This window comes from Stigmatopora argus, chromosome 10 (genome assembly GCF_051989625.1).
Source record: "Stigmatopora argus isolate UIUO_Sarg chromosome 10, RoL_Sarg_1.0, whole genome shotgun sequence".
Taxonomy (NCBI): domain Eukaryota; kingdom Metazoa; phylum Chordata; class Actinopteri; order Syngnathiformes; family Syngnathidae; genus Stigmatopora; species Stigmatopora argus.
This window is the reverse complement of record NC_135396.1, coordinates 7,111,005-7,330,145: the sequence shown is the minus strand read 5'-3', so window position 1 is coordinate 7,330,145 and position 219,141 is coordinate 7,111,005. Positions and strand designations below refer to the sequence as shown.

Sequence of the window (219,141 nt, the reverse complement as noted above, 5' to 3'; positions counted from 1 at the left end):
CAGGGTAGACACACGTTTTTTTAGGCTGACATTAAGCAGCACATTAAGGCCTCTTTGCCAGCAGCAAACTGTCAAAGCAAAAGTCCTTCAACTGGCTAATGATCCATTACACAATCAACAGCGCAACCGAGAGCAAGATTGATGAAGCACAACAAAGCAGGGTTATCCCATCCCTGCCACAAACTTGACTTCTGTAATAGTAAAGAAGTGTGGAAATGGGCAAGTGCGACGATGTAATGGATTACACGCTTCTCATAGTGAGAAGAGGAAGAAAAGCTGAAAACAAAGGTACATCAAAGAAGTTAGAGCAAAGCAAATTCTTTTGTTGTGGCTATTTGCTTAAGTGAAAGTTACTTCTCCGTGAGGGAAATGCACACTTGTCTACCTTTAACTGAAATAACAAAAGATCACAAATACATAACAGTATGTAGCTCTTGGCTATGGTGCAGAACTTTAGGTTTAGAGAGGGCAGAATGTAAATTATCCATGCAACTAAATGGAGATGAATATACCCAGATGCGAGATTCATAAGCGTGGGCAGCCAAAAACCAAACTTTGGGAAAACTACAAGGCAGAGTTAAATATCTGCGCACAGGTAACACATTCTGTAATTTCAGACCATGATGGGAAATGGCCTTTATTGATTCTGTAAATTTTTTGCTGGCATTTGCTTCGACCAACCCAATTTTTAAACAAATTGATGTATACGTGACAGTGAATTGGTACATGCTATTGGGCAAGCAGAGGTGAAATGGGAAGGCGGTAAAAAGTGAGAGAAATGATCATAACCGTAGACTATAATGCCATCCCTGCAATTCCATTTTACCAGGCTGCACATCCAATTTCAACTTTGATTGTAAATTGCCCCAACTCTCGAAGCAGTGTCGATTGTGTGCATGTGTATGTGTGATGATTCAGCTCAGTGTATCTTTCTCGGGATTCTTACCCACTCCTGTGCCTGGTTCTCCCCGTCAACTGGCACGTAACCTTCACTTAGTGTTTCAGCACCACCTGCACAGACAAACTAACCGGCTTCAGCAATGGGGAAACGCACTGACTTGTGTAGATTGATTCAATCATTTGCAAAGCAGGCATTGTGGGATCCATATCAGCCTGTGCCACAAATTTAACTTAGTGACACATCTAGAGTTTAAAACCAGATACTAATCTTATCTTTCCAAATAATACATTTAAAGAGGGGGTGCATGCAAATTTCTTAGTTTTTTGGGGGGAGATTAAAATCATGTGCGGTCGATTGATCGCCCCGACCGCAACAACGGGCGACCAAAAGACCGGCGACCAAAAGACCGACGACCAAAAGACCGGCGACCAAAAGACCGACGACCAAAAGACCGGTGACAAAACAAGGTAAAACAACACGGTCTACGCATCAATAAAAGCCAACAATGGCCCTGAGCAGTTTCACTGAGCCGATGTGTGAGTGTATAAGAGTTTGTATGTACATGCGTTGTCCCTTTAAGAAGCTACGTCAGTCAGGGTCTTAACAAGTTCTCCAACAAAAAACAATCAAAGTCCGGGATTTTGGAGCTTTTCTTTAGCCTAATAATTACTAGGGCATTAAGAATGACTAAATAGTAATTCGCAGTTTGTATTTAGGGAATTTGAGCAACAATTTAAATGGTAATTATCACTTACCTTCCGGGCGACCAAGAGATCGGCGACCAAAAGACCGGCGACCAATCGACCGTGTACCGATTTAAATCATACTAGAGGTCACCCCTATGGTCTAGTTGTTCTTCTGCCTGACGTAGTTGGCTAGGATAGACCTTGTGAAGATGAGTAGTACGCAAGATGGATCATGCTATATGGAGATTACCTGATAATGAACATAATCGAGAGTTATTTACAAACTTTCATAGCATGTTAAATCAAAGGCAGTAAATAAAGGAAATTCAACATTTAAAGTACTATTCTGTGTCTCTTTGAATGTATGGCTTGACATTAAAGTGCACACTAACGGCCTCATTTTCTGACTGACTGCTTCGAGAACCAGGGGACGTAAAAAAAAAACCTGTTGGAGCTCAGCCTTGCTCTGGAAAAAAATGAGTGAAGGGCCAGATGGCTGGATAGAGGGGTTTAAATGAGTGTGGAGTGTTGTCAAGGTGATCTTTTGCCCAACCTCCTGCACCACACCAACCCTACTCCCACCCATCTCGAGCACTCAACCTCTCATTAAAGTTAGAGCTTTAACGATTGTGGCATAGACAGTGCTGTATTTGACGAGGTGATGACTGCCTGCTTTGACAAGGTTGGATGTTGAGTAACTCACTGTCGACCTCACAGGCTTGACATCGACAGTCTTAAAATCTCAAAGGACCAGAATGTTGATGGGAGAATTTTCTTTTTTTATAGAAAGTTAAAAAATAAAGAAATAAAGTCTTACAACAGCATGCACATTAAAGAAACGCCACTGGCACAATCTTGAGCTGGAAAATAAACCATAATTAGCATCATGTAGCTCAATAATTGTTTTTGTTCGCTCTTCTGTAGAATATTATTAGGCATTTGTAAACTAAGGAAATAGAAAATCCACATTTGAACAGAAGAGCATCGTTGAATTTGGTTTGTCACACTAGTTTGAATTAGTTAAGCGTTATCATGCTTCTGTTTCCACTGTGGTAAATCAGTGTTGTGAAAAAGTATTTTACTATCATACAGAGAACCCAAGGAAATATGCAGTTTCTAAATCAAGACCCAATATATTAAGACACAAAAATCCAAACTTATAAGGCCCTATGTGAAAGAGTAATTGTCCACTTTTGATATGATAACATTCTGTGTGCCCCCTTGGCAGCAATAACTGCAATCAAGCATTTGCAATAATTGCAAATGAATGTTTCACAATGGTGTGGAATAATTTTACTCTTTTATTTTTACAGAAACTTTATGACTGTGTTATATTGGAAGGGTTTATAGCAATAATTCCCAGTTAAGTTTTCATTTATTTTTTTATTTTTTTAGATTTCAGATAGTTTTTTTTTTTTCTCACACCACCATGAATGAAGGCGGGATGGTAATATTTATCATCCAAAGACATATTGGCGATTAAAATTCTTAATAGATAGTGCATGCTTCTTGGTACTGCTAGAGGCTTTAGGCTATATCTCGCCATCTATTATTGAGTTGATCTCTTAATGAAGTATTTGCCTTTGAGTGAGAGACAGCGTGCGTTAATGTAATGTAATGTAAAGGCTTAGCTGATCGTATTGCCATCTTGGGTCAATGCGAAAGAAATAAAAAGGGTTGAGATGTATTGCTCATACCATTTCTTTTATAGCAACTATACTTTTTCACGGGGAATTTGTTGCGTGACATGAATGTAAACGCTCAGTATTTTGAGAGTTCCCTTTTGACCACTGTCTGAATACATTTCAAATAAAGCAAAAAAAAAGCACAATTATGCTAGAGGAGAAAAAAAAGTATCCTAGGAAATCTACGCTTGGAATTAGAATCACTGTCCCTCTTCTCTCATTTTCTAGCACACGAGCAGCCCTCCTCTGGGTTTAAAACTCATTTTCATCTCTCTTGTAAGCTCTCCGTTCTTACATATTTGTTCTAAATCCTATTAGGAGGCCTTTGTGATATGAGAAACACTTGCAAATTGGAAACCATCTTCAGGCAAAAGTTGGACACAGGAGGCAATCTTCACAATCTAATCTCTTCAAGCACAAAACATCAACAGCACATTTTGGATGTGGTTAATAACAAAACATAAATGACAACAAAAAATAGAAATGTGACATCAGAGCGCTGGTAAAATCTTACTTTGTACATTTTGCTGTTTTTTTAATAATTCAAATCTGGTTAAAATTGTGACGTGTGTGGTTTTCAAAGGTCAATGATGGTGTAGTGATATTTGCCTGACTTTGGTGCTTACTTTAGATGTGGCCATCTCTAAATAGTCCAAATTAAAGGAGGAGGAGCACTTATATAAGTGAGAAAACTATTGCAACCCAGAGCTTTGCTTCTGGGGGTGGATCACCTGTGATAAACATGTCATGGTGAGATGCACACACCCAAGCAAGTGTAGGTACAAAGAAAGACAATTTTGAGAGTGGAGTTGCAGAGGGGATTACGTTGAAGCTAAGGTTAACAGTTAGTTAATTACATTTGTTTCCAGTTGGTTGACTTTTAACTAAACTCTAAGTAAAAACTTCAATTTAAGACCGCTTGTGTATGTTTCAATTTGAAAATGTTGTAACATTAACTATGGGTTCCATGTGTTTCCATGAAATAAACAGCTTTTTCATTAACCTTGTGAACCTGGGGCATGTGTAAGCATCTAGAAGAAAATGGAGGCAAGGAATTTCATTTTCCCTGACAGGTACGCTTTTAAGAGAAAATTATAATATGGGGGAAATATGTTTGGTGATGATTAGATCAAAGGCATTAGGTGAAACATTGTTGTGGATGGAATGAAACGAAACACAAGGAATTGGGCAAACTATATGTATATGCAAGCATTATTGTGTGTATTGCTTCACTGATGGGATAAACCAAAGGTCACATCACAACAACAAAAAACTATCTAACTTTTGCATCTGCCAACATAATTGCTGTTTGTTGCATTGGGATTTTTAATCATAATCCTATAAAAAGGGAAAGAAATACTTAACATTCATATAGCACTTTGACCTAGGTCTAATGGCCATAAATAACTACTATCATCAAAACAGTGGACATTGAACTAAATATTTTAAATGAAGCATGTGTTTGAGGTATTCCAGGTCATTTGGAATAAGTTAAAGCACTTTTCCTTTGTAATATTCTTCCTTCTCAGTTGCACTTGCACCTTGAAAAGCTCTGCCTTGTAAATCTGAGCTTTTGATTAATAATTCAAGTAATGAGTGTTGAGCAACCATTTGAGGTCAACAGCGCTAATGATATTCTCAGGTCTTTGAAAGATCAGGTCAAGGAATGCTCTTTTTCACACTAATAAAATTTGGATACCTGTGTGTCATCATTGCCAATGTCTGAAGAGTATTTTTCACATGGAGCCAAATTTAAGATGGAGATTTTTCATTCATTTTGAGGAAAAGTAAGAAAGAATAAGGTCTATTTAAGGAAATAATTATTTTACTATATGCCTTTTTCTCATTTTATAAAGTTAGAAACATTGCGGACTATGTAGTAGGTAAGAACACAAGGAAACAAAAGCCATATAGTAATTGAAATACTACTGTGTACCAAAAGTTTTCAAACAATTAACATATCAATTGATATGTCTGCCATGATTATAGCAATCACATCTTCCCTGGTTCTTTTCATCAGTGGCAATGTAAGCGACTGAAAAAAAAGATTAGAGTAAATTACCTTCGAGAAGACTGTTGGGGGATTGGTTTGGGGCTTCTAGATTGTGAGATGGTGAGGGTTAAATTGAAAGCTTTAGAGATTAAATTGTTTTTGGCAGTACCTGGGATGGATGTAATTGTTCTAAAAAGGTAGGTGAGTTGGTTTAGCAATCTGTAAGAAGCAAGGCTGCGTTTGATGGTGAAACCGCATGTTGAAATTCAGGGGAGAGATTTGCATCTGGGATTAGTGATTTGACACTAGCACAAATAGAAAGATTAGAAGATGAGGAATGTTTGAGAGATGTTTGGAGTCTCAGTTTGACGATGTGGAAATAACCGCACAATGTGTGGGGAAACGGGTGGGGTTTTAATTTGTGGATTGCAGGAAAGGAAGAAGGCATATGTTAAAACTGGAATTATAATGCAGTTCTTATCTTAAATATTGTGAGACTGCAAAAATTATCCCTAAAATCATTGCACAATTGGTTGTTACTACATCATTGTTAATGCTGACATGAATTATAATTTGCGCAAAAAAAACCCTTTTGAAAATGATCGCAAATTTTATTTCATCCAACAGATCTATGTCACCTTTAGATAAAAATGCAATATTTAGTGTCTCATCCCCAGATTTGTTGACAGAGACAGCAAAGAATGATGCACAATAGTGTTAGAATCTTAATGTTCAGCTATAGAAACAGGTGCGCATACAGGCTCAGTTCAGTTGCTTTTGGGAATGGTGATGGTAATACGTAGTTATTTGTTATTTTATTCAAAGCTCCAAAGTGGGCCCTAATGAACAACATGTAATTGCCAAAAGCAAAAGTGAGTTAAATACAATAAATTGAATAGCCGAAGGGAGGAAAACACATTTATTTCCCAACACCATTGTTTTTATCTTTGGATAATTTATCTTCTGCATCTCAATACTAAATTGTTGTATTTGCCCCACATTAAAAGAATCCACTCTAAAATAACTCCTCACTGACATTCTTTCTCCTCCTCAAGTGTTAGATCTTTTTTTTTCTTCATTCAAATTCTGAATACTTTTCAGCCCAACCTTGATATGTTGCGCAGTTTTCTTCCTTTTGAGAATAGTTTCAAACAGAAAAAAATATTCCTCACTCTGCAGTATTAACTCGAGCTTTACCGACCCATTTGTGATGCTGTATGCTTTGTGGGAGCCAGGGGGTGTTGCGATAATGTCATCTACTGTGATACATGGGTGTATCCCATGTCATATTAAACTGCACAAGTCAAAATTCATAAGGGAATGTTGTCCATTGGAACACATTGTCCCATTTTGGGAAAAGAAAACAAAGCGAGTATTTGTTCAAGCACACACACTGTGTAGTAAAGGTACATATCCTACACTATTCATTTAAAATATTGTCAGCCACTGAATATTTACCATCTGTCCCAGACTCCTCATTGGTGACATTGAGTAAGGAGTGCCACTAACAATTCCTCCATCATATCACCTAGTGAGACCACCAGACAGCTGAGAAAATGATAGTGAAAAATATGACTGTTTCCTCCAGGATGTTATACAAAATCATTCAATTATTCACGGGCACACTCCCTTTCAAAAACAAAGACAGGAGATGAGATGCCGAACATGTAGTAATCATTATGCTTTATATAAGTTTTAACTAGTAGAAGGAATCTTATCAGCATCTATATAATTCCGTGACCGGATGATTCGCCGAAAGATGTTTCGCCGACGGACGTTTGGCCGACGGACAGTTCGCCGAATCGTCCGAGTACCATATAATTCAGCATAAGACAAACGAAGATAACACTATATCAATTGTAGCTGTCAGAAAACAAATGTGACTTATCTAAATAATTATTGATAAAAAGTGTGTACCCTGTACAGTGATCCCTTGTTTTTCACAGTTTATGGGGACCAAAACAGTGAAAAACAGCAGAATCAAAAGTGGTTTGGCGAGTGGAAAGTCTAAAACAAATGATACAAAGAATTCGAATATAATGTTTGTTTTCCCTTAGCGCTTATGGCATGTCATGTGGAGGGGCCCATGTTGTCTGAAGGGTCCCGCAACTGGTCCAGCGTCCACTAGGCTGCACCCTTGAAACCTACATCTGGATAAACACTACGGATAATGGAAGGATGGATTAACTACTGCTTATTGGACATTTGAAATGTGTTTCATTGAATGTGCTGTTTGTTTACAACAAAATTTCCCTGAGGAGTACTCATAAAAACTTCTCCTCATTGACTGCAGTTTATTCCAATAGTAATAAACACTAATGGGGGAAAATGCTATGCCTCCAAGATGTGTAATTCTTCATCTACTCTATACCTATTGACTGTATTTACTTTTCCTTCCCCCAAAAAAATCTCACTGTCTGACTATCTGCCACTGACTTTAAAACCACTAAAATTTGAATAAAAGCACTGAGGATATGCAGTGATTAACACTCTAAATTATGTATAAATGTACTTGGGAGTGTTGAATTGTTTGTCAATGTGTGCCTTTTGATCGCCTGGCAACCAGTTCAAACTGGCTCCTGCCCATATTAAATGGTACAGGCTTAAGCACCCTCACGATTCTCATGAGAATAAGTGGCACGGACGATGAATGATGGTGCCAAGTTCCCTAGAGTATAAGGATCCGTGACAATCAGTAGATTGAAGCAGGTTTTGCAAACCTACACACTAGAGGCTGAACATTTTTTTTAATTCAAAACTGATCTTTTAAAGAGTGGCACTATATAACCCAGGGGTATCCAAACTAGTCCACAAAAGGCCACAGTAGTTGCTGTTTTTTGTTCTAACTGATCAAGTGCAGTCAGTTTAACCAATGAGGTTTCTTCTGAAATGAGCAGCACTTGACTTAAATCAACTTGTTACACTTTGCAGATTGGTGAAAATGTATCCTTTTTATAGGGGTTAGGGTTAGAAATGAAAACCTGCACCCATATGTTTGGACACTCATGATATACCTTTTGTGAAGTGCATTATGCATTCAACATTGAAGTAGCTTTTTATTGTAAAATATTAACAAAGAAAAGACTTCTTTATCAAATGTAAGACAGTAAATGTTGGTTGGTCCCATTTTCATAAGGGTTTCACTGTCTTTCTAACACATACTGTGACATTGACGGAAGGTGGTGCTCACTCACAACACCCAGAGAATTTGGGTAATCAGCCTGACAACCCCCTTAAGTAACAGGACTGGTGATGTTTACGACTCTAATACACCTCTCTCCTTAGTGAGTTCTATAAAACATCGCACTCCATCCTCCCTTCACTCCCAGAAACTTGTTAAAATTCAGCCTCTCACTCTTTCTTTCTGCCAGCCAGCCAGTCCCTCTGTCTCTTCATTAAGCTCTGTTGCCATCATGGCTCCAGGCTTATTGCACTTAGATTGGCTCCCTGCTCGGCACCGCACTTGAAGGCTGCTGTAGCAGGAGACTTAAAGCGGTTCTGCTCAGGCAGTCAGTGGGGCCTAAAAGTGAACTCTGGCTCTCACACCCCCTCTGGCCCAGTCTCCGGTGGGCGACTCAGTCCGAGAGGTGCCGCTTATATAAAGGGCTGTAATTATGAGTCTTTCTGAAGCTGAGTGCTCAAGAAATCAACAGCACAATTATAATATACCAAAGAAAGGGGTTAGTGCACCAAAAGGTGGTGTACCATGGAATGCAGGTAAGAGAGAACAATGTAAAAAAAAAAATACTTGCAACAATAATAGTGAAAGTCTACTCACAAAATAAGCAGCCAGGAAAAGTCAAAGACACACTTTATATAATAATCTATAAGAAATACAGATATTTAAGATGACCATTTTGAGATTAATTTTAGACATGCTGAATCGCATAATCACAGTTTTGTTAGACAAGAAAAATCACATTTGTTTGTCAGATTTAGGTTGTTGATAATGTCTAGAAAGAAGTCCTCTTCTCCTTAACAGATGTTGGGACCTATTCAACTTGGATTTAAAAATCACTTGACATGCCCTTACCATTACATTTTTACATATTGACTCATGTCTCTCCGCTTTGTCTAAATCCTAAAATGTATCAAGGTGTTTGGGTGGGCATCACTTTGAGAATAACCCATAAGTTTACATTAGTGACTAGTAAGTAATATATATGTATACTGTTTACAAAGAAGCAGTCACTGATGGTGCAGTGGTACCTTAGAATGACTTCATTAGAGTCAGCAATTTTGACTCAGTGATGGGGTAAATGTGAGTGCTGGTGGACATCTCTATATGTGCCCTGGGAATGACTGGAGACCAGTTCAGGATGTAGTACGCCTCATGCCCAAAGGTAGCTGGGATATGCTCCGGGACCCTGCGAGACTGATCAGAATAACCAGTGTTAACAATGGATGGATGGACGTATATAAAACTATACTTATATATTTACATATAGACATCTATTCAAAAATTAGGACTCACTTGCATTCGACAACATAGGTTCTGTTGAGAATAGATGACTAGATGTATAGTATATGAGATAAACATAGTTTGGGAGTAAAAGTATAAGACAAATTCTCATTCAATAGCATAGACTGGTAATGTGTGCAAAAACATAGTGAACATTATTAACAAATGTTTGACATTGCACCTAATGTGTGGTTAGAAAAATCAAAGGGTCAATAGGAAACCCCAATTCATATCAATGAATCATGTTTGATTTCACATTTTCTTATTGCCATGATTTGAAGTATCCACAGCAAATAAAACGTAAAATAAAAAATCTAAATCATTGGTTTGATGTGTTGAGCTATAACTATTAATGTTATATCACTAATGGAATGTATTGTGGTTAGATGTAGAAGCAAATACTAAACGTGAATGAATGAGTAGCCTACCTACGGTGCTTCTTGAGAAGCAACCTGTCCATATAGGTAAGTCTGCTTTCAGTGAACTCCAGTTTGACGGGTACCCTGCTGTCTCCCCCTCTCTCTGTGTTTGCTTCATGGCATCTCTCTGGAGGAAAGTCTACTTGAGCCGCTACACCTGACACTTGAGAAACAGTGTACAAAAATATAGTTGGATTACAGAGAGAAGAAAAGGATGCCAGACAAAAAAAGAAGTGGACCCTACAGTACAAACCAAAATATAGACACATATCAGTAAGAGCCATACAGAACATAGTATAGCAATACAGTACTGTACACTAGAATTATAGTACAAAAACAATAAAAGTGTTACATTACAACCACATGAGCGAGAATAACACCAGGGAAAGGAAGAAATCGCTATGATTGCTCTCAACACTTTAGAAGTCCATAGTGGCAGCTTGAAAGTGGACCTGTGTGCCAGTGGCTTGACAGAAATAATTAGGGCTGAAGGGGCTGGCAGTAATTTGCAGAGAAGAGTGGAGGGGGTTAGGGGGGGAAGTCTGTCCAAGTGTGTTGGGTGGAGAAAATAAGAGAACAAATAAAAAGCTCCAAGACCTCAACCCACAGCACTAATATAATAGCACATAGTACATAAATATACAAACATTGCAGACCCAATTTGAGATGGAAGACAGCCTGTATACATAGACATGCACATAACTGTGGGGAATGAGTGTTGTGGAGCGTACGGCAAACACTTCACTCGTTATCGAAATGCAGCCAACATGGACTATTTTTTAAACTGCAGGGCTAAGCACTTTCTGGATAGTGCTAGGACATCATCACATAGTGATGAAGAGGGGCAGTAGAAAAAATTCAGGACTTTCAACAGGAAGAAAAGTTGTCGCCTGAAACCAGGGAGGCAAGTAAAGTTAAAATATTTTGCTCTAATTTCAGAAACAATTGAAGGGGATTACCGTTATGGAATTGTATTTGCATACATTCTGTAATCCTTCAAATCATTTAAATTTTAAAATGCAACATTCATTCATTCATTCATCTTCCAAGCCACCGTTGCTGGAGCCTAACCCAGCTGTCTTCGGCCGAACGGCAAACTACACCCTAGACTGGTCGCCAGTCAGTCGTAGGGCACACAGAGAGACAGACGACCATCCGCACTCCCAATCATACTGCCACCAGCGGGAATTAAACCCGCCCCTGCCTGCACAGAAGTCAGGCAAGTGAACCTCTACAGTCTACACCACGAGGCGGCTTTAAAAATGCAACAATTTGTAGTTAAAAATGTCAAGTAACATAAGAGCAATCAGTTTAAGGACATGAGAACATGATACAAAAGGCTTTGCATTGAGTTTTGTACTTAGTAGTTTTAAAAAAATGTTTTACAGTTTATTAGGAAGTAGTATGTTACAATGCAATCTTAGTCCTCACCTGTTTGAGTCGAAATTGTCACTGGTTCTGTGGCACTATCACTATCAGACTTTCGGTTTCTCCAATCTTTGAGAGCCTGCTGGAAAGATCTAGCAGACTCTTCCTCATTATAGCCTCCACTGAGAAGGGAATTCTCAAAAGCCTTTTTAGCATTCTCATTGTGTTTCTTTCTACTTATTTCCACACAAGTCTTTTCTCCATAATTCTCAGTAAACATCTGCAAAAAAGGCAGAAACACTAAATTAGAAAGCATGCCAAAATAGTGATTCATGCTAATCTTCCCTAATCTCACACTATAACACTACTATATAACACCAACAGAAATTGAATTAGTCGCAAAAATCATGTTTACTGATTAAGAATCTGCTATTGCACATCTGACTAATTATATATTTAAGGGGAAAACAGACAGGACAGTTTACATTTGAGGGGAAAAATGGACAGAACAGTTTATGATTCTTCAAATATGTGGATATCTAATCTCCATTTGTGCAAGCAAAAAAAGGAAGTGAAATCTTCATTGTCTTGACATTTTTATAAGAGAGCTCAATAACAAAGAAGCTTGGAAGCAATCCCATGATGAAAAACCAATTAAGCAAAGTCTCAGTAAAGTAGACATCATTGCAGGCTGCCATAGCAATGAGAACTATCTGTAAACTTTGAAAATATGAGGGCATTTTTTGGCGTATTCATTCATTAATCAGTCAGTCTGGTTAAAGTCCACTTCACTCATCTTTAATAGATTTGATTGACAATTTACTCGAATCTAATGTGGAAAATCCTACTGCTACCCACAAAAACACGTAAAATACATAAAACCTATGAAAAGTTAATAGTGCTTTCCTATGTTGGGCTTGCATAATCCCCCCACCTCCTTGTCTAAGAAACAATGGCTTAATCAGTAGCTAGATGTTTATTTGAAGCATGACAATTATTTGGACGGAGCAGAGATTTTAATCACATTGGCAACAAGAGAGACTTTGCTCCTATGACCCAAGACATCCCGTGACATGAATGATATGCCTTCCAATCTTCAGAATTTTGGTAGGGATTCACAAGGCTTTAAACCCTTTTGTCACAGAAGAATGCACAATGGGAGTGTGGTTTAAAAGTTAATTAAAGCCATTTTAATAAATGCTAAGACAAAATGATGATAAAGACAAAATTTATATTCAAATTCAATAACACATTTACCGACAAGTACTACTAATAGTGTGTGAGAACATAAGATAGATTCAATTCTAATAAACAACCATTCTTCATAAGAAACATCGACGTACAGATACACACTGCTTCCTAATAAAACACAACCCTCCAGACACAATTATCCATGTAATACTTGCGCTCGTTTTGCATCTAACAATTGGATGAAGGGTCAATTCCAGAGGTAATGGCTAATTCATCGGCATGGGTTTTAGCTACATGGATGAAACAGTCGTTTCAACAAATTACCCTATTTAATCTTCTGCTCAAAATATTAAACTTTTCTGAGCCAAGGAAGTCAACGATCACTAATTGAGTGCTTGCTTTTCCCCAAACAAAGTAAATAAGAGAAGTAATAGTATTTCATAATTCTAGGCACTTGTAATTATAATTTTATACACAGTAATTGCATATGTAAGAGAACTATATAGTACACCACTGCTATATATTGCATATATGCTTCTAACATGCAAAACACACCTGGATTTGAACCCCTGAACTTAGAACTTCCGAGGCAGATGTGCAAACAAGTCATCCATTATGCTATACTTATCTTTGAAACATATATGGATATAGTAGTCTTGCTAAAAAGAATGATTGATCTGAAAGGTGATAGCCAAATGTCAACCCTTATTAAGCATACAAGGAGAACCTTCTAAAAGAAGGTGGAAGTTATCTAACATCCAGGTTTGTGATGTCATCATAGAGACAAAGTGGCTGCCAAAGGGAACCTCTACAGCTCAACTGAACTCTTTAGCCAATTCGGCAAAAGCACTGCTTGGTTATGTAATAGTAGACACATAAAAATTGTGGCACAATTTGAACATGTTTACTTAGAGAGACACTAAAATAGTTTTTCAATTTTCCAGTGTGCATTAAAAAAGTTCCTGCACTCCACGCCCACTAATATCGGAAGTGCTGAACAATTTTCTCGGCTGGCACACAAGGCTGAAGCGCCAGTGTGATGTGAGTGAATGTTTTATGTTTGCATGTGAAAATAGCTAAGCTTGTTGTCATTGAAGGACGATTGTTGGCCACATCGCTGCAATGTGCCAAAGTTCCCACCTGCATTGCCAATGCCCACCAGCTTCCCGGCGGCATACTCACTCGAAAGCCAATCAGCAAAGATTATTCAAATTAGGTCCAGTCAGTTTCTTATTAATGAGAAACTACAAGTCTGCAGAAGAGCCTGAAAAAGACCAACTCAAGTCGTATCTTGAAAAATGATATTTTGGGCATTTAATAATGCGAATTCTTATAAAATTGTTTTCCAAACTTAAAAAAAAGAAGTAGCCCTAGTAGTTGTTGTGAGATACTGTATGATAGCATTTGCTTGTTTTCTGAAAAGAAGAATCACTGAAAATGTTATCTTTGTCCCTCAACAGGAAATTAAAACTCACTGCACAAAAACACAAGAGGCATACATTTGACCTTTGTATTATTATCTCATCTCATTTTCTGAACTGCTTTATCCTCATTAGGGTGCTGGAGCCAATCCCAGCTGTATCCGGGCCAAAGGCAGGGACATCCTGAATCAGTGGCCAGCCAATCGCAGGGCACGAGGAGACGGACAACCATGCACACTCACACCCATACTTAGGGGCAATTTAGAGTGTCCTATCAGCCTGCCATCCACATTTTTGGAATGTGGGAGGAAACTAGAGTACCCGGAGGAAACCCACGCAGGCCCGGGGAGAGCATGCAAACTCCACACAGGTGGACCGACCTGGACTTGAACCCAGGAACCCAGAGCTGTAAGGCTGACATGCTAACCACCCGGCCCACCCTGTATTATTATTAGTTTATTTAACTCCGATGAAGTTAATATTCTATTTGTCAACCTGTCTCCTATTCTCTGTCCTCTTTTCTTTTATTCTTTCCAACACAAACGACACAGGATTATTTTAGCAAGAGATGCATGCGTCAGCTGCATGTGTATAATCCCCCTACCCTTTGCATCCTGCCAAAATACACAGCTGAGCGTGATTGAATAAGGATATGGATGTGTTCGCTTCAAATTGAAGTACATATCCGCCCCAACCTAACAAAGCTACAGAAATGAAAAGTACAAATAATTATAAGATGTGGCAAGCCTCGTTAAACCTTGGAATGTTTACCAGTCAATTGCCAGGTGTAATTATTTATTCATTCTACCTTTCAAGTTTTAGGACAAAGCCGAAAGAAGTGTCTAAACTGAAATGATGCAAATGCAGGATGACAACAAAATCAGTAATTCATACAATCTTGACAAACTGCAGTGCACTGAATATTTTGAAACATTTATAAATCAAGATGTTATTTGGGGGAGGCCCAGCGAATGAGTGGTTAGGACGTACTGCGGTTTCCCTCAACCAGTCCAAAAACATGCCTGCTAGGCTGGTTGAACACTCTAAATTGCCCGTATGTATGAGCGTGAGCGTGAATGGTTGTCCGTTTCCCCGTCCGCTGCGATTAGCTGGCCACAAATTTAGGGTGACTCCCTGCCTTGTGCCCGAAGTCAGCTGGGATAAGCTCCAGCACCCCCAACCCGTGTGAGGATAAGCGGGTTAGAAAATGAATGAATATTTTTAAGGTATTATTTGGGGCTGCATTAAAAGTAAGATGGAATCTTCTCTGTACCCATGTTTCAAGTCCTCATAACAAAAAAACATTTTAGCCAATTGATGCTTTTGAGCATATAAAATGATTTAAAATATTGAGTTCTGCAAATGAATATCATGCGAAGGCAATTGGCTTTGTGAAATGCTTTGATGTTTTAAATTCATTTTGTCATTTAACTTTTTTTCTTAATAATAAAAAGGAATTTTAAACTGTATACACCTTGTTATTAACTTTATTTCATTAGGCTGAGCGGACATTTCCGGAGAATAAGAAATTAAGTTATTTCAGAGGCATGAAATAAATTAATTGTGGAAATTTCAATTAAAACAAATTGAGCCGATTGAAAAAAAAAATCCGCATAAGGATTAAACCGAATAATTCAAGAATCCTATATCTGAGGATCACACAAATAAAATAAGGTAATCAGCACTAAGAGTGATTAAGAGTGTAAGAGTGACTGCTTAAATGCTATCCATGCTAACATTTAGCAGGCCATTTTTATGAATGTAATCCATTATTTAAGAGGGCCTTGACAGAAGTGATAATTCCTTTCCATCTAATCAGAACCTAGATCTGATTGGAGTAGAACACCTGAAATTGAGCAAAAATGTGGAGCATTACTGCCCCCTTTGGGTAAACTGTATCAGAAACAATGTGTGAAAGCACCCAATCATTAACCATTTCATCTTTTTCTTGTGCAGTAAATCTATAGACAAAGAGGTTTCAGTAATAGAGCTAAACAAACTACACGTTAAAAGATGTACAACATTATTGACTCTTTCCTTTCTCTGAAGACGCATTAAGCTAAGCAACTGTTTTTATGTGATTTTGCGAACATTAGCATGATAAGTTAATAATTTTCATCGTTATTGAAGAGGGAGACAAACAATAGTCTGTCCTCATGTGAGCATTTCACAGCTTCTTCACCCATAAGGTTTGCTTGTACTTACTCATCCTGTGTGTCAACCTTCCAACACGAAAGTGTTATAGAGGCAATATAAAACCTGCTGATTGGTAGAAAAGAGTTGACCATGTTTACACAATTAAATTGAAAATATCGCCCTCTCCAGAGAGCGTGTCCATGACATTACCAAACCGTGTCTAAATTGAAGGCTCACACGGGTCTAGATTTGCATTGCATATGAAAATAGGCCCTATGTTCAGTTTTACTGATGTATCTGTCTGCGAATGTTTTGCAACAGCAACTCGAAAACTGGCCCATACAGGTGCAACATTGCCTTCTAATGGTGCCATAAAGCTGCCCCTTATTTCCCCTCTTACGCCTGGGGATGAATTACAGCCACTCTCCTGGGACTAGGCATACAATCAGGCAACAAGCAGCATTCACCACACTCTTCTGTGCTATGTTGGAGGAAATTAGTTCCCTTTTATGCTTGAATGGGTCTGAGATACTGCAGTGTTAAGCATGGTGGGTGTTTGTGCATGGGTTTTGTTTCTCAAGTGTGGTGCACAAATAATGAGAAGTGGGGCAGTTTGGGGGTGATAATGGCATTGCCCTAGTTACACCTTGCACAGAATGCTTGACGGTGCAAAGTAGTATTCATAATTCTACAAATTATATTTAAATCACAGTTACACTGTGTTGCAAAAGTGCCTTGATATTGCTGGACGATTCACTTCCCCGCTTCCCATACACACTCCCCTTTGTGATGGAATGAGTTTTATTAAACCCTTCCAGAAGACACCCAAGTTTGCCTTTTTACCAAAAACAAAAGGGTAATACAGCTGCAAAGCCCATAACTGTGCAACACCAACATCAATTGCACTTTCAAGTTAAGTACCACTTTACATTTTAACTCACTGCAGGTGAGTCGAGTTATATGTCGCTATCTCTTCAACAATGCCATAGTGGGTTTAGAATGAATAAAAACAGAAAATGTTCTATGAAGTGGCATTAGCTTTATGGCACTGATGTTTTCATGTCATTATAGTGATTAATGCGCATATAACCTAAGCTATTAACATTGCAAACACAAGAACATTACATTACATGCAGAGGAGAGATAGTCTCAAGCTCACCAGTAAGCCTAATGAGTGATATTAGAAAATCCACTGGATGGGTGGATGGCTTATGGTAAAGATCTATAGGCATCCCATTTAATCTTTTTGTTAAATAAGACCCATTAGAAATATATGTTTGTGCATACCTTTTTATCATTCCTGACATCACCTTGTCCGCAGTTTGTTGCCTTCATCTTACTAGGCTTTGGTGTCTCAGGACAACAGCAGGAATCACACAGCGGAAGATGAGGTGGTGCTAAAGAGACAAAGTAATATTTATTTGGTGTAAAAACGCAATGTCACGCAATGTATGTAGATTAGTCAATTTGGCAGTCTATATATATATAAGCCCATAATGCAATTTATGGCTCACCTGCTAATGGTTCATCCTTTAGAACTCGGATCTTCATTTTCCCTGCTGAGAGACTCTGGAAATGTAGGAAAATAAAATACGCTTGCAACAGCAATGGGCTATTCTACAAAGATGTACAAAGTTTGGAGGGAACTGATGCAGTTGGTTCCATTTCTAAACTTAATTTAAGAAATGGTAAACTGACAGTAAGTTCACTTATGAGTGTATTTTGTTAATATTTTCAGTCAGACTATTTTGTGTAGAATGCTACTAAATTTCTGAGACAATATAGTTAACAAATTAAGAAAAAACAGACCTTTTGCGTTTTCAATGCAGTTTGTGTTAGAGAACTCCTGTTGATTGATCCAAAGTGTTCTGACTTCTGATGTAAAAATGCAATATGCCTAGAAAATGGGATAAAGAATATTTATTTTAGCAATTGTATTAGCCAGGGCACAGGTATTCATGAAAATGACAGAAAAAAAAAAAGGCTGGCTCTTCTTTTGTTATCAACTTAAAATTAAGTCTTGACAGTCTGTCAATCATTTGTCTCCTAGTCTGTTGGATCTCTACCATCACCTTAAATACATCTTGTTAACTTAATTTCTTATCAATTTTTCATAGAAATTTGTTGGGATAGGCTACAGCACCCCTATAACCCTCTGGTCTGTGCATACATTTTGAGACTTTTCATAATTCAGTTATGAAACAGTCCCAAAACATTGGAACAAGGAAGTTGCTGGAGTTGTTACCCTTTCAGTTTTACACTATTGTTGTTCAATTTACTCAGTGATGCACAAGTTTATGGTGCATTTGTCAGTGTTGAATTCATGAAAGGTAAACAAACATACATTGAAAGCATATTGTCTGGGGAACCATTCTTATTGTTTTCCTTTGATTTTTGACTTCATGCTGTGTTTTCATCTATTTGCCACCAGTGGACTGAACAGTCATTCCTTCAAGCATAGAACCCAACAGAGAACATAGTGAAACAAGGACCCAACTTTAGCAGCTCAATTCAAAACAAAGTCATTTTTCTAACCATAACAGCCTCAAGGACACCTACACAATCACAAAGCATATTTATCCATTTTAGGATACATTGGAGGACTGGATAAAATTTAAGTAAACAAATGGAACATATCCCAAGGCAATAAAAATTATTTTCAAAGTAATGTTCACATTTAGTCACAGCCACAGAAAACCAGGGAAAGTAGAAGACCATATAGATTTTTCAAATTTTTTGTTCATTAACCTGCAGCACCTGAACAAATATCTCATTTGTAATCCAACCGAGAACTAGAATTGTTTTCCTAAATCAATTTGTTATGAAGATTCACACAGCTACCACTCACACACTGAGACATGTATAAATATTTAAATAATAAACCATATAAAATTTGTGTCACAACAAAAATCTGACTTTTATAAATGACATTTAAATTACTGTATCTATCTTCTCTTAGGAAAGTAAACTATTGTTGTGGTAACAGCATTGCCACACATTAATTTACATGCATGAGGAAATAATCAGCGAGTTTTCATACATAAATTATGTTCATCCGTCAGATAATTTGACATTAGACATATTCTGGGAATTGGGAAAAGCCTCATTTAAAATATAATGAAATATAATGTTCCTGTGGCAAAATTTCTTATGCTCCAACATTGAATTATATAAAGCTATTTTGGATGTTACTATTTTTTGTTGTATAGCAACCCATTGCATGAGTCAAATAGTATCAGTGTGTAAAGAAATGTTTTAAATGTGACGACAGAGTTGCCACTTGACTAAACTCTGTTGGTGTGTTGTGCTGACAATGAGGGTGGACGTTCTTTTTGACAGTGGATGGCATTGGGTAATCAAGCCTGCACCATCGCCGTGGCAACTGACTGTCGCCAGGGGAGACAGCTGAGGCACACCTCTGCTGGTGCAGGATAACAAGCTGTCCCTTCAGGACATGCCCCCCAGAGAAATAAGGTTTGTTGGAAATCTAGGTGGATTTTGCATTAGCAAACACCTCATTATCTAATCCAGATTCATCTACATCTACTACACATGCCTCCACATATAAGAAAAAGTTGCAACAGATTCAGAGAAAAAGTCACAAGCTCTGTTTCCTCTTTGTATGCTATTCTAGTACTTTTCTACATACTAAACATTGCCCGAGGTACTTTATAATACATGTTATATAATAGATATAGCTGTGCACGAATAAAGCATAATTATGAAACATTTATCTATTTCTATTAATATTATCATTATTATTATGTACATAGTAAAAATACAATATGTAATTATTTAAACAACAACAAAATGACAACATGTTGTGTTAATGTATCTAAAGTTTAATACAGAAATTGTGAAGGCCACACAACTTAATGAAATGCAATTCAGTGTATGCCAAAAAGTGTTGGTTAGTTCACAATCACATCTATAAATTAACAGGTATAAGTATTATAAAGGGCTTTGGGCAAGATTTAATGTGTGGGAAAGCACTGTATAATCTGATGAGTATGCCAATCCGACAGAACACAACATTTATCGCCAGCTGTTATTCTTTCGTTTCCGCTGTCGTTTTTGGTGGAAATTCAAAAAAAAGAAAGAAAAAAAGACTTTTTAACAGGCCCCCAATGGGCCGTACAATCCACCGCAGAGCAAGAGTAAACCATCTGCCTGGCTAAATTCTCCTCCAAACGCGCAAACAATTTAACTAAATATAAATTATGTTCATTCTTGCAACAAATGATCTCACAGAAGAACATCTTTTGACTGGAAATTCAATTTAGGGAGACTAATTTTCCAAAATTGTCTTAATTTAGTAACACTACATTTTTCTGTGGTGGAAAGCGGACTATAGCCTAAACTGGTTGCCAGTCAGTTGCAATAACAACCATTTGCGCCCATATTTACACCGTCAATGAGTTGGAAATTAACCCAAGCTGCACTTGAGTCAGATAAAAAAGTATAGCACCATAACTTAAGAGGAAAACCTGTTCTCTAAAGGAAGGTATAAGAGGACCAGTAGTGTCTGCAATCCTTCAAGGCTGAAAGTCAAAGCTGCATTAAAGCTTGGACTTTGGAAGGGCCAATCATAGAAGTATGTACTACATTTGCCCCGGGCCAACCGAATGACTTTATTATTGCCTCTGTAGTATTCCCAAAGTCATTAAACTACACCTCCTTTCAGCAAACTAAATTTGAACATCTATTGTTTGCCACCAAATAACAGAAATGCTTGTAATACCAGGATGAACCATCAATCTACTAGAGGAGCAGTGTGATCTTGGGGACAAGCAGTTAGAAGATAGAAAAATAAAGTACGCACAGCATCATTGTAAATTACATCTTATGTTGTTCTGAGGAAGGTTTAGGGGAATGTAAAAGATCCAAATACAAGTAGCCCCTATAATGCAGTGTCTTACATTGTTTGCTTGCTGGGCATCTACAGCCCTCCTTTCACATTTCTGGAACCATCACGCATTATTTTATGTGTGTGTTTGACAATTAAAATATGTTTTTTTTCTTCACTCTATGATAAGCCTCTTAAGTCTCTGATCCCTCTCTGTAGCCACACTAATGATAGCCTACTATGAAGGACTGAGTGAAAAGTTAATTTCCTATTGCAGCAAAATCTCAGGGAATACAGGCACTTGTAATAGTTTTCAAGTAAATTCATTCCGTATTCTGATATTTTCCCGTCTTGTCTCCCGCTGTTTTCTATTTGTTTCTTTCAACGACTCCTGACACCCCATTAGCTGACCCAATGATACTTACCCCCTCTCGCCTTTCTCCTTTTTCATACTTTCTTTCAGTGTTCGTAGTTTGTTTTCCAGCTCGGTGCTCTGCTGTGTCAGAGATGCTGTCTCCGACTGTAAGCTCTGGGTGTTCCTATAGAAACGTGTGAACGTGCATATTTTATCAAGCAAGTCAATGACAGTCAATCATATAAATGAACCACTCCATCAGATTAGTAAAATAGGCAAGCATCGATATGTTCAATTCATCCTTTGCACCAATCTCTGCTGCCTTGGCTGATCAATATTTTCATCTATTAGTCACAAGGTGCAAGTAGCACTGAGCTCAAGCATCAATTTAGTCAATTTGCTGTTGGCAAATGAAAAACTACTCGTAGATGCTGCAGTACATTTCAAACAAAGTGTTATGGAGGGGCCAAACATGCTGAAATGCAAACACTTGTACTGTTGGCTTCAAGATTATCAACTAAGCATGCATAAAAGAATGAAAGACAAACAACCAAGATGAACTACTGACAATTTTTCAAGTCACATTGTTATTGGATCTGAACTTACCTCGAAGTAAAATGTATAGATTTAGTTCTGGGGAGCATCCCAAAGTCATTTAAATTCATAACTCCTCTTAGCTGGGAGGCCTGCGTCACTTTGGCGGCTTTTTTTCTGCAATAAAATTCACATACAATGCCGTTGAGTACATGAAACACCCACTTTGAACTAAAATCCACAATACCGCTGTCATTGCCCTCTAAAGGGATGCCGGTAAGGAACAATAACCAGAGTGGACAGATTTGCCAAAAGCGATGCAGGGTAGTTAAAATAACTGGCAGTAACTGTTTATAGGGCTATAGAGAAATTAGTTAAGTGGGGCATATTAGGTATATTGGTATAGTGAGAGCAGATAAACTGCCAGCAACATAGCTGATAACATAATGGCTTTATAGAATGAGGTTTGTTACAGTTCACTCAAGGAGCAAAAATCTCTAAGAAAAGCAGGCATTTTACCCAAGTTTACAAAATATTAAACTTGAGCCAACTCCATAGATCTGTTTTTTACATCTATGCCCTCATTACTCAATTATTCATTCATGTTCATACATCAACAATTTATAGTCTTCAATAAAGAAAACATGTATGCATGTCTGAGCTGCATTCAAGTTTGTTGTTTGTTGATGCACATGAAAACAAAAAATGCACATCTGATATACATAATTCCATTAAATGCCAGTGCAAAGTAGGCCTATTTAAAAAATATTACTAATTTCTCCGAAATGTAGGAAAAACTAAGTTGCAAATATATATATATATATATATATATATATATATATATATATATATATATATATATATATATATATATATATATATATATATATATATATTTATATATATATTTATATATATATAAACTAAATATATTGTGAGAACTGCTTAAATCTTAAATTTATACATTAATAGTGCCGTCCTTAGTCCAATATATAAGTTAAATAAACTAAAACACTTACCAAAAATTTCGCATGGGTGCGCTTGAAACGATTATTTTAACAAGGACACATCATGAAAACTGCACGTCACCGAAAGACAAAAGATTACATCATTGTCACACGTATAATGAGTCACGTTACACTATATAGATATTTAGTAAATAATAGCATGTAATATAATACGTAACGTACATTCGTAGTTGTGACGACTTTCAGAAAATAACAGGAAACTATCTGGATTGAATTTACCTGACGGATCTTTTAACCAGCGAATGTGAAACAGATTGAAGGAATAATGCAGGGGTTGCAGTTTACGTCTTAAAAGTGTCTATTTTGGTTCTTAAAAGCGTTTGTGGTAAACTGTTTTATAAGAAGCATGCAGCGTCAACGGGGTCGAGTACGGTTTCCATGACAACCAGAGCATGTGATCCCAGCTGTCCTTGTCGCGATAGGCAACTGTGCGAGCGACGCTAACACGGGATATTTTAAGAAAATAATCTTTGCACATAATTGGAAATCTTCCTGAACAAGGATAACTCAAAATATTTATGAAGAAATGAAACGTGTATATTTTGATTTTTTTTCATCTTGCTATTAAAATATCAATTCATTATTACTAATAACAATAAAGCAGTACGTAATTCATTCATTTTCTGAACTGCTTATCCACACAAAGGTCGCAGGGGGTGCTGGACCCTATGACACTCATACCTGGGGCCAATTTAGACAGATTAACTAGGCTACCATGCATGTTTTTGGAATGTGGGAGGAAACTGGAGTACCCAGAGAAAACCCACTTAAGCCCGGGGAGAACATGCAAACTCCACACAGGAGGACCGACCTCAGAATTGTGAGGCCAACGCGCTAACCACGCATCCCCCAGACCACCATGAACCAATGAGCAAAATGTTAATTTTTGGCATTTTTGAATGGAACACCAATGAGAAAACAAACGCAGGCACAGGGTGAAAAACATTGGAAATCTAGACCCGTGATTGAACCCTTGACCCTTGAAGACACATAAAATGATAAAGCGAGGAAAAATGTCTGCTCCCAAGTCAGGCAGTATTAACTTCCTTGATATAATCATTCATAAAGTTTCAACACTGCTTAACCTTGTCAAGGTCACGGGGCGCTGGAACCTATCCCAGCTGACTTTGGGTAAAAGGCAGATTATACCCTGAACTGATTGGTCAGTCACAGGACACACATATAGACAGAAAACCATTTACTCTCACAATCACACCGCCACCGAGGTGTAATCGATCCTACGGTGCTTAAGAAAAACATTGATTTATGTTTTTCTCCAGTGTTACACAAAAAAGTACTAATTTAAGTTGTTGTGATTGTTTTTATTCTTCCTACATGATAATGAGGTTGTCCAGAAATCTATCCAAATCATAAATCTGAATAAAGACAATTTTAAATTGACATTTTGGTCTTGTAAGGGCATTCAATTATGCACAAGTACTTCCATTTTATTGCCAAATCATGCTATTTTTACTTCCGGTCAGTCTACCCATTCTGAATTTTGTTCACTCGATGTGTGTGTAGGGACTTTTGCAGGTGCCATAAAGGAAGTGTGCCTGTGTGACTTATTGAGCGGAGCTTTTGCTGCATGGTCACTTAAGGTTGTGACCCCTCGGCTAGATTCTGATTCATCTGCTAAGCGGTGACTCTCCAGTGCTCATTTTTGCTCTCTCACTCTCAGAAAAGGCTTGCAAAGGTTGCTGTGCATGCACAGGCATATAGATGTGTAGGTGGGGGACAGGAGAATAGTGAAAGAGGTGGACGTGCTGTACTTAAATGAAGGGCGCGTGATAGACAAAAGGGACATTTATGGATGTAAACGCAACAAAAAAGTACCAGAAAAGAGAGGAAGGATAAAAGTACAACGGAATGCTTGACAAGGCTATGACCGCAAAGCAATTGCCATAAAAGGATATGTATTGCATTGGAAAATGTCAAGGCTATTTATGTCATTGGGAGGCAATGATGATGGTATGGCAATGAATGTCATCTGCTGAATTTAATTTAATTCGCAGCTTTATGCTTCACTGTACACCAACCTCACACAATTATATACAAGTACCGCCACATAGTTAAACACTATTTGGGCAATGATTACATTCATTTTCATCTAACTGAGTGTTCGTCGAACTACACATATGTCCAAAGATATTTCCCTTGAAGAGGAAATGAATCAGAACGGGAAAATACAAAACAACATGAGATGAGATGACAGCTATCTTTGCTAAAGCATAACCCAATCACATCATATCCTTGCGAATGTAAATGCCAAGGGTTTCTCATAAGAGACCTTGCAAAATGCTCATTGTTTTGAGCCTTTCTTGACAGCTTTGACAGCTCTGTCCTTCATGTTTGTGATTCATTACTGTACTTAGAGGCTGTAACTATTAGTATGTTTTTACTAGGAACTAATCGGACACAGGTGATGCCAGTAAAAAATAAGACAAAATGCATATTAATTATTTAACTACTATTAAATTGAAGCGATATTTCAAGAACACCCACGAGGAAAGCAGAACAACTGTTGGCTTAAGAATACATTATGCAGTATGCTTTAATGATGGAAAGGACGCAAAAAAGACTCGTAAAGTGGCTGTCAAACGGCCATGTTCGGTGATTTTATTTTATGAGATCCATTACCAACTGTCAGAGAACACTGGATTTCAAGAAGACGGCAATAAGATGCCTTCAGCAAAAAGAAGTAACCTTCGACAACAGAGGTCGGGAGCCATATGGGGCTCTTTTGATTAGTGTGCCTGGCTCAGTCAATTCCGACATCTTAGTTGTGGAACTGGCTGGCTTCTCTTGGTATTGACACATTGATTTAGGACACTTCAATTGTTGTTACTATCATATGCTTCAATTTGGCGCCCTTTGGTGTTCCGCACATTGTGGGATTTACTGGTTCTATTGGATCAATAAAATCCATGTCCATGAAAGAAATATAGAATGCCTGTGGATTTCAGTTTTGAAGAGTGACAAAGACACTGAGTATCCATGACGACTGCAAGGATGTCAAACTGGAAATGTGCAATGAGAGGAAATGTGTAATAAGATGCAAGTAGACCCAAAAAGAAAAGGCAATTAAATGTGACGGATGATGTAAAAGTGCCATGATGTTAAAGCAAGCCAGTCCCTTGTTCGTCACTGAGAGAAAGAGACAGACGTGTAATAAGAGCTCTGGTCTGGTTATGGGTGAAGCGGGGATCAATAGGCTGGACGAAAAAGGCCAAGTGAAAAATGAAGGGCTTTAGTGTGGGTGAGAAGTCAGGAGAGGAGAATGGATGACTGCAAGAAGTCAAAGAGGGGATGGAGCACCAGCAAAGACAAATGTGAACCATGTGCAGTAGTTTGAGCTGGCGGCCTGGATGACCCGAGTAGACACATGACATGAAGGTGCATATCCGTCAAAGCTGATGATAGTCATGGTCCACAATGATTTCACTGATGAGAGCCAGCGACTTGCAAAAACAAAAGTGACGGGTAAAGGAAATGGAAGAGGTAGATTTAAAACAATGCGACTGACATGATTGGTTAAAACACACAGAGAAGTAAGGAACTCTCGTTTGGACTGGGCTCATCAAAGCGGAAAAAGCTGCTTCCATTTTGCCAACTGTAAAAAGAAAAAAAAGGCTTGACAAAGCAGTTTTGGCTCTTATTGAATACATCCTAATAGAACATGCATGTCAAAGAAAGACATACTACAACACACACAATTGTTTTACCTGATATGTAGTACTATTCTACGCTACTGCCATCTAGAGTTTTTGAGTGACCTACGTGTGGGTATTGCAGTGATGATACTCACCACAATAGCAGTTGCCTCCTCATTGCTTTCACCACAATTCCCTTCACAGACCGACAGGTTGGAAGCAGGCTATGTGTTGAAGTGTGTGAACAAAGTGGTGTTCTCTATGGTCAGACCAATCTGGCAATGTGCCGTGAAACCATACTTCAACAAATGACACATAATTTGTCACTTTCCCATTTGTCACAGCTGTATTTACGCATCAACAAATCTGAAGTGACACAGGGAAGTGGTCATGTGTTGGTATTTTGAAAAACGACCTATATGTGACCATGAGAAGCATGACATAAATTTGGCGATTTCAAGTTAACATTGCTTTACCTTTTCCGTCCGTGTATGTGGGTGTCACTGAGCTCTTCATTCTCTGCCTCGCCAGCATTGGCAATGTCTTTTCTCGTGTCTAATCTGACAGTGTATCGTAAATCTGTCAGTCATTTTTTTTTCCTGTTTGGCCCCATGCAAAGAAGAGAGCTGGGAAACCTGTGGTTTACTACAAATAGAACTTTGGAAAGGTTTTACAGTATACAAAACACATAAGGGCCTTTGTGAATAGAAACCAAGAAAATGAAATAGAAAGCCATTCCAGCATTGTATACAAAGCACATATTGGCCAGATGCAAGATAATAACTTGCTATTATTCTTTAAAATGAGCAGTTTTATCTGCACATAAGCTTATTTGCTTTCGTGCCACCAGTTAGATGCAGTGATATCACCGGTATGTATCAAGTACGGCCCAAGAGTGAGCATAAGCTTGGCAAGACAACAATCTAACCTGCGTTGCTTCCAAAAGTCCACCGTAAAGTCTATACCGCTAAAGCCAACAAGAAAGTTATTTTATTTTTCTATATTATCTTTTTAATTTCAAGTTTGACAAGAATAAAAGTTGAAATATAGGAACAAACTGTTTGTTTGTGTATAAACTTTAAACATTCACCCATATCAGACACATTTGCAATAGGAGAAATCTACGGCATCCCTCAAATCAAAGGCATTCAAATTCAGTCTTGTGAAAAGCAGCGCAAATATTCAAGAACATGCATTCCACAGCATTCGTTCATCAACACCTCAGTACACTTTGGGACACTTACGGACATACTGTACACCACATAGACACACTTGAGATGGACAATTTCTGTCACCACAGCACTTTCCCAGACTGACTCTGATTAAACAGAAGCTTAGAGTGCTTTTAATTTCATGGAAGAACAGACAGCGAGTTATAGAGGCCCACAGAAAAAAATAAAAAAAGATGAGGCAGTGGGAGTGAGCGATGGATGAATGGACAGAATGAGAGGCAAAAAGGAACGAGGGCAGAGTCCCGATAGTTAAAAAAAAAATGAAACAGAGTTATGGAGAGACATTAACAATTGGGAAATGTGTTGAAAATATACAAGGTTTTCAGAGTGTGGAGGACAGAGCACAGAGGCAATAGGATAAAGGTTAGAACCAGGGAGGTTTGAAAGCTTGAGCGCAATTCGAAAAACCTTGACAGGGAGGTGTGGAAAGTTTTGAAAAAGATAAATAGGCTTGCCTGCAGGTGAAGGCCTTCAATATTTAATGTATATCAATAATTGAAATTCTAGCTAAAAATCTATGAATGCTGTATTTGTCATTTGTCTAATGCTCCAACACAAATTCTTCACACTTTTCTTATCTCTGTACAAACATAGAAACACACAAAGGGCTTTTAGTTAGTGCATGAATAGAAAGGAAAGATTATTGAAGATATCAACCATGGTGATGTGACTAGTGGGCCGAACTGTCACAATATGGTCTAAGCCAACACACTATATGCATTGACTGCGAACAAAAAAGGAATTAAGTCCTAACTACAAAAGTGTGTGTGTGTCTGTGCATATATTTAAATATTTATTTTTTTCACTTTTCACCCTACAAAAATACATCGTGGACTTCAAGACACTAAATAGGCACACAGATATTCTCTTATAACCAGCTTTTTTAAAGAAGGGTTTTGCGATACATGCTGAAGCACCTAGCCATTCATATACCTTAAAGAGCACTCTGTGGCCCGTTGACTAGCTCGCTATGCTACCAGAATGATAATAACAACACATGAATTTTAATGTTATACTCTCTGAGAGATGGAACCTTTAATCTTGAATGTTTAAGTTTGACCTGAGTAAGGATATTGGAGCCCGTGTATGTGCACGCTACATCTTACCTTTGGAGTCTGATCAGATTTTAAACTTACTCAATAGTCATGTTTGTGATCTGAAGCGAAATAAATCAAAGTGTCTTTAATCCACGTCAGAGGCCGTAGGCTCCAGTAATCATTTGGGCTCATTTGCATTGGATTGTGAAATGTACTGCAATGATGTGAAAGCATTTGTGTGCATTATGTAAACTCGGAGCCATTGGTTCCACAGAACTCCCAACAAATAGAAGAAAAAGGGAGTGGATCTGCTCCAAACATGGGAAAAGTAATTTAGTATTTAATACAGAGCATGGAAGCAATTTAAATATTCAAGAAAAAAAAGTCATTTAAAAAATACTCTTTAATACTTAAAAACTTTTTAATGTGATGCGATTAAGCTTGTGGTAGAAATGAACCTTGCTCAAAGCAAGGTGCCATACAAATGTAATATAGAACTGGAGGAAAAAAAACTGGAGCGAATATTGATGATTTTTGGCATGGCCAGAAACTGCAGGTCAAGGAATATATCATTCAAAAGTTCCAATCATATTATGTGGTTTTTTTTTCTTGTCTGGACAACATGTACTTAAAAACCAGAAAGCTTAATCTTCCTGTTAATGACATGAGATTCCATGATTCCAGAGAGAGGCTCGTGATATCGGTGGATGGTTATTCAGTCTGATAGCATATTGTGAGCATGTATAGTCGTATACAGTAGATTTGTAAAAGTATAGTCATTAAAGGATCGACTATATAAATTAAGATAATATGCACCTCGAGACTCCATTATCTCTCCATGTTACCTATTATCGAGTAATCATGCATATTTTCACATTGTGCGAATTTAATAATTTAAATCTTCATTTGACTTTGGAACAACCAATCTCAGATGACCGCAGAACTGCTTATTTTCTCACTACGATCTCTATCTCTTAACTTGGACCTGTCTCAGCTCGTAGTCATTCAACCAAACTTCCCCTGCAATCATTGGTTTTCATCTCAATGTGTTTTGTATCTCCACCATCTAATTCACGGTGTAAACAGTAAATATGAGAAGGCGTACACACCCACATCAACAACATGGGTTTTACATGGAGAAAATGGTAATGATTCTAACAAGCCATTACCAAGAGTGGCAATAGGGAGTATGTTTTGCTGCATTAATGTGGTGGGGCTCAAAATTCTATTTTAACAGGGGCCCCTCGAAACACAATACATATAGTGCTGTACTTAGTTTTAAGAATTTTGTATAGGGCAAATAAAATGTTTTAGTATTTTTCTCACTTTTGTTGAGCATATTTTAAAATAATAATAAAAGTAAAATTAAATAAAGCTATAAACAAGGTAGAATCTACAGTACAACAAAATGGGTAAATTGCATTTTAACTAGGTGTTTACAAGTTTTATTTGAGCAAACATTGCTAAATTGCATCATTCACTATCATCTATCATTCTTCATGTAGATTTTTTAATATCATTAAAGTGCTATTTTTGGCCTCTGCTACATAGTGTATGTTCCACAATGTAGCTTCATAAATCATTTATGACATCCTCTAATAAACGTTCATACACAATACATTTTATTATATACAGTGCTATTCGTTTTGCAACAATAAAGAAGGGGGAAAACTAATTAAAACTCACCAAAGCAAGAGGCCTGTTAACACATTAACCTAATGTCAACAAACTACTGGCTTTCACTAAATTCTCTTTTTTGCATATTAATTACAACTTAGTGATTTGCCGTGTGTGTGAAAACATCACTGGTGTAACTGTATCTTTTTTCAGTTGGCAAAGCAGCTTGACTCAAATGTCCCCTGAAGTGGCATTCTCAATCATGTGCAGATTGGAAGGAGAAGCAAAACCTTGACTGAGATGCTCAATGGATCATAGGAGGCCAGATTCTATGCCTGTATGAAAGTGTAAAACATTATCTTATGAAATGTGTGCTATAACGTTGCTCAGTTTATGTCTGCTTCAACTACTGGGCTCGTGTCTTTTGCACAATTTTGTCATCATTCGGTGAAAATTCGAGAAATATCCTAACCTCGGTATGCTATGGTAAGTAAACATACCCTTTAGTCCTAAAGGGTATGCTTACATACCATAGCATCTCCTAAAGTTTAGGAGATGTATACAATATAGTTCATGCTTAGAATACAAGTGAATTTTCTTTCTAAAAAAGAATGTAGCCAGCTTACGTGTGTATTCATTTATTTGCACAACATTAAATTTTATTTTCTGGTAATGCTAAATTTAACCATGCACAAACACCACGATCGGGTCTAAATTACATGACAGATGTAAATTTGATTTATGGTAATTAGGAAGCAGCCTGGCAGCCTGAGCTGCAAAGTGCATTTACACTCAGACTAAATCACCTGCCACAAAACTCATACATATAAATGAAGCTATCTTTAAAATAGACTGTAAGAAAACAGGCATACATCCTTACAATAGATGAGGCAATAATACAAAGCTAAGCCAATTAATGTTTGTTTGCACAATGCACATGCTGGGTAATACACCAACAATAACGACTATTTCATTTGGGGAGGTATGATGTCTAACTGGACATCACCTCAGAGTTCTGAGATCAATCTTTGGCTTTGACCTTCTTGTGAGGAGTATGCATGTTCCCTCCAGGCATGCCTGGGTTTCCTCCAGACTTCTGATTATTTTCCTGGTTTACGTGATGCGTAGTTGTTTAGACGCAATGATAAATTAATAGGGAAAGGACAGTTGTTTTGAGATTAATTTATAGATTTTCAGTCCTGCATTGTTCACTTCTGTACCTTCCGCCGGAGGCTAGAAGATCCCTGCTTGGGTTGAGTGCTGTCTTTAATATTGAAGGCTGCCCTCCTTTGTGTTCTTCTGAGGTAGATATTCAGGTCAAGTGTGGAGAGTTAAAGATTGACCCTGGAGGCGAGGAACGTATTAAAGGTGAAGCTGTAGTCAACAAAAGGAATCCTGGTGTAGGAGTCAGTTTTCCAGGTAGGTGAATATGCCAGTAATGGCATCGAAGGAGCACTTTGTGTGTTGGTGGTGAATAGCAGTGTGTCCAGTGTGTTATGTGAGCTACTCTAGATACGGTCTAGTCAAACTCTCTCTAAGCTTTTTACAATGGCGAGTGAGTGCTACGTAATTGGAATCATTCAGGCAGGTGCATTGGCTCTTTTTGGCAAAAGCTACAACGAATTCCGTTTCAAAGCAGCGGGGAATGGTTATCTGGAAGTACAGGTGATGGTGATGAGAACATCAGATTGCTTGTTAGCACACGGCTTGGGGACCTGCCTATGCATGTTCTCTGTTTTTGTTGCCTTGCACATGAATTTAAATGTGATGGTGGTCTTGTAGTTTTTGTATGTTGAGCAGGGGTCTTCTTATCTGCCTCGAATCAGCAGTGGTGTAGAAGATGGTCAGCCTTACGCTGCACCACCCCTAGGCTGTTTTGATGGCTGCACTACTTTTACACTTTATACTTCATTTCATCCCCTGACTCAAATGCTGAGTGTGAGCATGCAGAAGACCTACCCAGGTCTTTAGCCAGGGCTTTTAGTTGCTAAACATCTTGAGTTGTTTCGAGGGTATGATGTGATAAACAGTATTGCTGTGCTTAGTCACATACTCAACATAATTTTGTATGCAGACACAAGCATCGTGCAAAATGTGTGCATACAACCCAATTGGTCAAAGCAAAGCAGTCCTGTAGGATGCTCAGTCGCAGTGGTTTAGCACATCTGTTTAGTGACAGGACAGAATTTTGTCTGTTATTTTATACATGCTCAGGCATATTCTTATTCCTGGATCCTGGTTGATAATAATATTCATCAAGGGTTTGTAAATTGCGATGAGGAAAAAACTTTGAGATGATCTGAAATTCCCTTTGAAGGCAGAAGGGACGGCATTTAAGCTCTACACTGTGAGGTACACTTTGATAATATGCTAAAGTGTCATAGGCCCAATTTTCCAACTTTCACTCTCCTTCCTCTCTTTTTATTTTTCTTAGAAGTTATCTTTAAAGAGAGCAAAAGTGTAAGAAAGTGAACCAGACTTTCATCTCTTTTAGATACGAGACCACTTGCTGTTGTTGGGATTAGACACTGACCACGTGGATATCAATATAACTTCAGTATTGACCACGCAGACACAGTTCATATAGTGATGAAGGGTGCAGACCTGACTCTCTTTGGTCTCAGTGATGAACTGAGGTCATTTAAAGCCCTGTGCACACGCACAAATCCGCACACACCTACACACATTGACAAGGCTGGTGATTAAGTGAGGCCTTGGCGCTATTCACCTCAGGACCACTGGCTGGCAGCCCAGTGTAGACTTTCCAATTGACCCTACCATCAAACAACCACTCAAACTTTTCTATTGTACTATGCTATCTGCTTTGTGTTAATTTTCAGGTCCTCTTTAATTATCCTAAAATACATACATACATACACACATGTATACATGTACTATACATATATACATGTGGCTTGTATCATCTGCTATCTTCTAAATTAACATTTAATTTGTTTGCTTGTCTCAGAGGTTGCTGAAATGTAGATAGATGAATAAAAGAATACATTAATATTTTATTTATTATTTCTTTATCAAATACCTAATATTTTCAAAATACATTAAAAGTGAATAGTTTCCCGTTGCAAACCTGATGATTTCTCAACAACACAGTGATTTGAAATCATTAGTGACAGTGACTACATCCTGGCAAACTAAAGTTTCAGCTCAGCATTAGCACTTTTTAAACTGCGAGGAAATTCAACAGTGATGGTAAATAAGGAATGTGGAAGCAATGACTGTAATTGAAATAATCAATCCTCATTTTGCCACTGTGCACATTGTAAGACACGTTTTACATTGAAAAGGCATCAATTATAGACGTACAGTTACTATAACCACAGATGTATGCAGCAGGCTAAATTAAAACACCTCAAGAACTTAATAACACAGTTAAATCAAATGAACACAAAAGTCAATATACCCCGCTTGGTGCATCTATTCATTAACTGGTACTTTCAGACAATTCAGACTCCATAATATCCTACGTATAAAAAATGTCAGGCTCACTACAAAGTATTTTATATATTTGAACTGAATTAACCTTTCATAAACGCTCCGTAATCTCAATGATGAACATCTCGAAGATCACTTAAATAAAACAAAAATACATTTTAAGGAAGAACACAACTTGCAAAATACGGTAAGCAACAATATATGATTACCTTTCTGTCTGTTTCTGTATGTATTCTGCGACTGACTGGCAACCAGTTTTGAGAGTTGTCCGCCTTTCGCCCAAAGTCAGCTGGGGTAGGCTCCAGCACCCCTGATGCTTAAAAATAATTAAGTAAATTAATTTACAGCTAAATTATTAAGGATAATGATACTAATGATAATGATTTTTTTGAATAACCTAATTTTCTCGGATTAGAGCTATGATTTAATTGCTATTTTCATCTGATTGAATGAACATCCTTAAAATATTTAGAATTAGCATATTTACTACACTGTATGTCCAAATCTTTCTTAATGTAGCTGTGGTCTTTCTCTTTTTATTTTGATGTAATAACTTGATGTTAAAATTTCTGTGGTTTAATAGTAAAGCCCAGATTAAGTAAGAGATGGTGGGATTACATTTTTTTTCGTACTTTGGAATTCCAGAAAGTACATCACACAGTTTTGATTTTTATTTCATTAGGTTCTAATATTTCACCTCGAGCTGATAAATGGTATGATAACTGTGACCTGTACAAATATTTATCTTGTCTCCAGACTGCTACTGCTGACATAAGTACATCTTTCCACTTGACTTTAGGATGCCATCATTTATGTCAAGTGCCAAACTCGTGTCAAAATTTACTTTAGTGAATTATATCAACAATTCCTAGCTCACATCAATTATTGGATACAGAGCACACTTAACTTTCTTTTCCCAGGTGTGTGTCTTTATGAGAATATGTCACAATGAATGAAAATACCAAAATCTAATTTCAGATGAGCATGCAAAAATATTGAATGAAATGAGAACTAAATATGTAACAAATTTGGGTAATTGTCTGAAATTGCTAACTAGATGCAATAAACTATAGCACTGCAAAATTTCACATTCAAATTGCTTTTTTAAACACTAATTGCAGCTTCAATCAAATTTAATGCAATTTAAATGCATCTAAATTTCTCTCCGTTACTGTGAAACCTGCAAGGCAGTGAATTCCTAGTAAGAGTCATGCGCTCAAGCAAACTTAACAAAGCCACTTAAAACAATTTACCTAGACAAACGCTGTGCTCTTTTGCACAATCTGGTTTCTTGTCTGTTTCACCCTCCTCACACTCCGCTGTGTTGTCAAGTTGTCTATCATCATAGAGATCCCGCTGTGAGTGAACACATCCAGGCCTCACAATGCTCCACTGCTCCTCCTAATAGAACATCAGTAGAGCACCAGAAAGTCAATTTTAGAATAGCATACCATCATTCAAACGCCAAGCAAGCTTTTTAATGTGCACACAGTCACCTTACTTTCACCACATTTGACTGAATATGATATTGTTTTAAAAAGCCTGCAGATTGAAAGTGACTGGGTTGTAACTGCCAGATTTCATCTGGTTAAAACAACTTGAATATAATTGAGGATGACAGGCAACAATTCTACCGTCTTAGCCCCTGTATGTTCATTCACATGAGTGCGATATGAAAAAGTGTATGTGTTTTTCCTTGAATGAGCAATTTACTTCCATATGTGTTCATTCAAACATATCGTACATAATGTATAGTGTATTTTGCAGCCTAAGAAAGCCATAAATACCAGAACACTATAGTATAGTGACTTCTCCCCAGGCTACCTTAATGTGGACCCTCTTTGACACGGGAATTGGGATACACTTTCTCCTTACATATCCTTTCAGTCGACTGGATTGTACCACCCACGACTAGCCAGAGGGACATTATGCTACACAATGCCACCAAATTGGTCCATTTAAAAAACACAAATACTGTGTTCTGTAACAGTTGGCAGCACTACTTCTCTTCCTATATATATATATATATATATATATATATATATATATATATATATATATATATATATATATATATATATATAAAAAGTGTATGTTTACCTGTCCAAACAAACCAATTGTTTCTCCTGGCAGATAGCTCAGAGCCACACTACAGTCTAGAGATGCCGACAGAAGAAGCTGCTGATCGCCAAGGATGATGATATCCAGGTGAGTGACCCCATCCCTGTGGAGGCGGAAACTGCACACCAATTTTGGAGGTTCAGTCTCCACTTTCTCGTTTGACTCCAGGCAGTGATGCTGTGAAAGCCAGTGAGTTCATTGTAAATTTGGGGGGCATCTCAGGGGTGAATGCTGGAGTGTGCTCAACTACAGTAGCTTCTAATTTATTATTTTTTAGAACACTTAGTTTCCATCCTTATATTGTTTTACAACAAGATTTTTGTAGTTACCTCAATTTTAACTGCATAATGTGTGTCTTTTTTAATTATTCTAATCACATATTTAGACACAGGCTATTTTTAATCAACCAAGACTAACAAAAAAGGACAGATGGGTATCAATACAATGTATTGACCAGCATTACACTTGTACATATATTACAGATGGTTTCATGGAGACTAGGCAAAATTATACCTAAATAAATGACTTGGTAACTAATAAAACTATGACCACATAAAATGGGTGAGTTTTCCAAAGTAGTAAACTAAAGTCCACCTCTGATTTCATCTTGTTGGTGGAGTGAGTCACTAAGATTTTCCATTTTGTCAGAAAATGTCAACTTCAGACAGCCAACAAAGTATGTTTGTCAGGGATTCCAAAATAGTCATTTCCTCTCCTGCTGTGCTGTTATTCGTTTTTCCGCAAATGACTCGCTTTAACTCGGGTCCTTGTTGCCTTGTAAAGGCCATCACTTTATCCAAGTTTAGTATCATAAAATTGGCACAGAATGGTTCAAAAAAGACAAAGCCAACAGTGGAACCGTAGTGACGAACACAACTGCACCACACTGTGTCATGACACAGTGCAAATATTCAAGACAGCAAGCTGATCCAAAAGAGCTCTTGCCGTAGGACAGGATTTAAGCAAAACCACTGAGCTAGGCCAACTTTTTCAGCACTGCTACACGCATACATTTCCATACATTAAATTAGAAGAAAAAAATGTAAGTTTCAAACATAAAAATTCCCACTTAAAAACAGCAACAAAGATTTGTGCGCTGAATTTTTTTGTTATAAGTCACTGAAGGTGAAAGTGGTGCATTCCCCTGTCGTCGGCGCAGGTGGTATGAGTTCAATTCCCACTAAGTGGCAGTGTGATTCTGAGTGCGAATAGTCGTCTGTCTCTGTGTGTGAGCTAGAACTGACTGGTGACTACTATAGGGTGTAGTCAGCCTTTTGGCCAAAGTCAGCTAGAATAGGCTCCAGCACCCCGCTAGCTTGACCTGAATAAGTGATATTGAAAATTTATATATTTTGGTGGCTTTTACTTCGTGTAATAATGTCTTGTGATATCACAACCTAATTCTTTGGAATCCAAAATTGAAGCTATATGTGTATTGCTAATATTAATACATTCTATTTCTTTTTTATTTGTTTGTTTTGTAAGTTGTTCATATTCTTCTTCCAGTGTTATTTGATTCATTGAATCACTCCTCTCGTCTTATGTCATGCTTGTCAGACTTTTAAACAAATCATTAGAATCTTGGCCAATCATTTCGTATTAACCAAATCTCTCATTTGATTTACCAAGATGACGTGATGTTAAAAAAAATGTACAATGCCCCAGTTGAAAAAAAATGTCGATTCGGGAGCACTATAAATGTAACATGAGAAAAATATGTATTTTTCCTGTTAACCGGCTTGACTTTTGGTCAAATTCTGTCATTTGTAATTTGTTCTGCTTGTACATGACCTGAAACTTGTTCATATCTTCTTTTTAATTGAAAATCAGCAGAACTTGTCTATTTAGTACCTCTATGTCCCATGTCTTGACTGTGCCTCGCCTATCTGCTGTGACTAAAAGCTTTCCATTGGGGCAGACAGCCATGAAAATAGAGCCCAGTTGTGGATTGTGAGCCGTGAACTGTCCCAGGAGATGACCGTGGACAGTGTTCCAGAGCCTGACTAGCCCAGAACTGCCACATGACAACAAGTCAGCGCCACCTAAGGAAAATACAAACATCAGAAACAAATTTAACGGGGAAGGAAATGGTAGTATGCCACATTATGTTGTTAATTATACGAGAAAGCGGTATTTTCTTTTGGCCATGAAAAGAAAAAGTTTTGACAAGACCATAAAATCAGATTATTAGAAAACATAACTTTTAATGCATGAAAAATAGAACACAGCAGTTTTAGCCCGGCAGCCTATTCCGTCTTTGGAGCTGAATTCAGCGCCGACTGTCATCAAATATTTGTTAAAATATCACTTCTTCATGGCAACAACAAAGGTACTCACAAAAGAGGCACGACACATTCAAATGGTTTCTTCATTTCCCATTTTACCAGAAACTTTAAACTCGTGCTATTTTTCCCCCCTCCATGTGAAATTTGCCATTTATTTCTCGCCGTATTATGACGATTCAGAATTTAAAATTCCTGCAAAATCACAATATTTTTAGTCTTATGAATGATTAATAAAATCTCCTATACCTGTTGCTATTTGTGCAGATGAACGTCCTTGTAAAAATGACAATTTGGTGATGGCGTCAAGGGGCTGCTCCTTTTGCTCTGGGAGACAAAAAGGATCAAGTTATCAAAAGTTTATTCAAAGGTTTTTAGAGGAACATATTCAGCAAAGGTAGTCAGTCGTTAGTTTAAAGAAATGCCTCAGTGCTTTTACATACCTAACGATCAATTTTCTAGCCCACTATGATGTCTTTGTTTATCTATAATTTCTCAAGGTTATCTGCAGCACTTTTGTATTTTCACATGAACAAGTGAAAATTGGTGGCGTGTGTGATGAGGTGTGTGCGCATGAGACCTAGCTGCTTACTGAATTCTTCATGTTTAGCCGGCAGCTGCAATTTCCTCAGTGCTTTTTCCGTGTTGTTGTTCCACACAATAATCTCTCCATCGCGGCTTCCTGCACATTTTATTTTGGGGCAAAAACAGACATTAAACATTTCTCCAATAATCATCATACAAGAAAAAAGGTTTATTAATAGGATTAGGGAAACAACTCTATAAACACAACTCAACATCCGTCTCTAGCTCCAAAGTTTACATTATTTATGTTTTTGACAAATAAAACAATGCTCTTATTACCTTGCAGTTGAGGGATTGTTAAAAAAATAAAATAAAAAATAGCATCTCGCTTGCATTATTCATACAGCCCAGATCCATTTTTTCCATTATCTTACACTTGTGTAAGGAAACAGAGAAGGGTGTGTATTTTTGTGTGTGTGTGTGTGTGTGTGTGTGTGTCTAAGGGGGGTAGATTGTGGGGTGTTTTGTCTCGGTTGCTGTGATTTCAGGAGTTTCATTTTGACAGAATAGTGCTTTGACACCATCTTCTCCCATTTACAGGCAATTAAACCCCTTATATTGGGCAGTACCAATTATGCACACATTTTCCCAGTCCCATTCCTATAACAATTGGGATGACGCTAGAATGACTGAAATACGGTTACTACACATTAAACACAATATTTGTGGCCAATGAACTGCAACATAAAAATACCAAAAAAGTAAAAAGGTATCCAAAGTGGTTATATCAAAGAACTGATTAAATGGGGTGATGACATTTAGGTTATACTTGAGAAAACATTATTCATTCATTCATCTTCCCTACCGCTTGTCCTTGTCAGGGTCGCAGAGTGCTGGAGCCCATGCCAATTGACTTGGGGCAAAAGGCGGAATACACCCTAGACTAGTCGCCAGTCAGAGGTAGGGCACACATATTCACAGAACAAATACCGCCACAAAGAGGGAATCAATTCTACGCTGCCCGAACCAAAGTTAAACGAAGGAAACACTGCACCATCAGGTGGCTGTTCATAAAATAGATTATTTGAATTGCCAAATTCTGGAGGTGTCAGTATAGTGAAGTCCGTTCGCTAATTGACACCAAGGTTATGAATGAAAAGAAATCCAAAAATAATAACAACAAACCAAACTCTGCAACTTGGCTAGCAACCAATTCAATGTGTATGGCCCCATCACCACTGTGACCCTCATGACGATAGGCAGCATGAAAATCGATGAATGTATAAGTCTCAACCAGACATTTCTCGGCCAATAAGAATGAAAAAGATTAATCTATAGATGCAATGATAGGGTATCCAATTATGACGCACGCACAGTAAATGTGATAACAAGAAAACAGGCAACCCAGAGAGAAATTTGGGGCCAAAGTTTCCAAAGTTACTAAGAATCTCTTCAATCGAGCTTTTGTTCAATCACAAACTATTAATTCCATCCTAACCCTTTTCCCTGCAGCCCTGAGAACACCCACTCTTATCTTTGTTTCCCCCGCAGCCTTAACTTTATCTTGCTCCTTAGTTATCTCAGGAGCTGTTGTCTTAGAAGGGCAGAGCAGGTGTCCAATGTATACCTGCTCTCTGCTACACATGAACCGAAAACTTTAGTGATACCAGTCAAGGTGTTCCTGCAAATTCATTTTTTAAACAAGCTAAAACTACAGTTCCTGGGTTTTTTGAAGTAATATTCATCTGAATGATCTCTCCATGCATGCGTGGGTTTTGTCCGGGTATTCCAGTTTGCGCCCCCATTCCAGAAACATGCGCTAATACCCCAAACTGCGGCTAGGCGAGAGTGTCCACGTGAATTGTTGTGTTGTCTAATTGTGCCCTGCGATTGATTCAATCATAGTTAGTCGAGATGGGCTCCAGTACCACTGCAACCTTTGTCATGACAAGCGGCATGGAAAATGAAAGAATGAATAATTTAAGCTAACTCTTCTGAAAATGTTTAGTTCTACTCATAATCATATTCTTGAATGCAAGATATTGTGTGATAGCATGCACCCACCAGACACCTAAAATATCTGTCTGTTTAATCATGTATGCAGACACCCATGAAAGCAACAATATGTCAAGACTGACTCCTTTCATAGCAACCACACTTCATTTCAGCAGTGCATAATTGCGACTTATTTCACTAAAGTGTTTTTCTCTGTATTATTTTCATTCCTAAATTGTCTTTCTTTTAATCTCCTCAATCGTGTCTATAATGCCCACCCCCGCAGACCCATTATTAATTCAAGTCATTAAAGTTTAACTTACAAAGAAAAGAGAAGAATGATACATAGTTAGACGAGCGTGTTTTTGACAAAGCGTATGCACACTTTTAAATGAAAGTCTATTTTAGTCAAGTAACTTCTGAGAGGGTTATTAAAGTACTTTGTTATATTACCGCCAATAGAATGTGGCACTCCCATTCGTCATAAGCCACAGACCATGACAATTCTTGGAGCTCACCTTTAGAATAGCAATTAGAATGTCAAGTATAAAGTACCTTGCAAATGTGTTTTGTTACCATAGTAAAATAATCATTCATTAAATATTTTGGGTTCATTTTACATTTTAAAATGAAACGTAATTTATGTGTGAATAAGCCACTAGCAAGTGTTTTCCAGTCTTTTCCCCACTATAAATCTTATTTCAACAAGTATATCCACCTATCTTTATTGCAAAGTACTTATCCTCAACAGGGTACCTCAGGTGACCTGGGCCAAAAGATGGATTACACTTAGGGTTGGGTATCATTGGATTTTATACCACACCATTTAAAAATCGATACTTATTAAAACAGACAATGGTTCTTGTCGCGGTTTGCTACAGTTTTACACTTCCTTTGAATCATCTCAAAAGTGATTGAAGGGACAAGAATCATAAATGAAATGCATTTTTGTACAAAATATTGCCAATATTTTTTTTAGTAAGGGTTTTCAATTGGGTCAAGCCCGGAATTGTGTCAGAGTATATAGTGGCAAGACAGTTTGTGATTCACAAAAGATGATCTTGCATTTGGAATGGCAAAATTATTATCATACATGGCCTTGGCCCAAAAAAAAGAAACATCAATCATTGATTTTTTTTGACGTTATAGACAGTTAAAAACAACAATAACGCACATACCTGTAACAAGAGTCTCTGGAGGTTGGAAAGCAGCACAGAGCACATGAGTGCAATGATGAACAACAGCCTTCCACTCTGATGGGTCAACGTTAAACTTGGAGAAGGAGTGTTGGCGAAATACTGTCAACATCCTGTTGCACAGAAAAGGCTTATAATGCTTTTTTCCCTTTATTTACCCTACAGAAGTACATATGCTCCATTTTTATCATAAAGACTACCATTTTTATGTACATTTTCAACTCCATTTTCAAATGATTGTGTTTTCAGGCCCCAAAATGCCATTGTGTATAAGACAAAGGGTCAAAACTACACCTCACAAGTACCTCTCCCAACCCATCACCAGGAGACCCGTTTTCAGCGGCAGAATGTGCGAAATGGCCGCAGCCTTTCCCAGGGCGACACTCATTCTATGGAGGCAGCGGCCATTGAAGTCCCACACCTGCAGGAGGAATGAGGAACGATTAAACTTTGGTGTCTCCTCTCCTCTGTTCATTTAATTAGATGGCAATAGAATGTGATCATTTACCGCCCGCCCTCCTTTTTACGAGTACATGGATTGGACATTTAACATTTTCATTGGGAGTGAATGAGTTCATAATTATTCGACTGCATACCCTCTGCATCTTTGTTGATTAAATCTGGATGTGCGGGTAATTTAAAGGGCACTGTATATGTTGAGCTTATGTGGTTGATTACTATTAATTACTGCATGCGTAATTATCACTTTCATCCAAGGATTGTTTTTGCCCACTCTGGGGATGTTTTGAAGAACCAGGTTCAGTATGGATTAGAACAGCATAATAGAGGTAAGAATATGTACATTTTTAAGCGTGCTTGACCACTAACTTTAACCTCGCCGTCAGTGCCTGCAGTGAAGAGCCGATTTTGCGTGGCATTCAGAGCCATAGTGGAAATCTCAGCATTACCGTGGCAACGGTGCATTTGCTTAACCTTTTGACCCGTGTCAGCCATCCACCAGATCACAGAGGAGCCTGTGTCACTGCTTATTACCTGCAGCGAGAGAGAGAGAGTGAGTCGGAGGATATCAATCATTGAAAGCAGTTTGCACTGGGCTATGTGGTGAGAAATGATGACTTTTAATGATTGTGTTACGTGCTGAGAAATGAAGATTTTTAATGATTCTGACATATAATGCATGTGTCAGAACTCCTGCCAAGCTAAGCCAGGAGTAATTTAGTATTGTTGCTGTCAAATGCAAATGGATCCAATTTGAAAGTGTACTGTCTATAAAAACCCAAAATGAAAAGTTGTCCCGTATTTGCATTTAAGTCACAAACGTGGCTAAAAGGATTTAAGAATAATGTAATTTGAAAATGTATTCCATCCCACTTGCACTCAATACCACCATGTGTTCTCAAGTTATTACCTTGGCCCAGTGGAAAAAAAATCATTGTTTTAATGGCTGTCACTCCATCCATTGTCAGTCTATCAATCCATCTACCAATAAATGAGTCAATTAATTAGCCAGTTAATTAGCCAATCTGTCAATTCACCTCTTGGTGTTTCAATCTCCTCTGTCCAATAATTGGTCAGCTCTTCTAAATTAGCTACTAGTGTTGTCTCAATGCTGATTTTTTTTTTGCAATTAAAGTCTTTCAAGATATTTTGTTGCCATCAATCCCATATGAATACAAAGCTAATCCAATACCCATTTTTTAAACACCAGTAAAAATAATGAATGAATCAGTAAATTATACTGTACTTTTTTTTTAAATTAAAGTGGGCCCTGGTGTTTACAAATATTACACATTGATCTGTTACTATCATTACTGTCTAAAAATAAGTAGTCCCTTATAGCAGATATGTTTGCCTAGTGCTTTGGTTTGCAGCATCTGAAAAGTGCATTGGTGCTAAAAAAAAAATCACATGAATAGAGTCTCAAACTCGATCTTCTGACAAAATCCGATACTGTCCCATACACCAAAACTAGCCGTATCGGGCGCTGATACCGATGATCGGGACATCACTACTTTACACATGCTACCTAAAAACATGTGTATTGGGGATGGCACTAATTCACAAACTTGATTTTTAATAGAGCATTTCATTTGTCAGGTGTTCTCATCTGTCAGTCTCTTATCTTGGTAAGACTATCCATCAACTGTTCATATCTCTATTAGTCAGTCCACTAGTGAGTCTGTCTATGAATCAGCTAGTCCATCAGCCAATCAGACTGACAGGCAGTTGAAAAGTTGTTCATTCTGTTTGTCAGTTATTCCATCTATCATTAATCTTTCAGTCAAGCTGGCCGTTGATCAGTCTGTTTGTGAAAGCTGCTGCAACGCTTGCTTTTCAATGTCCGAATCCCTGCTCGATATAAAATTCATCATGACATAGTTTATGCTCAACCACTAAAACTGATTCATCAGGTTGCCTACACACTAAGTGCATCCAAGGAATTTATTTCACTCACATGTCTGAAAAGACTGTTATAAAGCACACAGGTGACAGGGTGCTCGTGACTGCTGGTGTTCGTCTCTTCCTTGGTTCTCTCCAGCAAGACAAGCAGGCTATTGAAGGTGAGCAGTAGGACCTGGCGCTCTTCGATCAAGAGCAGGTGTGTGCGTGTTTCGCCCTGTGTCGCTGGGAAAACGCCATCCAGACGGTGAATACAGAGCTGACTTGAAACATCCCATAGATACAGAGCCTGAACAAAGAAATAAAATGCATGGAGTTAATGTCAAAGTGCAGGGTTGACTACATTTACACAAATAAACTGCGTTATTATTTTGACAGTAATCATAAAATGAATTTAACAGGAAAAAAAATGACCCAAGATGGATGACCGCTCCACCCAAGTTTCTGCACTGCATGCCTCAGAGTGCCTCTTAATGAGAAGTCTGCCATATTGGTTTACAGCACCAAATAAGATGAATGTCTCTGGTGCAAGAACACTTCCAGGGGAAAGTGTGGTAAAGCTATCAGAGCTCCTTGCAGTGGCAGATGGTGTTTAAGAAGAAGGCAGATGGAACATAAATCACCTCTAAAATATTTATTCCCCTCAGAAAATCTTAAAGAGAAGGCAAACATGCACAGTGCGGCAACAGGGAGATGAAGAGCAGCAACAACATCATTTGTGCAGCAGAAAGAAAGCAGACTTGGAAAAAATGTTGTCACATCATTCTAATAAATGGAGGCAGCTGTGTGAAACAAATCTTACTAGGTCTCTGCAGGAAAGATTCAAAATTAATAACATAATGATTTTTAGTAGTCATTTTTCTTCACTGTGCAGACACACGCAAACAAATATTTATACCTTGTCTTTGGAGTAGCTTATCAGCTGTTTTTTCTTCTGCAGGAAGCAAACAGCGGTAACTGGGGCAATGTGGCCATTCAATGCAGACACTGGCTGGGAGGTTGTGTGAGAGTTCCACAACAGAATTTGATGATCTACACCTGCAGTGGCTACAAACAATCGCATAATTTGCAATTAAACAACTTAAAACTGGGGTGCCCAACTAGGGTTTTTTTTCGTTTTTGTTTTTTTTGTGGATCGTAGTGATGGTTTTCTCTGAGGGCCATCATGACTCTAAACCAATATCATCATCTAATATTACTGTGCATACAACAATCTGGATCAGAAGTCAAAGGGTAGTAAAAGCAGTTTATCCAACCTATTACTCAATGTATAAATAAGAAATTCTTTCAATATCTTTACATTTTTCAAAGTGACAAAAATCTGCAGGTTTGCTATTTTAGCAAGAAACACAAAGTCGATACACATGATTTGCTTTTGCAGGGTAGACAAAAGCAAGTTGTGGAGCAGATATGGCCCTAAGGCCTTAAATTTCACAATGTAATTTAAGCAATATTTTCCAACAATGTTCCTTGCAATCACATGTCATAATTTCAAGATTGTCAAAATAGCAATTTCATCAAGACTGGAAAGAAGTCTTTTCTTCTTGGTCAAATAAAATGACACTTTCCCTTGTTAAACTATAGCAGTTGGCCCATAACAAGAAAGCATACATCTAATCTCCTTTTACGAAATTCCTTTCAGCTGGAAATGTGTGAACCTCACCATATGGCATGTCGGTACACAAAGATCAGATGCAATATGTTTTATAACTGTTTTTTTTCAACATATCTTTTATAGTGGGACAGATGGTCATAACTGTAAAACCTGATGAGACCAGATTATGTCATGATGATTTTTAGTTTGGATACATATAGTAAATAAGTTGCAGATGGGCTTTTAGCTACAGTCTTTTACAATTGTTTTAATTTACTTGCCAATCATCTTGAGTTCGTGGTGATGGTCTATGTCCCACACACCGCTCGTTGTAAAGAAAGAGGTCACTTGTAGGCTCTTGCTGTTCTTCTGCCTGCAGCCAATCACCATGCTGCTTTTAGAGCTAGTGCTGCATGACACAAAGGAATCCAGCGAGGCCAGGTAAAGTACTGTTGGATGTAAGAAAATATGAAGAAAATCAATGAACATTTTGTCTCAAAAAGACTGCTCAGCTATTTATATCACATACGGTTTTACAGCTAGAATTCAGAGTAGAGTAAAAACCCATCACAATAGGCAAAATGAATACCCCAAATGACTATTGTAAAGAATGCAGAAAATCTTTTCTGTGAATAAATCTACAGCATATGAATGGATAAAAAGATGTCAGACAGAATATTGGCTGATTTGTATGTCCTTGCAACTACCAGACACTAGAACACCCATCATGATCGAAAAATATTGACCTAGCCTTACCCTTACAAAATGTTAATCGCCTGCCTGGCAGACAATCATATTATTTCTCCTTGTCGTATATTTACATGGTCATTTTTTTCCAGGCCTTATAGACAAATGGGGAAAATGTATTGAAAAAATATCATCAAGACAAGATCATGTGTGTGTGTGTATATGTGTATATATATGTTTTTTTTTCCAAATACTCCTCTGTATTAAACGCAAATTGGACATTACAAGGAAATAGTTTGGCATTGAGTGTGACCTTGCTACCCCGACACAGAGACATCCTTTTACGTAGCTGCCCCCTAAAACCTAATGTAGATTTGTCAAGGAAGATTACTAGCCCAAAATGCCACCCCGACTTTTGCTCTGTGCAAGATACATGACAAACCAGTCTGTAGTTTCGATTGGATTTCCACTCTGGTCTTATATCGACCAACAAATCACAGCAAGCGGAGGCGGGACTTTGTGACATGTAAAAAGGGGAACGGCGGCGAATCATATCAATCAGGGAATTTTGGAAGGTGCTGTGCATTCTCTTATTTTTCTCCCCGTATATCCGACAAAGAGGTTGCTCGATGGCCCCTCCATTCAGCATCCTGCTATTGTTTGTACAACATAAAGTAATTTAGAAAAAACACGAGTATAAATGTTGCATTTATGCCGCGACTTGGTGTCAGACTCAGTCTTTAGAAAACCTAACTAATCTAAAATTTAACTCTGCAAATATTTTATCATTTTGTTCTCTTTTTAAAATCAAGTACTAAACTTGGTAATACTCTATGTACTCATTACATTACATTTTCACCCCCCAAAAAACTGGCAGTTGTGTGAGAGACATTTTACATTCCCTCCACCCTTATGTGATTGGTTCTTTCAGATTCAGTCATTTCATTCAGTTCATCCTCACCACCAGCATATAATTTTGAAATCCAACCCAAACCACAGCAAATCAGGCTGATTTGCTATGAATCCCGAAGATAACAGGTGCAATCGTGAATATGCTCCATATCCATCTATTTTTCTAACCATTGAGTAGCTTCAATTGCAACAAATTGAACGTGAAAATATAAATAAATAAATCCGGCCAGAGATAATGATAATGACGCGGTGTCTATCGATTTTATTTCAATTGGATACTTCAGCACCAGTGCTTTTACTGCTTCACTTTAAAAGACATCCTAATTAAAACAGTACGTGCTGACCACAAATCCGCCATAAAGTAAAACAAGTCATCCACAGTGGAGAATTAGCCCACTTTTATTTGCTCGCTGGTATTACAGATAAAGTAATGGACCTTGCATCATCATCATCCATCTCAATTAACACATTGATTGAGGACATCTGAATTGAAATCTGGACATTTTCTATCAGAGGCACCTCGGTGGGGAAATAACTTTGGAGCGACAAAATGTCATGTGACAGTCACAGGTCAAAAGTCACAGGCAAAAGTATTTATGCCTGATTATTTTCTATTCATCATAACATTTCCACTTTTCCATTCCAAGAATCAAAAGCTGGGTAGATTTTTCAGAGAAAGATGTGTGACTCATCACTGATTAATGAGTTCTGTGCCATTTGACTGACACGTACAAATCATGAGGTCTTTGTGATCCACTAAAGCTGCTTCAGCCTGATTAAACTCATGTCATTTTACGTACATATCTTTGGAGTTTGGAAACCAAAAAGGAAGAGCGAGAGATTAAATCAACCCTCTTGTTTGGAGGGTGAATTATGACAAATACTCAGTTTCAGCATTCGTTGGCATGCATTCAGGCATTTCTCAGTGACAAACTCAATACTTCCCCGAGCTGACTTCCATTCCCCCATGAGTGTGTGGCAATCCCAATTTCTTCCTAATTCCCTCACAATTGAGCCCATCTGTACGCTACCCAACTCACTTTGGTGGCCCATCCATAGCTAATGGTAAGACTCCCACTGGTACCGCAGGGTGGGAAACTTCAAAAAGAAGCTGCAGCACCCGCACCTAGAGGTATGCAAATACACACACTCCACTGGGGCATACACAAACCCCCCGCCCTTGCTTGCATTTCACAAACACTGCCTGAAAAATCGCAATTACCCACCACATTCCTTAAGTTGGCTTTGTCGCCTTTGTTTCCCTTTAACTTGCTTTCCCATTTGTTGTGCTTATTTATGAGTTAACTCTTCTCCCTCCTCCTCATCGGGATCCCTCGCTCTTGGCCAAATGGGTCTCAGAACGATGCAACTGCTGACTCATTATGAAACAGCCCAATGACTCTGAAGGAGAGATGGAGCTGAATTGTGCAAACGATCAATGATAGAATAAAAGGGACCTCTTTGTCACACAGAATGAGCTGAAATGGGAAAGGCCTACACCTTAAACTTCAAGCCACCCATCAAAAGTCTGGCTGTAGAATTAAATAAGTCAGGACTCATCCTATCAAGCCAGCCATCAAAAGTCTGTCTGAAGAATTAAATAAGTCAGGACTCATCCTATCAGGCCAGGTTGCTTTTTCTGTTATTGTTGTAATGCTGAATATTTGAGTGAGCACCAGTGTTCCCACTGGTGTGCAGGTTTCAAGATGGAAACATGAATAACAGAACATATAAATATGAAGTCCCTATTTCAAGATCAGAATGCAATCCAATCATTTTCCATTTGTTTTGTGAGGTAAAGAGTACGTATACTTTTTGGGAGAGAACCAACAATGTTAATTATTTACCCATCGGATCATAGCGCAACATACCCAAAAAATAAAAGTAAACAATATATGTAAAATATCAATACTATATTTACACATTCATGTGCAATGCCAGTTTGAGAATATTTGGGCTCAATTATCATATTGTGACGAGTAGAAAAATACAAATTTAAGCAGGAACTTTTTCTTCAACCTATCATTAACTACATGAGATTGGACTAAAATGTAAAATAACAGACAAAGTATAGACCAGATATATTAAAATACATCACCCCTTCATCTTTAAAAGATGTACGGTAGATTTTGACCATTGTTAAAAGTACAAATTTGTCGCTTTTTTACCTTTCCTCACCCATGCTGGCTTGTGTGCATGGTGTTGAAGAACGTAACAGCAGTGATGTTTTCCTTTGACAACATCATCCCATCGGATGATGACGGCGGAATCAGAGTCTATCCACTGGCTACGCCGCTCAAACAAATAGAGCTGGGCTGATGTGAAATATAGTGCACTGACCTGGAGAAATACACAGATAACAAAATCTCATGAACCATGCAACAAAATCACATTTCACATTTCTTCATAGGGTGCTACTCCATTTTGCCAACTGTATATCACCTGTCCACCAATATCACCTATAGCCAGAATAGCCTGATCTGGTTTGGAGGGATCAGCCCAGTAGTCTAAGCACCATGGAGTGAACGGAAAACCCTGAAAAATAGTATAAGTAATCTCAGTGTTTTTTAAACATATTAAATGGCTAATTTCTGCTGGCAAACTCTTTGATTAACAAAGATTTTAAAATCAGCTTTTATGATTTTTTTACCTGGACTTTATATGTACAACTGGAGTCCTTTTTAAAAGGTATGTCATAAAAACACACTTCGTTACTTGTAAATGAAACCGCTATCTGTGGGACAAGGAGAGGATTTAGATAAATCCAAACGAGAAACACATCAAATACAGTCACATAATAAAATAACTTAAGTTCGGCAAACGTTAAGCTTGTGTTTTCAATGCTGACATTGAAGCAAAAGGGAAAAGGGCAATCCTTTGTACCTTGTGTAAATTTTGCAGCAGCACCACATCTGTTACCCACATGTCTCTGGGTCGGACTGTACTGTTTTGCAGTCTTAGGGTGCTCACAATTGACAAGCCACTGCAATCTCGCATTCCCACAGATCCTCTTTTACTGATGGTCATGTATTGACCCCAACTCGGCAGGTGTAACACCTGAGCAGAACAGATAGAGCAGAAATGAGACCTTTCGTTTTGCGTGTTCTTATTGTACTTTATGGCACATTCTAGAGCTATTTTGCACAAAGTGTTATTACGATATGTTAATAACCTTAAAATATTGTATTTATATTGTCAAAAAATCATTTTTTTTTCTTTCTCTGTGACTTTTTAAGCTCTCAAACCACCAGATGAGATAAATGAACTATAACACATTTACAAAAAAATTGTCTAACCTTCTTAGAATGAATGACCTGTCAGCATGAGAAACTCTCAATTTGGGAAAAAGTGACAATAATTTTTACATTCTCAGAACTGAATTAGGTTGAAGCAGTGACCTATCACTTTTTTTCACAGCTGTCGGCACTTTGTAGCAGCAGGTTCATTTGCATACTAATTGGTAGATGTTAAACTTTTGGGAGTCCAGAGCCACTTATCTCAAACGAGCAGAGAAATTTAGATGAGAGACCCTAATTCTTTAAAATGTTATATAGTCAGCAGAGTGGAATTTCCATCCTGTCAATGTCAAAGTGTTGCACCTAACAGCTGCAAAAGAATTAGGCTTGAACATGAGTAAATGACCATGTCGGACCACCAGGGGCGGATTTAAGAAATCTGGGGCCCAGGGTAAAGGTAGACATGGGGCCCTTAGGAATGAGAAGACAATACAAAAGGTCATTTATACAGCTCTATTTATATTATTGGCGAGAAATGTGGTTTTGAAATTTCAGGATACTCCACCCCAGTATATTATGTTACATATTTCAAATCCTTCCTAACGTGTATTACTTTGCAGAGCGACTTCTTAAGAAGAACAATTTTGTTCCATCTTATTAACACAAGTCCGTTGGGAGTTATTTTTCATCTTCAATAAAGGCCCAAGTGTGACCAGATTCTCCCCGGGTCTCCATGGGATAGGCTGCAGCACCCCCTGCAACCCTTGTGAGGCTAAGCGATACAGAAAATGAAACTATTAGTATGTGTGTAATATGATGGGGCCCCCTACTAACTCAAGGCTCTAGGCAACTGGATAGTTTTGCCTCAGGGTAAGTCCGCCGCAGCGGATCACTAACACTCAGGGCCATGGCTACAGAACCCCCATTTACCTTTTGGATTGGGTCTCGATGTGGACAGATCAGAGAGCGTGGAGGCTCCCAGCAATGCACATGTTTCACTCTATTGTGCTTCAGCCTGTGAGACAGCTCCTGCAGAAGAAAAGAGCATAGTGCTCCCCAGTCTAATCGAGCCTCTTCCTTCACAGCATTGCTGTCAGGGAAAAGACCGTGGTGCCCTCCACTGACAACTACGCTGTCAAACATGAAGCCGTACTCCTCTTTGGAGCCGCGACCAACCGATGAGCAGGCCAGATGGATGAATTCCCTTCTGGACAAGGAACGAGAAACTCCCGGATAAACCTAGGCCAAAAACAGGCGCAATGAAGACATTAAAATTAATGAATCATCTGAAAATACTCTGACATAGTATGGGATGTCAGAGTAGGGTTCAGTTACATGTCACCACTTTTGCTGTGGTAATGGGAGACTATTAGTGAACTGTTAAATACTCACAAAGAAAAGGCTTTGTAGCTTCTTGTAGTCTTCCATGTACATTTTGCTTTCGAGCATTGTCACCTCCATCCAGGTTGCCATGGTTACACTACAGACCTGTCAATCAGTTAACAGAAACCAACATGTGCGTTGACAGCAGAAACGAATAATAAAAGGAGTCGCCACGCTGTGTGGACTTGAAAGGGAAAATTAGATAGTTCTAGACTTTAATAACCATGCTCATGTTCTACCATGGGTTGTCATGTCAACATAATGACAGGAAAGGCCGTTTTCTATGAGTATATTTTGTAGCTGCTCTCACTGTGTATATTAGCTCCTCAATGTCAACATTTTGCTCTCCAAAATGATGTTTGGAAGAGTCAAGAGGCTTTCTGTTAACAATGCTCAAACGGCAAGTAATGTGAAATAGAATACTGGAGCAGAGTAGATAAGCAGCAGGGGCATATAAAGGGTTGCCATCCTATACTGTGTAATAATTTAAATGCACTGCTGGGGTATGAAGCATAGGAGACGTCATGGAAATATCCCTCTATCTAATAAGCTCTTCAAAGAGTGGTAAAAACAGGTTGACGGAAACATTTTACGAGAATTCAGCGTTAGTGGCATCAAACTGAGCAGAGATTTAGATGACAGGGCCTGTAATGAAAGCTTAAGCGGTGCCTCGCTGAAGTATGCATAAACTACAGCACAATATTTTACTTTTTTGTGGTATGCGACTTACATCCATCAATAAAAGATTAGAAAGTCAGTTGTTAATATTGAATATATAAAAAAAGTATATATTAAATGCCTTTATAATGTGTCCTTGAACAAGACACCTGGGCATATTTTGGATTCATTCCAGTCAAGGTAGTTTTAAGTACATTTAAAAAAAAAAAGGACAATCAAATTCAGACTTACCAAGACATCAACCATTCGGCAGTTGGGTTCCTATGGTCAGTCATCTTTTCAGGATAATTCTTGGGAATTCTGATTGATTTTGAGAAACCTCATACTGCAACGTTTGAGGCAGTCTTTGTCAGGTGCAGCTTTACCCGTTTCCAGGAAAACAAGCTTTGAAGAAAGTGAAAATTAACCCTAACAACCCAGATTGAAGCATAAACTCCGCAACAAAGAGAGAGTCATGTGGAGCTCCCCGCCAACAGACACAATTCTGTTCTTTTATTAGGCTTACTTGCCAATGAACCAAGGAAGTTTCCTGGCAACCAAGTAGTCAAAAAGAATTGCATTTGTTAGTCCTGGCACAATCTTTTCCTTTCAAGACAACGTGTTTACAGTCACAGATTAGTCACTAGAAAATGATCAGAGCAACATCAACATAGCAACACACACATTTTAAAACTGATGCTTTTCACAAGAACCAGGCCTTTTCACAATAACTCAGGAACGAGCGTTATTAATGCTGTTCAAATGCCTTTAAGAGGCTTATTGTAGGAAAGAGTTAACATTTTGTGCCATTTGTTAAAGGAAAAAGAAATATTTGCAGGAGACCAATACGGGCTCCTTCAAAAAATATCTTTCTCCTTCCCTTCTGACTAAGTGACCACAATCAGTTCTCGTGTGTGACTTAATGGCCTGGAATAACTTGAATTAGCCGATTACGGCGGTCGTCAACGGTGACAGGATCAGAAAATTAGGTCTCAGCAATTTCAATAATAAAGCTTTCAAAATTAACACTATCACAATTGGATTACAGCAGTGCATGTAGGAGCCAGCGCACATCTGAAAATAGCCCCACACAAATCCACCATGGAAAATCCACTATTATACAGGGAGAAGAATGAAGTTGCCGCAATAGGGAAACATTCGTCCAGATCCTCGTATACTGGCTGCAAGAAGGAGAAGGGAAGGGCAGCGAGATGAAGTTCAGTACTTTCTTGTGCACAGATTTACTTTGGAAAATCTTTCTTCGACTCTTTGAACTCCTAATCGACATTTCGAGGAATAGAGATGTGGTTTTAAGGTTTGTGTGAGCTATTCTTAAATCAACATTTCACAACTTTAAATAAGAGAGGTTCACAAATAGGTCACTATGCCATAGAATAGCTTATTTCATACAAAGAAACAAGAATGTGTGCTTTAATTCCTAAAAATGTACAGCAGCACAATAACAAATGTTAAAAATAACATTTATATTGTCTCACAAATTATTGACGATATGCAATATTTTGTGTATATGTAATCATTTGTTTTAGTCAACATTAACATTTATTGAAGTAAAATGGGGCGAGCCGGCGGATGAGTGGTTAGCGCGTCGGCCTCACATTTCTGGCATCGTGGGTTCGACTCCAGCACCCCCGCTACCCTTGTGGGGCTAGGCGGTTCGGAAAACGAATGAATGAAAAAATTGAATTATATTGGTGGTTTAAGGATATTGCCACTTTGCCTTATCCCCTCAGGAGTCAATATTTTTCCCCCCAAAAAACGACAATGCTATTTTTGTTCTCTGCCAATTAGACCCCACCAAATATGTGACAACATAGACCAGATATTCAATTATTTTCTCAACTTTGATTCAAGTTTCAGGTTCAATTGTGGTATTTGAAACATGTACATAATTGTACACAAAACATTTAAGTTGCTCTTCCTGAAAAAAGATATCTTCAATAGGACAGCAACCGTACTAGCATTGGGAAATTCCCAAAAAATAATAGCGGATAAAGACTTTTTGCTAAACACTGTGGAACAAAGTTATCACTGCATAAGAAAAAAAACATGACAAATAGGGAACACAAAAGAGGATTGTAAAGGAAAGGTTAAGTAAGTTTATTCACAAAACAAAGAAGTTATCCAAAGTGCTATTGAGGGAGATTAAATTATGTTTAGTATGATTGCAATTGGACTTGGAATGAATAAAAAAATGTAAATAATATACAGTAATGATATATAGAAGTTATTTGCTGAGGAAGCAGACAAATCATTTGACATCACAGAGTGCAGACAAAAAAAATCCAGTGTGCAGAATTTCTTACAAAAGGGTAACAAAAAAAGGCAATAAGGGAGAATTTCTCTTTCAGGCAATGGAAGAAGAACTTTGAGATTTTGTCCGTAATTAACGGGAAACGTCTCAGTGGCCACAACCAATTATCACGGCGCTATGAAATATAGATGAAAGACAAGACCAGCAGTGTCCAGCACTTCCTTGCGTAGGTGTCAGGGAATAACATCCAAGGGATCTGTACTTGACTTGTTGCCGAGCACTTAATTGACTACCACTTTTTCATTGTTCTTAATAAGAAAACTATAAAGAGGCACTTTCTGAAGCAGTGAAGGACAACAATAATAAAAGCTAAATAAAATGATGTCTTTGCTTCATTGTACCTGATCCACTCCCAATCATCCAATACGTTGTAGTTTGCTCCATGTTTGGTTTCTTATGTCGCTGTCTTGAAGGCCTCCAGTATCATGTTGGTTTGGTGGGTGAGTTGGGTGGCACTGACAAACACGTTGAGTACTCTGAGAGCGACCATGAGAGAAAGACAAGAACATGAACGTCTGTCATCACGAAAAGAAACCATGGCAACAATATTGATCTAGGAAACACTTTGATCTGCCTGGAAGGGAGAATGTCAGGCTTCAGAGAAAACAACCCAGCGTGATTCCACTAGAAATGGGTCAAAGGAATTATTCAGGAAGGGTGGTTTGAATAGAAAGCGAGTCTGTGATCAAACGACAAGCATTTTACATTGCTGCGACAGCTTGTGTGTACGTGCCGACTGCTGACGAGCGCAAATCTTAAAATGAAGGGAGACACGGGGAGAAAAAAAAAATCTTTTCTCGGACTCAACACCCGGTTGGTGAGGTTTGAGGAGGAAAGAAAGAATTATTGTGAAAAGTCCTAACACAGCAATAGATAATAAGTGCCGTCTTACTTTCCATCTTTGAAGAAGGTTTTGAGAGCATCGCTGAAACTCTTGGAGTATTTCACAAAGTCTTTCTTCTGCTGTTCCAGGACCTAACAGAGACAACTATTTCAGCTCTACTTGTTTCAAAGGAAACATGGACGGGAGCATTGAAGACATCATTTTATCTATATTTACCTGTCTGTTTTGATATTGGTACCTCCTGAAGATAGTATTAACAATATCTAGCAACTCTTTTATGGCACTGGCGATGTCTCTGAAGGACACAAATACCCATATGAGAAGGCGAGATAATACATTTAAAAATCAGTTTCTTCTTGTGCCAAAATTACTCTTCTTTCATCTAGATCACTGATTGGCTTTCTTGCCTTTCACCAAAGTTAGTCCGATTTTTTCCATCCTCAACTATGATGTTTTTAATAACCATTTGCTTTGAAACGACTTTATTCATAAGCCCTTCGCTGGGCAAGCAACATAAGAAGTGAGTCAGTACGAGCGCTAAATTCCATCAAAATAACAGTGAAGCGGGGCAAGGAAGACTGTGAATGTGTGCTTTATAGTACTTGGACTGTTTTAAGGGGAAAGTGTGTGTGTATTCCTTGTCAAACTGTTTTGGGAAAAAAAATCACTGATCCAACCTGAAGGAGAATAAAATTCGAACAACAAATGCCGTCTTTACAATGCTTTTAGAAAAAAACTATTACCATGAATTTGCACTTGCTGGTAAAAGTGTTATAATTAATTACAGGGAACAATGTTTCTGTCTCACTTGATGGTCTGCAGGAAGCTCACTCTGTCATTGATCTGATCAGGTATGGTACTGAGGATGCGTTTCAGAGCATGGGTCTTTTCATTCAACTCCTGGAACGCCGGCTCCTGCCTTTCGATTCGGAACTCTGAACACAGATTGGAACAAGAGAAAAAAAATCATAGAGGTTTCCTAGATTGCACAATGGCAGGCACAATATGGAATGTGTAAGTGGGAATGTTTAAGAAAAGAGTGCATATTTTATCATAATCAATCAAGGTAAACTATACTATGATAAAACCAATAAGAGAGGCTTTAGGTAGGTTTAAAAGTAATGAGTGCATCTGAGGGTAGGTAGTCTTTGCTTCAAGTAATCACATCACTATACACAAGCATCGGAATTACAGGCTAGAGAGCAAAGAGAAGGACTGCTCGAAGAGTTGATGTGTGTGGAAACAGCTCTCTCCAGTGGACAATTGAAATACAAGTCAACTCACACTCCAGCAAGCAGCAAACTGAGCAGGATTTCTCTTATTTGTGCTGTTGGTGATGTGTGAGCATTAGCTTACCTTTCACATCGGCTGCAGCCATGCGAAGTAGACACTCATTATAATTGATTTTCAGGTTCTTCTTTTCCAGTAGCTTCAGCACAAATTCTCTGGTCACACCAGGGTTCTCATCTTCTGCCTGAAGACATTGACAGCAAAGCATGCTAAACCAAAACTATGTCAGTAAATTCAATAAAGCATGATTATTGGAACAAATGTTTTAAAATTACCTTGATAAAACCTGCACGTAATGTCTGTGCTGCTGATAGGTTTTCTTGCTCCAACTGCAATTCGTCACAAAGAACACACTTGGCTTATCTTTAATTTAATGCTGGAATAAGTCAAGTCAGACATCAGGTGATATAAAGGGACACCGGTTTTGTGGTATTGGAATTCAGGCTTTAACAATGCTCTTACATTCAAATAAGGGAGCTATGAATGAAGTGGTTGTGTGGTGAGTGCTTTAAAAAACTGCTCTGGCACACAAAAGTTAAGAGTCTGTAAGACTTTCTTGTAAGTCAACATTCAAGTAGGGTGTTTCCCAGGACAGGGCTACCTGGAAATTACAGGCTGGATTACCTAAATATATTTAAAGACCAAAATTCTGAATTATGAACCAGACATGCTAAACACGAGTAGAAACTGCAGTGCACAAAAATATGTGAAATATTGGCTTCATAGTTTTAAAGTGTTCTTTTATACAGCACCTAGTAAAAATATGTACCACCTGCACCGTCTAAAAGACTGTAATAAAAAATATGAATTCAGTGTTCTGCAGTTGAGTTCCACACTTTTGCAAAGAACTACAATTATAAATATGTTTTTAATGCTAAAACTCGACACTAAGCACTATTAACATCTTTTGTAAAGATGTTGCCTGCGTACATAATAAAGTGTCCAAATCACCAAGAATAATGACTCTGTTAGCGCCTCATTACAAACATCAGACAAGACAACTCAAGGGCTTTTAAAATCTCTTAACACTCAATTATAAAAAGAATTTCTAATAACGGAGCTGCATATTTGTGTCTGTTGCTCTACAGTTTTATTTGACTCAAGTGGAGCATTTCTTTTTTTGCCTGTTTTTAATGAGTTTTGGGAGAAGAATTTGCTAATTGTGTTTTCTTCTTTGTTGCAACTAAAGTGGAAAAGGGGCCTTTGCATTCATACCTGTTCAAAGACAGGGTACATCACATTGTACAGAGCCATGACTGAAGAGGCGCTGCCTTCTTTCCTGAAGTCCTCCATGGTCATTGTCGAACGATTCATGGTTTTGGGTGCGTGCTTGCTCACCAATGCCACCTTCCTTGCATTCAATCCCTCCCAGGGGCTGATGGTAGGGAAGCAGGACAGCATCCAAAAAGTAAAAGAAAATATGAAGATGGCAGATATAGATTATTTGTCTTTATAAGTCAGTTGTATATTCATTCATTTTCTTAACTGCTTATCCTCACAAGGGTCGTGGGGGTGCTGGAGCCTATCCCAGCCGACTATAGGAAATTGATGGCCAGCCGATCGAAGGGCAGGGGGTGACAGACAGCCATACATACTCACACTCATAAACTATGGGCAATTGAGTGTCCAAACAGCCTACCATGCATGTTTTTAAAATGTGGGAGGAAACTGGAGTACCAGGAGAAAACCCATACAGGCCTGGGGAGAACATGCAAACTCCATTGAACCCAGGACTCCAAAACTTTGAGGCCGACGCACTAACCACTCATAATAAAATTTGCTTAATTTTAATGGTGTGCATTTTGCCAATGGATGACATTTGACCTCAGAAAGTGGCTTAGAGATGTTTTGCATGGGTGCCATTGTATCCGCATGCCAGCGTAAGTGAAAATTATCATCCGATATGATATACGGTCATATTTGACAGCTGTTGGGAATAAAATCAAAATCCGAGGACAACCATAATTTCTGTAAAACTTGGTATCCAAATGAAGTGATCATTGCTTTATAAATCACTCCCATATCTCCTTGCCCTGCTCCCTGACTTTATTGCTGCTATAAAACTTTAAATCACTCTCTTGTCAATCGACAAAACTCAATTTAGACCACTCAAGCTCCCCATGGTTTAAATTAACTAATATTTTACAACGTATGCTCATTTTTCATTTTCAAAATGGTACACATCATTATATAAGAGCACATATATTCTTTGCCTTCCTGATCATCAAAGTATGTATACTTGGGTGTGTTTGCATATAAAACGGCACACCTAAATGACACATAATTTAAATGGACTACTAAGTCAACAACTATCCAAAATGTGTTGTGCAAAATTAACTAGTTATATGATTTACTAGTCTAGCTTTAAACCACACTATCCTTTTAGTATGCATCTTAGTTTATAACTCCCCTACCAAGTGCTTAGACCATTTAGGAAACAACCTTTTTGAGACCTATTTAAATAGTCCATCACTTTATCGAAGCAAGCCAAAAAGACGATTAATAACAACGCTATTAACTTTTGATGTGTTCCCTCAGTCGATCTGCAGTTTATCAGGTTTGAAGGCAGTATTCGGGCAACGAGTCATAAACACACTTGACAGGAAACAGAAAAAAAGTAAGACGATACTTAAACCAAATTTGATCGCACCTCCTGGTTGACCTGTCGGTTTCATTCGGGAAGTTTGTAGCCTCGTAAATCTGAAGATCTGGTTAGGGCGACGTTGGCTGCTGACAGTGGTTGAAGAAAGTGCGACTTAGTTACAGTTCTCTCCCCAATACTGAACAAATACGCCTAGTCAACAATCGCACTCCAAATCCCAAACGGCGACTAAAGGCGGAAATCCTGACACTGCCGCATACGAGATGTCACGCGTAGTCTAACTGGAAAACACTAAAATGCCCCTTTACCTCGTTTTTTGCTTTTAAAACGAAAACAGATAACAGATACACCATGTAAAACCCTAGCTCGTATGCGGGTAAAATTATAGTGCAAAGCAAACTATTAGTGCCTTCCGCCCAACTGTTGCGCTCATCAGAAAACGCCCCCTGAATTACTATTTTGCATCGACGTTGTCAAACTTTGTTTTTGGTCAAATATTTAAAGCGTTGCAAAAGGTTATGACACTGTATTTTCAATATATATATATATTTTAAAGAAATCGATAAAGTATTGAAGGACGCGTGCATCCCATCCAAAGACCTCATATATGTGTAGATAACGTCTCTGGCTAGATTCGTACGTCAAGCAGCCACCGTAAAGGTGTATAGTTGCATTTGCAGCGGCCATATTGGATGTGGTAACGTTGGTGAAGAAACGTTCGATCCAGGTGGCCCTTGATTACTTAACATTTTACAGGCAAAGGCTGGTGTTAAATCAAATAAATGTCTGCTCATGGCAATTTCGCTTACCTACCGGAAATATTGGTGTTTTGACGTTTTTTTCCTCTGTGAAACAGCAGTAAAATGAAATTCTATTATTTTTCAAATTCTTTAACATGAAAATAAACATTACAATTCCTTTAAAGTGGTCACCGGAAGCTACGATATTTTTCTGAAGAGGTGAGCACTATGGCGCTGTCTGGACCAATGGGCGTGCAGGAGGGCGGGGCCTGCAGTAGAGCAACATGCGGTGATCTGCGGCGTTGGAGGAGAGAAGACGGACCTTGCACAGTGCGTACATCATCTCAGCCGTCTCGATTAACTGCAATACATCGGTAAGAGCAGTCTTGCACATTGATTAACACCAAATATCATGATCAACCTGGCCAAATTCTAACGTAAAATGAACTCTTGAAAAAGGAATCTGCCATTTTTTATATGATATTAGTCATATTGCGTGCATAGTTCGACTGCTGCTGACATTTTCCATTATATAGGTTCTGATTTCATATTGTTTTGCAGATATGGAAGTTTGATACTTGGACAGGTGACTGAAGAAAAGATTGATTCACTTTACTACATCATACCAGTGAGGCTTGTCAGTTTATGGTACATTTTTATATTTCCCTTATTTTATTGTTTCTTTGTCTTGCTGAGGAAATGGTTCTTGTCGTTGAAATTCATGGAAAATGCATTGTAAATGTCAATTTACACAGCAGTTTGTTATATCATGCTTCTATTCTGTCCCCACCCCTCACATGCACGCACACACACATACGCATACATGTGCAGAGCATCTGTTAATGGATTCTGAAGACATATCTGCCATCAAAGGCTTATTTTTCAATTTTTTTTACATGTATGGTATTATAAGGATACCTAGAGTAAGGTATGTGTGTCTCCTAAAATCTAAAATCCTATGGACACTGGATTTATTGTTTTTATAAAGATAATTGTGATTTATAAAGTGTTTCTCATTTAAATGGTTTGTCAAAAATATAGTTTATTTTAAATATTTTTTATGTACAGTACTTTATGTAAAAAAACTACTAATATCTTGACATTTCCAAAAGCAAAGAGCTGTTACATCAACTCATTTTTAATGGGAACAAAAATCATGACATCTTTTTTAACACACTTTACAATCAAAAACCACTGGTGATATTTTGATATTTTTTATCATTTTATTGGTAGTTTCCAGTGGATTTTGATCATCAAATTTAGGGTGTCCCCCGTCTCGTGCCCGGAGTCAGCGGGGATAGGCTCCAGCACCCCCCTCTAGCTACCCTTGTGAGGATAAGCGGTTCAGAAAATAAATTTGATGTGGCCTCCTTGTAAGTTTGTTATGCATATGCCAATGTGTGTGTGTGTGTGTGTGTTTCCAGCCTATTTCTTCCAAGTACTGCACTAATTGCATTTCAATAATTAAATGTCTCAAATCAGCCTTGCAAAATCAAACAGACAAGCGATGCAGGGTTGCTTGCTAAGTCCACACAACCATGAGTTCCAAATATGTGTGTCACTCTGTCACATACTTTGCTTTAACAATCAACCCTGTAACAACATACCATGCACTAATGCTGCTTTAATTAAAACAAACTTTAATTTCATGCTGATGGTTGCTAAATTTGTATTTTTTTTCTTAACAGGTAATCAAACATTACAGTTATCGATGTAAGATTTATTTTCTGAATTTGAACACAAATAGTAGCCTTTGTTACCATCCACTGTGCTCTAGATGTTCCCAACTCTTGTTCAACTTTAGAAATAACCACATAGGGCCAGGCCTTCAAATTGCTGTGTCATAGTAAGCAGATTAATATGTGTAAAGAAAAGGACACTTGACTGTATACTGCATGTGCTAAAACGTGCAACCCCATCCAGATATAACTAGCTTTACTCATCTTCCCATCAGTTTATATCTGTGCCTTTCTTGTTGCGTTCCCCCTGAATGATCAAATGCCTCAACCTTCCTCCAATCAATTCCACTAATTATAACTTCTTCACACTCCTCGTCTCCTTCTTGCTGCTGGCTCCTGTTAGTAGTGATTAATAAAGCGTTGTTAACCTCTCTCTTCACCCTCTGTTAAGTGTACAGTGAGTATCCTGGGACTTTGAACTGGTTCCACTGGCCTTTAAGTCATTTTCTAACAAGGGGAGGCAATCAGCCAAGTCACTGAGATGAGGATGTGGTGCAGATGGGGAAATTAGTCTGATGTTACTGCAGTAATCAACTGCTCCATGTACAGTGAAAATGGGGGATCATCCTACTGCCTGACTTAAATTGGGTTTTAAAAAAATATGCTGTGTTAACTACCTAAGGGACAAATAGGTTGTCTGAAATTGCGGTTTTTGGAGTAGATTCCCCCTGTTTCGTGGGCAACCAGGAATGGGTGTAGTTTTGAATAATCCCTGTGAACAACTATCCATTTTCTTCAGAGCTGATCATTATTATCGCTGGTGAGCTGAAGTCTATTCCAAATGACTTTAGGTGACTGGTTTGCAGCCAAATACGTTGTGCGCAAGCAATCACACACACTAGTGGCTAACTTCACCAGATACAAAAGCAGGACTCACTCAGGAGATTAGATAGTTCAGTTTTAAGGTTCAAAAACATTCAGTCTTTTTTTTCTTATCATATCTTATATTCGTGCCACGGTAGCAAAAAAAATACATTTATTTGACCGAGTACTGTGTATCAGGTGTATAGGACACCTAAATTGTAAAAGGAAATATGCACCAGGCAATTGAACAATTAACATCTGAAGATTTTTTTTTAACACTTGGCCTTTTGTAACTGCTTATTTTTCTGCAGGCAGGTTTGCACTTGGTTTTGCAGATAACATAGCTGGCCTAGTTTGCTGCACGTTTTGATGTTCAGGCTCATTTAGAGATGAAATGGTAAAAGCAATTTAATGTTGTTGTTTTTGGGGTTAGAGAAAAATATACTTTTTAGGATTGCTTGCCCTCTTTAATAGTTAAAGAATACAATCATTTTAAATTTTACAGATTTTTTAATTATACTTTTAGGGGTATATATTTTTTAATTAAGATAATGAAACATACAACTCTGCAGTGTTGTAGTCATATAAAATTGGATATTTTTTTATTATTGTACGTCATGTGTAATTTTATATATTGTACATGAGTACATAAATGAGTTTCACAAAGCCTTAAAGGTTAAAATCACAATGCTGATTGGTTCCAAGTCTCCCCATTAAAAACAAAAACAAATAGAAAATGTCCTCCACATTTAACCTTCGCCGTCATAAAACTATTTTACCGATGGTAATGTTTGAAGAAAAAAAAAAAAAAAAAACGTTGTTATGCAAAAATGTTATGTTCACACTAACTCCTGAAAAAAATCTCACAAAATCTGTAGAAACTGAAAACAAATCAAGCAAGAAAATAACTGTATTTGTGCAACTGTTAACTTAAGACAAACAGCATTTCTTGTGGATTTTGTTGTAGCAGATATGTTAGAAAAAGAATGTTAGGTGAAGGTAAAGTTGACACCTCAGTTCATCTCCATCCATCACTTGCTGTTGCCTAGGTAACCTTGGTTTATGCGCCAATGGTCAAAGTGAGTGCTTCTGCATTTGCAGGTGTAATCCTGCCATGTTCACCAGTAAACTCCTGTAACGTCTTGAGCATGCATGCTGCAGATTTTAAATGGCAGTAAGGATTATGCCGCTTGTTGACATCATGTTTTAACTGAGCAAATGTCAATGGCCGGATTACATTCCAGAGATAAGGGCCTACCTTTAAATCCCAGCCAGTGAAGGGATTTTTAAATTGACTTAGTTGTGTAAGAACGAGATTATATAGAATATGTGCTCGATTTTTGATACTCACAAACCATGGCAGGTTTATATTGCTGCCACCGTGTAGTCAAAAAATATTATTTAAGGACACAACATGGCTAGTGTGACATGTCTTAAAACAGTTTAGATAGATGGAAGGGTTGTGTAATATGTATGGATCTCTGAAAGTTGTACAGTGCGGTAAAAATACAGATTTAAATTGTCGAATTGCCTAGACAACGGTTTACACTCTAGCCACTATTTTGTAAGTGATTGGATGCAAAGAGTTGGACCGATTTTGACCTGCTGGTGGGCATCAGAGGAAAGTACTGTACAGTAAACAAAAAACTGGCACGGTCTGTACTATTGTAGTTGCAGTGTATTGTTTTGTTTTGTTCTGAACATTCTGATGCTTTGTTTGTCCTGTGCATAAAGTAGCAGCCAGCAGATTCCAGTCTGCATAGTTAGCTGCAAAAAAAAATGGGGAAGGCCTTTATCTGTCTGAGCATGACCGTGCCCCACAGTAAATAATTATGGCATGCCTGGGTGGATTTGGTGTGAAAGGACTTCTCTAAAAATGTATGTACCAATTGCTAACATTTGCATTTTCCCATAACTGGACAGTTTTTACCTATTGAACAGTTATTGCCTCTTGAATTAGAGATTTTTTTAAAGGCTAAACTGAACTGTGAGAACTAAGACAGCCACAGTACTTTAAGGTGGTAAAAAAAGGTAAATGTGTTTCCACGGGTCTGTCTTTTTAACATCCCATTGAATACAAATTGAGCTCCAAGGATTTAAAATGTGTCTGGCGGAGATGTGGCTAATGTGAGCTAACGACTCGTGAACATTGATCTCGTTTTTAATGTTTTTGCTGCAGTGTTTTAAGACTACCCACAAAGACTTGACAGATAAAATGCAACTGTTTCATTAAAGAGTCGGTGTTTAATCCCCGCTTTATTTTGGGCTAGTTTACCGCTATATATGACAGATTGCAGGTAGTTGTCCAACATAGCCGGCATGCTGGGAGATTAAGTGCCAAATTGGCCATAAAAAGTACTGTGTAACCTCTTTTGCTGACTCTCTTCTTTCATTACTGTCCCCTCTGATCCATTCATCCCCCTCCTGGCCTTCATCTCTTTTTATGATTATGTACAATAACTATCGTCCCACTATAATGTAATCTTATATCTTTTAAATACATATTCTTGCCATCATTCCAACCTTCTGTCCTCACTTCTTTGGCCTTCTAATCTTTTTATGCATCCTGAATCCCACTGTTGTTTATCTTCTGCTTATTTTTCTTTGTGTCTGATCATGACTCTTTCATTCTGTTCCTGTCTTTCTATTGTCAATCCGGACCTCAATTTTGCATCTTCATTTCACATGACATTTTTAGAAGCAGTAATGGGGATCCTGGAAACCTCTTCCCCTCTCCTCCTCCTCTTCTCCATCCTGTTGCTGGGCTACGGTTGCCGAGCGGCGGACATTCCAGAGGACACTGCATCAGAATTTTCTGTCAGACTGTACCATCACCTGCAGGCGACAGGGGGTCAAGACAACATCATTTTCTCCCCCCTGAGCGTGGCCTTGGCCCTGGGCATGGTGGAACTTGGAGCCAGGGGAGTGTCGCGGGAGGAGATCCGACAAGCCGTAGGATTTGACGACCTGACGCCAGGTGACAAGCACGTTTATACAGTTTGATATTTTTATCAGTCAGGATAAATTTTCCTTGAGTCACTTTAACTTCAATTAAACAAATAAAAGTGTTAAAATCACCACTGTAAAATGACAGGATGAGTTAAATTTGATTGTTTTCCTCCTTGTACACTTCAGGTGTAGAGTTTTCTTTGCTCCAGAACATGACAGCAACACTCTTTGAGGATGAAAGCCAGTACACGGTCCGATTGGCCAACAGTCTCTTCCTTCAAGAGGGCATAACTTTCAACCCTGAATTCCTGCATCTGATGAAAAAGTATTTTGGAGCCAAAGTCGAGAATGTTGACTTCAGCGAATCAGAAGCGGTAGCCGAGCAGATTAACAGTTGGGTGGAGAATCATACTGAAAGTGAGTAAGAAAAGGCTTGTTTCACGATACATACAGAGCATGATCTCTACTCACTGCTTTCTTTGTAGGTAAAATCCACGACCTTCTATCTGCTGATGACTTCAGCAGCGTCACTCGTCTGACCATGGTCAACGCCATCTACTTTAGAGGCTTTTGGAAGAATCAATTCAGACCAGAAAACACCAGGACCTTTTCTTTTACCAGAGATGACGGCTCTGAAGTGCAGACACTCATGATGTACCAACAGGGAGATTTCTACTATGGTGGGAACTTTCATTCTACATAATACTTGACCAAATTTCCATGTTACAAGGTTATCACTATTTTTTATCTTTTTGTTCTTGTTGTTTTGATATTCCATGGCGTGAATTATCACTGAACCAGTTCACTACTGACAAATAAATAGATAAATAATGCGTAAACAAAGCTTTAGAAAAGCAATGCAATCTTCTTTCCATAGAGGATCTTTAGGAGTTATTTTATACTCGAGAGCATGGGTCACCAACTCTGATCCTCAAGGACACCAATCCGGTCTGTTTCCCACGTCCCCCTTGTCAAACTCATCTGAATCTAACAATCAACAACTCAGCAATTTTTCCAGAAGCCTAATAACAACACAAATTATTTCATGCATGTGTGTTGGAGAAGGGAGATATGGAAAATAGACTGAATTGGCTCGTTTGCTGGTTTTTAATCTTCTAGGCAACTGTCCTAACATCACTTATTTAGGCTTGCTTAATATACCTTACATTATTTTGGGGTATTTTTTGGTGCTGCCAAAGGAAATTACATCAACCTCTCACTGCATCATTTCCAAAGTTGGTTCAGCTGCTCTATTTTGGTGCAGTGAGATTGCGCACTTGCTATCGCCAACATTCCCAGGCTGCTCACATGCTGATGTGTTCGTGCCTATTTGTAGAGAGTTGACTGAACATGTGAGAGGTTTGAAAAATAGGGGCAGATCCTCAGAGAAAGAAAATGTGTTATATTTAAATAAAACTCTCGCATTCTCTGCCACCAATGGTATCACCTCTTTTGATGTTAAAAGGGGGGTGGCTGATCTCAATCAAACTTAAAAAATATATATTTTGCTTCCTCCTGGATCCACTATGTCATCCAGAAATTAAATGTGTTTTAATGAGATATTTTTTTATGATATGAATGCAGAAACACAACTTTATCTAATTCTGTTAAATGGTGAGTGTGTATGTGTATGTCTGTTTTAAACTGGTATTTTTTTAAATGGAGCATTCCCAAAGCATGAGCTATTTTGATTACTGTTGTCCCATGTGACTGATGGTGGTTGCATTTGCCAAATATAGGTGTTTATCTGCCTTGGAATCACAGTTTCTGTGTTTTCAGGCACTTTTATTTTCTTGTACCTTATCGAAACATTGCACAAAATGATATACTGCTGCTGTCATCCAATGTGCCTGAAGAGGTTTTTATCTGTGCGAGTTCTTACTTAGAAAACTCACCGGCTTAAGCATTACTGCATATATTTGTTTCCGTGTGTGTTTTAAACTTGTTTATTTCACGCCTTGTTTTCCAATCCTCTCCCTCAAGGTGAGTTCAGCGACGGCTCCCAGGAAGCTGGAGGTGTTTACCAGGTCTTAGAGATAGCGTACGAGGGGGACGACATGTCCATGATGATCATCTTGCCGAGGCAGGAAGTGCCGCTGGCTTCTCTCGAGCCCATCATCAAGGCACCACTGCTGGAGGAGTGGGCCAACAATGTTAAACGGCAGAAGGTGGAGGTCTATCTGCCTAGGTAACAATTCATTTATCTCTGCAATACAAGAGCTCTGTCACAAAATGGGTGTTCTTTCATATAGTACTTTACTGGATGTCTTGTCTCTGTTGAGATTTCAGACTCTGGGCTTCAATGTAAATAAATTTTTTTATCTTCAAAAGTACTGTCCTAGAAATGTTTCTTTAACCAATCTAATTACAGTTTGTCCTCTTGCGACAATGTCAGGATTTTGTTCTACACTGATCAGAGCATCATTTGCACACCCAAATTAGGCTTTCAAAATATGTCTGTCATTATCTGCTAATAATCTGGATGTGAAGTCATTTTGTTGAATTACTTGAATTCTGAAATGCTCCACTGTTGCTGGCTGTTATATTAAGTTTTGATGTCATACAGGTTGTATGCATAACTTTTTTTAGATGAATCCCAAATTAATCATTTGTGTTCCTCAGCATAGAATCAGGGTGTGTCAAAAGCCAAGGAATGAAAATAGTGTGTGTATATGTGTATATATTTATATGTATATATATGTATATATGTGTATATGTATATATGTATATATATGTGTATATATATGTATATATATATATATATGTATGTATATATGTATATATATATGTATGTATATATGTATATATATGTACATACACACATGCTGTAGTTTGCAGTTGTGTAGGATTGCACTGCATCGTCCTGTGAGAATATCGTTTTTCATAATGTTGCGATTGCATCATTTAGGTTCAAAGTGGAGCAGAAAATGGATCTTAAAGACACTCTTCAGGAGCTTGGAATAAAGAGTATTTTCAGCAAAGATGCGGATCTCTCCGCCATGACAGGTGAGGTTTATGAAACATTTGAAGCATGATTAATAGAATGACCTTTAAAACAAATCACTGTGAAGCTGCAAAATAAATAGGTATGTATTTAATGTTACTTCTTTATGAATTGATTTGCTGCACTCAAGTAGGTTGCTGTACTTGCTGAGGTAACCAAGGGAACTATCGATGAGTGGGCTTATTGAAACTGTCGCATCAACTTGTAAAAATAGATTCAATGAGAGAAACACATTTTTTTATGGAAGCATAGGGAAAGATACTTTGTCAGCCGCTTTGAAAGAATGATGTAAATATCCTAATTTTGTATGTTTCAATCTGTTCTTTCTTCAGTGAATCAGTGTGTACACACACAATTTATGTATTTTGAAATAATATTTGTCGGGCCCCTACAGTGTAGTTCGACAAATGCAAGTTAGAATCTTTGTTTTGTCGTTGTCGATTGTTTCAGATGGAAAAGAGCTTTATATTGGCACAGCAGTGCAGAAAGCCTACTTGGAGGTGACTGAGGAGGGTGCGGAGGGAGCTGTCGGATCAGGTAGACTCCATTACCTTACCCTGGTACTATTAAGAACGAGTAACTCTTAGTATACAGTTTGAGGCAAGAAGCAATGTTTTTGTTTTTGTGTTATCTCGGTCTATCCTGTAGGAATGATTGCTCAGACCAGGACTCTGGTGCTGTACCCACAAGTAATGGCCGATCACCCATTCTTCTTCATCATCAGAAACCGGAGAACAGGTATGTTAGGATTTTTTTGGTTTATGTTTTCGTGCTCATCTTTGTTTGTAACCTAAAACATCACAATGTTGTGTGTGAACAGAAAAGCATAATCCATATCTATGCGTTTGTGTGTTTCCAGGATCTATCCTATTCATGGGCAGGGTTCTGACCCCTGAAGTCATCGACCCTAATGACCATGACTTTGACTCCATGTAACCCCCAACATGATGAAATGTATTCTCAAACAAACAAATTAATCGCACTTCATCGATTCCCACCTTCAGCTGTATTTTATAATGGCATCTAGTATTGATTATTCTCTATATTCAGAAAAAAAATACATGTTTTTGATACTGAAAGCTATGGATGGAGACAGGCAAAGATTTAAATTGTAAATACTCTAGTAGTAATGGCGAGAATTCTGTGTGACTACACATGATATTCATGCAGAGCTTTAATTTAGTTCATCTGCATTATACAGAATCCACACAAATGTCTTATCTTTTTTTTAACATGCTAAAAACTATTTGGAGCTTGTTTATGTTTTCATTAATATTAACAACACAGTGTTCTATAGTATATGCTCAGTATTTATTGTGGCTAAAACAGGCAAAAATCTGTCTTAGTAATGAACATCCTACACGCCGTAATCTTGTTTGTTTGTTTTGTTTTGTTTTTTTACATAGTAGGTACCTCATTAAACTGCCGAAGAACTATAAAATGCCTTATCACATTGAGTGGTTGATGAAACCTTGCTGGGCCTCTCACAGGTGAGCTAAGGAGACTGCAGAGTTGCTATAGAGACCAACTCAGGCTTTCTGTCGCAATGAAAAAGGTCCACTGCACCAATTTTGGGCTGTACAAATTTGAGGAGACAATAGCACCAGCTGTATACACTCTTATACTCAATACAAAGATAAATTATTCTAAACTTTACATTTGTCTTTGCCTTCCATTTTCTATGTTCTCCATTTTTTGAAGTATACTAACATCTAGTAATCCAAGTAGCATTTTACCTAAAATGCACATAAATAAACTAAACAACTGATATAATTTTTGTTATTCTAAATACATATTTTATCCATCCATTTGTGGACTTTACGTAGTCCTAAGGGTCATTCTGGGCTCAAGCAGGAGTGCGCACAGGACTAATTGGTGTAAATTACAGGACACATAACATACAGACATAAATAATAACATTTAGACTCACACGGATGGACAATTTTAAATATTAACCCAATGCCGCCATAAAAATACATTTTGGGCCATTTCTATTGCATTACATCATTCCTGCTTTACTTGAATCAAACTGGTATGACCAATAATTGTCACACTTTTTCAATGATGGTTTAAATCCACCCAAAATCCTCTTAAAAACAATATTAGTAATTAGTAACCACTCTCAATGAGTGATAGGGAAATGTCTCAATACTGTTGTAAATGTTGTAAATGTTTGAATCTCACCTCAAGTTCGTGGATTTAGTTCCTTAAACCACAAGAATAATAAAAGGACCATAGTGGACACAAAGTCTGTGAAAAGGAGGCCTCCAGTAACCTGAGACATGAAACGGACCATTATACATAACAAACACGGCTACTGAGTAAAAATACAACATTTACTTGTACGCTCAGTTCCTCTCATTTCTCCCCAGGTAAGATAATGAAAGTGTCAAATGAGATTATTTTTCAGATTGATTATGCGTGCTGTTCCAACCTTGTCATGTTTTCTACTTTCCTTGCCTGAACATGGCTGCTAAGCAACGCACACACTGGAACGACACTCCTGTAGCACTAGGCTCACCTGACTGGGGCAGTTCAAGAGTAGAAGGATACTGGCTGGCTGGCAGTGAACGCCAACACGAAAAAGCGCCTCCATGGGTCACGGCTGCACCTTCGCACAACCTGATGGAACTCCTGGCAATGTGTTGTTAAAAGCTGACCGAATTCACCAGCACACCATTGGGACATGTCAGAAAGGTGAGAAAACACCAACACATCTTTTTTTTACTTAGTCTGCATAAATAGATTAACCCTAACCTTATATTTTGACTGTGTATAAAGTAGAATTAACTTTAATGATGGTTGGCAACAGGCAAACTACAATATTGGCTCATTGGATACACCTGTAATTCATCAGTATAATTTATTTTGAATATTGACTGCATGTTTGAGGCACCATTTGATAGCAAATTGTGCAAGCGTGCTTAAATTCATTGTAATATGATAAGCAAAAGTATGAATTTTACCTTACTTAGATTTTTATAGTGCATGGATAGCCTCAGTGTAAAGCCAATTCATTTGACGTAATTGGAAAATTATACCTCTGAACCATTAGCAGGCCATGAAGTTGGTAGATAATTGGGACATCTAGTGTTCTGCATTCACTTCAATCAATTATACAGAGGAAACACAGTATTATAAAGCAGTGGCAGACCTGCTCAGGTGTCTGAGGCTGTAACTCAACCACTTGGTAGGTGGTCGGGTTCACCGCGGACACCAGAGCATCTATTTCAAAGAACATGATGTGCTCCTCTTCATCTCAGTTCTTCAGGTGTGAACACTCTCAGCAACAGTCTTCCCAAATCCCACTTATCCAACTATTCCGAGCTCGGTGTGGCACATTTGCCTGCCTCCGTCCACCAGAGTCCTGATTCTGGACTTGCTTCGACACCTGTAAGTGGTTCAAACATACACCAATACATTCAGTCAGTGTTTTTAACTGCTTTCCAACACACTGTGCTTCTATCTTTTTACTCTTTTCCTTTTTTTACCTGATCCTCCCTCCTTCGTCCTTGCTTGGAAAGATATTTTTAGTCCTAAACAATATACAGTTACAGTGCATTATGTTACCATGCATTATGCTTACATTACTTTACGTGACTTGATGGTATTGGGCTCATTACTTGAGACAAAATCCACTCTTAGAAAGTATATCGTCCAATTGTCATTGCTGTATGATTTTTTTCCCACACCATTGGCTCTGATTTCGCTGCTAAAAGTGGGAGAGCTACACAACTATTGGATGAAATTTTGTCCGTGCTTGTGTTCAGTGCAAAGCAGCAGCAAAATGGTGCAGGGCATCATTTTCTGTGTGGCAACGGTGTAGAGTTACACGGGGAGGTTGAAAAGGTCGACAAAGGATTCCATTTACCGTTGAGCCAAAAACGAGACAATCCCTTGCATAATGGTTGCATCGAAAAAGTCTAATCATTAGATATTAAAGCACAGTTCTTACTTTTTAACAAGTCTATTATTTTTTGAAGATTTTTTTCTTTTCTTGAAAGCCACCGAAATCTACTCAGGGGTCGGAGAGGTCAATGTGTATTTTTCGGACTTTAAGTTGCACCTGAGTATAAGTTGCACAGGTCCTATTTTTGGGCTGGCATTTTTTTATTTTATCAGAAACCAAGAAAAACGTGCGTTAAAGTAACAATAGTAAAATGGAGAACAACAGGCCAAAAAGGAATCTGTTAACGTAACAGTTTTTAAGATAACTGTAGCCTAAGGACACATCATAACCATCATAATCTGTGCTCGATTTATAGTCCTGAAAATACGGTAATCCAAAACCATTACAAATGAGGAGATGGATCATACAAGAAGTATGTATATTTTGAGTTTTCTTTACATGTACGCACATGTTCAGCGGTATCTATTCACCTTTCATTCTTCATATATAAATGTACTACTTTTTTTACAAGTCTGCTTTCCATTTTTCATATCAAAATATATTGAAAATGCAATTAATTGTGTATTTTTCTTGCCAATAGTGCAGCTAATTCATCATTACCCATATTAGTTTTTTGAAGCAAAAAAAATCGGTATAGTATTGATTGATTGAGTGGGTACAATATTATCTGACTGTGCATTAAATGATTTTGCCACCAGGTAGTAGCATTTCATGAACATGTTGTTATTTGAGGCCTCACTCATTTGCACCTTTTTTTTTTTTTTTTTAAATTGTTTACTTTGGACACAGCTTCCTTCCAGCCGTTTCCGGTTTTCCTCATGGCATCACCTGCCTCAATGTGACCTCACCGGAGATCAGCTGACATGCCCCAGGGTCCGAGAAGGTGTGCCACAGTCAGTACATAGATCCACAAGTGGTGACAAATATGGATAGGCTGGTAATATTGTGGGGTGTTAAAATTTGCATTATCTGTCCCATTCTGAACTTGGGTAACACATTAAATTACTGTTAATTAAATCTAGTTGCTGGTGTGTTCGTGTCATGTTGATACACAACATGGATGTGTGAAATGTGGATGGATTTAATATTTTTGCATGTGGTCATGTTCGAAGCCTGAAGTCTTTTACTGCATCAAAGAACACGGATAAATTAATTTTGCTGTGATCAATTCAGAATAAAAATAAGAGTAGGGTGGTGGAATTAAGGGCGTCCGTTGTTAATCATAGGGCCATCTGATGAGGAGCTTTTTCAAAGAAAGGTTTATTCATTGTGTGTGGAGCAATGGAAGAAGAGGAGGATAGAGGTGGGACAGACCTGGGAAGAGAGAAGAAAAGAGAATTGGGAAAACTGTGTGGTAAGCAATGCCACTTTTGTCTTTTTTTTTCCTTTTCTTTTTTTTTTCTACCGCTTTATCTCCTGCCCAAAGGAGCTGAACCTCTCCTATCAGGATTTGGGGGATGCTTTCCAGCGAGAAAACTTTGTCCGCATCCTTCGCAGATTGATCCGCGTGGAGAAACTACAGCTGGTCAATAACTCTCTCGAAAACCTGAGTTCGGTTCGTCTGCCAAGGTAAAGAGGAGCATTCTTTACGTGTCATCAATATCAGACTCCAGCAAAAATAAATCAACAAGCACGTTTCATGCTGCTGTTTACAGGTGCAGGATACTCAATCTGCATCAGAACTATTTGGTGTCTTTACGCCAGTTGCCAAAACTTCCTGCCGTGGAGCAACTTTGCATATCTGAGAACGCCATCAGCTCCTTGGAAGGATTGGACGCATTGAAGAGCAGTCCTCTACGATCCCTCAACTTGACCCTCAACCCGGTGACCTTCACTCAGGACTATCGTGCACGGTAGCCCGGCCATTTAAAGTCCACACAGCGTCGGTCCATTGGATCGGATACATAGATCAATAGATGAAAGCACCTATCATCTTCTACTCTTTTCATCTTTTGTTGTCTGCCTTCACAGAGTTTTCTCCTCCTTGCCAAACCTTGAGACGCTGGACGGGGTCCCGTTGTTGCCAGGAGACCAAACACACACTCGTCTCCACTTCCCACGAATTGCAAGAATGTGCAACATCTTGTGAAAGCCTACCAGAACATTTAGTGACTAGGTGGAAAAAAATACCAGAAGTGTGCCACAACTTATGCCAAAACCACCATTCCACTAATGCATTGGCAGGGAATTGGATGTTTAAACATTATGGTCATGCCATGTTAAAAGTTTGTTTTACTGAAACTGAGAGAACATTAAGAAGGGTAAGCATAACATGCATATCTATAGCAGTATCAGAAATACCTGTTTACATGGCTGTTTGCATTTATTTTATGGTTGGAAATGCAATAAAGTCATTTTTCATTTAGAAATAGGATATGTTTAATCCGTCCATCATTTTTGCATCACACATTCTGTTAGGGATTTCCAGGGATCCTAATTGGCTGGGATAGGCTTCAGCACCTCCACAGATTTATTATAAAATCTGAAAAAAATACCATCTAATACAAGGGTGTCAGACAGGCCGGACCATTTCAGATATAATATTTAGATTTGTTTTTATAAATGGATTAAAATAACTGGATTAAAATCCCTGAATATTCAGTTTTTTTATAAATCTAAAACAATGTTTATTTTAGCTTTTTTAAAATATATTTTTAGATTTTACAAAATGATTTTTGAACTAAAAACACAGAAAAAATGGATAAAACAATTACAATTATTGATTTAAAAGGGGAAAAAATCAGGAAATTTAATATACATCTATACTCTTCATTTTAATTTGATCCTAAAACAGAAAGTCGGCACTCATGATTTACTTTCCAGGGCCACACAAAATGATGCGGCGGGCCAGATTTGGCCCCCGGGCCGCCACTTTGACACATGTGATCTAATAGAATAAAATGTTGAAATATAATCAAATCAATTAACAAGACAATCAATAAACTGAATTCTTCTTTACTCCAGAAAAAATACAGACTTGACAAACAAAATAATTAATATTGCATTTTTGAATAAAATACAGCTGAAAAATATACAAATAGACAGCAAGTACTTTTAGTGTACATTGTTATCAGACTTGCATGAGAGGTGTTGATGAGTAACTTTTAATACTTATCAGTTGCACCAGTCAGAATTTGCAAAGTGTAACCTCAGTCGTCACATATTATACATGGAGAAATGACTTTGCATAAGATTGGAAAGGCACATATTGACATAAGTATAAGTTGCACCATTCATGATTGTCAAAGGCATCACCATCAATCAACAATAAATAAAAACAAGCAGTTGACTGATTGGAATCCCAGTTGTACATTAAACCGTTGTTTTTTGATACAAAAACTTAATGAATCTTTTTCTACTTTACAGTCAACTGCATAAAAGTACATTCTTTGCAAATGGCGCATTTAAACCAACCAAGAGGTAATGACTATTAAAAAAAAAAAACCATTATACAGCATTAAAAAAAACCTCTCCACGTTACCATCTGTCCAATTGCACAGTGAAAGCGAAATAAATTCCAGCAAGTCTTCTCCATTTCCAGAGTTCGATCCCAATCGTCCTTGGAGTCTTGACTGGATGGCTGTTGCCCTTCTTTTTGGGAACGAGGAAGAACCTCTCAGTGTTTATGTTTCTTTTACATTTCTCCCCGTCGACCGGTTCCCTTCTTTCCCGCAGCTCCCTCTTCCTCAGCTTCCTCTTCCTCGTAGTTCTCTTCCTCAACATCTTGAGCTTCTTCCTTGTTTGGTCCCTACATATTAATACATTCACTTAAATTAACATTTTAATGAAGATATGCTTTGCAAACAGAAGCTGCCATTGTGTGTACAGACTACTGTATTTTGTACTTCTTTTCAAATTTCATATGCAACTTCTTGGTAATTTTGCTTCTTTTTTTCCCCCCTTGCAATATGTTATCATTAACATGGGTATGAAATGCTGCATGCCTTATTTTTAGACATGATACGTTTTATACAGCATGAGAGATGTGACGACAATTTTCCCCCCAAACATGACTTTTAGTTTCTGCTGGTTGTGATTTTAGTCATGACAATATAATGTCGACCCAACAAAATTAGGAAAAGTATATGCCAATAAACAAACCTGATTTAAGTTTTCCTCATTGTAAGCATCCTCTCCAGCCTCCTCTTCTCTCTCCTTCTTCTCCCCACCGGCAAAGTCTTCCTGTGCCTGTTTTTGAAAGGGTTGCTTGAAATGTAGTAAAACAATTTAAGCGTTTGGATTTCCACTTAACGGATTATAACTTGTAAAAGTCATAACATTTACTGTCGAATGAGGAAGGGCCATGAAATATTTAGAAAATAAAGATCTCCTGAAACTGTTAAAAATAGGCGATGGAGGGATAATTCCTTTCCTCTCATTGATAACGAACGGCCTTTTCATAATCCAAATAGGTGAATTGCTGTTTGCTAATGCGCACATGCCATGCCTGCTTTGGGAAGTGTACTTGCGTTGACTGATTCATCTATTTTTATTCACTGTATTTAAAATATCCTCTGTTAGTCGATGATTCACCATATGTGTTGCTCATGACCAAAGTTGCATCTAAAAAGTAAGTAAGTGAGTAGAAGAGCTTCATATACTGCTTTGCTTCCAATGTGTACACTTATTGAGCATGCATTTTCAATTCAAGCAGATGACTGCAATGTTAAGCAGCTCTTTTTGAGAGAGATTTTTTAAGTAAAAAAATATACTACTCCTTTTTCCATCAAACTCTAAGAATCAATTCCAAACCTAGAGAAAGTCTAAAAATACTCGATAACCAGATCATTTTACACATCATGGAACAAATATTAGTGGTGTCACACACCTCCTCCTCAGCTTCCTCCTGATACTGATCATCTAGATTGTCCTCCTGCTGATCTGGGTTCCCAGCAATCTGGACAGACACAAACACGATGTCAAAAGCCCACACAGATGAAAGTCACAGTCAACATGTTGCCCTTTTAAGCATAATTGTCTCCGTCAGTCCTCTTTGCGTGCATTCTAGTTCTTCTCACCACCAGCTCGTCTTCCATAGCAGGATGATGGTGGTCTTGGTGTGAGTCTTCATGCTGGGCACGTGCTGCAGGCTCCTCCCCCTCTTCTTCTTCCTCCACAATATCCTCATCCCCATTGACCCTGCGATGTGATTGGTCTTCCTCGGCTTCTTCAAACTCGTCCTCTCCTTGGTTGTTTGGGTCATCCTCGGGGTCCAGCTCCCCCCCACCAATGGCCCCCTAAAGTAGAACGACAGTATGCCAATTGCTACATTACCGTTTTTTAAGAAAATGTTGTAAATTCCCCCGTATGCTTGAGATGAGCATTTTTTTTCAGCTAACTTCTCTTTAACAAAGCGTTTGTTTATATGAAAAATATGTCACAAAAACTATTGGGTTGTTTTTGGTCGTTCTTCATGGACTGAATTGGATTTCGAAAATATGAGTACATAATAATAACTAAAATTAAGACATAAGATAACAGAAGCCAGAATAAAAGTGGTCACCCCCAGATGTTGCGGCAGCTTCAAATCCTTGTTTAAGAAAAGAGAATGTTTCTCTGCAACAACAAAAATGACATGAATATGAATAACCTTCTCTGACAAATTGAAAGTCGCATGAATAGTTGTCACTAATGCTGTTTTACCTTTTTCACTATTTATGTCATGGTGGTCTTTTTGTTCATCTACATTGTGCTCCATGTTTTCATAGTCTGTCTTCTTCCTAAAAAAAATAAATAAAAGAGAGCACATCTCAAGGCTCTGAAAATGTCTAATGAAATGTAATTTGTTGTTTTGGTTAAATGTGAATTTCCTCGAAACACAAGACTTCCATGAACCGTGATTTGGTCTGACCTTTCGTGCTCCTCTCTTAGCAGCTGCTCCCGTCGATCCGCCTCTTGATGCTGCTGCTTCTCCCTCTCCTGCTCTTCCTTTAGCTTGGCTTCTCTCTCCTTTAGAATCATCTCTCTCTGTGCCTGCAGCGAGTCCTGTCGCATCTGGATCATTCGGCGCTCTTCAGCCTTCTGAGCCTCAAGGCGCTGCTGCTCCTTCTGTTGCTCGTAAGCGGACTTGACACTCTCCATCTGATTGTGCGCCTCTTGCAGTGGCTGGAAATCCTTTTTGCAAAAAAATACAAAACATTTATATGAACCTGATGATAAAAAAGAGACACCAGTAGGTACAGATATTTCTATTTGAGAAAAGAATCAGATCAAACTACTTGGAGATAAAAAAAGAAAATATATTGTAAATTGGATGATAGATTGTTTTACATGGGAGCTTTGTTTAATTGGTACACGGTCAATTGGTCGCCCGTCTCTTGGTCGCCGATCTTTTGGTCGCCCGGAAGGTAAGTGATAATTACCATTTAAATCGTTGCTCAAATTCCCTAAATACAAACTGCGAATTACTATTTAGTCATACTTAATGCCCTAGTAATTATTAGGCTAAAGAAAAGCTCCAAATTTCCCGGACTTTGATTGTTTTTTGTTGGAGAACTTGTTAAGACCCTGACTGACATAGCTTCTTAAAGGGACAACGCATGTATATACAAACTCTTATACACTCACACGTCGGCTCAGGGAAACTGCTCATGGCCATTGTTGGCTTTTATTGATGCGTAGACCGTGTTGTTTTACCTTGTTTTGTCGCCGGTCTTTTGGTCGTCGGTCTTTTGGTCGCCGGTCTTTTGATCGCCCGTTGTCGCGGTCGGGGCGACCAAAAGACCGCGACCAAAAGACCGGGGACCAAAAGACCGCAACCAATCGACCGGCGACCAATCGACCGGCGACCAATCGACCGCACACGGTTTAATTAAAGGGAATGTAAAATAAGTGAACTGATTCTGACTTGTGGCGGCTGATGTATCTGTCTGTCCACGGCGTTCTCATCTGAATGCTCCATTTCTGGCTCGCCTTCCTCCTCCTCGTCCCGTTGAGCCTCTTGCAATTGGTCCTGGTCGTCCTCCTCTAGCTTTTGAGGCTGTCCTGCTTGGGCCATCTCCTCTTCAGCCAACTCTCTCTTTTGCTCCGCGTCACTGTCCTCCTCTTTTTCTGACAAAGTGTGCTGCAACATTGTAGGGTGAGGCTGGACCTGGACCTGAACAGGAGCCTTCTCTTCGTGTTGGTCCAACTGAGAAAATGTTGATGTTAACACAACATGTAGCTCAGGTAAGTGATAAGAAAAGATAATAATCTGATTACTCTGGACTCTGTAACATGGTGATGTCCTTTTAGGAAGGCAACTTCCTTGTTTGATTGAACCAATACGATATTCTGCCGAACCATGGGATCTGGTTGCTGAAGAACAGTGTTTTGCTCAGATGGTCTTGAGTTTTGTGCTTTGCTGAGGGAGTCCTTTAGCTCTTTGTATTCATTTACTTGTACCTAAAGTGCAGGGACAAGACCACAGGAGATTAAAAAAAAACAGCAACAAATAACTTATCACAAGAGGACAGAGGTATTCCTTAGCCAAAATCAGGCTGGCTGCAAATAAAAATTACAATGGAGAGATTTTTATTTTATTCTTTATTTTTATATAAAACCTTAATTATTACAAAAAATTATGACCAATGTAATACAATAGCGATGTGTTGGAAGAATCCATTTTCAGTCAATTGTTTGCCTACCTGAGCTGCCGCTAGTGCATTCTTGTGGTCTTCCAGTGACAATGAGATCTGATCGTGCGCTGTCTTCAGATTTTGATGTCTCACCTAAACACACAGGTACAATCTAATAGAGGCCATTACCAATAACTGTAATAAACTCACAAATAAAGAGCTTTAAAGACATGATGAGTTGTGAATTTTCCAAATATCTTTAAAGGCAATGTTCAACCAAAGCCTGATTTGCTTGAGATTAGTGTAACTTCTGGGCTTTTGATGATGCCAAAAATCTTCATTTTGTGTAAATACGTAATTTGGATGCGAATTGGAAAGTAAATATTCTGCAGCAAATAACCTACTATTGTATATTTTGTCAAGTGCAGATGTCGCTGAGTAATACTACTATTGTAAAACTTATAAAACAAGACTAGCCTGATACATTTCCTAATAAACTATTTAGTGATCGCCATCCTATATTTAAAAGCCCAATATTTGATTAAGAAGAAGGAAACCATTAAAGTAGGTGTATAGGAAATCTTACCTGAACATCCTGCAGTTGCATGTGAATATCATGATGTGCCTTCCTTAGTTGCTTATTTTCCTCTCTGAGGTTAAGTACACTATCTGTACATATAAACAACGGGCATTAAGAAGGCAATATTTCGATTTTTAAACAACATACTGACATTTCTTACAAAAAATTATAACCCTGTCCCTAATTAGTATGCTTTAGTTAAAAAAAATGTTCGCATTCATCTGCACCAATTAGCCTTAGATGGATCGTGGGGGAGTGGTTGCTTTTCTAGATGTGTGAGGGCAGAAGGAAAGACTAACATTCCACCAGAATTGTTAAGATTTTAAAGAGTCAGTGTTACATTTCAATGCGTTGCATTGAAGTAACTGAAATCAGCACCTTTCAGTTGGGTGGCCTCTGTGTCTTTGATTTGCTGCATTTTTTCATAGCGCTCTCGATGCTCATCTAACAACCGATTGTGATCATTTCCTTCCAATTGATGCTGCTCCTGAAGGTCATAATATTGCTTCTTTAGGTCTTCATGTTGGTTCTGGGAAAAGATCACAGGCAAACATAGTCATTACTTAAATTCATATACTACTCCTAAGTATAAAAGTCTTTGTTTTTCAGGGTGAAGCAAACCTTGAGCATCTGATTTTGAACGTGTAGTGAGCTCAGTTTGCTGCTGGAGTCTTGCTGTGTGATCACACAAACAAAATGTTATAAAAACACACTTCTCAGCATACACATTGACCAAAGGGAAACAGTACGACCCATATTGAATACAAAATTTAAACATTTTAAGACGACAACAAAAGGATTTACTTGCTCAAAGAGAAATCAAATACCTTCTCCTTATTTAGTGATTGCTGTGATTCGACTTTATACACCAAGTAATCTGCAATTGAGAAAAACTTTTTTATTGAATAACACCACAATTATTTAAAAAGTGAACATATTCACTTTAGAGCTGCCACAGGTAAAATTGATAATACTAAATTTAAATCCACATAATGTAATTATTGTATCTGCGAGATGAGAATGAAATACAAGTAAATATACATATTAGTTGCCCCACCTTCTTTGGCCTTTTTGTGCTCTAACCTCTCCTTCTGAAGAGACTTCTCCAGTCTTGAGCGATGTTCATAGACCACTGCAAATATAAAGATAGTGACTGCAATGTTGGTACAAGGCAAAATGTTCTGGCTCTAATGTTGAGCGAAAAGCACACGGGTTTGGGAAGGAAAAAAAATCAAACTACCCTCCCGTGTCACTTCAAATGGACTGATAGAAGCAAATGCCATACGATCAGTTTGTAAATGTGCTGATTGATTGCCTGTCTCACAATGAAGGGGAAATCTGAATTTAAAATACATACTTGACATGAATTCCACATTTTTTGACACGCCCACAATATGACCACTGCATGTGGATTATTTATACTAAAATAAAAATGTACAGAGTGCATATTGTACACACAGTCCTATCTGTTGTGGAACCACTAGCGATAAAATGCCAAGGTTTCAGACCAATTTCCAAAACAGTCTGATAAAATTGCATTAGCAGAGTGTGAAACAAGGCAACACTGTAGAGATGACATTTAGAGGTCTATTAGTTTAGATAGGGGGATGATTGGATCTGCTGAGTGGGCTGGTGCCTTACAGACCAAGTACTGCCAGTCACAGCATTGGGCATGTTCATAAATACAAAAGTGCTGATGTGTGAAAATGTGTATATTTACGACACCCTCCACATAACCCCATCAATCAACAGCCAATCATGGATATCACTTACACAAGCAGTATCACTGTTCTGTGATCAATACCACAACGTGAACACAAAAGTCCATTATATAAAAGTCCATTATAGTACTTAAAGAGTGAGTTTTTTAGTGTTGTGTTCCTGGATGCTTTTCTATATGTACTTTACGATTGGCTGGCAACAAGTTCAGCGTGTACCCCCGTGTACCTCCCATAGTTAGCTGGGATCGGCTCCAGCACCCCTACGACACTTGTGAGGATAAACATACAAAAGAATGAATGATACTCAGTACAGCTACGATTTAGAATAATTTAACGGAACAGAATCAGATCAATACTAGGGAATCAGATGCTCATTTGCTACAGTTGACCCACTTAAAACACCCATCAATACAATGACGGTACAATCGCTGGAGTTTGCCTAACGGGCACCACACTCTTTTAGGCCTTTGTGTCTAACAGAAAATGCTGTTGGTGAATTATTAAGACATACAATCTTTCCAAATAGGCATTGTCAAAAATGATAAGCAATTCCAGGGCTTAACGTAAAATGTTTACATTTGTATTGCCTATGCCAAACGAGGTTCTTCCATTAAGGAAGGATAGCCAATAAACAGTACGGTTACAAAAGTGACAGAAACAATGTGTTGGGGACCTCCAGCCACGGCCCAATTATATGATATTATCATATTTGGAATATTTGAATAAATGCATGTCACAGAAATGTTATATACACATTAAGGAACTGTTTCACCTTGTGAAAAAATAAATAACAAAGAAAGTTGTTCCTCCTGCTTTTTAAGTCAAACAGCAACAGATGTTTTTGAATGACCTTATGACCTTAAGATAAAGTGCCGTGTAGTGCAAATTACACTCGCGTGTGTATGAGGGTGTTTGTTGAGTCCTGTACTAAGCAATAAACGACATACACTACCTCTTCGGGTAAAAGACGGACAATCTTCTTAGCTGATAGTTGAGCTCTTAATTAAAACCCAACCTGGTCTATCAGGAGATTAAATGGCCCCTCGAGACCAAGGTCGTGATCTCTCTTTGAGTGAAAAACCATGAGACTAGATTTAAGTACACTTCCGGCTGAGTTACTACAACTTTATTCAGTCTGAAATGTCTTTTTTATAGAGATCACTTTAAGAACCAGTCAGCCAGCATTTTCTGGGGTTTTAGAGTTGTCACCTATCATTCATCACTAATTACTGTTGTCATCATTCTTATGTTCAAAGGAAATTAAAAAAAAAGAGTTGTAGAAGGAAAAAAGCATGACAAAAAATGCTGATAATTACCTTGCCCTTTATTGTTATCTCTGTGTGAAGCAGTTTAAAGTGAGCTATGAGTAAAACAGCCAGGTAAGATGAACTACAACCCAACTTTTTCCCCCGAATTCCAGTTTTATTGTACACTACGCTCAGATTTAACTTTAAAAGTGTCATTATTCTTACCCACCAAATTGCATTTTGACATGCGATCGCCTGCGCAGGGCAATTCCCAAACAGAAAAGAAGATTGTTTAAGCAAGTTTCCTGCAATAACATGTCACGCGCAAGCAACCACGACACCGATTGTGTTTACCTTGGAGCTGAGCCGATAAAGACTCTTGATGCTGCTGATACTTCTGCGCCATAGCTTGTGTCCTCTTAAGTTCCTTGTGCATCTCGTAGGACACCATTCCGCCGTACATCATTCCGCAGACCACGGTGACGAGCAGGAGACATTGGAAAATCCTCCGTTGCCTCCGCGAGCACAAGCCGTTTCCCATGTTGTACCCTCGCCCCTCCCCACCGCTTGATCGAGTCAACTCCGTCTCTGCCGCTGGAAACTTCCCGACTCCACACGCAATTTTACCCTCCTCAGTCCAGAAACATCTCCAAGCAGAGGAGAAACACTGCTACTTTCCTTCAATCTAACACTTGCGGAGTTCTTCCTGCTTCACTTCAAAACGTCCGATCAGATCCTCGATTTTGACGACTGTGAGTTTGCACGGATGTTGCTACAAACTAAAGTCACCGTCGTAAGCAACATAAATGTTGCAGAAAAAAGTCAAAACAGAAATCAACCAGGCCTGCATGGCACCTATAACTTGCATTACGTGTCAACCCGGTAGATTCCTGCCAACCGACTGCGTACTAAACGGGAAGTCCCGCCCCCCGAAAAAAATCCTTTATATAGTCCCGCCCCTAAAAGAATACCTTTTAGCCATTGGTATTAAGAGAAGTCAGTTAAAAAGATCTAGCTGTACGACAGTCATTGTTTTTAGGCATATTTTTTCCATGTCATTTTCTGAACCACTTTATCCTCACTAGGGGAGTGGGGGGTGCTGGAGCCTATCCCAGCTGACTTCGGGCCAGAGGCGGGGGACCTGAATTGGTGGCCAGCCAATCGCTAGGCACAAGGAGACAAAGGACAACCATTCACGCTCACACTCATACCTAGGGGCAATTTAGAATGTCCAATCAGCCGACCGTGAATGTCTTTGGATACCGGAGTACCCGGAGAAAACCCATGCAAGCCCAGGGCGAACATGCAAACTTCACACAGGTGGACCGACCTGGATTCGAACCCAGGACCCCCACTTTGTGGCCGACGCGCTAACCACTCATTCGCCGCCTTGCCCTAATTGTTTTATGTTCTTTTCTTTTTTAATGAATAAAAACTTTGTTATTTTATTTTATGGTCCTCGAGGACCAGAGTTGGTCACCCCTGCTGTAAAGTAACCATGTGTTGATTTTCAGTTTTCACATTCCAGTTTGTTTTATCTACAAAACTTCCATCATATTCTTTAATTTCATTTTGTATTTTTTAATAGAAGTCAACATATTTTTGTGCTGAAAAAATACAATGTTCATAAAGATGCAAGTCATTTTTAAACATTAGTATCACACTATTAATTCTGCTGACAATTTTTGTGTATTAACCAAAATCAAGGTAGGTGGTTGAATTAATTAGGATTTTTGCACAGGCCTATTTGTATAAAGGTTTGTGCTGTTTTGGCACAGTGGCACCTAAAACAGGCGCAACATGATTTAAAAAAAATTGTGTTACAAGACTGAAAGTTCCTCTTCATCACACAGGAGAGGTTCAACTTCCATTCCAGCGAGTGGTGTTTGCATTTTGGCCGAATTCTTCTTTCTGTACACAATGAACTGGATCGTTACCTGGTTACCAAAGTCAAGGTTTTCCACTCATTCAAATGCATTTGATGATTAATTTATAAACAGATAACACATTACTCTCTGAGTTCATTCTTGTATGTCATGACAGATGGAAGTTAAGATGAATGAGGCTGACACACAAAGAAAAGACATGCATTAAGTCTTATAATTTCAAGGATACAAAAAAGTCTAAAATTAGGACTCCAACACTGCCGATGAGCCATGCCAGATGTTTGATGATGAAATTCTGTTTGGAGTCCTTCAGTGCTGGTAGGACCATCATTACGCTCAATCCATACGTTCCATTGCCCATCATGGCCAGTGCAAACAGCAGGTAGGAGGTTCCCTCAGTTGATTGCCTGAGGAACTACAAAATAGATACATTGAGCAGATTGCATATTGGCAGTTTTTGAGTAATGGCTTGATAGCCCAATATTTTTTTTCATGAAGTATGAACTCATGAATAGGCAATCATAAGCCAGTAAAGAGAACTCAAAAATGACTTCCAATCAAAGAAGAAGCTAAAAATGTGGTCGAAAATAGAATGAACTTCATCCATATAGATTTTGGTTTCAGCTTGATTGATGCTTAATCTAGTGTTCTAGTTTTTTTCTTTTGGCACAAATTCTTATTTACAGGCGTGAATACGAATTGTTGTGCAGTTCAACATCTGTCAAGGAAAACCTCACATATTTCTGACACTATGAAAGTTTCACTTACATTTTTATAGAGCTGTGGGAAGCGAGATGAAAGGTAGAAGACAGTGGCCAGGTATCCACATACATAACCAGAAATTTCCAATGATTTAGATGAAATTTGTCTCTAAGAAAAAAACAGAAAATAAAAACAAATGTCAAAACCTTCATTTTCTTTCTTCTTGTCAAGAGTTCATCAATTTTAAGAGAAATAAACATAACAGCATTACATTGCACAACAATATATTTTATTAAATGATGTTTTAAAATATTTTATTGCCACTATTGAGAAATGAAAATCAATTTTGATGATAAATTTGAAACAAAAAGAGGAAAACCTTACATAATGAATTTGACATTTTAACCTGATGACCAACATAAACAGATTTTACTTTTTATTATCCATTAAAAAACATTTTTTCCTTGAAAAACATTTACTGAATATTCACTTACAGTAGAGTCTGAGGCTTTAATATTGTCTATGAGGAGTTTGGGTAAAAACAACAGGAGGACTGTTGCAGCACCACACCACAGGAAACACAGCCATTTCAACACAGGGCTTTCTAAAACAGACACAAAAATATAAGGCAAAGATCAGAGAGAAGACATTAGTCAAAATAAATGAATCATCGAATATATTAAAAAAAACATAAAATAAATGAATCATCCAATATATAAATCATGGAAAAAATTGACATCACATAGGAGGAGACTAATTGACTGCTCCTTTTCGCTACTATGTAAACTGGATCTAAGTATGTCAACAAATATGTCAAAACCCAGATTCCCCAAAAAGTTGGGGCACTATGTAAATTGTGAGCAAAAACTGTGGATCTACCAACTATTAGTATTGCATTTAGAATAGAAAATAGATGACAGGTCAAAAAATGTAACTGAAAATATTTATTTTAATGGGAATATATATTGATTGTATATCCCATTGTGTCAACAAATATTAAAATAGGGCCTAGTTTAGAAATGATTTCTTCTTTGCAATGTTAGCATTTGATAAGATCTGGGTTGCAACCTTGCATTCAGCATAAAAATAAACAATGTATTTTGGTACTGACGGGAAAGCCAAAAGTTGCAACAACACCAGAACTGTGCATCATTTCATCATGTGCGTATTAGATTTGAGCCAAAATATCCATGCACTGACTTGTTCTCGAGTTGTTTTTTATCTTGTAGTAAAGAAACTGTGAGATGAGAATCAGGTCAGTGAAGATGTAGAAAACCACAGTGACCACCTGTAAAGACAACACAGGAAATCAAGTTTAGTCAAGTATGAAGCTGCAAAGGAACAGCTCATGCTTTGATAATAATCAAGAGTAAAAAGAACGAAGCCGCCGCGTGATGATGTATGATGTCATATTTTTGCCAGTTTACTTTAGAACTGAAAACAAGCTGATGTGTGTGCAGGCCTAAAAATATATATTTCAGATGTGAGATTAAGTTTACCTGAATTGGCAACTGTCTGGTGAGATAGCAGCCTGCAAAGCTGGTGACGTCGCCACTAAAGAGGAAGAACAGAAAGCCAAATGACATGGCCTCATCCACTTTACCGCTCCGATAGGATTCATGAACCTGTCTAATATAAAGACAGGAAAATGCATTTAAACAGTATGAATGAGATGGACAAATACGGATTGGGTAGGCTTAAGTATACAATGGTATTTCTAATCTTAGGTAATTTTATATTGATTGTCTTTTTAAAAAAGACAAATGTACTCGACGGTACACTAATTTTAATTTATTGCATCTTAAATTTAAACAATCTCTCGCAAGATAGAGCAGCAAATGTACTGTACCCTGTAAAGTATATTAATTTCAAATCATATGAAATGGAATATTGCATTTTAAAATTAAAAAATGTCTCGCAATATAGTGTTCTTCTTTGGAGATGTAAAAGACACTAAAGTTATATATTACACATACAGCTTAGACAGATCAGATTCTCATTCTTGTTACTGTGGGATTTTAACTCACGGGAAAGTGGATAGCAGAAAGCAGACCATCGATATGAGTCCGATCACAACGCTGCTGTACTCCCACACATTATCCACGCACTCCTCCAGCAAGTGGAGAATCCACGGAGTCCCGTTCACGCACGAAATTCGGTTTGACGTCAGGGAAGTCCAGTTCGAGTCTACGCTTTTCCCGGGAAAACGCGTAGTGGCCATGGGTTACTTTCAATTTAGTGTTCTTTAGCCACAAATGGTAATCTTGTGTGCTAATTTAGGGAGAAAGGGAGAGTTAATGTGGAAAGATACAAACAAATTCCCCATTATTCAAGTGCATACCTTCTCGAACAATCAAAAGTGCTCTTCTGAGGTCATTCATGGGAGATAAATATTTTAGCTAGTAATTCCAAATATAGCTGGTGCCATTGCTTGTTGTTGTTGTTGTTGTTTTCAATTAAAAAAATCCATCTTGCTCGAAAAATTGGAGATAATATCGATCACTTGGCCCGATCGATACAGTTGAGATTCTACATTGTTTGTTGGTAAATGATAACCTCCAGGACATTTTAGCACTATTTTGTAACAAGTACCGAACTAATAGTGATTTTATATGAGCTTCGGCTAAGGCTGAGCATCCATCACTGGTGGTCCTTGTGCGTCATCTTAATGGACCACATTGCAGCGAAACATCCGGTTGTGATTTCAAAATAAACGTCAGAAGGTAAGAATATCTTTTTATTTATTTTTTCTAAATCAAAGTATTACGTATTTCAAATGCAGTTTTGACATTTTTTTTATATAATAGTAATTTAAAAACAATTATAAAATGAAGTTCTTCCCAAAGTTACACTTAATGTACATATTTCAGTTGGTGGCATTGTTGTCTTATTTTAAAGGCTTTAAGTAAAAATTGGCTGAATATATATCCGAGCAAAAATGAGAAAATTTTGAATATTTTTATATTTTCTCATAGGGAAAAATGGTCACGTCCACCTGTTGCGGGCGGTATTCTTTTTCACCACACGAGGGCGCGCTTACCAATAGAAGTCAGTGGGACAGAACAGGCTACTCTGTGAGGGAATTTGAAGCCTCAACACGGGCTCGTCGGAATAAACATGTGTTGTTTATTTTCTCGCTTTGAATCTTGCCTTTTAATCGCAGAGCTCGCTTGAATTGCTCATTCATCAATCGGACGTGTGTTCTTCCACAGGTAAGCTCCGCGACGCCACCGGGGTTTGGAAAAGGGGGAATCGGGTAATAGCTGTCATTTGAGTCGTGGTGGTGCAAGAGAAAATTTCCTACATACCGCTTACATTCCTTGATTTCAAGAAAGTTAACTGTATGTAGAGGAATTTCACGTAGGTAGAGTTTAACGTATCCGTCTAGTCAAGAGGCAGTGAGAGTAACTTGTTAATCGAAACTGATATCGATATCAATAAATTGAAAATAGCAGAATATTTAGTTGTATTGCACCTGCTTTGCCTTCATCCAGTCGTCGACCCCCCTGACCCCTAATTCCAATGGAATGTGTTTTGAGGTTAGGGGCGAGTTCAGTCGCATTACTCACATTTTTTTGTCTTAATGCTGATGCCCTACTGTGTGGAAGCAAAGCGAGATGGAGGAGACTCTTCAAGGTCAAAGAGTTGAAGATAATACGTATATACAACAACAAAAATTAAACACACCTTTTAACAATTTCATGTTGTATTTCAATGGCTGAATGATCACAGTATTTAGTAGTTTTTTCTTTGGCAAATCATTGTTGACAAATGTGAGAAACCATATTTTGAAATACAAATCGATTAATAGTAAAACTGTTATGTCTCATTAAAACTAATGAGTTTTGTCTTTGGCTAATCATTGTTGAGAAACTGTAAACATGATAAACTGGTTCATTGCAATTATCATTTTTTTCTAGGGTATGTTCATTCATTTTCTGAACCGCTTATCCTCACAAGGGTTGTGAGGGTGCTGGAGCATATACCAGCTAAGTATAGGAGTCAGGCAGGGGACACCATGAATCATTGGCCAGCCAATCACAGGGCTCTAGCGATGTAGTACTGGTTATATTTTCAAATACTACTAGGTTGGTGACCTGAGTTGATCATACTGAAGGTTGCCCCAACTTTGAAGTCAATGGTAGATTGGATGGAAGTATGTAAACATGTATTATGTAAATGTTGCTTATCTTAGAAATACATTAAAAATGTATTCCGAGTACTTGAAAGGAGCTGTCATTTTTTGTCTCCTCGCAGTTTGATGAAAAGTGAACATGCTTGTGTTGTGCTCCAGTGTGAGTTTTAGCTTCAAATGTAAGCAGTTTATGAATAATGAATGTCTCAGAAAATGCATCTGAAAGTAAGATGCTTTTCTACCACATTTCTTTTTCTATTTCACTGTAAAAATCCACTCTTAGTGAAAAGTGCAAGTAGAAAATCTTTTGCTGCACTTACCAATCCAAAATCAACTTTACTGTCACTTTTGCAAGATAAAAAGTCCAGAGCGCAAGAAAAAAAGGCATTGAGGCATTCTGACACCACCACATTTGAAGTTTATCTATTTGAATTGATCCAAATAACAAACAGATCTTGATAACAATGATGCATACTGTTTACTATAGTGGTCAGAGTGGGCAATCATATAGCTTCAATATTATATTATATCATCATATTTCAAAAGATTTTGTAGTGACAGAATTTAATGACAACATATAGTAATAAAAATGCTGACAAATGTGTAAATTCCTTAATTTCTTTATTGAATACACTATTTAAGTTTGTCCACGACTTGTAGAATAAAAACAAGTCTCTAAATAATACTGGATCTTCAAAATCCACCACTATTTACTTTAGCTTAGTGACAATAAAATCAAGGTTACAGCTAGATCTAGTCCATATGGGTATTAAAGGCTAGAATAACTATTATTTTGGTAGCACAATGATTCTGCATTGTAGTTCCCTTATGCCCTTTCTAGCTAATTGACACCATTTTGTACAGGTCTTGTAGGCATATCATTCACAATTGTTTGCAGCTGCAGATTGAGAGCATGTCTAATGAAGAGCTTTCCCATTTGTCTCAAGTCACAACACACACAGTCTTTCAAGTAGCTTTTTTTGACTTAGTAAGTATTTCTTTTTTTCTATCTATTCTTGCAATCCATTGCATAAGTCACAGCCCTCTTTGTTAAGGTTTTGAAGCCAACTTTTGAGCATATTTTTATTCATAACAAAGTTAGGCCCAGGTTTTGGATGGAAATGTACAGCTCTATAGTTTGTGATCAAATGTCATACCTGTCAACCTCTGCCGATAACTGCCCTTATAAATGATTATGATTCCCCTTACAAACCCCCAAAAAACCTTACAAACACCGTACGAGTCGTACGGTGTTTGTAAGTTTTTTGGGGGGTTTGTAAGGGGAATCATAATCATTTATAAGGGCAGTTATCGGCAGCGGTTGACAGGTATGAATATGTAAGATTGGTGGACAAAAATTGGAAAAAAAGGTCATACATTAATAGCATCCACAAAGACCATTTTATTCCTCCATCCATTCAATCATAGACAAACATGCACATGTATAACTCTTTGCTCCAGTCAAATGACCCCATTAAAATCAAAGTACACTTGCACTTTAGTTGAACAAATTCCAAATTGTTCCTACAAGCCTTTTGGGGATTTTGGAAGACTGGATTCACTTTTTTATTAACCAGGGTGGCTGGATATTTTACAGGTTGGCCTCTAACTTTCCAATAATCAGCAACAAGAGTCCTAATGTTTGACTTCCGCTGACCACATTGTAGCATGTACTACATTGGATGAATTCCAGTATGACGCAACATTATGCCATAGTCTGTAATTTAAAGGAAGAGTGAATGGAAAAGGAAATATGAAAGTTTCCGATGACATTATATCTGAATTCCATGTAGGCAGCAGGGGTGTCCAAAATAGTGTACAGCCAACATCATACTGTAAAGTACTTTGTATGTGTGGGTGATGTTGCAAATGGCGGGCAGGTGCACATAGCACAGTTGGAGAGGGCTGAATGAACAGCGAGATGTGGAGACATGGGGGGGCCGTGAAGGAGGGAGGGGTCTGTCCTATAGGTGATACAAAAGAGCCAGTGTTCTCCCTCTTGCAGGGTGCTGAGGGAAGACAGTAGTAAGCTAGTGGGCCGTATGAACAGAAAGAGGGGAACCTTAAAGTTTAATTGTCTTCGCCTAGTCTCTCATTTTCAGGGCCCACCAGTATGCATCAGTTCCCCCGCTAACCCTTCACCCAGTGTCCCACTCAGTTTAACATGTGACAACAGGTTTTCCTTGAGCCAGGTTCATTGCTGAAACAACCTGTAACCCCTTATGTATGAAAAGAAATCCTGCAAGAAGATCTGTAAACTCTACACATAAAAAGGTGACTGCCATTGGAATTTTGGTGTGTTTAAAGGTTGCATTCCTGTGCTCGCTGAGTAGGAGTTGGCTGATTAATAGTAGCAAGCAGATGGATTAAATAGTTTCAAAACTCCCATCCTTTACACGTCTTAAAGGCATTTACTGCTTAACTGACATTCTAGTAGTGAATGTGCATCATCTGGCCGCTTCATTAGGAACACTTGTGCATTGTGAGGTCCTCCCGTTTAGTTGTATTTTACTACTTAACTAGACCCCTCAAAGCTCATAAATCTGAAAGAGGCAGGCTGTCTAGGGAACTATATAGAGGTTCAATCCCGTGACAACTGGTTTATTGAGCTCTGTAATATAATGTTTATACTTTCACAAAACTAAGCATGCCAAATATGGATTCTATGTTGTAATTTCCTCTAAATGGGTGTGTTTCTAAGTGATGAATGGCTTGCCTTGGTTTTTGTTGGTGTTTTGGTATTGCGGCCAGAAGCACCAATGAGAATTCCTAATGTGGTTACTCTGGCAACGTGGGCGGGTTTCCGCAGCCAACCCCAGCAGCTATCGAGCGCGCGATGAGATGAAGATGGTGTTTTCCTTTAGAGAGAACCAAGTGACACAGATACATATGCTTATATCTGTAGTGGAGCAAGCTATAAGGAAACTGTAATTTATGATCTCCCACACAACAGACATGCTTTGTGGTTACTTTTAAGAAAACTAAAAAATGTGAGAGCACCCAAGTGGTTCTTTTTCCTGACTCTGGTGTGTGGAGCGTAGGTTCGACTCCCAGTTGATGGTGGTTGGATTGTGAGTGAAAATGAATGATGGTGGCACTTCATTGTTATTTAAAAGATCACCTTCTTCTGCTTGTAATTAAAATGCTTCTTTTTAATGTCCAAAGACAAAGATATTGATTGTTTTCTTCCTTTTCTATTAGGACTCTGTGGTGACACAACTATGTTCCCTGATGGTTTGTTTCCATGGTAACAGGCCTCGCGCAGACCCAAGAAAACATTGGGCCAAGTTGGTCCTACTTTCATCCAACATGAAAAACAGTGATGAACATTTGAACAGGTATAACTAAAAATCCCTGGATAATGGCAGCACCACAACTGTGAATTTTCAAGGTACCTCTACTTTTTTTTCTTTTCTGTTGGGGTCATGCTGGAACTATTAAACAATCCGCATAAACCCAGAATGGAAAGAAAATTTTTACGGTGAAATTTCATAAGACATGATTTAGTGTCCAGCTCTTTTTGTTTAAATACTCATGTTATGTTATTTTAATTTTTGAAAAGGATCAGGATGCACCAGCTCTTCAGTCAGGTGCTTGGCCAAAGGGATTTGTCTAGAGCAGGAGATTTATTTTCTCTGGAAGATGCTGCAATCAAAGACTGCTTGTCAGAGGCTTTGGATCATATCAAAACCATCTCCTGTTCACCAGTTAGTAAGCACATCAAATATCAGCTCTGTATATTAAATGTACACTCAATTAAGTACACTATAGTGCACAAACCTAAACTGAGTGTAAACCGTAACATTTAGCCTCTCTGATGTTTGTTTTTTCTTCTTCAAATGCGATTTGTGTCTCATACAGGATTATTTGACCAATGACAATGACCAGGCAGTGGTAGAGATTTGTATCACACGCATTACCACTGCCATCAGGGAGACAAATTCCATCGAGAGGCATAGCACGGCCCTGGTAGGGCTGTGGGAGTCGTGTCTGGAATATAACCTCACGCCTCAAGGTGACTACACCGAGGACACGCCGCACACCAAGATAGCCTCCGACATTACCAGCTGCATCCTGCAGGTACCCACACACAACAAACAGAGGCATACACACACACACAGTAAATCATACTCCAATAAGCTTGTACAGTCATGCACCTGCACACCTAACTGTCCCTTGATTTCTAAACAAAAAATTTCAAGGTAAATTAGGCTGACTCTATGAAATTATCTTTCAGCAGTATTTATTGGAAATTTAAACATACATTACACTCAGTAAGGTCAGTACTTGAAAAAAATGCAGTACTGACTAAACTAAATCTGCTATTCAGATTGAGATTCCTTCAAACTGCATTGTATGCTGTACATAACATGCAAATACAATGTGGCTACTCCCAGATAAAAAAATACAGTATTTAAAATTGTAGACAGTGATGTAGTGCAACAGAAATGCTCAAATTAGGCTTTGTCCCCCAAAAAATCCATTGCATCCAATGATATCCCAGACATACCTACTTGGTAACAAAATCACCACTATTGGATTGATAATATTTTACTTATACACATTCATTTCACCCAAAAATGTATTAGTCTATCCATTTTAATACTGCGTATCCTCATTAAGGTCACTGGTGAGATGGAACAAGCCTACGCAAGCACGCACGGGCACAGCTCACACACTGGCACACAGTTCAAGTGCACGCACAGACACATGCAACTTCAGCGTCTTCCTACTTTGTGTCCAAACTCCCAATGGATCTTTCCTTTTGCTTGAGCTGCGCTTTAATTTTCTTTACCCTCTGACCATCTGTCTCTCCCTTTTTATTATTCTGTTCTCACTTTGACTTCCTGTCGTTTGATCCACCACTCAAGCGACCATCTTACCCGACTTTGAAGCAGACACAATTAAGCACTGAACATTCTCAGACTCACGATGACCCTATCAAGAACAATTTGCTTAACTTTCTTTATTTTAAATGGGACTGCTTCGGTATGCTTGGTCATACAAGACGGAATCATGAAATCACTATTAAATATTTTGGCTATTTTGTCTTCATGTGGTGACGCGAGGTAACACAAAAAGTAGAAGTAACACATACATACATACATTACAGCAATTTGACCTTAGTAGCAAATGGTTGTAGATAATAATCACCTTATTTTACATTTGAACCAATATTACTTAATGACAAACATGCTCTCCACTTTTCCTTAAAATATGTATCACTAAAATACATATTACATTACAAACATCACACAGTTCTATTTACTTCCAGTATTGTACAAAATGTCTATTTATTTTCCATTCCATTCATTGCAGAAAATAATAGTCACGTCCAATACATACAATATTTTCTTTTATTGTCAATGCAGTTTTACCAGTTGAGGGCGCTAGTAAACCAGTGGCCAACTGCTGCTTTTGTCATAATGGTTTGGCCTCTTTTGTTGTTCCTTATTTTCAGCCTGACTGCTTAGATTGCCTTCTGTAAAGGTTCACCAATTCCTGGAAAAAAAAGGGACATCTCGACCCGATAACAAAATGATTGCTATAAAATAAACAAAACTACACACACTTCAACCAGGACACGTTCCCTTTTCGGCTATCATTTAATTCATGTGTAAAAAATCTGTGACTGTACGACTTCACGTTATTAGGCAAAACTGAACATTGATTTTTACGTTTCATAAAATGCAGGCAAATCGTGCATCTAAATATAATGAAGCTATTCTCAGTTATAAACAAAATATAACCACGCTTCACTAGGATGCAATTTCTAATTTGGTTTAAATGCAAAGTATTTTGAGATCTTGATTCACTGTACTATGTCCTAATGTAAATTTATTTCACTTAACTTGTGATTATTCATTTTGTAGTTCTACCATCCTCTTCTGTTTTTTTTTCTTCCACAGAATTACAGTTGTCCATCAGTTATGCTGTTGGCCGTCCCAGTGGCTGTGCGCTTTCTGCATAAAGGCAACAGAGAACTGAGCAGGAACATGTCCAGTTATCTCTCGCTGGCCGCTATAGCTGAGGTCAACCTGCTGGCTGAACATACAGAGGACATAACGCTCAGTGTGCTTGCAGGTTGGAGAATGCTTACAGTATTATATGCATATAAATATGAAATCATAACTGCTAGGTGCACGGGCATACTATCCCTAACACATTCGTTGATTATGGTTAGTTTTAACATTCTGGGTTCTTTACACTATTTTACTAGATAGTAATTTCCAAAGCAAACATTTTTACATTTTTTAATATGATAAATTAATGTAGTATATCTAATGTTAATGTCTAATTTAAATCAGAGCATTTTGTGCAATAAGAAAAGTGCAAACATAAACTCTGAGGTAATGGTTATGGTTAGTTTTAACATTATGGGTTCTTTACACTATTTTACTAGATAATAATTTCCAAAGCAAACACTTTTACATTCTTTTATAGGATAAATTAATGTAGTATATCTAATGTTAATGTCTAATTTAAAGCAGAGCATTTTGTGCAATAAAAAAAGTGCAAACATAAACTCTGAGGTAACAAAGCGGCAGAGTCGGGGAATGCTTTTTCAATTTATTCTTAAAAGCACCTGATTTTTTTGTAATACGCTGCACAATAATGTGATGTTACACAGCCAGCCCGTTACAACAATATTTATTAAAAAGACATAGTATGTCAAAGTCATACGTTGCCAGATTTTAATTAGAAATTTTGGTGTGTCAGCTATTATGTTAAAATTGAAATACCCAATAACATTGTATACATTTACTTTTATGGCCCTTCTGCATTCACTGCGTGCCAAAGTAAGCTAAGATGATCTGAAGAATAATTACTGGAGGAGTCCCATAGGAGCAATACTGTCAATGCTTTGGATGTGTTCTATTTACATTTTATTTGCGCTGTATCAAGTGAATGCTTTGTCAGCTGTGGTGTGGTAAAGCTCTGACCCTGAGATAACACTCGTACTATCGTCTTTAAAAAAAAGAGTTGAGATGGAAATGAATGAGGGGAAAAGGATAGTAATCCCAAAAAGATCTTATCGATAAAATTGCACAAACCCCCCTGGTGCAACTCGCCAGGGGGTGACAATGTGATGGTGGTCCTTTTTTTTGTTTTGCCGGAATATGACACAACCACACAGTAGTGAACTTTAAGGGCTTTCAAATACGCAAGCTCCCAACTATGATATTCTTTTCATGTTGTTTTTGCGGTATATAAACCTCGCTCCAATGTATTTATCCGAGTGTTGCATTTTAATGTGGCAGCCATCTTTGAAACCCAATGTAAATAGTAAAGTATGAAGACTGGAATGAAAGGCTAACATGCACCTATGCTTGCAGCACATTGTTACAATGATGAAAATGGAATGGCTTGTGTCCAAGTTTCCATTTTTACAGTGCAGTAAACTCACTTCCCAAGTTTAAGTTATCTTTTGTTAGAGCTGCTCATAATTCATCATCATACCAAGGGCACGTAAACCACCCACTGAGCAAAGGATTTTCTCCTTTTCTTCAATGAGAGAATGAGCAGCACCAACAAATGTGCAAATGTGAAAGGGACTTTGCAACGACATACAAAAATAGCTATACCAATGTCAATTTTGATATTTAATTAAGTCAGCTGGGATAGGCTTAGGCAAACCCCACAACCCTTCTGAGGATGAAGAAAATTAATGAATGTAGTATTGCTCTACAGTTTAGACCTTTTCACTACTCTCGGATCAGGATTCCTACCAGATAATTAGCAGTCAAGGTTTAAAAATTTCCTCAACCAGGCAAAACTTCTTGACTACCTCACTCAGCAGAATGTAGCAGTGCTACTTCGCCTTGAGCGGCTGAGATCCGAAGATGAGGAAGTAGCACACAATTATCCACTTCAACATACAAATCAACTGCAAAATTTTAGCTTTATTCATACCACGCTCTGGTATCAACCACCATCTTACGTCAAATACATTTATGTACAAAATACATTCATTATCACCCGTTGCCATTTCCAGGGAAGCAAAATTCATTCAATGTACAATATTATACATTTTAATCCACAAACAGTCTCCAGATCTTGTAAACATTTTCCTCACGTATATAAAAAACATTTCAATGGCAAACATAACAGACAATGTAACTTTGCAAAACAAAATAAAAATAAAAAAGATAAACCTATATTACATGATGTGTAAAAAGTACTGGACAGCTGACAAAGCAAGCACAAAAAACTAATATGAATGTAAATGAATATGTTTATGAGTACAAAACAAGGCAGATGACTTACAGCGTTTTCAGCTTGGTAAGGTGAAAGGTGAAAGAAAATGTGAGATTGCTTCCAGCTTCCGGAATTTTAAGGTTTTTTTTCTAGTCTTAGCCAAGCTTGACAGGAAGCATACACAGCAGTTTTGAGTCAGAGGTATTGACGAGATCAAATGTTGCATGGCTCAATCCATTACAAAGCTCTTTACATGGTACCTCTTTTCATCCAAAAGTGAACTAGTAAAAGAAATTACTCCTTCAGACACTTAGTTTAGAAAAGCATATAACAAGTTTGAAATGACAAAATATGATAATGACGGTCAAATTATCAGCCTTTGTCTTCTATGATAAAACTGCAGACAATAATGACTTAAACTATCTAAACATGTAAAAATAGAGGACTCTAACATTAAAACATTTTAATTATTTTTGACCCCTGTGTACCCTCTCCTATGTACGTGGAGTTGTTTTAGTTATTGGCTCAGAACGTTCCCACTTTCACAATGGCCTCTTTCTTTCACCCTAATTAGGTCTTTGGTAAACATTGCTTGCCGCACATTTCCTGCTACGACACACGTTTTCGAGGTGAATGCTTGACAGTGTTTGTGGGTTACAGCGAGCAGTGTGTGTGTGTGGGATATACCCTCCGTTGAAATAATTGTGGTGTGAAAAGAAGCATTGAAATATTTGCACAAATATAAACTTTTCTCAGTTTAAGCATGAAGGTGGATTACAAAGTTTGTGATAGGCAAGGACAATGCCGGCGAGTTTCAGGGAGTCTATTTTAGTTGACAAATTGAGCGCCTCCATGTGGCACCATCTCCGTAACACCCCACGCCACTATGTTCCCCCTTTGCTCTGAGCCCTGACCTTCTTTCAAAGCCAGCTGGGAAATCTTGTCCTCCGGCAGCACTCTGTCCCACATGTTTACTCCTGTCATTGTCCCTGCGAATGCCAACTTGGTATCGAACCCTACTTCAAACCCTGACATCCCGTTTCCGCTGCTGCTCGGGGTCAGAGGACAGCAACCATTCCTTTCTTGTCCCAGCTGGAGTGAGCCTCCTTCTGGGAGGATGTGACCTTCTGCCACACCTGGTGTGGAAGCTACCTTTTTCCCAGCTGCCCACAAGGTTGCTAAACCCTGCTCAGAGGACCAAGACCCGCATAGGTGGAGCCATTCTGGTGGACTATTTGGATTAACCACACCCCGTGCTTCCACCAAGTGAGCCTCTCCTCCTATGGTGAACAGGGCCGAGGTGTGGCTGAGCAAGAGCTGGATTTCGTAAGGGTTGCGGCGGTTGCCGTAAGAGAAGAGAACTGTTTTGTTGGAGGCTGTGACTGGCTTTACCCACAGGCACACGGTGAAGGAAGATAGTGAAAGAGGGACATCTGGTATCACAGAAGTGTAGATGCGATGGGAACGCATGGGGAAGAGGATTGCCATCTCATTACCTGTCAGACAAGATGGTGTAATGGAGATAAGAAAATCAGGAGTTAATTGTCTGATGCTAGTCGTGATTCATATACAGGGTGTGGTTTTTACAGTTAGAATAGATTAGAGCAGTAGGGAACCATAAGTACATAAAGTTGAAGGTGGTTATCCCTCTCGAACCCATATAGGGGTAATCATCACATGTAACAAGACAAGAGTAGAGTAGGTTGAGAAATGGGACCTCTATAGAATACAACATTGACAACAGTTCAAGTTACTAAATATCTGCTCCCTTCCATTTGAGTTGTATTTTGAAAAATTTATCATTTGGTAACAAAAGTCAGCTAAACTACACTAATACGGTAGTTTTTGTCAATAGGTAATTGTTATTTCTTTTTGTTGTTCCAATAACTGGTAGCGGTTTTATTTTATTCCTATAGCCCACTTTAGGCGTGCTATCTGTTTTTTTTTCCATTCATAAAATAGTGGTGAAAAGAGACACTGGGTGTTCTCATGATGATTCCCATCTGGTTGTGTTTATCCGCAGTGTGCGTGGTTTGGGTTTAAGTATGATGATTCTCTTGTGATTGCCTCACTGTCTGTGTATATATCTAGGAGGATGTATAGGTGTTCTTACATTCATTTTATCAACCAAGATTTCAGTGCACTTTTACACATATATAATAGTAGATCCTTTTTAGATATCAGAAATAAGACCAGTGACTTAATGATCAAAAGGTTTACTATTCCATTATCTGGCAGTGCTCACAGCACATAGTCAAGAAAAGAATTTTTCCTCATTCTGACAGACAAGATGTACAGTGTATAGAACCAACACATCTCAGACATAAAATATGAGATTAGTTATTGCTGAGAAGGATGGTTGAGAGGGAGAAAAGAAGGCATTTTCAGAGGTTGTAAGAGAGCGAGATGAGACAATTGTACCTGCAGGCAGGTGTCTGTGCCGCAATGACCTCAACACCTCCTCGAGCTCCAGTCGTGTCTGCTGCAGCACAGTCAAGGCCCCCTCCAAAGCTAGCTCATGTGACGTGACCTCCTGCTCTCTGTGGCCTGCCCTTGCACCCTGTGGATGCAATGCCGCTTTCACACCTCCTGTGTTGCTGAAACAAGTGGTTTCCAGCTTGCCAAGTCGGGTCGCTTGATTTCGTGAGGCGGAGAGAAGTTGTTGTAGCATTGTCTCCATGTTGGAATTCCCAATGGAATTACCGCCACCGCCCGCGTATTCTCCAAATTTTAATCGTTCAAGGGATTCCCTGAGTCTCCCTTCCATCTGCAAGGCCATCCTTCTTCCCGCTGTCTCCACTGCAGCGCCACACGAACCACCGTACTGGGCCACAAACCTAGCCAGCAGAACCAACATCAAGGCTAAAAATGCAGTAAACTTAATCCATTATGACTAAATGTTATCACATCATAACTTTTGGATGACTCTAGTGAAATTGTAAAATATCAGATGTTAATAAACGACATTCATATTTGATGTCAGCTGCACCATTGTCGCATAATCATCTCATTCAGTCATGTAACTGACCTGAGTATTTCCCCACGCAGGGACCCCATCTCCACTTTGACTATGTCATCGGCATACTGAAGAAGCATGTTCTCCCTCATCTGGCTATTCTCCAGCATTGAAAATATTTTGTCCCACTTAGTGAGATCTGGAGAATTACAGGGGGCTGTACTCGGTGTGGCTAGAGACAGATAGTGGAAGGATAAAGAAAAATTGGGTTAACGTGACAAATCGCTATTGGGAATATTCAAGTAATTGTTTTTTTTTTCTTCTAGTAGAACCTAAAAAGCTTGTAGAGTGGAACTATAATAGCAGTCATGTCTCTACTGCTGTACACTGAAACACTTGGATGGTGAGAATGACCTCAGTACAGGGTCTGACATTGAGGGTGTGATCACAGTTGACAAGTTTTGTTTGGTTAAAAGGAATTCTGGTCATCATCCAAACCCTGTGGCGCACCACATAAATGGAAACAAGCAACTCTAGGTGGTGGTCTTGCAAACAAACTTTGGTGTGTTTCGGGTCCGTTGAGTAGAAGCGAGTGCTTCATGGACTAGCGTCAACATCACGATAAGAAGCATTTGATTGACACAAACGAATAGTAGTTGTAGAAGGGCCTGACCACCCATCGAGTCTAAGAATACACACCCTGGTTAATTATTTGGGTGCATGATTGTACAATTTGGTTTGATCAAACTACTGAGAAACATCATCCCAATACCAGAAAAGAAGCACAATGTTTGAAGCACATATTGTCAACTGCATTATCTGCATAAACTTTTGAATATATTCATAGAATTTGGGGTGAAAAGTGGACCTCAATTCTTCTTTGTTGTTTCTATTTTATAACCTTTTTGAAAGGTCACTCCACATACATTTGAGGACAGCTGGCAACTGTTTTGAACAGCAATTACAATCATTACTACGCTCAGCACTCTCCTGTAGAGTGGCCACTCTAGAGGCACTATTCATTTCAACCCTAAAATTGACCTTGGATGAATATGGCTCATTTAGTTATAAGACAAAGGTACATTTCAGGGTGGTAAAGTCCTGGAGAGAAAAAAAAATAGCTGGGGGGATTCTGCTCTGGCTGCATACCGTGACTAACAAAATAAAGTCATATCAATATTTTTTGAAGATTTCAGTGGGTTTTTGAGTGATGTTACATTATGTTATTGAAACATACTTTTTGTCGCCCCCGAGGTTTGAACCTTTGCATTACAACAACATCACTTTGATGGGAGATTCTAGTATGCTTTTACACTACCCTTCATTGCACCGCCTTGATTTGGACCCATTGTGTTTCTCTTAATTCTGCACTGACTAACGCAAAAAAAAAATGGAAAAAATGCAATGCTCCGCCCAGTGCTCGTAGACATCTTTGCACGAGGGAGATGCGGCAAGAAAGACAGTGCGCTGAAATCATAAGCAGCCTATCGCGTCTTAGCCACCTGTAGTAGTTTATTAGTTTTAAATTGAATTGAATTGAAAAATGATTTTGTATTTTTTAAATTTTACAAATGAAAGAAGTATGCCTTGCAGCCTCATTTGTTGTAGATGCTGAGAAGTTAAGGCACATCTTCCATCTTTTAATTAATGGCAAATGTTCCATATTTTCACTTTACCCAAAAATAGCCTGCTGTGTTGCCTTTGCTAATAAACCTATAGACAAAAATATTAATTAGATACAGAAGTCAAAAAACAGAATGAAAGCCCCTCTTTTTTCTGCTTATTTTCAACAGATTATAAAGGAAATTACAAATTGCACATTTTTGCGATGTTCAATTGTGGACATTACAATATATCACAATCTAATAATCCATAGAATCATGCAAATAAATCACAAAACAAATGCTGAGCTCTATTATGGCTCAGTGTTTTAGTAACAATTATGGGTCTGACATAATTGGATTTTCAAATGAGGAGTCGAAATCAAATGTCAACTGGGAAGCAATAAAACACAAAATGTTATCTTTGTGTAACACTTACGTTCTGGTGTCTCCTCCTCCATTATTTCGTTGTAGTAGGTATCGGCGTAGTTAACTTCAAAATCATCCTCATAGGTCATAGTCAGACACACACACATCGACCACACACCCACTGCCAGAGAGAGCCTCCAGTGCAACATGGTGCTCTGCTGTATGGGTATTTGTGTGTTTAAAAGTAGTAGTAGCAGTACAGCTGGGAAAATAAAATAGATATATGAGGAAAATGGCTTGGACCCCTTATGTTTCTCTTTGTTTTTTTGTTCGCGTGTGCTCTGTTGTCCCCTCTGGTCTCTCAATTTCTCCGGTCCACCACTCTCTTTTTCAAGTGCTCCCTCCCTGATGCCTCATGCAACATTTGTACCTCCCCCTCCACCTTCTCCTCCTCCTCTTTACTGCTCCCATTCTTCCTTGTTAAATGCTGAGCAATTGTTGGCAAAAAGCCAAGCAGTGTTGTCTACTCCAGTTAGTTACGGAGTTAAAGAAGGGGTCTTAATGGATTCAATTCATTTTAATCAGTCTACTTCACTTCTTTTGGGAGTGATACCCATTGGCTTTAAAGGGCCAATATCCAGTATGTCTATCAACTATTGACAGCCACAGAAATCCCCAGAAGAACATGCTTATTATAAAGCACAATCACCAGTCATGCATCAGATCTTACTTCTTTTTTCATGTGGGTTACCTTTAGGTGCAATGTTATGGTCTTTACTATTGCTTTTCTATTTGGAGATAGAATGGTCAACACGTTTCCACTGATCATCTCATTATTATTGATTAATATTATTAAGAAATAGGGCTGTCAGAAGAGAAGAAAGGTCGTACGTAAATAGTTTGTACTTAAGTTTGGGGCAAAATTTTAAGTAAAAAGATAGACACAAATTATATAGGAATGAATATTATTGGAATGTATTAAACTTTGCAGGAATCATCTTTGCTTCCGTCTGAAAGTTTTCAACATCTTCAACATATTATTTCAGATTTCCACACCATAACCCCACCTTTTGCTTGGTCTGTGTGGATTCTGTGACAATTTAATAGTTGTACACTTTTAACATGTTCAAATTGGAATTTAACCAGAACATAGTCCTAACTTAAAAACTTTCTTTTGCTTGCTTTCAAAGTTCTTTGTGGCATTGAAATGTGAGCAGTGCCCCAGCCTGCGAGCAGTGAGTAATGCGTCGTTGGAGGTAGCTTGTATGTCGTAATCAGATATTACTGCCACTGCTACGACTCACACGGGGAGAGAGGGGGGAACAGGTAATGGAAGAGGAGAAAGGGAGATTGATTTTTGTCCCATGCAGTTCGTGCGTGTGTGTGTGGGTGTGTGTGTATGTTTGTGTTAAAGTGAAACCATTTCTTGCAATTTGCTTTTTTAATGGAGTACCTCTTTTCTGTATCCTTTTTTGTGTATCTTGAGTTGCTTATGCTGTCATTTATATATTTAGACATACAGGACAGTATATTAGATTAATGTTGTGTTGTGTAGGAGTTTGTGTGCTCATGTGTTTGGTCTACTCGAGCAGATGGTCTCAATGACTTCCTCATGGGATTTGCCTGCTCTTGGCATACCTGCTCATTTGCCAGATGAAATAGTGGTTTCACGATCTATTAGGAATTGTGTGAAAAATTTGTAGTTAGTAGTTCGGGTTACAGAATTCCTATTAAAATTTTAAACGAAGTGCTACCTATTTTACTCTAATTATAATTAATTCTAAAAAAAAAAATCGAAAAATCCATATAATCCATATAATTCAATCAACAACAAAAATGTCTATATTATGTTCAGTGATGATTGAGACCAATGTCTACGTGTAGTAGTGCTACATTTTTTTGGGCCACTGGCAGTATATTTACCTAACATAGTGTTTTTCAAGTTCTCACTTTTTATTTCTTACAGTGAGTTTGGTTAAAAAAAAAATGTATGCAATATTTGTAGCCAAAAAAGATCACTGAAACTGAATTTGGGAGAAATTTAATCCTGAAAGTGGGAAAAAGCAGAAGCTATTTGCAGAGTTTGAGTCACACAAAAACGGGACACATTTTGAGGATTTTCACTTAAGGGTGTGCTTGCTTTTGTTGTCAGTGGTTTAGAAATTTATGGCTGTGTGTTCACCTATATTTAATGGACAATAAATCTAACTTACACAAGCCTTACACTGACTACACAGTAAGTGTAAATTTTGTCATTATGGTGTCCTGGAAAGATAGAATGCATTGTTTACTATAATATATGGAGAGCACTTTAGTGAGATACTTTAAGTGTTTGACAGGATCATCATTATCATCACTCTCTTAAGAAAGTTCAGAATCTTAAAACTGATGCATTTTATGGAAATGGTTGCTACCCGGTTGCCTCTACTCCATCCCTCGCATTCTTGAGGTGTTTAAGTGACATGATATTTGAGACGGAAAAGTAATGTATGGAATTGTGGTAGAAGCTAATAAACACTGGGTCGAACATATATTTTACGCCGATCTGCGGGAGGGAATTATCTTCTTGGCCTATAAAAAGTTGACCTCATCTCATTGGATCCAGTCCACATTAAATTAAGAAAGGAGTAACACCAGTAGCCTAAATGGAAGAATGCAGTCATTTTCTTAACATTTGTTAACATCAAATGTCACACTCAAATCATCATTAACCATTTATTGACTGTTCAGGCAAGTGTCAGTTTAAGGTATCATACTAAAACAATACATCTACACTATATGTTCTCGTTGAGTAAGAAATATCGTCTTAAATGATTTGTTTTGAAGCTTCAGGGGTGTATTTTTTCTCCCTAGATTTCACATGAAAGGCATTCAGAAGTTCCACTTTAAATTCTGAGTTCTGAGGTGTTGTCATTTTTTCCATTTGAACCACATAAAATATTTGTCATCCACCGTAATTTTCTTGCACCCAACCAAGAGTTTGACAGAAGTTTGAATTGGATATCTATCATATTTAAGTATGACATTTTTATGCACAAGAGCCATCATAATTTAAAATCAAGCAACTTGGGTTCAAGCTAGAATATATACTTGATAATAAATCCCAGGCAGCATTTTTTTAATATTTCCAAAATAAGTAGACCAGCCAAAACTGGACACATGCATTGGACACAGTCTTCATAAATCCAATTTTAAGACTCCTGGAATGGTTTACATGCATAAGTTGGTCTCTATTCAGGGGTTTTCCTACCACAGTATTTTTCAATGTTTCCTTTCAAATTGTGTAATGATCTACAGTAAAGATGTCACCTTTGTCTGGCAAACAGTCAAGGGTGTACCCTTATTCAGCTATCCTGCTAGGGTGCGGGTTGGGGGGCTTCATTGAGATTGCTAGAAAGAATTCAAAGTCTTGATTCTAATGACAAATAAGCTGTATCAAAGCAGAATGTGAATGTGTTGTTCTCTTGGCATGATAGGATTTAGTTTTTGTCACATGAGAGATAGCAAGTTCAGACCATGTTCCTCCTTTGTTGTGTTGTATCAGTACTAAACTAATGGTGCTAGTAGTCTAAGATGGTGAAGAAGCGCGCTTGGGAAATATGGAGGAATTAGTAGCTAGGGACCAATCGTACAATGATCGGATGAATTAATAGCTCTTTCGGAAATGTGTTTAACCGTGGAAAAGATGTTGTTCAGGTCCAGTGGGCTCTAGAACTGCGATGCATTTGTCAAAACTGGGCAGTTGAGTTGATACCACATACTACCCTGAATTCACCAAGATGTAAATATCTACTTTGTCGACAGATTTTACAGTTAAAATGTTCATATCATGTAACACGATATTAACATGATTATCCTGTGTAGATACTAAAACTTGGCCTATTGCGAGAATTTAGTCTTCCCATCTAAGTTTGTTTTTTAAAACAACACGTTCAACATCATGATACACAATGGGTTTAAAGTGGAATGCCAAAGGTTTTTGCACTGTATATATTATTCTCGCTCATGTTATCCATGTGTTTGCCTGGGGGTCCAATGCCAAAATCCTTTAAATCCCCCACAGCTTGTTCCTCTGCAGACCCTTAAAATTCTACAAAAGAACCCCATAAATGTTTCAGCTTTGGCCTGATTGCTATGAAAAGCTTTGTTTCTGTTTATATTGTGTATAGTTTGTGTCTAAGTTATTTTATGAAGTGCTGGTTCTTGTGATGACTGATGTACCTAGAGGTAATAATGGGTAAGGTTCCCACAACTGCGAAAAACCTGCAAGGGTTTCGTGGTCAAAACCATTGTTGACAAAAAAATAGAAGATGAAGGCTCATGTTACTCATGTTAGCAAAATAAAATAAATTCATTTAAATGATTGCCAAGACTTTGGGGAGAATATTCTTTGGACCGACAAGACTGAAATGGACCTTTTCAAAGTTTTTTGTGTGATTAATCTGGTGTAAAAGGAAAGCATGTGAACTTTAATTTGTCGCAGACCCTGGAACATCTGTGAAAAATTGTGTGCAATTCCCCCAAATTGACTGTACTGTATTTCCTGCCTAATACTGAGTCACAAACGCCAGGGTTTGACTTAACGCAACTGTGGCTTTAGTGACTCAGTTATTTAAACAATTTGAAGTTTTTCGCAACATGCAACACATGCTGTTAAAGCTTGTTTGTAGATTTTTATTACAATGAGTCAGTGCTTTAAGCAACAACTAATACTTAGAACACATTCAGATATAACCACTACACTTATTCAGTAAGTAGCGCATTTGTACCTGATTTATTCCACATTAGCACCTCACATTGACAAAGTCTCTGTTCTCTGTCCACAGGCAACCACATGCTCCTTCGTGTGCTTCCTTCCGTCTACCATAGACAACCTGATGTCATCCACTGTCACCTTGGCAAGCTCACTGGTCTGATGTCACAGCTTGAGAGCACAGAACAACAACACCTGATCAGATTGCTACAAATAGTGGCTGAGCAACACCCACTGGTGGGATTTTCTTTATTCTTTGGCTGTTTCTCACAAGCCTGGACACATAACTCCGGAATTACTCTGTAGAATTTAAGACAACATAATGAAATTTATAAATACAATGAACTGTGGGGCGGCCCGGCGGATGAGTGGTTAGGCCGTCGGCCTCACAGTGGGGGTTCTGGGTTCAAATCGAGGTCTGTCCACCTTTGTGGAGTTTGCATGTTCTCCCTAGACCTGCGTGGGTTTTCTCTGGGTACTCCGGTTACCTCCCACATTCCAAAGACATGTATGGTAGGCTAATTGGACACTCTAAATTGCCTCTAGGTATGAGGGTGAGCGTGAATGGTTGTTTGTCTCCTTGTGCAGTGCGATTGGCTGGCGACCAATTCAGGGTGTCCCCTGCCTCTGGCCCCAAGTCAGCTGGGATAGGCTCCAGCACCCCCCGCGACCCTAGTGAGGATGAAGCGGTGCAGAAAATGAGATGGGATGAGACAATGAACTGTTTACAATCTGGCGCACACTGCACCAAAGTATTTAAACAGTTACAGAAATTGCAGGAATGAATGTCTGATCAGTCGTCTTCATAAAAAAAAAAATTAAGTCATAAGGACTTGGTATTTTTTAAGTAAAACGTGTTCAAATGTAGTCATTTAAATGGAAGCTGCAAGACTTTTCTGCCAAATTTGATTCAACCCAGTCTAGTTGTGGATAATGAGGATGAACTCTTCAATGAGTGTTTATTTTCCAGTCATGTCTTTGTTTTTCATTAGTCCGCACATTCTTTATGCCATTCTGAATTTCACCTCTTAAAGACCCATTCAACCCACTCTGTGATCCTTTTACATGTTACCTCCTTATTAAAAGTGCATACAAATCAAATTTCAGATGCTGAGCCCCCAGGTGCCTGCTCTGGTCAGTTACCTAAGCAACCAGTCTCTAATTGAGGCCATATTAGGCATTCTGGTGGATGTGTCTCAAGCCAGCCCCTCCTCATTGGTCAGCTGTCTGCCAAAACTCAGGACTGTGGGACAACAATGGCCTGCTCTCTTGGGTCACGTGGCAAAAATCCATGGTGCTGTGGGCATCATCAGTGAGGTACACGCACACTTACAGCACACACAATGGACCACTGACTCATAGGAAAAGTGCCAACTGTGAACTATAATGATGACTTGGCTCTATACTTACATTTTCATATTCTTTGATTCCATTGGAACAACTTAAATGAATTACCTGGCTAGAATAAAAGGAGTAAACAAAAAAAATAACAATTATGTACCTATCTAAATAGTAACTTACTATGAAGTGTGTAAACGTAGTTGCTTTTTGAGTCTACAAATAGGTTGTAACATTTTAAGTGCTCTTTGTAACAAATTGAATTAACTAAAACTGTTAGGATTTTTGTTCCCTATGTATCTTTCCAACTTCTAAATTTTCTCTGTTGTCTGTGTGTGTCCTCCGTTCGGGTTCTTGTGTTCCCAGATTTTTCCTCATTGTCTCGTCACTCTCTTTGTTTATATAAGTTTTCTTTGTTAATTTGCCGGGTCCTGTGTGCAAAGAAGCCTCTATTTGACCTCTTTGTCAGGGACTCTGCTGCTTAAAACCTCTGCCTCAGCTCTCTATTTTTGTAGTTTTGGTTTGCTATTTTACTTTTTGGTTTCCTACTCCATTTTTCTGGTTTGCGATTGGGTATTTTTTCTAAATAAGAGTTTTTAAGAACAAAATATCTTTTGGGTTTTGCACCTGCTTCCCTGCTTTGTCTACTTCCTCAAATTCGGCCCACTTGTTCTCATTCAATAGCTCGCATACTGCATTCCACACGCATCCGTGCATATGCACACGCACACAAACAAACGCAGACACTTAAGAGAAAGGGTAACACCACCTTTTACACTTTTCTCTGTGAAAATAAAGATGTAATTTCAAGTTGAATACACACAAGCACACTCACTATTACAGATTATTTGGTGTTTAGCGTGCTATATTTCTTCATATTGGAAGTATTTGGAAAGTCACCCTGGATTTTCTGGGAAATTAATGCAGAGACCTCCTAGTGATGGGAGTGCCTCCCGTAAGCACTGTTGCCCCAATACAAACACAAACACAGATGCACCCATGCAGATCCCTCATTCAAGTTGCGCAACTTTCTCTGGCTTCTGTCCTTTTCCTCCTGAAGGACTTCATCTGTATTGAAAGGCAAGCATTGTTGTTAGTTGTTTCTAATTTGTCAACTGAATTTGTCTTAGTGAGTTACCAATAATAGAAAACAAAATGTTTTACTTTTTAATATTGGTTATTCTGGAGGGTTTTTCTTTTCTCCAGAAACCATTCCAACGATTTTTATATTAATTGCCAACTGTAATGATGATACACTTAGATGTAATACTTCATAACAGAAATGTTGAGGTGTTTTTGTAACTGCAATATTCTCCTCAACAAGCTTCTGTTTTTCTTTTGTGCTAAACCCCAGAGACTCCTAAATACCTTCTTGGCAACCAAAATGATTCAGAAGATCTCGATAAACAATAACTGGAATTTCTAACACACAACGTGTGGGGTAACTGGATCGAATGGTTACATCAGTCCATGTTTTTTTTTTTTTTCCATCATTGGACAAGTAGCAATTTTCCCCACTACTGTGATGTAATATTCTTCCCAAACTGTTATTTTTAAGCTCATTTTACTTTACAAACATTTTCTGGCCTTATTTTGTGTTACTGACTGGTAAAGATGTTAAATTGTTTTATCCCAGAGAGTAATCTTTTTGTTTCCGTCTTTTTTTCTATCAAGAAATGTGTGCATCTGAGAGCTCCTTTTGAAACCTGAAATTACAAAACACTGCATTGAATTCTACTACCTTTACTCCACAGTAGCTGCACATTTTTTCTTTATACTGAAGAAAGCTACGGGACAAATAAGAAGCTTGTTTGAGGTTAAATTGCCGTCTACCTATAGAACCGGTCTTCATGCTCTTTAAAACGATGTTATCGGAATTTGCCTTTCTCCATCAGTATGAATGAAAGTACCGTTAATCCAATGAAGCAAACATTCACAATCAAAGTTATAACTAAAGATTCATCTTTACTTTGATACCAATTTCATCCACGTATACAATGTGGCTGCTGAGAACTAGCTGAGCTAACTCTAAAATGTTATGATAGAATTTAAAGCATTTTTCATTTACTGCCTAGATTATTTACATTTAAATGTTTTTTTATCTTCCTTAGGTGCATGCACACAGTTGCTTAGTCTACCTAGTGTGTCTTCTGAGCAACCCAGAACACACTCTTCACCACATGTTGCTACTGGAAATCAGAGCTTTGACTGATCGTTATCCGTCTGTTCTTGGAGACTCTGGAAAAGACCTCTACAGGCTGAGCAACTCCTTCACTGCCATATCCAGACTGCTGGGCAGGCAGCTAGAGGGGAATGCCACCGCGTGTCGGAGGTCAGAGAAGGCTTACGCATCCTTTGTTCCGCTTAAGCATTTGCACAATTGTTTTTCCTTCATGTACTTGGAGAATGGTTAGGCTGACAATCACAAATATTGAAGCACCCTATTGGTTTGGTTTTCAGATTTCGGCTATCATTGATTTTCTTTGCTGTCATTTATCTTTTTGGAGTGACTAACTATAGTAGAATAGAAAGGCCAACATTTCTTATGCCAGTTTAGTGAGTAAAAAGAAAGAAAGTTAAGCTCGGTCCTCGATAATGAGGTCCATCTGGTTCATCTGTTTGTGTTTGTGAATTGAGGGAAACTTTTTTTAACGCAATCGAATCTGAATAATACCCCCCACTCGTAGCGTTTCACAATGTGAAAATGCATGAACATCAATTCAGCATGTGTTTGTAGGTGGGAGGATGGAAACCATTGGAAGTGCGATTAAAGACTTTGCTTGGGGGCCCCCTCTTACGAAACAGAGTGGTAAGAAAAACAGGGGAACAAAGGAGAACACTGGTTGTTTTTACCTCTGTCAAGTTCAAAAATCGGGTTCATTGCAAACACCAACTCAAAAAACAATGCATTTTGCATGTTATGTAAAATGTACATAAAACAACAACAACAAATAACTCCCAAAACAAATCATATTGTATATTTAATTATATTGTACCCAAAATGTCAAATTCATTGGAATTAGTGTTTATATATAATGTACTATATGTGTCTGTGTTATAGAGAAAATGGGCATTGTTCGCCATCTCCTAAGGCAGCACGTCAAGGTGAAGAAGAAGGACCTGGAATAGAAGGATCTGAGCAAAAGAAGCAGGTGAAAGGAGGAGATAAGGTGGTAGAACACAACGATTCTCCCACCCCCCAGCGAAGATACAGCCTGGACCAAGCAGTGAGGCAGGAGCAACGAGAAATGAGATTTAACAGGTTGGAAAGAATAGGATTATTAGTAAATATTGAATCCACTTCAAAGTTTTTGAGAAGAGCACATTGTGTGTTTTCCAAGTGTACTCCTACTTCTATCCCAACAGCTAAAACATCTCTTTTATATCAAGTTAGGAAATACAGCTATGTTGTACAAACATCTATCCATCCACCATTTTATAATATAATGTATCGTTGTTAAGGTCAACATATCCCAGCAATCAACCTGGGTGGCACTCTTCTCTCTCATAGGTCAAAGAGCCTGGCTCTTCATGCTGTGCGCTTGCGATCCATCAACTCAGATGATGTGGACGAGGTAGACGGAGTAGAGATGATTCCAGACAACACTAGCACTTTGCCCTGCCAGCATTCACCAGAAGACCTAGAAGTGACGCCTCCCGCTAAGAAACTGACAGTCGTTGCGCCCATTGTTGCCGCCTGTGCTCCAGACTGTGGGGTCAAAGAGGCAGCGAGACCTTGCACCGTGCAGAAGAACAAAGAGACAGAGGCGAGGGGAGCCGACAGGCTCTTCATCCATTTAAGAGACAATTTGGAGATGATCCGAGAGTTTTGTAAGGACATGGTCCAACACATTCCAATACCAGAGCAATGTGTAATAGAAGGTAAGAAACACAAAATTGTTCTTTTAAAGAAAAAGAAACCATGAAAGAAAGAGAGAGAAGCAAAGAAAGATTACAGTTTAGCAAATCCAATCATAATTCAACAAAATAAGTTTTGAAAATATAAGCTTTTTTATAGACAGATTTCAAAATATCATAACCCTAACAGAGGAATAGAATTTACAAAATTATTGATTAAAAAAAATGATTAATTATCAAAAAATATTAGTCAAGAGAAGACATGGGCTCAGCATTTCAACAGTAAATTCTAAAATCCAAGAGTCTGGACATGGATTTATTACTCTACACGAATAAGTAATTTCATAGTGATGTTAATCACATTCAAAAGGCATAAATATGCAAGTTCATCTCTTTTTAGATTTAATTTCATTTCTTCATGCCTGTGCTTGTAACAAGGAGTCTAGGACACCTTAGGTCAACAAATATTAAATTACTCACCTTCAATCTGAGTATTAAACCAGGAAACGGCATGCACAGGTACTCTTTGCATATATATGTATATATCATATATTCCCCTCTCAGATGTAGAAAATACTGGTATACATTTTAACGTTTCAGGAATACAAGTAAAGTGTTGAAAAACATAGATTCTATTTTTGTTACAGAATCAAACAGAGGCTGTGTGGCCAAATTGTCCTTCTCTTGTCCCCTGAAGGGTCATTACTGCCTTTATGCCAAGTCCAGTTTTAACTTAAGCAGCCGGCGGCCACATCTTTGGATCCACATCATGCTCCTCTATTTACAGGTGCACCTAAACACAGAGCAATCAATTATAGCACACCTCTTAATTTCAGTTTAGTCACAAATGTTGTTGTAAATGCAAATATTCACTATTTATGTTGTCTTTTGTAGAGTAAGTCCAACAATCCTCTGTGCTTGTCAGATGAATGTGTTCAGAAGTTGGCTTCTCTTTGGGGAAAGACTCAACTCAAAGGAGCTCACAGCTTCCACATGGCAATGACGCAAAATGCCACCCCACACAGAAAGGTATTTCGGCGTGATTTATGAAAAGTCCTGCTGCAGCACACAAGGCAGAGAGCGCTGATCCTGCACAGAAATATGTACAGGAAACACTTTTTATTCAATGAAAACACAACTTGCAAAAAAAAAGTCTTATTTTACCAGCTATGTTTTTTTTAATAAATTTGATTTATTTCTGGTGGGCCCAATACCTGCAAAATGTCTCATTTGGCACTTTCAAGCAATTTTTTTTTCATTTATGAAAGTGAGTCTCAAGTTCCTAGATGCCATAGCAAGGTAAAAAGTGAAACAGTTCCTCGGAAAATATTACAGCGTTTATTTTCTACTTATTATGTATGAGCTGTGGATGCGGTAGTTACCAAAAGGAGGCTAAAGTCTTTCACTTACATTAATTCTTCAAAACCGCTATACATGGAACCTGTGCATATACTTTTTATTTATTTATTTAGATCGCCCTTGTTGCTTCTGTAGTGTTGGCATAGTTCAATCAAGAATTTAAACAAACCCACATTATATATCCGTTCCACTGGCAGCCATGTTAGACACAATATGTGCTGAGTAGGAAAGTGAAGCTCACACACACGGAAGATTTATTTTCAGCTGTCTTATCTGAATTGGGGCTTTTGTACGAGTGTTGAAATGACCTTTGTGTTGTTGCCAGGTCTTTTGAGATAGTGTGGGCTTCCATTTTGGCTCCTTGCAATTGTGTCAGTTGCTTTTATGATTATTTTGGTTTAATGCATATTTATGTAAATGACAGTGAAATTGGGACGAAATGTAGCTTTGTGTTTTCTGATGTCTTTATGTTGGGGATATTTGACATGTTTTGAAACAGGACTTGATTTAATTTTACAGTGCGCTGCAATGCTTTGGACCTTTGCGATTTGAGTTGCTCATGTTGCTGAACTTTTTGTACAATTTCCTTCTAAATTCTCATGATACAGCACATAACTTGTGCTCGTGTACTCAAGGAAAGTACTGAGTGTCCATGAAATTTAGTGGGAACATGCATATTTGTTGTAAGCAGAGTGTTAAGTGTTCCTATCTGTGTGGGGAGTGTGAAAAATACATTCTTAGGTCTTTTAACAAAATGTAAAACAAGGGAGGATAGGGATAAACGATATCCGGTGAGACAAGAATAATATTACTGACGGAAACTTTTAAATCAGAAACTGCTGGTATGTTTAAGACCTCTGAAATGGAAGATCTGCCTTTTATGAATCATTTCAGCAGTTTTATGACAATGAAAGCTTCTCATGGGAGAGGAGAGAACATTTTATGTGAATAGAGGACAGATGGCAGTCTCTAATGTGGCAATGGTAGGAACGGCTCAAGGTTATTTTCCCCAAAATGTCCCTTTTCATGTTCTAAGAGGGGATGAGAGGAAGAGGAAGACAGGCATGGTGGGAGATATGAAGAAAAGTTCAGGTGGGTGGAAGTCTGTGATGGAAGAGATAATTAATGATTATTGTTTCACCTTTTCCCCCCCTGTGTCCTGAGTGGAAACTTCTGTTGATATAGCTGCTCTGTTGATAAATTTGGTTGAAGAGGAGGGGGTGCAGTGAAGGCTGAAGACAGGAGACAGGATGGAACATGCAAAGGAATGGAGCCACACTTGAGATAACAATGTTTGGTCTGAAGGAGAGTGGTTAGTGCCTCTTCCTTGAAGCCAAAGGTCCTGGGTTCAAGTCAATGGTCTGAGCTTTGTCTTGTTTGTTTTCATCGTGAACTCCCGTTTCCACATTCCAAAGACATACTACGTACATGTTAGCCTAATTGAAGACAATAGGTGTGAATGTGCCTGTGGTTTTGTCTCTGTGTGCCTTGTGTTTGACTGGAAAGTCCAGATTTGATCTGACTTCTCACCTGTGATCCTAATATAGGTTCATAGAAGGCTCTATTATAAATGTGGAGGGTCTTCAGGGTCGAAGGTGCTGCATTTTAGGTTGGTTAATTGGTGTCATTTAATGCGTGCTCACCTATGACCAATGTTGCCTCTAAGCTGCGCGCATGCGCAATTGTGCACTAGTACTCTCGTCTTCTCCGCCCACAGCAAATCATATGGAGCGCACAAAATAAAATCCAATGTTTCCCCCCCATTATGGCGCCGTTCATGCGGCAGCCAGTGGCAGTAGCTCTGTCCACTTTTGTTTTTCGTGTTTTACAGCCCTTCTATCTTTTTTTAATTACATTTTAATATTTCTTAATACATTCCTTTTTACTTTACTGTGCAAATAGAAGAACAAGCGGTGAAATCAGGGGGGGGGGGGTGCTGGAGCCTATCCCTGCTGACTTTGGGCCAGGGGCGGGGGACACGCTGTATCGGTGGCCAGCCGATCGCAGGGCACAAAGAAACAAACAACCATTCACATTCACACTCATACCTAGGGGCAAATTTAGAGTGTCCAATCAGCCTACAATGCATCTTTTTGGGATGTGGGAGGAAAGCGGAGTACTCAGAGAAAACCCACGCAGACCCAGGGAGAATATGCAAATTCAACACAGGTGGACCGACCTGGATTTGAACCCAGGACCCCAGAGCTGTGAGAGCGACGCGCGAACCACTCAACCGCCGGGCCGCCCATTCATAGATATTAATCATTACATTTTATTATTACTAAATCATTTATGTGTAGTAGAAATGCACCTTCTTATGGCAGGTGTGATACTGGTGTGTGCCCATAGCGAGCAATGATGATGCTGAAACTCAGTGTGCTCAGGGAGTTTGTCTTTCTGCCCAGACAAACAAAAAATTTGAGGGAACATTGCCTATAACTGTATATTCCTCCAATAATCAAAACTGGTAAAAGAGGGAGTGGTTTTGAAAAGCCAAAATTGGTTAAGAAAGGATATGCAGAAGCCTTACAATCTTCTTAGCCACATCCTGTTGTCTAAGTATACAAATATGTTCCTTTTGTCTAAAATTGTCATTGATGTGTGCCTAGAGGGTCTTTATCTGGTGCGTCAACACAATTAACGCCAGCACAAGCACGCTGACAATGTTCTGTTGAAATAAGGAAAATACCCCAACGTTTCCCAACCTTTTATGAGCCAGAGCCCACTTTTTGCATTGAAAAAATCTCAAGAAAGACGACCATCTGAAAATCTTTTTAATTTAAAACTATGTCACCTATATTAACAATAGTCATTCGCATCAAAGTTTTATCAGCAGGAATCACATAAACCTCCAAAATTATTCCAAAACATTTTAATGGCATAATTTTATGACTTTTCTCCAAATAATACTTAAATCTTCTAAAATTACGCAAAACAACAGTGGTTGGCAAACACTGTTATAGAGTATGTCAAACAAATCAAACATGCAAATGCATTGCTCTTAGAAATAGAAAGAACATCATAATGTTTTCCTTTAAATATCATTTTTTGTTTATGTTTCTTTAGGAACTAGACAGTCTCCAGATGCAACTGGAGGAGGTTCGCTTCTTTGACCTTTTTGGCTACAGTGAAGAAGAAGGAGGGTGGTTATGCTTCATGTGCAACAACCCTGAGAAGGCCACAGGTAAATAATACACACACAAGATTATTTCAGGCAGAGAGTTCTCCTCGCCCTATCATTTTAAGTCAATTTCTTTGGAATGCATGGCTGAAACTATACCAATGATCCGTGTGGTGATGACCTTAAATCCCTTGAGGCATAGTAATGTTTTGCCAAGGAATTCCAGGTGAGGGTAATGCTTGTTGTGTTCATCGTGAAGGGTCTATGACTCTATATAATCAGTCATTCGACTCTGATTAGTTGACTTTGGACCAGTGACCCGTTTTCGGAGAGCACTTAGCTTTGGTGACGTCATGTTTGTACGAGTGTTTCCGTCTCTGAATGCTATTAAAATGGGAAAGAGAAGGAGGGGACAGACTGAGCACTTTGCTGAAATTCTATACTTCTTAGTTTGTTTTTTCTTTAATGCCAATGGGGGAACCCAGGGGATTCGTTCATCTTCAGAAAACAGGTCATCATTTAAAATATGTATTCTTGTATTTGCCTCTCAACCTTGGCCATAAATGGCATCTCTTTTTGATTTTGATGAAAGCATGACATGCTATCTCGTAGGTTAAATGCTATTCAAAAGTCAAATAGCCAAAGCGTTTAATCCAGTGACATGTCGACTTACATTTGTTATCTTTTAGACAAGTAGCAGTTTGTATGTTGGAAATTGCACCTTGTAAAACTATTTCCAGTTTTCCAGTATTTTCCTGTTTTCCAGAGTTTATAAAAACCTAGGCTTGAAAAGGGATTATGCTGCATAATGACACCTGGGCTAATGGAATGAGTTTAGCAAAAGGTGAAAGTAGAACAGAAATTTAAAGTATTTTTAATGAATAGTCGTCTAGTGCAGGCCGTTTTTCAAAACTCGACATGTGATTGGGATAATAAGAAGCCAGCATGTGAGGATGCCGTTAAGCCTGGCTGACGAACGTGTAGATGACACAACTTTAAAGCATTCTAGCTGTTATGTAATGTGTATGTAAATAATGCTCCAGGGACCATATTATCTTAAATAGATTTCAATTTGAATAGCTCATAATTTGATTTAATTTACCCTGTAGACAGGATGTACAGGCGGTTTTCCACACATTATGAGTAGTACAAATCTGGCGCTGGTTCGTAGTTTCTTATAAACTTCTCATATTAAGCAATTTTATTCTCACATTGCATGAGCTGGCTTTTAAAGTAAGATTTGAGCACTAGGCCAGGGATCACCAACTTGGTGCCTGGAGTCACATAAGGACTGTGTGTGTAGTAGCCCATGGGATTCTGATGTAAACATAGCATCATTTAGCAGTAAGCCTCAGTTGTATTTTTTTATTCCTATTTTTTTCCATAAAATCTTTCTTCAAATGTCCCGATCGTAGCACTACAACATAGCATCTATAGAGCCAAATGATTACACATAATCTGAGCAGAATTTGTTCTTACCGAAGTTTGCTTCAAGCCAGTATTACTCATTACTCAAGGGGTAGCTCTCAGTTTCAAAACATGTAGTTTTCTATGCTCTACATTGTTTTAAATGTTTTTGTATATCAGGCCTGTTATTGGCTGGCGACCAGTCCAGACTAGGATTACCCACGTTGCTCAAAGTATGACCCAGATAAGGACAAATGTACTTATTACACCCTCTCTTTTGCCCTCTTTGGTGTCAACAAAGGCTCAAAATTTACTGCATTGGTGGGCAAGTGTGAATGACAAATTATGGTCCAAATACGATTAAAACGTGGTTCGAGCCCATAACAAAATAAAAATCAAATGAAAAATCCAAACAAAGATTGATAATGGCCTCAGGTGACTTTTTTTCCTACCAGAAAGCTTTTGTACGGAAAGTGATTGCAGATGGTACACAAGCAAACCTTGTCAAACCAATAATTTGTTTCTCATATATAAATTATTCCCAAGTCAATTTTGCTCCGAGCTTGTTTTCTTTTTCTCTGAAAGGACTCCATGTGATTTAGTTTTATACCAATATGTAGACAAGAACCAGCTATTTTCAATTTTGGGGGGGAAATGTTTTCAGCGCTTAGATCAGTCATAGTTGTAGTCAGTCTTCACACAATTGTTTCCCCTTTTTGACATCTCCACCCTCAGGCCAGGCGTTTTCATTTGACTCCTGTCACTATTGCACAACAAAAAGGAACTTCTGAATGCACTGTTGTAGTTCAGTAAAATGATTCGTATTTGAGTAGACATATCAACCACTATCAGGATGCAGCAGTATTTTCTACACTGTTTGTCCTCGTGATAATGCCTGGAATTGTATGCTGAACTCTGAGGCTGACATGCCACTGAGAGGGGACCTATATTTTCCTGCCAAAGGACATTGGAGCCAATCCACATCCTCTAACAATAATATCAAATTTGCTCATAAAGTTCAACATCTTTTAACTATGTGATACATTAACACTCCATAAAAGGCCCACAAACACCAGTGGAAAACTGCAAATGTTGAAACATTGTTGGTCTTCCAAGAACTGCATCCAACTTTCTATGTAATGCTAGATTGTTCATTTTATTGCCAGTGACAGAGTTACTTGTGTGAAAGACTATCAACCCCCCCTACCCTCTTTTTTTGTGTTCCACAAAAATAGAACTTTTTTCCCCTATAAAAAAATGGCTTAAATGTTTTTAGGGAGTTTTTGGAGTATATGAATGCACTGAAAGGTAATCTTCACACTGATGACCTGAACGCACATCATTTGTTACTCAAGACGATGTTGTGTTTCATCGTATCATTTGGCGTCAAAGTGTCTTGTATAAGAAATTATGAAGAGCGGTCCAGGCAGGCCCGAGGCTCACCACAGCAAATCTTAGACCCACTTTCCAGGTGTCTCGTTAAATGAGGAGGATCGAAACAGCATTTTAGATTTATGAGTCAGGCACATTTCTTGCATTACACCAGAACATGAAATATTTCTCGGACGATGCAGACTAGTCGGCACCTTACTGTGTTGCATCATGTCCAGTTACACAAATTGTGTTTCTGCCTAGCAGGTTGACGGGAAATATGACAGGTTACATGATTCATATGTGGCTTGATGTTTGTCACATCCATATACATTTTTTTTTAAAAGCACCTCTCGCAAAACGTGTGCGGTCGATTGGTCGCCGGTCTTTTGGTCACCCCGACCGCGACAACGGGCGACCAAAAGACCGGCGACCAAAAGACCAACCACCAAAAGACCGGCGACAAAACAAGGCAAAACAACACGGTCTACGCATCAATAAAAGCCAACAATGGCCCTGAGCAGTTTCACTGAGCCGACGTGTGAGTGTATAAGAGTTTGTATGTACATGAGTTGTCCCCTTAGGAAGGTACGTCTGTCAGGGTCTTAGCAAGTTCTCCAACAAAAAACAATAAAAGTCCGGGAAATTTGGAGCTTTTCTTTAGCCTAATAATTAATAGGGCATTAAGTATGACTAAATAGTAATTCGCAGTTTGTATTTAGGGAATTTGAGCAACGATTTAAATGGAAATTATCACTTACCTTCCGGGCGACCAAAAGACCGGCGACCAAAAGACCGGCGACCAAAAGATCGTCGACCAAAAGATTGGCAACCAAAAGACCGGCGACCAATCAACCGTGTACCCTCGCAAAAAGTGCTATTTTTTGTACAGGAACAGTGCATGGGGCTTGCAGTTTTGGGTTTAGGGCAATATTTTTGGTGTGTTATATTACAGTACAGAAAATGAATGCATGAATGTTATATTATCCTTTGAGTTGCCGTTATAAACAAGTACTAATGATACAAAAACTGGAATTACTGATTTGCAAATTGAGAAAGTGTACCTGAACTGTGCTGTGTATTTTTGTGCAGGTGTGCAAGAGGGCCAGCCTCTCATTGAGGGGAAGCTGAAGGAGAAACAAGTCCGCTGGAGATTCATTAAGCGCTGGAAGACTCGCTACTTCACCTTGGCAGGAAACCAACTGCTCTTCCGGAGGGGCAAATCAGTAGGCTAATGATTACTCACACAACATAAGTGCTTAATCTTTGCCATTGGTTACCAAAACCATCGAGTGGAAATTTCAACTTGGCCGGGAAGTTGCTAAAGTCAATTGTAGCAGATTTTGGCCTTGGGTCACAGTCCCGGGGAAAATCCCGAGCCTAAGGTGCGATGATGCAACAGCGTGATTCACTCTCCTCCAGTTTAACTGGAAGCAGATATCACAGCGACCAAGTAGCCAATAGAGAGGATAGTGGTTATTCGAAATGGAAATGGTCATTTAAGGAACGCGTTTTATTCATTCAAGAATCTTAATGTTATCGGCAATATTATTTATTTCATTTTATTATTTTAAATATTCATTATTAATCTCAATATTATTTAATAAAAACTAGGTTAATAAAATTACAATTTTGGTAAATAGATACAGGATCCCAAGAACACTAAAGTTGACTTTGTTTCTTAGTATTTAACCCATTCCATGTCATTGACGGTAATAGCAGTCTAATTGGTTTTAAACCAGGGGGACTTGCTGTGAATTCTTATATTTCAGCGCGATTGACAACGTTAAACGTCCAATCTATTTGGACTATTCCCAGTTAGCACCTTCAATGGTAACCAGTCAGTTGAAGGAATGCCCTGTGAGGATTAAAAATATTTATATCTTAACAGCAACTCAAGTCTAATCTTGACATTACTGCAAATTCTATCATAACTTGAAAAGTTTGTTCATTTTGTCATTCTTCCATCACCCTTTCTTGTTTAATATAATATTATTTTTCAAGAAAGGAAGCTTTCTCTTTGTTATACACACTGCCTAGTGTTGTTTTTCCCCCCGCTGAGGAATTCTCTAAAAAAAGATCTTTTTTTTATTGTCTTTGTTCTCTTAACGGTGCTTTATCTACCTCAAATTTTGCCAGTGTGTTGAGAAAGCGCTATTCCCAAACAGGGAAATGAAATTCCACCAACTGTTATTTTATTCCGCTTCATTTCCATCGCCAGGTCTGCATCAATGTTACTCTTGCGGACAATCTTTTTTTCTTTTCCTTTTTTATAGAGTTAATGTTTCTCAGTTAGGGCAATGAACATTGTGGATGCTGTCCAATTTGAGATTTGTTGGACATATAATAACATTGTATTATTTTGTAATATGGTAAAAAAAAAAAATGTAATTGGACCATTTCGACTCGAGCTTCTTGTCCAGGCCATATTCGATGATTATTTCGTCATTTCGTAAATAAAGACTGGGCAGCGGGCCATAGTTTGGACACCCCTGCTTTAAAACGTACCGCCTTTGATTCCCTTAGTGTATGAAATATTGTGACCAATAAGTGTCAATGTGGATGATTCATTCCATGAAGTCATTAATGAAGGGAACATAAGTGTTCTGCTATAAACCCTGTGGTGGTAAACAGCAACAAAATAACTTTATTCTAAGAGCACTAGTCAACAAGCCCATCGTGTCTGCTAAAGTGGTTATCACCACAAAAAAACGGCAATGGCACAATTTGCACACTTGAAAATTACAGGATTTGTTGCATGGCTTTTACGGCTCCAAAGAAGCAAAACAAAAAACAACAACACATTTGAACATTCAGTTTCAAAAGTCATTTTTATGTGGTCAAATGGCTGGAAAAAGTTGATCATTATTGTGACGACAAAATGACGAAAATGCTATGTATTATACGTCATTTTTCGCAGAAAGACGAGCTGGACGACTTTCCCATTGAGTTGAACAAAGTGCAAAGCGTCAAGGTAGGAACGGCGTCCCTTTACGTTTGTCCTCGGTGCGTTTCAGAGTCATATAACGTTATTTGAGCAATGTGTCTCTCTCAGGTGGTGGCCAAGAAGCGGAGGGACCGAGGATTGCCGCGAGCCTTCGAGATCTTCACAGACAATAAAACGTACGTCCTCAAAGCTCAGGACGAGAAGCACGCCGAGGAGTGGCTGCAATGCATCAACGTGGCCGTGGCTCAGGCCAGGGAACGGGAGAACAGGGAGGCCACCACCTACTTGTGACCGCAGGGCATCGCGAAACTGTACGTAAAGTTGTCCGTTTTCGTTTAGTAAAACTTGATGTCCGACCAAACGAGAAGCACATTCCACTTTTACCATGACAACATGGGATCAATGCCAAATTAGGATAATATCAATCTTATTATTTTATTGCCTTTGTAGGCATTAATACGCCTTTTTTTGCGTTGATCAAAATGTGTAGCATTTTGACAAAGGTTTGAAGATCGAAATGAATTCCAGAAATCGTGCTTGCGGGTGTAAAATCTGACTTTATGCTTAATATTACATATAATTGATGTAATTGGTGAAAAAAGCAATTCATAAATTGAAATGTAAATAATGTTCCCTGATTTTATTTTTTTTCTTCCAAATTAATCAATTCCCAAATAATTGAATGAGATGAAAAAATAAACTACATTTCAATAAACTCATATTAGGGCGTGTCTATGGAAGCGTTTTTATCCTGCCCCACAAAAAAAGCACATTAAAACATGAAAATTATTATGTACAATTGATCAAATTAAAACATAATCTTAATTTTATTACGATGTAAAATTCAGAACACAAAATGTGAAATATTTAACTTTATAACATTCAACTAATCAGCGTAAAATGTTGACATTTTCACATGTCATCATGTTAAATTCCTCATATTTTAATGCGTGACGTTTGTGTTAATATCAAACCCATCACCATTAAGTCTTTAAAACATGAAATGGATTACTTTACATTTAATTTACAAATTAAAATGTGAAATTTCTTCTATTACACAAATTTCATGGTGTGGCAACAACATGCTGCCAAATTAATACAAAAAGCAACCATTCATATTGCATTTTTTATCATATAAATACTAAATAGGCCAGAGTAGAGCAAAAAAAGGAGTAGTTCACAAAATGTATGGTTCACCCCTGTGGCCAAGACCGCATTATTTTTCAAAAAAAGGAGCTAATGTTAGTCCCACGCAAATAGTAATCTATTTAAGAAATTTTCATCAGGGTCATATTGCTTTTATTTCGCAACCGCTGTCTGGACGGAGGTATTTTTTGGGGGTCCCAAAGCCTAATTTGATACTCTTTAGCGGTCTGGAACTGTTGCCAAACACTAGAGGGAATATGTGGTAGGAAAACAGTGCTGTAAATCAGCCGTTTTGTTGCTATTAATATGAGTGATTGCGTGAAAGTTTCATTTTTATGTGACTTTGTATGCTGAAGGTTTACCGTTACATGGGAATGATATGCTATATATAGAGGTCCGCTCTCAAATTGTCCCAAATTTGAATTATTTATCAAGTGTATAGACCAGAAGGGTGTCCAAACTTTATTTTATTTTGAAGGCAGCTTTCAGAAAAATCCAAGAATGAACACACCAACTTTCATTTTGTTAGAGGATCAAAATGTGGAAAAAAATGATGTTTATTTTATTTTAAAGATATTTATTTTTAAGTATTAACTCATAAGTGCTGCACAGAATGTAGGCTGAACTCAAGCTTCTTGTGTTACCCATATTTACTTATATTTTCATGTTGTAAGTGTCGAGAAAAATTAACTGTGTAAAAGTCAACTCTGCGTTTAGGCATCAGGTGGTTCGTACATCTGCCCCGCTGTTCTGAGGTTCTGGATTCAGCCAAGTGGACCTGGTCTTTCAACTGCGTGTCAATATAATCTTCATTTGACATCTTTGTACAACAGCTGCAGCTCTTCTAGCTGCAGACATAACATTTGCTCAAATTACCCACGTTGCACTTTCTTTGCCCGTTTCCTCTCACCCACAACCTCACCAAGTATTCGCCATTATTTGGGTTGGTATGTTAAACCATTTAGATAAATCTAAGTTCATTAAAGTGGACTTATATGGCACTAAGTGATACTTGGTTATATGAAAAAAATTGAAATGGAAGAAAATTGGGCGCTTCAAGCACAGATCTATGAGGGAAAACCAAAAACGAGAGTTGAACCTGACACTTGAGAATTGTGGGCCAGTCCTCCTATCCACTTGTGCTCTATGCTGCCGTTTTACGTTCCCTACAATCAAAGAATGTTAAGTGTATTTTTACAGATGATCAATAGTAGAAAATGACTATTAATGACCAGCATTATCCTGTTCTTCCTTTGAATATGAACTATTATTCTATTGATTATATTTGTAATAGTTGCATGTCTAATTGCTTTTTCTCAACAGATTTCATCAATAAATCTTAAAAGGCAAATCCCAATGCTTGCGGCAAAACTGTTTTTGTTTTGTTTTGGTGAGTAAAAGAAATTCCAAATGACCTGTTGCAAGTGATGCAAACGTGGAGAAGGTAACGAAGCTCTTATCTAATCTATAAAAGTAACAATGTTAATTAAACTTGTATAAAACCAGTGGCGCTACATCTGAATCAAACTCACCCTCAATAATGATTTTATGGCTATAAAACCTTTACTGCAGCTACAGCTGTGACACATTTTAAAAAGCATCAATATTAAACTGGGCGGCCCGGTGGGTGAGTGGTTAGCATGTCGGCCTTACAGTGGAGGACCTGGGTTCAAATCCAGCTCGGTCCAAATGTGTGGAGTTTACATCTGGGAGCTCTGGTGTCCTCCCACATTCCAAAGACATGCATGCTAGGCTGATTGGACACTCTAAATTGCCCCGAGGTATGAGTTTGAGTGTGAGATTAAATGGTTGGTTGTCTGCTGTCATTTGTGCACATGTGGTGTAAGCTTTAAAAAATTCACTATATGTACTTTTATAATTACAATAAAAGCATTCAATTCAATTCAAAATGGTCTCCTTCTACCCTGCAATCGGCTGGCCACCAATTCAGGCCCGAAGTTAGCTGGGATAGGCTCCAGCACCCCCCGCGACCCTAGTGAGGATAAAGCGGTTCATGAAAATGAGATGAGACATGGAAGCATTCTTTGTGTTTCAAATGTTAAACTTTTAATGGAGTAAGATGGCCTGGAATAAAAGGTGAGTTGATGTAAAATACTAAGTAAAAATGTTTCTCAATATTTGGTAAAATAAGTGTACTGACACTGTTTTATAGCATCAAGACCACAAAATTCACGACTAGTCTACGTCATCTTCAAAACATAGATACTATTGAGTTGGGAGGACAAACCACCTCTTGGAGCACGGTAAGCAAGCCACCATCTTTTCCACATTCAATATAGCGGGACAATATGGGCGTCTTCAAAACATAGATACTATTAAGTTGAGAGGACAAACCACCTCTTGGAGTGCGCTAAGCAAGCCACCATCTTTTCCACATTCAATATGGCGGGACAATATGGGCGTGGTTACGTGGGGACCCAGCTGGTTAAATTAAGCACATGTGCAGGGTTCCGCCCCTTTCGAATGGCGTTTTCAATGGCGACGGTCGACGAGGTAAGGCGTAGAGCACTTTACTCGTCTAAGTGCATATTTATCACGCTACCTGTAGATTTTTTAGGAATCAATTGAGACAAAAACGCCAACAAATGTGTTAGTTTAATACCAGGTTGAACACACCGTCGATCATTTAAGTTTGGGCTGCTTTTCCCTACCGGCTGTGTGCTCCATGTGACTAGTTATCGTAGCTTTAGCGTCACGATGACTTTAAAAGTATATTGACCGTTTTCTCTCCATTATTGAGTCGTGTAGTCAGACTCAATCTAATCAAACAAAGTCGAGACATCAACGGACAGTTTGCTGGGTAACGGCTCACTGAAAAATGACATCCAGGTGCACGCTTTAGTTCCTGATGCGTTGTATGTAATGATACTTTTCACCACAAAAAAATCAGGTATACAAACATTGTTAAACTAAGTTTCTCCTACTTGTTAACGTCAGTCTGTATTTAATCACCTTGACTGGAAAAGGGAAAGTAGCACGGAGCACTCACTAACTTATTTTCATTCATTCTTTATCTCGATCGTTTATTAAATGTCTTGTAAGATTTCTCTTGGCTGTAATAATTGTTTGGCAACTCCCAAATAACTTGATTAAATCAATTTTTCCCTCTTTAGCATCAGGATGCAGCTCTTCGTGTGTGCCCATAACACTCAAACCCTTGAGGTCACAGGAGAGAAGACTGGGCAAGATCATGGTAAAACTACTTCCAAAAAAACAGCCAAAGCCTACCTATTGAATCTCCAATCTCTATAGATGATAACTTTTGCATGTTTTCCCTGTTTAGCATCACCATGAAGTTCTTCCTGCGTGCCCATAACACTCAAACCCTTGAGGTCACAGGAGAGAAGACTGGGCAAGATCATGGTAAAACTACTTCCAAAAAAACAGCCAAAGCCTACCTATTGAATCTCCAATCTCTATAGATGATAACTTTTGCATGTTTTCCCTGTTTAGCATCACCATGAAGTTCTTCCTGCGTGCCCAGAACATTCACCCTTGAGTTTACAGGAGAGAAGAGGTAAAACCATTTCCCCCCAAAACACCTCAGCCTATTCTCTATATATGATAACTTTTGCTTTTTTTTCTGCATGCATCAGATCTTCCTCGCAAGTTGTGGCGTATCTAATCTCTGCACTTTGGAGAATGCTGGCAGGTTAATATGTTTATTGTAAAATATAAGTATTTATCCAAATAAGCTTGTGATATCTGAATTGTTTTTCCCCTCTTGTATAGGTAAAGTCCAGTTCTCTGGCTCATGCTTGGGGAAGTGAGGCATCAGACTTTTAAGGTAAGGATATTTTAGAAACTTCATTTGATGTTATCTAATATGGGGGCAGGATTTGATACTAAGTCTTTCCTCTCTTGTAAGAAAAGACTCCCAAATCCTGCCCAACATTTTAAAAAGACTTGACAAAAACTCCTTACGAGTCAAGTCTTTTTTTTTTAAATTAAAAAAATACTTGTGTAAAATATTGTCTATTTTAATTGTACAATAAGATGAATAAATTTTGCCTAAGTCTTTTTTGTTAAAATACTTGTGTAAATTAATCTTGTTTTGGCATATTTTCCTCTTTCTAAAACAAGATTTTGTTTGCAGGACTCCAGCGAAAAGACTACACCAAGTGTGTTCCAGTTAATAAAAAAAATTAACCTGTCACATTACTTGCATTCTTTTATAAGGAAAATGAATAAGACATGTATACAATTCAAGAAAGTTTATTTTTCCATCAAAATGGCTTTTGAACAAGGGCTGGAAAAAATACTAAGTATTTTTTACCAAGAAGTCCTGTGCTGTTTCTCCAGTCAGCAGTCCACTGTTAAAGACAGAATCAACATTAAAACCACAGGAGGGGAAAAATAAATGAGACAGACTCAAAAATAAGAGTCTAACAGGGATCTGCAATTTTAGTCCTCAAGGGCCCTATCCAGTCAATTCATGCCTTCCAACACACCAAAATCAAATGATCAAGCTCCTGGACAGCTTGCTGACAAGTTGATCATTTGATTCAGATGTGGTGGGAGATATGGAAAACATACCTGTCAACCTCTGCCGATAACTGCCCTTATAAATGATTATGACTCCCCTTACAAACACCGTACAAGTCGTACGGTGTTTGTAAGGGGAATCATAATCATTTATAAGGGCAGTTATCGGCAGAGGTTGACAGGTATGCATACTGGATAAGGGCCTTCGAGGACCGGAGTTGGAGACCCCTGCTCTAGAACGACAAGTACCAGTGAGGGGATGTTGGTGTCCAAGAATGCCGTTCAACGTGTCACCCTTTCTTTCGCGTTGATTTGGTAAACTTGGGTGGACCCTGAAGAGAAGATACAAAATGAGTAGATTTAGTACACATGACATGAAAATAAGAAATAAAATAACCTGAAACAATTGGGTCATACCTCATCCACTACTTTGATTTTCGGCTTTCACCTGCTTTGTGACCTCTTCCACCATCTCCGTGGCTTTAGACCTTGACAAAACACCACAACATGATTATGTAATAATAATCGGACATAGGCCCTGTCATCACTTTCACAACACAAAAGCCTACTTTTCGTCACACGCAGTTTCTGCGTGTGACGAAATTGATGGTGCTTCTCCATAAGCTACGTTTATTCGGCAAAAGACCTAATAAGTGTAAGTTACGGACTTGTAAATTGTCATTCCGCTGTTGAGGATACAGGTCGCTTGCCTCTCGCTTACCTCTCACTGTCTTCCACTTACCTTTCCTCAGTCAGCTAGTAGGAGGCAGATCACCAACCAAACATCTGTTCATATACCGCAGAGGGGAATGTGTGTTATGTTAGCACGAGTTTAGATTTCTGATGGATGTGGGGAAAAAACTGTCCTTAACTGTCCTTACGTAATTGGTTATTTGACCATTTTGATGCACAAATGACCCACATTCATTTACCATGTTATTTCATCATGCAAGTGTTTCAGTTAATCATTTTAAATCCATTAATTTTTTTTAAAATAAATGCCAAAAAGTGATCATTGGTTCCATTTTTCTCTTCCTAGATGGAGAAAAAAATGGTTATTTTACCATGTATTTAAACTTAGGCATGGGCATTGTTGAATGAATGTCTCACTTAATCTTTGTCAAAACCACATTTAAAACTAAAAATAAAAAAAGGTCCGAGCCCAGGGTAAAGGTATATTCATTCTACAAGTTTACCGTTTATTCCTTACACCTCCACTGATGGCACTTGTGTGGGCGAGTTAACCACACGGGTAGTTTGCTATTTAAAATCAAAACCAAACCAGTTAGTGTGTTTTCATTCGAAATGTAAATGTATCATAATAAATAAAAAGCTAATTGAGCAAAGCTCTGAATACTGAACGTTGATATCTAATGATTAAACGGACAGAGAAACTAGTATTTAAAAAAATGACTCACTTTGCTGCCAAACAGCTCGTTATGGCGTCGACAAGCCGCTCCATTTTGGCCACATTCTTGATGTTTTCCAGCAATCTGTGCTCGTTGAGTAACTGAAACACACAATGGAATGATTTCTTATTAAGCATAAAGAGCTATAGATAACGCAATGTAGCCAATTTGTTTGCAAACATTTTCTGTCTCCAAACACGAGGGGCTACATCACGCCAACGAGGCATGCTCCCGTCAAAAAGCAGCCTTAAAATAAGAACAGGGGCTTCGAAACCACCAAATGACAACAAACCGAATGCGCTGCATTGTCTTGTAAGAAGCTTATCGGGTCTTTCTTCGGAAAATTGTCACTTCTGAGCTGCTCGGAAGTCCACTGGCGCCTGGCTCATCCACCATTTTTAAAATGGCCGTTTGAACTCTGACCTCGGTCATGCGCATTACAAATAGACACGGTAGCTCTGGCTAATCCACTAGCCAATCATAGCAGCTCTGGCTAATCCACTAGCCAATCATAGTTTGTGAAAGCGATGACGTGTCCTGTCTGCGACGAGGCGTTGGTGTCGCCAAATCGAAGTCTGATTGGTTAAAGCAACAGTTTTATCGACGCTTATTTTATGCTGCAGAACTGGTCGTGAAGGCCTTTAGGTAGATTTCTGACCATGGCAACAAATGATGGCTGAAATGAGATTGGTTAAGTGCTTAAATATGAAAACACACATAAGGAAGCAGCGCAACCAAGGGAAAAGCAATGAAAGGAATCTGACAGACAATCTGGAATTATTTAATAAGTATTCATGGCCAAAATATAATAAACATCAGTCTGTGATTCAGATATTTAGGCCGGCAGAGATGGGTTTGCAGGCCCTGACAGTCCACCACTGTATAAAACATAGAACACGATCACACCTCGGGGTAAAAATGTTTGTCACGCTTTTACTCTAATTGAGTTCACTCCGTCTGGCGAAAGTTGAGGGCACTACATGCAGACTCGTGGAATTCATCTCATTCGTCTCCGCAGGGTAATCACGCACACGTAAGATGGAAAAAAAATAACCAACTCAGTGCTATAACTCATTTATTGAATACAAATTGAACATATTTGTGGAGTCTAAAATCAAGTGCAACCAGTTATCAGCCACAAAAGATTTTTTTAAAATGATATCCGTATCACAAGATGGAAAGAAAAATAACTGGTCAAGAGCAAAAAATGTCTCTTTGGAAACTGTAAACAAAATAAACTTTGGAGGATAACGACGCGACTTTCCGGCATCATTGATACTAACAGCAACATTCCCATCAAAACTATCCACTGGGCAGATCGCTTTGAAAAATTAAAGCAGACAATTTGCCAATGGTCATCAATCCACCTTTACACTGTAAATAGATGTTTCGTACACACCAATCGATCAGGGGCGGCTCGATGGAGCTGCGATATTTCCGGCGACTTTATGGACCATCTACAAGAATTTGCATTATTACGTTGGTTTGGGTGCCATGAACCAAAGACGTGACACGCCACAAAAGCACTAATGTCTGGTCTGAGTGGAAATGAACATCCTTAAATCAAGTCAAATGAAGGCTGCATTGGAGAAAACAACACAGGTCCACCCTGGCTTGGACACGCCTGAAACTATTTACAATTGGGAAAAGTCTTTGAATGCGAGAGAGGGTCCGTCAGCGCCTGTGTCTCCCGTGTCCCGAATGTCCGCTGTTGCTGCTGCTGCTGTGGTGTTTGCTCTTGTGGCCCCTCTCCCGTTCCCTGTCGTACGAGCGCGACCGCTCCCGCTCTTTCCTGTCGCCCCGATGACCGGCGGCGCGCTCGTGCTTGTGTTTCTTTGAAGACGAGTCGAAGGTTGCGCGTTCGCGGTCTCTGTCCCTCTCTCGCTCGCGCTCCCTCTCGACTTTGAGAGGTGTGCGTGAGCGCGATCGCGAGCGTTTCCTCTTGTGCCCGCTGTTGTTGTGTCGGCCGCCGCTCTTGGAGTCGCTGTTGCCGTGGTGGGAGGCCTTGGTTTTGAGGTGGGGGAGCAAAGGCGAGGGAGGCCGCCTGTGTGGAGAGGGACTCCGGCTGTGCGAACGCGAGCGGGAACTGTAGGTCCCCGAGCGACTGCGTCTGCTGTTGTAACTGCAAGAGAAGACGTGTAAGGGGAGAAAGAAAAAAAAAAAACATGCGCCTGTGCCAAAATGCGGCTGCGTCGACTTACTGTCTGCGGGGGGAGCGAGATCTCGACCGTGAACGCGTTCTCGATCGTGAGCGGCTTCCGCTCCTGCTGTTCCGCCCGATCTTTGTCTCTTTCCTCAACCTGTTTGGAGGACAACAAAAGGTGTTAAACGGCTAGGGAAATTGAAATAGTAAACACATGTTCAAAGGTTAGGGTTCACTTTCCCGCCCAAGTTACAGAATGTGTTGTAGAAGTTTGTAAAACTCCAACGTCCTTAAATTAATATTAAAAACATCTTTTAGATGGCAATAGACTTACAAGCTCCTACCAGTTAAAATGGTTTAGCACCCAAAAAAACACTTTACGCTGTGTGAGGTCAATACAATTCCATGTATTTTTTTCCTCAATTCATTACAATTCCTTAATTTTTTATTTAAGTTTAGTTTTTAAAAATGAAGAATGTCATAAAAAACATTTGATTTCTAAAACCCATTTGTCTACAAAGGGGTTTAATCTAGAATTAATTATTTCTATTAAATTGACTGACTAACCCATTGTGTGGACTCTTGCTGATCTGCGTGCGGTTATCTGGCTCTTTCTTGACCGCTTTGAGCGTCTGACCATTGGGGGACTTCTCGTCTGCTTTGATCAGGTTCGGGGACGAGGGTTTGGAAGCGGGCGAGAAGCCACCCGCGGAGGCCAAGGCCGGCGTGCCGTCGGGATTCAGCCCTTTGGCCTTCAGCTTCGCTTCTGCCATGCACATCTTCCGTCGGTCCACTTCCTTTTCCAGCTGCTCGTAATTGGGCTGTGGAACAGATTGCAATGAGACACGGGTGCATTTGAGGTCCAATCCATGCTTATCTGTCACCTATTTTACAGAACAAACACTGAAGTAGATATATCATCGTTTACCTTCTTCCTTGAGTAGAGTCTCAGAGTGGTGATGCAAATTTCTTTAATGTCATCGTCGCTTGCGCCAAACAGCAAGTGCCACTGAGGTCTGGCGGGGAGCGGGATCTGAGAAGGAATTTCATTACAATTTGAAAGTTTCCAAAAATATTGCTCTTTTTTTCTTTTTTTTAAATGGCTCTCACCTGTAAAGCTCGAGCAGCCAGGAATATGCAGGCGCACGCTATGGTCTCTGGCTGGAACCTCACAAACACATTGGTCCTCAAGCTGTCGTTTATGTAGTTCCTACAAAGACAAAGAGCACACAAAAACATAGCATCTTCTCTACGCAAAGCCAATGTTAGTCACATTTGAAAAGATAACCAGCTCAGCATTAAATAACGACATCACTTTGGTACTTTAAAGAGCCAAAACTAGAACGGAATTACGTTTTGAATTAAGAATCCAAAATATCAAGTATATTATTTATTATGGGCTTCATCAAATATGCAGTCCAAAGTTCTATTTAACTCTGAGTAATGGGTGCTTAAGGGTTCTCGGACACAAACTGAATGCGTCTACGAGATATCAAAGCCCTTCAAATGCTGAAAAGCACATGCGGAGACGGCGGTGGCGCTGTAATGCTGCCCCACGGAATATTTATTAAACAATCGCGTGTAAAATACAAGCACACTGCCAAAATGATAAGTTATCTCCTCCTGTTACTGATAGTGGCAAAAGAGGAGTAAAATAGGGCACAGAGATAGAAACAAGGCGTGCACAACAAATGGCACCACTGTGACAAAAGTCATTAGATGTTATCAAATGACTGTCAACAGGAACTGGGAAGAGCGTGTCGTGAAACCGGAACAATTGCATCCGGATTTCAAGCAAGACGCCTACAATTACACAACAAAAGACAAATCTAAGACAAGGGCTCCTTAAGGGTCGCTCCTTGTCAGTGAACAGTCAAAAAGGTTTTGGAGTTTGCAGATGGACTAAAGGGCAATGGTTGCGCAAAACTTAAGGGAGGGTGGCCAGTCACAATAATGACTAGTTATGGTACGTATTTCACAATGGCCAACACTTGTTTTTACCAAGTCAAAAGTTTTTATCAGGGCAATATATTACTTAATATTTAAAGTAGATGGCACTGGACCTCACTATTAAATGATTTCAGGCATTACTACGAAAATGCTACGTGTTATGGTCGGGAGGTTAAAAAAAACATTGTTTCTTGCTTTGTCACCCTAAAAATAAAGTGAAGGCCATTTTGCCCTTAGGACTTGATTAGAAGGCACAATTGTTTACCGGGTTGGGGATTAAAGATTTACCTGACCACACTAGTGTATATTATACAGTTTAAAAATGAGTTAACCGAGTTGAATTTGAAGTACCAGAGGATGCCGCAGCTGAATTTAATGTTGAGCTGATAATCAACATCTGGTGCAGAGTTTAAGTGAAATATGTAGTGCTATAAAATTCAACTTTGTCCATTTCTCTCTGGGGTACCCATGAAACTAGTTTTTTTTGTCACAGAAAAAGAAATCCTTTCTGAGGCCTGCCGGGATTGCACTACACCCCCTTATGAGCGGACAGGGTAATGATGACACATGCCTTGGGGAACATGCACACATGTAGATGTAGGAAGTATGGATCTACCCCACGGTTGTCACATTCAGATTGATCGATCTGAACCGACAAGGGTGCAAAAGCTTTTAAGGCCAACATGCACAAAAGCTAGTTTGGGAGAAATCAGTTGTGCAAGCTTTCTCTGGCCAAACGTTGTCACTTAACTAGTTATGTAGCAACGGTGGTGAAGTGACAAGACTCCGAACCAAGCATTAATGCCTTGGTTCGAGTGAAATTGTGCTGCTAAAGATTTGATCTTTCCAGAAAGGAACTCAATATCTAAAAAAAAAAAAAAAAAGCTAAATACCATGGGCAGGAACATGGTTATCAATCTCATTGGGAGACAGACAAAAAAAGAAACCAAACAAAAAAGGTAGCCTAAGCGGGGAAAGATGGCAAATGCAACGGATCACCCACCCATATAGACAATTAGCCAGGCGATAATACAGTAATATCTTGGCAATTGTTTCCTATGTACATGACTTTCATTTGACTCATTTCAGAAACAATGCTGGTACTCATCAGGCTAGCCTGCCATCATCTAATTGGCCACAAGATACTTTAGTGGCTCAGCATCGCACACTATGCCTACTAGACAACATGCCAATCTGTTGAATTGCGACTGCTGCAGAGCAAGACGGGTCCTGGGAGGCAAAACCTGAGAACTGGATCCGCCTGCAAAACAGACATGTCTGGAAAACACGTCAGTTCGGGACATGACATACTAGAATTTCAACTTTTTTTTGTTTTACCTGCTCCTACTTCAACTAAAAAAAATATTAAAAAAATTAAAAAAAATGGTGTAATCTAAATAAAAGCCTTGGCATAAAAAAAATACAAATCCTTGTGGAGAGCCAAGAGAAAATAAAGACGATGTAGGCTGTTGGGAAAGGCCCCAGCACCCCCTTCAACGAGTCTCAGCATTGCGACTGGCTGTGTGGAGAGGGGCAGCCAGCCAAAGGGGGGAGGCTTCCTGAGGTCATGTGGTTGGAGGAGGCAGAGTTCAGAGGTTCTTTATGTGACTTACCAGCACGGACTACCCTTTAATCAAAGAGTAGAGAGAAAGGACAAAGTTAAATCACGCTCCCTGACACCAGCCACAATTTACAGCAAGGCCACGTAAGGGCACACGTGTGTGACGCCACAATTTGCAACAATAGGCGAACCCGATCAAACGCAGCAGGGCAAAAAATGTTTCAATCTCCTTGAAATCAACAACGGTGCTTACATAGCACTGCTCTCAAAGATACCGCTTTCCACAAAAATAAGTTTAATGATATCCAAGGAAGTAATCGGGTGGCCTTTAAGTGTTTCAAACGATCATCTTTAGCCCACGTCTGTCTGTCTGTCTGTCGAAACTTGTCACTGATACAAAAGGAAACTGCCAAAGGTGAGGTGGGAAAACAAAGAGGACACTTACCAGGCGGTCTGGACCAATGTTTGGTTCTTTTCACACTCCAGGACTTGGAGGTACATGAAAATGATCTAGAGGGGAAATTGTGCATCTTAATACGGGGTGGATTGTTGCAAAACTACATTCACTTTTGATGAATTCTACGAGATCAACACTCACCTTGTGGGGATGCTTGACGTGTACACAGAATCCCAGTTCCTTTAAAATCCGACGCTCAGCTTTGATGACTTGATTTTTGGTGTTTATGTAGTTCTGATCAAGAATCAATGGACTTGTTGTCCTAGTTTGCAATGGAATCAAAATAAAAATTGTTTCCCCTCAAAGTACTGTACTATTAGCCCCACCCAAATGATAGAGCCCTTCTATTTCAATGCACTCTTTTTTTCCTCTCCATTTCAACCAACTCTCAGCAGGTTTAACTGTATGCCTGACAGTCTGCTGGGGTTTGAAGACTCCTGTGGTTCTATAAGCCTAAAGGATATGTAGCTGTCAACCTCAATCACAGCATGCCATTGCATTGAAATATCAAAAAAATGATCGTTGCAAACGCCTCACTTTAACACACTGGATGCTGCTGAGAGGCAGCAGACTTCCAAATCCAGTTGGACAGCGAATAATTGCTGCTGGCCCAAACAGGCTTCAGGTATTGGACGCCTGAAAGCGGCAAGATTATTTAGGTAAGGACACAACATTATGAGATGTGTCATTTAAAAGCTAGGTAGTTTAAGTTGAAATACTACATCGAGTACATATGTAATATTAAAAGTGTAAATGCCTCTTTCATATTGTAAGTTTAAAATGGCGCCAAAGGGATAGGTAATATCATAATATACAAAAAACGTTTTAATTTAAACTCAAGCACATGTACAGGCAACTAACCTAGGAACATACAGCCCTAAGGTACGAATTATTGTATTTTTTTAAGCAACGAACACTGATATTTCAAATTACGATGACATCTGTTGAATGGGCTTCTACGCTAAAGGCACAATCAAAATGTGTGGTGAGCAGTCGTCAAAAGAAAACTACGTTACCCAAAGGTGCGCAGTTGACGGACAGCTACCCAAAGCTTATGACTGAACCACAGAATTCTTCAAGGTCCCCAGGGGGCCAAGGACCTCCGGCCAACCTGTCATCCCCGATCCCAGGGACCCGAGGTGGCGCGGACCACGGGCGTCTCCCACAGGAAGGGGCCTGGGCGAGGAGATAGGCCCCCTTGGATCATGGTTGTCATGCCGACTGCTTCAGTCTTACGTACCATTCCACATCACCCGGGCTTTGGTAAATGTAGCTGGTCGCTGTTAGTTGGTTGCAAGGGAAAAAAGAAGCCAAGTTAATGCCAAGATCTAAGGTGTTGTCATGAACAGACTTCTACTTCAAACTAAAAGTTCACACTGCCAAAGAAGAGGCAGGACTACCCCTTAAGTTGCTAAAACAAGGGAAATTCTTGATACATACATTTAGGTGGGTCAAAAAAAAAAATTCAAAAGTTACATTTGGATACTTGTCAGAAACTGAAATGCTTCAAAAGGGTTTGAGAGTACATTGAAAAAGAAGGGCACGTTAACAAATACAAGGAGAATGTTCCGCATTTAAAAGGGGCGTGAAGTGAAATCATAATGCTGATACTTACTTTTTCATTCTAATCTGCTTGAGATGGTGGAAAACATTGATGACATCTCGTATCCGCCGAGGTGCTTCTTCAATCTTGGATGCCAAGTTAATACAAGCCATAGCAACAATCTAGATACAAAAATGAAGCAGATGGTTGCAAGAAACCAGTGGGAGAAAACCAGACAAACACCAGGATCAAATAAACTGAAAACAATGACAATGATCTTGCCACAAATTTAAACTTTAAAAACGGTATACTAGTTTAGTATAGTAAGTTACAGTAGTCTCGCACAATCATTGCATGGACTCCGGCTGACCTAGTTTATTAACGTTTACATAACTGGAGAGATGAATACAGGCGTTTTATGACAGATTTTAACTGCTGGTTGTAAAATGAAAAATCTAATTTCTTCAAAGCACAACTACTGGGAGTCTGATTTTGTAAAATTGTCATAATTTCGCTATCACGGAGATCCACCGCATTGAGTGAATGTGGTGCATTTGAACGTGAGCGACATGGCGGCTGCTAACGTTCCACTTGCGTTACATCAGCTAGCATGATACGGCACGAAGAGCGAAGCCAGTTCACGCGATAAAACGCAACTTACCTCGAAACTATGTTTGACGAAGGACTTGGAGTAAAAGAAACGATGAAAAAGCACCTGCCCTGTCGCCATCGCCACCTGTCAAACGAGATATTTTGGAAGGATTTACCTTGATCGAACACAATGGACCGCCGCCATTTTGATTCCACCACGCCAGTGGTAGAAAGAGCTAAAAGCTAACAGGCCTTAGCATATTTCTGAACAACTTCCTACATAAACAATCAGCAGATATTTTCAAAAAACACACAACTTCCCTTCATAAGGATTCCACTAACCTGCGGCAAACGGAGAAGAATGCCCGCCGACTGGATCAACTCACATCCGAGGATTCGAAGGTCGGTCTCGGTGTGCAAGTCGAGGCCGTCGAGCATTGACGGCGTCGGAGAGAGCCTTTCCTCGGGGATAAGCGAGCTATCGATCGTAAGATATACCTCGGAATAAACTTTGTCACCAATAAGGATGCCATCGTTGTTTGTTGACGCGGTTGAAGACACAGAAAGGGGACCTGCGGCCATTTTTTTTTCAAAAAAAAATGACGACGCGACAGCAGTCAGGCAGCAACACGACGGAACGGGGTGCCGGACTAAGAGGGTGACGTCACAAAGATGCTAAGGCAGAGACGTTGGTACACATCCGAGAAGAAAAGTAGTTTCGCCGGCTGTACTGTAGGATAGTTCAAAGATCAAGTGTAATGGACCTCCAACGCACATATGCATATTTTTATGTATAGATATGTGTGTGTGTGTGTGTATATATACGACTTATTACGTATTTATTGATTAATTATTATTATTGACTATTTGTTTGTTTGTTGTTAATTGCACTTCCCGAATTATTTTGTGTATGTTGTAGACTATTTATTATGTTAACTATTTATTTATTATGTAGTACTTATTTATTGATTATTTTTTTGTCCGTTATTTGTGTACTTCGTGGTGCAGCTTTACATCTCATTATACTTGTATAATGACAATAAAGGCATTAAATGTCAATTTTGATAGTTTGTCAGGGGAAAAAATATATTCGCGAAGAAAGCAAAGCCCTTCAATTTGTTAACATGTAAATTGTTTTTTTTAACTATAGTATTTTTTTTTTAAATGAGTCAAGTCTATGAAGTATTTCACACATACGGAAGTCCCAACTGCCCGGGTGACGTGGTTTACGGTAAGTTCCAACCTTTTCACATTTGCCTCTGGAACATATCCATCCGCAGACAGTTTCCGCAAACCACGCGCACATTCATAGTACTACACGTGCTTGCGCAATAGACACCTAGGTCAGATGGTTCTTTTTTAATCGTTAGATTTTCATATATTTAAGGATTTCAAAAAAAAAACTTTATATATTTACTATATATATTATATCGATTATTATACATTAGTCATTATTTATTTACGATCATACCAGTTTCAGCCCGAGGGGTTGCAGTAATAGCAGTCAAACAGCAGAGAGAAGCAGTGACTCATTATTTTGGTGTTCACATATTTAACAAAATTGAAAGAATGGCCACAATCACAAGACACTTATTGGCTCATCAGCACGACTGGCTCAGTTAGGATGCTGTCTTTTCAAATTCAAGTTTCTTATGGGTATTTTTTTATACAAACTGTTCAGGTGTACACACCGTTCACTGTTAACTTATAACAATACAATGTCATATGTGCTCATTTAAAAGTGCCTTGTGGGAAATGCTTATGCATTTTTCCCTATTAAGTAATAAAAAAAACATTATTATTAGGATGTATAAGGTGTGTTCAGCTAGTCTGATTTTTTGGGGGGGGTTGGTGGGAGTGTTTTGGCTTGTTCTCTGATGACCTTAATACATCTCAGGCCTATGCCGGCTGTTTTTGAAAAGAAAAGAAAAACAACTATCGGGAGAGTGTAGGGGCCAAATTGAACAATAAGTGAATATAGACCAATGCTGCTGACATGTTTCACTGATCATGGCATATTTTTCCCTTCCAAAGACAGACAGTTAGGCAGGCAGGATCATAAAACCTTTGCCGTTCGTGAAATTACAACAACAAAAAATCCAGAAAAAAACGCAGGCAGTTGGACAGAGCGTCCCAATAAACGGGTAAGAACATCATAATTATGCACATGATTATAATTTTACTGAGACTGACTGGCAACCAGTCTAGGGGTGTAGTTTGCCAATTCCCAATTTTCGTCCCTCCCCTTCCCGATTGTTTTTTCCTCTTTAAAATAGTCAGTTACACTCTGGACGCCATCCCAAGTATGAATGTCTGTCTTTGCCAGAATAAAACCATAAAGAAACCGCTAGATTAGAACGATGGCGTCACTTCCAGCAAAGTCGAGGTCAAAGTCAGGCGAAGACCACTTCTGCTAAGGGGCGGGGATGAAAAATGGCACAGACTTTTCAATTCTAACCAATCAGGCGCTTTCATTTACAAAGACACACCCAAAAAGTGACAGAAAGGGTGTGCGATGCCATCCCATCCCCTAATTTCATTTTGATATGAAGTGGATATTATATTTGTTTTATTTACCCTGTTTAGGTCAATTAGAATTGTGGATAATTGATATCAGACATAAATAAATAGGAATATTAGCTTACGTTATTGTGTATGTTTACCCTCTTGTAAACTGGGCCTCCCGACATACACAATGAAATAACACGTGTATACACACACACACAAGCACGGGCAAACACCCCCATTCTATGTTTTATTAGCACACCCCATGAGGTGGCAGACTGAGGCCTCGTTGTCCCCATCATTAAGCAACACCTACGACCAGCACCTCCCGCTTTGGCACTCGTGCAGTTACCACGACAACAAGAACTGTGAGCATTCTTTTCCCCGTTGCCCGGGTGACTTTAATTGTAGGGTGTGGGAGGGCTTACGCCATGGCAGAATTCCAGCATGACCATAACGACGTAGAAGGAAAATGTTCAGGGACACCCAGTGACGAACAAGGGGCTTAGTGATACATGCTCACCACTCCCTGTCGTGCATGTGTGTGTTTACAAGCAACATGCACAAATTCTCCAGAGACATTAAAGCATACCTGCCCAGCTATGGAAATTACCTCAGGCGGATCACATTCAAAAAAAGTCCATAATTTCTTCAAGTTAAAAAAAAGAATGCCAATAAAAGTCCAAACAAATGACATGCCAATTCAACAGAACTTTATGTTGTGTGTACACGTGCATAAAAAATGTTTTTAAAGGAGAACATATTGGATCAATCATATGTCCACTGGGGATCGAACATATGCATACAGACAGATAGACCGGGCCTAAAAGCAAAGGTTATAAAATTCTAAAATAATATACATTTGCTGGATCAAGAAGGATTAAGAATCTCTGTCTGAGTAAATGTTTGTGGATTTAAGTAAAGTATAGAATTGTGCCTTGTGCAGAGCCCAAAATAGTTTCAAAAACGGGCAGCAATTCATGCTATTTCAAATTAGTCAAGTCATTTAATGGATAAAAAAAACTAAGTGTTCACCGGGGAACTGAATAAACTGCCTTTTAACAACAGCACCGGAAATATGCTGCAGCAAATAGATTAAAAGCATATTGACACATTTCTAGTGGGTGTTGTGTGCACAATAAGGATAGCATGCTGTGTTAAATAGAAGCCTCTGCTCTTTCATAGCAATTTTACAGGGATGCATGCACCAGAGCAGAATCACATTAAAGCATCAGTAAATTTTCTACATTTAGTCGCTCATTAAAAACTCCCTCACTGACAAACAGGAGTACTACTACTAAACCTTCTTTTAAAAAAATATATCTATTTGCCAGTGCACAGGCCTTGCAGCGGCCTATTATTATTATTATTACTATGATTATTTTGAGGTGTGAATTTGTACTTCCCACACAAAAATCAAGGGTTAAGATCTGTTCATGTTCAACAACGCAAATATTTTAATTTTCAAATGCTATTTAATAACGATCGCACAAACAAATATTCTGCTGCTTTATTGTTTCTCTTTAAACGGAACAATGTGTTCCAGTCGGATTGACACTCAACTGAAAGACGGAGGAGTAGCGCGGAGACAAAATCACTATCATCCATCCTCCCTGTGGGGACAGCACGTCTGTGCACTGTCTCCCAGCTGGATTGGAAAAGTGGGCTTTTAGGGAGTAAAAACAAAAGCCCTTCCATGTGTGCAGTGAGAAGGTACCCACACACAAACCATTTTTTGGGGGGTCACACCTGTTTCTCAGTGGTGGTAGAAGAACAGCGGGGGGAAAAGCAAGTCAGTGTGAATGATGTCAATCGCACGTGATGCAAATAGTCTTTTTTGTGTGTTCTGAGACACATCATCCATTTTCTTTAGATTTGTATGACTAGAAAATGAGATTCCACTCAAGTAGTGTAAATGTGAAGAGCTTTAACAAGGCCTGCTGTTTGCCAAATGCATTGTATGCTTTATGACAAATGCTGACTTTCTGCCCGGGCAGAGTGCCCTCTTCCCCTTTTTCTCTCCCATGCTTTTTTTTTACCTTCCTGGTACACAGCGCACCATGCATCTTTTGAAGAGAGCCAGGATGGAAGAGAAGACTTTCTTCTCTTGCAACTTGGCTGTGGAAAGCAGATTTGGCTCATTTAAGAGGAGTTGCTACAGACGTAAAAGAGAGTGAAAAGTGTGCCCCCAAGTGGGGATGGCACAAAAGTAAATGCACCAAATTTGAACGCAAGGATCCAAGATGGATCCCGATAATCTTGAGACATGCGGCCTATTTTCCGAATACTGCAGCAGTGCACTTTGGTGTTAAATGTGAAATATTTTCATGACAGCGCAGACCACGCCGCATGTGTTTTGATATTTGCTAAAGCTGTTGTCCTTCTCGACTTACTGTTTGCTGGAGCAATTCCATCAGGGGGTTGGCTGACCAACAAGAGAAAATAGTCACTCTTTTAAAACTAGAACAAAGTCCTTTTAAGGGCTCAACATTTATCCTTTGCAATATAGTTGAGTGAGGATCTCTATTTACGTCAACAACAAGCAGAAAAAAATACAATTTCATGAGGATGAGGAGGCTGGATTTCAATTGGAGTCGATTTGAAATTAAAGTTGGTGCATGAAAGAAAGCTGTCTGTTCACCAACACCCACAATGAAGTCAAATAATTCATATTTCAAAGTGGTAGGCGTATTTATGATATACAATCAGCCAGTCGCTGATGGCAGGATTGTTAAAAAAAAGTTAGGGGGAAATTGTTTCTGCTATTGCTGATTGCAAGCAATGCTCATTTAACATTATAACTATCATTTCTTGCCAAATTGAATATATTTTCACTCCAAATCTGTATTGTTGATGCATTATGATAATAATGTTATGGCAGTAGAAGCTTGATTTGCGCAATAAATCATGAAAATAACAATAATCTAAATTTGTTATTGCATTGTTTTGATTAGTATGTTTTGACAGTGTTCCGGAGAAAGAAACGTTTCTTTTGTTTATTTATTCATTCATAGTATTTCTGTTTTTACGCCAAATTTGTATTATTGCTGCTGACATTTTGATTTTTTTTTCTGGCAGAAGAAGCTGATCAAGTTTGGTTTGTGTTAAATAAGCTATGGAAATTGTTTAAAAACTGAGTGTATGTCTTTACCTGTGTTTCAGACCAGGATTTATTCTAAGTTGAGATAAAGTCATTCATATTGTTGTGTATTGTACACCATCAATGTGAGCTATTGAAATTTGTTTGCTAGACTGATGTACACACTTGTCCATGGTTTTGGCCTTTCATGAGTTCATGAGCAAAACATCTTTGTATACAACTAACTCTCTCCACAATTACAGTGTGTTAGGTACAAGAAATCAACTTGGAATAAACACCATTTTGTTTACATCTTAAATTTGGGAGTCACAGAGGTTCTCTCACTAAATCAAGCGTGATTACAAACTAAACATCATCATGTGACAGCTTGTCAGAGATAAAAATGTTACTATATAGGTCATATTTTTCTCGTAATGCTACATGTTACCAAAACCAATATGAGGCATGGCTATAAACACTGCTCACTGGTTTGTTTAATTACAAACATGTGACTTTTGAATGTACTTGACAAATAAGTCCAACATTATAGCTCACACCAAGAATATGTTCTGTTCTTTCAGGGACTTGCAATATTGAGCAATGGACTCTGTTATTGCTATGGCAACCTTACCTTATTATATTGGTCAGTACTGCAGCACTGCAATTTTGATTGATTTGATTGTAGATTACCATTCAACGTTATTTATGTTATGCACCTATAACAAAGGAAAAAGTTAGTCATTACAGATGTGCAGTGATTATACAAATTCAGATAAAATGATGCAGTAATCCATTGATGTGCCGTCAGGGTCTTCTCTGCTGGCCTAAGAAATATCTGAATCACAGACTGATGTTAATTATATTTTGTCCCACTTATTAAATAATTCCAAATTGTCTGTTAGCTTCATTTCATTGCTTTCCCCCCTGGTTGCACTGCTTCCAGATGTGTGTTTTCATATTGAAGCATTTAACCAATCACATTTCAGCCATTATTTGTTGCCAGGGTTAGTAATCTGCCTCAAGGCATTCACAATCAGTTCTGCGGGCTCTGCTTCATTAAACAACCGTCGATAAGACTTGCTTTAACCAACTTGGAAATTTGATTTGGTGACCCCAAGGCCTTCTTGCAGGCGTAAGGATACGTCATTGCCTTCTCGCAGGCGTAGGGATACGTCATCGCTTTCACCAACTATGATTGGCTAGTGATAGCGTGGACTAGCCAGAGCTACCAAACTGTATCTGGAGTGAGCTGCACAAGCAAATATATTGTTGTGTTGATTTAATAGCGGTTTTGTCAACCCGCAATGGCTGAAGGAGGAGAAGAAATGGATCTGTTTGCAGATTTACTGTCAAAGCCATTTTCAAGACAGACTTTTCAAGAAAAAAAAGTTGGACATCATTAAGAAAGGTCAGACAACTCAAAAGCAAGCAAGCTGGGAACGAACATTTTCAGCACTAAATCGAATAAAAACGTATGCCAGAAATACGACAGGACAGGCTCGACTTTCAGCATCAGCTTCGATGGCGATAGAAAAGAAGGAAGAAAGGAGGATGGATATTGTGTACAGTTAATAAGGATCTTTGGTGAGTGAAATATGGCTATATTCCTGAATAATATTTCAATTGTATGAGGTTATTATTGATTATTTTTATGTGTCGCAGCTGTAGCTGCAGTAGAGGTTTTATAGCCATAAAATAGTTTTTGCTGAAGGCGTCACTAGTAAATGCACGGACCGCCACTGCAGTAATCACACAACACTGTCTTGTCATTCAGGCTTGTGTGCATATGTGCGTTAGTGTGCATATGGACTTTTCCATATGTCAACATCTGCTCCTATGTTAGAGGGGAATCCCAATGATGCTGTGTAACACGATACAGTGTGTGAATGTCCTTTCACTAGCGTGGTTTACTTAATAGGGCTGTAATTCTCCACACATGTGCCTGTGTTCTATGCAGTTTATATGCTACAAAAGCCATACGCAGTCACAATTAAAGCCATTCTATGTACTAGTTATTGCAAAGGTGTGTGTGTCTCCCTTCACACACTTGAATTTGGCCGCCAGTTATGGCTGCTTCCTGCCTGTGCCGAATATCCAGCCGTGTGTCATGTGTGTGATCTTGTGCATGCCAGTTGAGCTGTATGGAGACGCAGACATTATTAGCGGCTCCTGGTGAGAGAAGGATAACAGGGTTATTAGATTCGAGTCACACGCAGTCTAGTTTTTATCCGACACTGTAAAATACATTCCAGTGGCAACACATAAACGTGCACATGCCAAACTTATATACAAGCTAATCAGCTCATCAGGACAAATGCTTACCTCATCCACGCTCACAGCTTACATATAGCCAGACACAAGTACTGAGTCTTGTCTCACGTCTCATTTGATTTCAGTGATGTCAGTGTGAGGTTAAGGTTTAGGGATGGTCTTCCCAGACAGAGTGACCTTTATGAGAAGACAGACAGCATTAGGGAAGGGAGTCAGTGAGAATCCAAATACTCATTTTCTACACTACAATTATCTTTTCCAGTTTGATTGACCTTCACACACAAAACTCTTCAAGTAGTTTAGTTTCTTTCGAGCATCTGCTGCAACACTAAAATGAGATCTAGTGCCCTCTTCTGTATAGAGAGCTACATAACTTTGAGGCAGCTCCTTCTCAACTGTTTTCTTTTCCTCTGTGCACTGGGAGCACCTCCCTCTTTCTAACATTCATTCATTCAGCTTGCAGGTTTTGGGAATGTGGGAGGAAACTGGAGTACCCAGAGAATACCCACGCAAGCTCGGGGAGAAAATGCAAACTCCAGGATCGACCTGCGATCGAACCCAGGTCCCCAGAACTGTGAGGCCGATGCACTAAGCACTCCTCTTTCTAATGGCACTGGAAAATTGAAAGTATCTTTGGTATAATGCGCTATTTAATGTTGGTTGACAAAATTACATATAAAGAAGAGCCAAAATGTTGACTCGAAAATATGTAGATGCATACATAGTATGTGGCAAGACTTACGCATCTGACAAATTACACCCTTTTGAGACTCCTAAATGTAAAAGACAAATACTTTATAACATATTTTCCATCCACTTGGGAATGCCAGAAGAATGTATCAAACCACATATTACCAGCTCTGTTTTATGTATTTACGTCATTGTTCTTTACTTGTTCGTACCTTTCCTGTGAAGAGCTTTTGTGGGTCAAACACAATGTTCTGTGTGCCTTTTTGGCACACATTTTATTGATACACAAATGTCACACCAATAGACTGATGATCAGTCAAGCAGTAAGCACATATGCAACGTGGGAAATACCTGTTCCATAATATTTAACCCATGAACATGTGAAATAAAACACGTGATCCCGTTCTCAAAATGAAAAAAAAAATGCAGACATTAACCAATAGTAGATAGAAATTATCCCAGTTACCATTAAAATGGTGCAATATATCACTTTTGTGGATGGAAATGTAGGCCTCTTAAAACAAAACTTTGTTTCTTTGCATGGCTCGTGTGGTTGTTTATCTGCGTTTTCACATTTACTGTACACGTGCATTTCAAAAAGAATAGCAGGGTGTCAAAAAGGAAAGAAAAAGACTAATTAGCGTGAGAGCATGTGCACGTGGAAATGCGTGTGTTATGCAAAGCGGTTTTGTGACACCGTTTATAAAGGCTGCGCTTGCGTGAGTCGCATCAAATGAGAAAACAACACTTCCCCTTTATGAGGGGAATGAGCGTGTGAGCAGCACACTAGCTTGGTGTGTGTTTACATCCCCACTCTTTACACACAGCTGTTGGGTGTGTTTAAGAAGGGTACCCGAGTGACCACTTCCTATTCCACGGGGTGTGGGTCAAGAAACCAAGATTGCACAATAACCGACTCAATAAATAGCCACTGGCATCCATTTAATCTCCTTTTCAAACCAGAGATTATAATGAGCTAGGACTCTGCCAATGAGTTTACCGTATGTATCTGACAGCAACGTTTTTTTTTCGCTTTGATCACCTTGAATATAAAAAAATATTTGATGACAGAGTGCCGTTCCTGTGGTTTGAAATGTGTTTGAACAGTTGAATGAAGGTCATTTGGAAGTCAAGCCAGAGCAGAATCACACACGTTTGACTATTTTCATGCAGAAGCATGATAATTATGATCCCAGCTCGCAGGGTTGTTCTACATTATTCTGAGTATTTGGGTTGGTTAAATTTAGTATAAGTGGAGATTTGAAACCACCTCAATAATTCTTGGTCGTTAAAGGAAAAAATATGCAAGGCATATCTTTTCTACAATTTGAGAGCCTCTGCTATCAAAGTATCCCCAAAATATATTTCTTCTAATACACTGATCATAACTGTTATATTGCTTTTTCATAAATCTGGTCATATTTAAGGCAACCCGGTGGTTGAGGGGTTAGCGCGTCGGCCTTACAGTTCTGGGGTCGAGGGTTTGTGTAAAGTAAAGTGTCTCAAAACATTTGATGGCGGGTCCACGACTAAATGCATGTTTTTCAAAGCTGTATTTTCCAAAAAAAGGAAAAAGAAAAACTGAAATGTGTGATCATAAAACAAAGAATTTGCCATCAGGTCAATAGCAACATTTAAACCAGGCTGGAATAGCAATTGCCCCAGGAGTAAATAACCAATTACCTCGCTTGATACGGCGTCCATCTGTTTATAAAGCCATTACTGATCTGCATGAAATGCCTAGAGATATCCAGATGAGACCAAACAACATTTTCATCCTTCTTAACTGCAACAGGTTTTGTGCATCGATTTCTTACATTGTAACATTCACTCATATTTCCATTTTGAATAATGTTTTCAGAAAGTCAATTTTGAACTAAAGAGTACTCCAGTTTACTTATATAACCCTTAATCATTAACAGACAATTCATGGCTTCACAGACACACAGTTGTCATTAAAATAATTAGTAACTAAATATTTTCACAGGTGTGGGAAAACACCTTCAACCACACTGGAAGAACAAAAAGTCGTTAATAGTTGAAGATGAATGTGACTTTCTTGAATTGATCAACAAAAAATAAAGAGTTGAAATTGGTAAAGCCACAAAACGCTGTAAATGCACATCAGACTAATAGTTAGCTGATTGCCTTGATTAAAATTGTATTAGATCTTCCATTGATACCTCAGTGATGATGTGCAGTATGGTGTGTCTTAAGAATGCAGGCACACCTGCAGGAGCAGGTGAGTGTTTTCCATTGTGTGTGTATGCAAACACTTGTGTGCATTTCAATGACAAAAAAAGCAGCATTTACATTCCATTGCATCCAAGTCGGGCAGATGAATCATTCACTCCACTGGCTCTGGTTAATCACATCAGCCTACTCAAGCCACACATACACACGAACACACGCATGCACATGCACACATGCAAACATACCATACTTATATTATATTCATGCTTGAGTCCATTTGCTAGAGTTGCAATATTAGTCCTAAATGTTATTTAAAATTGCTGCAGATTTGCTGAGAGATGAGTAAAGTGTTTGAAAAAGAGTACAAATAACAGATGTTGAAACTGAATAGATGCATTAAATGTGCAGATGACTTGTTTCAGTACTACAGGTGTGACACTTCTAAATAACATAAATAGAGGTGGGTATATGGCGGAAGTAAATACAGTAGTCATGAGTTAGTAAAGAAAACATGAAGTGGGGGAAAAGCCTCTGATATGACACATACATATATATATATATATATATATATATATATATATATATATATATATATATATATATATATATATATATATATATACTACACACATACATATACATTTATATATATACTACACACATATAAACATATACATTTATATATATACTACACATATATAAACATACATTTATATCTACTACACATATGCATATATATATATATATATATATATATATATATATATATATATATATATACACATACATATACATATAGAGACATATATATATATATATATATATATATATATATATATATATATATATATATATATATATATATATATATATATATATATAATGCTGGTGCACACCATCTTTGAGTGGCGTAATAACATGAACTTTTTTAACATGTAATTGTGGTGTGAAAAAAAAGTAGCCATCAGTAATATACAAAACAAACTGTCAAGCCTGTAGGCATGCGCCTGTGTTCACATGTGTTTCTGTGCGTGTTTTTAACCCCCAGAGGAAAACGATCGTGCAAATTCAGCCCCCAGAAGGAGGGCTGGGGGCATTACAGGGAGGAATGACGGGAAAATCTGGGAGGACTCGTTCATTTGCTCACACGGCAGACCGCTTTTAAAGGCTGGCAAGTGCGTGGTCTATGTGGCTGCCACCTCATCAAGAGGCCCTTTCCTTTATTCCGCTTAATGCTGAATCAATCGTTGTGTTTCCCCAACAAGAAGGCCGACTGGTGGGGAAATGGTGTTCACGTTTTGACCACAAAAGCCTAAATGGAAACTATGAGTTGTTTGAATAGCTTGTGAATCAACAATTGACAAGAATCATCACTTACATCATCTCTTACTGCTCGACGAATCTCACATTCTTGCAATTGAAAATTATGCATAAAAGGAAGATGTTTAGCTAGAAGTCAAGCAAAAAAAACACCCACTATCTTACAAGCATTTAAACTTGATTTTTTAATGTAACATGTATAACCATTCATTCATCATCCATACTGGCTTAAAGATTTAATACAAAATTGTCCAAGTTGACACAAACCCTGAACAATGTGTGCTGTGAAGCAGTAAAACAGGTGTTGCATATGGTATTTTAGTAGAACAAAAACAAAAGAGCTTGTTTGAGGGGTGCAAGAGGAGAGAAAAAAAAATCACCAGTCATCTATAGCCTCCTCAGTCTTGTAATTTTCTTTTTTTTTGTGCGTCACTTATGTCCATTGGGCCACTTTGTGTTTCCACATCAACAGCTGCTCTTAAGAATGTCCTACCTTGTCGACATGACAACCACTTCTCCTACATTTTACTTTAAGACATTACAGAAAATGGACATGATAAAAACTCAATTGTATTTAGTTTGTATAAGGCTAAATCGAAACACACAACCTTGAATGTGACTTTCAGTCTGAAGTCATTAATGGACGTTATGTGGGTTGGTGTTTTGAGGATGACCGATGTTCAAATCTGATGTGACATTGAAGAATGGATTTTGGCAAAGCACAATATCTACTATAAACATGTTTTGTACCCAAAGCAACATCATTTGAAACTGTCTAGTATTCAGCGAATAGTACAGTACTCTTCATTTTTAAATTAGCTCAGCTAAAGGGGTTTCTCCCTCTGTTTAAAGCCTTTATGTCATCCCTCTCGAGTATTATCACATGTTGCTTTGTATAGGATGCCAGAGGGGGTGGGGGATCATGGACTGCTGAGTGGAGAAATAAATCAGTTTAATTGAACACACCAGGCTTCCAGTGGCTTAGAAAAAGAATAGAAGCAGATCCCATGTGAACGAATACAACTCCCCACATCTCTCCTATGCCTGCCGGGTAAGATGAGAGCCTCTGTGTGGGTGCACATATACATGGGTCGATGTGTGTCTCCTTGCATACCGGTATTGCACTCTCTGCTTATTGACGTGCACGCATCTGTGCACAGTAGAGTGTGAGAAACATGACTCTTCGCCAACTCCGAAGTGCTTCCATCTGTTGCGCACGCCTGACAGTGGATTCTTTTCTCACTGCCACTTCATAGAGGCCGTGATCTCATTCAGTCATCCAAGAGTCGATCTCAGCTGACTTCAACCCCCCTACCCACACTTCCCTTCTCACCCCATCTGTCTGGGAGGAAGGAGATGAAGAGGACCAATGCAGTAGTATGATTTGCAGGGAAATGACAGGGATGTAATTAGTTGGTAGGAAATGAGGAGAAAAGAGATGGCGCGAAATAAGTAAATCCATACACGGAAGGGTGAACAAACATTCAATACCTGACCAGCTTTCTGGTGCAGATGATGTTCTTTTTGCCATGTCCTGTTCCTAGAGAAACAAAGTGTGCCAGAGTACTAACCCTGAACATCACTTGATGCTTCTTTTGGCTCAATAAATTTGAAAAAAACCATCAACGTCATTAGAAATAATGACAGAATTTGCCACAATGCTTTAGAACGCTGCCTGAAAATCAATACTATTTTTTTTAGGATATATATGTATATAATTACATATCGGTGTGGGATATATCAAACTTCACTTTAAATTTTTCCCATTGGGTTTTACAAAAAGCTTAAGAAACATTACAATGGTTCTTCTGTTTTTGCAATAAACATATATGATGGATGAGTTCCGTGCAAAGCAATTTCCCTGAGAGACTTTAGGATCCTCTTAGTGGTGAAAATGCAAAGTGAATGTGCTGCTTGCATGTGTGTGCGTGTGTTGTTCTTTCATGTGCAGCTGCTGCCTCGCTTTTCAGAAAGTAAATTGGAAATCAGTTTTAACTCAAACTCTGCGTGTCATGACAGTACGCCGAGTGGAGAGACTTCACCCTTACCCTCTAACAATTGTTGGCTTCCTCACTCTAATCTCCTTTCGGGGACTTGATCAGTTAATGTGTTTGTTGTGTGGGCTGGTGTATGTGGATCTGGCTGTCTAGCCCTGTGACCTTGCAGCCACACGCTATGAGGATATGAAGTGAGAGCGTTTGCACGTCTGAGGTCACAAACACGCACACAGGCTTTTTTTCACCGTGTATCATCTTTGTGCTACTCGGACTTTATTCTCAGTTCGGCAAATTATAATTATAGTTTCAGTTGAGGTCCCGTGTTATTGTGTTTTAACAATTGCCAATCAAAGAGATACATCCACAGCTGCCTGGCACCGGCTATCACTCTTCCTCTTCCTTTCTTTGTTTCTCGGTTCCCATCTCAATTTCATTTGTATCTTATTTTTTTGGGTGCATATTTTCCATCCTGTAATATCATTACCATATAGTATCTTAATATATATTAATATCTTATGGGTATAGCAGACTAGTACTACTACAAATACTAATGCACAATCTCAAATGGGTACAATGCTAATTTGTACATAACTCCCCATGTGCTTTGATCAAACAATGGGGACAAAAACATTTGGTTACCTCAGTAACAAAGGAATATACAAACGCAAGTTTCCTGTACCATGGCCTCATCTTCAATAAACAGGACATGCCCTCATAGTGACTAAACTGAGAAACCCAAGTTTTTCCCATGAGAGTAAACTCTATTTGACTATCTGAATGCTTTGCTTCCGATGAGTACAAAATTAAATGTCACTAAAGTTCCAGGAAGATTTAATTAAGAGGAAAAACTCACCAAAAACAAAGTTATATTAATGTAATTATATGAGTACTGGGAACAAAATACATGTAACATATGGGTCATGGTCTCGTGCGTACTGAAAGAAGATTTTAAAAAATGGCACTCATTAAAGACATTTGATGGCTGTGCCAAATTTTTGTAGGGCCAAAATGAATCACACATGCACGATGGCAGCGTGACAGGAATCATCACTCAAATTATAGCTTGCAGAAGGGCACATACCTGCAACTGTCAGCTGTCTGTAAAAACAGTTTATCAGCTGTTGCGGATGACATACATGCACAAGAATCAAACATTCATCTTCACACTGTCTTCTCTACCGTAATCAGAGAAGAAGAAAAACATGTGTATAATTAGATCCGCGGGAAGAATTTCCAATAAAAGAGAGACACACAGGTCGCATATTGTTGTTGAGTGAGGATTACAGTCAAAGTAGGAGTAAACATCTGTTAACGGACAAGATAGTAGCTAATACTGTACAGCCAATAATTTTTGTGTTTGTTTATACCCAATTCTGAACAGTCAGTGAACCCAATACAAAAGGATGGCTCATGCATATAGCTGGTAAGGGTCAAGGCAGAACTATAGGTTTAAACCCAAAGGTACAACGCAAAGTTGAAATCCTCAATGTTTAATGGACAAAGTTCAACAAAGTTCAGTCATAACAGCAACACATAACGTCACCCAATAGAGGGAAAACCCAAAACAAGACAAACTATCAAAGAAAAGATATTTTCAGTGGCTTACACACCCAGTTATGGGGAAAAGGTGGTCATGGAAAGGAATCAAAAGATACATAAGCACGTTGCCTGAAATAAGGAGAAAGACAATTCCAAAATAAAACAGAAGGGGAGCACAATGCATTAAAATTAACTAGACCTCTAGTAAAGAGTTTCATGCAAACGTATCCTCTGTGGCACACAATCACTGCGGATGGAGGGCACATATGGCCAAGCATGGAGCAGACTCCATGTATGGTCCTTATGAAAACAAGCTGTATCACATCAATCACTTCAATCCTTCGCTCTTGCTCTCTTGACCTTTTCTCATTCATCATCTCCTCTTTCATCTCTCTCCTCTCTCTATGAGCATCCACCCCACAACCCCCTCTAATCCATCAGTTCAAACTGGTCTTCCCCTGTGTTGAATGATCAATGATCTATGTCTTTCTTCGTCTTTAGATGAAACAACGAGCTCATGATATACTGCCGATGCAAAGAAAAAACGATTAAAAGGCTGTGTGAGAAAGAAAGCGAGGCTAGAGTAAGCACGGCATAGTATGCGGTCACGATCGAACAAATTGCTCTTGAGTGCCTCCCTGGCATGGTGATCAGGTTGCATGCATGATCAGAAAGATTTCACAGCTGCTGCTTCCTGTCCTTAGAGTGCCCCTCAAATTTTTGTGCATGCGTTTCCAAGGCAATGGGCTGGCATCACAAAAACACAGAAGGTGGGGATCACTGATGTTTGATAGAAGTCGATGTCAAAGAGTGAACAGTTGTCGTGGCAACACATCCTACACACTAGCAATGCTAGGTGGCGCCTTTCATTTTTGGAAGTTGACAGAGATTCTAAATGTTTTGGAATCTGAGTAACTGATACGATTACTAGGGTAGCTGTAAAGGTTCTCAATGTAAATAAACCATACATCAAATCATTTTGATGTGAAAATCAGGGTGAACTCAGGCATCCTATCTGTACTTCAGTCTAGACTTCGCACAAGTAGCTGCTACATGTGGTCAGATGAAAGAATTAGTTAGTATTTGGAGTGTTTCATGTCTCTTATTTTTGCTTAGGCCAAGGAAAAAACTAATTAAGATATTGTAGAAAATTGAATGACAAATATTTTTGACCTTTCCATTATTTTTTGGTTTCTAAAGCAGAGGTCTGAAACTATTCCTCAAAGTGCCACAGTGGGACCCCTGGTATAAAGGCATCAACATTCTAGCATCCAATATACTTCTTAACCCAAAGAATTTCACAGTTGTATGATGTACTGTTCTACTGTAATCTGTGTAAGGGCTGTAGGCTGTAGACAAAGCCATGGATTCAGTATTCTACACAGCGATGGTATGTTAAGATTACGTTGCTGAGCTGCTGAGAGAAACCTAGGCTGGTCCTCACACTCACATGCACTTCTTATCATGCAATTAAGTCTCAGACTTGAGCGCACCCACTTCTTATCCGCCTCTACAAACATCACAAGATGTTACATGGCCTTAAGGCAGATTCTCCCTATAGCATATGTCCAAATGTCTGGGTGGGTTGCGTGTCGTTGAAAACTTCCCCCATCATTTTGTCAGTCTAGGACTTTGATCTCCCTCTTGTATGTAGTTCATGCAAATTCCACAACCCTGCAAGTAACATAAATACGGGAAAGAAATACTGAAGACCCTTCCTACAGCAACTCCACAAATTGTAGGCGAGAAGAAGGAGGTGATGGTGAACTTAAAGCGAGAAAGGGAGGAAACATTAGTGACCAAATGAGTGCTTCATCTGTAGTCGGTCAGGTCAAGTAGTCCTTTAATGCTTTGATGAGCAGATAGAGGTAACATTTTACATATACTCCTCCACTACGTAGGAGGATGTTTGCGTGAGTATTGAGTATCTCCCACTGGGGCTCTTTGCCAGTGTCTGTGAGTGCCCTTTTGGAGTGGCTGACATTGCAATTTTTGTGAATGCTAAGAGAAGACTGAACATTGTTTTGGCAACCTAGAAATAAGCCAGATCGGAATGTGGAATGTACAAAAGTTATTGTATATACAGTGGTATTATTTTGTCCAACGGAGACATATCTTGGGATAAGATTTTTCATATTGAGGCTTTCGTAAAATGAATATTTCGTATGTACCGAGATGCGTAAGTAGAAGTAGTGTTGTTCTAATTAAAGAGCTGCATATTATTCTTCCCTAAAAAATAATATTGTTTAATTGCAATTACCGTCCTTTGAAAATATGAATATATATTACAACAAATTCATTTTTCGAGTTGCAGTGGTGTAGAACAATACTACATCATATTTTAAACTCTTGATCCCGAAAATCTTTTAGGCAATGTGGGGCAGCATTCACCAAGTGTTTGAATGTTCACCCATTAAAATAAAAGGAGCATGACCTGGGATTAAAATGTGTTCTTTCAGTCCTAGAGAAAGCAACAAAAATATTAGAGAATATTAAAAAGTCCAACAATGGTTTTATAATTCTCTGCATATCCAGGCTTTAGAAAGTGTACATCATAGTGATAGAACAGCAGAAAAGTACAATATTCCCAAAAAGCAAAAGGATATATTTTTCCCATCAAGCATTAAATCTCTATCTTTGTGTGAGGGTTTCCACATGCTACAGTTTAGTACTTCCCAGAATGAGTACTTCCTGGTTTGGGCGAGGCAGCTGAAGCAGTTGGAAACATTTGATTGGTTCAAGCAAAGTACACTGAGCAATGACCTGCTTTTCACCCAGCACATTCCATATACCACAATCCACCTGCGCTACCAACTGTGTAACTCTGCATGTTTTGTCATGTGCATGAGAGAGCGTGAACGTTATTGCATTCTCTACACACTTCCATCAGCTGCTTAGCTCGATACTCCTTTTCTACTCTTGATCCTCTGAAATTCCACACTGGAATGCTTCAATCCGTCTCTCACACACGCACATGCACATGCAAGCCCCCGCCTCAACCACACGCATGCATATAAGTTACACTGGCTCCAAACCAAACTTGTCAGCAGAGGCTGTTATGCCACATGATTTACCGAGTGACAGAGTACCTAGGGGAAAAAGAGACTGACAGATGCGTACAGCAAGCAGACTTTTCATTGAAATTGTTATTTCACACTTGAGCAAAAGAGGAAAGCCAACACCAAAAGAAACTGTTAGGCACAAGAGCGACAGGTGAAATCAAACACGAAGCACATAGGGGGGGCGAACAATAAATAGACAGAGGTTTCAGGCAGGAACACTAAACAAAAGGTGAGGAAGAGTAGAGAAGAAAAATCCGCAGGAAGAGCCTGAGGAAAGCTGGCTGAAAGGAAGAGAGGCTGGTAGCAGAAGGAGGGGAGCGTGCAGCGAAACAGGGGAGTGTGAGAGGAAACCACAAAACACAACACCACAGTCTGGCTGCCTTTGTTCTTTTGTGCTGTGCAGCTACTGTTTCCTCCTACCGCTGACTTCCCAATTGGTCACCGAGGAGAGGAATATGAACATTTGATAGCCATATGGTGCCTAACTGCTTGATTAACGGATTTTAAAAGCCAGCATTATGTAATTTAGTCTATTTTTTTTTCTGATGACATTGCTCATCCCTGGCATAACTAGCTTCCAGGCCACTGAATAATGTTGGGTTAGGGGGGGAAAACGGGGAGAAATGCCTAATGGCGATCTTAAGGGATTGTGTGATCCCAGGACCCCAAAAGAAGGCAAACCTATTGACTACTATTCAATCGTCCAGGTTCAAATCGCAAATATTTGATTTTATATTGTATATTACGTGCAATATTGTAGGACTTTGTGTTTATCATTATCCACAAAGCAAGTAAAAGTATCTAATTAGAAAATATCGAAAGTTTAGATCATTTTACAGTTTCACGTTTTCCATATTGTGACAAGAGCTTGAGAGAAATAAATGTTGCACCATTGCAATTGTATTTGTTGCAATGAATTTGCAAGGCGACGCTCTTTTCTCAGGAGGATTAAATGAAACTCCCTTGGAGGCTACCAGAAAAAAGGTGTCACAAAACCACCTTTGAAGGAGTTATCAAAACAATCCTTTGGGAGAAAGCTGACAAAAAAAACTCATCTCTTCATGCACACTATCTGGTAGGTGAGCCACACCAGAACATTCAGTCCACAGTCCAGTCACATTGCTGAGACATCCTGTTGTTTCTCATCCAGATCTGAATGATCTTATTGCAAAAAATATGCGGCCACAGCTGGTTTTAATCCATGTTTGCCACTGCAACAGCTAAAAACATTAGCACAGAAGGAAGAATTTGGAAGTAACTGCGATTGGATTATGCTTATTCTTTACTATCAGGCCTAACTAAAATTTATTTGGTCTATGACCGTGTTAGACAAATACACTACATCCAAACTTGGCTGTTTCAGTCTATTTTTTTTTAAATATAATTTTTAAGAAAATATGAAAGACAGCAGTTGATGGTGAGCATCCACAGTGGATCAGTTTTTGTTTGTCAAGCCAGTGTGTGTGTGTGTCTGTGTGTGTGTACTGTGAGCATTGAGTGTGATGGTCCTTCAGCGTGCTAAGGGCACATTGGCTTTCCAATGTCAAACTGACATTCTTCCAATGTGTTTTCCTGGCCATCCCACTATGTCTCCGCAATTATTTCCCTATTTTCTCTTATAGTTTTGTTTTCCTTTAATCTCTGTCATCTTTTTCATTTTGGCTGTTCACCTTCCCTCCAGGGATATAGTAGTCAACAATGCCCTGCTCACAGTAGCAATAATAATTGCTTTCTGGTCACTGTGACATGACAGGGTTCTTAAGAGTGCAGCAACAAACACAAACCAAAAAGCAGGACAATGCCCGCTTAGAAAATACTCATTAACAGTACAAACATGAATTCACTGTCTAATGCTTTGTGTGACAATAAAAGAAAAACCAGTCAATCTCACTATATTGTCATTACTTGTGTGATCAATCAAAGTAGATGTGTAGAAAAGGATTTATTATACAATAAATGCCAGGTTTTTCTCTAGAAAATATTTCCCAGTATTAATGTAACCAGAACCTGCACAAATGACTGGCAATAGAAAATAATTGTGTTTTTTGTGTACAATTATGCACAGGCTTCACTCAAACTAATAGTGGAAAGATTTTGGAAATATTGTATTTGAACAGGTGTGTGGAAAAGCTTAACATTCCTTTTTTTCCCAGGTATCCCACAGGATAATTTTTACGATCCAGTCACTGGGAGTGGATGGGTGTGGAAAACATGAGTGGAGCGTCATGCTTTGACTTACAAGATATTAATACCCATGAAGAAAAATAGAGCATGATTTACTTGGGGTTAAAAATGTGGGGAGCAAAGGAGAGATCATAGGGGATTGTTAAATCTGTGGCTCAGGATTTGGAGAGAATGTGTGCCTCTAAACTCAATGTGTTCATGCATAAATTCACACACAAAGACTCACAGCAGGTATGGATTTCAAATACCTAGAGGAAAACTAGTTAGCTTGTCAAACATATTTTCTCTTGCTTCTTTTACAAATGTTAATTTTGAACTCTAGTGCAAGATGGACGGCTGTACGCGAGCAGAGAAAGATAATATTCTAGTGGTGAAAGTTAAAATACAGTGCATGACTTGCTAACTGACATTTTTTGGCATCGTGGTAAATTTTTGGAGATACTGTTTCCACAATAGCACAAATACAGAGACGGTTTCTAAGGACATTGATACTATATAGTTTAAGGATAGGCCAAAGTGTTGGCAGATGGCCACAGTTCAGGGACGGGTCACGCACACATACACAGCCAGAGATTCATACACTTAGTCACACTTCTGCCATGGGCTTTCAATGTCATCCATCTGTCATCACTACAAAAAATGGACCATATTAACACTACTTTTATCACTTTAAATTGGAGAAGCGCTAATGCTCTAGTGGTGATTTCGCAAATGAAATGAGGTATTTAACCATGATTTTCGTCTTCCGCAAATTCCACAAAACTCATGGGAGTGACTGACAAGGGTCTTTGGGTTGCGGATTAAAGTGTGCATTTGACCCTACGGTTGACACTAGTGAAAAACAGGCACTATACTAATTGTTTTCTCCTTCTCCCCCCCAATTAGAGGAGCTAAGTCAGTTAGAATATAATAATTATTTCTGACTATGACGTCCTAAATTTGTTTTTCTGTCAAATTCCCCCCACAACAAACTCAGCCAGCAATGCCTTTATGAAATATGGTATAATTGTGCTGACTTTGTGGGAAGTTGCAGCAGGAGTGTTTAATGACATAATAGTATACACCACAGAAAACAGTCTGTGTTCGTACTCTACCAAACATTTCATTTTGTCAGCCAAATGTACACCCACACACTTGGCAGATGTTCAGAACATGCAGCCGAGAGAAAACACCCAGGCTGGAAGCTGGACGTTAACCCTACTTCAGGCTGTCAACAGCAAAACAGAAATGACTTTTTTCTGGTTTTCTTGCCATCAGTATTTTTTAATGAATAAATAATTAAATTAAACTCACGCATCGCTTATGTATCATTAAATGTGGACCAGAATGATTGGACCTGACTGACTTGTTAGTCTTAAATTATTGTTTTAATAGTATTTTGTTTTGCAGTAATTCCACACACAGGTCAGCAGTCAATCACATAAATAATTTATTCTCAAAAAATATGTTCAGATAATAAATTTGCTTGGGAGAAATATTTGTGAAATTCTTGGATAAAAATACACCACTAATGTACGTAAAAATGAATGAATACAAATGTTACAGTAATTTTACACCTTCAAGTCAACTGTTATTTTGTAATTATTTAGATTCACAAAGTTGCGAGCTCTTAAATAATCTATTGGATCTGGTTTTACATATCTTATTGTTTATCATACAGTTGTGTTGTATTTAGTTTGGGATATAAAGAAAACATGATGTAACCATTTATTACCTTTTTTTTTTTTAAATCAATGACCATATGTTTTAGATCACAACATAATTTTCCCCCATGTATTAAAGTGTGTCAACGGTTAAACATTGTCATATTTGACAAACTCTTCATAAATCTTTGCCTATTTGCAGGAATGTATTTATGCATGCACTTACATGTACGTGCCATCCAATAATAAACAAACTCACACACACACACACACACACACACACAAGCCGGAATGCTTTGCGCATCACACAGGTCACCAGGTGTACGCACTTGCCTAAATGCCCAGAAGGCTTAAGTGTATTCTCAGGAATATTCAGAAAATGGCTGAGTCTTGCGTGCAAGATGAAACGATCATTTTGGAGACGTGCAGCAAGGTGGAGTGGTTCTTTCTTATTCAAGGTTTGTGGTTTAAGGTGATCAAAAATGAAGGCCGCTTTAGACGAGGAAAGTGGGCACGAGTTTGTGTGCATGCATGTGGAGTGGAGAAGAACACGGGCACATTTCATCACGAGAGCCAGTTTTACTATGTCAGACTACATAAATGATGGAGCTGGACGCGATCAAGTAGGGGAGCAGATTTGGGCAAGATCTGTCACGATATATAAGGGTACAGAATGCAATGTTCATTCATGAAACACTTTTTCACTCATCATTTCATGTGGTGAAGACCTATTCAATGTGTATATCTTTGAATTTCTATTCTAAAAAATCAATCATTGTTTAAGCCTGTTAGTTGCATTATTCTTCCCCAATGTAATTTCTTTTCTGTTCCGTTTAAGTCTCAAACGATAACAGATTTCATGAAACATTAATAGATGTTAAAATTTTCAAACATCTTGAACATGTTCAATGGACAAAAACAAAACGTGAATCTTCACACAATAACAATTTAACAATGTAAAATACTCTACCACAAATAAGTCTACCCTTTGCTGCTGCTTTTCATGTTGGAAAATCTAATTGAACTCAGTTCATTTCACATGGCTTTTTTTCTACATTCTCTTTCTATTGTCGCATCGGTGTGTCACAATATTTTCATGCCATAAATATGCCAAATGTTTTTTTTTATTTTTATTTTTTAATGTCAGCAGAGTCTGTTTTGCTTCCTCAAAGCAAGTGCGACCTCCCACAGAGAAAACTAGTCTATTCTACCATGAAATTGAGGTCTAGCAGTTGACCGAATCTGAAGGCCTGTAAAGTAGAGGCAAACCAGTCCAAAATCTCACCTGAAATGGGAGTTTACCTGATTTAGATGCAAATCAGATCATATTTTATGACAAATGTACGCAGAAAAGGTTTACATCCTTTCTTTTGTGTGTATTCCAAATAGAGATATAACCAAGGTAGCAGCAAAAAACAAATTCTTATCAACTGTAGTTTCTAATAAAGGCATGGTCAAACCAATATTTTAAGGAAGGTTATCATTTTGTTGAAAAATGAACCAACAGTGGCGAGGCCGTAGAGGCGAATGCATCACGGCAGGCTAGGTACAGTAAGGGGTGCGAAAAGCTTGAGCACTTGCGTGTTTCTAGTAATCCCATGTTTGTGTGCGTGTATGAAGGCGTGTGAATCTGAGGCCATGTTGGAGTCTGAGCGCATGTTTACAACAAAATAAGCATGCGTGCAACAGAGGCTTAAGTGATGCCGTGTCCCTATGTGAATAAATGTGTGTGTATAAAAGATAGAGAGTAAGCAAGTTACACTGTGCGTGAGCATCGCCGCCTGTCTGCTTGTATGTTTGCCACTTTCTGACCAAGTCTGGCCTCTGATCGTGTGCGTGTCCGTGTGAGAGTACAAAACGTGCGTATTTGTGCGTGCATGCCTTCGCTCTTCAAGTGAAGGCATCCCAGACTCCCACTGTTCACCCATCTGTCGCCACCAGTCCAAAAGCGAGATCAGAAAGAATACTGCCTGGAGAAGGGCGTGTGTGTATTTGCATGAATGCATATGCGTGCATTTTGGTGAAAATCTGCGTGTGCTTTAGGACTTTGAGCTCCTGTTCCCAGGGCAGTGGAAGTCTGGGGAATAACTAGGTAGCACTGTGCCAGGGAGTGCGTGCTGGATTAGACTACCCCCTACCAGCCGCCCAAATCAACTGCCTCATCAGGACATGTCAAGCACACACACAGTCACACAAGAAATGTCATGTGCGCACACAAAGTCATGCTCTCACATCAACAACACTGGCTTGACAAGCCTCACAGTAAATGTGGCCAACCAAGTGAAGTTGTTTTCTTTCTTGGGAGGGTACAGGATTTTAAAGGTTTTCCGTGTGTGCGTGTTTTGTGCTAAATGTGAAAACTGCACAGATTAACTCCTTTGGAAGGATTATCTTTAGGTCAAAGTTGAGTATGAAATGTGTCATGACATCTGGTTATTATCGTTTTTCATCTGTGCTAAATTATAACAACCCTTAACGTCATTGCAATTTGGTTGACCCTGGAATTTTGGCACACCCATCTGCTCCTTGCCCAATTAGACAAATGCACGAAAAACTAACTGAAATGTTTAAGGCAGGAGTGGGCAAACTATTTCACAAAGACCCGGCGCAGTGGGTGTGGGTTTTCAAGAGCACACCTTTTCACCAATCTGATGTCCTGCACCTGCAATCAGTAGCTAGGCCGTTATAGATTAAGAAAACAAAGTGTTATGTTAGAAAGTTACGCCCAAAAATCAGTTTTGTTATATAACGTAAAAATGTAATGCCGGTAGTTCCAACACTAGTTATTGGACAAATCCGAGTCCATAGGGGCATTTTTTTCCACAAGTGAAAGATTTAAATCTAGCGAATATACAAAATCATTTCCGGATGAATGAAATTTAGGTCTTATGTCTGTATAACCTGGCTTGCTTGCAGGGCAACCTGAGTTTTAATAAAAATCAATACGAACGGTCTGTGTTTGATTTGCATGGAACGGTTGCTAAGTTTCGAGGTGATATTGTCAATTGTGTGCAAGTCAACAGCACACAAAGATTACACTGTTGTGTTTATCTTGTTGTCATGAGACCCACGGCAATGTTGAGCAACCATTACTGAGGCACCAGAAGGAACTGTTCAAACGGCACCATCCCCCAAAACGTGAGTGCTTTGCTTGCCACTGGTCGTCTTCAAACTACAAGGACTATAAATGGTGTCCAACCACTCTGTTTTCCGATGTGAATGATGATTTGAAGATCTAAGACGCACGCTCAACGCATATCTGTTTCTGTTTGATACATATTACATTACCTAACATAGGGCTTTCAAACAGAGGCGGACGCCGCAGAAACAGCGGAGTGCTGTTTCTGAGGTTGCTATAGGAAACCAGAAAATTCAATCAAACTGAGAGTGTATTCAGAATTTGATGTCCTTAGCGGTGTACATAGGAGCACTTCTCTATTTGTCATCCATCAGTTTTCATTGATTTAGTCAGCATCTCACACCTGCAAGCGTCTCATCAACCCACCTCAAGGTGTGTGCTGGTGTTTGTACATGCATATGTGTGTGTGTGTGTATTTACGTTTTTACATGCTTGCACATTTTATGATTCATCTGTCATAACTGCCAAGTTTGATGTTTGTTATATGTGAGGGTGATTAATCAGTGGCAGGTGTGAGTGTGTGCTATGCACACACCCTTCCCAAACACACACACAACATAAACACAATCTATCAAACCGTTTGGATAGCGACGGTAACCAACCGTCAAAAGGGGAACCTAGAAACTGAATTTTAGTTTCATGCATGGCAACCATCCACATATATTCAACCTGTCTACAGCTTGACTCCTCCTTAATGATTATCATAAAATAATCAAATATGTCCACATTTGATTGACTCATCATTGTATTCAGTGTTAAAAAAGGTTGCAACATACAAAGAGAAAAGGTTTCCATTTTACCACAGCTCAAGTGTTGTTAAAAAGAAACAAAATCGAACAAGATGCAAATAAAACTCTGACCTATATTCTTTGCACTATGAATCAACCTTGTTTCCCTTGGTGGCATACAATTACATCATCTCCCAAAAGGTAGACTCTCACATAACAAGAGCTGTACGCCTGCTGTGCAGGCAGCTATTTGCAGCATCCTCATTATCACACATGCTCATGCTCTCTCCCTCCCACTCTCACTTGCTAGTCTATTGCTGTTCATTATCTATTTCTACCAACCTGACTGATCGTGCTTAGGGGCAAACAGGTGCAGTTGCAGGTGTTAGAAGAAAGTTCACTTCATGACATTTCCGTATCCATTGTCGTATCTATCAAACTGATCAATTTGCACTCTCGAATGAGCCACATGCCCAACATAGTAGACCAAATCATCATTCTCTGCTCCTGCTGTTACCCTGCAGGAGGCACGATTAATCCCTGCCGCCCAACACTATAGTACCGACAAGATCTTGTCACTTTGGTTTGGGCACTGCAGTGTTACTCATAAGGTAGCACTTTACGTACAATAACAAATGCTTATTGATACAGCAATTCTGTAATGAATGTCATCAAGTAACCATAAAAAATTCTTAACCTTTGTCCATTCACTGAATCGGATTTTCTGTATAGTATAAATTTAGAAATAGAGAAAAATGATAGAATTTGCATTCAGGTTTAAAAAGAAACGCATAATAATTATACTGCTTTGTTGTATCCTTGCAGGATGGGACAAGTATTTGCATTACCAATCTATTTACTGTAGATATTGATACAATACATGAGTTATAGGTTTTATTGCACAAATGTTTTCTTTTGACTTTCATTGTGTGCGATCGTCTTGAAAGCGTGCTTGTACCTAATTACTGCACTCTTAGTGAGCGTTTGATAATCCAAGCATCTCCCCATGAACTTTAACATGCTGACCTGTGCTTGGCCCCAAGGCTCCAACGCACAACTGTGCACACCATGTGTTTGTGCGTTTGCATGCGCTTAAGGCTCAATGAAGCAGCAGCGTGAAAGAGAAGTAATCAGCTTACATTACAGCAGATAGTGGATTGGCTGCGGCAGACACAACAACAGCCTAACTTGTACATCACCAGTCGATAGCCACGCAAGCTATTAAACTCTTCTGAGATTGACAGGGCAACAAAGAAAGCCAAAGGACTTAAGCACAATTGTTTTTTCTTTACTGTTTGCGTCATGTGTGCAGTGTTATGCAGAATATTAACAGTAGTAATAAGGGAAGAAAGCTCAAAATCGCTATAAAAGACTGCAATTTACATCATATTTGTAATGTATGAATATCAGCAAAAAGGGGGCTATTATCACATGCATCTGATTTGCTTGAGATGGTGTTTGCGTGTTTTCATGATAACAGCATCTGACTCATGGGATAATTGGCCACATAAAGCCTGGTGTTGGACATTATTTCACAACAGGAATGGAAAATAGAGAAAAACACATAAAACTCACCTGTCTTCCCGCTGTCTAAGGTATTTTCCTATTTCATCTAAATTGGCGTCGACCTTTTGAAGTGCAGCACTAGACATTTCTCTTTTTCTTCAGCTTCACTGTGCGGCTATTCACACTGCTTTCTCCAACTCACATATTGCAAGTAGTCACTATTTCTCTTCGCACGTTTACTGATATTCTCCAAATAATTTCATCTTCAGCCATTCATTTTTCTGTTCAATCTTCCTCTTAAGATGGCATTTTTCTGTCTTTTCTCCCAGTTCGCACTTAATATAGTATTTTTCTACTGTTGCTGCTTGTCTCTGAACCTCAACTTTAAGGGCGCTCTCTTACTTCAGACTTTCCATTTTTTGTGCTTGGGTCATTTTTTTCCATTTCATGGAGCTTAGCTTCCATTGGAGACGGACGGTTGTGTTTTGAGCTCTGGGAACTCATGGAAAGTGAGGTCGTTTATGCCACAGTAACAATGCACTACCTCACCGTGCGCCATTATAGTCGAAAATGGTAAATGCTTCACCATTACAAATGACTGCGGTGCCGCACAAGCTGCTATTCACCAAATATTAGCTGCACTCATACAATAGTGGGTTTCCACTCATCACTTCCCTCCGTTGTCTCGCTCTAAAAAGTCATTGTTAAAGCAGGAAGGATAGACACGCATGGCAGGACAATAAACTGGAAGGACAACCGAAATAGACAAGCATCATTTCAAAATCCTGTTAACCTGACAAATGATTGACAGGTGATGCATTCATGTCTCTCACTTTGTGTTAGCGTCTTGTCTTTTCATGTCAGGTCAAGTGGCAAACTGCAATATGAAACTCTCAAAAAAATATTCATGCATGTAAATCAATGTGGTGGAATGCGCAAGTAATGTGTTTAAGAGGACAACAAGGAGGCAACAGACAATATTAAAGTGACCTGGGGGCTTATTGTTCTAAAGATAGGCATGCACCACTGACTCAAATAGACTGACTTCAAAAAGCATGGTCAGACAAGCTTTAACACACATAACATTGTACACAGCAAGCTGAAGCATCCACGACCATAAACACAGGACAAAAAGAGAAAGGAACAAATGAAAGCTTTTTTTGCCACACTGGAGTCTGCAGATGAATGAGGAGACACACGTCACACAAACACAAGCAGAACTCGAGCATGAACCCACAGGGCAAAATGTCTGTATGACCAGGAGGTTGCCCACTCCCGTGACTGACTTTGGGCCCGCAAGGAAACCCCCTGCCCTATGCACTGACAATGTCACTTAGCATTTAAAACACTAATCCAACCACTGCACATGCATGCGTGACAACAAACGCACAACACAGAAAAAAGACCTGCAACAGATAGGTGAAAAAAATTTGCATTCAGGAGAAATAAGGAAAAAGGTAAACTGTTGTCCATTGATTCATGCCAACAACCAAATGATGCTTGACATCTGAACACCATCTATCTCTTTGTCCTCATATGCATGTCATGTCAATGGCTCTCCTTATTCTCTTGTACTCTTATCTCAATTATTTTCCTTTCACCAACCCGATTAAAACATTGTACACTCTAATATTACAAAGGTCAAATCACACACTGTACTTAGAGTAAATTTTCATCATTTGACACATCATTCTTTCAGATCAAATGTCTGTGAATGATAGTCTCTACCAATACATGTTCACATATATTGGATGACACATACAAGGAAACTGGAGAGAAATGTATTCTTTTGAAGAAAAGAATTGGCATTGGACCATAAACCTTGTTCAAAACTTGTTTAATTGGTAACTAAGACAACCAACTTAAACTAAAAGGCACAAAGTGTAACTAAAGTACCGGATAGTAATGAGAAGTTCAATAACAGGATATGGTCTCCCATGGCCAAACATGTTAAAAGCTCTTTAACATTTTCTAAATTTAACATTAAACCACACAAAGTTGCACTTAACAGATCCCCTTGTTAATTGTTTTTAAATAGCATTTTTCACCAAAGAAAGTCTGAACCATTTTCTTCAATGAAACTGAGCCAATACCTAGCGAATACAATTTTAAGCTTTGACAAAGAGGCTCATCATTGAGCAAACAGTCTACACGTCAAAGCACATATCCAGCCTTAAGGTACGTATAATTGTGACATAGTATCTATGTATGTACGTGTGTACAGTATGTTTATGCCTGCGTGTGTGCAGGTGTGCGTGCCCATGCACTTGGAAGCCTTCCAGAATCCATGTTATCAACACAATGCCTCCGTGCTCCATCAATTAAACATGCTTATATTACCTCTCGCATGAAGTGAGACATTTAGGCGGGGGTAGAGTGGCGCACTTGGGGTGCAGGTGGGTGGGGGACACGGAATGGGTGCTTTCTGTCAGAGGTTAGTATCTTGCCAGAATGAAAAACATAATTAATTTACATGATGCCTTTTTAACTCCCTAACTGTCTGTGTGCATCTGTCTGCAAAGTCTGCGCTCATGGTGTCATGTAGTGAAGGTGGAGAAGACACGAAAGAAAATCGTACAGCCCTCTGCACGTAATCATTCATCTCCCCTTTGTATCCCGCTTTGTCATCTCGTATTGGAAAATTTCTCTTTCCTCTACTTCCTCCTGACTCTCTGTTGTCCACCTCCGCCTCCTCGCCTACAGATGCCGTGATCCATCTGGCTCATCAAAACACCAGAAGTGGGTCACTGTCATGAACACATATATGCTCAGACACCAGACACACACATGAATACACATAAAACACCCCCACCACTCAACTCCACCCAACTACAGTACACCCAAACATGCATTCCGTGACCAAAGGGTCTGACCAAACACGCGTGGCGCCACTCACACACAACCGAATACAGTGCACGCACTCTAGTGGAATCTAATAAATACAATTTTGTATCCATGGCCAAATAAAAATGCACAGTTCCAACATCATAACAATAGAAATATGTTTTAGTTGGCAAGTCATTACTTTATTTTATTGGTTTTGGCTTTATACCAACAGTGTGATTGTCTCCCTCATCAGTACAATAGTCAAGTCAAAAATATATATACTAATATAAATTTATGGAGCAGACTTACAAATTATTGTTAGAAATCTTTTAATTCACATATTTTCCCCCCTACTTAAAACCACCTAGTCTGGTAAGTAAACACGACTTCTGCTTCTCTATTTGTTGGACCTTTCAGATGGGTAGCTGGCCAAGGCTTTTAATACAGGAGCAGGGGTGCTACAGCTACAGTGACTCATAAATCTAGTGAAGCACAACTGCGTGCTCAATGAAATCTATTTGAATATGTGATGGAAGAGATCAAGGCACTTTTTTTAATGTGCCTGGAGAACTAGAGGCATTCGGATTAGTTTTAATCAAGTGATCTATCGACGGGTGGTGGATTTAGAAGAGGGGAAAAAAACACAAAGCTTGCGACACAACCTCAAATCATACCTGGACCTTTTTATACTCTTTCAAACAATTGGTCCCTCTAATTCAATCTTTCAAATGCGTCCACTCTATCTGCTTAACCACCACGTCATCCTTCTCCTCCCTGCCGGCAAAATCACAGACACGGTAGATCACGCAAGCGATTAAAATGGGATTACCTTGTTAACTGACTAATTCTTGTTTTTTTTCCATGCTTCATTTTCTTAAATCATTTTGCTTTTAAGTCATTGTCTGCATTTTAAAACATATCAGGTATACCCTGCTCATTGTCTCACCGTGCACTTGTCTTTGCGTGTCAAAACGTGAACACTTTTGGTCACTTTGCGTGCACGCCTATGCAGCACTTTAGTTTTTTCCTTTGTCCTTTTCGCTTATCTGCGTGTTGTGGTGGGTGTGTGCTTGGAAGGCCGGGCGCATGTGCACTCTTAGATGCCCATGTATGTGTGCCTGTGCTTGTGATCGAGATGGCACTTCGTGACAGTGGCTTTGTTGATTTTTGCAACGATAAAGACCCCCTGTGGTGCTCAGTGTAGCGAGAGCCAACACTGAAATTCCGCTCATCTGGACCCCACAGCACAACACACATCACATGACAAGCATGAGTGTCACAAAATTAAATGGAGAGCACCTTGAAAGCAGCAACAAAATTTATGTTTAAGAATTAAGGCAAGAAACAAAGTAGAATATCTGATAGTGTACTTTATAATCTAGTGAGACTTACGTATCAATTCTGATTGTGTTTAATAGCCTCACACCTATTTTGTATCACTGTAAACTACTGCTCCAGTAAAGTGCTCAAGACAGACATTCATTATTTATCAAATATATATAAACAAGACAAATAACAACTTAATAAATAAAACAATAATTACAAAGATCAAAACAAATGCATAATGCAGTACATTGATGCCCTAATGCACCTCATAATAAGATGCTCTTATACAGTGAGTCAAAAGTTGTGTTGATCCCTCATTGGGGCAGTGCAGCAGTGAGAAAGAAATTGCCTTTTGCTGTCTTGATCGGCATTTGAATGTGCATCACATCACATACTAACAAAGGACAGGGCACAGCTTGGCACAGCGTGGCACAACACAGCACACACAACAACAAACAAGGATGCACAACAGTAGCCAGAACACTGGCTGCTTGATTCCGTCAATAACATAACGTAAAAACTTATCGTTACCTTTAACTTGATGTCATCCAGATATGATTTTTTGTAATTGTTTCTCATAGATCAGTGGTTCTTAACCTGGGTTCGATTAAACCCTAGGGGTTTGGTGAGTCGGTCTCAGGGGTTCCGTGCAGAGATTAAATTCTGATTTTATTTATTGAATGCTTGTGAATAAATGCTCCTTAAGCCTAGTAACTGTGAACGCCACATTCATAACCGACAACTGATCGAAAATGTTCTAGAAGTGCTTTTTTCACAGCTCTGCTGAGATATATTTATCACAAACCCTAACATTTGCAAAACGAAAACATTTTTAGAGCCTCCCACCTCACATCCAGCTGAGTCGAACAATAGAATTCTCCTTCCACAGTCCTTAGAAATAATTTTTGTTCTCTACTCTCTTCCTTTTTCATCTACATTGCCCAATAATATTTGAAAAGGAGGTGTCGTAAGGGGCCTCTTCAACTGCCAACCCTCTAAAACGCTTTAAGTAGAATTATGATGCAAGAAAACCACAATTCCTGGTAACAAAAAACATGAAAGATACCATACCAACTCATTCGAATCATCAATTAGATTTGACCCTACGCTTAGAGAAACCAATGCCATCTGAATAATAGTCTGAATCTCAAATCGTTGTCTGGCTCATACCCTGATTTGCTGGCTGTGTAAACCATTTCATTAAATTAACTTCTCTAACCAACCTTAACAAAAGAAACACAATAAAATAAAGAAATGACTCTGTTGAACTTCAATTTTGCAACGCAGACTGTTTTTAGACATGAGGGGTAAAGGTAGAACAGCAGGGCAGTCAGTTGGAGTAAAGTGGCAGAGCAAAGGGGGGTCTGTTACATTAATCAGAGTTAACAGACAACACATGTGCTTCCGTTAGCCCCACTACAGCACGCATCACAACACACGGATCGGCACGGCATGGCATGGCACAGTCGGCCAAGAGAGGCCAGAGGAGGTAACACTGGCTCAACAGTGCGTGCCTGCTTGTCTCTGCATGTTCTCTTTCTCTTCCCAATTTGAGCAAGAGCCCATACGCTTCTTTAAAGTGGTCCTGCTTTGGTGACCTTCATTTCCAACCAGGTGGACTTGGACATCATTATATTTGACTAAATGGCAGCCAGCGAAGCATAGCAAACAACAGCCCACAGTTTTTGATCACACTGGAAACGAAGGCTGTCACACGCAGTTTTAGACTTAGTCATGGATAATCTATATAACGGAATTTAAAAGATAAATCAGATTTTCTCTCACGTGTATAAAATAATAGTTGGCATTGCTTGTCCTATATGCAGGGGTCTTCATGTAGGGGGTTGTAATACTCTGTGTGATTGTTTTCTCCATGTGCCTACCAGTACTAATCTTGCCATCTTTGTATTGAACCGTGTAAATTTTGATGAGGTCTCGTGTTTTAATTCTAGCATGGAACTATTTATTATACCTGTCGAGAAGAAACGTAAATCTTATTATTCATTCATTTGTTTGTTTTACCTTCCGCTCATCTTCTCGGAGGGGTGCTGGACCCTGACAATAGGAACTCCATGTTTTGAATGGATGTTTTGTTGGGTTGACTATTATGGGGACAATTCATTCATTTTACATTAAATCTGATGGGATGCTGTCCACAGCATGTGGTAAAGCAACTGGAACACAAAGGCATCAGTGACCGTGGAATGACCTGTGGATTATATTGCAATATTGTCACTTTATGAGGCTCCAGACAACACCCGCGCCAATATTGCATGATAATCCCTATGCGTCCTCACAGACATTACTGCAAATCAGCAATCACCTGATGAAACAACCCTATCCCGGCCCTCTTAACCTGCCTCTCCACCACATTTCAGAACACAGGCACAAATCGTGTAGGAGGAACAGCTAAATCAGAGAAGTAGAAACAGAAAAACGAAGCTATCGTAAATATACGTACACACTCACTGGAGTAAAAAGTGGCAGCACATGTGGCGCCCTTATCCAGTGGCCTTGGTGGTTTTACTGAAGAGGAGGATCATAAAAACAGGAGGAGTGTGTCTGGCTGACATCCATTATTGAAGGAGGCGAGAAGTGAGGGAGTAGGAGTGACCAAAAAAAATGAATTTCACTGGGACTTGTGTCTCTATGGGGAAGACTTTGCTATTTTCCCATTAAAAATGAATTTATAGTAAGAGTAGAGAAGGAGAGCAACCTCGTAAAACCCTCAATGTAGGCCTGCCAGGCATCTTTAACCTGAATTATTACATTTCCCTGCCAAAAATCACTCACCTCTAATGAAAGATAACAGCGAAAAAAACCTCACCGAACAAAGTATGTAACCAATGATGTAACTATGTGCTAAGTGTTGTTCCAAGGAACACACAGTACTATTGCATATAAGCAGTGGCAAATGGTATTTGTAGAATGTGCAGTCGCACAGGGTGTCATGGTTTTACGTGGGCAGAAGTTGCTATGTAAATGGAATAGTGGAATGGCCCGACATGGCTTTAAAATATGGTTATTAATGAGTTTGTGAATAATTAGAGAAGAATGAGTATATTGCTGTAGAATTGCATAGTCACAGAATGACAAGCACGAATGGGCACTTTGGTAATAGGTACCAAAGTCCAATCCACATTACTTTACAATAGGGGTATTTAGGGGTCTCACACATGGCATCATTCATTCTATGTCAACAGTTCTATTGTATTTTTAATACTGGTAAATAAGTACATATTTTGAAAGCTTTGTTATATGTATTTTTTGGGCTTGATATTTTTTTGTTAATTTATGATTTATGAATAATGACCTCAAACATTTCGAGTGGAAGTGCTACTCTAGTGACTCTCAAAGTGTGGAACCAGTACCAGTGGTGAAGTCAATTGGGATAGGCTCCAGCACCCAGTGCAGGAAGAGTGGTGTTAAAATTTAATGAATAAATGGATTTGAGAAACAGCAAAGACAAAAAAACAAGAGACAGTGATTATATGTTCTGAATGCACTGGCAAGCAAAACGTTTGGCTAACATAATCCGTTTAGTCTATTCTTTGTCAGTTGAGATAGGATAAGGAGAAGATATGGAATGATGGAGGGATGAAATAGAGCAAAGCATCTCAGCGCAGATAAACCTACATTTATGCCCACAGTGGGATGGACTTTATTCCCTCTTTGCTCTCCACATGCTCACTAATCACTCTTAAAAATGAATGTCTTATCCAGTTACACTGTGTCTGTGTGAATACACACACAAGTGCGTACACAGCATTAAAAAGGTAAGTGTAATAAAACCCTTCTTGTCTCTCCTGTTGTTTCTAGCCCGTCAAAGCCTGCTGCGCTTCCCTCTCTACTGGAATTGCACGTCTTGTTCTGTTACACTATGTGTTTCAGATCGTCTATGGCTGCAACATTTGACTGGAAAATTGGGTAGTTTCAACTTTGAGCACATGGTGCAGAACAAGAGGTGCTCAGGCAGTGTGCTTTGCTACTAAAAACAACTAATCTTTTATCTACAATTGCACTGCGAACATATGCTAGCAAGCAGGGATAATGTCAACGTTGAATACTCACTATAATGTGATGCAGAAAACAGTATTAGGTGAAACCAAATTACAAGTGTTGTATATTTTCCTGATGCGTGTTGGGGTTTCTTGGACATTCTCTGAATGTATTAACTCATTAATAATACATAAGAATACGACTTTATTCTTGTACTAAAAGTATGACTTTAATCTTGTAGTCAATTTTTGGGGGGGGGGCTATAACTCAGTCGTAAATTCCCGCTGTTGTGTAGGTTTTCTTCTTTAATGATGTAATCGTATAAAATTTAGATTGAACATTTAGATATAAATATAAATCTTTTCTGTTCCGCTTATCTTATAACTATTTGTGAGGAAAAAAAGTGTCCGTTTCAACAAATTCCTACAGAAGTAACGTTATAGAATAATAAGTGCCCAATAACATTGTTCAAATACCCTAGAAGTCAGAATCAAGTTTGAAATGTCACATGTTCCTGTGTCACATTAGTATGCTGTCATACTGGTTCTATCTGAGAATGTAGAGAATACCGTAGGTCGGACGAGAAATGTAAAAGAAGCTATTCTTGCGTCTGACTAGCTCGGTGATGAGAACATCACTGCTACAGGCTGCCGTGGGAGTCTATTCTGAGTCCTACCTACTCATACTCCAAGAGAAATAATACTATTTCCTTCCATACTCCCACAGAATATTGAATTTATAACATAACTTTAGCATGACCTAATACGAATATGTAATAAAAATATTAATATATTTCTGTTGCTTCAACAGTACTGCACGTCTTCGAAAAATTTGATCAGCTGAGGCGTCACCACATGGAACCATTCTGAAAGTGTTGTAGTAGTCATAGTGACTTGACATTTTCAAACTTGCCTGAATTCAAATGGTACAATATTTTTATGGTTTTAAAAAAACTCAATATTTGTGAGTTCATAAGCTTACCATGTTGAAAGAAAATAATTGCCTCAAAGTTTTTATGTTGCCAGCATTTAAAGGGTATGGACGGCATTGTCATTGGTTGCAGTTTATAAGCTTTCGCATGTTATTAAATCATCTGCTGTTGCTCTGGTGGGATCAACTTACAAGATCTCGGTACAAACTAAGTCCGTAAACCATTCATTCATGTGTCATTCAACTAAGCGAGAAGTACGTTGACAACCACGCGTCAACACTACTACTACATGGAAAAGATATAATAAGCTTTTCAGTTCCACAGGTTAGATGGCACAAAAATTTGACCCACTGATCTAATAATAGTATTACTGTTCGGAAATACTACCACGGAAAGTTTTGCTAAACATGGTGGGAGAAATAGCAGTATGTCACCTGGTTGGCTCATTATAAAATAACATTGAATCCTGCTTTGAAGTACACTTTGGTTACATGTGGCTGTGTGAGAGCATGCAAGTGTATCCGTCTCAGCAGCCCACCATTAAACCTTGGTGCCAGCGTTCTCCCAGCACACTGGGATTAACAGCATTTAAATGAGCCTGTTAGTGCATCACCTCCTCTTTGCCTCCCACACTAACTAGCACATGTGGCGCTGCCCACAGCTTTACACTCACAGTCTCTGTTGTGTTCTGTTCTTTGGCCATACTTCCCCTCAGTGGCGGAACAAATGTGAAAAGAGCCTCGGTGCAATGAGTGTCAACGGGCCCCTTGAATAACCGATCTAGCGAGGGTGGGCGTGTGTGCTACTGAGCTTTTTCTCACCCCAACAACAAACGAATAGCCGACCTGAAGTATTTTAAACTGAAACAGTGTAATTTTACTCTGAATATCATCTTATAATTGTTATATACTCTCCTTTCACCCAACCAAACCCTCTTTAGGCCCATGCTTCCACTTACCCCAAACCAACCTAACCATCCCAAGACTCCTCCCGTTTTAGTATTCTTGGGCTTTATGTGATGATTGCAGTCCCCTTGTGACCAAACAAGGAGACCGCTGCGGAGAGAAAATTGTCTTCCGCAAAAATCAATAAATAACATTTAGTTGCATCATTGTTAGCACAGTGAGGAGCGTATAAATGGATGGAGGAGCAGAAGGTGGGTGCGTTTGCATGCTTGTGTAAGACCCTGTGAGAGGATGTGGGCAGGAGGGGCCGGGATTTGTACGGACACAAAAAATGAATGTTGTAGTGCAGGGGTGTCCAAACTTTTTGCAAAGAGGGCCAGATTTGGTAAGGTGAAAATGTGTGGGGGCCGACTATTTAGCCTGACATTCTTTGAATGTAGTAGTAGTAACTAACCATGGAAATTTGACCGTTATGGTTTTTTTACGGTGGAACAAACAGAAACAAATAAATCCGTTCCTCTTGTTTGGCCCTTCAGACTCTGGAGGTCCAGAAGCTCTTCACTCACGTTCATGTCATTGTCCACTCCTCTTAAAAAGATCAGTAACTGAGCGGTGTCGGACGCATCCGTGCTTTCATCGCACGCTAACGAGAAAAATTCAAACTCACTTCCTTTTGCCTCTAACTGTCTCTTAATATCTAATGAAACGTCTTCAATTCTCCGTACCACAGTATTACGAGCCAGGCAAATATTGGCAAACTCTTGCTTCTTCGCGGGACAAATTTTCTCAACCATTTTCATTACAGTCTCAGTGAAAGGTTTGCAGTGCTTTGCAATCAGCGTTGCCACTTTGTAGCTTGCCTTTGTGGCATTTTCATTTGACTCACGGACTCTTGTGAAAAAGCTTTGCTGTGCCGTTAAAACAGCTTCCAGTTGCTTCACTTTTTCACCGCGTTTGTTCCCAGTTAGCTTGTCGTAGCTAGCATATTTCGTCTGGTAGTGCCTCTTGATGTTGAATTCCTTGAAAACAGCCAGTCTCTTGGCAAATTAGGCAGACACAGTTGTTTCGTATTTCAGTGAAAAAATACTCAAATTTCCACTTGTCCTGGAAGCGGCGGCCCTCGCGGTCAACTTTCCTTTTTTTGTTTACAGACGCCATGTTAGAAATGGGCTGGGCTGAAACGATCACGCAAGGTCAAGGGTCACGGCGGCCAGAGTGCGGCCACAGGGCTACTGCCATCTTCTGGTGAAATGAAAAATATGAAAAATAGCTTTTTGTACACATGTATTTTATACTGTGGTCAACAGTGCTAGCGGGCCGCATATTATTGATTTCATGATGAGAAAAAAAAAAAAAAAAAAAAAAAAAAAAAAAAAAAAAAAAAAAAAAAAATCATGATAGAGGCCGCGGGCCGGTAAAAATTTGTCCACGGGCCGCATTTGGCCCGGGGGCCGGACTTTGGACATGCCTGTTGTAGTGCATTGTTCGTCATCCCCACCGGCAGAAAACAATGCACAAAGAAGAAATTCAAAGTGGAAGTTGTAGGGCAAACAGCTCACTTTTATGAGCATATAAATATGAGCCATTAAGCCATTCAATTTTATAGCTAACAAGGCCAATCCATATCTCATTGTTGTAAATATACAGTATAAGACATTTACTACTTACTATCATATATTTTCTTGGCATATGATCATTATGGTTTTCTTAGTTTGCTGTTTTTTTTCCAAAGTTCAATCACTGGACGACCAAACCATTTTATGACCCGCATTAATAATCAAGGAAATCAAATTCCTCCCCTATATGCAAGTATACCGCTTCAGCTAAGGATGGGGAAGGTTGGTTGCCTTGCTCAAGGGCACCTAGATAGTCAGGAAGCAGGCTAACATCAATCTAAAATGTAATTGCAATTTGTTATCTGTCCAGAACCTCAACCATGACCTTGAGGTTCTAAAAATCCAAGTCTGGCGAATAATGATCAAATGTCCCCTCTGTTGTTTTTTTATTTGAGTTAGCAAATAAGTCTAAGACATCAAATCTGGCTCTTCCCATAAAACACTTTCTTTACCTATTGTGTTGTCCTTGTTTTAACTGTTGTTTAGTCCGGAATGTATCCACAGTTAGAGATTATAGGCCTTTACTTTGGTGTCAGTGTTTACTATATTCATTTGTTATTGTATTTAATGGATGTCAGGTAATTTCCTTTTATGCAGAATAATATATCCTTGGTGGGCTCTTGTTTTGTCTGTGTCTATGAGGCATATGACATTTACAGCAGAGCTACTAATTCATATTCATAACATATGGTGCATCATATGGCAGCAGTGCAATAGTGACGAGGATATAAAGCAACACACTATTATTGCCATTTTACTGTACATCCTGCCTTCTTCTTAAAACAGATGTGCGTATAAACCTGCCAACCTTGATTTATTATTACGTGAATCTGGGCAGCATAAGAAAGCAAAACAAGTAAAACACATTCGATAATAGGCGCTAGATTAATGTTGATTCCGTTTCAAATTAACATGTTGCTGTAGTTGGTAGTCACAATGACTATAATAGGTGTAATTCAAATTAAAATGTACTTAAAACCCACATATTTAACTTCTGTCAGAGCCAAGTATATTTGTTTGGATGCACTCCCTTAAAACAAAAGACCACCAACAAAGCTTTATTTTCAAACCTTGATGATGGAATGACTGCCTACCTCTTTTATCTCATCGCGTAGTGGGTGGATTTGAGAACGGGAAGAAGCATGAGCGTCATCTCCTTTGTCTCCCACTGCGCCTCCACACAGCTCTCCTTGTGTCCTGGAAACAAGCAGAGAAGTAGAAATAGCTAGAATAGGAACCTTCAATGTCCACATGACAAATGACTTGTTGTGTCAACACATCAGAGAGAAAAAATCCATCCTTGTGGTGTTCTTGTGACCAGGGCAAACATCTTTTATTTCTTCTTTATTTTGCCTCTACTTCACCAGCTGTCTTTTATAACGTCTCAACCCTGGTCTCAAAACCCAACCGCCATGTGCAAAATTATCAATAAAACTTCAAAAGGCAAGTACAGTGGAACTTTTTAGGCTTGCATGACACCAGGATTTGACCAAATATAGCTTTTAATTCTGATTAGATTAGAATTTTATTTCATCCCGCATTCGGGAAATTTCTTGGTTGCAGTAGCAAGACAGACACAAGACACACAAGACATTGTAGACCTAGCAAAAAAAACTGGAGCCACACACAGGAAGTCCACAAGGTGGGGACCTTCTGCAGACTGAGATTTTAAGTTTTAAGTTCTCATAATTACCTGTACATATTTGAAAGATTTCGATGATGACGATGATAGCTTGTGATATTTTTTTGTTAGCTTTCAATATTTTGCATGCATAAAGAGTCGAGTCTTAACATTTCGCGTGATCTGCCTTAATAGCCCAAATTATCAAGTAAACTTTTCAGGAATTAAGGTGGGTGGTAAACTGATTAATTGCTCTTATCCTTAGAGGTTAATGTAAGGGTAAATCCCATAGCGTGATGTTCACTATATTAAACCTATTTGATGCACACAGTGTTCCATAGATTAATCGGTCCAGCTTATAGTATTAAGCCTATCTGCTATACATTATGTTTACGTCTTATGAGTAGCAGCCAGAACTTTGGTGAACATTTGACTGGTTTTCTGAATGCTGCAGCAAACGAACATACCCGCAATGTATCATTTGAAGGTGTGCTGGTATGGGACATCAGTTAGCAACGTGACAGGGGATGTAGGAATTTGTGTGAGAAGGGCAGAAATACGAGCCTAACCCAGCTTTTGTCTGGTATGTGACCATGCACGCTTTCAGGGCATTTATCTATCAGCTCACCATTAGTAAAGGGAAAGTGTCACGCCACGCCAACACTTGACCCCACATTAAATACCTCTGGCTAACTTGGGGCCAGCGGTCATTCCTATCAGATGGTCCTCCGTGTCTGGCTGGGTGCCAGACATGAAATGCCCTCTCGGGCCATCAGAGGGAAATAGAGTGAGAGGACACGCAGGATAATAACGAGACTAAGAAGTCTTGCAGACACGGGAAGGTTTTACTTGATATTAAAGGGTTTATCGTGTAAAAGCACACCCACGTGTGTGCTTTTGCGCTCGCACACAAAGTCCGCCCAATCAAAGAGTAGGCTTGAAGCTCACGCACACTCGTAGCATGAATACCCCCTACTGTCTCCAGGCTCTGCATTTAAACAGTAGAGCGAGATTCTCAATCAGCAGCTCACAAAGCACAGATAAATTAGTAACGCTCTGTGACAGTGTTAAGCAGCCCTATCTCTTCAGATGGACTCGGATATAAAAAGCCTGATTTTGCATGACAACTGTCCCCCTCGTGACATTTTTCCGTTTTAGCCCTGATTGAACTATTAATCAGTCTAATGTGAGAGATGGCAAGCTGTTTATGAAATCATCTATTCTGCATGGGCGCGTGCCTTCGTCGTGACAGGAAACATACAAAGGCACACCATTTAGCGTAGGAGCACAATGATGACCTGTGTGAGCCAAAATACAGTTGGCATATGCATTTTGGAGACTGCAGCATGCACATTAATCTGTTTTAGCACGGCAAAAGTGTTGCAGTACTGTTGATAAAAATAGATTTCTCTATCTTGGAATTGATTTTACTTTTTTTTTAGACATGGCCTATAGTGAAATGGGTGGCATACTGTACTATATAAAAAAGAACAAAATATGCACAAAGAAGCATAAATCAAATCGACATAATAGATAACTAGAACTTATGAAGTAGTCATAATTATAATGAACAAGGGAGAAATACTGAGGAAAGGTAATACTACCAGCTAACTGATAGGAATGGATGAGGAAGGAATAGGGTAGGGCAGTTAATGTGCAGGCTGTGCCACTTAAGTAGTTAACTCATAATGACTAATGGCATGTAATAATTGGTGATTGAGCATGTTAATATCTGCTGTACCAATGTCATTCCTGAAACTGACAATATGTATCTTAAGGAAAATATTAATGAGTGTAATCTGTTCTATACATGTTAGGCAAATGGTAGAGATTATGGACAGCAAGTATAGTAATATTTGAAGAAGACTGTCATTATGTATACTTTTAGAGCTACAAATCATTTGCTTTTTATAAATGCCTTGTTTTTATTATAGACATTGTAGGTGTGGAAACAAAATTCTTCAGCCACATGGAAAAAAAACTGTGTTGTTTCTTACCAATATTTGGTGAAATATGTATAAAATAGTACTGCGGTAACTTACACTCACTAATGTACTCGAAGTGCATTTTTTGTTAAGAAACAGCTTCAAATCCCATTAGTTGAGCTGTCCTGACTGTGCTTTTATGAGTTGCTCACACTGCATGCAATGTTTGGGTCGCGTGCATTTAATGTATTGTCTCAGAACTAATGTGGAATTACGGCCAGACATTCCTGCAGGGGCTTTTAGAGGGCCAATCATCTCACGGTATTAGACTAACTACAAATGTCCTTGGACAGATTCAAATCTTTTTTCCCCCTTTCCTGTGATATCAATGACCTCAATTCTTTGTGGCTGACCAAACCAGACTTGTGTCCAAATCTGGGTTAATGTCACCATTTGTAACCGAAGAACAAGTGAGGAGAGAACGGAAGATCTGAAATGATTTCAATTGTGTTGCATGCCGTGCTATTTACGGTGCCGTCAATGAATCGTGTAGACTGGGATGCACGTTGCGCACACACCCACTCGAGTCCAGCCTACCTTCCACTCTTGTTTATCTTCCCCCACGAGAGGTTGAGACTGGTGAACGTGACAGAGGGGGCGAAATGTTGCAGTCAGGCAGACAACAATCAGACCTCACACCCTGCCATGAAGATGAGGGTAACAGGAAGAACATCAAACTCTCATCCTCTTTGTTTCTCTTGGTCCTTTGGAGACAATGTAATTGCTTTAAATGCTCCTGTGACAAGGGAACACAGAATTCGTAGCCGTTAAACATCGTTTTAAGGCATTAAAAATGTATAGATTTGGAATTCACTTTGGAACATGAAGTATTGCAACAGAAAATGTTTTCACAAATGTTCAGAGGTATATATTCGTCATTGTTTGAATACGCTGTTATTCAAACTTAAGTACTGATTCTCAAAGTTCTACAATTTGATTGGAATATTGCCCTTGAAGACAACAAACATTTAACAATGTTTAGGGAAATTAACCTAATTTGGGAAGGTGCATCTCTTTTAGGGGCACAGAGCCTGTAGGGAATGCAAGCTTGGCATTTATTGAGTCTGTTTCCGGCACGCTATGTGGCCAAGTGTATAATGAAGCATGCTTGTGTGTGTGCGCGCAAGTGGGGGGCAAAGGGTGTTAGGGGGTGGAGGAATAGGAGGTGACAGGGAAAAGTGTCTGTGTGTCTACAGGATGCATGGATGCATAGATTTATGATGAGGAGGGGGACGAATCTGAGGGGGGTGGGGTAAAATGACTAATATCTTCACGCTTGACATACTGTATTTGGGTTGGGCCTTGGATATGTGTAACAAATCAGATGGCCAACACCCAGGTTGATCTCACCAAACTATAATACATGCAGTATATGGTAGGGGCCATTGACAAGGCCTTGAAAGACTGAGTTGATCATCTTGTCAATTCCTCTGCAATCCCACTGTACGTTTCCTGAATTGTCGTAAACATTTATTAAGTAAGCTGCCTTATAGTCTGAGATACAAACACAACATTGTGTCATAGTCTGTGACAGTGTTGTTTTCCTGTTATGCTGTCTCATAGTGGTTAGGTCCTCTGCAGATTTGTTAGGCTCTGGTTTCATCTGTGCGTGTTGTTCCATGATTTATAACTTATAATTTATACTTATCAAGGCCAAACCAAAATTGTTCGAGGACTTGTTTATGATATGAAATTAATTTTCTCATATAAAAAGGAAACAATCGAATGGATTCAGTGTTTGGAGTGCCTTTTGGCAATAAATTAATTCATTTATTCAATAAAGATTTAAACAATCGAATGGATTCAGTGTTTGAAGTGCCTTTTTGGCAATAAATTCATTCATTTATTCAATAACATTTTTAAAAATTCAGGAAAAAAAGTTATTACTGTTTAACTTTGTGCTATCGTTGACATTTTGTTTTAATACAAGAGTGTACCCTCTTTCTGTTTATATGTTCAAAAAAATTGTGGTTTTCTTTTAATCCAAAGTATTTTTTTTATGTTTTCCAAAATTCATTGCTATGCTTTGCACAGATGCATAGATATACTTACTATAGGGGGTAGAAAAATCATTTCCTGGATGTAATTAATAGCTTTTTTAGGAGTGCCACAAGATCTTCTAGACAACATGGACATTTGATGGAAGCGATAAACATCAAAACTATTTTAAAACACGTGAAACTAGAGAAGAAAAGAAGTACTATTCCACTAACTTACCTCCTGACATGCAGATCTTGTTCGAGCCAGCTAGACTTTTGGCCCATTATCACTGGCTGAACATTTACACAACCCGCCAACAAGCCCCCTGACAATTATGGTAATGGAGCGCACATCTCAATCAAACCTGCATGACGACTCCGGTAATATTATACGTGGGTCTGGATGGCTCATGCTACCACGTGAGACTATCAGAACTTGTGGACTGCTTTGTTTATCAGACCCTTTATGAAAATGTGTTTTCATGTCTGACTTGATTCATCCGTGCTAGATTTGCCTGACTGCTGACAGGTTTTCATGACTCTCTCCATGGCTGGCCTCCTGCCTGCCTATCTTTCTTTCTGTCATTTTGCTTATCTGCAGGACTATTAAGTGTGTGTGCGTGGGTGCATGCGTGTGTGCACGCACTGAATGGATTTGCATGAGAGCCAGTGGGGTGACCCCGCTCTCTCACGCCAAGGGTTCTGAGGAACAAATAGGACTAGTCGGATGTCGTGACAGCACTCACATCAGTTTAAATAAGTGTGCTGTGCTGCAGCCGTGTGTGTGTGTGTGTGCGTGTGTTTGTGTGCGTTAAAGCAAGCAGCCAGGCACGCATTTAGTCAAAAAAGCTTTATGAGGCTTTGTGTGTTTGAGAGCGTGCCTCCGTGTTTGTGTGTTCAAGCAGTAAGCATGCAATATCTTTTGAAGGTTTGGTCTAAAGGAAGAGTGATATTAACAGTTTAATGAGCTCAATGGCATTGACACAAACGAAGGGAACACACACACGCACGCGCACACACACACGCCGACAGTCAAGTTAAACCATCCAAAGAGTGGAAGGAACAGGTTTGTTCTGAGAGACCATGCAGCCTTCTGAATAAATGAATGCTGTCATGGGGTTAACCAGAGTTCACTTGTATATAGCTGCAATATGAATGAGCGCAGACCACAACAATGACCGACACTTCATTCGGTTTGCGTTGCCTGGCAATTCTCACGCACATATACTTTCAGTGCGCTTAGGGATAGCTAATTACTGTCAGCATATCTAATTCAGTTGATTATTTTTAGCCTCCATACCTAAACATCTGGTCACATAGATTATACTTTAAGCATTAATAGCAAAGTCGTGGCTGTCATAAAAAAGTTAATAAGCAGTGAATTTCAAGTTAGTGACAATAGGTATTGTCAGTAAATATTGATTGACATCATCTAAATACTAAAATACATTATTGGTTAAGCATATTGGGAAGGCAATAATAAAACTACGTTAGTTTAACGTTTAGGATTTACTACCCTAGTTTTTTGTGAGGCTGTTTGAATTGGAAAATTAAAACTTAACGCATACATCACAAGGTTTAGAGACCCTTAATTTGTATAGGTGTAATTGAGAATGGTGTTTTTTTTCTATAGGTGTTCAATGATTAATTAGGACCCCAGCCACCCACCCTATGAGAGAGAGAGAAAGAGAGAGGGCGAGAGAGCGAGAACGAGAGAGAGAGAGAATGCTGTATGTGCATGACTGGGAGTGAGCTTACTGTGAGACATTATTACGGCAGATTAGTGAAGCCACACTGAGAACCTGAGTCGATGCCGTCTGGGCCTACAGACAATGATCTCTGGTCTCCACCACACACACACACACTGACCAAACACTAAAAAAATGAGGAAAAATACATATCGGTTGACTACCTATTTATTCTGATCTTGTGAATATCTGTCAGCACTCTATAAATCGCTGATGTAGCATAAATTTCCATGTGCAAAATGGATTTAAGGAACCGATAACAAGACATGATGGACAACGTGGTAATCAGAGAATAGACCAATCCCTTACTTCCGACGTCAAGCCCCATTTTCCATTCTTCTTCACTATTTAAATGTTTTCAAACACTTTTAATAAGAAGTCTAGTTTTTCACAGTCACTTATGCTGATCATCTAACACGCCACAGAAAAAAAAATGACTGGAGGGAGCCAGAAAGTACTTTGCCTCATGGAAGGATGCTTAAGTGTACGCAGGCTAATAATTTAAAGGGAAACATGCTGATGTTGGTGTTTCGTCAGCTTTAAAGATCGCAACACCTCGCTGACTAGCCTGTAGTGAGGTTTTTTTCCATCCATTTCAAGAAACAGATATACTAGTACAATTTTTACCAAAGCAACCATGATAATGAAATCTTATAGTGACCAAGAATTCCACAATTACAACGTTTTCAAGCTGTGTGTGCATACGTGTGTGGGCAAGCAGCACTTCAGTCTGTCATCTCAATCTGATCTCGATCACCCACGGCTGTCTGGCTGAGGTTATCTCGCCAATGGACCACCCCGACTGAAGCAGAGGAGTGCTCCATAGGAGTAAATTATGTCCTCTACTACTCACTCTTGTCTTTTCTTTACTCTGTCGTTTATCAGCATTCATTAACTTCTGTCCTATGTTCCCACCTCCCAGTTAGTCTTTTATTATGTATTGAATGGTGTTCTCTTGCCTCTCATTCTTGTCTTCGTTTGCCTGAGTTGTTATAAATTACAACCTCCATGATAAACATATTTTGAAGATTAATAAAATGTGTACATCTTAACTGATCTATCAGTTCCACTGTGCAATTTAGTTTTTTTTTTTTATAACATCCCTTAAGTTAGAGACCATTGGCAAGGCTAAAAATGATAAAGGAAAACTAATTAACATAGCAATAGTTGAAAGAAAAACTTCTCAGCCACATAGCAAGTACATGTCTTTCCTCCAAGTGTTATATTAATTGTCCAGTATTTCAGGACATGGAGTTTTGAGTTCCATTTTGGCAGTGAATGCAGCTAATGTGTGTTTGTAAAAGTTGGCTGGATCTTAAACTGTGAAAATCGAGTGAATTTAGTGTGATGCCGAATGGATCGCTGGCTCGTTAAATACCATGAATTCTTGCAAGATGCATCGTTTATTTTACAGTATAAGTACATTGGTGTGCTTTATCAGTATGTACTATTGATGCACAAACTGTCCCTCCAAAATTTTATAGGCTGTTGGTTCTTCTACATAAAAATATAAAAAATAAAAATATATCAATAACAACTGTAGTATCCCCATTTAAACATTTTAAGCATATGCAGCAATGCCACTCAACTTAATGTGGGATTTTAACAATATGTTTTAGCTCAAATGTTAAATGTATGTAGGGCACCTATAAGAGGTTTTTCCTACAGATTAGTGACCTTATGACAACATGATGCATATAATTGCAAAAAAAGACCTAATACATTTTACTGTGTTAGCTTGACTACTTTTCTGCTTTTCTTTCCCCTTTTTGTTGGCTTTGGAGCTAAGAACAAATTCACAATAACATAGGATCCAAAATCTAACCAGGAGGATGGAGCATGGGATAACCATAGTTTTTTCACATGCTCTCAAAGTCACAATAGTTTTGTAGATTGATATTTTGCTTCTACATCTTGAGAAAGGGAAATAATAAACACTTTTTAAATTGTCCTAAATTAATTATAGATGTTTACATCTGCTTTTAGTTAAACAAAAGACCATATTTCCCTGAATTTTTTCATCCTTTGACTTCGACATGTTTATTTTGAATGGAAATGTAAACAAGCTGGATTGTTGTCATCCTGACTATCTGAGCGGGATTTGAGATTCGCGAAGGAGTTACATAAATTTGGACAGTCCTAAATTGTCCATGGAGCCACGTGAAGGAAAATACATGGCCTGAGCAGAGAACAGAAAATATACAGAACGTTTTGGAGGCGTGCTTGATGACAGCTTGGTCACTGGAAAGGCCAGTACAGCAAAAAAAAAAAAATGGAACAGTTTGTGAGCTGAGTATTACCCAAAACTGTGAGTACAAGTCTTTGTGAATGCTACAAAGTCGAAGAAAGCTGACAATGTAGTCGATGTTGAGTTGAAGTGCTGCAACATAGTAGCTCACTCAGCTGAAAAGGGTACTTATATTACCACTAGCAGCAGCACTGTTCCTCGCGGTTATGTGCGGTGTGGCAACTATTTCAACTCTGCTTCTATGTATAGTTCTTTATTCTTGACACGCCTTTTTAAAAGGTTGTACTCCTCATAATAAAATTATATAAATAAATCAAAACACAAACGCAAAAGGTCACAAACAAAGGACAAAACATGGCGGGGGAAGAAAAAAACACAGCAACGCCTCAGTAAGCACCTTTGTTTGACACTAAACATCATCTGCTGAATAAGTAGGAAAAAGTTGAAGACCGAGTCATGAAAATGACCTCCGCAGCAGTTTGGAATACAAACAGCTCTAAACTGAATAGGTAACCACTCCCCTTTAAATGATGAGTCTGTTTCTCCAGCCTGCTCTTTCTAGCCATTTCCCATGTATAAGGTGTTTTTGTGTAGGATATTGAGCCCCCATTACCAATATTTTGCAACCCCTCCCTCTCTCACTATAATTTTTGCAGTCCATCAAGCAACATCTTGAGCGTGGCTGACTTCGACAGGACATACTGACTGCCAAGACGATATCTGATGATTGGGGATCAACGTTCCCCTAAGGCCAGTTGTCAAGGATTTGAGAGAAACGTTAATGTCAACAAACATTGACTGCAGATAAATAAAAGATCCACAATGCGTCACTGGCTTCTTGAGAGTGAAGTGAAAAGGGAGAGTTGACCTACATTTCATCAGCCCCTTCGAGCAATGCATTCGGAGTCAGCCTCTTACTGCTGATTTATTTTCCTAATATATCTTACACTAAAAAAATTCTTACACCAATGACAGGCAAAGGCGTGGGGCAAAATATGGTCAGAATGAGGGCATGAAATTTGAGGTTCTTATGCAACATGTTCAAATATGAATAAGGGTGATTATGAACATGAAAAAAAATGTTTGTTCATGGGTCAGAGACTTTGGCAGACTATTTATTTATCAAACTTTAGTATTGTAGTATTTTAAATGATTATGCCCTCATTGTCTTAACTCGCCACTGAATAATTATTTGGTTTTTTTCCTCATTCTTTTGGTTTGAGTATTGCAACCTGCTAGAAAGCTAATTGGAAGTGGTTTTCCCCAATTTAAGTATTCAAAGCCCAGCATCTGCAGTAGTGCAAAACCAGAGTTATTTAACAATCAAAACTTTATAATGTTCTCTTTTTTGTTGTGTATGCATGCATGCAAAACGGAATTGATCCATGCAACGATGAGGTGGAGTGATTTAAAGGTGAGTCACTAATTGCAAATCATACTGCAAGAGTTTACAAGCTGACTGCATGAGGCTGGAATGCAGACCTGCTGTGGCTAGTTAGCCACGCTGGGCTAAGCTGTATGCTTGCAAAGCACAAAGTGGGCTGTTCTCCTATAGGCTCTGTTCTCTGGGATAATAAGAATGAATGGAGAGCAGCTGTTTGGGGTGTAAAGTGAAGCACAGGAAGTTGAGTTTAAAAAGAATGTGCTTGAAATAATGGTTAAGGAAGGTGCCCAAGGCCAACAACAGGGTTCTCAACTTGCCTGCATTGACTGTTTTTCCTCATGCCATTCTTACTTACGCCCTATGCCACACCGTGTATTTCTCCAGGTGCAAAAAAATATAACGGGAGCATTGTCATTATGTAAAAATAAAATGAAGTTGCTAAATCTTGCACCTGTCTACATTTCCTCTGCAAACGGCATAAAGGACTGAAAAAACGGTACACGGTCGATTGGTCCCCGGTCTTTTGGTCGCCGATCTTTTGGTCGCCGGTCTTTTGGTCGCCGGTCTTTTGGTCGCCGGTCTTTTGGTCGCCGGTCTTTTGGTCGCCGGTCTTCTGGTCGCCCGTTGTCGCGGTCGGGGCCACCAAAAGACCGGCGACCAATCGACCGCACACGGAAAAAATGTGCACCGTCAGTACAATGGGGTCTGCTTCATAAACATTATGAAATATATAAAGCTTAATGTCTGTAAATGTTTGTATTACATGTAGGAGATTAATACTTACGTTCGCTTTAGTAGTTGAGTGTCATATGGCAGGCTGACAAGAAAAAACATCTTACAGGTCAACATGACATCTGCGGGAAAATGTACATGGAACAGATATAAGATCAGATGACTTAGTTTTATTTTTACATTATAACCCTATAAGAAACCCTGCTGCATCATAGTCACACTGTAGAGAATGCAGGTGACCATAAAAAAATATTGAAGGTGACAACGCATGCTTTAGGCATTTGGCTCCTTTGTGAAACCTGTACAGTATGTGACTCATGTTACAGCAACAGTAACATGAAGTATGGCAAGTGTGGACTAATTCTAGTTGTCAAAGAGGGCTTGATGGCACAGAGTGATAATGGGATAGCGTATTCTCCCTTCAAAGGTAATCGGACCTTTTTATATAATACTCTAAATCGCACAAGCTCCCTTTGGATCTCCACTCTCTCTCTCTCTCACTCTGTGCCCTATCTCAGTTTACAGATCGGCTTTTTGCTTGACTATGTGACCGCTGTCTCGTACCACAGGAGTGGGTTGGGGGGGAGGCAGCGTAGTAGGAGGGAACTGAAGGAAACGACCACGAACTACATGCAAGAGAGTGGAGGCAAATACAGCTCTACACATTCCTCAGGGGTTGTGCATCCTGTTCTCTCAGTGCCTTCTAACGTCCAAGCTTCACACACTGTGCTGCACGTACGCATGTCTCATAGCCTCCACCCAAGTTTGTACTCAATCTTCTTTTGGCAAACTTCCTTTGACTGATGTATTTTCTTTTGATATATTTGGAGAGGAAACATATTCGTTACACTGCAATTATTGAGAATAAAGACATATTGCGTGAAGAGGTCGTTATTATGACATCATTATTCCTGATTTAGGTTAAAACATATTTTCATTTTACAAAAAATAAGAAATAATAATATTGGGACAAGGCCATATCTTAATGTATCCACAAAAAAAAGTATCAAAAGGTGTTTCTCAGGCTTGAATTGAATTTTTTCTCACTTTTTTTTTCTTTCTTTCCCTGCTGAAGAACATGCAAATTCCACAGAGTGGGGACCAACCTGGGAGCAAACCCTCGACACCAGATCTGTGAGGCCGACGTGCTAACCACGTGGCCACCTGGCCTTCTCCCGTAGAACACTTTAGATTTTAATGGCTTCATCTTTTTCCCATCCATTAAATTGGCTGCAGGCCTTCTAGAGGGATTCAACTGAAAAGAAACAAGAAAAAATTGGCCAAGTCAGAACATTTCTTGAAAAACCAACAAGTACATCTTCTGGTACATTTGCCACAAATGACATGCAAAAATGTGTCACTTTACCACTGACATCTTGGAGGACATATCTCCCCTGAATAATGAAAGCTGCTCTCACTACAAAGGGCAACATGCTGCATACCAACATTTCTTGGGAGTGATACATGACCACAATTGAATGTGATACAAGGATGGCCACATATATTGTCTTCTTCCCATGAAATCATTTTCTCTTTTATAAGTGAGCGAGCTGTCCTGTCCTGTCTTTGCATAGTGAGCTAACTAGTGACCATTGTTCCCTCTATTTTTTCATATATCTGGGCATAAAAACAACCTACCTGAGCACAATGACAACATGCTCGCTATGGCCACACACCAGTTGCCATCACCAGGTGCATTTTTACTGCCCATTAAAGATCTAGCCATAACATTTAATAATTAATATCCATATAAGGCATCTTAAATGGCACTAGAATTGGCATAATCCGATTTACCTTATTTTTCACGTTTGTCCTTGAGGTAGTCTGGTTTCATTAAAAGTTTCATATTTTTACCTTCGCTGCATGTTTTGCAGAACAGACCTTTCACACTCGAAAAAAATAAAAGATGTCACGGAGTTTCAATGCTTGTTCTTCTATCTGCACAAACTCCGATGGCCATTTCAACTTAAAAGATGCACAGTTCTATTTAACGCTGGTTTGGGGAGCGACATATCACATTCACGGTAACTGAGTTAGCTTTAGCTTCATGCGCAAGTGCGGTCAATGCCGTGATTGGCTGCGTAGCGTGGTTGCATCGCATCCAATGATTGGTTGGACACCCCCCACTCAATGAATTACACAATAAAATGATACATAACGCAATTGAAAATCCATTAAAATTGACTTTTAAAAGTCTCTCTATAGATATATAATATATATAATATATCATTTATATATATTATATATATATATATATATATATATATATATATATATATATATTTGACTTGTAAAAGTCACTTTTAATGAATTTTCAATTGCGTTCCTCAATGACGCAAGAAGGACACAAGCTTGTATTTATCCAGCAATACTTAAAACTCTTAAAACGGCCACCAGAACATTTATAAATTTGTCTAAAAAAATGTTTCTAACATTTTTGCTTGTCACTGTGGTAAGTGAGTGTTATACAAACATGGTATTATGCAATGGCTTGTAGAAACAAAACATTCACTCATGAGAATAAAGAAAGAGTTACTGTCATGTGAAAAACAAATAATTTGTTAGAATAAAAAATCTGTCATTTTTATTGAAAATTGTATCCATAATTTATGATAAGTGCTGAAATTGCGCTAAATTGCTGAGATAGTATTTATTTATTTATTTTCCAAACCAGTCAACTATGGGCACCAGGTGGGGGTGACATCCTGAATCGATGGCCAGCCAATCGCAGGGCACGAGGTGACGGATAACCATTCATGCTAGGGGCCATTTAGAGTGTCCAACCAGCCTACCATGCATGTTTTTGGCATGTGGGAGGAAACTGGAGTACCCGGGGAAAAGAAAAACCCAGCCAAACCCAAGCAGAACATGCAAACGTCACACAGCGTCAACTAACCTGGGATCGAACCAACAACCCATGAACTCTTTCACCAGGTCCTAGTATGAAATAGTATGAAACTCTTTAGTGAGCCGGTTGCATTCGGACTGAAGCATAAGAGGAGAAAAAAAAACTCCATCATGCATCAGTGGTCAATACTAGTTGGAAAACAGAAATAGAAACACTTTTTTCCTACATGGTGAAGTTACAACACTAATATACTTAATGTGAAAAGAACTACCTCTCCAATCAAATTGAAGTAATGTATTCTTTGTAGAATCCTCACATGTTCAGGGGTTCCCATTGTTGTGTCCACAAAGTGCATTTAGACTTATTTTAAAGTATCCCTTTGTATGAACAAGTTAAAAGTGCAGCTTTGGACTTTTCAAACACTCTGAAGACCGAGTCGGGCGGCAAGAGAGCGGATCATGATGTTTTAACATGTGCTTGTTAAGCCTCAATTATTGAGTCAGGATCCACAGCGCTGCAGCACGACTGACCTTTTCAACTCGGCACAGACAAGCTGGGTTCGCATGCATACTGGCATGCATACGCCTGCATGCACGCACGCTCCATATGGCACAATTAACCTTTTGAACTCCACACAGACTCACGGTCTGTGGGGCTCGTAGTACTTGAACGTACAGAGGCGCACATGCTCCCATTTCAACATACAACGCTGCGTGCATATGTTAAAGACTCCCATATAATTCCTTAATTGGAAGCCTCCTTAAAACACCTCACGACACGCTTTGATGGGTGAGAGCGGAAACGCCGAGATTCTCATGAAACGGACAGCTGTGGCTAAGGGAGGGGCAAAAAAGAACAAGATTAACTGCCTCTCTAACTGGATGTTTTAAAGATGTTTAGAAAGACAGAAAAAAAGAGCACAGTACAGTTGTCAAATGAGATATATGAAAGCCTAATTCACCACTGCCTTATAATTGACGGATGTAGATGTGGTCACTTATAAAGAATTCACTTTTTATCCTCATTTATTAGATGATTTAAGTTAGTTTTGCTGAACTTTTGTGCACATTTAAACTTATATTTACTACCCGTCACCTCAACTGTTCATGTGAACAAATCTTAATACTACCAGAATACTACAAGATTCTAGATTCATACCTGTCAACCTCTGCCGATAACTGCCCTTATAAATGATTATGATTCCCCTTACAAACCCCCCAAAAACCTTACAAACACCGTACGAGTCGTACGTAAGGCAGTTATCGGCAGAGATTGACAGGTATGTAGATTGCACAAAACTTTTATCATTGGCGACTAGGCAACGATTATTGTTGCTAAGAAATCTGTAGTTCAAGAACACCAAAATGACCATCAGCTGGACTCCGTTCTATAACTCCATACAAGGTCTAACTTTCTTGTTTGCCAATGATAACCCAAGCGTTTAATAAAACAGCCCTGGGGTACATGGAAGGCACGTGTTTATGATCATCTGAAAGCAATTGAGACCTCAAATGCCAAGAAATAACTTGGCAAAAAAGGTCCTGGAATGGTTTGAAATCTCACATTGCCCGCAAGAATGTTTTCATGTCTGACTTAAATTTGCCAGTGGGCAAACTAAACGACCCAGAAGAGGAGTGAGAAAATTTGCTGTGGTTAGAAGAAACCAAAAATTAAGCTATTTGGCATTAAATCGGCCTGTCATGTTTGGATCAACGGTGGATGAATAGTTAGATCGTATGCCTCACATTTCTGAGATCGAGGGTTCCGATCTTGCCGTACGGAGTTTTTTACTGCAGTTTTTCTGTAGTCTTCAGGCTTACAATTAGCCTCGTCATGGGTTTATTCCATGGAGACCAGCACTCTAAACACATGACTTGAATTTGATGAATATCTTTCTACCTATTGCATCCTGGTAGATGTGCTTCTCAAATCTGTTTCTCACTTTGTCCTTCTCCCCTGCTTGACTCATGTTATCTCATGTTATCGAAAAAGGAAATGTCATCAGGCCTAATGGACAGAGAAGCGATAGCGATATGAGCCATACAGAGAAATTAGACAGGTTAGAGTTCACGCAGTATCGGCTCAGAAAAAGAAAACTTCACATGGAACATGTAAATAGGTCATCTGATCTTATTGTACTTTGATAAGTTCAAACGTGTAAGGCTGATGATCATCCGGAAGAAATGTCTTTTACACTTAGCTAAGCTTGCTTTCCATTGGATGATATTTACAAAAGAAACAACAACAAAATATATATATATAAAAAAACATGAATTACTTGTTTGTAAATTGAATAGAAATTTAATAGAATGAGGGTAATAATTTCCTTTTATTCTGGATCTCTGAGGTATTTTGAGTGAATCAAGCCCCACCTTTCCCAGTAAAAACTTACCTGTGTGTAGTTTACGTTTGACATAACTGATGCATTTCATTCCCATTATTTCCTGTGGGATAAATTGTTTCTAAATCCAATCATCCCTGACCACATTACATAGCACCTTAGAGGTTGTGTGCTATTTTGTTTATTAGCCTGGTGTCCCAATACTTTGTCTGTAAAAAAAACTAAAAACAGCTGACTGGAGGGAACAACTGGTTGCCGAAGTGCTCCGTTTCCTATGGTTTCCTTTATTGCACATGGAGGAAGTATTAAATGAGCACAGGGTGAAATAAGAACATAAAATGATGTGCTCAGGATAATTGGGAAGTTTTAAAATGAAACATTTTATGGTCAATGGAGAGCGCTGCCCGGGTCTTAAACGCGTGCAACAAAAGTTTCACACTTGGACCCCAAGTCTTCTTTTTGTGCTGGCGTATAATGGTGCCTAAAGCTCAGCCCCGGGCTAGCTTTTAAGGGTCACGATCTCTATGTCGCTTTAGGAGGTCACTTAAAGTTCATGACACTGGGCTGACCATACTTGGCTGCCGCTTCTCTTAAAAGCTTAAAGTTGAAATTTGAAATGATAGAGGAGGAAGGAAAAAAAATGCATCTGGAATGTTCATTGGTTACAGCTGGGCATTGTCGAAACAATGTTGACCTGGCTTGGTGTGCTAAATGAGTGTAATCTGTGAATTATGGATGTGTGTGAGCAAAGAGGAAGCATACATTCATTCATTGGGGGCGTGAGAGGAGGAAATAGATTTTGATATTTTTGAAATACAGCGGAATGCTCCCAATTTTTAGAATTGGCCCCAAACGAACTTTTTGCATTAGATCAGTTTCGTTGCAATGTCATTTCCTTCCAGCTACTGAGAGAGTTTCAACATCACTTTGTAGTACATGTAATGTGATGCTGAGCTGTCTGACAGATCATTATTGAGAGCGTTCCGGAAAATGTGAAATGGAATGATGTCAGGTAGTATAGCTATCATTATGTGAACAGCTACAGACAAAAATAATCTCCACATAAACACAAACAGTGTCTATTATTTTATAGAGCTCAAATTGAAAATAATCTTTTCAAGAAATGACCTCGTTTTTGTGCATTCCCAGCTCAAATGGACATTATTGATCATGTCACTGAAAGAAGGCCTGCACATGTTCCAACAAGAAAGCATTGATGTATACGGGTCTTTAAAAAAAATATTGATTTAAGAACAAGTCTATTGATGCTCTTGAATTTTTGGAATACCAGAATTGGGAGGTACTCCCTTGTTTTCTGGATCCGCAATGTTAAGTTTATACCCTTTCATTTCCACATTTTTTAGGCGGGGTTTGGTAATCTAATTGTGGTGCTATTGAAATGCTAACAGGTTTGAGAAGGTTCTAACAAGTTTAAAGCTGTTCATGTGAACGCGGACGTCATATGAATGAACAAGGAGAGGTGGCGGGCAGGGCACTGTATTCACGCGGATTATTTAAAACAACTATCCAAATTAATAATAGCGTATTGAATTAGTAACCAAACGTCATTTTGAAGTGGAACTGCCTTTTGTGAGTGCAACGGTATTAATGTTATGCCAAAAGAACAACTTGAACAAAGTCTGATTTTGGTTTACAATTATAAACTAGTAACTAAATGTACCCATTTTTAACATTTGTGACCTGACCTTTGAACTTCAGTCGTTTGCATGGAAAATAAACTCTCTATTCTTGTTTCAAAATAAATCCCACACAAGCATGTTGAGAACACGCGTACTCAAGACGGAAAGACTTGAAATATGTTTAAAAACTGAAAATCGTGATACAGGCATTAGTCCCTTAATATGAAACGTTGGTCTACGGGTGTAATATTTCACTTATGGCGCACTCCGTCTCATGTGTGCAGCAGACAAATAGTGAAACTCTGACAATCTGTGCAAATAAGAAGGCTTACATAATGTTAATGTTATTTGGTTTCTTATTCTCTTTTCTGGGAAAAAAGGAAACATGGAATCATTTAATTTGGAGAGGCGCAGGGTCAGATAAAATACATTTTAAATTCACCTGAAATGATCTCTGGGTAAGCAGTTTCCCTTCATTTAAAGGAGCAGTATGAAAGATTTGCACTTGTATTTAACTATTTATTTAATGGCCGTAATCTTTTAAGACATTAAAGAAATATTTTTTTTGCGAATAGTTCTAATACAGTTAGTTTGAGATGTTACTTTTTCTCATTTTAATTTATCAAGTCACAAGTTGTTATTGTTTTGATTCTATTTTTACAACAACCACGCGAACTCAGCTTCCTATGACGTTCACAGTCAGAATTAACAATATCGCCTACCAATACAGCCAACAAAAACTCATTTTGAATGTCAAATGAATCATCACAAATTCAGAAATAAAACAAGGCTTTGAAGATGACTTTCAACAAAAACACGCCTGTTCTCATTTTGGGTAAAAATATTTCTTCAAGCTTAGAAACTCTACTGTATGCAACAAGTGTCATGATCTCCAATCTCATTGTGTCCTGTGAATTTGAATGATTAATAAAGTTTGTCATTATCCAACATAATATATTTTTCGTCTCTCTTTGCATCCCATTACCATTCCACAGCCTGGATGTTGTACACCAGGGGCAGGGAACCTTTGGCTCGGGAGCCACATGTGGCTCTTTTGATGGGTGCATCTGGCTCTCCGCTAACCTGTGAGCTAAAATATGGAAACCGCTGATGACAGAGCTGAGATACTGCGTTTTTTTTTTAAAAATGCATTAGACTCTTCTGGAATGCATATTCTCATTGATTAGCAATTGCATAAGAATGTTGTCAATGTTGTTTTTTCCACTTTAAAAGTGGTGAAATTACTAAAAACAAACCCATTTACATGTATTTTGACTTTTAAATTCGGAGGATGGCTCTCAAGGAATAACATTAGAAAATATGAATTGTTTATGGCTCTCGTCGTCAAAAAGGTTCCCGACCCCTGTTGTACACCATGGTTTTAAAAGATTAAGAATCACTTTAAGTGCCTTCACAGCTACATTTTGTCTTAGAACAATCCTACTTTACAGAGTAACACAGTTCTATGTTATTTTATATTTCTTGTGGAGGGGGCAACCATGTCCTTTGACCTCCTAAGACCCAGACTCTTGCAAGGCATGCATTTTTCTTTTCCCTTCGATATTTAGGCTAAATAGGACCTGATGAGTGTAAAAACAAAGAGTGATCTTTTTACATGATGTAGTTTCTAAGAAAAATGATGTCACACAAGTGGACGCCAGGCCCTTGCAGTCCAAAATTTAACATTGTAGTCTTGTGACAAGCAAAAATGTGATGTCCACATGTGGACGCCAGGACCTAGGAGGTGAAATGTGCCTATCACAAAATGACTTTCTACTCACCCAGGATGTCAAAACTTCCCTCAAATGTCAATTTTATCACTCACACACACACACAAAGAGGCATGCACCCGTCCACTATCTTTCCTTCCCTTTGTGCACATCTTCTGCAGCTCTGCTCTGCTAACCTCAGCCAGCAGGTTCACAAAGTAGTGCTTTCTGAGTCCTGGCAGCAATTCCTGGAGGGCATTCAGGCAAACAAACCCAGCCAGTGCCCGCTGCATGACTCATAGAAGCAGGCATTAAGATAGATGAGAGGCAGAGACAGAGAATGGGGGTAGAATTGTTAGGATGAGAGGGTAAAAGGAGGTTTTAAACCGGCAGGAGAGGCCATGAGAGGAGGGGGGCAGGTTTGCGAGGGAGATTAGGGGGTGGGGGAGAGAGGAACCTAAAGGAAGGGTGGGGTGTGAGATTAACAGAGGGAGGGGTGAGTCGACAGAGAGAGGGAGATGGGGGCAAACAGAGGGCAACTTCTGCAAGCTTGCATGCACATGAGAGGAGCAGACAGGCACGCAGCCCAGTGAGGAGGCACGAAGAGAGCAAAATAACTCCTGCTCCCGCTTCCTAAAATCCACCCCCCACCCATCCCAGCCCCCACCCTTCATTCCCCTCTTTATAACACACACACACACAAAAAAGTGAAGCTCAGCACGACAGCCTCACATGACAGTGACTGCAGGCCAAGTAGCGGCCGAGGGGAGCTGAGGGACAAACAAAATGCAAGTGGTGGAGCCCAAGGACTTTTACAAAGGCAAGGAGGAATTGAGGTGATAGGTTGAGCTGACAATGTGTTTCCAAAAAGGTGATGCAATATTTTTTTTTGCTTGACATCAGGAAAAAAACGAGTCTATAAAGCAATACTACCGGGAACAAGAGTATTTTATTTTCGCAAGAAAACCTGCAACGTGACGTGTCAATGTTGCCAGATCTATGGTATATTAAATATCGATTAAATACATCATAAAATGAATGACATAAAGTGTAGTTGTAATATAGCGTCGTTTTTTTTTCTTTTATATTCACGCAATTGTGAATGTATGGTTAAAAAAACAAAATTTTGATTTCCTGGCTATGGTTACACTTTTTTTAATTAAAAAAATTCACATTAAATAACAAAATCCATATCTTTGAGTTCCCCATAATGATGGATTTATTCTAGTACGTTGCCAATATTTGAGTAAATAACTAGAACATTAGAAATACATACAAGTATAACGACTAAACTAAATTGTCTCTGCATGATGGCCTGAAAATGACTATGATATGCAATGTGCTCTTTGGAAATATTTTATTTCTGTAAACCCACAAACAGTCGGAACCACATAAACAACACTCGTGCTGGGGGAGACAACCCCACCCCAAGGACCGCATTAGCCATGCTCCCCACCCAAAGAGGTTTTGATGTGAGCGCATATGTAGTGGGGTGGAGAAAGTTTCTCGACTGACCCAGTAATCAGACCTAAAATCCTCTCAGGATGCTCTGAGAGTATAAATGTAGAGGATAGTGCAACCGCAAGGCCATTTTAAAGGTTTTTGAATAGTTAACATGATAGCAGTATGAATAATCGAGTAGAATGAAGGGAAAGGAGTTGGGAAGCATGTGTTTGGCCTCAAAAATATCCAAATACCTTCCACACCCTGAGGTTGTTTGTCATGTCAATGTGTTGATACCAGGGAATTTATTAACATTTCTTTGAGATACCAATGAAACGATGAAATCTAGTTTGTTTTTGCACAAGATGGCTTGAAATTAGTTTAACTGGATTAGTTTGTAAATGATCAAATGTTCTGTTTGAATTTAAAAAAAAGAAAATGTGGAGGGTACTCGATTAAGAAATAGAATTACCAATGTTTAGCATAAATGTTTAGTTCAAATTTGGGTTTAGCATTCAGTGATTTCAGATTACCATGAGTAATTAGCTTTTATAAATATGCCATGAAATTGACATTCCAAATTTTAACTTTTTGCAGATGAAAATAAACCACGTTACAATAGGGCTTGATATTTGCTTTTTCCTTTTTTTATTCAATCAAGTCACATTAAACTAACATAAATAAACATTTTTATGAACAAAAGGCACACAAGCTCAAATATAAACAGAATATTTGTACAGTTTGTCTCAATCAAACTTGTCTACTGTTTAAACACTAACAGTCAGTCAGAAAAAAGAGACAGAAAGAAAAAAAGAGCGAGAAAGAGGGAGAAAGAGATACGTTTCAATGCTGCAGCCCCAGCATGAACACTCTTCACTTCAATTCAACTCCCCCTTTCCAAAGTAAAGTGGAGGGCCCCAAGGCAACAACGCCAACAAGGGACAGTGTAACTTGGTTTGAGTCCTCTGCCTGAAGGTTTACAGTACGTAGATGTCCATTTGGAAAAGTCTTATTCAAGCTCCCGTCCATTGACCGGTAGAAGAGGCCCCGAGATTCAGGTCCACTAAATAGAAACACGCAACACGTTGACTTGAAACTCAAAAAACATATAGGCCAGCAGCTGGGAAAACACACTTTCTTTTTTTTGTCTTTTGGTCCAAGTTATTGGAAGCCTCTGCTGTCTCCTTGGAATACTAAAGTCAAAGATGCCAACTGTCTACTACAGTATGACCTGCAATGGAACTGTGTGCATTAACAGCTGTACGACTATGTCAAAAAGTTTGTCATGTTTGATTTTCTTGAACGTTCTCGTTAAGTAAACAGGGTTTAAGACTCCAGCCGAGTGCAACGGTTGCCGCCTGCCATCCATCCATCTCTTAAAGCTCAGCACGTTTACATGCACGCAGTCTTCAAGTAGTGGTTCCTTGGATGAACTCTTGTGAATTGAAAGGGTTCCAGTTTTTGGCTGTATTAATGTGTAAAAGGAGCAATCCGTAGATTCAATCCAATTCCAATGTTGACACCTATAAATTAACAGAGTCAGTGGCTTAAAAACCGGTGCATGTGAACGTACTGAGGGAGTTACGTAGATTGCTGTGCCTCAACGGTCCAGTCGTATCCAGTTGACAGCTTCCTTTGCAAATGTCTCTCAATGTGTTTTAAGCCATTGGGCGGTGTTGGGAAGGGGCTAAACACCTGAGCAGCCTAAAAAAAAGTGTGCTCAGAGGGCTACCGTGCTAGGTACCTCCTCGTAATGAATAACGAAATATGGGTAGCTCTGATCGTCATTGAAGATGACGTAGATCTGAGGGTCCACCCAGTTGTCCACACACGAGTCGTACAGGTCGCTGGAGGCATCACGGGGGTTGATCGGCGGCGGTCGCCGCATTGAAGGATTTCCTACAGTAAACCTGCGCAGATAGACAGACGGGCATGTTTACTGCATGTAAACAATTAAAAGCATTACACGGTTTTTAGACCAGTGTCTGTCTTGAGAGTTGGGGAATAATTTGGCATTTAAAAGAAGACTCGTTTAAATTTAATGATGACAAGGCTGCCACTCTTTTGTGTGCTTAAAGAAGCTTGAATAATATAAGCATCAGAGCATGTGGGTGCATATGAGATCATGGGCCCCATGTGGTAAAGATATATGAAATGAGTCCATGCAACGCCACCACTTTGTTTATGTAGGGGAACCATACCACTGGATGGAAGTTAATTGCATGAAGCTGAAAGTATATTTTCTAGTTTCATTTAAGACTTATTTTCAAGCACATACCTGCCAGTGAGCACTTTGGCCAGGAACATGCAGTGGACTCCTTTGGGTGAGCGTTTGGAGAAATTGTGCGAGTAGAAGGCTTTCCGGGCAAAGTAGGAACCCTGGCCAAACATGGTAGCGTGTTTGCCACAGACACGCGGGTCAAAGTTGTGCTTGCAGATGCCTTCCACCACGTCTGACGAAGTCCCGTGGAAGAGGTGACGCTCGCTCAGCAGCCGGTCCATCTCACTCATACGCCTGGACATGTACTCCTTCTTCCTGTTGCAATAGAAAAAGAGGCGATCACACAATCAATCACATCAGCTAAATTCAAATTTCCTTCAAAGCTAAGCCATCCATTCCTTCACTGAGAACAAAAATAGTCACACGTCATTTAACACAAGTGCAGGTGACGATCTTGTAAAAAGCTTGAATGACAACGTTTTAAATGCTCACAACCTTGTTTGCACTAAAAACGGTAAGAACATTCGACCTAATCCGTTTCTTGAGCAAAACACGCACGCAGGTCGTTTGATGTGAGCGGATCAATCAGGCATGCACAGGCAAGAGCCAGCTCGGCGGTGACCCGGGCGTGACCTCCCATGATTCTACAGCGTGTGACCTGCCACAGACGGCCACGGCACGCACTCAAACTATCCCTGTGCTTGCATGCATACACGCACATGGACACCCTTCAAATTGCTACCCTTAAGTTGTTGTTTTTTACAACAAAAAAATGAATTGCACTATGCAAAATGTAATTAATTAATGCTGAGAATGGGGCATCACTTTCTGACTGTCAATTCATCCCTTTGTCTGTGCGCACTTTTCACTGCTGACAAGACCTGGCATACTCTGAACACTGCAGTTTGCCCATTGTGCTCGCAAAAGGAACACACATCACCGTCACCTAAGCATCACCACATCTGCTTCACTCTCCCAGAAACTCCAGTTCATTGTCACAAAGCTGCACTAGAGTTAGTTTCATTTGTCTTTTCTCTTCCCCCTATACCAGCGTTTCACATCCCCCATTGTATAATTAGTTCCCTGTGAGAGTATTAAATACTTGCAATTTCAGCAATAACAACAAAAATTGCGAACAAGAAAGTTGTTACAAATTTTCTACAATAAAACGGACTGACTTCACCATGAAAATATGCCAATGCCAAGGCATCTTTTTATGCTTGCATCCATCATTAAGTACTACGTTTTTCAGCTTATGCCAACTCAAATGCAAAGGAAAAAAAAGTGCTAAGAATTTAATACTGGTACCGAAGTAATCCTGAAATAGTGCTAGATGTTTAATAAACCACGACATATTCGTATATTTTCCGTCTCTCTTAAAATACTGTTATACCCATATGTCCAGTAGGGTACTCGGACATTTCGTCGAAAGACGTTTGGTCAACTGGACGTCTGGTCGACCGGACGTTTGGTAGAAAACAGACGTTTGGTAGAACGGACGTTTGGTCGCCGGGTTGTTACTGTTGAAACAAGCTCTCAAAATTATAATCATGAGAGAGAGAGAGTGAGTTTAATATCTAAATATCTAATATCAAAATATCAACAGTAAACTCTCATAATTTGACAGCGAGCGAACCCGGCGACCAAACGTCCATTCTACCTAACGTCTGTTCTACCAAACGTCCGTTCTGCCAAACGTCCGGTCGACCAAACGTCCGGTCGACCAAACGTCCGGTCGACCAAACGTCCGGTCGACCAAACGTCCGGTCGACCAAACGTCCGGGGACCAAACGTCTTTCAACGAAACGTCCGGTCACGGTCCAGTAGTAGGTCAATATGTCCTTAAGTCCGTAAAAAGACCCATTCAGCTACATTGTGTGAAAAGAGTTGGTACAGAATTTCAAAACTCACCTTTTGTACTTCTCCCAAAGGAAGGGGTTTTGTACCCGGAGTATCTTAATGATCCGAAACTTGGTCTCAGCCACCGTTTTGTGGAACAAGCTGTACACGGTCCTGTAGCTGCGGTCGTCGCGGGACACGGGCACTTGTAGGAAGTCCTGATTCACCGCCATGGGCAACCATGTTTCTGGAAAAAGGCTCGGCGGGCTGGCGGTTGTTGGGGAGAGCGGATGCGAGGTCATGAGGTCCATCGATGAGAGGGATGACGAAGAGGAGGAAGAGCTGGACAGTGAAGTAGAAGAGGTTCCACCCAAAGTCCTGAACATAGAAAAGAGTTTCCCATCTCATTAATGCTTAAACTCAAATCAATTGTCGCAGATTTTATAGTAAATCGGATTTGCAAAATATCGCCATATGGAGCTATTGTCACACTCTTCGTGATAGTACCCCTGCCTCACAGATGTAAGACTGAATCCAACACATCTTGGCCAGACTTGCCTTGTGGAGTGTGCATGCTTTCCATGTGCATTTGTGGGTTTTCTCGGGTTCTCCGTATTCACTCCCCCGTTGCGAGAACATTCACTTCATGTTCAGTGAAGACTCTAAATTGTCAAAACTAGTCTTGCCAAAAGTCAACTGGGACAGTCTGTAGCTCAGTTGTGACCCTAATGAGGTTTTTTCGCAGCCAAAAAAATCTTAATCTGGTCATTCCAATGAACTGTCATGCCTGGGCCTTTCTCAAATGTATTTTGAGCAGTCAATGAGAGTGCCAATGTGCAACACAACTGAGAGAGCTAGACCCCGAGAAGAGGGAGAGACAAATAAATTTCAGATTGCACAGCAATCATGTGGTGTCAGAAAAAAAAAAATCATTTTGTCATTCAACATCTCACTCTCACACCGTAAATGGAGCATGTGCCATCAGCCATAAGAACATGAGCCCGTTGTGTGTCATCAAGAGACTTTGATTAGTGTGACACTGAGTTACAGTGACACTTCCTCTCGTCCTGTCTGTCTGGTCTCCATCTCATTCTGCGGTCGAACGTTTCCATCCCCACAGGGGCTTTAAAGAATTGTCACCAAGCAATTGAGAAATGGAACAATAACCAGAGATTGGCGGCCATGAAATTTGGGAGAGTGACAATGACCTCAACCTTTAGGCCTTGCACAGAATGTTCCTGACACACATACACTTGTTTTGGACATCAAACTTGGGACATTGCATTCATTGGAAACTCTCAGGAACAACATCGCTCGTTCCAAGTTCCAGCTCACAGTCACGGTTCATACACCATTCAAGCGGTCTGGAACCCATTTAGCGCCCTCCATCTTTCACTTTCTTGGCTGCGAGCCTCTCTCTCTCTCTTTCTCTGGCTCTCTCTTTTTCACTCACCGTCTCTCTCTGTACTCTGCACCCTGTGTCTCATCTTTTTTTTTCTCCATCTTTGACACTCCTATATTTTCCCTTTTCATAGTTGCCAGGTCCAGTACGAACAGCTCGTTCTCATCTACCCAATGTGGGTGAGACCAGATGACTGGCATTGTGTAATATTATTAATAATAATGAATAAAAACAACAAATATAATTACAAAACATTAATATAATAACTATAAATATATAAATGTATAATTTATAGTGTTACAATAATACATTTGGCTAGAAGTGCCAATAAAAATGCCTGATAGTAGCTAAAAAAAAAACCGAAATAATACATTTGTATTTGCTTGTACACTTGTCATGTTATCCTAGGTGCATGTCATTCACAACATCGTCATTACAAGGACATTGCATTGACTTGGATATGAGCACACCAATATGTGCAATGCAGACAGTTAAGTGACCTTTGTACTTCCAAGTTTGACTTTTCAAAATGTCCTATTATTCAACACTATATACGAATAATTTCCCAAAATATTTTCTTGTTTCAGCCCATAGTTGAGACTGCAGGAGCAAATGGCAAGCAGGTTTTGAGCCTCAACTAGATTTTGGTGTTTGCGACATGGTGTTGGATAGTAAATATATCTCAGGGACGGTTCATTCATTCATATGAAACAAAATGTTGTACTCACTCTAGGTGGGGTGCGAGCATCACAGAGGACATGTACATGGGTCGCTTCTTGATCTGGCGCCTGAACCCAAACATGGCGTTCTGCTGGAAGCCCTCCCTGATGTTTAGGATATATTGGTTCTGGAGCGTAATGAATCGCACCTCCTTGAGACCCCTCAGCGTTGCCTTCTCTATGAGCTTGACCACCGGCTAGTGGAAAGGGGAAATGGAGGGAGATGACACGGACAAGGAAAAGATCAGTTAGCTCTATGACATTGCTGAGTGTTCATTACTGTTAATATAGAAAAGGAGGAAAGTATAAAAAGCTCAAAGACTGCCTTAGTTGGGGAATAATGCAATTGGTGGATGAAAGTTTTGTCACAATTGTGATGTATTCAGACAGGCCTGCATTGATCCCACCTCAGCTGTTGTTTAATGGATTGATTGGGGCAGAGTTAACGTGTGTGGCCTTGTGGTCAGAAGCGTGCTTTACCTCGGAGTATTCCCTCCAGCCAAAGTTGTCTCTGCAGTAGTACTTCCACACTGTGTGACAGCTAGGGGTGGGGCTTGGGTTCGGCGAGGGCATTGTAAGAGGACTGGTGGGAGTGGTCAAACGCCGGACACGGTCAAACTTTAGGTCACAAACCCGCATGGTTCCAAAGTAGAAGGAAAAAACTGAGCCCCTGAAACATACCACGGAAAATGAAAGTGTTATTGAAAACAAATCTCGGCAATTTGCATTCACAGGATATGCGGCTCTGTCGTGAATTGGTCACAGTTCATAAGCAGGCATATTAACCCTGGTGTCCTTGGGCAACATGACCAGACCGCTAATTACTCAGCTAGTGAGTCAGTCTGGACAAATATAACTTACACATCACTTGGGAGCAAAAAAGTGGGAAAATCATGAATGCCATAATGAAAACATCAATCTATGCAACCAGGAATGAAGCTGTATGTGTCACAGGATCAAAAAGCTTGTGGGAAATTGCAGTTTAATCTTATGTTGTGGCTACTCCTACGTTTTATTTATAGGGTGAGGGACTCAGCTCGGGCTAAAATGGTAGTATGTCACGACTGCTTGGTGAGAAAAGTCTGGCAATATAAACACAAGTGTTATCATTTGGGATATAAAAAAACAGATAGGCCTTTATCTGGTATTTGAGCGATATCTCCCCCTCTTTCTTTGTTTGCATGTTCTTCCAGTCCCTATGTGGGTTTTCTCTGGGTACTCCGGTTTCTTCCCACATCCCCCAAAAATGCATGGTAAATTGGCCCTAAGAATTAGTGTGAGTGTGAATGGTTGTTCGTGTCATTTTTCCCTGCAATTGGCTGACCACCATTTCAGGGTGTGCCCCACCTAATGCCCACAATTGGCTGGAATAAGTTCCAATTAAGAAAATGCAACAAAAAAGTGTACACAATCTTGTAAAACTAAAAATGGAAAAACGTTTTTCCAAGCATTTGAAAAATGTAAAAACAATTATATTTTTCGCAACTGTTTTTTAAACTACATTCCTATTAAATTGCCATCACATTGAGGTGTAACAAAAAGTAGCTGAAATAATTTTCCTGTCCTTCTGAGAAAAGTTTCCTCTAACCAAACTTCACGTTTCAATAACATTATTGGATCTGTTGTGCGCCCTTTAAGATTAAAACCAATGCCTTCAATAAAAAAAAGCCCTGAGTAGTGAGTCTCTGAGGTTAAGCTTCACACCATGGTCTTGCATTTCACATCGGATGCTAGATTGGAAGCCTGCAAATACCCTGATCTAGTCCAACCGTCAATCCAGCAAAGATCATTAGATGTGCCCAATATTTGTATTCCAACAACTTTCCAAAGTTCTTATTTTAGTTTCTTAAGTTGGTAAAATGCAATTTGTGATCATCCAAGATGAACACGTACAGTAAACTATTGATGAGTGTTCTGCTTGATGGTTTTATTGCAAATAAGGTAACAAGTCATGCTTGCAATGAACTGTATGCATTCAGAATTTCCACTTAGTCATTGTGTGGCGGAATGTAAGAGGAAGTGAAACTGGAATTAATACATCAAACACATTCAGAGTAAAAAGGGAATACATTTTAACATTCATGCACCCCATTAAAGAAAGTGTTTAACGATGACATTAAAAATTAACTGTAATTTCAACAAACGAACTGAGAAGAAGAGGAAAGAGGATAATGAAAGAGGAGTGATCTGAAAAAATACACAGCACAAGTGAGTTGATTCCAATAACTACATTCTTAATTGTTTCTGTGTTTAGATTGACTTCTCTCCTTTTGTTTTCCCTATTAAAGCCCTCTGGAAGCATCCGATATTCCCCAATTTCGCACACATAAGCAAACCTGCTGATTTGAGATGTACAGTATATTCTAGAGGGAGGGTGTCAGACTCGGGTTGGTTCGCGGGTTGCTTTAACGTCAACTTGATTTCACGTGGGCCAGACCATTTTAGATATAATATTTAGATATTTTTTTTTATAAATAGATTAAAATAACTGGATTAAAAGCCCTGGATATTCAGTTTTTTATAAATCTAAAACAATGTTTATTTTAGCTTTTTAAAATATATTTTTAGATTTTACAAAATGATTTTTGAACTAAAAACAGAAACAATTGATTAAAAAAATCAAATTCTTGATTTAAAAGGGGGAAAATCAGGAAATTTAATATACATCTATACTCTTCATTTTAATTTGATCCTGAAACAGAAAGTCGGCACTCATGATTTACTTTCCCGGGCCACACAAAATGATGCGGCGGGCCAGATTTGGCCCCTGGGCCGCCACTTTGACACGGTTCTAGAGGAACAACTACATTTTCAGATTTCATTGTGAGTATGCAAAGTTCACTTTAAGGCATTTAAAGGTAGTTTCTTCATGTGCCTGATCCCCTTTGTGTCTCCCACTGTGTGGCCCTAACAGGCAAATATTTGGACAGCAGACAGGACACTGATTTTCACAGACTTTTCACTGTGCTCTGCCCTCCCTTTTTCCTGACGGGTTTGTAATGTTCTAAAAATAAAATTCCACCAGTTAAATTAAGTGCACTCAAACGGAGTGCTTTAGACAGAGCGGTTGATCAAAAGTTTGGAAAGAGACGTGTTGAGACTCAGTATGGCAAGGATCATCTTGATGACTTACATTTTTAAATAAAGCAAATTAAACATCTGTTGACGTGTGAACGAGGTGTGCTAAAGGTGTGGAGAGAGGTTCTGTAGAAAAAAACTGCCAAACCTGCTTTGTACCTAACAGCTGAACATTCACAGTTGTAAGGCAAAGGGCGAGGCAGGACGGTTGCTGGAAAGAGAACAAACCTTTCCCTGCCTCAAAAAGTTAATAAAACTCACAGCATTTTCAAAAAGCCTTCTAATACCTTCCCTGCGTGCCCTTTTACACACACACACGCCTTCAAATTTTCTCACGGGTGCACACGGGCAAACAGACACACACGAACCTGCATACCAACATCAGTCATGCTACTGTGAACGTCACAGACAAGCAAAAAAAATGGAACGCTCACTCACATACATTCTTTATACAAACTCATGTACGCACAAGCAACCCTCTTTCAGCCATGCCTGGATAAAAAGTTGATAAGATCGGTTACCAAATGCTTCGGTCATAAAAAATACACCCACACCCACATTCGCAATTAAGGCTGTTGTACTATTATTCAAATTATTGGTGTTCAATCTTGAAAGCTTCGCACTTTAAAAACCTTTTCCTGAATTTGTATTACTTGTTTGCGGGTGGAGATTTCTCTCTCTACAATTTTTTTTTAAAGGTTATAACTTAGAGATGTCGCTTTATTGTCCAGGCGATAATTTGTTGTTACACACTGGGGACATTTTCACCAAAGCATATTTACAATAGTCTTAGTAATTTACAACACTGACTTTTAAATTACTCCCATGTTTGCAATGTGAAAATCTTCATCTTTAAAAATTACTAATTTATCTTCCACCAAAGTCTCAGGAGGGGTGTTGGATCCTGTCACAGCTAACTACGAACAGGAGGTGAGGTATACCCCAAATTGGTTGCCAGCCAATCACAGATGTCAAAACGGAGTAAATAATTCAATTTGTTTAGTTAAACAATAAAGATGATTTATTAATGCATGCACCAAACAGAAGACACGCAAAATGTATGCTTACAATTGCAATATCTACTTCAATTCATGTCAGGATTTCCCTCAAAGTTTTGCCACACCACAGTTGATCTACCGATTAAAACCTGTTTTAATGAAGAGTGCTTTAAAGAACATCTCCATTGGCAACCGTCTATAAAAACAAATGTCTTGTTTGTGGAAGGGCCGGTAGTCAACTCACTACACTACACTGCATTTTAGTCTAATACGTCAATTGAAGAGAGAGCATATTATATTCAGTTGTCTTACTTTGTTATCATTGTAAAGGGACAATAAGCTTCAGTGATGCATTTATTAAAAGCACAATTAGAGTGCAGTTGCATTATGTTCTTTTCTGGCCTTGGCAGGTTTTGTTTTGTATTTTTTACTTTAGGCATTTTGAGTTACAAAAACATACTTGGAAAAGGGCAAAAGATACACACTTGTCTAATGTCTGTGCCGGATTTTTTTCCCGTGAGAACGTGTTCCAGTTCTGCTCTAGACCAGAACATTAACGTTATGGTTCAGGGTGTCCCCACGTTTAGTTCCCTGGCTTTGAGAATCTAAAACCTGCCTGAGGAACAAAATGTGAGAGATGCACGGTGCAGATGGATAATTAAATCAGACTCAGAGGCTTACAGAGACGAGGGGAAACACTATTTCAATGTCAATGTTGGTAATGAAAAAAAAACAAGACACCCATGTTAAGCCTCCCTTTTAAGATAAGCGAATAAGGCATGAAAGAGGTTTAGCTAGAAGTTTAACACAAATATATCGACATTGTTTTCTGAATGGAGAGGTTGATGATAAATCTAGTTAGGTTTTAATTAAATGAAATTTATAAAAACTATCATATGAGTCTTTAGATAAAAACAAGCTTCCGACTGAATTGACATATAATACATTGAGGATGAGTAACAATGACCTCACCCTGCTGATTCATGGTATCATGCTAAATAGACACAAGGGTACGCGCTTATACACATACACACACACAACTGATATTTGTATACAATCACAACAGAATGAGCGGAAAACGCCACATCATCGTGAATTTTATTCCAACATCTTGACACAAAATGATCTAGGAGATCAATCTGACCTAAAGGAGCAAAATGTAAGACTAGTGACCATAAATTATACTCCGTGGACCGTGTAAGAACTATTCGCCCCCCGGCGCCCCCCCCCAAAAAAATGTTTTTTTAATGTCTATTGAAATATTTGGGCCATTCAATGAATAACTGGAGAGCAAAACTTACACATTGCTCCTTTAAGAATGATGACATGCACACACACACACACACACACACACATGCACACAGTGTGGTGTCAGGTCACTTTGCCCTTAGTCCTCTGTGACTCTTAATGTCAGTTAATGACAAGCAAGCCTTTTATCACCTGGATAACAAAAGAGTCAAATCTCATGCTCTCCAACGGCCACAAACGCACAGTGAGACGCAGACACATACATGCTTTGTCAGGAGGTTATGCAAAATGACTACGCTATATTATACGCGCACACATATTCCAGGATATGGTTTTGAGACATTCCGTTTTCTATAATCTAACGTCACAAGCTGTGTTCTAATCGTGAGAGGAATTACAGAAAGTACAGACATGCTCTCACGTATAAAAACACATGTTCAGCAGTATAGTGCTGTTAACCAATGACTGGACTCTCAGCGATTATTGCAATTCACCATGAATACCTAGAAGTGATGACGGCAACATTCCCACACATCGCTGACTTCACGGCTAAGGCGGATAAAGCAAACGCTTGATTCCTGTACATCATATGGCTGGGATTAATGTGTGCTGTAGATACTTCACACATGGGAACAGTGTAGCACACGACTCACACTGAAAAAAAGCAGAATCGAAAAGAGCTCCACATAACCGATGACAAAATATGTTATTGTTGCCATAATTCCGGTCAAGCATGTTAAATCATCTGCTGCTCTTGAGCTGACTATCGATTTTATCATTTGGCTGAGGTAACCACAGAGATCACCCAGTGTGTACGTGCGTGCTCTCATGAAAAAGACTGACTGGAGTGAGCCTCTATTGAAGATCATCAAAGAGATGTGGTGCTCAGCTAGCACAGCAAAAAGCTTGAGCCTCCATAAGAAGGACTCGTGAAGCACTGAATTCAGCGAAACTGTGATCAAATCTCAGGATTAACTTTTGTAGTCTCACCGCCAAATAAGCAAAACACATCCCTCACTGCTACTGCATTGTAGTAATAGGAAAACAACCTTAACGCACGTACGTAATTACAAATTAAAAAGTTGGCCAGGAAAAGATGAGAATGAAAATCTAAGAAAAAAATATTATTTAATTTATTTTATTAAAAAGCATGTGTGGGGAGGCATGCATCAGACATATGGACCAACTCAATCGAACACCTTGATGGCTGAATGATGCTTTTTTGGTATCATAAGCAGCAAAGCAAACCAAGACAGTGTAATGAAAACAAAGCATACTCCAGGAAGGTCGGACCCCACCAGGGATTGAAACCTTGATCTCAGAAATGCGATGAAGACTTGCGGACCACTCTTCCACCATGCCGCGTCATTTGAAATTGGATATTATATATATTGTGTGTTTGCCCTAAATTTGCCTCCTTATGTTAATTACCACTTTATTACCTGTAAGTGATTGCCTTAACAAGCCAAACTTGATAAGTAGTTGGACTCGGGAGAGGTATTTGTCACGCTTGTTATGTGCTTATGCAATGAATGGGTTTTTCCTGAGCGTAAAGTTGTACCATTAAACCATAAATCCAACCTGTTTTTTTTTAGTGAGGGTATTTATTTGTTTTCTGCAGGAGGACCCCACACAAAAAACAAAAGGAAGCATACAACTAAGAAAAGATATGTTATATTTGTGAAAGACAAAAGCGTGCCCATCAATTGAAATGATCCTATCTTTGTGGCATGTGAAATATCTGTCATGTGAGTCAGATGAACCTTTATAAGGGTAGAAGACACCAGTCAAATTTGGTCTGACATAACCAGGTGCATATCCAGTTTGAAGAGCACTTTGCATGGAGCTTTAGTTGAAGTCAACAACATTGGCATAAATCTTCACAAGTGCACGCAAACCAGAAAAGTGGGCTCTAAGGACAAGCCCCACACACATAGTACCTTAAACATTGTGCTCTGGGGTTAATGTCATAAAGTACTACAATGGTAAACAAAATAATTGACTTATGACAGCTGTATACTTGATGATGCAGCCTACCCAAAGTGAAATGTCATGCAGTGTTTACAGTGCTACAACTATGGCAGTTTTCATCAGCGGTTGATCATCGACCAATAGTTGGTCTGGTACTCAACCTGCAGAGAAAATGTCACTGTAAAATCAAAGCTCTAAAGCTTTTTTGCTGAGGAAAAAAAGGCTGAATCCTTGCGCTGAGAAACATGTGAGCAAAGCTGCCTTTCAGGGGTGTGTTATGCATTGTTGGCAATTGATCAATTGGCCAAATGTTGCACATTCATTTTATTCTGATGAATGTCTGACTCCCAAGAATACTAATTTTGATCATCTGAAAAAAATATTTAACAAATTTACGAAGCTTTGCCAATGTATTCCAAATCAAATAAAAATGTATACCAAACCCTATTTTCTTTCTCTGTATTAAAACCCATTCTTCATGGATTGAAATTCAAGTCATAATATGATGTAAACAGCTCATTCACACACTATGATGCAGTACCAGGAATGACTCTGGATTTATAATGTTAATCAAATATACTTAAGACAAAAAAGGGTGCCAGGGACCAAAAAGAAATGGAAATCAATTCAGAAAAGTGATAAAACTCCGCAAAAATATATTCTGGTTTAATCGTAAAGTGGATTAGATACTCTTGTAGAATGTAATGAGGTCCAAAATAAAATGTTTTAGTGTTCAATCTTTGCCTTATGAACATTATAATTATTCTGACAATGTCATAATTCAATTTAAAGTGATGTGTTTAAGTAGAACTTCACTGCCTTATTTAGAGTTTTTAATACCTCTTAAACTCAGATTCCAGTGTGTGCTAGCTAACTAGATGAAACTAACTCAAAATGTAGTATTTCTTCTAGTGCCTATAGCTCACCAAAGGTGAACTAACAATGCTCACCTTGTTTAAACTGCTTTTAGAGGTACTTTTTTTCTATTTAGAACAAGGTCACTATGCATGTTCTCATTGTGTGTGACTATGCATGCATATATAGTACAGTTCCGCAGGAAACGGCATGCTCCTTTGTCACCCCGCCATGGTTTGCCAAGTACTTGCATGTCTATGTGTGTAACTTGTGGGCGTGTGAGAGGAGAGTGAAAGAGAGGTTTATCTCTGTCTGCTAAACTGAGTGCGTGAGAGCGTTGCAATCCACTGAGCTTCTCTCTTCTCATTCGTGTGAGCATCTGCGTGCAGTGCAGAAGGAGAGAGAGCGAGTGTGTGTGTGTGTTGTGTGTGTGTGTGTGTGTGTGTGCACTCTATTGTGTGCATGTCTATGACCGAGGGAGGGATAGAAGCTGCCAAGTGCGGCTGTGTCAGTGACCACACAAGGGGGTCACAGAAGTTCACCACGCTCTGCCATGAGTGTTCTAAAGTCTGCTTAGGACAGAGCTGCAGCCAAGGAGAGGGCTGGCTTACAGGAAATGAATCACAAATATCACAGCAGGGAGTTGGGAAGTCATATGGTGAGGAGCTGATAAATTACCCTTGCAACGATAATAGCAAAACAGCCCTACACATATGACTAGAGACTTACCCTCACATTCTTTAAAGGCGATCTGGTTGCTTTTTACACGTGTATTTCAATAAGCTTACATTTATATGCCAAACACACTTGCATTATGTTTAGATGCTACCCTGCAGTTTGTCAGCAGAAGTGAAACCAAAGAGGTAAGCATGTTTGTAGAGTTTCCAACACAATGAGTGTGGAGTAGCTTATCATGGGCCAGCAGCATATCAGCTTACACCACCATTGTTGTCATGACATTGGCACCTATCCATTTACCACGCTGCATCCTTTAAAAGTACTAGCATCTCTACAGTATCTATTGAGACAGCAACCAGCTGCACTGCAAAAGCATTATAAACCTCTATTGTCAACCGTTTGCCCAAACATACAACCCTATTACATGTTTCAATGTCATAAAGTAGAAATAATTATGTCTTTCGTGACTGCACAAGGCATCCATTGTAAAAATGAGCACTTGACTTATAATTATAGAAAATGTTTGACCCTGAGAATTTAACCACCACCACTCTCTCACTTTGTGAAAAAAAAACTTCTAATATACTGTTTTTGCGGGAGTATGCACATACATGAATCATTTAGTCATTTAAATCTCATGTTAAAACCAATTCCATGACATTAATAGGTCAGAATTATCTGTTTATAGTAGATTGAAGTTAGAGTAAAATATATGTATACATCTACGTATAATAAAATTAAATAAAAGTTCAGGTACTAAACATTTTGTGTGTTGATTGTCAACACAACTTTAAAGGTCAAATTCTTGAGTGACGATGGACCCATCTTAAAACTAAAATCCCCTAAGAAAAATGCACACAAATATCATGTGCCAATGACACCACAAGCTGCAATGCAAGGGTAGTTAAAAGTAAACACTGGGGGTGACACTTACTGGTACTTGAGCCTGACTTGGTCATTGTCCGGGTTGCAATAAAGTCTCTCCAACTGTTCTTGGGATTCATCTGCTATGCTTTGCCACGTCTGAGTGTCACTTCGGCGGATCTGCCAGTGGAAGGGCAGGACCGTGTGGTGATGGGCACAGTCACTGCCATACACACATTGTCCTTGGAGGAAATCCACACAAATGTCCACACAGTCTGCCTGGTGTGTGTGATACTGAAGCTGGGTGAGCAACTCAAACACTAAGTCCAGGGAGGCCTCTTCACTTTTATCCTGAAAAAGCACTCCTTTGTCAGCCTGCTGGGCTTGCGGGAGTGGTGGGAGGGAGTCCTGGAGGCTAATGCAGTCTTTAGCAGGGGTGGGGTTAGGGTGCGTTAAGAGGCCATTACTTTTGATGGCTTCTTCCTGGTGAGAAGCCTGGGGTGCGACAATGGGGGGTATATCCCTGCCGGCTGACGTTATTGTCCCCGCGCCCCCCGCGGCCCGGAGGCCCGCCTTGGGTCGCTCCCCACGCCTCTCAGTCTCCTCTAATTCTGCAGTGGTATCCGCCATCTCCACGTCTCCCGTCTCCGTAGCGGCGGCGTCAGAAGCCGGCGATTCTTTGAGTCCACACACTGGGTCGATGCAGTTCTGTTTGGCCGCAACCGCCACGCACAGGTTCGCCGGCGTGCGGCCAGCCTGACTCCGCGGCACAAACACGCCGTCCCCCGGCATGTCGTTGCTGAGCAGAGTGGTCAGGATGGGCTCCTCCAAGGCGCGGTGAAGGCATTTGGGGTCTATTTTCCTCTGCTTCTTTTTGAAATAAGGTTTCACCAGAGGTATTTTGTCCGCAAGTCCCACGATCGATTGTTCCGTGAAGTCCTCCCCATCGCCAACGTTCAAACTCACATCCAGCGAAATCCCAGTCGGCACGCCGTCTGTGGATTTCTGGAGAATGTGCAAAGTTTTATCCATGTTGCACACCTGGGGGAAAACAGGAGATAAAGAGGTAGTCATTAAAGGTAATGCCTATAATCTCTTAATCTTTTCCCCTAAGTGAAGTCATCCTGGCGAATAAAGCGACGATTAATAAGCTTGAGCGCTGTTAACTCAAAACTCGCCTTTCCTTTCCTGGAAAGAGAGCCAAGCCGGCCGTCAAGATCTATGTGCTAAAACGAAACCTCTGCCGCATTTAACACCTGCGACACGGCGAATAAACAACCGGCTGGTACTGAATAATACCATCCAAATTACTGCACGTCGAGATGAAAAACGAGAACAAAAAATCGAGCCATTTGTCACATGCGTTAAACCGAAGCGGAAAATACATTACCTAATTCCTGTAAGGGTGGTAGTCACAAACATCAGCTTCGTTCATCTTGTGATAATTGTATAATGCCGCTTTTATTCGAGTGATCTGAATTTTTTTTTCTTCAAATCGGTTTTACGCGTTCAAGAAAGAGCGATAAAATCAAGGCTGTGACACCAAACTACCCTCCTCTCCCTCCCGGGACGCTGTATCTTGATCACGGGAGTCCGATACGCAGCCTCGGGTAGTCTACGTGCCCCGTACTCATCGCTGCCCCCGCGCAACTTTGCACGTAGCCCACCACACACACACGCACAAAAGCCCCCTCTCTCTCATATATACACACACACACACTTCCACTGCGGCGGAACAGCGACTAAAGACCACCGCACCGCGCACCAGGCGCTGCCTTTTATCACCCACTTGCTAGCTTAGCTTCCCCGGGTTAGTTGGAACAATGTTCCCTTGGCTGGCACGATGCTTCTCAATGGCCTTCGGAGCTTGCGTTTTTTTCTTCTTCCATTAAACAAGAACAAAGAAACATATACTCTTCCCTACGAGTTCACACGAAAGGGGAAATAAAATGAGCGAGAGAAATGCCACTTACCTGGGCGATAAAGTCACCCCCCACCCCAACCCCCTCTCAGGTCTCGGCGTTCTTTGGTACGCTATACCCAGTGAGCATGTCGGCTAAGCCCGGGTGGAGAAGTCAGTAATGACCGTAGTTGGAGAAAACCTCGCGGTGCCTCTCAGCTGGCCCCGCCGCTCTCGTGCATGTCCGCCCGTTTCTTTGTGTCATTGAGCCGTTTGGTTGAAGTGAAGTGTAAGCAAAGCGAGCGGAGCTCAGCTGTGAGAGGAATCGCTTTGCTTGTACTGACTCTCTTCTGCCGGGACACGTCCCGCCTCCCAACCTGCTGGAGGGTGGGACTCGGCATCCCACTTTCAGCTCCACGCAGCAAGGGCATGAGTCGTCTAGTGGTAGCCGGAAGAAGTTGCACATGAGTCGGAGTCACTTGGTGCCTTTGTTCCTCCTGCTGTGTTTACAATGGGGAATTGGATGGCCCCTGAGTAGCATTTGATGCTCAATTCGAAACGTCTGTTCAAGAGGTCAACACATTTAAAAATGAATAAATGATGATCATTCACAAATGTAGCCCTGTTTTCTCCAAAAGT

The 219,141-nt window shown here is 39.1% G+C and overlaps 11 protein-coding genes and 4 long non-coding RNA genes across 31 annotated transcripts; 4 read left to right on the top strand and 11 right to left on the bottom strand.

The window, feature by feature from the left end:
- Positions 1–9,122: 9,122 nt before the first annotated feature.
- zbbx (zinc finger, B-box domain containing) lies at positions 9,123–23,384 on the bottom strand. Of its 2 annotated transcripts, XM_077611925.1 has the most exons (9): positions 23,245–23,384; positions 22,070–22,174; positions 21,534–21,647; positions 18,072–18,159; positions 17,777–17,831; positions 17,550–17,659; positions 11,578–11,794; positions 10,156–10,309; positions 9,123–9,640 (listed from the first exon to the last, which is right to left on the bottom strand). In XM_077611925.1, exons 2-9 carry the CDS (start codon positions 22,126–22,128, stop codon positions 9,580–9,582), a joined length of 858 nt encoding a protein of 285 aa, XP_077468051.1. In that variant the 5' UTR covers positions 22,129–22,174; positions 23,245–23,384; the 3' UTR covers positions 9,123–9,579. The 2 variants fall into 2 exon arrangements, with proteins under 2 accessions (XP_077468051.1, XP_077468050.1); XM_077611924.1 differs by lacking the exon at positions 23,245–23,384 and having other exon boundaries at positions 22,070–22,417.
- A 10,724-nt stretch (positions 23,385–34,108) lies between these two features.
- Positions 34,109–53,307, bottom strand: LOC144083647 (cilia- and flagella-associated protein 337-like). The gene is made up of 19 exons (XM_077611638.1): positions 53,219–53,307; positions 52,319–52,414; positions 51,857–52,165; positions 50,574–50,747; positions 50,341–50,424; positions 50,133–50,225; positions 49,859–50,030; positions 46,373–46,540; positions 45,396–45,544; positions 44,553–44,786; positions 42,965–43,129; positions 42,442–42,557; positions 42,119–42,249; positions 39,013–39,102; positions 38,670–38,747; positions 37,990–38,180; positions 36,118–36,315; positions 35,271–35,418; positions 34,109–34,152 (listed from the first exon to the last, which is right to left on the bottom strand). Exons 1-19 carry the CDS (start codon positions 53,231–53,233, stop codon positions 34,109–34,111), a joined length of 2,655 nt encoding a protein of 884 aa, XP_077467764.1. The 5' UTR covers positions 53,234–53,307.
- A 1,753-nt stretch (positions 53,308–55,060) lies between these two features.
- Positions 55,061–60,997, bottom strand: pdcd10a (programmed cell death 10a). 2 transcript variants are annotated; one of them, XM_077612121.1, is made up of 8 exons: positions 60,848–60,997; positions 58,648–58,807; positions 57,708–57,761; positions 57,499–57,616; positions 56,951–57,077; positions 56,359–56,437; positions 56,191–56,273; positions 55,061–55,774 (listed from the first exon to the last, which is right to left on the bottom strand). In XM_077612121.1, exons 2-8 carry the CDS (start codon positions 58,744–58,746, stop codon positions 55,693–55,695), a joined length of 642 nt encoding a protein of 213 aa, XP_077468247.1. In that variant the 5' UTR covers positions 58,747–58,807; positions 60,848–60,997; the 3' UTR covers positions 55,061–55,692. The 2 variants fall into 2 exon arrangements, with proteins under 2 accessions (XP_077468247.1, XP_077468246.1); XM_077612120.1 differs by lacking the exon at positions 60,848–60,997 and adding an exon at positions 60,083–60,691.
- A 23-nt stretch (positions 60,998–61,020) lies between these two features.
- On the top strand, positions 61,021–70,714 carry serpini1 (serpin peptidase inhibitor, clade I (neuroserpin), member 1). 2 transcript variants are annotated; one of them, XM_077611974.1, is made up of 10 exons: positions 61,021–61,148; positions 61,336–61,422; positions 66,016–66,294; positions 66,453–66,683; positions 66,752–66,946; positions 68,250–68,454; positions 69,175–69,272; positions 69,721–69,807; positions 69,919–70,008; positions 70,130–70,714. In XM_077611974.1, exons 3-10 carry the CDS (start codon positions 66,024–66,026, stop codon positions 70,204–70,206), a joined length of 1,254 nt encoding a protein of 417 aa, XP_077468100.1. In that variant the 5' UTR covers positions 61,021–61,148; positions 61,336–61,422; positions 66,016–66,023; the 3' UTR covers positions 70,207–70,714. The 2 variants fall into 2 exon arrangements, with proteins under 2 accessions (XP_077468100.1, XP_077468099.1); XM_077611973.1 differs by lacking the exons at positions 61,021–61,148; positions 61,336–61,422 and having other exon boundaries at positions 65,919–66,294.
- A 366-nt stretch (positions 70,715–71,080) lies between these two features.
- On the top strand, positions 71,081–75,630 carry LOC144083849 (uncharacterized). The gene is made up of 7 exons (XM_077611975.1): positions 71,081–71,967; positions 72,534–72,663; positions 73,970–74,063; positions 74,407–74,534; positions 74,607–74,749; positions 74,836–75,033; positions 75,152–75,630. The coding sequence occupies exons 1-7, from the start codon at positions 71,957–71,959 to the stop codon at positions 75,267–75,269; spliced, it is 822 nt and encodes a 273-aa protein (XP_077468101.1). The 5' UTR covers positions 71,081–71,956; the 3' UTR covers positions 75,270–75,630.
- A 489-nt stretch (positions 75,631–76,119) lies between these two features.
- golim4a (golgi integral membrane protein 4a) lies at positions 76,120–85,185 on the bottom strand. The gene is made up of 16 exons (XM_077611997.1): positions 84,639–85,185; positions 82,374–82,448; positions 82,144–82,193; positions 81,938–81,991; positions 81,695–81,845; positions 81,323–81,405; positions 80,806–80,889; positions 80,381–80,563; positions 80,028–80,309; positions 79,032–79,294; positions 78,824–78,900; positions 78,684–78,736; positions 78,199–78,417; positions 78,009–78,077; positions 77,282–77,368; positions 76,120–76,928 (listed from the first exon to the last, which is right to left on the bottom strand). Exons 1-16 carry the CDS (start codon positions 84,823–84,825, stop codon positions 76,815–76,817), a joined length of 2,031 nt encoding a protein of 676 aa, XP_077468123.1. The 5' UTR covers positions 84,826–85,185; the 3' UTR covers positions 76,120–76,814.
- Positions 85,186–85,858: 673 nt separating this feature from the next.
- LOC144083527 (lysosomal amino acid transporter 1 homolog) lies at positions 85,859–91,422 on the bottom strand. Of its 3 annotated transcripts, none has more exons than XM_077611470.1 (8): positions 89,214–89,555; positions 88,900–89,143; positions 88,372–88,426; positions 88,073–88,160; positions 87,367–87,476; positions 86,939–87,040; positions 86,400–86,585; positions 85,859–86,221 (listed from the first exon to the last, which is right to left on the bottom strand). In XM_077611470.1, exons 2-8 carry the CDS (start codon positions 89,091–89,093, stop codon positions 86,105–86,107), a joined length of 852 nt encoding a protein of 283 aa, XP_077467596.1. In that variant the 5' UTR covers positions 89,094–89,143; positions 89,214–89,555; the 3' UTR covers positions 85,859–86,104. The 3 variants fall into 3 exon arrangements, with proteins under 3 accessions (XP_077467596.1, XP_077467595.1, XP_077467594.1); XM_077611469.1 differs by lacking the exon at positions 89,214–89,555 and adding an exon at positions 91,328–91,422 and having other exon boundaries at positions 85,863–86,221; positions 88,372–88,501; XM_077611468.1 differs by having other exon boundaries at positions 85,865–86,221; positions 88,372–88,501.
- Positions 89,933–126,789, top strand: veph1 (ventricular zone expressed PH domain-containing 1). 6 transcript variants are annotated; one of them, XM_077611461.1, is made up of 17 exons: positions 89,933–90,084; positions 94,209–94,398; positions 94,570–94,714; positions 94,869–95,087; positions 96,917–97,091; positions 108,959–109,122; positions 109,993–110,202; positions 112,335–112,555; positions 113,285–113,485; positions 113,735–114,105; positions 114,729–114,868; positions 114,976–115,110; positions 118,507–118,624; positions 122,432–122,565; positions 124,260–124,313; positions 124,395–124,597; positions 126,150–126,789. In XM_077611461.1, the coding sequence occupies exons 3-16, from the start codon at positions 94,577–94,579 to the stop codon at positions 124,575–124,577; spliced, it is 2,463 nt and encodes an 820-aa protein (XP_077467587.1). In that variant the 5' UTR covers positions 89,933–90,084; positions 94,209–94,398; positions 94,570–94,576; the 3' UTR covers positions 124,578–124,597; positions 126,150–126,789. The 6 variants fall into 6 exon arrangements, with proteins under 6 accessions (XP_077467587.1, XP_077467589.1, XP_077467586.1 ...); XM_077611463.1 differs by having other exon boundaries at positions 94,209–94,345; positions 94,570–94,718; positions 124,395–126,789; XM_077611460.1 differs by having other exon boundaries at positions 124,395–126,789.
- ptx3a (pentraxin 3, long a) lies at positions 98,892–104,490 on the bottom strand. The gene is made up of 4 exons (XM_077611467.1): positions 104,203–104,490; positions 102,235–102,394; positions 101,628–102,043; positions 98,892–100,702 (listed from the first exon to the last, which is right to left on the bottom strand). Exons 1-4 carry the CDS (start codon positions 104,339–104,341, stop codon positions 100,035–100,037), a joined length of 1,383 nt encoding a protein of 460 aa, XP_077467593.1. The 5' UTR covers positions 104,342–104,490; the 3' UTR covers positions 98,892–100,034.
- Positions 126,790–127,851: 1,062 nt separating the features above from the next.
- On the top strand, positions 127,852–129,609 carry LOC144083999 (uncharacterized). 2 transcript variants are annotated; one of them, XR_013303678.1, is made up of 7 exons: positions 127,852–127,946; positions 128,567–128,646; positions 128,737–128,816; positions 128,907–128,970; positions 129,050–129,105; positions 129,186–129,240; positions 129,550–129,609. It is a non-coding gene; the product is annotated as an uncharacterized LOC144083999 (long non-coding RNA). The 2 variants fall into 2 exon arrangements; XR_013303677.1 differs by lacking the exon at positions 128,737–128,816.
- Positions 129,610–129,652: 43 nt separating this feature from the next.
- On the bottom strand, positions 129,653–131,770 carry LOC144084000 (uncharacterized). Its single transcript, XR_013303679.1, has 4 exons — positions 131,640–131,770; positions 130,356–131,448; positions 130,188–130,270; positions 129,653–129,766 (listed from the first exon to the last, which is right to left on the bottom strand). It is a non-coding gene; the product is annotated as an uncharacterized LOC144084000 (long non-coding RNA).
- A 635-nt stretch (positions 131,771–132,405) lies between these two features.
- ccnl1a (cyclin L1a) lies at positions 132,406–140,284 on the bottom strand. 4 transcript variants are annotated; one of them, XM_077611008.1, is made up of 10 exons: positions 139,935–140,265; positions 139,663–139,737; positions 139,074–139,183; positions 137,600–137,720; positions 137,447–137,511; positions 134,601–134,700; positions 134,419–134,523; positions 134,058–134,311; positions 133,549–133,647; positions 132,406–133,469 (listed from the first exon to the last, which is right to left on the bottom strand). In XM_077611008.1, exons 1-10 carry the CDS (start codon positions 140,172–140,174, stop codon positions 133,022–133,024), a joined length of 1,617 nt encoding a protein of 538 aa, XP_077467134.1. In that variant the 5' UTR covers positions 140,175–140,265; the 3' UTR covers positions 132,406–133,021. The 4 variants fall into 4 exon arrangements, 3 of the variants coding, with proteins under 3 accessions (XP_077467134.1, XP_077467136.1, XP_077467137.1); XM_077611010.1 differs by lacking the exons at positions 139,074–139,183; positions 139,663–139,737; positions 139,935–140,265 and adding an exon at positions 138,699–138,719; XR_013303515.1 differs by lacking the exons at positions 132,406–133,469; positions 133,549–133,647; positions 134,058–134,311 and adding an exon at positions 137,054–137,067 and having other exon boundaries at positions 134,483–134,523; positions 139,935–140,284.
- Positions 140,285–142,472: 2,188 nt separating this feature from the next.
- Positions 142,473–147,347, bottom strand: LOC144083738 (uncharacterized). The gene is made up of 3 exons (XR_013303615.1): positions 147,224–147,347; positions 145,808–145,892; positions 142,473–144,522 (listed from the first exon to the last, which is right to left on the bottom strand). It is a non-coding gene; the product is annotated as an uncharacterized LOC144083738 (long non-coding RNA).
- Positions 147,348–147,497: 150 nt separating this feature from the next.
- LOC144083760 (uncharacterized) lies at positions 147,498–192,786 on the bottom strand. 2 transcript variants are annotated; one of them, XR_013303626.1, is made up of 6 exons: positions 192,543–192,786; positions 191,855–192,003; positions 190,801–190,870; positions 183,195–183,393; positions 180,146–180,248; positions 147,498–147,624 (listed from the first exon to the last, which is right to left on the bottom strand). It is a non-coding gene; the product is annotated as an uncharacterized LOC144083760 (long non-coding RNA). The 2 variants fall into 2 exon arrangements; XR_013303625.1 differs by lacking the exon at positions 192,543–192,786 and adding an exon at positions 192,387–192,461.
- An 8,574-nt stretch (positions 192,787–201,360) lies between these two features.
- On the bottom strand, positions 201,361–218,909 carry tiparp (TCDD-inducible poly(ADP-ribose) polymerase). 2 transcript variants are annotated; one of them, XM_077611706.1, is made up of 7 exons: positions 218,576–218,909; positions 216,673–217,643; positions 207,391–207,580; positions 206,920–207,107; positions 204,862–205,167; positions 203,008–203,265; positions 201,361–202,639 (listed from the first exon to the last, which is right to left on the bottom strand). In XM_077611706.1, exons 2-7 carry the CDS (start codon positions 217,632–217,634, stop codon positions 202,450–202,452), a joined length of 2,094 nt encoding a protein of 697 aa, XP_077467832.1. In that variant the 5' UTR covers positions 217,635–217,643; positions 218,576–218,909; the 3' UTR covers positions 201,361–202,449. The 2 variants fall into 2 exon arrangements, with proteins under 2 accessions (XP_077467832.1, XP_077467833.1); XM_077611707.1 differs by lacking the exon at positions 218,576–218,909 and adding an exon at positions 217,993–218,341.
- Between the last annotated feature and the right edge of the window lie 232 nt (positions 218,910–219,141).

Bases quoted from the DNA above. Each gene is read 5' to 3' on its own strand.
- zbbx (XM_077611925.1), bottom strand. From the start codon at position 22,128: ATGAATTTAAATGACTTTGGGATGCTCCCCAGAACTAAATCTATACAT. The intron at 17,832-18,071 runs GTCTGTTTTTTC...CTACATTTCCAG, and splicing joins CTGCATTGAAAACGCAAAAG to AGTCTCTCAGCAGGGAAAAT. The intron at 11,795-17,549 runs GTATGCACAAAC...CCTTTTTTGCAG, and splicing joins ATGTCAGGAATGATAAAAAG to ATGTTTACTGAGAATTATGG.
- ptx3a (XM_077611467.1), bottom strand. From the start codon at position 104,341: ATGTTGCACTGGAGGCTCTCTCTGGCAGTGGGTGTGTGGTCGATGTGT. The intron at 102,395-104,202 runs GTAAGTGTTACA...ATCTGTCTCTAG, and splicing joins GGAGGAGGAGACACCAGAAC to CCACACCGAGTACAGCCCCC. The intron at 100,703-101,627 runs GTACAATTGTCT...CTTGTCTGACAG, and splicing joins GCACAGACACCTGCCTGCAG to GTAATGAGATGGCAATCCTC.
- ccnl1a (XM_077611008.1), bottom strand. From the start codon at position 140,174: ATGGCCGCAGGTCCCCTTTCTGTGTCTTCAACCGCGTCAACAAACAAC. The intron at 139,184-139,662 runs GTAAGTTGCGTT...TTTTGTATCTAG, and splicing joins TCGTCAAACATAGTTTCGAG to ATTGTTGCTATGGCTTGTAT. The intron at 137,512-137,599 runs GTGAGTGTTGAT...TTTCCCCTCTAG, and splicing joins ACGTCAAGCATCCCCACAAG to ATCATTTTCATGTACCTCCA.
- LOC144083647 (XM_077611638.1), bottom strand. The intron at 46,541-49,858 runs GTAAAAAAGCGA...TACATCCAACAG, and splicing joins GCCAGCATGGGTGAGGAAAG to TACTTTACCTGGCCTCGCTG. The intron at 38,748-39,012 runs GTAAGCAGCTAG...TTTGTCTCCCAG, and splicing joins GGCTAAACATGAAGAATTCA to AGCAAAAGGAGCAGCCCCTT.
- pdcd10a (XM_077612121.1), bottom strand. From the start codon at position 58,746: ATGAATCGTTCGACAATGACCATGGAGGACTTCAGGAAAGAAGGCAGC. The intron at 56,438-56,950 runs GTGAGACAGAAA...TGTGTCCTTCAG, and splicing joins AGCTTCCTGCAGACCATCAA to AGACATCGCCAGTGCCATAA. The intron at 55,775-56,190 runs GTAAGACGGCAC...GGTCGCTCTCAG, and splicing joins ACCTTCTTCAAAGATGGAAA to AGTACTCAACGTGTTTGTCA.
- veph1 (XM_077611461.1), top strand. From the start codon at position 94,577: ATGCACCAGCTCTTCAGTCAGGTGCTTGGCCAAAGGGATTTGTCTAGA. The intron at 95,088-96,916 runs GTACCCACACAC...TTTCTTCCACAG, and splicing joins TTACCAGCTGCATCCTGCAG to AATTACAGTTGTCCATCAGT. The intron at 97,092-108,958 runs GTTGGAGAATGC...CTCTGTCCACAG, and splicing joins AACGCTCAGTGTGCTTGCAG to GCAACCACATGCTCCTTCGT.
- tiparp (XM_077611706.1), bottom strand. From the start codon at position 217,634: ATGGATAAAACTTTGCACATTCTCCAGAAATCCACAGACGGCGTGCCG. The intron at 207,108-207,390 runs GTAAAGCACGCT...CCTTTCCACTAG, and splicing joins GCTGGAGGGAATACTCCGAG to CCGGTGGTCAAGCTCATAGA. The intron at 203,266-204,861 runs GTGAGTTTTGAA...CTATTGCAACAG, and splicing joins CTTTGGGAGAAGTACAAAAG to GAAGAAGGAGTACATGTCCA.
- LOC144083849 (XM_077611975.1), top strand. The intron at 74,064-74,406 runs GTGTGCCACAGT...TGTTAATCATAG, and splicing joins ATGCCCCAGGGTCCGAGAAG to GGCCATCTGATGAGGAGCTT. The intron at 74,750-74,835 runs GTAAAGAGGAGC...TGCTGTTTACAG, and splicing joins AGTTCGGTTCGTCTGCCAAG to GTGCAGGATACTCAATCTGC.
- LOC144083527 (XM_077611469.1), bottom strand. From the start codon at position 89,093: ATGGCCACTACGCGTTTTCCCGGGAAAAGCGTAGACTCGAACTGGACT. The intron at 88,161-88,371 runs GTAAACTTAATC...TTGTCTTTACAG, and splicing joins CCAGACAGTTGCCAATTCAG to GTGGTCACTGTGGTTTTCTA. The intron at 86,222-86,399 runs GTATCCTTGAAA...TTTGGTAACCAG, and splicing joins TCCTAATTTTAGACTTTTTT to GTAACGATCCAGTTCATTGT.
- golim4a (XM_077611997.1), bottom strand. From the start codon at position 84,825: ATGGGAAACGGCTTGTGCTCGCGGAGGCAACGGAGGATTTTCCAATGT. The intron at 81,846-81,937 runs GTTTGCTTCACC...ATCTTTTCCCAG, and splicing joins TTCAAAATCAGATGCTCAAG to AACCAACATGAAGACCTAAA. The intron at 79,295-80,027 runs GTCAGAATCAGT...TTTTGCAAAAAG, and splicing joins AGATACATCAGCCGCCACAA to GATTTCCAGCCACTGCAAGA.
- serpini1 (XM_077611973.1), top strand. From the start codon at position 65,934: ATGACTCTTTCATTCTGTTCCTGTCTTTCTATTGTCAATCCGGACCTC. The intron at 66,295-66,452 runs GTGACAAGCACG...TGTACACTTCAG, and splicing joins ATTTGACGACCTGACGCCAG to GTGTAGAGTTTTCTTTGCTC. The intron at 70,009-70,129 runs GTATGTTAGGAT...GTGTGTTTCCAG, and splicing joins CATCAGAAACCGGAGAACAG to GATCTATCCTATTCATGGGC.